The sequence below is a fragment of the Falco rusticolus genome, chromosome Z (genome assembly GCF_015220075.1).
Source record: "Falco rusticolus isolate bFalRus1 chromosome Z, bFalRus1.pri, whole genome shotgun sequence".
Lineage (NCBI taxonomy): Eukaryota > Metazoa > Chordata > Aves > Falconiformes > Falconidae > Falco > Falco rusticolus.
Window position 1 is genome coordinate 68,609,411 of NC_051210.1, and position 288,358 is coordinate 68,897,768.

General features: G+C 40.8%; 4 protein-coding genes across 20 annotated transcripts; 1 reads left to right on the forward strand and 3 right to left on the reverse strand.

Annotated features, from left to right (window-relative positions):
- Positions 1-24,983: 24,983 nt before the first annotated feature.
- ZNF131 (zinc finger protein 131) lies at positions 24,984-44,835 on the reverse strand. 4 transcript variants are annotated; one of them, XM_037373723.1, is made up of 8 exons: positions 44,703-44,835; positions 41,728-41,866; positions 39,022-39,123; positions 38,052-38,196; positions 34,242-34,605; positions 33,917-34,139; positions 29,673-29,803; positions 24,984-27,160 (listed from the first exon to the last, which is right to left on the reverse strand). In XM_037373723.1, exons 2-8 carry the CDS (start codon positions 41,849-41,851, stop codon positions 26,507-26,509), a joined length of 1,743 nt encoding a protein of 580 aa, XP_037229620.1. In that variant the 5' UTR covers positions 41,852-41,866; positions 44,703-44,835; the 3' UTR covers positions 24,984-26,506. The 4 variants fall into 4 exon arrangements, with proteins under 4 accessions (XP_037229620.1, XP_037229619.1, XP_037229618.1 ...); XM_037373722.1 differs by adding an exon at positions 42,115-42,277 and having other exon boundaries at positions 33,917-34,605; XM_037373721.1 differs by having other exon boundaries at positions 33,917-34,605.
- Positions 44,836-57,298: 12,463 nt separating this feature from the next.
- On the forward strand, positions 57,299-65,575 carry LOC119141147 (selenoprotein P). 2 transcript variants are annotated; one of them, XM_037373035.1, is made up of 6 exons: positions 57,451-57,531; positions 58,022-58,100; positions 58,953-59,156; positions 60,944-61,156; positions 62,849-62,966; positions 63,831-65,575. In XM_037373035.1, exons 3-6 carry the CDS (start codon positions 58,966-58,968, stop codon positions 64,449-64,451), a joined length of 1,143 nt encoding a protein of 380 aa, XP_037228932.1. In that variant the 5' UTR covers positions 57,451-57,531; positions 58,022-58,100; positions 58,953-58,965; the 3' UTR covers positions 64,452-65,575. The 2 variants fall into 2 exon arrangements, with proteins under 2 accessions (XP_037228931.1, XP_037228932.1); XM_037373034.1 differs by lacking the exon at positions 58,022-58,100 and having other exon boundaries at positions 57,299-57,531.
- CCDC152 (coiled-coil domain containing 152) lies at positions 64,923-83,602 on the reverse strand. The gene is made up of 9 exons (XM_037373036.1): positions 83,518-83,602; positions 80,647-80,763; positions 79,706-79,811; positions 70,818-70,886; positions 69,722-69,786; positions 68,120-68,222; positions 67,284-67,411; positions 66,298-66,384; positions 64,923-65,786 (listed from the first exon to the last, which is right to left on the reverse strand). Exons 2-9 carry the CDS (start codon positions 80,731-80,733, stop codon positions 65,664-65,666), a joined length of 768 nt encoding a protein of 255 aa, XP_037228933.1. The 5' UTR covers positions 80,734-80,763; positions 83,518-83,602; the 3' UTR covers positions 64,923-65,663.
- Positions 83,603-96,777: 13,175 nt separating this feature from the next.
- GHR (growth hormone receptor) lies at positions 96,778-222,249 on the reverse strand. Of its 13 annotated transcripts, none has more exons than XM_037374260.1 (12): positions 222,129-222,249; positions 180,844-180,927; positions 169,353-169,537; positions 168,152-168,231; positions 117,097-117,202; positions 113,351-113,480; positions 110,790-110,950; positions 109,681-109,859; positions 104,790-104,961; positions 102,606-102,696; positions 99,840-99,909; positions 96,778-99,581 (listed from the first exon to the last, which is right to left on the reverse strand). In XM_037374260.1, the coding sequence occupies exons 3-12, from the start codon at positions 169,381-169,383 to the stop codon at positions 98,619-98,621; spliced, it is 1,983 nt and encodes a 660-aa protein (XP_037230157.1). In that variant the 5' UTR covers positions 169,384-169,537; positions 180,844-180,927; positions 222,129-222,249; the 3' UTR covers positions 96,778-98,618. The 13 variants fall into 13 exon arrangements, with proteins under 13 accessions (XP_037230157.1, XP_037230156.1, XP_037230160.1 ...); XM_037374259.1 differs by lacking the exon at positions 222,129-222,249 and adding an exon at positions 205,047-205,229; XM_037374263.1 differs by lacking the exon at positions 222,129-222,249 and adding an exon at positions 205,128-205,224.
- Positions 222,250-288,358: the final 66,109 nt, after the last annotated feature.

Sequence of the window (288,358 nt, forward strand, 5' to 3'; positions counted from 1 at the left end):
TCCCTGTCACTTCCCTGAGCCAGGGATGCTCCCTACCGTGCATACTGCAGACTTACAGCTGACACAGTTTATAAGTGGAATGGAAGGAGAATGTACTTGTTCCAGGATGCCTTTGAACTCTTAGTTACTCTTTTTGGTTTACTCTCGTTTGAAGAAAAACACAGTTTTCATGGTTGACAGAAGTATAAAACAATATTAAATATTCATACATTATTCTGTGGCTTTAAATAGAGTCAAACTCCTGACAAATACTGTATGTGTGCAACAACTGTTGGCCAAATCCTGGGGAGGGTGGCAACTGAACAAAGTCTTCATTATTCTGCCATCAAACCAGCCTCACTTAGCACCAAATATTCCCTCTAACTTTTCCATTTGATACCAGGGAAGAAACATCTATGTGGAAGGATACCCCCTCCCCAAACAAACCAAAACCTCACCTAAATCCAAACCTTACATTCTCTATTTGTTCTCCTCCATTTGGAGAAAGGACGATTTCTTGTAGGATTGTCTAAATTCTGGCCCATAGTTGTTTTCTGTTTTAACCAGTCTCACGTCAGAATTTTAAGGGTGTTTTAGGCAACAAAAAGCTTGTTATATGAAAATTAACTGTATTTCACAGTTTTAATGGAGGCCAGCATGCTGGCAGAGCAGGGCTTTTGGAAGCCACTTGTCTGCTGTACAGCACCACAGTGGTTCAGGTATTAAAGAGGCTGAGTTCTGTTCCCATTCTGCTGTTTGGTCTTCAGGAAAACTACAGAGCTCAGGTTGTCCCTATGAAAAATCTGGAAAACTCCATAAGCAATGTCAGATGTTACAGTTACAAACAGTTACAAACTGTTACTTAATTATCTTTGGATGGGCAGAGACATCCTCATCACCTTACTAAAGAAGAGGTGTAGCTTATGGCTATAGCCTGACACTCCAGAGTGCCAGGTATGGACAATTCTGCTCTTTGCAGAAGCAGAAACAGAAACACAAAACTGCTACTAATGGTGGGGGGGAAAAGCCCCCAACAAACATGCCAGGATGCTCTGGATAGCTGTTTTACAAATGCCAGCCTATTCATCATTAGAAGTCACCCAGCTAAAGACCATCTTCTTCAAAAATCATCAGAGCCTTTGCAGTTAACTGGCTGTACAGAAAGGGCTGACTGTGTAAGAAGGATTTCCTTCAAACAGACCTATACAAGCCCCTCCTGAATACATTTGGCAAAGGCAGAGAAGGCAGCTAGCCCAGTCTATGTGAACATTTAGTATCACAGAGACAAACACACCACATGGGAATGCCAGGACCTTGTGGGGACAGAGGTGTCAAGAGAAAGGCAAAACTGCATTAAGACATCAGCACATGGTTCTTCCAGAATTTGTCCCTGCCAAATTTCTCCTGGGGCTCAACATGCTCTTTTTTAGGGCACAGCCTACCACTAATCTCCCTTTCAGGCTTCCCACTAATCGTCAACCCTGCAATCTCCTGGCACTTGGCTAACTGGCTAGGTTTCCCCTGTCTTTTAAGACGAGCTATTTCAGTAATCTTGGTGTTAGCAGAATGTATACCATCTATTTATGGACTGCATTCCTTCCTGTAATCTAAACCAGTACAATCCACCCTGATATCACACAAAAGGGCACCGACTGCAAAGGAAAATAATTCTAAGACAGACAGGAGAAACAAGGAAATCAGAAGTCATCCAAATACAATGATTATATTTTTTTCTCCAGTCTGGCTGGCTGGTGACCTGAAAAACTTTAGGAGAATTTATCTGACCAAATTATTACTTTAAAAAAAGAAAAAAGCAAAAGAAAAAAACACTTAAACAAGCAACATAAGACAGAGTGAATAGATGTATCAGTCCTTAAGACCTCTGCCAGCCCTGCTCGTGTTTAACCTTGGTTTTCAAATATTTCCAGGTACTGACATTCTGGTCCTATTCTACAAAGTGCTAAATACCCTCAGGCTTCAGATGCAGGCTCAGCTTAAACCCTGGATCCTAGCTCTAAGGAAATTTAGAATGAAAGGAAAAAGGATCAAACCAAAAGAAGAGATCACTGGATATACAGACTTTGATTCCTAAAATCCCATCTTGGCAGGTATGTAAAAGTGACCTGGTTTTAAGAAGCTTTGAATGGAGCACATGGAAACATAAAAACAGCAAGACCAGGGCTCCCTCCAAGCACTGCGCTTTGCAATTTGGTCTTTTTTATTAAGCCTGTCTATCGGAGAGGCAAAATAACATTCAGCTTTGTGTGCTTAAACTTCTGCAGTTCCTTTTCCAGTGAAAATTAAGGAAGTCACACTGGATGGTCTCCTACTACTCAAATCCTGAGTAACTGGGGGGTTTATGAGGATGCCATTGGGTATTGCAACACATTCACTAGAGTTCCCTTTTCAGCCCCTCTGCTGTCTAGCCCAAGGATTTTGGAGTTATTTCCCTAGGGTAGGGAATTAGCTTGATTTGTTTGACTCCCCTTGAAGAACAGCTTGTCTCCTGATTAGTATATTATACACACCACGAGCCAACTGTGGAACTGAACAGAATTTGAAGCAGCAGGGATTTTTTTTAAGTCGTTCATAAGAAAAACATTGACTTTTTTTTAACCATAGCTTTGAAAGTTCGGTTATTGCAAGGAAATAACAACAACATAGCATATTCCTATGTTTAGAAGACTGATCTTTTATAAAAGATGAGAGCCCAGCAAAACTCATGGTGATGAGTCCACAAGACCTTTACCACAGACTGAATATGACACAAAAGATCTACTGTGCAGACACACACCCTGTTCATCAACACAGGGAAATTAATAGCTCCACTTCTGTACTTCTACTCAAGTAATACTGATTCAGTGCACAGCTGTGGTGGCCAAAGGAAAGCGATGTTTGTTCAAGGTTTGCCCTGACCACATTTTTTGGATTTGAGTAAGAAGCACTCTCAGTGTTATTTCTGTGAATGCCAGAAAATGGAGTGACTATAAAATACGCACCCCTGAGCTTTTGTATTGGTTGTTAGAAAAAAAAAGATTCCAAACACACAATATAGCACAGTTACAGGCTGAACGCAGACCTGTATGTTCCCAGCTCAGGTAGGAGAAAATATGAACAGTGGCTGTGGAGAGTTCCAGAAACAAGTTGCTCTCTCTGCCCAGGCCCGCATGCCACCCATTTCAGTACATCCCAGAATTACTACTGTTAGTTAGCATAGCATTCAGTTTGCCAATTATTGTTTGATGAAAACCAGATGTGATCAACATAATTCTTGACCTTATAAATATCCTTGCTAAGACACATTGTTTTTCCACACATGGAATATTAACATACGCAGCAATCCTGGCCAAGGCAATATAAAAAAACACTGAACACACTTTTATAGCCATGCAAGTACAACCAGTGTTGTGCCAGATGGAAATAACTGTTGTTTAGGACAATGAAATGGGAGATAGGCCATGTACAACAGACTATGCATAAGCTCTATTTGCATTTTCAGTTAAATGAAAGCCTATCTGTTAAACACAAGATGATACACCACAAAACTGTAAGAAAATGACTGTAACAGGTGCTATAGTGAGTTAAGCACTCACTCCTTTTATCACCTCATTTATCACATTGTACATGGTGACAAGGCACAATGGTACCAACATGTAAGTGACTACATATGGGCCACACTGTAATAGCAGATCTTCCGAGGGTCTGACACAGCACTTGGAGGGCATGTCACCTTCACCTCTTCCACAAACCTCCCAGTGCTGCCACACAACAATGTGCAGGCACTGGGATAATCCAGTCACTTCTGGCAAGCTGTGTCAGCACACTAACTAGAGTCAAGTCAAAGCACTCTGCTGTCCTCTGTGCACATCTTAGACCACAGATGCAAGACTACCTTCAAGATGACAAAGTGAAAGAGAAGGCTAACAAAAAAGAATATGAAAGATCATGTACTCTCTCACTGCTTTCCTGCTTTCTATTCTTTCCTGCTGCCCATTGCTTGGTGAAACAGAACACGAACACCTTCAATGGCTTCCATGCAAAACCTCACTGATCACCACAGAACCAAGAGGGGAAGCAGGAGGAGGTAAAAAATGGTTGTATTGTACTGACTACTTCGCAACAAAAGGCCTATTCTACATGCTGATGCCAACCCAAGAAAATAAGAAATCCTGATGTAAAAAGGGAAAAAAAAGCCAACCAAAAATCTCCACCATGGAACACACTAGCTCTAGCCCACAACTTATAACACAATTGTAACTAAGAGGAGATGACAGTGAATGTTGTAACCTAAATTCAGAAATTTAATAAGCCTGAGCCCTGCATACTGAGGCAGAATACAGGTGGATGCTTGATCAAGTGTCCTCCCCCAACCTCACCAGGCAGTCTGAAATCCTCATCTTTTGGGTTGATCCCCCACTCATTCTGGGACAGACTCCTAAAGACAAACACAGATGTTTCCTTGATGGAACCTGAGCTCTGACTAGCCAGCTCCCACAGCTGCTGACTAGAGACAGGCAGAAGCACGGAGAGCACCACTCCACACAGGTCACCATGGTGGAAGATTATATATCCAAGCAAGCTCCCATGTTCATTTAGCCCAGCTTCCGTCTCACCAGGAGCAGAGAGAAGAAATAGAGGGGTTTTCCTAGGTGTACCCTAATCAGTGACCCACACCTAAAAGCTCTCACCATGATCTCTAATAGGCATCACTGGCTGTGTCCAGGGAGTGCTACAACCTGGCCCACAGAAAATCACCTAACAGGTGGACCATCAGGCTCAGCCAGCATAAGCACAGCAGCAGCTCAGAGAAGTCCTGTTGGGCTACTGACAGGCAGTCCATGCGGTACTGGTGTTGGGGCACAGCACAGACTCACCTTTCCACCTCCCCAAGTGTTACCTGCTGACAGGCTGGAATAAGCTCTTGGACAAGAGCATCAAGGAAGACAGGCTGCACAGACCTGTCAGTGTTGAGATGTAACCCCCAGTCCCAGCTGAGCTGATGCCAAGTTGGGTACTGCCCAGCTGGTGTAGTCTAACATCAAATCCACAGTCTGCAGATGCATGGGGTATATTGAAAAAAAAATAAATGCACAACAATCAAGGTAACAGTAACTACACTAAGCTAATACATTAGACCTGTGAAGTAGAAACTAAAATATGGGGGGGGGGGGGGCGGGGAACCTTTTCATCCTTTTGCAGATCTGCATGATAAAAACAGCTAGAAAGAGAATTAATTAGTCTTTGAATTACACAGAAACTTACATTAAAAGCAAAGACAAAAGAAGAATTTATTAGCAGAACTCATTGATTTTCCAGGTCTTTGAAATACATGGGAGGGATTAATTTGAAGTCTGACTGTATTTTGAAATAAAATTCACCCTCTCAAAATTTTAACCTGGCCAATCTCTTTTATTTCCTTAATGAGGTGTAATAAATATTGGTCAATTTGCCACAGAATTGTTCTTCCAAGGTAAAACTAGCTTCCATTAAACATGTACTCTGAGGCAACAGAGATGCAACAAAGTCTTTATTAGCCTTTTAAATAACAGGACAAAATTTATATCTAATTCAATTACTTCACTAAAAAATGAATTTGATTCATAGGCTTTCAGCAAAAATAAAATAAATTCTCTGGAAAAATCAAGCTATAGTACAAGAATTAAGATGTAGGCAGTACTTTGAGTCCCACTGAAATCACTGAGGAAATCAGTCTTTACTTATTTCAAGAAAGTGACTGTATATTTAGAAATCACCCTGCTGTTATTTGCAGGAAAGAGAAACCTAACGTGTTTCCATACAAGTGAAAAAGGAAAAAGAAAATGTTCTGGTTTATAACGTCTATCACAGTTTTCTTTCACTCTTCCCCACTTATTAGATGGGCTGTAGCAAATAGAAATAACTCTGGTTACCTTTTACAAGGTAATCAAATTTAGTTGCATCAATATTATATGCACTCCTCAAAAGTACTATGTAGTAAAAGCTTAACTATTCATAAGGCAAATTTTAAATGGAACTGGGCAGAAGATAAGCAGTTGCTATTATTTTCCAGGGAGGTATTTGGAAAGATACAAATCCTGCATTGCACTTTGAAATGTACTTTATACTGCCTGGCATTTCCAGTTTTTCAGAGTAATGTCTGAGACACTTGAGATTTATCCTGAATCAACATTAATAAAACACTGCATTACAGTAATTGTATTACTAAGCCTGACTAAAAGAAGGTGTAGATGTAGACATACAATACCCACATAAAAGTGGTAGGAGCCACAGAGAAACAGAGCAACACCATAAAGACTGTCTGCTTGGTTTTACAAATGCTGAAAAAAATACCTTGAAAGTGTCGTTGCAACAGTCCTTGCCAATTTTAAATGGCTCAAAGTGACTGCAGTACTGAGAACTTTTAGAACATTTAAAGAAAAAAAAAAACCCAACTAGAAAGCAAGACACATATTTGTGCTTTTTATCTAATTGACAATTAGACTGGAAATCTCTAGAACCTATCAGAAAATAACACTGAAATGGGAACCAGTCCCAGCCACATTTCTGCAGCAATATATGAGCATGCCACCTTCTCAGACCAGTGTGGTCCTCTCACCATGATGACCACTCACTCCTCACACCAGCTCCTGCCTCTGAAACTGTATTTGGACACCATGTACTGACAAACCTCTGCACCACGTCTGCCATCCTTAAGCCCTCCCCAACCTTTGCAGGCACAGAGCCATGCAGGAGAATATGCAGAAGCTCACCAGAATCACTGAAGCGTCAACTAACCTCTGGAAACTGCTTAATGCACAGTAAGTCTTCAAGACTCGGCAAGAAGCTTAGCAGGAAGTGGTCTGATCTTATTTGGCATCCTGCAGGCTATAAGTTACTAATCACAGAATCACCAAATGGCCAGCACTGGAAGGGACCTTGGGAGATCATCTAGTCCAAGCCCCTGCTAAAGCAGGTTCATCTACAGCACACTGCACAGGATCGCATCCAGGCGGGTTTTGAGTATCTCCAGAGATAGAGACTCCACAGCCTCTCTGGGCAGCCTGTTCCAGTGCTCTGCCACCCCCAAAGTAAAATTCCTCCTCAGATTCAGGTGGAACTTCCTGGGTTGCAGTTTGTGCCCATTGCCCCTTGTCCTGTCACTGGGCTCTACTGAAAGGGGCCTGGCCCCATTCTCCTGACGCTCGCCCTTAAGATACCTGTATGCATTGATCAGATCCCATCTCATTCCTTCTGCAGGCTAAACAGGCCCAGCTCTCCCAGCCTTTCCTCAGAAGGGACATGCTTCTGTCCCCTCATCATCTTCACAGCCCTTTGCTGGACCCTCTCCAGTAGTTCCCTGCCTCTCTTGAACTGGGGAGCCCAGAACTGGACACAGCACTCCAAATCAGCCTCATCAGGGCTGAGTAGAGGGGAGGCTTACCTTGCCTGACCTGCTGACCATGTTCCTCCTAATGCCCCCCAGGATCCCACTGGCTCCCTTGGCCACCAGGGCACACTGCTGGCTCATGGGCAACTTGCTGCCCACCAGCAGTCCCAGGTCCTTCCCCGCAGAGCTGCCTTCCAGCAGGTCAGCCCCAGCCTGTGCTGGTGTGTGGGGTTGTTCCTCACCAGGGGCAGGACCTCACACCTGCCTTTACTGAACTCCATCAGGTTCCTCTCTGCCCAACTCTCCAGCCTGTCCAGGTCTCACTGAATGGCAGCGCAGCCTTTGCCGCTGATCACGATCCTCCGAGCTCTGCCATTCAGCCAGTTCTCAGTCCCCATCACCATCCACTCATCCAACCCACACTGCCTGAGCTTACCTATGAGGATGTTGTGGGAGACAGTGTCAAAAGCCTTGCTGAGGTCAAGGTAGACAACATCCACTGCTCTCCCCTTGTCTACCCAGCTGGTCATTCCATCACAGAAGGCTGTCAGGTTGGTCAGGCATGGCTTCCCCTTGGTGAATCCATATTGACTACTCCTGGTAACCTTTTTGCTCCACATACTTAGAGATGACCTCCAGGATGAGTTGTTTCATCACCTTTCCAGGGATGGAGGTAAGTCTGACTGCCTTGTTTCCTGGCTCCTACTTGTTGCCCTTTTTGAAGACTGGAGTGACATTGGCTTTCCTCCAGTCCTCAGGCATCTCTCCTGTTCTCCATGACCTTTCAAAGATGATGAAGAGTGGCTTGGCAATAACACCTGCCAGCTCCCTCAGCACTCAGGGGTGCATCCCAATGGGGCCCATGGATTTGTGTGTGTCAGGTTTGTTTAAGTGATCCCTAACCTGATCCTCCTTGACCAGGGGAAAGTCTTCCTTTCTCCAGACCTCCTCTCTTGCCTCCAGGGTCTGGGAATTGTGAGTGCTGGCCTTGGCAGTAAAGACTGAAGCAAAGAAGGCATTCTGTAACTCCACCAGGGCATCCACCTCATTCAGCAGCAGCCACACATTTTCCTTAGTCATCTTCTTACTGAGGTACTTGAAGAAGCGCTTTCTATTGTCCTTGACATCCCTTGCCAGGTTTAATTCCAACCAGACGTTAGCCTTCCTCATTGCCTCCCTGCATGCTCTGACAGTGTTCCTATATTCCTCCCAAATGGCCTGTCCCTTTTTCCACATTCTGTAAAATTCCTTCTTCTGTTTGAGTTTAGGTACAAGCTCCTTGCTTATCCATGCAGGCCCTCTGCCCCCTTTGCTTGTGTACCTCTGCATATCAAAGAAATGCTGCCCATTAGAGACCCCCTCCCTTTCACTGGAGTGAGAATAGAAGTGAAATTAGGACTGGTATTTTTAAAAATAGGATCTAGAAAAACAATATAATGGCAGAAAGCAACATTCAAGACCGCCTACTGCAAATTGAACTGTTCTCTCATCTTCAGCTGCTCTGGTGCATATTAATGATCCTAAGCGAGGGATACTAACCCAAACAAGGTGAAGCACAACTCTAGTTTTACTCTTCTTTCACAACTTTGGCTTCAGTATTGCAGCTAAATGCTTTGACATTCATCTCACTAAAATAAACCTTTTTTTTCTCTTCAGCTTGTCTGGGTTTGGAGCCCTGAAAAGTTCGTAATATTGTCTCTCAAACCAAATATCCAATACAGTAGTGTGTGTTGAAGAGCCTGTAACCCAACACATTTAGGCAAGTGGCTTGTCCTGTTGCAAGGATCAGTAAAGGAGCCAGGGTTTGAGGGCAGGCACAGAACAATACTCCTCTGGCTGAGAAAGTGCAGAAGAGGAACACCTCAGAGGTTCAATCAATACCCAGCTTGTTTATGATCCACTGAAAGCCAGGGTGATGCTAAAAAGTTGCCACATCCCAAATGCCTAAAAACATCCTTGTTTTCACACTTGAACAGCAAAAGTTTTCCTGACCTGAATAAATGTTAATGCTAGTAAATCTGGCTAGCATATAATTTCACTAATCTTATTGAGATTCATTGAGTATGTGTCCTGGACCATGTACAATTAGTACTATTATTTTTGTCAAACTGAAGACTTACATAAACTGCACTCCATTAGAAAGAATAACGCAAATCTGAGTATCCAGCAGCATTAGGAAACCAGTCACTGTTCTTTCCATTTAATTTTTCTAATTAAATCCACTGGAAAAGGAACTGTTGTTCCAAAGATTTTTGGAACTGCTAAATACGTATTATGTGGCATTTGAGCCTCTGTACAAAAGTTTGTAAAATTTACCACACAGAAGACTGCAAAACATGTCAAAAGCTAAGACAGATGATACTCATTAACATTTTAACGAAGTAACACATTCAGTGCTCAAGACTGGGGACTAGATTTTGACAAACCTGCAAAAATGGAAATTAAGAATAAACCAACTCTACAGTATTACACAGATACAAATTCCCTTCTGTGATTTCAGGAAGTGTAGGTTCACTAATAGAGCAAAAAGCCAAGATATGCAAAAGTAGAGCATTAAGTTATTTTAGGACATCTTTAAACCATAATATTCCCAGCAAACATTTGCTCCCCCTGGTGCAGACAGTTATGTGGCATCTCTCAGAACCACCATTCACATCCCATGATCCAAAATCCCATGTTTATGCTAAACTCTGTAAGATACTCCAGTTTCTCACCTTCCCTCAATTTCCTCCTTGATGAAATCTGCAAGAGAATTTCAGATTAGAATCCAGAAATGTATCTGAGAATACAGACACCCAGAAGTCTATAAGCCATTCCTATTAGACTAAAGTTCTGAAATAGCAATCTATTTTTAAATAATGACAATATAATGCTTCTAGCATTTCATTCACTGACTAATCTATCCTGGATTTCCTTAATGCTCAACCCCTTTCTAACAGCCTTCTATCAACAGAAGAAAAGACAGCTGCCGGAGTGCAGCAGAACTCAGTGATGGGGAAAAAAGCTCTCAAGTTTCATTTTACTGTGTGAAGTGGAAGAGAAACAACAGGAAATCAATCAGTGGAACTAGGTCAAAATTAGTGTTTTAAGAAAAAGAATGAAAAAAGAAATAAAATTTAGAGAGTAAGAATATTATAATAGTTTGCACTACTTTAATGGTGATAATTGCTTGAGAAAGATTTTTTCCCACTTATCGTTATAATTAAATTAGAGAATCTATTGGGAGGGGGTTTTGTCAAGATACTTAAGAATGAAACTGCTGTTTAAGTGGTATGCACATGAAATTATATGCCAGCAGGAAAACATTCTGACAAAAAAGAGCTGATTTTGTAACCATACTAATACTTTTGTATAATAATAAAGGCAACACACAGAGTGTGCTGTTCAAATGGCTGCACATTTAAAAATATAAAGTTATAAGACCTGCTAAGGTTTCTAGAATAGCTTTTGCAAATAGAGGAAAATAGGAACAAGAGATACAGAACCACCCATACAGATTTTCCAAATTCAGCAAACGAACACCACAAGGTCAGCAAGATGAAATGAGACAAGAAATGCTTAACATTGCCCATAAATCTGAATGAAGTGCAGCTGACAATCCAGAAGGTCACATTTTCTCAGGACAAACTCTGGCTTGGCCAGGTGCTGGACAGGATGGCAGCCTGGGCATGGCCAGAGCCTCTGGCAGTAAAAGGCCAAGTTTCCACATGATGGATGCATCACCCCTGAGCTCAGAGACATGATGGCAACTCTTTTCTTGAAAAGGGCATCCTTCCACCATCCTGATTATTGTAATAATGCATGGTGAAGAACTGTAAACTCAAGACCAAAACCTTTTATGCTTCACAGCAGTTTACAAATTACATTATGTCATTTTAGCACCACAGAGTGATAGCAGAGAGCAGGTCTGGAAACGAAGACATACAAAGAGTTGCAGTATGTGCAGTAACAGATAGCTATATTTACAGCCAAGCAGGGACTTTGACTTGTTTGATCCCTTATACCTTCAGTCTAGAAACCATGTTCCACTAAGAGTCCAAAACCTCTCAGGAAGCAGACTCACGATCAGCTCCTAAAGAGACGTATTGGAAGCAATTCTCCAGCAAGCAGCTCAGAGTAGACAGGACACCGTCTTTAATTTTGACTGAGGATGTACCACATGTGAACAGAGTCAACACTGCCTTGAGCTAGAACTGCCTGCTTTACTGGCACTAAGCTTTTCAGCCTCTAATGTAAAGATTCTTCCAGCTCCTCCAAAGCTTGGTCTCCGACTGAACCTCCATCAACAATATTTACTCCCCTGTCTCTCTATGGCAGCAGCATTTCTCAGTGCCACAGCAGTAGGTGAGAGAGAAAAAGAAAGAAAATGCGTCTCTTGCATCCTCTTCATAAATCTAGCACTTAAACCCAGATAATCACACCACTTAATCTGGTGACAACATGCAGAGCTCAACAGGAATGGAAAGAGTTTATTCTCATAACCTCTAAATCATACGGCTGGCATGAATGAACAGTTTCTCGTCACTGTTTACTAGAAGAAAGAACTTCATCCATTTTTGTTTCTCATTTGTAAACCTGGGGGTAGCACAAACCACTTAAAAGGCAAAGATATAGTCATTTACCACAGTGATCATGGTAGTACTGAACATAAAAAACAGAGAACCATTATTCTGAAAGCCTGCTCACACCACAAAGCCAGCATCAAACCTGTATCTTGCACTCGCTACACTCTCCATATAGAACTCCAGAATTTTTCACAGACATGATACAGAATTGAACATATACACCAGTTGTGCAGATTGTTAAATCAAAAGCAAAGCAAAAAGACAACCTCTCCTTCCATGCTGTGCTTTCTTCTTGTTTGTGACTTACTGCTCACTCTAGGCAACGTCACAGTTCCTGTTTACTACCCTGATGACGATAATCCTGACACTCCTTTAAGTTGTCTTCCTTATTTTCTCATTCTAATAAAAAAAATGCACAAAATTACTGTTTGTATGTATAGGTTACTTTGGAGAAGCAAACAGGTTAAGCCAAACAGCTTTAGTGAGTTGTTAGTGTATGCTTAAGACACACACACACAGATGACCACAAAGTTTCATAAACTGTGGGAAATGAACTTGGAAGATTGCTGGAGGAACCAGACTACTAGCCTGACGGCTGAGATGCAAACAATGGAGTCTCATTTCTGATGAAGACTGAATCTGTTCAACTTCTCTATTTTTTTACCAACATGGAGTTTCTCACCATGTAAAGGAGTCTTAGCAATACATTTGCTAATTATGAACTCATTGTATCACAACACTAAATTTAAGATAGAATTTTGCACTTTGAAAAGTTCTGTAACATTACTGAAGCAGATTAAAAACATTTATACTGGGACTTTTAATACGGCCCGATGAAGCTGAGTTCTCTTCCTGCAGCCCACATGAGAATTCCAGTTCTAGAAAAGTTTTCTTTCAATTATTATCTTAGAGTAACTTAGATTTTTAAAGTCTAATTTCTTACATACTAATTCAAGGAAGAGAAAAAAAATAATGTGAATAGAGGCATTTTTTCATCCTTCCTTAAATGGTTTCACCAGATGACCTACTGTTTGCGGTCCAAAATTCAGATAAAACACAGACATCTTTTGAGTGTCTCCTTATTCCTCCTCTACTGAAACACATCTGTCAATCTCTCTATTAGCAGAATGTCTTAGACATATGAAAATTATGGTAGTAGATGTAAAACTTGCCTACAAATACAAACAGAATCAGAGTCCGAATCAGCTTTAAAATTCAGAAGGCCTTGGCAGACAGTACCTTTTCACAGCATTGAAATCCTTTACATACACCATGTTGTATTTACTGTTAGGAGAACTAGTGGAGACTAAAACCAAAAGTGAACTCTCACTGTTAAAGCTGCCAAATTTATGGAGTCTTCACAAAGCACTTCTGAAAGATAAAATTTCTGTGGAGGTGTATTGCAACTAATTGTCATCTCAGACTCTTCTTCGGCACCATTTTGTGTAGACTACCCACCAGCCACAACCTCAAGGTCATTGTTGAACCTGCAAGACTTCAAAGCCCAGACACATTTACTGAATGCATTCTCCAAAACTAGCTCTGACTTTAAACTTTTCTATGCATTCCTCCTCACATTTGCAGATAATTACACTCGTCTCTAAGGTGACCTGAACTGTGACATCAAATCAGAAGAAAGCCTTTCTCATTGTGTGGACACACATGTCAGAGAAACATCTACTCCTTCAACAGAAGCAGTGAAATAAAAGTGGTGTCAGATGCAAGTGTGTAACCTCAAATGTTCAACTTTTTTCCCCTCTACTAGAGCCCTGAATTCAACATTTCCATTTCACATCCTGATTCCAAATTCAACTAAATCTTACAATACACCTATCACACAGACACATAATTAGGCGGGTAGCCACCACAGACTCACATGTGCAATATCCAAGGAAAACCACTAATTGCTAGAGAACCGGGGGTTGCTGGAATCCCTTTTCCCTTGTCAGCTCTGACCACTATTGAAGCACCCACCGCTGCTATCACTGGCTTTTCACTCCTGACAAACTGTCAGTGCTTGTTCCTCACTTGCCTGAAGAGAGCAAAGCATGGAGTGGAGGTCAAATGGAAACAGCTTCTCCCATTCACTCCCAGGTGTTGTAGAGCCAAACAGCTGCAGCACTTTCCAACTAAATATTGCTGTCACTGTGGGCAGCACATACAAAATCATTTAATGTACTCATCCAGCCATACCAATGCTTTAATTAATAAGAAGTTCTCAGGTCAGACTGAACAGAGGAAAAATAACGAAGAAGAAAATCAGGAAACTGCCAAGACAGGCTTTTCTCTGAAGGAAAAATATTCTGCCACATCACATATGTTAAGGAAGCTACATTGTCAGCTAGTGATGCACTGGCTATACTTTTAAGTGCCATTGATACCAATATCTTTTCCCTATGAATAGCATAAGAGTCAACATTCCAAGTGTGGTGGATTGACCTTGGCTGGATGCCAGGTGCCCACCAAGCTGTTCTATTGCTCCCCTCTTCAGCAGAGCAGGGCAGGGAGAAAGTATGATGGAAAAAACACTTGTGCATCAAGATAAAAGCAGTTCAACGAAGCAACAGCAGAATATGTCATTTTCTACTTCCCATCAAGCAGGCAACGTTTGTCCACTTCATGAGAAGCAGGGCTTCGGTACATGTAGCAGTTTGCTTTGGAAAACAAATGTTGTAAATAACAAATACACCCACCTCCTCCTTCTTTCTCTTGGCTTTTATATCTGAGCAGATGCCATATGGGACGGAATATCCCTTTGGTCACTTTGGGGCAGCTGTCCTGGCTGTGTCCCCTCCCAAGACCTTGCCCACCCCCAGCCTACTGGTGAGAGGGGCAGGGGGAGGTCGGGCAGGCAGCTGGGTGCTGTGCCAGCGCTGCTCAGCAGCAGCCAAAACAGCGGTGTGTTATCACCGCCTTTCTGGCTACCAGTGCAAGCACGGCACTGGGGGGTCTGCTGTGGGGCTCAGCCAGACCCAATACACCAAGGCAGTTTCTTTTTTTGTAAATGCCTCTGATGTCGGTTATGTAGAGCAGGCAAAGACAATTCAGTTTCTTTAAAGAACCTGAAATTATTCTACATCTGGACTAAACCAACTTTCATATGTTTTCAAACAGAACAAACAAAACCAACAGAACTTAGGTCAGAAGGGCTACCACAAAATAGCCTCATGACTGGAGCACCTACTCAGACTTGGTGGTGTATCTGACTCCCGGTCCTAAACCATGAAGGTTTTCAGATGCAGCCTTTCACCACACAGAATGCTGTCACTGCTCAACTATTGTACAGGCATGCCTTGAAAACCATAAGCAGCATTAAAGCAAGTTTCCAAAGGGACAGAGAGGGAGAACAATTCATTGACTGTGATGCAAAGCTGTACAGTAATTTATATATGAAATTTATACACCAGACTTATCACCCCTTCATGTGAAGAAAAGTAAAAAAAATAGTTTCTCAGCATCAGGCTTGTGGGAATAGCTCTATGCAAGATACCCAAATGAAGTAATGTGATGTTTAGCAAGAATTACGCTTCAGTTAAAATGCATTTGTTCTGAGTATTGAGTACAGAAGTTTTGGGAACTCCAGTCTATATTCCCATATATATTCAGTGTATTTTGCTTGATGACTACACTTTCCTGTGAAAGGTAAAGCTAGTTTCTAAGTGTGTCTTTAACTTCAAACTTTCATTTTTCTGGCAAACACCTCCTCAGGAGGTTGTCAAATCCTGGGTCACCAGAGACAAAGAGCAGCAAAGAGGATGACATAATCCACATCTGGGAAAAAGGCCAAACCCAGCTCTTACTGATACTCCAGCACTTTTGATTCTGAAAGGAAACCTGTATCTTTTTTTCTGCTTAGCAAGATACCAGCTGTTTCAAGTGGGATCAAGCAGTTAAAAGGGGTCTAGAACACAAGAAACCACAAGGAATTAAAAAAAAAAAACCTCAAACACAAAAAAACCCCAAGGAAGAATAAGCAAAAAGGCTTTGAAATAAAATAATTTTTAAAATCTTCATTACTGATGCAAGACGCTGTCAATGTTAATTACAAGAGAACTGCTGTCAAAAGAAATCTCCACCAAATGGAGCTGATTACACTTCAAATTAAGATAAAAATCTGTCTTTGATATGCTGCAGAAGAGCTGACACTTTGCGTTAGCGCTACTTTTGAAATGCTCTCCTTTGATGTTTTTTAAAATTCGGGTCCTGCTAGAATCTGAAAGTTTTTCAAGATGTCATGAATGTCCTAAGCCTTAGGGGAGCCCTCCATGTGTACCCCCAGCCTCTAGACGACACCTGTAGAAATGCGGTTCTGTGAAATATGAGTCCTTAAAGAGGAAAGTGCAGCTGCCCTCTCCTGTTGCTGCATCAGCACAAATAAAGGAAGCCTACACTGAATTTAGTTCCTTCCAAGCAGAAAGATGCAATACATACCCACAAAGATCTGCAATGCTTGTTTTCAGTGCAGTGGTGTAGCAGTGCAACGTACCCATACGTATAACAAGCTATGGACCATGAGACAAGGGGTAAGTTGTTGGTAAATGCCTTACAGCCTTTCCAGGCAGCTCTTCACAAGAGTAGAAAGCACGACACTAAGGAGTGAGTGATGACTCCTGGAAAACGCAAATCCCTGTGCCCTTGTGGCATGCACTTTGGTAGCTCAAACAGCCTCGTGCAACTGCTGAGAGTAAGTACTAACGCTCAAGGGATTTACTGCCTGGCTTATCCTAATGCTGTGCTTTTCAGGAGGGGATAGAGTTGTACAGTAGAGGCCTAAACAAGAAGCAAGCACAGCATATACCATTTGCTCTGAAGTTTTAGCTCTTTACCCAGACAACCTGCACACATTATCAGCAGCTACAATCTTGCGCTTCATGCTCTTCATAACGATGGTCTTATGAAGGTAACACCAATGAGAACCTACTGAAATGGAAAATATGAAAGAGCAGCTGACATTGTGTGCACAAATTAATATTTACACCTTCCAGGCCATTAGAACCTTTTAAACACTATTTTCTCTTTCACTCCCAAAACTACTCTCCAGCAAGACACGTTAGAAATTCACATCAGAGCTACAGAGAATTAAAACAATTGTCCGAGAACTGTTTTCTCCTTCCACCCCATTCTTAGAAAGAAAACCCTAATTGTAAATGTAGAAACCAGAATTTAAGAAAAAAGATTACAAAATTTCATTGCTTCCCACCCTCTACTTCCCTCTGCAATTTAAGGTAGGATAGGAGCAATCACTTACAGTAGCACACATCTCAGGGTATTTCCAAATGTCAAATGTAAACTATATAGGAGAAAAACATATATGCAAACACAAGTATGTAAAGAATACCAACACCTTAAAAATATAATAAAGAAATAAATCATTGATACATACTGTGCTCCAAGAGAAGAACTAATTTAACAGGGTGATAAATAGTTGTCTGAAGGATAGATATGTCCAAATATGTTACAATGAAGCAAACCAGTAATTACAAAATCAGGCCTTTGGGCTGTGGCATCTTAGTGCCTACCAGCACCCAAAAGGAAACAACACTGACACAGAGAAAATAACCTTACAGTTTTTTATTTACAAAATAGAAACTATAGAGCTAAATCATACCCTAGACTTGAATACTGGTGCTGCGAGAGCAAACACAGGCCTGGCTGCTGCACGTGGTGACCCATGGCCTCATGGAGCCGTGCAGCTACTGAGGTGATGGGTCTACAGGGGCATCCAGAGACTGACCCTCATTCCAGGCACAACCCCCAGCTCAGGAGTGAGGCTGTAAAACTGTGAGACTGTTCCACCATATGGTGTAGGAGAGTTGGGAGCAAAATGATAGGCAACCTCTCTTTTTTTTGAAAAAAAATTTGTACATTTTTTGAATAATAAATGTATAATCTATAAGGACAAAAAATCAGCAGCAAGATCAAGTTACAGATGAAAACGTGATATTAATGGCTGACAGTTGAAAGTTTTTTGCATTCTACAGATCTAAATCAAGTACTTCATCAAGAATGTTTTCTTATGCTTAAGGTCAAGAAAATAAAAATATTAAAATAATTTACACTTAATAAAAATGAATTGTTAATGAATTAATAAAATTAACATGGGTATGAGATCAGTGATGTCTGTATGCTTTGTGGCTGAAGCAAACATTGTGTGGGCAAACACAGTGGAAAAAGCCGCCTAGAGGCATCCTCGGGAGCCTCAGGGAGAGCAGCCCAAGGCCACCATTACACAGTGTGGCATGACACCCCAGGGAAGTTGGTGGAGCGGGGAAAGAGAGAGGACTTGCAAGCTTTATCACCAGGCTGGGGCAGCAAGCATATAAACTGTTTCATAATGTTCATTCCTGCTCCATTTGTTTCACTGTATTTATAAAACCAAGACTTATTAAATGCTAATGAAAACGACCCACCTGGATTTATACACTGACTACTCATTTTAGGTGTTTCATTTATTGATGCTGGTAAGGAATTAGTTCTCCTCTGATGCAATTATGCCATGCTTGGCCAGAGAAGTGGAACTTTATTTATGAGCAGAGCCCCAGGCTCAATTCTACAGTGTAGGTTTTGTACTTTCTGAATATCGGACAAGACATGAGTGGACAGAGACTCCAACTTGACCTCTGAAAAACCAAGTTTCTAAATAAGGATTCTCTAGAACCTGCAACCAGTAAGAAAAAACAACTTACATAACTCTGTTGTGTATAAAAATGGAACCAAAAATGAGAAGTGCTGGTGGACTCTCCCTCTGTAACTATTAGAGCAGTTTCATGCTCTCCCTCTCAGCCCAGAATTAACTCAATTCACAGTGGCCTAGCAGGACAGAGAAGACAATCGCCAGTATGGTCACTTCCTCCAGGACTCAGAAAAGTTCGTTCTTTCAGCTGTGCTGTACAGAAAACAGCATTATATATGAGCCTATTGTGGAGGAGAGGCCTGTCATTTTACACAAATGCAGCATCACAAAGAGGCCGCCTTGCACACGTGAACTGGACCTGGCTACCTTGACTTCATGAAAGCTTTCACAAACACTGAAGTTCATAAGTACAACTCAGCAAACTATAGGAAGTACCATGGAAATAATAACATAGTAATTGCAAAATAATAAAAGAGGGATCAATTATTGATCCTCCACTGAGGATCAATTCAAACAAGGAGTAGTTCTCCTGAACTGTTTAGTGCCAGATGAATTTTCAAGCAAGCTCCAATTGCCTTGCAGGGAATACTGATGTTTTTCGCATTTTGGAAAGTCCTTTGAGATTAATGATTTTCTCATTTTGCAACAAAAGTTTTAAAAGTCATGACAGTATCAGCACTCATTGTTGTACAGTGCAATAACCAGATTATCTTAATGAGGACCTGAAGAGTCCTTAAACTTGTGATACAATCTCTAAAACAGAAATGACATAATAATTTAGGCTGAGAACAATGACTTACTACAAACACCTGAAAAATGCAGGGCTTGGGACAATAAGCCAAGTCATGCACTGCTATTACAGCAACAAATTGCTCCATTGCTTAACACAGTGTCTTTCCTAGAGGATTGGAAATGCATCAGTTGGACTCTGGGCACTATTTTAAAAGAAGGAAATGGAGAGCATTTAAACCAGCTGTTATATAGCAGCTCAATATTGATGATCTAATTTGCAAACTGGATTAAGCTGCCAGCTGCATGGATTTATGGTTGTCATGACAACCAGCAGAAAATGTATCCCACTAATCCTCTCAGCAGATCTGTCTCTATGCAGCATTAACAAGACTTATCACTAGCACAGACATACATACAGTGGTTTCACTGCAGGTATCTAGATTGGTATAATTTCTTGACTTCCTCTGCATCTTAAAGTATCAATTCAGAACCAGGAGGAAAGAAAGGCTCAGCTTGTAAATGAATGCTGGAAGGAATGGAATATCCTTGGATGTTGTCTGAAATGCATAATTTCTTAGAAAATATTAGTGTTTTCCAATTATTTTTCCAGGGTACTGAGTGGGCAAATATGTATTTATTTTCTAAACATAATAAAGTGACTATTACCCCATGCTTTCCACATTAGGCAGAGCCCTCTCAAGCAAGAGACATGCTGTTGTCTATTCTGCTGTTACCTTTCTCAATAACTTGTTTTCCTTGCAATAACGAGAACAGTCTTTGGTTTTATGCTTCAAGAAAGAAAGTCAGGAGGCTGGACAGTGTTTTCAGTTCCACTACTGGCTGCTTGCAGACTTATTTACTCTGTGTAATCATAATAACATATAGAAAATGAAAAAGAAAAAAAAGGAAGAAGAAAAAAGCCATTCACTTACTTCATAGGAACAGCCAGAGGCTGAGCTAATCAGTATTTGTCAAGTGTCCTAAAAGAGAGCTGTCTACGCATGAAGGACTGCTTTTATCCAAACACACAGAACAGTCGAACAGTCATGCTGGAGATTTTCTCAGTGTTAGCTGAGAGTTTCAAAGGTTGAACTTTATTCTCTGCCTCATAGTAAAAATCAGGAAGAGAAGCAAACACTCCCAAATTCTAAGGCTTCAGAATAACACCAGAGGCCAAGACTGACCATGCAAAAGTTGGGTTAGTTCCACCTGTAAGGGGCTAATCCTATCACTTGTCAGTATGGTTCAAATTCATGTGCTTTCATTTTTTATGTTCCCCACTCCAGTGTAACTTTACTTCCAAAAATAAAAGAGCAAAACCCCCAAATCCCCCCCCCCCAAAGAGCACCTTTTGAACATTTATCTTATAACCTATCTATGTCACTCGTGCTTCCCCCAGGTGAAGTGTTACAGCTGCCATGTTGCTGTATCTGCTTGGGTCAGCACTCCGTATCTTATGGAGCAGGAACTTGCAACAGCTCTGCTCCAAAAAGCATCTCATTTCCGCAGTGGTGAAGTCCAGAAAATCCTCCCATGACGTACAAGGACCCAAAGAAAAATCCTTTTTAGCAAAGGGTTAATTGATCAGTTTATTGTAACAGGGCTATAATATGAGCAACCAATTCTCTTCCAGTGCACCTTAATTGCCTTGAAAACATAATCACCAGATTAGAATGTATGATAATGAGTTATTTGTATTTGCAATAGTGCAGTCCCTGTGTTAGTTTACAAAATATTTTTGAGTATTTTCATACAACAAAGCTAAGGACCCCACAGCTGGACAACATTTTTTTAAATACCCCAGAAGCTGCAATATTTGAAACACTCTCAAAAGAACCCAAACAAGTAACTGTAAGAATAATAAACCGGGCATATTAAGGCATCTTTAGTTCCTAATTCCCAAAGAGACCAACTGCCTAGGACTACTAAAATCCTGAGGTCCTTGCATCTATTTGTGGGGTAAGCTACTATTTAGGAAAGAAGCACCAGTTGAATTAAAGGCACTAGAAGATGGATGACAATATTTAAGTGGATAGGAAAAGTAAATTCAACCAATGCGCTCATTTACAGACATGGGATCACTCAGGCCCTAGAACTGGTTTAGATCTGAGAAAATATTTAAAAAGAAACTACCCAGTGCAAGAAAAAATACTATATATGTATAAAAGGATACTTTTTAAATTCATGTTTTTAGACACACATGCACAAACATCCTTCTCTTCCTGAAAATGAGTGCCTGTTTTCAGTTTTCCTCCTGAACTCTGGTGGAGGACAATCTAAACTCACTATAACACACGTGCGCCCATGAGGTCAACAGATCCATTTGGTGTGAGTCAGTCAAAATGTCAGTCGACACCCTTAAAGGAGAGTCCTGAAACCACAAATTTCTTGTGACACCCACTGTTACACGTGACAGTAACTGTGCCAGCCACTCTAAAGCCATATGAACAGATTACACTATCTAAAGAATAATACCCCAACCCAGAAAGCACCAAAGCACGTCCTGACTCCTTCCATGGAATTAGCCATATATTTTGTATGTTCAGCATTTCCGTTGGACTGGGGTATTTTGTGGCTTCAGAATGTGTTTTGGCTTTAGGCTCCCATGAAGTCCTAGCATAAGGAGAGGGGGTTGCACGTGCCTCTCAAACAACCTGCACTTAATAACAATTAAAACCCACCGCGTGGGCACCCAGGGCCGCCTCTGCATGCGCCCAGTTCCCGCCGCCAGCGCCCTGCTTGAGTTAGGTGTTTCGAAGAAAGGTCAGAAATCTGAAAAATGTGGGATGTTACACCAGTAGCGTTATCGAGAAAGATAATTCCCTTTAGCCGGTATTCTTCCTCTAGGCAAATCAACATACAAACAGCAGCGGCAAGCTGTTACTGAAAGGATTAAGCCTCCTCCAGCAGCAAAACCAGAGGCTCGAGGGGAGGCTGGTTCACCCGGGGGGTGCCCCCGCCGAGCCCCGTTAGGCGCAGGGAGGCCCAGGAACGAAAGCTGGGCGAGCTCCCCGGCACAGGCTGCCGCACCCGGCCGCGCTGGAAGAGCCCGTACCTGAAAGCCGGCTCCCTCCCGCCGCGTCCGGCCCCAGCTCCGCAGGCCCTCGCCGCCCCTTCCCGCCGCCCAGCGGACCAGCCCCGGCTCGCGGGCCTCAGCTCCGCCGCGGCCCCCACCCGCCGCCCGCCATTTGCTCCTGCCAGGCGGCCCGCCATTTGCCCGCCTCCCCCCCTCCCGCGGCAGAGACGGGCTCCCGGCCGCACCGCGCCCCTCGCCCGTGCTGGGGAGAGGCGCGGGGCCTTGCGCGGCTGCCGGCCGCCCGGCTGAGGGGGACGGCAGCCGCACTGAGGGTGAGGGCGGCCCGTGGTGAGGGAGGGCAGCCCCGCGGAGGGAGAGGGCAGCCCCGCTGACGGGGATGGCAGCCCGGCAGAGGGTGAGGGCAGCCCGTGTTGAGGGATGGCAGCCCCGCTAAGGGGGAGGGCAGCCCGTGCTTGGGGATGGCAGCCCCGTGAAGGGAGCGGGCAGCCCGTGCTGAGGGAGGGCAGCCCCGCGGAGGGAGAGGGCAGCCCCGCGGAGGGAGCGGTCAGCCCGTGTTGAGTGAGGGCAGCCCCGCGGAGGGAGCGGGCAGCCCCGCGGAGGGAGAGGGCAGCCCGTGCTGAGGCACCACCGCCCCCTTTCCCGCCAAACCTTGGACAGCTCCGGCGGCGGCGCGGCAGCCGGCCCGGCCGGCAGGCACAGCACCCCGCACCCCACTGACACCCTTCGGGTCCTCCTGTCCCCCACGCTTGAAACCTGCACCCCAGGAGCTACAGGCTGCACCTCCCTCCTGGCTGAATTCAGGGCTTTTAGCGGTACCAGTTATTCCCCCAAAAGGCCGCCAGCCCTCACGTAAAGGAACGGGAAAGACAAGCCCCAGCAGAGGCAGCTGCAGATGTCAAGGCTCCAGGTAGCAGAAAAACCCGGCAGGCAGCAGGTACCAGGGGGCTGTGGGAGCATCTCTCACACCTGCACAACACCACGACGAGGACACGAATCTTAGGCACACTCAAAGTTGAGTCCCGCCACGGCTGAAGCTGCACTAGGTCTGAACTGGTTAATCAGGAAAGGGCTCCAGCTTCTGCTGTACCTGCCTGAGCTGGCAGTTGTTTGACAAGCTACAGATTATTTGTATTTTTGTTATAAATGGGTTGCTTTCATTTTAAAATTACTTGCTAGCAGAAAACACTACAGCTGAACAACAACAACAACAAAATCTAACAACACATAACATTTTCATGATAATCCCTGTAGAAAAGATACTTCAACCTTTAACAATAAGCAACCAAGTTAAACATCTATTAAAAATGTTTTCTCACAGGAAATAATAGTTACAGAATTTGTGTAAAAGAGTACCATATGCTACACTGTTAGCTAATTAAAAGTTGCACTACAGTCAGGTGAAGCAAAGCAGAAGTACACAATACTCCTTCAGTGACCATTTCACACAGAAAAAACATCCAATTTCATTCATCCTTGTAAGCCTGCAGATGAAACATGCCTTGGCTCGGGAAGACTGCCTTTCAAAAAAAAGCAGCTAGTCCTTTCTTACACTGCCTCAATGACATGGCATCTCTCAAACTATTGAGCAGCTCCTTTTCCCCTCTCTGCTTTTTCTTCAGAAACAGCTTGTGGCCTCTCAGGAATATCACATATAAATCTACAAGTCTGCCTCTAACCTCAGTCTCAATATTTGATGCCCAATTTTATTTTGTATCCGAACACATCTTACGGGTTTTTGTTCATTCCAGCTTTTCCACTTCCTACTGCCTAGACAACTTGCATGCTGCCCCATTGCAAGCTACAGGCCAGTACACGTATAATACAGGGCTCTGGGACCAACAGTATGTATGTATTTAGAGGCAAGATCTCCTCCAATGGTGCGTAGGTAATACAGAGAGGTCTGTGTGTCTATACAGACGTTTGGGGCAGAAAGAGGATGACAATGTGGCTGTTCCAGAGAGCAGCCCCCAGTCAACCTTCCCTCCTCCAGTATCAGCTGTGCAGTAATGAGGCATAAGGGACTCCACTGGTGGGAGCAACTTGGGCTTCAGACATTTGGGAAGGAAACTGTAAGGACAGGGCTGCAAAGGGAAAGGGTCTCCACTGGAGGCATTACTTGATGACAGCCTTCCACCCTGTCCTTCAGGGTAAGGAGGGGATTGCTCATGGTCCCTGCATACTCCCACCCAGGCTGTGGCTGGGGCAGCACTGGGTCTAACAGCAGAGCATTGTTACTCTCCTACCAAATTAATGAATTGTTATTGAAAAGGGGAGAAAGAAATAGCCCAACTGTGCTTCCCAAACCACAGCCCTGCTACCGATTACCACATGAAATGCTCAATTTGCATTGGATTTAAATTACCTAAAAGTTAGTTTCATTGGTTAGACACACAGCCAGACTGTTCCTTTAATTCCACAGATATAGACCTTGTGCCTATACACTCAAAAACATAAAAAAAATGAGTTATACAGCTAAGTAAGCAGGCTTGTCCCCTCCATGTTATCAAAAGATTGGCTTGTTATCAGAAGCTAGGCATAAATACAATAACCAACTTTCACTTTCATGCTTAACACTGGGCCATGTTCTTCCACCCGCATAGAATCTCATCACATATTACTTGCACCTCAGAAAACACAAAACATAATAAAAAAGAATGTAAGTTACACTAATCAAATTGTTTGAAATTTTAATTGAGCTCCATGTTTGTTTTGCAACATTTTCTGAAAGGCTACGACGAAACGCAAGATTCATTTTGAATGAGACTAAATTAAAGCACAAATCCCAGGAAACAACCCTGCATTTGGTGAAGATTGAAGAGAAAAGCCTGATTTTAACCAATATCTACATGACTAACAGCCGTATTAGGGAACGTCCTTGCAAAATTTCCTCCCTTCAATTAAGGCTTTGAAAAGAAAATTTTTCAGAAATATGGAGCACCTCTAATCTCAGGACAATAACTAAGAATTAGAAGTTCTTAGCATCCTTGAACATAGAGCTAGACAATTATTTCCTAAATCAATCTAACTTTACAGTAAAGAGTAATCTTATTAAAAATGAGATTGATTCTTACCACTGGGAGCTGGCACTGTAACTGCCAGTCACTCAGCTGCTCCTAATTTATTGGATGAAACAAATAATGCAACTTTTCATGGTTGGTATTGTTTTATTGTCCAATATTGATTAAATTATTTACATTCCTACTTTTCAATCCACAGTTTAGCACTCATACCTATGGCTTTTACTTTTATGTTTAGCATATCTTTGTGTCAAGTGTCAGAATTCCATTTCAAAAAACCAGGAACCTGATACCATATAGACAAGTCTCCTATATATTTATGTTTAAACATATTCATTTTTAAAAAGGATGATTTATAAAATAAAGACTTTTCTGGTAGCTTTCTTTCAGCTCATGTTTACCATAGATTCTACTGAGCTTTTCCTATTTCAATATGTCCCTTTTAGAGTGTCAAGCTGACTCAATGTGGAATTGGTTTCTTCCCTCAGCTCCCTGCCACTAAATTTAACGCAAAAAAAAAAAAAATCAGCAGCTGACAATATTAAGCAAAAATATAAAGCGCTATAACATAACCTACATTGCCTTTTACTCAGCTAGGTTGTTGGATAGTCTAGGAACTTTGTGGAAATTTGACCAGTCTGTGTTGAACAGGCACAGAATTTTTGTGCTCAGAGACCTCCAGCAACAATGTTTTTTTCCCCAGCCTCAAAGTTAGGGACCACTGTCAGGAACCAGCAGTCAGTCTGATCCAAAAATTCACAGGTATCCAATTGCCAATTAAAACAGAACCCACCAGATTTTACTGATTCTTCTGCCACAGACACCCTGCAAATCTATAACAAGACTTTGCTTCAATGGCAAGAGGAAAAGTTACTCTTTTTCTTTTCTTACGCAAGGATGCTGTAACAATGACACAAGCTATTCATTATTAAAATCCTCACAAAGCTGTCCATGTCTGTGGCAGTTTCTGTTTCATGGTATTACATGAATGGAAAAGTTATTTTCCACATGAGAAAAGTTTAGTAGTACATGAAGAAAGCTAATTTTGGTCCACTTGTCCAGCTTCCTAAGGACAGCATATTGGAAAGGTGACCACCAACAGTTCAAAAAACAATGTAAAAGTTAACAAAAATAATTTGGTATTTCATTCCTAAACCCACAGTGTGGTTATCTGTCCTAGTCATGCACCTTGTAATTCTGTGTGTCCACTAACTGTTGAGTTTTTAAGTCTTCAGCTTGTTCGTGATCTTCCTTATCTGCATCCTCTACTTGATTATGTTCCTTTTCTTCTGCTTCTCTCTGATCAACACTTTCATATTCCACTTGTTCAAGATCTGTTCCATCTATAAGTTCTGCCTGTACTTCTTCCATCTGTATTTGATTTACATGCTCAACTTGTAACTGCTCCACATGAACTTCAGCACCTTGTTCAGTTTCAATGTGTTCAACTTCCAAGTAACTAATTTGCACTTGTTCTTGCAGTTCATCCATCTGTGTGCCTTTCACTTGATTGTCCTGTATGAGATCCTGGTGCATCTGTTCCACAGTGACCTGTGCAGGATCCACTTGTACCTGAATTACTGGTAGGACATGGACTTGTTCCACTTGTTCTATTATAGTCATTGACGTTACTGGTTCAGCTTCCACTGGCAGAACCTCTTCTGTCACTATTCGTTCTGCAATATTGTGCATTTCTTTGAGATGCCTTCTCAGCTCACTGCCTTGCATAAACCACAAATCACATAAGGTACAGTGGTTGGGTTTGTCACCAGTGTGTATTACCAAGTGATCTTTGAATTGATCCCAGCTGTTAAACACGCTGTTACAAACCTGAAACAAAAGACAGAGTGTGTTGAACAGTGCCAAGAGAAATATGACAAAGTATAGTGCCTATTTCAGATCATGGCTTCACATAGTGTAGCTTCTTGCTACTTGCATTAAAAAAAAACATATACGTTAGAGGTAAAAGCTTAAAAAGCTGAGAAGTCAGCTTCAGATCACCAGAAAACCTGGTATTTAGAAACAGCGTGCTACTTTGAATTGTGCATACACAGGATACCTACAAAATTTGTCAGTGAAGCATTTGAAAGCTTTCTTATTTTAACCTTATGTGAAATTCACATACAGCATCATGCCACAGTAATTGTCTGGTGCTAGTTTTGAGTGGAAAGCTATTTATGTAATAATACTGTAAAATGAAAGTGCAACACAAACTGTCCTTTTACTGAAGTTCTACTAGCTAACTCTTCCTTATCAGCTTTCATTTGCTCATGGCATCATGAGGTTTAACTGGCTAGACTGAACTACCCTATTTTGCCACTTCAAAAAAACACTTGAGTGATTTCAGCAGATAAAATTCTCTTAAAACTCCATCCCTTTTATTGCCTTCCAGCTAAAAGTACTGCCTCAACTGCAGACACATTGTTTTCACAAAGTACATGAGCACACTTCCTTCCCTTCAGCTGGTGCTAAGTTAAGTAGCCTGAAAACAACACAGAGGCTGCAGAAATGAATGAGGTGCCAGGGTAGCAGAAAGAGAACAGGGTAGATAGAGTCAGACTTAGAGCAGAGAAAGAGGCTCAGGACTCTTTGCCCATGCAAGTGTTCTTGGCTGCTGGCAAACAGTTTTGAAACTGAATTCTCCATCTTGTCCATCAGCCACAGCACAGAAGGATGATGAAATATCTGACAGGGATTAACTCAAGAACAGGTCTGTGTAGTGGAGCTAAATACTGCAGTTTTTCTGTTGAAGTCTGTTAAAACAGGTTTGTGATGCTAGTGCCATGCCTTTTTTTCTTTCCCAGGCTCACTTCAGAAAAGTTGCACATACACTTTTATAAATATTAACCTTACAGATAAGCACTCAAAATTACTTAGTCGCACATAAAGATAATGACTATCAGTCATACCCAAGCACGTTAAGTACTGTTCTTGCACATGGAGCTTAATTCAGTACTCAAGCATACACTGAAGATCACCAAAAGTGCTCATAAAAGAAGCACAATTTTGTCTTCTCTTCTTTGTCCAGTGAGACAAGATTTATTTACTGAACACTACTCAAATTTAGTTCTAAAGAGAGAAAAATTCAAGAAAACTTTATCCAAGAATTGCTGTAGTTTTTGCAGGTTGAAGAAACACTAATCCACATTCACAAGTTCTGTGAGAGGATGTGGTATCAATTTAGCAAAAGAAAGCAATGACACAAAGTGATTAGACCAAAGGGTCACAAAGACAAAGCAGTATGTTCAAATGAAGCTGTTAAGTACAACTTTGTATTATACGGTAATTCTCACATTCAGAACAAACTTATCTTTAAGATGAAGGTACACTCCCGAGAATTAACTTCAGAATAGTGTAACAACTAAATAGTGCAACGCCTCAGTGAAACTTCTGATTAAATGATTTGATTAGCAACATAAAATTAACTCATCTACTGCAGTATTCAACACATTCTGCGAATAAGATTACTCTCCTTTGGAACAAATAAAGCCAATATCCAGCCATTCTCTTCACTGCACAGTCCGATTTAACCTCAAGCCACAGCCATTCTGTGAACTGAATAATGTGAGATCCTTAAGGGAGAACATGTGAGAGAGCATGTGAGAAACTGAGAGAGTGTGCACAAGAGAACATAAGACCACACACAATATAGAGCATGAGAGCAGCGTGTTTTATTCAAGACCATCACAGCAGTGGGGCAGCAAAAGAGCAAAAAAAAAATTGCTACAGCCAGCCTCACCTCTTGTATTTTCTAGCTTTTCAGAATCAGCTTTTAAAAGCTAAGTAACATATCTGAACAGCTTTTCAAATGTCAGTCACATATAGTGACCAAGTACCCTAGGTATCCATCTACAGCATTTATATTTGATTAAAAGATGTTACAGATTGTCATTGTAAGTTGGAATGACTTTCCAGACAAACTCAATTATGTTTGGTATCAAACAGAATAATAACAACAATAAGGGGAATATTTTCTATTTTGGACTCTTAAGTGAAGCATGCTTACAAGTAGGAAAGGCCTAGGTCAGTGCATCAAGAACCTTGAACATGAAGTAGAAAGATCAGTAAAATGCAGATGAACACTTACCTACCCATAAGAATCCCTCTGAGTATAAGTATTATGAGGCTTCATATCAGTAATTCCTTATTTAAAATAGAACTACTTAGATATAAGAACTTGTCTGCATGTTGCGGTTGAATGTGATCCTTGTATTTATTTCACTAGAAATAGCTCTTGGAGACATAAGCCCACTCTCGTTGCCTTTCCTGCTCAGTACTCCCACACTCCCTCGGCAGAGGAAGGAGGTATCCCGCCTCAGACTCTGCTACTTCCATTACCCACCTGGCATTCATACAGCTTCTTTCTTCCCTTTTTAGCTCCAGCTCCAGACTGACAAGCCGTCAGGTGACATTTAAGCGTGCTATTCCTGGCAAAACGTTCATGGCAGTTTGGACATTCAAATGGTTTTTCACCTGTTAAGACAGACACAGGGATTTGTAAGTGTATAAAACCAGCCAGTTTTCTGTCAGCTCTTTTTCCCCTCTCACCCTTTTGCGCAGGCTGATAAATATGCTGTAAAGGATGTGGCCACCTGGATTGTTCTACAGAAGAAAAGGAAGACATTCTGTGCAGATCTAATAAAAGGGCAAAAACTTAATGTGGACTCATAACTGTCATTTAGAAAAAAACCCATTACTACTGCTATTTATAGTACATTTAGGATTTTATGGAAATTTGATTACTATGCTGACAAAAGATCTTGAAGAAATAGCAGCTATTTCTCTCTTTTTATCTGATAATATTTACAATGAAAGAATCAACATTAGTAAATACCCAAAGTGACACATTAAAGAAGGAACTATTTAAATAATACAAAGGTTTACTTTCAAGAACAGTAACAGCTTATGCTTCACCGCTGAAAACTGAGCTCCAAAAAAAGAAGCTGGCATGGAATGAACACAAAATAACAATGCACCAGTATTAAAACAAACACACACCACCACCACCCCTCCCCACTCCAAAATACAGTGATGAGAAAGTACTGAGGGACATAAATGCGCACAAGTAAGATAAAAAATGCCTTCAGTTTGGCCACTTTATTTCAAACCTGGTACTAAATACAGAAGCCAGCTAAGGACAACAGCAGGGGAGGCTGAAAACAGGTGGTTTTCTCTTTTTCATTCAAAGTAGTATATTGTTATTACTGTCTTTAAGTAGTAACAAAGAACAACTGATGTCTCTGTTTACTACTTTCATCATGCATAAACACAATGAAATTCAAGGAAATTAAGTACAAAAAATTAGGAACAGTGTGTTTCTTCTGAAAATCTGGTAATTAATCTATGGAGGTACTGACACCAATATCACTACTGAAATAAATGGCTTAATGAACTCCAAAAAAGGCTGAGACATTTCAGTGAATAGCATAGGAATCCACCCTAGCTAGTTTAAAAGCCTGCATGTTCAGAAATGCAGTAGTTACTGACTATTGAGATGGAAAGCCAATAAATCTGTATTTTCAGAAATACAAAATTCTAGAAGTTCCTAATCAGCTTTTCAAAAGAAATCTACAAGTAGCCTATAATTCTCACTTACACACCTAAAGGCTACAGAAAAATGTTAAATGGTAGGCATATTCCCCCTCAGTGGTTACAAAATACTTTTTGAGACTGTTGTGCAGGTAATGCAGAGGATGCTGAACTGTCATCAGTCTTGCAGGTCAATGGTCACAGACTTGGCCCAAGCAACCGATGGATACTACAGAGCAAAACTCACACCACTTACCATCACTTATCCTGTGATCTGGTCCCATCTAAATAATTACTTAAAGGCACCAGTCAAGGATGGATTTATTCTATTCTTACTCAAATTCTTCACTAATCTTCAACATATTCTGCCAGAAATGTCCAGAAGTGACAATACAAAGATAATGGTGGCAATATCCAAAGGCCAAAAGACATTGTATGACTTTTTGCACAGTGCAAATCAATGCCATGACCTGGGCTGCACCAGTCAGTGTTACATATCTGCTATTAGTTAGAATTAATTAACCACATTTGATTAGGAACATAGAGTTTTAAGAAATATTTTAGTGGAATTTGTGTTTGCATAGCAACCAACAGCTACTATGAAATCCTCTGTACAGCCCCGTACCAAGGGTCAGAATCACCTAGTAGGAACGTTTAGAACTTAGGGAACAGTTTCATGATTGAATGCAGGATTGGATACAGTGATAACGTGTAGCCTAGGAGAATGTATTGAGATGTCAAAATGTAGAATTAATGGGAACTGGGGAGAGTCGAATGAAGCAACTTGTAGTTACCTGCCAAGAAACAGTGAATGTAGGTAAAAGGTAATTCTGGCAGGGGGTATTGCGACCACCGACTCATGTACCACCCACCTGAATAATACCCCAGACCCATTTCTAGACCTTTCTAACCTTTACTGCGCAGAATCAGATATGGGAGGGGAGTATATTAATGATTTTTGGGAAATACTATGTTTATGCATGAATCAGACAAAACCCCCTCCCTCCTTCTAGGTTCTGGAGATGATTTTCTTAATAGTTTTGAGAGTTACATGACATGCAAGACATTTTTGAGGTATTTCTTCAGACACTCAGAAGCTGCTTAAGGCACTGTATGCGTAAGTAAGAGAGAAACTCTGTGGATCTCCTTCCATTCTTTTATTGAGACGAAGATAATAATCATTAGTAACATCAAATTACTACATCGAAAAGAATTACCAACACTGATCAGGGCTCTACTTCTGCCCCACTTGCTATTTTCATGTATTTGCTAGTGTGATTAAGCAGCAACAGGATCAAATACTTTGTAGGACATTTTCTCCCAGGCCTTTTAATTTCATTTTAGCATTCAATCAATGCTACACAGAATTCAGAACTTAGAAAGACTTTGACTGAATGGGAATTTTTCCACTGACCTTAGGAGACCACAGTTAAATGTAGTATCTGTTTTGATTTTAAGCTTAAAGCTTTTCAAAATGGTAAACCAGAATTAGGTGCCATGCATTATACTTCTTGTAACAATATATATTTAGAAAGTACTCTGTACCTCCTCTGTGATGTCCCAAGTTCATTTGTGCCCAAAATCCTTCATTGCAACTGCAATCAACATATTGTGGTATTGGGGTTACTCTGTTAACCTGCCACAAAATTGTCTCTGAAAAGACTTTCGTAAAGTAGCTTGTATTTAGACTGCTCATCATGCAGAAACATTCCCTGCTTCGTGGGGGACAAGGATTTGCCAGAGTGTTTCTAAACGGAAGTTTTACGGGGCTCTTTGGAAGAGACTGGACACAGTGTCATATATCAATACTCTGTGAAGTCCCATACCCATATGTGGATAACTGGCTAGCTGAAAAGGGTCACATAGACATAGTCCAGCTGGCTGGACAAAAATGCACATCGCTCTCAGCTTTTCTGAAGTAAAGCAAAAATACACTATCCTTGGCTGTTCTTGTTACACAGTAACAGGAAGATCGCGGTGGGAAAAGAATGTTACAGGTGGGAACAGATAACTACAGAAGAGAAACTAGGGGCGGGCTTGGTATTTAGGCAACTAACCAATAATGAGCTTAACTTTTGTAATACGTATGAGCTAATTATAACAAGGCATAAAAGGTGACTGTAAGGCACAATAAAGGAAGTCTGCTGATCACTCATATTGAGTGACTGTGTCTTCCCTCCGTCGCGACACCCATATGCAAAGAAATTCTAATTAAAAGGCTTTAACAACAATAAAAAGCTGCAGAAGAAACAGGGATGCTACCTTTCATTAAATTCTTACTGATAAGTCATGACTGATGTATTAAACAAAAACATCTAGAAGATCAGGACTGCATACATTTCGCATTCAGTTATCTGTATAATGCTCAGTATCTGTTCAGACAGTAGGCTTTTCAGTGAGGTGAAGCAGTAGCATCTTAACCTTCCATATTATAAAGAAGGAGCACAAGTAATTTTGTACTCAAAAGATGCCATACCAGATTTCAGAGGCAGATTTCACAGTAAAAAAAAAGTACATACTACAGTGACTAGAAATGTTTTGCTGTGTTAATTAACAAAGAAAAATCAAATCATAAAGCAAGAGTGAAACTTTCCAAACAAGATGGATCCATAGGCATTTGCTCAGAAGTTCTGTTAGATACAGAAACCCTCTAAACTGAGAAGCTCCCAGTTTAGACTGTATTTCAACAGAAACACTTACTAGTAAAATTATAACAATAGAAGTAGCTCCTCAGCTTGGTACTTTTGAAGAAGGAAACATGCTTTAATAAAGATTTTGAAAAAATCTTTAAGATTTAATAGACTTGAGAGAGAAGCCTCATCAGTGCTTCCTGGGTTTAGGCACCTATTTTTAAGGCCCTCAATCCCTCAAAAGTTTACATCAATGGGAAACAGAACAAAACAAACAAAAAGGCAAACCATCATTTTAGTTGTAACTAGAAGCCAAGTGCTCAGGACTCGTGTTCTCTTCAGCACATTCCCTATTTCCCCAAAGCATGCAAAAACCTAAAATGCTAGAGCTAAGGTCATAACGACAGGACTATAGCAGTACTTTTACCTGTGTGCTTCCGGAGGTGCTCTTTAAAATGTCCAAAGTGGTCGAATTGCTTATTACAGTACTGGCATGTATGTATTTTCTTCCCAGGTCTTTGCTTCTTGCCGGCACCACCTTCATCAAGGTGGTAACAGGTGAGGTGCTGTTTCAAAGCACTCTCTCGTAGGTACCTTTTATTGCATATGTCACACTTGTAACTCTCAGTAGAGTGTGTTTTCATGTGTTCCTTAAAATGGTAAAACAATTTAAACGAACGGTTACATTTCTCACAGTGGAAGAAATTGTTCACGTGTGACAGCTGAAGTTCCACAATTTCAATACCTTCTACCTGTTTGCACGAGGGATCAGTTGCACTATCACCTTCTTCTTGGATCTGGCATTTTCTCTCTCCCTGACGATACTTGCTGGTGATATCTGCCAAAAGAGCCAAAGCAGATTCATCTGATGTATCTGTTGTCTGTATGTACTTTATGGATTGCTCTGCAGAAGCTACTTCTTCAAGTGTTTCAATGCTGTCATCTTCTACTTCAATTGTTCCTTCAGCAATCTCAACCTCAATTTCAACAGGCTCTGATTCTGCAGATGGCAGTGTTTCTGTGATAACATTAGAGGTTTCAGCTATTTTCCTCTTTTTGGGTTTATTTTTACCTTCTTCTTGATTTGATTCCAAGGGTGATGAATTTTCTTTGTTCCTGTAAAACATTCACATAAAAATGGTTAAGATCCATAAGCACTGACATAACAGATCCTGCCTAATACTGGCTTCTGAATCAACACTTTCTAGCTGTTTCTCAAAGACACTGAATGATTAATGACCACATAATCTGTGTGAATGTCAGAAGCTAATTTGCCCTTAACCTACACTCCTTAGAGCTGTAAAACATCATGGTTAAAGCTGCAGAGCCTTTGATATAAGGCTACAAAAGTGTTTTAAATAGCTTTGTTTGAATGACACAAAGCACCTATCAAGAAGAAAGGCCAGTTAGCTTAATAACATAAGTTTAGCTAAGAAACTCATGAAATTCTGTACTTTGAAAGAAAACTTCCCTGAATGAAGGAGTTCTCTGGCCTGCCTACTCAGAAATAATATTTAAGTCCTTCCTAAGGTATTCACCTCTGTGGTGAAAATTTACTAAATTGATGACTGCTTATGAAAAGTATTTGTCTTTAATTAGATATCGCTTAACTTGGACAGGGAGCTCAGGCAGCTCAAGGACAACTTTAATGAGTGGGTGGTGTTTGTCTTGAGCCCCCTGAACCAGCAAGATATGAGCAGGACCATCCAGACAACAAATATTGTGTGCAGCTGTGTCACGGTGGTAACTTCACCATGCTTGTGTGTCTGGCCAACGTTCCTGGTGTGCGTGAACCTTACGAATCATGAAATAGTGCACGCCTGCACTTAGCCTAAAAGTTTACACACACTGGGTGCGTAAACTATTTTGGTTTTTCACTGAGTATAAAGGCAGGCAAGCTCCAGGACTAGGCCAGAAGGTAATAAAATAAACTGCATTTATTCTTACATTTCATTTGGAATTCATTTTTGCTTGGTATCCAGTCAATCAGCAAAACAACCTCTTAAGCTCTGGAGCGTGTGCAATTGCCTGCAGCACTTACAGCTTGTTAGAAAACACTGCAGCTGTGACTTCACACGATAATTATTATAATATCTTGTACTTCAGGAAAGCACACAGCTAACAGCTGAGGTAAAAATAAAAGCCATTGGGATGTGCAAAGTGTTCTAGTTTAATGTTCTGGGCTTAAACACAACCCCCAGCTCTGTTCCTGTTCTCCCTGCACCATACACCCACAACCCCCTTCCTCTAAGATGTCAGGGATGATATGACATCTCAAACATAGAGCTCAGTGGGCCAATGCTTTCAAGTCACATCCTCAAGATTATCCACAGCACTTATGTGCTGGGGGTTTTATTACTGTTTATCAGTGTTGAAAATGAGTGGTTGTCTTCCCCTCAAATCAGACTGGCAGGAGTAAGCTGTGCTTTCACCTGCCTTTGCAGTCTGATGAACCCTTTTATATAATCTACTCCCCATCACTTTCACATTTTCTAGTAATAGCAGAGAGAAGGTTTTGCCCAGTATCTATATGTGGCTAATGATCTAATGCAGCACATAGCTCATTAAATTGCATCTTACTCTATTCAAACAGAGACAGACAGCAGAGGTAAACTTCCAGTTTCATCTAGCCTGGATCTCTGATGTCTAGAAGATGACAGTTACTTTGGACATTACTGCAAGGAGCTCCAGGATTGCGTACCAGAAGAATGATCTGCTCAGCAAAGAGAAGATCATCATGCCTGACCACGCTGCATGAAACTTTGATTGGGGAAACACACGTACACCACAACTGCACTTGAAGGAATAACAGCTAGTTGTTTTCTTTCTAGTCTACATTATGCAATGTGCAACTCTTTGTTGCACTATACAAATAGTTCTATAATTATCTCTACCTCTGCTGAATTTTCTGAAGCCTTCCCCTTTCAAAGCTCTAACTGAGGCACTGTATTGCAGCTCTCCCCATCTTATTGTGGGGAACACAGACAGCAACAGTGGTACTCAAGTTTGTCTTTCTAACGAAAAAAACCCTGAAACAAACCAACCCAACCCCCACAAAAAACTTTTCAAAATCTACAAACAATGGAAATAACTCTAAGAATAGACTGGCTTGCATGTGCATTCATTAGGCAAAACAGTTTTGTCCTTGTAACACAAGAATTACAGCATTCACTAGTGACGCGTAACCAACAGACTGAGTAACATTATTCAACAGTGGAAAACAACTGCAGGCTGGACATTTCAGCTTGATGGATGGATCTGAATCCTGTTCACCGGCTCTGTCAGTGCACACTGACTCAAAGCGATACTGTTTAGAACACACTTCTTCATTTTCAAGTGTTATTTTTAAACTCCTCAAGCAGACAGCTAAGGTCTGCTTTTTCTCCTGAATAAAAAAACCATAAAGAATGTTTATTTCAGCGGTACCATACTAAAAAAAAAAAAAAAAAAAAAAAAGAGAGGTGTTTGTGGGTAGGGTAGGACTACAAATGCGCAATTCCTTATCTTTCCTATTAAAAAAAATTACTACTTATTCAGTTCTCCTGCAAATCCACAGAATAAGCACAGAATAAGTTAATTTAGAAATAAATACTGATGTCAAAAAACCAGTTTCTAGTGCATCATGCCGTAGAGGGTTTTTCTAAAAAATAAAAATAAAATTTAGCTGGCTACTAGAGGAATCTGGGGCCAATGCCACTCTCCTTGGCTAATGTGTCTATGGGGAGACAATAAGGAAGCAACAGTCTTTCATCAGCTTGAATGCAAAGACCTTTCAGCAGGTCTAGAAGAGAAAGCAAAGATAACTGTAATGCTGGGAGCACTTATGGCCCCTCCTTCTGCTTCATGCCAGCAGAACAGTGTAGCATGCAGAAAGAATGAGAACATGACAGCACTTTGTGAAAGTGAGAGGGAAGGAAGGGGAAAAAAACCAGCATGATGGGACTGGCACCTGCTTTTCTCAGGTTGGACTTCGGTGATGGAGTACAGTTCCTGGCAGCGGCTAAAACGTGCCACAGCAACATCTGATTAAATACTGATCCTGTATAAAACTGATCATAACAGTTACATTCATTCAAAAGTTGAGACGTTAATTTTACAGCAAGAAGCTCTAAGATCACTGATTATTCTCCCAGAAATAGAAGAAAGATGCATGAAACCAAAACACTAGCATAAGCTTGTTTATGTGGTCTAGTGACACCTGAGGTACATCATCATCTAGTTACCTGAGGCACGTCACACCCAGCTGTCAATCAGGTGTGGGCCGTCAGATAGTACAGAGACCTGATATTAGTAATCACAAAGTCACAGCCCTACAATACCTGCAACACTGACCAGCCATGTCACTTTTCATTGAGTTCCAGCCCAAAGAATGTGACATTCATTTTTCAGCCTGTATAATTCTGACCCATATCTTATAATAGGAGAGTATATAGTCCCACACAAGTTTAGCAGATTCCAGGATAAGGAACAGCACTGCAAAATACAGGCAGCCAGCTCTCATAAAAGGATTCTTGTGACTCTACATTTCAGTGGTGGGAAGAAAAAGAGGTTTATATGCTTACCTGGTTTCAAGTGCTTTGATCGCTTCTAACATTTGTAGATACTCAGCTGCTTTCCAAACATCATTTGCTTCTTCCTCACCTTGGACCATTAGTTTTGCTGTATAGGTGAACTCAATTAGGTGACGAAATGCCATGTTACTTACACCTGTATAGAGGCAAGAAAAACAACAGTTTCTTTTCAAAATTCCTCAGTCTCATCTATCTGATGAATCTTGCACGCTCGCCTGCTCACCATTTGGCTCACAGTATTGTACCTGCCAGTTTCATGAAGATAACACCCTTAAAAGGCTCATGCTGGAAAATAAAGTCTACTATAGAAACATGTGAATCTGGAGCAACTACAGAGTTATGCCACGACAAAGATAAAAGGAAGGATAAAAAGGGACAAAATGTTGTTTGAATAATAAAATGTACAGATTTAAACACAAAAATATAATATCTCTCTCAAGAGACCTCTGAGCAGCAAGTTACTGGAGGCTGCTCCAGGAATTTGCTGCCTGCCTATCAGGCAAGTATTGCTCCATGTCTATCCTGCTCTTGCATCCCAAACAAGGAATCTGCCATTGGCCATCACAGGTAGCCTTTTCCATCTGACTGGAACGGCTGTTTCAAGGGAAAAGATTGTATGTCATACTGCTAGTCCTAAAAACATACAAGGTCCGCCTACCTCTGTTAGTCATGTATTGGGGGGAAGGCAAAAAAAAAACCCCAACCCCAAAAAACACAACCCACCCACAGAACCTCAAACTTTCCCTTCCAAAAGATTTAATTCAGGACTGTTCTTCTTAATTTTTCTTCAGGGGATGCTTTTTTCCACTGGTGGTAGCCGCCTTAGAACAACACAAGAGCTAAGATCTGGAAAGCTAATTGATACGACCAAGCATATAAGTAAGCCCATACAAAGGATACTACATTCATTTCTAGCTTGGGCACACAACTCTGAAGGTTTTTATTTGCACAAATCAATTACCTTCGATCTCCACCAAGGGCTCCTGTGTGAAATCTTGGAAGAATTTGTAGAAGAATTGGCTACAGGCAGCAAGAACAGCCTTATGAGCTTTGAAATGGTGACCTACAAGGAGAGACAAAAGTTTTGATTTAGGATAATACCTTCTTCACTCACAGCGCAGAATAAGTGCAGATGCAGAAAAGAGACCACTTAGTCTACAAATTTATTCCAGCAGCACCTAGTCCCTTAGTATGTCTCCTTGTAACATGGGATACTACTGCAGCTAGCCTGTCCCATCTCATGCAGACCCTTGCTGGCATCACTGACCTTGCTGAAACTCTGCAACTCAACCAGCTGGAGGACCCACTCACTCTAGCATTTCTCTTCTCACATATTTAAGTTATGCGAGTCCTACACAAACTTTGTTGCTGTATTCCTTTTTCTTGGACTCTGGTCTCAGGTTTTACCCAAGTCTTCCTTGTTTTTTGTCACTTTTACAGACTGTAGGAGACCAATGGGAAAAACAGTCAACTTGACACCATGGAAAGCTCAGAAAGGTGCAAACACCAGCAGGAGATGAAATTCCTTAAGGGAACAGGGGGTGGAGATCCCCTTAGCCTGTCCCAGGAAGGTCTCAAAAACTCGAGTAACATCTCCAACACTTTCAAGATCAAGCAAAAGGTTACTTTGTATGAACTAAAGACTGTTAAGAGGGAACAGCCTGCCGACGGGTAAATAATGGCCCAAGAAGCAGCGAACAGAGTCAGCAGATTTCTGCAGTAGCTGGAGGAAAGGTAATATGGCTCAATTCAAGACCAAAAAGACTTGCCGAACCACACCCATAAGGAGCATGCATGCTATGTTACATGGCAAGTGAGGCTGATTCTCATAAGAGATGGTCCAAAGAGGAAGGCAAGTGCCAAATAAAAGAAGGGACTTCAGGATGAGTGCTCCTACACAAAACATCCCCCATCGGCAGCCCCAGTGCTGGATCCAGGACTGGTGATCTCTCTCTCTCCCCGCCCCCATCCCTGTCTATGGAATAAAAGTCTGTTTGCCTATGGACCTCTGCTACTGTGTATACCCTACTCCAACCAAAAGAATCAGTGAATCAGAGTCACTCCTCCCTCCTTCTTGGTGAGATGTGACACAGACTGATGTATTTTATCACTATTTCTGCCAGCATAAACACCACTGCAGAACAGAAGCGGTTCTGCTCTGTTCTTTGTGTTTTCCAGACTACATATCCCCCAACAAGGCAACAGCGTTCTCCCAGGCACAGGCATGGACAGTCATAAGGCCCCATGGGACTAAGGTAAGAGAATTGACATAGATTAGATCTACACAACAGCTTTGAGCTCAACACATGGATCTGGCAATGCCAGAGCAGGAACAAACATGCAGGATAAGTTTTGTGCAAGCGCTGTCAGTGAAACTATGGCAGCTTCTGAAGAGTAATTTTTCTCTTTATTGACTTACTTTTTTCCAATTTGTGTTCTGTAGAATCCTTTTCCTTCAAGCAAGTCTTTACTACCCTTTTAAAGATCTGGTGGTACTCCTTTAGCTAAGCCTGTCCTAGTGGACACGGCCTGTTGTACTTGAACTCATCTGTTCTAAGACATGTTTGGGATAAGAAGCAATCTAGGTAATCCATCAGACACCATCTTTTCTAAGGAGATAATAAGCCCTTGTATCTCTGTCATCCTTTTAAACTAATACTTTTGTCCTTAGAACACATAAGAGAAGTGAGTGCTTCTACCCTATTTTAACTATATCACAGAAGGCTGGCATTGGAAGGGACCTTGGGAGATCATCTAGTCCAAGCCCCTGCTAAAGCAGGTTCATCTACAGCACACTGCACAGGATCGCATCCAGGCGGGTTTTGAGTATCTCCAGAGATAGAGACTCCACAGCCTCTCTGGGCAGCCTGTTCCAGTGCTCTGCCACCCCCAAAGTAAAATTCCTCCTCAGATTCAGGTGGAACTTCCTGGGTTGCAGTTTGTGCCCATTGCCCCTTGTCCTGTCACTGGGCTCTACTGAAAGGGGCCTGGCCCCATTCTCCTGACACTCGCCCTTAAGATACCTGTATGCATTGATCAGATCCCATCTCATTCCTTCTGCAGGCTAAACAGGCCCAGCTCTCCCAGCCTTTCCTCGTCACAGAGATGCTCCAGTCCTCTCATCATCTTCATATTAAAATAGTAGGCAGATACCAGAGAAGCGTAGGCAGATACCAGAGAAGCAAGAAGTAAATCTTATTTCAAGGTGTGTGTGGGGTTGTGGTGGTGGGCGTTTTTTTGTTTTGTTTTTGTTGTTGTTGTTTTTGTTAAACACAAGTTTGTACAAGTTCTCTGCATGCAAAAACATTCAGCTCAAGTTAGGGAAAAATATGTTAACAATGTTTTGGAAATCCTTAACATGTTAAATGCCACACAGAAGTTTCAAAGTGGGCTTCTGTCTGAAAATATTTAGCCCCTCATTTGGAAAAGCAGAAGCAAAATTATTAATCACTGGATTAATTTATTAATAAAATTATTAATCACTTCTGGAGACTCTCTTCGTCCCCAAGATTTAAAATGAAACTCTGCAAGAAACCCCCACACTGGGACAGAACCAAGTACTTATTAGCAGCCCTGTTTGACAGCTGACCTGTGACAAACCAAACAGCTTCCCAGCCCAGCCTTCACAATTCTCTGTATACCAACTGGTTCTCAGGTGTGTACGTACCATCGACAATCAGAGTGATATCTGTAAACTGGTCCTGCTCACGTTGCTCATTTAGTCTATCCAGAATAACTTTATAGTGTTCAGGGAATTCCTGGATACATTCCATCGTTTCTTCAGCTTCCATGGCAAAAGGCCTCGTCTGCAAAAGATGTGGTATGACAGTAAGAATACCGCACCGCTCAGTAAATAGTATGCATAGTCAGGCTGTATACAAACATGAAGTAACTGGCACTTTTCAGGGACTACGAAACCAATAGAAACACTAAACTGTCTTGGTAACAGGTTTACCTGATTTTAGCTGACAGGTAGGAAATGGTAGGGTTAATGAAAATACAGTCAATGTGGGTAAGTGTATTGCTTTATTCTACAGATTCAGCAGGGACCCACCTTCCTTAGAGAAAATATAGCAGGGATGTAACCTCTCCACAGCAATTCAACACCACAGCAGCATAATATCAGAGTATTTGTAGTTACTTCTTGGAATTCCACCAATCCACTTGGTGGGAGAACAGTTCTTAAAAATGGTCATATTCCAAATCAGATTTTGTGCCTAGTGAACACAAGATGTTTACTTCTTTACAAGATTTTTACTTACAAGATGTAAGGATGTAACAAAGCAGCCCTTTTCAGTCTCTGAGTACATAGGAGTTGCCAGCGGTTTAATGTGCTATCACATCCAAAACTAAAGAGCATCTTATTCACCCAGCCTACTTCTCCCCTGCCAGGTGAAAGATTCTTTGTGAACCTTTTGAAAGAGGCACATACGCTTGTGATCTGATGGCCCTTCCCCCCTTACTTATACAATAAACATAGCTGGGGGTGGGTGTTGCAAAGGGTCTCAGACCTGAAGAGGTTTAGCAGAATTCTGTCTGTGGAGGAAACGCAGATGTTAAGTCTGCTGTTTATGCAAAAGAACCTCAGGAGAGAGCCCCAGTGCCTCAATGAAAGCATTTCACAAATGAAGTCCAGGCAAAATGGCTTTAGATCTGTGCAGTAGCACTCATCTTCAACTCCCATGGCTCAGACCGAGAACGGCGCAGAAAAAGCAAAGATAGGTCAAAGTCACATTAGCACAGAAACATTGCTTGCTTACACAGCCTAATCCACTTTGAAGAACATGGGGTTTCTGACAGGCTTGCATGAATCTTAAAGGAATTTGAGACATACCCTTCGCTATACTGTTATACCTAGTACGGAGAAAAGGAAGGAAGTTAGGGGAGCAGGTAGTATCAAACCAAACATTGACTATAAAGACAGGAATTTCTGGTGTGACAAAAAAGCTTAGTTGCCGGCTGGGATTAAAACATGACACTGCTGTTACAGCTTTGCCAAGATGCTGAAATACCTATCAGGGTCTTAAAAGGAACAGAGAAGATCAGCCTGTGAGGGCAAGAGGGAAGGTGAGGTAGAAGGCAGCAGATGCCTTCAACAACAAAATTTTGACTTGTAACTCTCAGGATTTCCACTTACCCAAATGCAATTTACTTCCAAATGTTTGTAGGGGTATCTTACCAAAACCCTCATCACAATAATAGAGTAACCTGCCCCCGAAGAAATCCAAGAAATTTTAAAAAGCCTTTCTCAGAACACTCTAAAAACATGAATGACAAAACATAGAGCTTATGATGACTACTTTGTCATGAATTAACACAACTAAAGTGTGAACTTAGTGTGTATGTAAAAGCAGTTGCAGCATTGAGTATTCTCATTTTAAAAACTCACATTGCAGAAAAAAGCCCAATAGAACCATACGTATTCAGTAAGAGCAGGACTACTTTGGAGGAAGAACTGAGAGGTACAGTCGAGAAAACCAAGAAGCCGTGCAAGACAGAAGCGAGATCCAAGTTGCCACTTACGAGTAGGCACATGGCCATGTGATGGGAACTGCACTACTTCAGCTGTTTAGACAACTGATGGGAACTGGACTCCTTCAAGGTGTTTACCTTGATTTTCTTGGAAGACCCAGTCAACTACTGACTTAACCTTACCAGCTTGTAATGGGATGCATCTCATGTGATGCACTGCGATCTGTACATCTGTTTTTATCAGTCTACCTCAATGAAGCCCTATTATCGTTATCCTCCTGGACTGCCACAGGGACTCCCTGCATTTGAGGCACTAGACACGTGCTTTCTTTGCCTACGTGGCCGATACAGGAACGCAAGCAGTCAGAGCAGTGTCACGGCAATTCGGATGACCCAGAGAGGCAGAATAAGCGCTGGCCAAACGGCCGCCATCTCGCTGCAGCCGTACAGGGGCAGGGGGATCCGAGGGCTGCCTGGCGGGGCACCGCAGCGGTCGCCTCCAGGGCCTCCTCGTGCGCTTCGCCGCGCGCTTTTCCCCAAGCGGGAACAACCGCAGGGCAAGGACGCCCAGCCAGCCCCGGGTCCCCGGCGTCGCTGGGGGGGGCGGCCCCGCCACAGGCCGGGCAGGAGGGGTGAGGGTCCCGGTGCCCTGGGCGGCCGCCCCGCCCGCCCCGCGGCTCTGGCGCGCTCCCGCAGGCCCCGCCCCCGCCCAGCCCCGGCTATCGCGCCCCGCGGCGAGCCACGGGCCCCCCGCACCCCCGTCGCGGCCCCATTAGCGGGCGCTGATGGCAGTCAGCAGAGCCCCCACCAATCGTAACGCGGTGGCAGAGCCCGCCCCAGGCCGAGGAGCCAATGAGCGGCCGCCGAGTCCCAGGAGCGGGAGAAGGCGGAAGGCCTAGCCAGCGCCGAGTGCCCGCCGGGCATGGGCGCTCCGAGAGCGCTGCGAGCGGCCGCCGGCGGGCGAGAACGTCCCATCGGGGCGCCCCCCCCCGAGGAGCGGGACCGGCCGGTGCCGGCCCGAGCCGCCCGCTCGGCAGCACCGCCGCCTCGTTGGTCCTTATTACGTCATCAAAGCGCGCATTAAATCGATCCTTTTCAATTCCCGGCCGGGTCGCGGCCCGGCGGCGCGGCGCCCCGCGGGGTGGGTAGGTGGTTCCGCTAAGTACTCACCGCGAGGAGCCGCTCGCCCCGCCGCGCCCGCTCCGCCGTTACCGCTTCCTGCTCGCTAGCACGGTGGAAAGCAGGGTGAGCGCCGGCCAATCGCGACTCGCATTCCCGTCCTGCCCCGCGCGAGGGAAGTGACGTCAGGGTCACCTTTCACACGGCGGGGCGGGGCGGGGCGGCGCCGTGCGTTCTGGGAGCTGTGGTCGCTGCGCCAGCGCCCGCGCCCGCGGGGCGGTGCTGCCGCTACGAGCCGCGGCTGCGGCGGGGGCTGCCCCGCTCCCCGCCCAGGGCCTGCACCGTCCCGGCGCCGCTGGGCAGCCGGTAGTGCCCGCGCCGGGTGGGGGCGCCGCGGGAGGCGGCGGCTCCGGTGGCCTCCCCGGGCCGGAGCAGTGCCGCGATCCCCGGCGGCGGCGGCGGGAGGCGCCGTGGCGGCCGGCAGGCGCCCGCCTGGGGGCGGTGTAGCGATGGGGAGGCGGCCGGGGCAGTTCCGCCGCGGCGGGGGCGCGTGGCGGTGGAAGGAGCGCGCGGCTGGAGCCGTGGTGAGGCCCGGCGCTGTGCGGGGCGAGGCGGGTCGGTGCAGGCGCCCCGCAGCAGGGGGCTGGCGGCCGGCGCGGCCTTTGCTGCCACGGGGGCCGGGAACGCGGGGCGCGGCCTGGCCCTGATGGCGAACGCGCGTTTCCTCTGCCGGGCGCGCTCGGTCCGTGCGTGGCGGCGTTTGGTGCGAGTGACCGCGCTCGGCGTGCGGCCCGCCGGGAAGTTATCGAGCGAGCCCTGCGGTGGCGGCCCACAGGAGCACGGGCACCCCACCTGCCGGGCTGTGTCACCACGGCACTCGGCACCCCTGGGATTCTGAGACCCTCGTGGAGCCAGCCCCCTCCGTTACACAGCCTCTCTGTCAACGCAGGGCACGCACACCGCGTTGTTCGCCTTTTCCAGTTTAAACAGAGTAGTACTCAAAATAATCATCATGAAGTGGCGTCAAAAGCTGCACTGAAATACCGCTTAGCAAGGCTACTGTTCCTTTCTGTGGTGCCCAGCTCCCCCCCTCTAACTTCAAATCCCAACAGATGAAGAAGAAAACGGCCAAGCAGTGCCTAAAAGCTAGAGCACAGCTGCTGAGTGACTTGGCTGAGGCACCTGAAGAAAAGGTAACAAGTGAGTGGCCCCTCTGCTACCCTGTCTGGGTGCTGGCAACGTGAAACTTGGGTTCCTCTTCTAGGCCAGAGTATTCAGGGGCACCCCTAGTCAGTCAGCCTTCGTGTGTTGTCACCAGATGAAAACATACTCATCCAAATAAACCAGTGTAATAATTTAACTTGTCAAAACAGACAATGATTGTCCCTTTGATGGCCTTAATGTCAATCATGATGACGGAAGAGTTGCCGCATGCGATGGCTATTTGCCCATGTAATTCATGTGAATTAACTTTATGAACTCCACTGCTTTTCCCTGGTGCCACATCTACATGACTGGGTTTGCTGTGTTCATCCTCCACTAAGAAGGGTAAATGCCCATGAAGTTAAGGCAGCCATTCAGCATAGAAATCCTGCAACATAAAAAACCCTCATAAATAATAGACATTCAGTCAAGTTAAAATTAATTGTTACCTAGTCTTTAATACATAAATCCCTAAGAGACTGTGCAGTGTTTTATAATACAGTAATAAAAAAAGTTTTTATCAGTATGGATGTTTTCTCATGTAATATAAAAAAGTTTGAAGTCAAGTTTATGTCCTTTTGATTTCTTCATGTTACTGCTTGATAGCCTTGCTAATGTAACAATGCTATTGTTCTTGTTAGTAGTTCTCAGACAATTGTTTTCAATCTAGGAGTTGTCTGCCACACACGTTCTTGTTTTCTGGTATAGGGCAGTACATGAAGAATGATGATGCATGTTGCATTTAAAAAGTACAAAGGTTCACTTTAAACTGTTACAGGTCTAATTTTTAGTTGAAGAACTGTATCTCCAGTAGCCTGTAATTCAAATTGAAATATTGCTAAAGTTACCACTGCAGGACCAAAATACAATGCAAGAATTAAAAATGTCCATTCCAGCACCTTCTATCTAGACAATGTTGGTGGCTTGCTTATTTTTCATTAATTTATGGGTTTTACTGACCATTTGCTTCCCCCCCCCCCCCCCCCCCGGCATTTTTCATAGTGGTTTTTTCTCTACTTTTTTCCTATTGCTTCACCCATCTCATTGTACTGTCAGGTTAGATGGGAGCTTTTAAATGAATGGTTCCTGATTTGTCCTAACAGCTTTCAAATACAAAATCAGACTGACTGAGCTGTAACTTTTGAGGTTCTCCTTTTCCTCTCTTAGCAATGGGTGTGATGTTTCCCAGCGCTACCTCTACAATTTCTGAGAGTTATGTTACAAAACAAAGTGGATTAATTCTAAGTCTCAAAATAACCTGTTTTATAGTGCATTTTATTTACATGAAGAAAGTAATGTTATGCAAACATCCAAACGATCTGTACCCATATCTCTAGTTCAACCTGTACTAGCCATTTGTATCACTAAAATTTCCCAATGTTTTTTTTTTTGCTTGTAAAGAATCATCTCAGTGACCCTCTATTCATTAAGATAACCTGATAAGCCTTCTTGACACAACATTCAGCTGAGTTTGGGAGTAATACCAAAGTGTAGATGTTCTCTTTCGGCTCTGGGTTTCTCATGGCAGTCTTGAAGAAGGCAGAGAATATCCAACCAGAGTGAGTGTTGGTAGCCTCTCCCAGGGAGAGCTGTGAAGTAGCAAACAGACAAAAATGAATACTGAACTAATCATAGAAAAGCGTGAATTGTACATTTCCCTTCCTTAATAAAGAAAACTCCTCTTGTGTGAAGAAATGAAGGAATTAATAAAGTGCAGATGTGAAACCAAGGATTAGAAGGGATGCTTATGTGCAGCATTGAGTAGATAACTATTTTCCAGAAACAGTTGATTCAGATTATAAATGAAGGTCAAAAAGGACCACTAGATGATCTAGTGCAAGACTATCCATTTGGCAGACTGTGACCTACACCCAGCTTGCTGGAGAGTTCTGACTTGCTCCCCAAAGAGTTTTGAAAGCTGCTTAGTGAACTTGTTACACACCCAGATCTTCTACCACATTGTCCCACATCAGGACCAAATGATTGACCCAAGGAGGTGCAGAATTCAGATAGCTACAATGTGGCCTTTTCTGGTCTCTTCTATTAAAACAAGTCTTACGAAACCAACTGCTTATTCCTGTAGTGATATCAATCATTTGAAGAAATCTTCTCTGTATCAGACGACTCAGCATGCCTCCATTGCACAATGACTTGTTCTGTGCATGAAAGGGCTTTACTGTCATGCCTAGGGCAAACCAGATGTGTGCTGTTATGCAAGAGAAAAACATTTCTGCAGAGCCCTTTTGATAGGTATGCTAATGAAACAATATCAGTGACTGACTGTAAAGTTTTAAAGGAAAATAAATATGGGCTGTGCCTCTGACAGAGAACTGCCCTGTTAATCCTCCTCATCTCTTGACTGTTTCAAGAGGGAAAGGGACAATACAAGGAGTTAAAGAAAGTCAGAACAATAGTGGTAACTGTAAAGTGCAATGTTTGAAAACTGTAATGTGCTGAATTGTGAACTGATACTAACAACCTTTAAACCTTACATCTGTCACATAAAGATGTCAGCTTCTTCCTTTGTTATCTTTATATTTTCAGAGGAAATAGCTAGAACAGGATGTATGTCTGTATCTACTTGGTATTATCTGCTGCCCTACAAGCTCCACACAAGTCTTGTCTACTGTGTACAAGTTTCATATTTTTATGACCCCACAAAGATCAGCTGATTGGCGAAATCAGGGAGATCAGTGTCTGGTGAACACTGCAAGAGGGGGTGGTTGAATTCTAGCATTCTTATCCAAATATTTTCTTTTTTATTATTTTGAATATCTGGAAGAAGAGGCAAGTCTAAGAACTTGGTATCTATCAGTTACATAAACCATAGTGACTGGCATTCTACAGAATTCTGAGATGTGTGCCTAGAAGATTTGTATAGTGGCCATTCTATGATTCTATGATACTTTGCTATTTTTTCCTTTTATCCCAGAATGTAGAATCACAGAATTACAGAACCGTAAAATGGGTTGGATTGGAAGGATCTGCCTAGTCCACCTAAGGACCCACCTAAAGGCCACCTAGTCCAGCTCCCAGTATAAATTCAACGGCCTTGGCTAGATCAGTACTTGTCTGGGAAACCTCTTCAGGAAAACCTCTGTTAAAAAAGTTACCTGTATTAGCTGTTTAAATACATATATTATATATACCATGCCATTGTGTGGGTATGCATTGTGCGTCATGAATAAAAATAACATACATACATACTGTTTATAAAGACTTCATATGTGCAGATATTGCCTCTTTAGAGGTAACCCAGATTTTCACAAGGAAATCTGTAACCTGATTTGCAAAAAAATATTTTTGTGTGTGTGTTTTTTTTGATAAGCAGCAGTGCACATAGCATGTCAGGGCATGAAACACCACAATTTTTCTAGCTTTCTTTAATAATCCACAGAAATCCACAAAGTCTGGAACGGATTAGTGCTAAACTGAAAGAAAAGATTTTGACTTATTCCACTATTGGTGATATAGTTCCATGTATTACACATGCACAATCATTAACAGATAATTTTAGATTACTCCTTCTTTCAGGCCATGTAATCTCCCTAGAAAACCATAGACCAATGGGACATACTGTTGCTGGGAGAAATAACATCTGACCAACAGGTGCATAAAATGTTCACTATAGAAGAAAGTTTACTTCAGAACCTGCAGACAATCAGGTAAACGTTCTGCATGCAGCTAAAGTTATACTAAAAGCAATAAAAAGTTGGAAAGTTGGGCAACCTAGATATAATTCTTCCCAGTACCTATGGGAAAATTACCTTCCTCCAAGAACTTTTTTCTTCCTGGCACAGCCTTCTGTCCATCCATCAAGTGCATCTCCTATTCATGCAAGACCGTATGTGCGATCTGGCGCATTGACTGTAACTGTGCTGATTACAACAGCAACTTGAGTGCTCCCTTTGCAGATACACAGGTGGAGCAGCTACCAGAGCACATGTCCTACTGAAAGAGCACCTGGCCTCTCTCTGTTCTGTCTTTCAAGGTCTTAAGACCAGCCTTTTGCATGATCCACACTCTAAGGCTCGAGCACTGCCTGAGCCGCTGACTGCACCATGATTTGCCTGAGCAATGGGTAAGTCCTGCATTTGGCTTCAGGACAACTAGATGTCTGAAATCCTGCGTAGTCCTTTAATTATATATTTACTAAACTACCTTGGGCACAGGTCTGTGTTAAAGAACCAACAAAAATTTATCATTAACTTAAAACATTTACAAGCAAGACATCATGAAGTCTTTGCAAAAAGGGAAATATAATTAAAAGCATTTATTGTTAATTATTACTGTTATTGCAGTCATGGGATTACTTATGCATTTAGTTTTATGGTCTGTCTCTCCTGAATGCCTGCTAACTTTGTTGGAGAGAATGTTCTGCAGCTTTATTGCCATGATTTTTAAAGTGCTACAAGTTTTTTTCACTTCACATTCGTATTTTGTTTCCTCTTCTTGAGCTCTTACAGGAAATCTGGCAATGATCATGATGCAGGATCAGCATAAATTCTTTATTTTTCCTTTTTCTTTTTCTTTGTTTTTGTTTTTTGTTTTTCCTGACAAGAAAGAAGTTCAGAGAAACTCAGCTTGCAGTTTAAAGGGTTGGATAGAACACGGGTGGTCAAAGGCAGGTGTGGGAGCTGCTCAGCTGTTCCACCATGAGACACTGACTCTGGGCTGTACTGCACATACTACCACCTCCTTAAATTCAGTTCTTAAGACTGTTGTATGACTGATATGTAAATAATAACTAGTAAATAAAACAAGGCATACACATGAGTATTATTTTGAACATGCCTTCCTGCCAAGAGGTAGCCTTTAAAAAATGAAAATAGAGGTCAGAAGCTACAGATGAGGACTTACCAAAGTAAAATGCCAACCTGGGACTCATGTCTCCTGTTGTTCTACAGAAGTCCTTACAAATAAGCAGCCATGTAAACCTTTATTGACTGGAGAGATGTTGAGGCACAGTGTAATGACTATTTCTTGTCAGGACCAGGACTCACTTTTCAAGCTCCACAAGTTGAGCCAGTGCTTTTGGATTGGGATGAGGAGACTCAGAGTGGGTATTGTTGTTATTGCCTGTAATTAGAGAACATGATATGAAGCCTGCTCAGTGTGAATTCTCAGACAAGCCAAGAGGTCCATTCAAACACGTGTGAACATATGAAATAATGGCAATTTCGCAGAAGCAAGCAATAGCAGCTGCTTGAATTTTGCTAGGCAGAATGTTTCCTGTCTTTGCTATTCGCAGTGATGTGGAGTAGCGTGTTGTTCAAGTGACTTCCAAAGGTGTCCTCAGACAAAATGTTGTTGTACCTTCTCTACTCTCACTTCTCTTTCTTTCAAACACTGAGTTATTTCCTCTGGGTTGCATACTGCACCGCTTATTCTGGAATGCTATTGCAGTTCTAACTACTTTGATTTTGACTTGTTCCTCAACCAGGCAAAACCTAGGAGACCAAAACTGTAGGAAAAATAGGAAGATTGCCAGTGTCAAGGTAGGGCTGACATGTTTGTCAGATGTAATGGTTTCCAATCTTTGCTGGCCTGTTGTCAATGTAATACAGAAATAATCTGTATGAAAAAGTTTACTTTGCCTTCATGGTTATCTTAACAGCCGCATCTGTGGAAAATAAAATATAGGACTGTAATATCAGAAGATTGGGGACTTCTGTTATACATATTTCATCTGAAACACACAGGAAGAAATATATATTAGTTAATAATCATAATTTTCGGCAAAAATATGAACCCTTCAGAACAGTAAATACTTGGAAATCTGAAGCTAGTAATGGTCTCTGTTTCCCCCCACCTACACACACCAGTTAATAAAAATTTATGACGGCTACATTGTATACTCTAGTATTAAAGTTATTCCAGCCCATTCAATCAATAAGCACTCAGCACTTCCACAAGGTGTACTGTTACCCAGATGACTATAGGCATACTCATTACATCTGGAGTGTTGGTTGCAGATACCAAGTAGCTGTATGTCAATAACTGGTACTGTAGCTGTTGAACATTTGACAAAGTACTATCTGCCAAAGGCACAACTTGTAAGCCAGTATAGCTTTGTTAGCAGAAGTCAAATATGGCAGGGGCTGAATGCTGGTCACTGTTGCTGACTCTTTAAATAACGACACTGGCAACAACAGGACAGGTGTTACTGTAAGATAGCTGCTATAAGCCCTCCTCACATATCAAATGGTGTTTCTTGATACAAATCAGAAAAAGATCTGACTTTTCCAGGTTTCCATCAACATTCAAAATACAGAAGGAGGCAGTCAGTCTGTTCAGGATTTGATTGTTGTGGCCGTATGTATCAGCACAGCCCTCCCCCTGCTTTTATATAGGACACATTTAATAGAGTTCACTTCTTCCAGCAGTCCTCAGAAGGTCAGTACTGCTTCACAGTATTTATCTACAGAGACCACTTGAGGTACTTAACGTTTGGAGTTCATTATAGTCCGAGGAGGCCCCTTTTTTTGTGAAAATAGTTTTTATTTATGGTGGTAGTAGATGGCTATCAATCTCAGTTTCCTGTGTGCTGCAGCAGCAAAGTATGTTTTGTTAAGTGAAAACCGTCACTTAGACCTGCAAATTGTTTCAGCGGTTCACAAACAATTTGCTACTTCAGAGTGCTTGATGCTGAAACAGCAGCTGCTTTTGAATTTCCAGGATGGACAGAACAGTAAAAAGTGGTTGATTATCCAGTTATACCTTCATTACTGGTGCTGGTGGCACATTCACATACTCTTAGCCTAAGAATGGCATGCACGATTTTTTTTCACAGTTCAGCATTCCAGGACTATGCTATCTGAAAAGAAGTATCATCAACAATCAATCTTCAATGCCATGTATTTGAAGACATAAGTATTTTAGTTTGTAAGACTCCATTCCATGCAGAACAATCTCCATCTTATGCTCAGATATCCAAATTTGTCCCTAAGCTCTCTTAACATCTCTTGCAAGACCATGATGTTTGCAGCCACTGCTGTACTCTTAGGAAACTAAAGCAACATAGGGCCACAACAAGAAATTTAGCAAAAAAATATGCCATCCATTTTTTAATCACAATTCAACAGTTCTTGAAAGAGAACTTTTTCATACAAATCCCTCTTATTCATTAACTGGACCCTATTTTCACTTCAGTTTTCATGTAGTTTACAACAGATAAATAAAGAACAGACTTGAACTTCCTGTAGGGTTCACTGTATATTGTCACAGAATCCCATGTCCTGTGCTGTCATAAATTCCATTCCATGGCTAGGGTTCAGTGCAGTGAACTATGCTTGGATGACCTGTTATAAAACATTAACAAGGTCTTGCTTGTACAGATATTTCTGGTGAGGAGCCTTTAATGTTACCAGGAATGAACTGCTGTGGATTTAGCTGATTAATCATTTTCTTCCATATCTCCTAAGGAGAGTTATTGGGTATAAAGACTCTAATTGGAATTGCAGGTATTGCTGATGATAACTTCTGAAGTTATGATTGCAGTTACACTCTCCTGAAGGCCTGATCTGTTATCATAAACAAAACTGTCTGAATATAGAAAAATCAATGGGTTTGTTTAATTTTCTTTGTATTCATTGGCCTAGATCCCTAATTGCTTTTGTTATGCATTGACTCAGTGCACTGTATTGGAAAACCTAAAGCTGCCTGCCGAATTCCTGGCGCAACAGCATCACTCCTGTAGAAAAAGGATCACTGATCATTGTGTAGGATATGAGATCCTACTTTGGATACTCTGCTTTGGGCATTGCATGATTACATTTGCTTCTTCATGATTTTCTATCCCAAACACCAGGACCCTAAGCAGAGTCAACACCAAACTGAAGGAATTTTCAGTTACTTCTGCAGTGGACTGCCAGGTATTACTAAATATGCTGAAAAATACAGAAGTACAGAAGATGTTGTACTATGATCTTCTTAACAGCCTCTTGGGTATCCTGAGGTAATCTGTCCGTTCTTCAAGTGATAAGGGAACCATTGGGTTTAGGCCCACTGAGGTGATGTGGAAAGCTTGCAGGCTGATAGAATTATTGCAGGATATTGCAGCCAATAAGGAACTCAGAATACATGTAGGCATTCAGCAACTATGGTCAGTTTGCATTTGTAATCTGTGCAATGATTATAATTTAGGTCATGTCTGATAAAGATTTTTCTTGCTAATTACAGTCTGCTACAGATAGGTTCAAGTAGAGAAAGATACTTTATTATTATAATAGAAATTCCAAAAAGAAGACCACAACATTTATCTACTGGATCAGAGCTCTTTTAAGTCTAATTTTGTTTTTAAGTAGACAATTGCATGTATCAGTTATTCCTTCATTCACTGAAACAAGCTCCACGCCTGTATCAGAGGATGTCAGGTTTTGTTGCTTCCTTTGAATCCTGATGAGTATGCATTTAGTTATCTTATGCTGCTCAGGATGTCACATGAGAGGAGCATGAGACCAGTATTGCACCATCCTTCTTTCTGGAGTTACTTTAATGAACTTGTGGTTCTAATTATTTTGCTAAATTTACTGTAATGTATCTTCTTAGCCTTCACTTAAATTACCATTTATTTTCAGGATTTAATCAAGAGTTTAAGGCCTCATGAACAAATGCAAATCTGTTTATGTAAGCCTTAAGTAAACCTCAACAGCCAGTTTTTGTTGCAATTTATTTCATTATAAAGTATGAGTAACTCCACTGAGTTGACACAGTTACACTGCTATAAAATGAGAAGACATAGGAAGAATCAATTGAGACTTACATTCTCCAATGGACTTTGAATTCCCTGTTTGTAACATCTAGCCACAAGAGCAAAAAAGACACTGAAGTCCTAAGGTCTCATGATAGAATTTATGCTGGATCCATGCTCTGCCTCTGTCCTCTCATTATTTGCATGTTGCAAATCACTACAGCAGACTTTACCAGAATATAATTACTGACAGCCTCATAATTTCATGTCCATTTGAGATTTTTTTAAAAGAAATGTTTACATTACCAATCTAGATAACAGAAATAACAAACAACAGTTAATTTCCAAAGACACTGGTATTTTTGTGCTGTGATTCTTTGAAAAGTTTGAAACATGTCAAAATAGGGGATAGTTTATGTTCAGTAAGAAGGGAAGGAGGCCGGTATTTCCACCAGGACCATTATTCCCTCCAAGTATGAAAGAAAATTAGTGGAAACAGGATGATAATTATAAAAATTACTGTTTGAAACTGAAGGCTTGTCCAAACTAGAGTTCATAACCACCTCCTGCAGTGAGATTGGAACATACTCAACAACTAAGCAAATACTTTCAGTGGAAAGCAAAATTAAGTTTTAAGACAATTATTTCTTTAAAAGCTATGGACAAAGGGCTACAGGGGCCTATGAATTCAAGGGGGATTAATATAATAAATGGAATGGTGAGATTTTAGTCTGTAAATTTAACAATTATTAACATCTTTATGCTACCATTTGTAAAAAAAATGGAAATGCTTTTTTACCAGTCAGAAAGGGTAATGGTTCAGACTGAAGGTTAAACATGTTTAAGATTTATACCTTTCTGAAACAACTGAATTAGATCTATCTAAACCCACAGCCAACACTGTAATATTCCCTACTACTTGCTTTAAGGCAAAGGAGTATCTTTCCTCAATAAACCTTGAGGCAGAACAATGATCTCCGGTAAGGTGAGTGTTATGAAAAAAGATGCTTGTGGCTTATCCCTATGAGGGTAGTTAAGCTTGCCTTAATATTATAAAGGTTATAATATATATTTATAATAATATTATAATATCTGTATATATGTAATATAATAAAAAATAATACAATAAATACTATTTATTTGGCACAGTGATAATTGCTAACTGTTGCTTCTCATTTCTCTGTGAGGGAACTGAGGGTCTACAGGTGTTTCTGCATACTATATGGGAGGAAATGCTAACTTCTCAGCAGTGGCCACGGTACATTTCCACCCTCAATGTGCTTTCCATAGTAAGGTAGCTGTTTTATAAGTTAGCTGCTTCAGCTCCATTTACTTTCTCTGGACACTTTATTCTTCAGCACGTGTGAGCTGCTAGTCTCAGCAGCACTCGGTGCCATTACACATAGCTTACAGGCTCAGCACTGTAATCAAGCCCTGTGCACATCCCTCTCCACAAAGCTGGAAAAAAAAGGGAATGCAATATTGCTCTTTATTTGGTAGTATCTCCACCTGTGTTGCAATAACTGGCAAGAGACCAACTGTCAATCACTACTGAGCTGCATTTTATTTCTCTCCCTTTTAACAGATCTGTACCCTTTCCATTTCATTTTGGCTGCTTCAGTGCTCACTTAGGAATTGACACATGATGCATACCAAATAGTTAACTTCCAGCCAACCTTGCAGGGCTTTATTACCCCTGAAAATCAACACCCTATACTGAAGCAGGAGGCCCAGCAAATAATCTATCATTTGGAAGAGTAAAGGACATCATCACAATTATGGGGCCTTGGTCCCAACCCAGCACAGAACACAAGGATGTATTTCCCTAACAATATAAGGAATGCAAGCACATTCCACTTTTTTTTAAAAAAAAAAAATTAGTCCCAGTCTGACGTCTGTCTGTTTTCTGCATTGTGTCCTCCAAGACTATTTAATAAAGCTTCTTTCCGTTGCCTTGAGCACAGAACTTCCACAGGATAAATCCCAAGGTCAGCAGTTCCATTTCTCACACCAGAAGCACAAGGCTCATCAGTGCAGGAGACAGTCTCAGGCCATAGAACTAAGCAATATAAATCACACCACCTTAAACTCTGAGTGCACACCCAAGCTTTTAAACATTTATTTCTCAATAAACACACATGCCACGTACATTGAAGGAAACCAACCTCAAGCAAACTGCTGTCAAAATGAAACACACTGTGCTTAAACCGTTCTCTCACTGAGGAAAGAGAGTGAGGAAACAGTTTAACCTGGATGTCCGCAGCTACATCAGTGATGATAGCGTTAAGAAAACAACAGAGTAATAGAGTTAAGTGGCTATTGCCAGTTGGTAGAGCTTCATGGCTTTCATGTAGCTACCTCAGTCTAAATGGCTGAAGATCTGGGCTCTAACCTCCAGCAGAAATTGATAAACTGACAGGTTCTACAGAAACCAGTTTTAAAGCTGAGTGACATAATCGAGAGCAGCTGGGCAAAAGGAGCTTTGTACTGCACATGCCCTCAGACAGGGTACACCATTCTCTAAGGCAGAGCTCAGATAAAGCATAAGACAGAGAAACCTGCTTGCTCAGCATTTCTGTAAATAGAGAAGGACCTTCCCCCTCTCCCTGTGGTTACTGCTGTGTTCAGAAAATAATGACTCTTTGGCCCACCCCTGTTCCTCTGACTGTACCACTACCTCCGGCTGACTGGGGTGACTGAGAAACTTTGTAACCTGATATTCAAAGTCATTGTATTACAAATACCTTCTATTTTGCATGATAAATGGTTTCCCCTCCGTATTAGTTAATGGAGAAATATTTTGGCTACTTTTGCCGAAGGGGTTTGCTTTGCTTGCAAGGTCATTCAGAATGGGCTCCCTGAACTTTGAACTGTATCTGCAAAGTGAGATAAACAAGAGCCGTATAAATACCACAGCCCTTTTCCCCACAGTGTTTTCTTCTGCAGCAGTTAGGCAGAGCTTCCAAGGAGAGAGAGGAAGAAAGGGTAAGTGTGCTTGTTTTGCTATGTGAGAGCTTCATGACTTAAAACTTGGCAGAGTGTGTGCTTGTTTCTTTGCCTGAAAAGGCTGACTGCAGAATCTTCTGCTGGAAACCAACTAGAAAGTCGAAATGCAGAGTGGCATGCAAAACATAGCTGTCACCTAGGTCAGAGGGCAGGACCGTTGCTGCTGGTGCTGTACGCCAGTGCTGCAGAAGGCTATAAAGGCACAAAAGGATCTCAAGATGTCATAGGACTTTCGTGGGCTTGTAATGGATATAAAGGCACACAGCTTTCCAGATGTGTGGGAAGAGTAAAAAAAGCATGTCCCTGTTGCTATCTGTTGGTCCACAGTTTAATCTTCAATGTACTATAGCTAAAATGCTTTCGGTAGAACTGCAGGAAAGAAACGTTAAGGACAGACGGATTTCACAAGTGATGTTGGCTTTGCAGCAGCTGGCTCTTGTTTTACAGTAAAATGTTCTCATTTTTTTAGAATATCACAAGATTGATGAAACACATGTTATCAGAACTTAAGTGTTCCCAGAACTTGATGTTCACTGTCAGACTCTGATGTGAGTGGTAAAATTACACAATTCCACAGCCTAGGACATGTTGGGGAGCATTTTATAATTCTATGTATTTCTCAATAATGGGTGTTTTCTGAAAATACTATGTCAAAATTATTATGTTAATAGAATAAAAGGAAAGGATAATTAGATAATTTCTTCTATGTATTTTCATGAACATTAAATAGACTAAGTGTGGGAAGGAGATTTTGTAAGATCTGAGGAATCCTGAATCTCAGTTTTCATTCTAGTGCCTGTGTTCTTAAGAGATTTTTCTCAATGAGTTCCAAATACTACAGACTGACTTGTGAAAATGCTTAAGTCTTCTCTGATTCCTGCCAGGTTCTTTTAATACTTGCTCTGTACTAATACACTATTGGTGCAAGTACTTTTTAAGTCAGTGGAGTTACTTGGGAATCTGGAGTGAACTTGTCTGGTGTAAACAGAACGTTACTGGTGTAAACTGGTCCAGCACAACTGATTTCAAAACAGAAGAAACAAGGCCGCCTATAAAATCACCAAAGTGTTAAGAACATTCAAGAAGAAGTTACAAAGAGGAAGGAAAAACATAGATTAGTAGCATTAAAAGAAAATCCAGTTATTCTGAACACTTCATCTGTTTACATACCACAACAAAATACTGCCTGTTTAATATAGGGGAACTTAGATGCGAAATGAAAGAAATATAATCAAGCAGTAAAGAAAGTAGCTCAAATATATTCTTACAGTTGTGTGTTTGGTTGTTTTTTTCTTTTAACTGAATGGAGCCAATAGCCTGCTGTGTTTTATTATGCGAATTTCAGAGTCTGAACTTTGTGTAGGCACTGATTTAATTTTGTTTATTTTCTCTCTTTTCAGTTAAAACCCAGCCATGTGGGCCGGGCTGGGACTAGTTCTGGCTCTCTGTCTCCTCCCAGGAGGAGAGACAGAGAGCCAGAACTGCAAGGAGGCCCCAGAATGGTATATTGGGGAGGAGAACCCAATGCTGAACTCTAGGGGCTCAGTGACAGTGGTGGCTCTCCTCCAGGCTAGCTGATACTTGTGCCTGCTGCAGGCTTCCAGGTAAGCGTAAATCTCTTTCCCATTTTCTGTTAAAACATTGCTGGTCAGTTTTTTAATTGGGGGATAACACATGTGCCCAACTACAGATGCAGTCGTTGAACTATAGCTTCTTCAAATGCTGCCATCCCCGCTGGCATGTGTGACCCAGAGACCAAGGCTAACTCTCAGCAGGAGCTTTCTGTGCCAGTGGCTCAGATTCTTTCTTTCAACTTGGCCCTGATTGGCAGATCATCTTCTCCAGATTGTATTTGCATCATAAAAGTATGATCAAGTTGACATTGATAAAACCCAAAACACATGAAAACCCAACAGAAACGGTTCCTCAAGACTGTGCTTCAGTTAGCAACAGATGATTGATGTAGCAAAGATGCTGAAGCCAAGAAACATCATAATTCTTTGACATGGCGAGAACACCTGAAACGGAGAGATCTGTGATCACTCATTTCTTATGTAAGATCTGTAGCGGAAAAGGAAGATCAAAACATGTACTTTTAATGTGTTTTCCCAGCCCCCATTCAGAGTTCCTAGCTGGAAAAAAAAAAAAAAAGGGAAAAAAAAAATCCAGAAGAAAAGGTAAAGACTGCCCTTTCAAAAAAAAAAAAAAGATGAAGCATTCAAAGGGCTCATCAGTGTTGTATTTTCATACAAGACCTGGGGCATTGGTGCTCTGGTTTCTAGAACCTACCTCTGTGCAAATAATTAGGTATTATGACAGTAACAGCAGCAAGAATATAATTTTCAGCTGACCCAAACAGGAACTGCATACAGCCCTTACCTTGGATTAATTTAGTGATTGTGAAATCGTTTTGGTTTAAAAATTTGTAGTACTGGCTTCAGAGCTTGATTTTAGTGACTTTAATAGTAGTTTTCCCCTCTAGGCTGTGTAACTTCACATCATATAGTCTTTGGAAGTTTTTTAAGAACTAGATTTGAAGAAGTGTTAGTAAATGTCTGGCTCTATCAAAGTTGAAAGTGTGCTTTGTGGTTGGATTTTGAGGTAGTTGGGTTTGATTCTGTACATTTTAGAAAGGTTTTAAGGAATCTTTCAAGCTCCAGACTATTTCCTGAAACTGGAAAAATAAAAAGTTTTCTGGGGCAATTCAATGAGAAGGATACAAATGAAAGGGAAAAAAACCCAACCACATTGTACATCAAGAAAGCAACTTGATGTACTGTAGGACAAAGAAAGACTTTTGTGGTGGGATACAGAAGGGAAAGACTAGTAACTGCTGGATGGGTCATGCACACATTTTATAGCCATCCTTTTTGACCCAGTTGGTATAATATCCTTTTTCTGGCTGTTAAAGAGATGAGCAGGAGAGCTATCTGCCTTTTACTTTAGGTTTGCTTTCTTGATTATTCATCTTCCTACTGTATTTACAGTATGCATTCTTTAACCAACTATGTGACCAAAACCTCCGCATTTAAATAGAGACATCAGATAACTAACTGTGTTAGACCATGAAGAGTGTAAAAGAACTGAAATAAAAATAGCACCAAATTCAGTCTAAAAACAGATGTCTGCTTTATTTGGTACTGCATTGTACTTACAAGGACAGGACCCATGGCATATTAGCTATTAGAGTCTGGTTTGGTGACAGTATAGTTGATAGTCATGGCAAATGGCAAGAATGTTTCAATGGTGTTAGACTGATACCATTAAAACTGGGAGACAATAACATGCACTGAAATAAAAGCAAGATGGAGCATATTAACTTTTGTTGAACATGGCAAATCTTACCATTCTCTAACGATTTATGGTCTTACTCCTTTACATTCTCCGCTAGGCTGGAGGACCTGCGAGTCAAGTTAGAGAATGAAGGACTCGTTAATATCTCGTATGTTGTTGTCAACCATCAGGGAGCTCATTCCCAGAAGAAAGTCCACCTACTAAGAGAAAGTGTTTCAGAGCATATCACTGTCTACCAGCAAGATGAGGGGCAAGCTGATGTTTGGACTAACTTAAATGGAAGCAAAGATGACTTTCTCATCTATGACAGGTCTGTACTTAAAGAGGAACACAAGAAAATATTTGCATTTATTTAGAGTAATGCTTTGTAAAATCTATATATCTTTTCATTGAGTTGCAGATAAGCTGATTACTTCCTAACAAAGACTTCAAAATAAATTTCTGATTTGCACTAAGTAGAGCACCTGCATTTACTGGAAAAAGGAATCTACTACAAAGGAGAAGTCTGCTTTTGCTTAAGTTAAAGTTTGGGATAAATAAATTTTTCTTTATATTTATTGTAGATTTCGATTAACATAATTGAGTGTAGAATTTAACGGCATGATTCTGGTCTTACACTGTTTTTAGTTTCAGACAACTTTGTTACATCCATGCATATGAAAGTAGAATCAAATGAGAAAAGCTGAGTTCTCATGAAAACATTTTGGCTGGAGTTGTTGAAAATGTCATGTAGCCTTTTGGAAAAAAATTAAGTCTTCAGGTGAAACTTTAAACTTTCGAAGAAAACAGCTTTCTAATCATAAGATTCTGGGACATGTATCTTGTGGCAGAACCAGTAATAACTCTTTAATTGAAATCCTGATTTTTCAGTTTTGATGTGATGGAAATTATTTGACAAGTCCTGCACCTCTAACATGACTGTCCTAATTACTATTCTGTTATGAACAGTCTCAGTTCATACTGAAGCATAATTAAGTTTATTAAAGAACTGGAAAGTTAGTAAACTTTTCTGGTAATACGATGAAATTTAATGAATTAGCTAAATTAATCTTGTGGGATGAAACTTGCACTGGAATGTTCTTTAGAAAGCGATCGCCCGTTACAGCAGCAAATACACCTAAGTGTGGGAGGTTGCTGTCATGTGACAGACGGAAGGCAGCTGTATGTAGTCCTTGGAGGGGCCCCAAAGCTGTTGTCTGGCCCACAGCATTTGGAAGGTTGAATGTGCTGTCGGCACAGGGGGTACACCTGCGCTATGGATTGGTTTAGCACTAGTTTGGCCATGATCTGTTACAGTTCTAGGAATGTATGTCCTTATTGTGCCTCTGTTGGCAATTAGTCTTTGCCTGTTGCCGGTCCTAGATGTGCACTGCAGATGTGTAAGAAGCTCAGGCTGGAGGACCGTGTGTTGACATCACAGGTGGGGCACTTAACAAGGTGCCCTTGTGTGCAAGTTTTGCATTTACTACAGCTCCCTTTGAATGTACCAGTTGTGTAGCCAAGTGCATACCGTAACACTCAAGCACAGATGTGGGACAAACAGGCACCATAAAAAACCCCTCAGGCACACTACATCAGTAATGCAGGTGCACTGCAATGCACATCCCAATCAAAATATTACATTGCATAAAAACATTCTTTATACGGATGCAATAACCATGTGGTGATCTGTATCACTCTGCTAACAGCACTCCTCATTAGCCAGGTAGGTCTGTAATGAGTGTACCTTTGCTAGTCTGCATGCCACTAAACTAGAGGCCTCCACTAGCAGAGTGAGGTCAGCCGGGAATCATGCTTCACACTACTGACTGATGCAGCTGAGTGGGAAACATCTGTAAGGCAGATACTGGTTTTGCCTGTAAACTCCTTGGACAGAAACAAGTCTCTGTGGGACTTGACGTGTGTGGACTGACGTGAATAAAATAAGGTATGATATGAAGAGATACTTAATTTTAGATGTATGTTTATGTATATGTAACCATAGAGTTTTTTCTCTCCTTAGATGTGGCCGTCTAGTGTATCATCTGGGTCTGCCCTATTCCTTCCTGTCTTTCCAATATGTAGAAGAATCTATTAAGATCGCATACTGTGAAAACAAGTGTGGAAACTGCTCTTACATGGTATTTTCTTGTTTCATTCTATATATACCAGGAAAGGAAACTGGGTTTGACTCATACTTAAAAAAAAATATTTCAGTGTGATTAATCCAAAAATACATGATTTAGAATTTACACATTTCATGTGTCTTGACAGAGAACTCTTAAACATTTTTCAAAGTGAATTAGATCTAATTTACAATAAACTGATTATATGAATTCCTACCCTTGATAGAAAGGCAAAGCATTTTCAGAAATCTAAATGCAATCTTGGATGCAATTTCTGGAATTACAGCTAGTGAGCAATTAGCTACTCTATTTTTGGGAAGGGTAGGTACTTAAACAAATAGCTGTTTTTTATTTAAACCTGAGAATCAAGTCCAAGCTGGTTTGAGTTACTGTTCCTTTTAGTTTACATTGAAACACAATATACAACAGTTACTTTGAAAAAGTAGTAATACAAGGTGACAGATTATTATTACCATTATAAAAGAAGGGTAGCTTTGTTTTACATATAAATAAACAGCAAAACTACTTTAAGAATTATCAAGAAATGTATGTACATAGACATGAAAGTTCAATGAGAATAATAACTTTTGATCCCATCATACAATTTTTCATGTCAATGTAGGCCTCAGGCAGGTCAGATGTGGCATCCTAGAAAAAGAACACATTTTATCGGCAATTACTTGAATTATAAGTTTACATTAAGAATATTAACTGCCTTGTTACCAGTGGTGTAAAACAAGGTTCTTTTAGACACATTCATATCTTTCTTCGGCAAAGTAACTTAAAATCGGGTTTCTGGTTCTGCAAAAATGTTAGGATATTATTTTGGAACGAGTTTAAATAAATGTCTTGTATTTAATACTACCTTCTGTTTTGCAGGAAGCTGATATTGATGGTATATGTGAAAACATCACTAAAAAAGCCGATGAAAAGCTAGCAGAGATAGAACCCAAACCAACTAGTCAACGTTCACAACACCACAGCCTGCATAGACACAGACACCACCACCACCACCACCATCATTCCAAAAATGCAAACCATCAGGCTCCTCCTGAAACTCAAAGACATCATCCTCACAGTGGTCGGCGTCATAGAGTTTTTGGCCATAACAGACATGATCAGACAGGTAGTCATGAACAGGTAGAAAGTGTGGAAACTACACCAGATAAAAAGCTATGAAAAAAAGGGAAAACCAGCTGTAAAAACTCATTAACTTGAAACTGGCAGACAGCATCAGACTCAACTTCTAGTAGCTGATGCTGTCATTGTCGACACCTTTTGTTTGAAGAGCTAGGAAATTCTGTCACTTGACAGTGTCGTGGAGCACTTCCAAATTCTTGCAGATGACATGGCCAGCTGTCAGCAGAGGACATCACTGAATCTTGACAGTGACGTCTGCTCACTGCTGCCTGACAGTCACCAGCAGCAGAAGCAAGTGAAACTAGTGACACCTGACAATGACAAGAAAAGGCAAGAAACTGAGCCTGAAAAACAAACTAAGCACCTTAAAAATGGAAGGGGGTCCTGCTGCCTAAATTCACGTAGCTGCAAGAGTGGAAAAATTAACAGACCAAATGTTTTTATTGCCCCCAATTAAAAATTACAGTGACAGGCGTGTAGAGTTAAAATATTGCGAAGAAGTAGACTTTCAGAGCAGTGCTCTTAGATTTACACAATACCTGTCAAATTCCATCACTGAAAAGCTTCATAACTTAAAGGAATTTAATTGACCCATAGTTTGTTTTTCAGTTGCACTGGGAAGGTGTCTGCATTCTTGATTAATTTGTCTTTCTTGTTTCTCTTCTAACATTCTGCTTGCATTTGTGAGGACAGGAGCATAAACTATGACCTAGGGGCTCCTGTCTGATGTGTTGCAATCAAGAATAGAAGATAAACAAAACAGATATTTTAATCATTTTTTAATTAAGATGATGGGATATATTCAAAAGTTGATTTGGTTGGTTTTTTATTTTCCTGACCTGGGGATACAAATCATGTACAAAAAAGCTTATTCCTAAGCAACGTGCCAAAATAACTTTCTATCTTAAATGTTAGATACAAGCAGTAATTGCATTATTTTTAAACAAGCTTGTAAGTTTAACTTTGTGGCTTAGATACAGCATCAGTGTCCATTAACACACACTACTACAGCTTGTAAAATCCCACCAAATCAGTAAGATCATGCCTAAAGTGAGAAGCAGTGTTAACAACCCTTCATGCAGAATCAGTATCAAAAAAGAGGGAGGGGTAGAACAAGTTTAATGTTTATCTTTGTTAATAACAGTGCTGAATTTGATAAATCTATAGTGATTAGTAAGGTAATATACCACTTGTATAACTTCTCTGTCTGTAGCTTAGCTTTCCTAACCTTTGATTAACTGAGTTGAAATAAAAATATAGTTGTTAGAAGGATTCCTGGATGAAGAGAGCATTCAAGAAAGGAAAACTGCTTTGAAAGCGTACACCATAATTAATGATGGTTTAATAGGGAAATTATTATTCCTACCAAACCTGAATCTTTTTATTGTGAATGCTGATTAGCAAGAAAGTAGTCTTGAACATACAAAGAATGCATGTCTTTGGAATATTTGAGAAGAGTGTTTTCAATAAAAAAAACACCTGTATTTCTTCCTATCTTGGCTTTACTTTCAGGTGCACAGTTTGAAATATACTATTTCTCATTGTATGTACTACTGAAACTATGTCATTTACTCAATACTGCCTCTGTTTGAAAGGCAAGTCTTGGCTTTTGTTGAGACGTTGTTCTAAGTCTCTTATGGTGTTTCGAAGAATTTCAATTTCCTTGTTTTTCTCCTCCTGGAGATGCTGCAGCTTCTGTAAAAATGAAAGGACAGGCTTCAGTGTTAAACATCACATAGCATTATGTAACAATACAATATGCTGTGACTAATGAGAAATGTTCTAATAAGAATGCTTTTCTAAGTATGTTGTATCACAAAATTACAAAGATTACTTCCCCAGAACCCTATTTTTGTGACATCCCAAAGTCCCATGCCTACAAAAACAATAATGCACACACATAATTGATATCACAGGCATTTATGTCAGTTCTATCTTAAGTTCCCAGGTTAACAAATCTATTCTAAAACCACTTAACACGTGGGCTTTTGTTGTTGAACCCCAGCTGTATCAATATCAGTGCAAAGATGTGGAATTACTTGCCTAGAGGTGGGAAGGATGTGTTGGGAGAGTGAGTTAAGATGGACCCCTAAGGCATGAAACTCCACACACACGGAGTTTTGTTGCAGTTACACACAGTAAAACCCCATGGAACAGCCTGTAACAGTATTTAGTATCTGCAGGCTACAGGCTATTTAGCACATACCCTTCGATAGATACTCTGTGGCAAGACAGAAGCCTCTGAAAATGATTTTGTTGTTTTATTCTGAACTCTTGCTAATTTAGCATTGAACTGCAAGAATCAGGACAAGAGGAAACATTAAGAACCAAAAAGGAAAAAAGGGATGTTAAATAATACAATTATAATTTCCACTTTTTTAAAATTAGATTTTGTACCTGGAAGTAGTAATAGCAAGCTTATCTACTATTTAAAACTAGGACAATGAAGCTACTTTATTTAAGAAAGAATGCAATTACAAGTTATGTTTCTTAAAAAAACGCCTGAAAATATCACAAACAGTAAATAGTACAAATATGGTGAACCAAATACATGTAGATGAACAAGATGATTACCAAAAAGAATCTAAGGCTCCACAGCCACATGTCTGCAGGGGAATATGCAGAGGGTACTAAAAACCTCTGAAACCATCAGCCTTCCCTCATGTTCCAAGGATAATTCAGCCCAAACACTTTCACTTAGTATGTGAAAGGTCTGAAGTATTTCCTTAATTGTTTCTATAATCAGAGCAGCTTAAAACCTGAGCCATGAAATACATGTTGAATTCCGTGACTGAAACCTCCACAGATTCGTAAGTCTTCAAGCTCTTGGAAGTTTATTAAAAAAAAATAAATATCTTCCCACCATTCAGAAATCAAGAATGAAAATAAGCAGAGAACCTTGTTTGGTTTTTTTTTTATAGCTTAACAACTAGCAACATTTTCAAAATACTTTTAACTTCAAACAAGAACACAGCAAACTTCAGTCTCCCTATACAGTAGGTAGAACTCAATTCCTGAGCAGAAGCAACTCAGTTACCATTATGGAAGGGAGAACATGCCACTGATCTTTGTAAAGACAATAGATTCCATAATATTACTTTGTTAAGAACTGATTAACATTTTTCACTACACAGTCTCTTCTAAGTTTACCCAATGCCCAATTGATCTTTAGCTCAGCTTTGTAATGCATACCTCTATCTGCAGTTTAATTATTTCATTCTGCTTCTCTTCATTCTGAATTTTCAGCTGTCTAGTCAGCTCTAGTATTTCCAGTTCTTTTTTCTCTCTCTGTTCTCTATACTCCATTTCCTTTACTTCAACTGGTAACAGAGCAACACCAAATACAATGACTATAGAAGATACTTAGATGGAAAAATAGCATGATTTCCCAAATATTAAAACCTTCTTGAACAGCAGGTCATCATTTCATGGGAAAAAGAATTTCATTCAAGCAAAAAAATACACTTTAAATCTATGTGAAAACCACCCTGTTGCATATGAGTAAGATGGAGTGTCTTTAAAGAAGCACCCCATTTTATACAGTTGTCTGGCTTTTTTCAGCTTTATGGATGACAAAAAAAACCTCTTCAAGGCTATTCCAGTACTGGAAAAAATTAATATTGAAATAGTTTTTTCTTGTTGCAGTATTATTTATTTGTGAAAATAATGTCCTACTCTCCTGAGCATAGCTGGAACACTCTGAACAGCAGTCTAGCTTATAGTTCAAAGCAATTTTCCAAATTGTGTGACCCAAAATTTCATTCCTTCAGATTTTTAGGTTCAAGTTCCCAGTATCTGTTCTGCCTGCTTAGGAATTCCTGCTCATTCTGCGTTGCTGTACTATTGCCTCATTGCCACTGTCTACTCTCTTGAGCCAAGACAAAACGCAGTTAAATACTGCCCACTTCTAGCTTTCATATGTTTCCACTAAGAAGTGGAACTTGTATTTTTCCTAGTTGAAGTACAGCTGCTACAGATTACAAGATATTTTAGCCAATGCTATAGCATTCAGTCTTCAGACAACTTACATTTTTTTCTTATATTGCAATTCAACTGTGTTATTTCCAATTTGTGGTCTTCCTCTTTGTTTTTAATTTCTATCGTAAGTTTCTCGATCTGATCTTTATATTCCTGCAAATGTAAAAAGGCTTCATAAAAATCTTGAGGTTTCTGTGCTTTTAGCCTTCTGCAAAGCACAACATCCATGTAAAAATGTACAGTACTCTGTAATTCAGTACTTGCTTTAGCCTCAATCTAGTAAATTCAGAATGCCCATTTACATTTTATACAATCTAGCTGAAGTCCACAGATGAAAAATGCAGCAGATTTCATTGTATTACAGCTATCAGTTAATGTAAAATTAGAAATTGTACTTATTAGGAGAACAGGCAAATAGAGAGATAATATTCCTTCCCCTAACCCAGGATCTGATTCAGTGCTGCAATTTGTTAAGTGACTACAGTTTTACTTTTGTGGATTTTCAGCTGTAAGATTGTATAACAGAAATCATACTTAAAGTATGAGTTTTGTTAGTATTGCTTATACCAAGGGCTCCGCAACTTCATACTGGCAGCAGCAGAAGCATTGGTGATACAAGAAGTTGTGATGCTGGTGGCAGTGATACTCAAGTGAAGAGTCTGAGCATGCCTATTTAAGTTTGCTCCAATAACTGATCCAGAATTATCAAGGAATTGGCTGTAGCTGCCACTGTAGAGGTGCTTACTCCAAGGCTGTTGTCAGAGCTTTCTAACAAAGAGGTAGCCACTCACCAGAGCAATGCTCAGAGGCACTCTCAAAGGCAGTTACTGATCAGTGGTAATAGCATATATGGACATAGTCAAGTAAGTGCCTTCAGAACCACACTAGGAAGTTCCACCATGCCCATACAAGTATATAAGGTATAGAATCATAGCTTTCTCACGTCTTTCAGAAGCCATTACTTACTTTATTCTCAAAGATAACAGCTCTATTGGTATAAAAATTCAATTTTAACTCATTAGTTAATACAAACGCAGGCAAAGAAAATCAGCAGTGAGATTCCTAATCCTATACAGGTAACAGATCTGCAATCTTAGCACAGAGAACTAACAAAACTTGTGACCAGCTCTGCTGGTGTTACCTCCTTTCCAAAAATGAGTGGCATAGATAAGAAGTAGAGAGATGGTAAATGGAACTTATTGTGAGACACAGATAAAAAGTAGAGACCTATTATCTTTCTAGCACATAGCAAAGAAAACTATAGACAAAATTCAGACAGCTCTTGATTCTCTGGCACTACAGTAGGCATTGTTAATATCAAAACCTTATTTCCACAGAAAAATGTACATTAATGCAAGGGATTAGATTCTAGATTGTAAAGCTGAATGTGAAGATAAATACAGCTAAAAATAAAAAGTTTATCTTACACTGAGCCAGAGTTCTCAGCACTTAGTAGTTTTGACCTCTTAGTCCCTCTAACACATTCTGATATTGATATTGTCATGAGAACAACTCTTCCTACACATGATAGACATTAGAAGGGCAACAATAGTGGTATCAGTAGCAAACCCAAGAATATAAAGATGTATGAAGTGCTACAATAGAGATAAAATATTATTTCTCTACCTAAAAAATGATCATTCGTGACATACCTGTTCACAAGCCTTTAATTTCTCTTCCAAGATATGAATGGTACCCTTCAGTCTTTCATTTTCATCTATGTAAATAAAAAACTATATGAAATACTAAAAAGTACATTTTGACAGTATTATTATCAGGAAAGCAGAGTAAGGAAATTACATTTTTTTACTTGTCTGAAATTTAAGACTGTGGACATGATAATCATCATTTAAAGAACTACACAATCTCAGTCTCCATTTTTTAACAAGAAAATTAATAGTTAATCATAATATTTGCCTAGTACTACTACTCTGAATTGTCTTTAGCCTTCTGATTACTGGAGCATTTAAGAAAATCTAGATGCAAAGTTCTTTGGCTCAGAAAATAGAAGATTGTCATCATGCCTACAACATTTTCAAACTGGAAGATGCAACTTTTTAGGTACTTGTTTCCCCAAAACTAGAAAGTAGTATCTCAAAAACAGAATTTAGAAAAAAACAATAATGCTTTTTTTGATTATTAAAAGTCACTTTGGGTATTAAAAGCCACCGTATACTTCAAATTTTTAGGAGCTTATTAATATTTATGCTAATATGCCTTGAACACACAATGAGTATAAAATTAACTACATACTGTACAGCTAAACTGTGTTATAGAGATATAGAGTCATAAATTTTATTTTAAAATAGTCATAAGTAATTGTCTAGTATTTATGGATAACAGCTAAATTTTAGTTACACCGAGAATTAAGACTCTTTGGTTAACCAGAGTGATAAAACTATGCATAAACGCTGCAGTCCAACAGCTGAATGATACCTTCTCACTTTTTGTAAAATTGCCTGTGCTATGCTGAAATACATTTAAAGCCCAACTACTGATTTAAGAAAACTTCACTGAGGGCAAAACTTCTTTTACATGTGGATTCCAAGTAGGATATCAACAGACATTCATTAAACATATAGACCAACAAAATCTGCATGATTGATTTTAGATATTTTTTTTCCTTTCTGTTTGGCTGCCAGTGAGTTTCTCTCTCTGAAAAACCCAGTAAATATAAACAAAAAAATTAAATGTCTGCTCATTCAAAATTAGAGTACAGTATATATATGTGAATATTTTTGCTTTTACCTTTCACATTACACTGGTTTTCAATGGTTTGTGTTAGACCCTTTATCACATTCTGTAGAGTAGTATATTCTAAAAGAAATGAAAAATCCAGTATTTTTGAATAATTTCTTCAGAACTTTAATTTTACATTTTATCATTTTTTTCTGAAATGTTTTATAATAATCTTGATTAAATATTAGTCCTAATCTTCTTACTGACTATAGAAATAATTCATTATTATCTCACAGTTACTGCTTTATTTAAGCTTTTAGTTTTGACAACAGATTAAAACCAATTTTATCAAGCAATATGAACAACTTCATTACAACCATCACATTTCTGCTTCTAGCCAGAAAATAAGGATGTTATTGGTTTTGCGCAATTACAGAAGCTTTTCACAACAGCATTCCAGCAATTTGATGCAACTGAATGCAAATTAAATTGAGGTTTACTCTCCTGACAGCATTGTTGCCAAGATTCTTTTTAACAAGACCAACACTATCCACTCATTGCAATTTCTCACCTTCTTTTTAGTGCATATGAACATTCATCTTATGGCTCAACATAAACTTGCAGAGATTCAGAATACGCTACTATAACACCATTATCTCATTTTAAGCAAAATAATTATGTGTGTGTGTGTATGTTTATACATGCAACTTATTATCAGTTTACATATTTGTATTTCATAATTTCAAATTTTTAATTTGTATTCGAAATATTTGAACACCATATGGACTGCCTGTAATATATAACATTTGGTATTCATTAAATACAATTTTTATCCCTTATGTTCCTTGTAACCTTCTCAGTAAAGTTACAAAAACATTCAAAGACTGGTAAGGCTGGGGGCACTAAAACTGAGGTTCCTTACTCATAAATTCTTTCTATTTCCAGAGTACCACTGCATTTCTTAAGTGGCTTTTAATTTCCGCAACAGATAAAGTACACTTAATAAAAGTTACTCATCTCATAAGAGCAAAGCTCTGTCGAAAACTGTAGATCATCTAATTAAAGCCTACATTACAAATAATGGAGTCGGGAAGATGAATTGAGAATCCAGCTCAGAGATTCAGTTTTCCACTCAATCTTTTTTAACTTTGTTCTTCCATCAAGTCTGCTTTTCATGCAGCCAAGTACGCTAGCCAGCTGTGTTCTCCCGTTCCATGCTTCCAAAAAAACGGTAGAGGGAGCACGAACCGCACAGAAACGATGCCTGCCCTCAGTTCCTGTACTGGATCAAAAGCATTTGTGGAAAAATCCTATTCAAAGTCGGAAGCCCCAGGTTAGCCTGGCCATTTGTACCAATTATTTCTACCAGAAACTTTCTCCTATTTGAAAATGTATGGAAATAAATCCAAATGTTTGCAATTCATGCACAAATTGGAAAGGCATCTATGCATCTGAGTAAACAAGAGGACAACAGCTAGTCTTACAATGAACCACAGCTATTTTAAGTGCAAGCCACTCTTTTGTCCAGTCCCAAGAATATCTGCTTATCTTTCTTATCTTTAAACTATGAATCTTAGCAAATCTCTTATGTAATTACAGTTGTGACTGCAAAAATCTATTGGGAACCCACAAGTTTTGCTTGCTTACATTAAGGAAGAAAAAGCAAAATTTTGTTAAATGGTTGCAGCTTTGTAGATCACTTCCATAGCATCTTTTATGGATTCTGTGTCATTCCTTCACTGTAAAGAACACTACTTATATGCAGAAAGACTGAACAGCCTAAGTGCTCTTTTTCTCTGTTTAATATCTGTAATTTATCGCAGTTTCTTCCACATGCATTTATAATTGAAACTATTAGCTTTTTAAATAGGGCAATTACATCAACCACTTTTTCCTTTAACACCTTTGAAACACTAAATCAACAAATATGCGGTCCTGAAGATGCTAAATAGATGCTTAAGTGTTCCATAGACAATAATGTGATTGCTTTCTTTTTAAAAACAACACTAGATTTTCATTCAGAATTGTAGCCTGCACCATAAAAGTCCATTTAGTCACCATAGAAAAGATCTAGGAGCAGGAAAAAGAATGCCAGACTTGCATCTGACTTAAAGCGGATCTCCAACGATACATACTAAACACAAACTGTGGTCCTGAATTTCACCTTTGTTTAACAAAGAACAAATCAAGACAAAACAAAGCTCATTTATGACCTTTCAGAACATGTATACACTTGCCCAGTTGCTCATCTTTTCCCACCTTACCTTTGGTTCAAGTATTTCACTCTCCCCCTTCCCTTGAGTTTTACAAGTTTTCTTTCTTCTTTTGTGTTTCCTTCAGAATTCCTAGTCTTCTTTTACCTTGAACAGTTCTAAAGAGAGACTTCTGGCATCAAGAGTATCAAGGAACCCTTGGGTTCTCACACTTGTTGGCGGTTTCTTGGGGTGTCAAATGTTATTCCTATGTCTGTTTCTTATATTAACAAGGAGCTCTTCAGCCAGCATAAAACTCCACTTCCTCCACCCCACCACTAGTAGCCACAAACCATCAGGGCAGAGGGAACAACAGCCTTTCCTTCCATAGTGCTCTTTCTGCTCCTTTGCTGTAAGCAGCATGTTGGAATCATATGCAAACCATTCACTAGCATGTATTCTCTCATGTATTTTCCTTAGCTGTTCCACAAACTGCTTTGTGGTCCACTGGTAAGCCTTACATTCTAAGGCTGAGTTGTCTACCTATCCTGTAAATCCATTTGCTTTTGTTTTACATTGGTAATAGGATGAACTTGAGAATACTTCTCAACTTGAGAATGTACGTACATTAAGATTGTATTGACATTTTAAGATTGTATTGACATTTTTCATCAAGCTATTGATGCAGCCACTCAAACCCAGCAATCACACTTGTCTTTGGACCAACTCTTCAAATAATACTTTCAGGAAATGTAGCTGACCTGGGTTCTGGGAAACAGCTTGGGACACAAGGCTAAGAGAAATCTTTTTTTCCCAGCCACAGCTGGCAATATGACTGTATAAAAGCCACTCTCACAACTACAGTCTGTTAGGATAACCTGCCAGAGTAAGAATGGAAGTATCAGTGCTACATTTCATCTCTGGCATCTTCTCCAGTTCTGCACAGCATTCCTTTATAACTCCATCAATAACAAAACAGTGTTTTTCTTAATCCCACAGTGCTTTGAATTTCAAACTCATTTTACAAGGAATTGAATTGTTAGAAGCAACACTGATTCTGAATACACAGTATGCTGTTACTCCTTCTGAAGGGTCAATGTTGCAGGTAAATTTGCTGAAGTTGCAAAGACAATTTCTACTAAAAAAAGAAAAAGCAGAATGCTTTAGAATAATTATATACTTACTATAATTTATAATCACTACACTAACCATATTATAGAATCATAGAATGGTTTGGGTTGGAAGGGACCTCAAAGATCACCTAGTTCCAACCCCCCTGCCATGGGCAAGGGACACCTTCCACCAGCCCAGGTTGCTCAAAGCCCCATCCAGCCTGGCCTTGGACACTGCCAGGGATGGGGCATCCACAGCTGCTCTGGGCAGCCTGTGCCAGTGCCTCACCACCCTCACAATAAAGAATTTCCTCCTAATATCTAATGTAAATCTACCCTCTTTTAGTTTAAATCCACTCCCCATTGTCCTGCCATTACAGGCGCTACCAAAAAATCTGTCCTCATCTTTCTTTTAAGCCCCTTCTAGGTACCAGAAGGCTGCAATACGGTCTCCCCGAAGCCTTCTCTTCTCCAGGCTGAACAACTCCAGCTCTCTCAGCCTGCCTTCATAGCAGAGGTGCTCCAGCCAGACTCTGATTATCTTCGCGGCCCTCCTCTAGTGTTGAGGGCTCCACAGCTGGATGCAGTGTAACATGTTAACCTAATAGAACAGTCATGATAACTGTCTTAATTTCTAAACACATTCTATCACTTTAGCATCTCTCATTTGCCTTTTGCTTCCTTATTAAGTAGCTTTCAGGACCACCTCTTGGATGTCCCATGATGTTCCAAGTTTCTGCTTTTCACTTTTTTTTGTTACTGCTACTAACAGCTCTGCAATCTCTCTTATTCACTGACCAGAATCTTTATCTTCCAACAGTTCTGCCTCCTATCTATACCCATACTAATTTGTTCAACTACGACTTCAATATTATTTAGATTTGGGTTTTTTTCCTGACTATCCCTGCAGCTAAAACTTTGGTTTATATTCCATGCTGATTGCTCTGATGTTTTTACTTGGACTTCTGCTGTCCACATTTTTTTTTTGCATTATATGTTTCAAAACAACTCCAGAGGTTATTATCTTCAGTTATATCAGCATAAGTATCTCCTCAAATCATCTCAGTCTTGCCTCATCAAAGCGAGGCACTACTATTCACAAAGCTCAATTCTTTCTTCTGACTTCCATCTGTTTTCAGTCCATTCTACTTCCACAGTCGTTGCAGTCACCCCACTGCTCTGATTTCCTGAGTTGTCTCTTTCACTTTTTCTTCTATCTTTCATCCCGCAGGTTTTATGGTAAGAACAATTTCTTCTTTTTGTCCACATCTTCCTTCCCCTTTTTAAAATCTATTGTGTATAAACTCTGTCTTCTCTGTTTCTGTCAATAATGAAGCCTCTTGATCTGTTTCTGAATTACTGTCCTGCATTGTCTTTTGTACTTAACAGAGAAACAAATGGCTCAAAATGAGTCAACCCAAAAGTTCCATGCAGTACACTATCCCACTTCACAATACCCCATAGAAGATACTTCAAGAAAAACAAAAAGCTGGATAAACACTACCATCAATACATCCTCTCAGCTCCCAAAACACAAAAATTAGGGAGACCTGAGTGAGAGGTACTGTCTTCGTGTTTAATAAATGTGTTAAGTTTTGTTACATGAATTTTTCTGATTTTCTTGCACTAATCTATACTTCTGTATCCACAAGCTTCTGTGGAACTGATTTAACAATGTTATTTGGTAATGTATAGAAAAGTTCCTCCTTTTGTTTGCTAAATCAATCAACAAATTTGATTTCAATCTAGTTACATTGTCTTATCATATTGAACAGTGAATATTCATTCCCTAGCCACTTTCTCTATGCCATTTGTAATTTTAGAGCTACGAGTCACATCAGCTCTACTCTTTCTCTTTAGGCTGAAAAGTATCCAGTCAACTTAAGTCTTTCTTTAGATGTTCCAAAATTGTGACCAAACCCGTGAGGGCCCCAAGTGCATTTTCACCTACCCATCTCCTGGGTGTTTGGCTGGGCTCAAGGCCAACTTAGAAAGAGTACAGCTGGTGACCTTGAAAAAAATTGTTTGAAGAAAGCTGGAAGAAACTCAGAAATGCCTGCCACTTCTTCCCTTGAGAGCTGCTTTTAAGCTGAGGCTTTTGCCCTTAGCCTACCTTCTTGCAGCCACATACCATGTAGATCTAGACTCTGATCATGACCTAGGGAGTGACCTCCTGGCTTGATTTCAGACCTGCCTCATCACTAGGGTCCTGCTAGTGATTATTAGACCACGTCTGGCTCTTGTTACCATATATGAAACTGATACTGACTCAACCTCCTGTCTTGATCTTGGACCTGTTCCATCACTACATACTTGTTTGGTAATGTGGACTTTTGGCTGATGCTGGAAGCCCTCACTGGGCCAGCTCTGCATGGGTAGAGTGTGAGTGAGTCCTAGCTGGTGAAGCCTCTACCTGTGTGGGCCTTGTTATGTGACTGGTTCCCATTTCCCTGTCCTTTGTTCCTCCCTACTATACCAAACCTTTCCACCTTCTCTGTTATCTTTTCTAGTTCTGGTATGTCCATTTTGAAACATGGTGACCTGTCAAGTAATGAAGCTGGGTTAATTAGCATTGATAATGTACAACTGTGGGCTGGCTTCAGGGGTGTTGGGCTGGTTGATGTAGATAAGGTGCAGCTGTGGCTGGTTCTGTTAAGTGGTTGAGAGCCAATGAAGAGAGAGCAGCCGGGGAAGAAGCAAGAGGAAAGAGAGTGGGCCCTGGATGAAGTGAGGAGAAGGCAGCAGAGGGACTGGTATGAAGACTATGCTGGTATGAGATGGTAAAAGACCTTGCTGCAGCTTGATAGTTTGGAGAGTGCTGTGACAGTAACCAGAACATTACATGGATATGAGATGTTTGTTTCTCTGTTTCTTCCATAATCATGCATATCACTGTGTTTGCTTCTTTGACCACTGATATTTTCAGAGAACTGTCCAGAAGGCCACCAAGATCTCTTTGCTGAGAAGCAGCCTATTAGGGCCAACCACTGTTTATATAATATGCCTCCTATATGCACTGCTACCAGTTTTCATCTCCCCTGTTTATCGCCTGTCATTCAGTATCATGAGATTCTTAGTATAACTGAACAGATTATCATCATCAGCCAACTTCTCTCACTTACTCAAGAGCTCTTCCAATTAATTTCTGATTATGCTAAATTATTTAAGTCCCAGCAAATAACTAAGTGAACACAACTGGCAATCTCACTGCAGCATGAAACTAAGTTTACTCCTACCATATTTCCTAACTTTTAGCAAGCTGACTTGTCAAGAGACCAAAGTTCTATGAAAAGATTCACCTTTCAGCAGCTCTACAAATTCAGAAGAATAAGCAACCACAAATCTATGCTAAGTACTAGGTATTATTTCTCTTTTCAAATACTCATCTGAAAAAGATACACTTCTAAAATAAAACAAATAAATCTTAATTTAATAGTTGCCTCTTTAATTTCTCCTTTATTTGGCAACTTTTTTATTATGATGTAAGGGCTTATAATTTTGACCTGTAAAACAGGAAATGCCATTTCATTATTTAGCTTCCACTGGAGAGTTTGAATCCTCTTAACATTGATATAAATTATTATTGCCATTCATAACTACTTAGCACCATCATGACAACATACAGAAGTGGTAAGAGCTTAATTGAACTCAATCTTGAAGGATTATATGCTATTCCTAATACTTTATAAGCAAGTTGGAAATGTCACTGAGATAAAATCTTGATGACACTACAAACACAAAATGGGCTGTCCCATTGTTTAATCTGAACTCTTCAAAGATTAAATCTCACACAGATAAAAAGTATAAGAACTTTGGACAGTTTTTCAGACCTCACTGAACAAATGCCTAGGCAGAACTAGACACCGAGATACCACCAATATTCAAGATCCTTACAGAATTAATTTAAGTGAGAGGGCTGAGCAATAGGCCCTGAGCCAAAGTTGACCTCTAGATGAATGCACCAACCGAACATTATATATATATCTATATTTAGTATCCAATTGTTAGCAAAATATGCATGATCATTCATGAAAGATGTAGCTTAGATAGAATTTAATCATTAGCAAACATATAGTGCCTCCTTCCTTGCTTAGAGGCAGGTAGTCAAGGGTGTGAAACCAGATACGTGGCCTAGTTATCAAAATGGTGGTTAAAATCAAGTAGATAAGGAAGACTGCTTTAGCCTCTCCCTGAGTCCTGGCCAGGCTTTGGTGGGATCTAAGAGCAGAGTGAAACCAGATGTTTCTGCGTTTGAAATTAGGTGAGCTTATTTATTCAACAATATAAAAGCTGGACCCTCTTACAGTGACTTTGGAGACCTTGCCTATGAGTGGATGCACTGTGTAGGACCTCCCAGTTACTAGGAAAGGCTCTCCAAATCCTCACTGTAACTGGGGCTCCCCAGTGACTGCAGATCTGGATGATGATAAAGTATTAAGGTAACTGGCGATGTATCTTTCTTAACCACTATAGTCTGTCATATGTAGTAGTGATTAGGTGCATTACCTTGCCTTGTTTTATTCTTGCTGTATCATTTCTCTTACTATTCTGTTGCGTCAAATGTAAGTAAAGATAAACACACTTCTTTAACTAGATGTCTGTTTCCTTTGTGCTGACCCTGTCTATTGGCAAAACAGTGAGCAAGATCTGAAGAGGAATATCAAAACTTCAATATAACAGTCAGCATAGTACAGTGAAAATATATTCCTAACTGCAAACTGGGCTGTAAGATTCTCCCCAAACAAACCAAATCACACAAGCAACTGAGAAATATAATTCTTTGTTATTTTGGAGCACCAGCCCCACCAGTCTGACGCTATCTCCAATTACAGGCAAGCTTTGACATTTCAGAAGGCAGCAAACTATGCATTCAGGAATGCATCTGGCTCATTTCTCATTGGGCAAAACATTACTGGTGACCAGGTGAAACAGAACATTTGTCATATTGATACCAAAGGAACAGCTCAGCTGGGGGCATGATAGTCTCAGTGCTGACCTTACTTTTCTCAAATGTTGACCCTACTGCTCTACACAGACATCTGAGCTGCTTATGGACTAATGTAAGTCACAGGCTAGCACTTCAAGTAAAACTACTGATGTTGGTTTGCTTAAAAATGCTGACTTCGTGAACTGTTCACTTTGTAAAATTTGTAAACAGTTCACTAGAAACTATAGGCCTGTATGTATGGGAAAGGTAGACATCTGGGCACAACAACGTTATCAGGTGTACCAAGCTCATCTGATCCTCTCCTCCTTTTCCTGCCAATGCATTGTTTCCTTGGAAAAGGTGATAACATAATCAAATGAAAAAAGTCAAGGAAATAATGAAAGAAAATACAAAATGAAAGTTCTTCTTTCATGGGTACTGCATGCACTCAAAATCTCTTAAAGTGCATGGATACTAACAACAACTGGAAAATAGTTACTTTAACACAGTTCCCAAGATATGTTTGTGGATTAAAGTTATCTGGCTTATGCAGATGAGATGGATTCCATTACACGACCCAAGATTAAGCATTACTGTTTTTCAAACAGTATCTTAGATTCTTGCCATTTTATTTTTGTATTTTACATGACTGAAAATAATGGATATAGTTCTCAGAACTTCCTGAACACAAGCAAAAACCATACAGTTTTTTAAATCACAACTTACCTTCTTTTACTGATTCCTCCATTGATTGGCTTAATGTTAACAACCTGTTACATTTTTCCAGCTGAAGGACCAGTAGGTTATTTGCTTCAGTAATTTCTGATATTTTCTAGAAAATTGGGAAAAGACTAAAATTAATATATTTCAAGTTTTAAATCTTGGGTTTAAGATTAATATAACATTTAATGATTTCACAACACTGCAGTCACAAACCTGTATTATTTGCAGTTCTGGAAATTCTGTTACAGAGATGATGCTAGACTTGAGAGCCTGTGCTACTGTGAGTTTACCCTGACGAACTAAGAATGCCAACTTACATCACTAGTTATAAACGGGTTTCTTCTTAATTATGTAGTTTGCAGTCTGGACCAATCCTCAGCAAAATTCTTTCTATTGCTTTGCACATGAGGCTGTTAGTGCCCTTGTTGAGCACCAATGTGGTGTGAATAGGATTTGGTATGTTTTTTGCATAAGAAATGCTATACTTATTTCAGGTGCCCCTTTTATATTGTGTCTAGTATGGACTTACTGATTAGGAATTCAACAGAGAGCTGGCCAATGTGAGTCTAACAGGAAACAGAGTACTGATTTTCCTCAGTGGACTGATCTTTTAAGAACTGACACACACATAAAATAAGAGTCCAGTGCATGTGGAATATAAGAACAGATGCTCCTGCTATGGCAATGACATTTTTCTGGAACAAGGAACAATTTCTGTAATAGTGCAACAAAGCTGTGTAATAGCTTCAATAGCGGCTACTGATACACAGGGACACTTCCATGCCTTTCCTGAGAAGCCAAAATTGGCTTCTGCACCATTACAAGGCATATTAATAAGGATAAGCTGATACCACTTAGAAGAAATTCTAACTTGAAAAGGTTATTAAAATCTCACAAAATATTTCTAGGTAGCAGTTTCAACATTTTTTACCTTCTTCACTTACCTTTTCTATCTCTGAGAAGTTATCTAAAAGTTTATCAAGGTTCACCACACTGATTTTCTTCATAGTTTCTTCATGGCTGTGATTCATTTATTTCTGGACCATACAATCCAGTGATCACTGTATATATAGAAAATAGCATTTCTCATTCATACTATGTCAAAAGATTTAATACGCACAAAGGTAACGCAGAACAAATACTTTTTTACAAAAATTAAAACTATTCTTACACGTAAAGCTAAACTTAAACCAGCCTAAGATCTTTCATTCCTAAGAAACCCAACGAATTTCAGAAAGCCCAGGCAAAATCTATCAAACCAATAGATTATATAGATGAATTTGTTATTTTTTACTGCAATCAAAAAAAAACCCCAGACTTGAATCCACTTTCACAAACACAATGATTCAATTTTACCTAAATATGTTAGTGGTCTGCACATAGGATGCTTTTAAAGCACATGACAATTTCTCGTTAGATATGCTGTTAAAAAAAGACTGGTCTTCCTGTCCTCAATTTAAAGACTAGGAAATTTAATCAATTGAAACAATTACTCTCTACTATGCATATTTTAGAGGCAACAGATGATATTTTGTTAAGTCTGGTTAACCTGAACATGTTACTTAAGTAAATGAGAGTTTAGCAGGCACACATTAATGCAGGGTGTAGACCTTTTACCTATGTAGATGCTCTAATACTTCACTACTCAGGCTTCAAGTTACTTACTCATTTTCTTATAAACAATTTGCATTAATATCAGTGATGACAAACAGCAGCACATAAACCCTACCATATGAGTAAAAAGACAGTATTTTGAAAAGCACCCATATAATTCCAAATTAACACAATTCCTATTTTTTTTTAGAAATTCTACTTAAAGAATCAACATACATTTGCAAGATGGGTATGAAAGACACAATATGAATTGTATTGAAACTAAATAAATTGAAAAATATTGAAACTACCTCTGAACATCAGGCTCCATGAAACAAAAATTCCAATACAAGATAAACCATGCATTCCAAACAAAATCATCACTTCTGTGTGGTAATGTATGAACTGCTTTTTTACAAATAACAAAAAAAAACGAGAGACATGAACCAGAAGTTAAGAGTGTGTGCACTGCCCAGAAACTGAATGGATTTCCAGACAGAAATACTGACAGAGAAGTCAGGGAGAAATAGAGAAAGAAATGAACAACTACTAAGCAGGAACCAAAATAAAATAACTATTTTCTCAGTCATTCATTATTTACAAGTTTTACATGCATGTAACTTCTTGACAAAGCAATAAGAGGAAGATGCTGGTTCTGTGTGTTGAATACTCATTTTTCTCTTGTACCCACTGTTTCCTCAGAGGGACTAAAACTAATACCATTAGCTAAAGCTAATTAACTTTTTTTTTAATCAACAATTTCTAAGACTATATGTAACATTAAAGAACTAATGCTTCTAAGTTAAATCAGTGATTTTTTACTGACTGAGCAATCTGAATTACTTTTAGCTATCATAATGCAATGATTTGTTAAAAATGGAATTTAAAGTATTTATTCAGGACATTCAATTCTGTAAAACAATTACATGTCTTAATATTCTATTGGTTGATAATGTAAACGTATTCTATGAATGCCAGGCCCTGATCTTTCCAGTCCTTATTGTGGACAGTGTCTTATCGGTTTGTCAATCACCATTTCTTTTCATCATGCCTTTAAAACTGTGTTTCACTTTCTAAATCTTAACTGAGGATGGGAGTTTGGGGAGCTACCATGTTGTGTGGTGTTTGGTTTGTGCATTTTCTTATTCCATGCCATCATTTATTTTCTCAGAAGACAGGATGTGCTCAGCACTTGGCAGGATTAGGCAAGTGCCACTGGGAATAAAACTGCTGCTGAACTGAAAGCGGTAAATTAAAAATAATATGTTGTATTATTGTTTTTCCAGTAGGAAAACTCATCGCTTTCATTTTTGTGTGTATCATTATTATATATGTTATGTCTTCCAAAGCCATTTCTGTTAAGCCTCCCACCCGTTTTGAACTATGATATTTCTTTGACTAGGGGCGAAATTAAAGATTTAAAATGTATTTTTGACTGTCATAAAACTGACACCTTTATTTAATTTCTCTTTAACCCCTGATGTCCATGCTCTTGCAGTATCTTTTTTTAAGTATTGCCGCTGATGATCTGATTTTGGAATTTAAGGTTTCATTTTTGCTTCAGATAGCAGTGCAACCTGTATTTCCACCCAAAATAAAATAAGTTTATATTAGCTTGCAACTGCGTATCTCAATTGAATATAGTAATTATTCAGTAATAGGCACTTCAAATAGACTCATTTTGCTGAACGCCATCCTTAAGATGGGCACCTGACATTTGCATCGACTACAACCTTGCTTTAATTACTCGGGTGGTGGTGAGGTGTATTTTATTCTTTTTTAATTACTCACCCTGAGCACACATAGAACATGGCTTGAAGATGAAAATTATCATTGGCTAAGTGGCACCCGCAAGTGGGGTGAATCCCATCCCCTCACCCGATTTCACTGATAACCGCAAGAGGCCCGAGCCACCAGCTGCCCCACTGCAAACCCCACCGACGCTGCCCACCGAGTCCTAGCGACCCTCTCGCCCTCACCCACCCCTGCAGCTTGTCTACACAAACTGCCTTGGGTAGAACTAAGGCCCTCCCACGGTCTCGGGTAGACAGGACACTCAAAGCACTGCCTTTCACTCCGCAGTGCGCAGGCACAACCAGCAGACGGAGCAGGGTAACAGCGTTCCCCGCACCGGCGCCCACCCCGCTCCCCACGGCCCGCGGAGGAGGACCGGCGCGCGCGCACCCGAAGGCGGGAACCCCAGCTCCGCCGGCGGAGCGTACCACTACCGATCCTGCGGGGGTCACTTTAGCTCCCCTTCCCGCCCGCCCGCGGGTGGGCTCGCCCGCATGCCCGCGCTTGGACCGCGCTGTGTGAGGCGCTGCAGGGCGGCGCCTCGCCCGGCGGGGGCGGGCGGGGGAGGGGGCGCGCTGCGGGCGAGGCGGGGGCGGTCTGTTGGCACCCCTCGCCAAGTCTCCCCGGGGTGGCCGGGGGTGGCGCCTGCCTGGGGGCAGGGTGGTAGAGGAATGCGGGGCAGCGAACCCCGATGCTGTCTTGATAAAACCCCAAGGACAGCGCCGCAGCTTACTGCTCCATCAAATGAACACCTCAGCAGGGCACGTGTTGAGGCCCTGATCTCACTCCTCCGTGCAGTACGTGAATTATTTTATCAAATGGTTCCTTACATGGATCTTAACACCAGCTGAGGGGGCACTTCATGTGCGGATGAATGTTCCTTCGAGTGGCATCAAATAGATGGATGGGAGCACTTCTGTGAGTGAGAGATTCAGCCATTCACTTTTGATGCCAAAACGCCACAGAGTAACTGCTCAGAAACAAATTTTGTCTTTAAGCTGCAAAGGTATTTATTTTATGCAACGTTGGGGAGCTAGCCGATTCGCACCAGACAAACTAGCTCCAAAGTTTTCAGTGAAAAGTTAGGTTTTTTTAAAAGCTTTTTTTTTTTTTTTTTTAAATACAGCTTTCATGAGAGGTTACACAATGTCTTTACATACATACTCATTTGATTTTGACACCTAATAGTTCCATTCACAGTAGGTGGGATCTAGGTGGAGTAGACCTTTCAATTTTCTTTGTTCAGTGATTTCCTGACTTGATAGTCTCCTTATCTCCTTCAGGTGCCCAACTTATCTTTTCTATTTATTCAGAGTACATTCAGTGGAACCTTTTCGAATTATTCAGAGTACATTCCTTTCTCAACACAAACAGAGCATCACCCAGAGCGTTGTACCAAACTCATCTTGACTCATCTTTTTTTTTAAGACCTTGTTCTGTTTCAGTTTATCACTGGTTTCTCAGTATTCATGCTTCACATCACATGGCTACTGACCAGTGATGCTCCCCAGCCTACCATTCATTTTTCTGAGGGAAATTACCATGAAGGGCTTCTTAGGAAAGCTTCCAAGACACCCACCTCAGGGGGCACACCCCCAGGCTGGAGGCTGTGTAGCCAGGTGGAGGCCAGGACCTGGGGCTTCCTGGAGGCCACAGGGGTGCTGGGGTGCTGGAGGTGACGGAGGGTTGTGCTGCTGCTTTGGGTAGGCTGGGAAATCAATGTTTTGCTTAAATCGTAAAAGGAGCCAGTTACGTCATTGTTTTTCTTTTCTGTTACGGAAATTTGGTAGCCAGGCCCATTAAAATTAACTTGTCCTAAGGTTTTGTGGGTTTGTTTTTTTTTTTTTTTTTGAAAGAGACATGTAGGACTCGTAGGGACCCATTGCATTGCTGAGTAACATCCATGTGAAATGAGAGGTGACCAAGCCCATGGTCCCACAGGGAAATGAAACAACTCCCCCTCCTACAGCTTCTTCCCACCTTACTAGGTATGAATTGCTTCTTTTCTAGGCTAAAGTTGGGTTGATGATCCAGACATACCAACCTCTCTTTTAATCGTGCCAGGAGTGTCTAATGTGAGGTTTAATATCCTTCCTTACCATGGAAATAAACTGTGCTGAGACAGTGGGGATTCTTCAGTAGTTGGGTTCGTATCAGTGAATGTTGTAACTGTAGAATAGGCTTCTTAGCTAGGTACCCTAGCTGAAAACTTCACAGAAAAACATCAGCCATTTTTTCATTTCAGTGATAATAACTAGGTTTCAGGGTTAGTAGTGCTGAGTGAGTGAGAGTGACTATTTGTCATAGTTAAGAGAATGACTGAATACTTTAGTTTGGAAGAGGCTTCTGGAGTTCTGGGTTCAAACAGCTTCTGCAGACAGGGCCGGCTTCAAAGCTAGAATGGGTTTCTCATGGTCTTGTCAAGTTGGGTTTGGAATATCTTCAAGGAGAAGATTTTTATGGCATAATCTGAAGACACATTGTTTTACAGGCTTGGACTCAGACACAACTGTTAATTTACTTTACAGACAGATTTTTTCAGACACAGGCTGTAAAATTACATTCCCAGAGCTACACCTGCATGCTAGAATAAATGGACTTCTTACAAATGCTAAGTATGCCGTAGCGTTCTCAGATGGTCTTGGTTTTGTTTGTAACAGAGAGGGGAGCTGTTACACCTTGAATGCTTGTTGATGCTGTCCTCAGAGCAGAACTGCCTATCGTGCAGATCAGAAACTGCGCGAGCATGCAGGACTCTTCATACCTCAGAACATCCAGAGAAATATCAACCTACCAGTCATGGTCACGAATGCTGTTTGCAACCAACTGCTTTATCAGAATGCTTGAGAGTTGCTGTCCACCAGGACAGTGGTGATAAAAATAAGCTTTGTGGGTAGAAGATCCACAGCTGAGATACAAGCAGGGAAAGGACACACTGCGAAGCATGTCATAATGACAGATAGTAAATAGGGGAAGGGGTATTCTGGTGGCCATGTCCCAGGGAACTCGGTACATGCTGCTCATGTTGTCTAGCTCACTTTCCTCACTTCACTGACCAATTTTCACAAAATCTGTTACACACTTTCAACTGGCCTTATGATGCCAGAAGTTTAATGTATAACCTTAGTATAATTATTAGATTGTAATTGAGAAGTCCTTGTATTAGTATAATTATTAAGATTATGATCAAGAAGGCCTGGTATTGTATGGACGAGATTTATAATCCAACTTGAAAGGAGCATCTGAGATGAGAAAGAACAACTAATTAAATATTGAAGGAACATCTAGGATGAAAGAAAAGAACTAATGGAATCTTATGGAAACCTAGAAGGTTTTGCCAAGAAAACATTGTAAAAGAGGACCAAGATGACCAGGTCATGAAGTATCTAGAAACGGATTTAGGTTGGTGGTCACAAAAGCAGCCCTTTGACTCAATTCAGAAGAAAACTACACATGTGCAAAAGAAGGAGGGACTAATATAAATGAATTCTGGGAAACAATAAAATATGGATGGATTTTGGGGAAACAATGCATATGTATGATTATACAGAATCTAAGGGACATGTATTTGAGGACAAGGTTAGCATGTTAGGATGAGATATCCCCCATGCTCCCGGCACTGTAATAAAGAATGCCTGCTTTCTAAACTTCAAAACAACTCATAGAAAGTTTCTTCAACCAATCTTTTGGTAACACTTGTAAACTGCAGCACTGCCAAAAACCTGTTCAAAAGGTTATTTACTTCAAGAAAAAAGTTCCAAGTTTAATTTGTTAGAGATTTTTAAAATTTATTTTATTTAATTCCAAGTTATTTGTTAGAAAAGACTAGATCAGCATTTTAGTCAAAGTGAAATGTCCCAGCAATATGTTCTTGTCTTAGATCCAGAAAAACATGCACAATCACATGCACAATTGATTGCTATAAAAAACCCCAACAAACTGAGTGGTGAAGATTTTAATGCACAGTAAACCACAGTGTATTGCACACATTGTTTTTTCTGTTGATTATCTAGCGGAGGCTTTATTTTATAGATTACATTCACAAGAAGACAGGGAATGAAGACTGAAATCCAGTTCTCATGATTAGGCAAAATTGTTACCCTGTGGCCATATGCTATATTTGTAATTATGCTATGGTAAATGACTCGTATGTAAATACGTCATTTAACCTCTGGGAAGGTGATAAGTATGAGCAGACTGGGAAAAAATACAGAAAAAAAACCGAGGGAAAAATGGGTGAGGTATTTTGACACAGAAATACATAGAACAAAAACCTGTAAGACAGGGGTAAAACATTTAACATGGCAGGTTTAGCTGTCAGCAAATATTCTTTTGTTTTAGGTTTTGAAAATACGGCTGCTAAAGTAGTAAGCAGTTTAGTACTGCAAACTTCTAAAACTATGAGAGTTTTTCTATAGTTCATTTGGAGTTCGTTCTATTTTTTTTTGCCTTTTTATATGACAGTAACTTGTCTGGCAAGATAGTTCAGGTCTGGTGGTCACTGAAAAAATGTCTGATATCCACTGTGTGTTAGGCAAAGGAGATCTTTTCTGGCAGAAACTGGCAGGTAGCCGGTTGATGCTGTATTAATGCAGTACAACCTACAGAGGGTTTCTAACACAAATAGAAAACAATGGCCTTTTATTGCCATTGTGAGCAACCCTGTAAGAGAAACTTGTGTGCCAAAGACCTATAACATGGCAGTCCCACACATGTTTCCTATTCTGCTTCTCACAAACAACATCAACTGTGTATGTTGAAAATCTCATGGTTAGGCATAGGCTTGGGTGGTTTCTTAACGACCTTCATGCTATTACTACATTTTGGTGGTCTTTAGTACTCTTCCTTACAAACTCAGCCATACCAGAGGAAGGTGTCAGTTGCATTTACACAGTTAAGATTTGCAAGGTTCAACTCAGTTTACAAAATTACTGTTTTCCTCTTCTCTGAAGAGCACATGGAAGGAAGAGCACAGGTTTTAACCTGCTCTAGACTGCTGGAGCACTCATCACAGTGCTTAACATGCTATAGTGTTAGGCTGCAGGCTAGCTTAGTAAGATGGAGGATAGATTTTACTATCATGCATCTTGGGCATCAGCATACTGTTTGCTATGTTGTATTCCTCTTGCTAGAATTTATTTTTCTGGTTTAGGAGATGAAAGATGTCTGTGAGGAGGGATTTTTGATATAGAAGCACCCATTTCTGTTTCATTCCTCAGAATGTTCTTTATTTGTCCAAAGGATGAAAACATACAAATACATACAAATACATGTTTATTAAGCAGGGTAATATACTAGAACATATATATGTGTATACAGGAAAATATATCCATTAAAACAATATCTGTAGCTATTAAAATGACCTCAGTAAAAATCGTTGATTGCATGTTACCATCCCTCATGCATGTTGGCTATGAAAAAAAGCCAAGAAGAAAAAAACACTGAATATGTGACCTTATTCTCCTAACTGGAGCCACCAAACAACATAAAAAGCTGCTTAGTTTCAGCATATTCACAAGCTGTTATTTTGTTCAGCAACAGAACAGAAATATTCTTCCACAAAGTTTTTTCTTTGTCCTTGTGTCCTTTTGCTTGGCAAAGAATGACCTAATCTTTGCTTTAGAGGTTCAGTAATTGAAAAAATAATGGCTTAGCATTAGTGCTTATGGTGTATCAAAATACAAGTTTAAATATTTGTAACAGGACCTTGGTGGGAAGTAAATTTCTGATGTCGCTTATATAAATTCCTTATGCTTGTAATCTTAAGGAGCGTTCTGTGACGCAGGATGAAGTAAAATGAAAAGGAAGGTAAACACTAGGTAAATTGGAAATGAAATCTCCTAAAATGTGTATCATTCTGTGACTCTGTAAAAACCTGGATTTTGTTGTCTCCAGGAGTCATTGGGGTCAGATCTAAAAATCACACAAACTTCTGCATTAGCTGTACCACATGTTCAACTTAAAATGGCTTTGGTTTGCCTTCTGAAGTAACTTTCTAAAGTACTACACATGGAAAATCAGCTCACTGTATCATGCTGTCTACGGGTCTTTTTTTGGAATAGCCTGTGTTTGCAGCATAACATTTAGTAAAATATTTAGCTGTACAGTATTGAAGGTACCACAGCATGTTCTAGCACTTTATTGTATAGACAGGCTGGTACGTGCTGTTCCCAAGAAGAAAAAAGCCGCTTATATGACATTAGAGCCTAAGAGGCCTTTGCAGTCATTTAGCTTGTTAGAACAATAATTTTGTTTTAAAAGTCTCAACCATCACCCAAGGAGTGAAAACGTTAATTTGTAGCACAGCACATTTGCTCTTTGTCTGACACACATGCTCACTTATGTTGGGCTTTTTTAAATTTGCTCAATCATACACATACATATGCATGCCTAAACAGAAATCACATACTTAGGCTAAATAATGTAACTACATTATTATAAAAGTTTAGTCTGTAGTACAGGGAAGAAAGTGTCTATCGGTACACAAGCAGATGCAGATGTTCTTCAACATGAGTTCTTCAGTAGTCAAGTATTCTTCATTAGAGTGTACCAGTATCATCCACTTGGATTCAGTTTCAGAGAGAACATACTTACGCAAAAATATATTGTTGATTTTTATTATTTGCTTCTGTAAAACTTCAAGTCACTAGAATAATTTTCTTCTCAAAAGGTTTTCACTTTACAAATTACTATTTACTATTTATACTGCAGCCATGTCAGCCTTCCAGCCATGCCAAAGCTCTGTCCTGCAACCCGTGGTGCAAGCCTACAAAAACCAGGCTTTGCATGGAAGCATTTAACAAATAGGTATTATGTCCAGTTTAAATAGCATATGACAAGGATGACTGCTGAACCTCAGGGATGAAGAGTAATAGAGAAGGAAGGACAAAGTCAAGAGAAGTAATTGTATTGCTTCCAATGGCTTCATAGGTAACCTAGCCTGCATTTCTTTGCTTTCTCTCTTACATCAGATTTATCTTTCTGTTGATGTACTGATGGGTCAAACTATTAGAATTTCAATTTTAAGCACAATTCTAACGATTGTATTCTTATAATTTATTTGTAATTCTGGATGTCCTGTACGTTTAAAGTAATGCTGAACTTCTGATGTAGTTTTCTTGTACTCCTAAAAAAACCCATCAGGGTGGTAGTGAGTGCCTGAACCACACAAATGTGTACGTATGTGTCAGATTGGCAAGGAGCATAGTTTCTTAAATATACCTACTAGACTGTAAGAACATATTGCTTTGAAAGGGACTACATTTTCCAGAGATTATCAAATCTTGTCTGATTGATCCTATGCAAAGGAGTCTATTTAGACAATGTTTTGTTTGTTTTATTTTGTTTCTTAATTTTCCTTCCATTAACTATTAGCCCTTCTCCTATGGAAGTTAAGCAGTTGGGGGTAGTCTTGTGAGAAACGAATGCTTGTGCCTAAAGCCTCATTTACTACACCATGGAAACAGGAAGACAACTTGTCAAGACATAGGCTTCTGTTTTCTTGTACTTCCGTTTGTGACAGTGCTCAACTATCAGTGCCAGGCTAAAAACATGCATTTGTCTTCTAAATAGTCATTTAATACATTCCTCAAGTAAGTTCAGAAGGTCGTTACAATTGATTGATTAGCAGAAATCAGCTAATTAATACTAATCACATTCTGAAGAAAGTGACACATTTGCCATTATTTACACTATCAAAGCAAGAGACTTTGTGTCCCTAGAGCTTTTTATAAAATAGGTAATTCTTTGCCTAGTCTTTTCTTATAGTCTGAATACTGCTACAAACTGTATCAACTACACTTGAGTGAAATTTTGCACTTTTGAATACTGTACGCTTACAAACCTAATTGAAGTTAACACAGGTCCTTGCCCAGAGTTGCACATTCTTCCATCAGTAATTTGGCTCAGGAAATTTCACTTAAAAGTCTTCATGGCATTTAAAGGAACTAGCAAATATTTCTGATGCCATCAAAACAATATGCCATGACAGAGAAAGAATTCTAATGCATAGGGAAGAAGGTAGTTTAAGGAACCCCACTAGCCAGGCCACAGCTTGAGGACAGGGTGCTCATGGTGATCATAGTATCTCTGGATAACAAGCCTACAGAGATCAGACAGCTGTTGAAGAAGGGTTGGACCCACTCATTTGGTAGCACAGTTTTGCTAGGAATCACGTTGTCTTTGGTAGCTTTCTGAACTTGTGCCTTACTCTTCCAAGGAAAGTACATTTAGTTGGCTCGCAGAATTAGCTCCTGAAGAAGTTTTCCATCCAGAAGGGCAAAACTGGTATTTCTTTTGTTTGTAACCTGAGGCTGTAGCACTGTACGTGCTACACAGATAGCTGCTGTGAAATAGATCAGAAAATACTCATATACTGTTCTATACTTTATGGTTTTCTGGTATAATATCATAAGGTTTCATATGCAAGTGAAAAAATATGTAAAATACATGTCCTTTTAATTTTATTACTGGAGAAAAAAGTGTAAGGATTGTTTCCTGGCATGCCTAGGCCTCAGGTGTCTCTTATGGAACAGATTGTATTTCCTTCACCATGAGCTCAAAAGCAGACCAAGGGCAGTGGTGGAAGCATCATTTATAGCATCTGTGACAGGAAGCTACAGAATGTTGTCAGCTCTTCAGCTACGCTTTTGCTTCCACTAAGCCTTCCACTTTGGAGGAGGGGAGATCAGCTATGTCCTCTCACAATTTGCAACATGATGTGGAAGGTTCCCCTGCTTTGTCAGACTAATTTCAGGAAGCTAATATATGATTACTCAGCTAAATTTCATATATTAGGATAAATAAGTTTGTATTATGCAAAGGAGATATCAAAACCTGTAGCAGAAAAAAAAACCCTGTCAAACATTTGTGTCAGTTTACTAAGTGCATCAATTTTAACAGCTGTATCTGCTTTTCATTACAACTACTGACTACAGTTGTCATCCACACCACTCCTACAGATCCTCCTACACAGCTGATTACCCTGCAGGTTGCTGAATCCTGGCAGCTGGTCCACTGCACCTGTTCTCTTCCATCTGTTTCTGAATGTTGCCTGCTCTCTCTAATAATCCTGATTAGAGAAGGTGAGGAAATGCTTGCTCAATACAGTTATGACAGAGTGTTTAAGTAATATTCAAATCACAGAAATGGATTTGAGCTACATTTTGCTTCTCTGTGGCCTCAGGGCATGGTTTCTATGGTGGTTAAAGCAGTGACTGTGTGTGCAGTTAATAATGATTAGTCAGAAAAAAGAATTTGTACTGTAAAATTACACTTAAACCAGCAGAAGTTCCAAGAGAGAAATACAGCCACTGGTATCTCCTCAAAGTCAACTGGCTATAGAAGCTGGTTAAAATCTCACCAATTCCACTGTCTTGGTGAACTAGGATTTTCTGAATTTGAGCTGAAAAATAGGTAATGAAAAAGTAATATCCTGTAGTGTTTACATCTCTGCCTGCCCCCCAGGTTTGCATTGGGTAATGGCTTTAAACTGAAAGAGGGTAGATTTAGGTATTGAGAAGAAATGCTTTACTGTGAGGGTGGTGAGGCACTGGCACAGTGTGCCTGGAGAGGCTGTGGGTGCCCCATCCCTGGCAGTGTCCAAGGCCAGGCTGGATGGGGTTTGAGCAACCTGGGCTGGTGGAAGGTGTCCCTTGCCCGTGGCAGGGGGTTGGAACTAAATGATCTTTAAGGTCCCCTCCAATCCAAATCATGCTATGAGTCTACAATTGCTCCTTTAATAAAGAATAACAACATGCTTTAAACTTTTTCTCCATTTTCCTCTCCAATTAGGTAATCTGAGTCAAGCACTCGTTTTTATAGAATGTGTGGTAGTAAGTCCCTGAGACAGCACATCTCACTGCAGGAAAAAAGGTTGACTCTGGCTACATGTTGTATAGTTTTAAGTTTCTCTTTGAACCAGAGCATTGTTTCCCATTCTTATAACTGCTGGTCCATACACAGTTATGTATACTAAGCTGTGAATGAGTAGAGTGTTCCCAACATAGACTGCTGTCATGAACTTGAAACATTTCTAAAAACATGGCAAGTCTACATTACGCTCATCTCTTTAATAATCCTATTTTGAAATACAAAACATACCTTTGATAATGCTAATTTTTATTCAGAAAGAATGAACAGCTGTCACATCTGCTTATCTCACCTCCTGTATCATAAGTCAGGGAAAATATTTCAACTCAGGTAGTAAAGAATAGAAGTGTAAGTCATTATATTTGACAAAATTATTTATTATCTTAGTGGAAAAGGGTATAGATGATGCTTTTTCAGTCTCTTTTAACAGCAACTTGAAGCCTTGGAAGTGCACATTGTCTTTGAAGGATAAAAGGGGCTCAAAATTAACTCTTCCAAACTGAGGTGTGCTTCTTAACACTAAGAGGCAGCTAGCACAGCAACTTGAGTCCTCCTTGCTTTTGAGAACCAACATGGTTTCCCATTACAGATATTCATATAGACTAGCCCCTGATAGGAAATATAAGTGTAAAATGTCATTCCAAGGATGGGAACATAGGACCAGTTTATATGCCAAATCTTTAATGCAGTCAAAGTTACTGGATTTACCACCAAAATATTCCTTGCTTACAGCGTTCCATCTGTGATGTCTGTTTCTCTTCACCTTGTACATTTTAGTCATGAATTAAAACTTGGAAATTGCAATTTAATAGGCATTTCTAAAAGAATGAATTCTGTCATTTTTACATTGACTCATGTCTGGCATTGGGACAATATGTAGCATTATTTCTCAATATGAATAAGAGAGAAGATAAAAAATTGCTGATCCAGAGGCTTTTTCTGTAGACCACAGATATATTTCCCCCCACTTCAAAGAAAAGGTGAAAGTAAATAATTTGCTTTACAACCATGTAATATAAGCTTTACTGTGTTTGGCAAGTGCATCATATCAAAACAATAGGTTGCTGTGTTTTGTAGGAAAACAGTGGATTGCCAGTATAAAACATAAAGTCCAGAGACAACTGCCAAGTCCAACATGGATTTATCTTCTAAGTACCCACATGTGAACTATGTGAACTGTACAGACTGCAGCCATTAGGCATGTGATTACTTGAGCTGCGCTGCTGCTGGAGGTGGGAAGGAGCTCAAGCTGGTATTTCACAGTCCCTTTAAGCTGACCACCAGAAGAGGTGATTACATTGTGTCTTTGCAAACACACACCTACCTTGAGCTGTGTATTTCTCCTGTTTCTTGCCTGCATGAGCGAGCTGCATAAGGGAGCTGTTTTCGCCAAGGAGATACTCCTGGGAAGATCACTTCTAGCTCCTGCCTCCTTTGCTCTTGGCCATATGATCCTTTCTTCCTTGGTGCTCATCAAGGACGTTGCTCAATCAGTTTAACTCATTAATCAACAGAATGTAACTTGTGATACTTTGCTTTCGTGATTTTCTCAGGTTGTAGAAGGTTGGATCAGCTCATGGAAGGGCACTGGCAGAGAGCACTGGAACTGGCACAGGGGAGAGCAGTGGGAGCTGGAGTTCACCATACAGCAGTGGTGATCCACTGTCTTCATTAAGTCGCAGATGGAGTGATGCACCTTACTCGTAAGAGAGAAGTAGCAGTACATTTTTTGGTATAGAACAGATTTAACAAAGTTTGATAGTAAATGCAGCAGTGGTTTGAGAAGATTCGATGGCAAGGTACATGTTTACTGCACAGAGGACAGGGTCAGACAAAACCGTCAGGGAGACCCTCCTGTTGAGTCATGACGTTCAGAAAGGACCCCTTTGCATCCTGAACTCCTCCTCAGAGGGGAGTCTAGGTGGGGCTAGATCCAGACATAGTCTTAGACTTGGTCACCAATTTATATCTAAAGGATTATCTATGCACAATCAATCCTTTATATTGCTTAGCTAAGATTTCAGAGTTTAGTCTATTATCCACTTATCAGAGTGAAAAGTCAGAGGTATATTCAGTATTTTTAAGCTTAAGCACCCATTAGAAATTAATCTGACCAGTTTCTCCATAACACTTTTGACGTCATACACTGACCTTTTGGGGTCTCCATTAAGAGTAGCTGTTGTGGTTTTCTAACAGTGGCTACCGTATTATTATAATAATTTAAATTATAAAAATCTATTGTGACAAGGAATCTCTCAGCCTCGAGTAACCTTGAGAGGCTCCCTACTCAAGGGGAGATCCCAGTGTGCAGCCTGCTGCCATGCAGGAGAGCTCAACGGGTCCACGGAGTAAGATAATCAACTCACAGTCATGTTTGCATACTGACAATTTCTTTTGCACTTGGCTTGAGTCAGACCTTGACCAGCACTGGTAAGTGGGCACATGGTTCACAATAGCCCTTGGCTCTTGTGTTCTTACCTGTCTTTGGGACACAGCCCTCATGACCCAGATCCATCCATCACTACCACCACAGGTTATCTCTTCAGCATTGTCATGGAAACAAGGGTCAGGACTGGGGGGGGAGGGCAGGGGAAGGACCACACTGACATTGCTTAAATGTCCAGCTGTGAATCCAACTTTCACTGGGGCTCAGGTAATTTTAGAGCCTTATAAAAGGCAGAAGCCTTCTGGAACTTAGTTCTTCAAGCAGGAGGTATAAGCAAGCATATTTATTCCCCATGATAGTTCATTTGCATTTTCTACAGATTAAATTGTTTCTATAGACAGCATAAACTGTAAGAGAACCAATGCCCCTCTCTGGATTACCTTGTCCAATGGTTCAGCTAAGGTGAAATTCACATCAAGATACCTTAATTTAACAAATATATTTGGTGTCTGAATGTGAGCAAGATGCCCACGCTCCCACTCCAGTCTGAAGACTGCAGAGACCTCATCAGCTCACCTAAAGTAGACACCTTTATCCGGTCAGCTAAGTAGCTCTTTAGACTATTAACTAGAACGATAACTTAGACTTACCTGACACAAAGATGTTTACATTCCTGGAGCTGTTTTCTTCTACTGGGGATCATTTCAACTGCCAAAACATGGGCATTCTACACTCAGGCTTTTAGTTAAGACAATCTACACAAGACCTGTGCTGTTCTGGACCAGCACCTGGAAGCCCAGTTACGTACCTTAAATGGCATTGGACATCTGTGTAAAGGAACTGAATCATACACTGATTGCCTTGGGAGGAAAGGGTTTGCTCTTGTCTATCTAGCTGGATTCCTCCAACAGCTCCCTCCCTATGTCTAGAGAAAAGAGAGTAGTACATTACTAAGTTAAACACTGGGAGCCATTCAAGAGACAGCATTTTCCATAGAGACAGACTATCTGACATTTCTGACATCTCAGAATTCATACACTGCTAGATTTTAACTATCACTACAAGTCACTATCGAGGTTTGTCAGAATATCTGGTTTGTGGATTCAGCTGTAGGTACAGATCTTGAACCACTGCAGCTTGTTTATTTGCAACCACAGGCTATTCCAGCCAAAGGTAAACTGGTCTGCTAAGCTAGTAACACATGAACAGACATTTCTGGGTACAGCATGTCCTATTTCCATCTATAAATTTAGGTCCATGCTTCTACTTTTAACTACAGACATATCAATCAGTGAAAACACTGATCCTATTAGGCATTGCTTGTATTCTAAGAAAAGCTGCATTCAGCTTTATTAAATGAGAAATACTTGATTTCTCCTCATAAACCCTCTATTTTCCATTGAAATAATTATCTGCAATAAAACACGCTGTGTCAGGACAAATCGAAGACAATACATTTATTAAACTTTGAGAAAAACAAACAAAACACTGACATAAGTAAAGTTAAATAGAAACCGAAAGATACATCTTCTGACCAGCGTATAATGGCTTGTGTGACCAGTAAAGTACCAAAATGACATTCTGAGTTTGACTGAGGTATTTTAACTATTTTTGGCAATAGAAACAGAGTAGGAAACTTGTTCCAAACACACATAGGCATTACTTGTATTAGTGTCTACCATCTATGGAATTTTATATGAAACTAAATAATGTAGCTGTTAGAAAAATATAGCAGCAAATGAGCAGAATATCTAATGCACATTTACCATAAAGTACGTGCTAAACTCAAAAATCCCACCCAATAGCTGGGCCCAGTCCTGTAGCCCTTGGTCACAAAGACAGCATTGGTGAGTTCAGTGGGAGACATCATGAGCAAGACCAGCATTCGCTGCACTTCATACACTCCTGTTCAGGTCAGAAAAAAGAAATCAACATCCCTGCCTGCTTTGTAAGAAGAACCCTGCTATGATGAAACCATGGCCTAGGAAGGTAACTTCCGAAGCAGCAATAGTTCATTGCAAAGCTCTGTCAAGTTCTTAATAAATGTAAGAAAAAAGATGGCTTTCCCACCAAGTTTCAGGTTTCTCTCCTCTCCTTCTGAAAGTCTGCCTAACACAGTTGTAGAAGATGCTGTTAGGCTGCAAAAAATAAAAAACACTTTTGAACAATACTGTATCCAATTCTCTAGTTCTACTGAAGTCTTCTAATCCTGTTATATCTTTAAAAATGAACTGCTGGCTAACTCCTGAAGTCCTTATTTTGTTGTTTTAATCAAGACTTTATGTGACACAAACTAATAAATGTAGTGACACTTTTGGTTGTAGGAGGGCTTCAGAAGTTGGTCAAATGTGAAGAGATCATGCTGCTAAGTCACCAGAGGTTATTCCTGTGTTCTCAAAAATTTTCAGTGAAAGTATAGTGGTCAACAACATTTTACTTGTAAAAAAGTATATTAGTAGCATTAACCAGAATCTGATAAAAACCAGAATAATTTGCCCAAATATTTTGTCTATTTTAAAGTTTTCTACAAAACTTTAAATCGAATGTATATTTCTATATTAGTTACCATAAGAAAGTAATAGAATCTGTTACTTTAAGTTTCTACAATATTTCAAAATTTCTCTACAGGTTTCTTTGGAGGTACAAAATGGTTCTGTAAAAATCTATTTTTTCTTTTTGCTGTGAACAAAACTTTTATAAAACAGAAAACTCCTTTTTAACATTGCAGCAATTACTTTCCTTACATGGGTCTTCATAACTGTACTACAGTGTGTAGTTAATAGAAAACATTATACTTTATGACTAAAATATTAAAATAGATTTTATTAATTTATATAAGTCAAAATAGATGTGTTATTTATTCAATCTACTTGTTTTTTCACCTATATGTTCAGTTCCTAATTATTGATATAAAGATCTCTGCCAACAGCACAGTTTTTACTAAGTTTTTAGACTTTAAACCACCTGATTTTTAGCTTTATCAAAATGCATGATTTACTGTACATTAAACATAGTAATTTCAATGTTTACTATCACAAAAATCAACACCCACAAGAACAAGACAGTCACTGCTAGTAAAACACTCTCAAGACAAATTCATAGATAATATTTACAGAACACAATAGGAATATTTTGATGAATATTTTATGTTTCAACATTGCAGACAGAATTATAAGAACCACGAAAAACTTGTAGACTTCATTTTGGTTTCAGCATACAAGCCCGAGTTGACTCTCTGCTGTGAAATACTGCACACATCTAGTCAAAGAAGAGCTACGGCATGATTTTGTTCAGCTGGTCTGTGCTCACATAGCCACAAGACACGTTGAATTCCTTGTCTGGCACAGGCACTGCAGTTGCATTCAGCACAAGGCCTTGTGGAGAATGAACGATATGAATAGACGTATAGTCTGGGACAGGCATCTCTGAGTTTGGGGTTTCTGCTGTTGAAGTTCCAAGATTGACACCGGTAGTGGTAAGGCTCTCTGCGGTGAAGTAAGCATCCTCGTTACAGCTTTGCTCCTGAACATGCGGCTCATACTCTTCATGGGAAGTTACAGCAATACATTTTTTCACATCTGCCTCACAGAAGTAGGCACTGTCCATGGTGAAGTTTTGTCTTGTGCAGCCTTCACATTTTGCTCTCCCCACCTTGGATTTCTGCCCTGGTGAAAGTACAACACTGCCTGCTGGAGTAATATCACTCACTTGCGCATAGAAGTCAGTATTTGTCAATGAATTCTGGTTACTTAGCTGGGTATGGACTGATGGACTAGCTAGGTCAATGCTGCCTGCAAAAGGTGGCCATGGCTGGCTATTTTGGGACTGAGTACTCATATGTGGCCGTTGGGTGTCTGTATTGGCAAGGGTTGGAAGTGACTCATCATTATCTCTTCTATCAAGGCACAAGAGATCCTCTTCTTTTTCAGTTCCCTTTTTGAACTGATCAATATCAGAGATGGCATCACATGTGTCACTTGCACTGAAGTCTGTCTCTGGAATATCTGGTTCACAACAACTGGCCCGTCCAGAATCGTCATCTTTCGCTCCCAAGCAACTGTGTGATTTCAGATGACCTTCACTCAGGAGCCTGTCAGTATCTGAGACTCTGTTCTTTTCATCAGGGTCTTCTATGTCCAACTCAATAAACTCAACCCACAAGTCATCATTGTATAGCTGTGACTTGTAGCTGTCGTGGCTGGCTAAGATGGAGTTCACTTCATCTAGCTTTCCTTTCTATAAAGCAACAGAAAATGAATGTCATAAAGGAAATAATGAAAATGTTTGTGCTTTTTATGATGTTAACTTAAGCAAAGCTGATGTCATAATTGCAAGGGTTTTTTTATTATTTTATGAAAATAATTCTGTGGCAACTCTCCCCGTGTCATAATTTTTCTACAAAATTTTTCTGCCTGGGACAACAATTGTCACCTGCTACTACTACAGTGATTCCCACTGTAGAGTTTAGAGCACCTTTAGAGTTTAGAGTATTACCTTCAAGAGATCTGGGTCGATCCCTTTAATCTTTGGAACAGGCACAGGAGGAAATATGAGCATTTTTATTCTGGAAAAAAAAAAGATGGCTTTTAATTGACAGTAGTCCTTTTTGAGGAAGTCAGAAATAAGAGAGCCTTACATTGCACTTATACTTAATTACTTCAAAACTGAAACATCTGAAGATTCAATTTCAAATAGTCCTAAGGAAAAGAATGATTCTTTTCTGTCATTGCAAATTAAAACCGAAGTTTTCTGCCACCTTCCTTGTTGAAATCATATACATTTATGTGGGAATCCATTTTGGAATCTGGTCTTTGATAATTTAATGCTCTATAGAAACAGAATAAATTCCTAGAGGTCTGTCAATAGTTTCCCTTTTTAAGTAATTTTCAAAGGAATCTGACAGGAGCCTCAGGGTGCAGAGTGACTTTCCCAAATCCTTCTTTCCAGGGGCAGAGTAGTTTTGCATAAGCCAAATAAATTTAAATAGGGGAACAGGAAAAGGGAGTTGGTGAAAAGAGTGAATGACTTTAGAACTAATAAATAAAACAGAAACACAACTGCAAAAATTTAGGCTAGTGTTTTGCCATCTCTATGACACTTCTGTTTTCTGAATTACTAACGTAACAATATGTAATAATGACAGTAATACCTAGTAATAACTCTTGCAGAGGAAGGACTAGTAACTGGCTTATGCATGTACATACTGTGGAAATATGTATTACTCTGATCCTTCATAAAGTGGATTTCTGATTTTTGAGGGGACAAAAAAAGCCCAAACCCAACAAGAAAACCCAATCAGAAGGATGATTTTCCATTAGTAATAATCCAACAATAGCAGGCCATGTCTATCTCCTCTACTTTACCTCCCTGCTTCTTTTGCAAACGGATAAACCGTAGTTCTCAAAAGGAAAATTCAACATTCTCTTTATATGGGGCTATTTGCCCGTTTTAGAAAGTAAGCTGTGGGGATGGTAAATCCAAATCCAAACATTAGTTTTGCTGCATTGTTAGTGACCTTAGTGAGGTCCAGAGAGGATCAGAGGAGACTTAAGAGTGCCAGAGAGAAATTTAGGCACCTTCTGCCAAACTATGGAAGGCCCAAATTCCCCAGCTGCTTTTCTTTTTGGTAGACCCTCAAAGTTCTGCCCAGCAAGCCTCAATGAGAGCTAGAAATCCGGTGATTTTATACTGGGTGGGCTGTCAGGGTACCAGTTTCAGATTTGTACTTACACTTGAATCCACAAATACGCTGTTCTGACAGGATTGGGGACTCTTCTAATGACACAAAGGATTTTATCACTCACTGCCTGGAGAAATCATTCAGGAGAACTACGCTCTGCTCTCTTCTCAGCCTTCCATAATTCAAGCCTGCATCTCTCAAATCTAAGAGTATGGCCTAACCGTACGGCACCTGTCCTAGGAAGCCTGGTTCAGATCTGATGAGATCAAAACTGAGGATGAATTGGTATCTTTTCAGATACAGGGGGAAGCCGAGCCTGGATATTTTGCATTATGGGAAGCCCACGCAGCCTGCTCCTCTGCAGAATACACTGCCACTCCTACCACCGCATGCACCAGTTTGAAGGAAACGGTGCAGGCCCATAGGTCCAGAAAAAACTTTCCAAATGAAGGGTCTTCAGTGGAGAAAAGCCTCCTCCAGCAGCCATGATTAGCATGGGGAATAAGCTCTGATCAGAGACATGCATCAGCCCTACAGGATCTTTTGTGACTGTGCCACTCCTTGCTCAGTGTGCTGACCTTGGTGAGCTCCTGGTCCCACATGAGAGTTGTTCTCGCCCCATTCTGACACATGAAGCTTTTGTCATGCATTGTTATCAGCAGCCTTGCTCTTAACCCTGGGATCGGGATACTATTGCAGGGAGTAGCTTCCTGACATTAAGCTCTGCCAAAGCATAGTGCCACTTGCCTACATTGTTTTTTTAGAGCTGCTCCACCTGCACTATATTGTTTTCATTTCAATGGCTTGTTTTTATGCTGAGGTGTGCAATACGCCTCAGTGTTCATTTTCAAAGTATATATACAAGACCACCGACAACATGCATGGATTTGCACCAACAACATCATGGGATTTGACCATGCTGTTACTTCACAGTCTAGGACAGTATTGGTATGACACCCCAGCTAAATTATTTTGTCAAAACCTATCCCTGAACATCCATATTAGGGGATGAATTCATTTTGAGACCATTTTGTCATTTTTATGTATGTTTCATTTTTATATGTGACACAATTTTATAATTTTTATAAAAGATACAATCCTGTGCTTTGTTTTATTCTATTAATGTTCTTTATAGAAGCTGCACCCTATCCACAGAGACCAAGTATCTACCTATGACTCAAGCTCTTTCCCTTGGCTCTATGAAGAAATAGAGTAATGAAACAGTCTAAGAACAACAACAAATACAGATGTTTGTGTGAAACTTTTGACCAGTATGTGGGTAAAAAGAGTATTTACAAAATTTGAACAGACTAAAAAAACAATCCCCTTCAAAGCCTAAGTAAATTAACTATGTAAATACTACAGAATAAAATTTTCTGCAATTCAAAAGGAAGGAGCTGTCAACATAATCAGATTCCTACCACTGAAGGCCCAGTATGTACATATGCCAGAGTCCTTACAGCTTATGAGAACGGATAACAATTTTCAAAATAATTTCTAGCCCCCCAGATTTGAAACAATTGAAGCACCCTATTTTCTAAGCTACAAGTACATAAAATCTGACAAATAAAACTCTCTACCTTGGTTGTTTAGACAGCAGGATGAAGATCACTGTTACGGCCAGCCCACATGCTCCGAAGATAACAACTAAGAACCATGGAAACTCAATTTCTGAAGCATTAGAACAAAAAGATATTAGCAGGAATCTGCATCTCTGTTGCATTAATTTCATCTTTCTCTTTCACTACCTGAGGATTCCAAAGCGGTAAATACGGACAGTAGAATTTTTAGTTACTTAAATGTGAAAGTTCTCTGTTAAGCAGAAATAAAAATACCCTTTTGGTTTTCATACTGCATTTGTGAGTCCACTGAGACTCCTTGTGAAAACAGATTGAGTTTTTAAATACAAACAAGATCTTAGTATAGATAATATATGTAGCAAAACCAGCCATGAGGAACATACTGCCTATTTGGAACATGCTACCAATAGTCTTGATGGTATATAATGCTGCAGATCATGTTACTGCTTGTTTGCCCAAGCTGAAAGATTATTAATAGCATAGTAAATCATAGATGAACTATTCTTCTCTCACAGAAACTAAAATATGATGGTGTCAAAAAGCATACTACTCTTCTTTCTGAAGGCCAAACTTTAACTACATTGTGAACTATCAACTGAAAAAAAAATACCTCCCTTTTATTTACCTTGCAGGTAGCTACAAAGAATTTAGGTTATTGAGAAATAGCATTTAGTAGGAATGAAGAACAATGCTGCTAAACGAAATGGTTTATCTTTTAAATGCTGGGAATTCCATTATACTTAAGCTGCCACTGTAGTATACAAAGTATAAAGAAATTTATTCTTGTCTTAGGTTCTCCTCATTTGTTCCCAATTTTAAGTTTTCCATGCAAACTTCACTCATTTTTTGGGCCAAGGAATAGTGACAGAAAGCTTTAGAATTCTATACATGAATATAAATATAACACCCTTTCAGGGAAAAGAAAGCAATATAAAATTCAGGTATGAGCTTTAGCCCTGTGTTCACAGCTTAGATTTTGACTGGACAAGTTTTCAAGCATGAGTATACAGTTCTATCTGGATAAGTCTGTGTTAACAGGTCCCTGTTTTAATGGAGAACCAGTAACTCCTTGTCATGTCAGTAAGATCTGTGAATTTCCAGCTGCTTCAAAAAGTTAGAATATTGCATTTGATTTTAACTACTTTAAATGTTTAATACACAGAAAATATAAATTGTAATTCTGTGTTGATATACAAAACAAGAAAGAATAAATTCTCAATCAAATCAGATCACTGCTGCTGTGTGAGATGTATGGACATTGATCAACTTGCAGAATCTGTGCTGTAGTGACTGAAGAAAACTGTGCTTGTAGGGAGATCTTAGATTTTCATGGTATTTTAATTTTGTTCATGTGAAAACCTGGACAACTTAATGCAGCTGGAGTTAATAAAATAAAGCCACGTGTCCAGAACATTAGCTGTTCATGTAAGTTAAGAATGAAAACTTGTAATACAAAGAGTTAAAAAGGGCACTAGCAAGATTTTGAAAGATGAAAGAGTTACGGGGTGGTTTTATTTAAACCTTCACTAATACCCTGGAAAATTAAGTGAAGCAGCTTCATTTTTGCTTTCACAATAATGTGAAGAGCTCGTATTTTGAAGAATTAATTTAGTCAGTAGCTCAGAGCTGAGAATGCTTTAGGAAAAGGCACTGTCTCATTCTTTCCACAGAAAGAAATGTGGTGATCAATGGCTGTTTCCTCTTCTGTCTTTATAGCACTTTACGAACAAGTACAAGCCAGAAGCAAGAATCAGAACACTCACTGTCCATGATAGTATTGGGCAGACCAGAAGAGCATTTTGTTATCATTCTGATAACAGCCAGCAATACAACACTTCAATAAAAATGACAATTCTTTGCTACCAGAGTGCCCATTTTAGACAATGAAGTATGAGATTTAACTGTATTTCAGGCTCTATAAGATGTGCAGGCAGTTACTGTTTTCTTATTCTTAAAGCTATCTGTATTTTTGCTCTCTGATGAGATGTGAAACAGTCTTGCTGAGTTGACTACTGAACTTGTATTTAGAACTTGTACTTTCTCAATCTCACCAAATGATTTTCATGCAGTAGGCTGAATTATCAATCTAGCCACGCATACAATGTCAATGGAAAGGAGAAAATGAACCCCCAACACCACTGAAAAGACAAAAAGCATGGTTATAAAAACACTTCGCTTATTTACCTTCAGCACAATGAACAAATTCAATGCCTGTTTGAGAAAAAGATACATAAAGGACTTCACTGAACTCCCCAAATTTTTCGGAGGTACGTTGTCTTGATCGGACTCGTATCTCATAATCTCTTCCCATCTTCAGAGAGTACAGTGGAACCATTGTCGAGAGCCTGGGTTCTAACTGTAAAGACAGAAGGACTGTGATTTACTTGTTTGAGCTGTACTGGCAGTTTTACACTGCTTCTTGATTTCAGAATTAAACACCTGAAGTAATGTAAATCCTTTGTACTGTTATAACACCACATTACTGACTTCACAATGCCAAAAAGCTTGTTAAAATAACACAGGAGTGTTAAAACTTGTGCAATCAATCTCCCCTACTGAATTAATTTTAAGAAGAAAAAAGATTTAAAGGCCTTCTAACCAGATGCATTGCATCTTACAAATGCACTTATTTGGGGAACACTGCATAGCTCCCAAAATCCTTACCTATATATAAAATGTGATAATGGAGACTCTGTGAGAGCTGGCATCAGATTGCTGGTCTTGAGACTTCTATATTAACTACAACACACTTAGATACTGCCGCACATCAAACAATGTAGGAAGTCACATTGGAGGTCTTAATATGTGAAATCTTTCTCTTCTTCTATTACTCCTCTAGAGTATGTATTTTAGCTCTAACCGCCCGACACAAGTGTAAAAAAAGTAAGGAAAATGAGCACAAAATAGAAATCCATGTGGCAGATATAATTCTACTTCTGTTTCAGAATCAAGGATGACACTGGCAGAACTCATCAAGGGCTAAGAATTAAAACACCTGGAAAACAGCAGCCATTGGGGATTTGAAGGAAGCTTCAACAATACAATCCTATAATCACTGTAGCTGCATAATCTAAACTTGAGACACATTCTGTTAGTAGCTACAATCTGTGGAGTTCTCTGATCCCTGGTGGCTCCAGACTCAAGTGTTCTGAGAACCAACCAGCTGGATTTTGGAGGAGGCACTGATCCCACACAGGCTGCTCTTGTCTGCTAGTGGCTGAGCACAAGATCATGGAGATCAACTGGTCTATACTACAAAGGTTTTTAACATCTCAAGACTATCCAGTTGGAAAGTGTTGGGAAGGGAATAAAATCACACTTATTTCATGCTGTGAAGCCACAAATAGTACACTGAAGATTTACAGGCAGTTGTGTTTCGGTTTGTTGTTGTTGTGGGGCTTTTTTGTTGGGTTTTTTCCCCCTTCTCCTTCTAAGACAATTAGTGGAGATTCTTAGGGATGCTGGACCACACAAAATTTTATGTACTCCAAATAATGGCGGCACTTGGAAAAAGCAGTATGCAGGCTAAATTACAGCCCTGAAAAATACGAGGTAAAATTACTGTAGTTGTGTACCTGAAATTGCAAGAGTTGCTAAAGAACAGATAATGCATTAATGGGCAGGATGTCTCTAGTCCACCAATGAACTAACAAGACACCTGGATGGAGCAAGATTTATAGACTGGGGAAGGTTCAGCATGAACTGAACATATGAATAGCATTTGCCATATGGTTAAATAAGCTAAAAGCCATATGAGAGAGACATGATAAAAGGTAAATAATAATGCATGGCAGCACATAGCAAATTCATTTAAAGTATGGAAAGGGGAGCTTGGAACCAGGCAGCTGCATTGCTGGACTTGAGTCAGTGTACACAGAGTGATGCTTGTGATTGCCATGCTAAAGGAAAGTGTAATAAACTTGCTGTTACACTGAGATGTGTCACTGCGCTGCATGCATGAGCCTGCCCTGTAAGAGGGCTTTAACACAAGACTGTGGAGCAGCTGTTTGTCATGGATCAGCTGGAGCCCCTGGGACACTGAGAGTACCCAGTGGGATGGGGCAACAGAGGCAGAGGCTGGCCCAGGCATGACAGCAACCAAGGCAATGGTTTTCACCAACTTTAACAGAAAAACACTGAAAACTGGGAGATGGGCAGTACCAGGGAAAGGTTCAGATGTACCCTGGGTAGGAGTAGCACAAGGCTGGGCACCCATACAACACACGGAGATACTAGGCTGTATATCCAATGCAGTGCAGAGAGATGAGTTTTGCCCCCTCAAACCAGTACGCCCTGTATCTCAGCCACAGTGCCGTATGAACACAGTGATGGTGTTCAGCTCTGGAGCCCATATTCCATGCTTCCCTGCCCTTCACTGCAGTGTGAAACAGACCTTTTCCAGCAAAATCTCAACAAGATAAAGACAGCCAGCAGAGTCCTCCCTGGTCCAGCCCTTTTCACTGAAGACTGATCTGTGATTGCCAGTTTCATCCCTTATTACATGGATCTGGGCTTGCGTTTTGTTTTTTTGGGTTTTTTTTTTTTTTTTGTTTGTTTGTTTTTTTTTTTTAATAAGTCAAAAGTTCTAAATCTAAAATATGCTAAATAACTAAAGGAAAATTAGACTTCTAAGATTCCCTATCACACCTACATTTTTAGGCACTTCATAGACAGACACTTCACCATGAAGTCATTCTTCACTATTGCTCAGATGATGTGTGTTTCCACACCTTGTTCAGAAAACACAGCAGACTCACAGGGTCTATATAGCTATTGCTAGTTATGACTAGTAAACTAGTCTATGAATAGACATAAGAGGGGACAGAATGTAATGTGCAACACTTCAAGATAAAAGGGTAGAATTTTAGAAAGATACCCAGCAAGCAGCTAATAAATATGACAATATTTTTTCAAACTGTGATAGAGATTACATTTGGCTCTGTCTCGTGAACACCTGCTATATGAAGATGGGGATTTTCTTGTTTTTAGGAAGTTTCTCAGAAAATAAATTTGATCCTCTTATCACTGTAACTTACTGTTATAATAATTTATTAATTAATGTTTTAGTTCTCTTTCAATTCATAATTTATCTATACCCAAGTAGTAAACGGACTGAAAAAAATGAACGCTATACTTGAAAAATCAAACAGGTTCATCCCAAAACGTCTACAAAAATTACAAGTAAGTCTCAGTAAACGGGAGACTTAGTAGAACTGAAGTACTACAAATTAATCCTTTCTATCCGTTTTGTATCAGTTATATGTAAAAGCATATGGCAACGCAGTCAAAAATTATCCATTTTCTAAAAAACTAGTAATAACAATATAACTAGGCATTTATCTCTGTACTGCTTCAACACTCATTACGGAAGATATTTGTAGCAAAGAATGCAAAGAGTTAAATTGTTTCTCCAATGCTGTTATTCAGAGTTCGGTGATTGTCTTAGGCCAGAACAAGTTTTTGTTCAGAAATCTCTTTTTTTGTGCTCTGGTAAGTGACTCAGTGAATTATGTCACGGTTGTGCTCTTAAGCTGAAAGGCACAACAACTTACAATATATACGGCTGCAGTACAACATAATGCAAAGTACTACTTTTCTTGAGGCAATGACAGTATTCAGCCATTCCTTATCTGTTTTCTGAAAGAAGAAACACTGATCTTCTAGCCTTTGCTCTCCTGAGAAGAAATAGTCTCAAGGCATGCTGGAATTACTGATGGTACTGGAGCAAAACCAAAGCTTTATTAGGGTATTTATATGATTGATACCTAAAGGCTTATAAAAAAACATGTGCATTTTCAAAGAGGTTTCCGTATTGCCACCTGCTTTTGTAAATCCCATAAATACCCTGCAGATTTTCAAGTTCTTAAGGGGTATTGATTTACTACCTAAAGTTAACTCATTTCATAGGCTTTAATACAGGCTATACAGTAAGTATAGCGTAAACCAGTATGGAGAGAAATTTAGACAAGCATTAGGAAAAGTTATAGACATTATAGGCCTGTGTGGCTTAGTAGACTTAATAGTAAGGTGTAAGATAAACAGAAAATGCTAACATTGAGAAAGATAAAAGGTGAGAAGGTGTCCAAGGTCTTTCACAGATGAAGGCAGGCAAACCAGTCTGACTATGTTTCAATTGGTAAATTTGCTTTTTGCAAATTTGCCTTTTGTATATTAAAACAAACCAGTAACGTTAATAGTTGCTTTCCTTCTGTCAGTTAACTCAGTTAATAAGAAAGCAAATGAAGGGTTCTGCTTTGAAATGATGTTCCTAATGCACTGAAATGGTGTTCAGGAAATGTTCTCCATATGCAAGTACGTCACAACACACTGGCACTTAGCCTGTCCATTCAGGTAAGTTGGGTACAGCTTCTTGACCATAATAGGAAAACTAACTGCTCAAGAACTTAATTGATTTTCAAAAAGAAAACTTAAAAAGATTTGGGGTATATGTATTTTATGTTTCCAAGGACTATCCATATAGTCACAAATTTACCATTGCTGTCTGGTATGAAATCTGTATGCCTTATCTATGTTGCATTATTTTTACTTCCTTATTGTATTTTAAGTTATAACTCAAAGCTGCTTTTTTTTTTTGTTTGTTTGTTTTGGTTTTGTTTGTTTGGTTTTTTTCAATCTACTGAAATGATAATTATAAATATAGGAACTACAGGTACCCTGAAGAATCTTGGACTGACATGGTGACATTTTCCAAGCAAAATATTCCTGTTCCAACTACTAAAAATACCATGCACTGTTTCAAATAGCTGTGGTTTAGGAGAACAACAGAGAAATATTTTATCCTGGAAAACACTTCTATGGATGTTTGTATACTTTCTGGTCTAACACAAGGATTTCAGGGTTTGTAATTATCATCCTGCATGCCAACTATCTTGACACATTGTTACAATGCTTGCTAGAAAACTTCAGAAGAATATAGGTATGTTGTTGAAGACTTCAGGTATCATCTAATTAGCAATTACAAGCCTGTTGCTTTTCATAGTAGTACAGAAGTGTTAGGGACAGAACAAGCCTGCACTGTACTATGACTATTGTATAATAAATATTTGCTTCATACCTCCTTCCATTTTGTCTCATTAACTTCTTTGTACTGCAATTCATACTCCAGAGTAATCCATCCCTTCTGAACATCTGCTGTTGGTGGTGGATCCCATCTTACCTGGATATCCCCATGGATCCCAGTCTGACTAGTATTTAGCAGAGTCCAGTTAAGGTGGACAGGGGGATCAGGTAGTACTGTTTAAACAGAGTATTTGGAATAAAACAGCCAGTTTTCAATGTGAAATGATCATTCTTACTACACACTGTTAAATGATTTCAAGACTAAAAAAGCACATTAACTACATATTTGCTGATTAAAATCTAAAATGACAAAAGTCACTACGTTTGGTACCAAGAAGGCAGCCTGCCATTCGCAGTAGACATGCTCTGCATGAATCTCACCCAAGTGACTAATAAAGAATATGAAGAATGTATTAACTATTACACTACATTTCCCAATAGCAGTTTTTAAAACACTGAGACACAATTCTCCACCAACATTTAAATATAGAGTTCTTACTAGAAATAAGAACAGTAACTGGAGTAACACAAAAAGGGAAATTAAATATTTAGTAAGTAATATAGAAGTACATTGAAAAACTATGGTATCCGAAAAATTTGTCTAATTTTGCTCAGTTGAAGAAAAGACAGCAGTGGGTATTGTAGTCACTTGCAGGAATAAATTAATTGCATAGATATACACCACTGCTCTTAACAACTGGCAACATCTGCAATGTCCCGGACAGTCATAATTCATACTGTAATAAATACAAATTCTAGTTTAGGAATGCTAAACATCTTGATTCTGTAGATAAGTGTTGATTCAGGTGGTTCCAGAACTTTGCAGAATCAAGATTTTAATGCCATCCTGGGTCACACTGAACAAGTATTTGTAGCATCCATTAGAAAGGTCTCAGAGTGACAGCAAAGGCAAGCTCATCTGCACACTTTTGGGAGACCACTGGTATTCAGAAAGAGAAACCATGTATTTACTTTTGTTTGTATTTCTTAGAAACTAACTTTTCGGAGAGTGAAAATTTAAATACAGTGTTAATATGAAAGCTTATAGCATCACACCTATTGTGACAGAAAAACACAGAGATAAAATGCGTAATGGAAGCATACCTATTTCATCAACGCTGAAACATTTTTCATCAAATACTTCATCTTTATTGGCAAGCTTAACACAATATGGTATCCAAATAGAGGTGTAGGATGTGTTGAAGTAACAGCTATTTTCTCCTGCAGTGATATAATCAGGGCATTCTTTCCAGTCCTCATCATTCCTAGAATGACAACAAAAATGTAATATACGTGAGAGAGGAACTTACAGATCTTACAAAGTACAAATTACAGATGTTACAAGACGCATTATTGATAAGTCATAACTTACATGGAAGTGAGAAAAACATGTCAGTATTGACTGTAATTTACAATGAAACCAAACCACTATGCAAGCAACCTGCATAAATGAATTTAGGTTCTCATGTAGTGTCAGCGGCATTTCTATGCTTTGGATGGTGCTTCAAAAGAACAGTCAGAGAGCACATCTTGCTACGCTGGTAGGTGCTAATGACTGAGGTAAATTTGATATACATTTAAGCAACTGCTATTCAGGCAAATGCAGGAAGATAGCCATCTACATAACGAGGTCTGAAACAGTGAAAGCCAGTCCTTATGGCAGATCAGTCCTGCACCAACTGCACAGTCAAAGACAGGGGAGTGAGTTGCTCTGGGGCACTAATTGGGATGTAAGCACTGGAGCATTTATTGCTCACCCAGGGAAGTGCCCAAGGGTGGATGCTGCAAGAGACTCGGCACAAACCAACCCAGGACTGCAGGATGTGACAAAGCGAACAGAAATACAGTGCTCTAAGTAAGGAAGGTCTACATTCCTTGGGAAACAGAACTTCTAAAACACAGGCTTGGAACTACTGGCGAGAACCCTTTTTGTTCAAAAATTCATAATGTTCTCTGTACATAAAAGAACGGCAGCAGGAAACACCACATTCATTTAATCTCTTACAAAAAGACAAACCAGCGGAGTTATAAAAAGTGCCATGAACCCTCAGACTGAGAAACACTGCTACTTGTCATTTCAATGTGTCCAAGCTGAAACTACTCACCAGGTTCAAAACTAAACAAGTCTTCAATTAAAGTAAAGTGGCAATGACCAAATTGTCAGAAACAGTCTACAGGAAAAGTGACAGACATTTATTCAGTATTTCTGAAGTCACTTTAGAAAAAAAATGATCTCATAGTGAACATGTCTGCTGTTGCTGTTCTTTGATACTATCTCTCAGCCCAAACAGGGATCTTTTAAAAAATTACTGTTGTGGTCTGTTAAAAATATATCATAAGTGCCTTTTCTTACCAAGAGCCAATGAAGCTGTACAGAAGGAGGATTAAGCTAAATCAATTATGCCAAGTGCAGCCTTCAATACTGGAGTGGGTGCTTAAGAAGTAAAAAGGCAGATGCTACATAAATTAAGAAGTATTTCTTCCAATAAGCACTGGTTTTGTGCTTAGCTGGTGAGACCAGACACTTTTTCTAAAGGAAGTGCTGTAGCTCTGCCAGAGTTAGGACTAGATACTGACAGTTAAGACACTATGGCTTGTGTTAAGTAGGAGACTGGGTTAAATGATAAATAAGAGTTCAGTTCTGAGCCTTAAATATGCTTGCATATTGAAATGAAACAGAAATATTTTTAATGTGGATGTTGAACTCACATCTTTTACTGAGGTATTCTAATTTCCAGGACAAAGACTTAATATGTGGTTGGCTCAACCTGCGTGGTACTGCTTTATCATAGTTTAATTAATTTCTAAAGTTTGTACCCCACGGTACATGCCACTGACAACTGTTACCTAAATATTTAAACTTAAACAGTGGTTTTAACTTGGATCCCTGTATTTCTGAGAGGTCTCAGAAGAGTAAGCAAGCCAGCCTTGCCACTAGGCTTAAGTTTTCTAAGCAACTGTACCATCACAAGTAGAAAGTGTCTGTAGATTCCAAAAAGGTTGAAAACCAATATATTAAAGTGCATAGGAACTCACACCCTCTTATTCCTGTGAACAAAAGGCCTATTTTCCTTGATAGCCTGGTAATCTCTATGACCTCTTTCAGGCTAATCATTGTAACAAACTGAAAATTACAAAAGCTTAAGTGGAATGTGAATCAGGATTTATCAAGGCTCAATGAAATGAAATCCCCAGTCTCAGAGTCGCCTTTTCACCTGGATGTGCACATTCAATCTAGCAACTGATCAATGGGAGCTTTATAAAATTTTAATACAAATTTGAAATGGGCTTGTATCCAAACTCCACATATGAGCATAGGTATAAGGAATCTCACAGTTGCAAGTTAGGTTGGTAAGGGATAAACTTAAGTTCCCTGTTAAAAACTCATTTTCCAAGCCATACAGTTTTCAGTTTTGGAATCTGCAACCTGGACCTATATTTATTAAGAAGGTGTTCTTAAATATCTGCCAAGTAATGCTTGTTGCTGCAGATTGCCTAATAATGAACAAGAAATTTTGACACTGAAAAATATGCACTTAAACCACAGTTTTATGCCCTTAAAACCAGTGTGGCTCATACCATAACAAAAAAATTAACAGCAATGAGCTAACAGGCACAGCATTCTCTGTCTTTTCCTCTTTCTTTTGTTCTTTCTGTATTATTACCTTTTCATGTACAATAGCTGTATTGTTCCTGGAGCAGTGAGGTTATAAAAATTTCCATCAGTCCAATAACATGAAAATGTCTCCAGTTCAGGTGATCTGCACGTGCTGATTTGTGGCCACCGCAAAAGGTCTGTCAGGAAAAATGGCAGGGGACAGAGTGGGACGCATTAAACAAATCCATAAACCAGATTAACATGCTGTTAAAATGAAATCCAGCATTTTCTAATTCCTTATGTACAATGAGGCAACATTTAAATTCTTTTTATGTGCATATATGCAGATGACTATATCTGTAGGAAGCCAAATTTGAAAAATGGGTCAAGCTGTCTTTTGTGCAGTGTAGAAGTGTTAGTATCACAGCCTGACACACAGCGTGGGCATCTGCCAACCCTGCAGCCTGTAGCTGAATAGAACAGAATAGACTATTTCAGTTGGAACTGACCTACAATGAGCATCTAGTCCAACTACCTGACCACATCAGGACTGACCAAAGGTTAAAGCATGCTGCTAAGGGCATTGTCCAAATGTCCCTTTAAAGACTGACAGGCTTGGGGCGTCCATCAACCACCTCTAGGAAGCCTGTTCCACCCTCTCGGTGAAGAAGTGCTTCCTGACGTGCAGTCTGAGCCTCCCCTGGCGCAGCTTTGAACCCTTCCCGCGTGTCCGTCAGCGGATCCCAGGCAGAAGGGATCAGCACCTCCCTCCCCACGCCCCCTCCCCAGGAAGCTGCAGAGAGCAGCGAGGTCGCCCCTCAGCCCCCTTTGCTCCAAACCAGACGAGCCCAGAGCCTCAGCCGCCCCGCGCAGGCCATGCCTTCCCGCCCTCCCACCAGCGCTGTTGCCCTCCTCTGGGCGCCTTCGAGGACCTTCACACCCTTCTGAAATGGCGGGGCCCAGCACCGCGCACAGCACGCGGGGTGAGGCCGCACCGGCGCTGGATGCGGTGGGATAATCACCTCTTTTGACCATCTGGTTATTCTTTATTTGATTAGTTCAGCACATATATACCCAAATTAGCCCAGCACTTGCCAAGTGTGGTGCTGCAGAACTTGGTACGATGCTAACCACAGCTTAGTATTCATCCAGCTGCAATGCGTGTACTCATCAGAGCAGCTATCTTGAAGTGAGTTCAGGTTTGTGTGTATGACTTCATGTAGATACAACATTACTCTGAGAAAGAGAAGGACCATTCAAAGCATGTGCCTGTTGCCACATACCACTTCTATATTCATAATTTCTGTTCTTTGACAAAACCAAAACAATGTAGGGCCATGAAATGACTGCTACAATTGGTCATCCTCATCAACCCTTATGAGAAAAATAAAAAACAAAAGTTGCAGGCATGACTCCTTGATTTCAAAGTACGTACTTAACTTTTTCCTAATTTTTAAGGGTCTAATGCCAATACTTCCTATTTGGCCTGGAAAGCTTTCTATGGGAGACCACAAGCACATGGAAGTGTCTATCTCTCTTCACTGACTACCTGGGAAATGTGATCATTTATTTAAGAAAATGTCTCCATAATGCAATTAAAATGCAGGTATTAGTCCAGTGTTTATGACTGGCGAATTGATCCCTGGCCAGAGAATGACACGATGCTACCAGACTCTGCATGAGAACTTCTTTGCAAATATTTCTGCACTATCACAACTGTGAATATGCAAATTTCAGAGTAGACATAAGGAAGAGATTTTTTACAATGAGGGTGGTGAAACACTAGAACAGATTGCCCAGAGAGGTGATAGGTGCTCCATCCCTGGAAACCTTGAAGGTCAGGCTGGATGGGGCTCTGAGCAACCTGATCTAGTGTAAGATGTCCCTGCTCTTTGCAGGGGGTTTAGACTACATGACTTTGAAAAGTCCCATCCAACCCAAACCATTCCACGGTTCTATGGTAATATTTGGTACAAAACATTTACACTTAAAGTCAGAAAGAGTATTAAGGTACAGACATACAAACACACACACCAGGTGCTTCCTCCTGCACATGAGGATTTTGCAGCTTTCCTGCATGTTGATTCCTTTATTTATAGCTCAGGCACAGCCACTCCATGCCACAGCAATTTGTATTTCTTGGGCTTAATGGTTCAAATTGTGTGCTTTGTATTACACGCTGCCACGCATCCACATCAGGCAGTAACTAATATGTGAGTATTACGCATTTCTGTTTTGCTCATCCCGTATCACTGCCTCATTTCACACTTGGACATTGAGCAAGACCTGAATACATGTATGTAAATAAGAGATTTTGTAATTTGGGTGGCTTACCCCCCGGCCCAATTTAGAATTTTTCTGGCCAACCTAAAATAACTGATGTTTGATGGGAAAGAGTTAAACAGGAAGGTTTCTTTCTTAGCCAGCATGTTTCATTTCACTGAACTTTAAATGTGTTTATTTTTTAAATTGGAACAAATTTTGAAATTAAGTGTTGCAGCAAAAAGGAAAAAAAAATCACACTGTTCTTTTTCAGAAAATTTTGAAACAAACCATTTTGACTATTGTGCCTGATTTTTTTTGGTATGATACACAGTATTTGACAGCTTTGGCTTAAACCCCAAAATGCTTTTGATTGATTTGAGCTTTTACATGTTTTCACAGCATACTTCGAAAAATTTTCACATCATAGAAATCTTCATTAAAACCAGCAGATGGTTGTGAAATTGCAAACTGTCGTAACACAGATCCAAAATAAAACAGAAGATTCAAGAACAGTATAATTTGTTAGATGTATGAATGTTCCAGATCTAAAACTTGAACTTTCTTTCCTATTTAATTGAAAAATCAAATAATTGTTTAAAAGCAAAACAAAAATAAATGAAATTTTGTGCCTTGACTTCAAAGACATAAGTAAAATTGCCTTGATTGCATAATACCTATAATCAACAAGATGTAAGTCTCTCTCTTCTTCTATAAACAGATGGTGTGCAAGGAAGTACATGTTACGGCGTTTCCTGTTTCTACCCTCAGATACATGCATCAAGACAAATATAGCTATTTTTACTGAAACAGGTTAAAAATTTGAGAAAATGATATACTGGAAAACCGTCCTAAATTAGAGTATTTCTGTTGATGCCTGTGCCATGTTTTTTTATAGCTAGAACATACAATATTTAAAGCCCATGCAAACCATGTCCTCATATACAGAGGTAAATAAAGTCACACTGTCACTTCTTAACATGATGAAATGAACTGAATGGAATCAAACTTCACTTGCATTTTGAGAGGTCCAGCAGGATCTTAGATATAGGCTCTACGATGTCTTAATAATGAATTCTGTTAATTTCACCAGCTTTATATACAAGTTAAATTAAAGACTGTAAGACATACAAACTTTTCAGGGAAAATGGATCATAACAAAAGCCAGAAGTGGTATCAGGTACAATGGAGAGGATTACTGATACACACAGAATACAGCTTAAGACTTGGCCCCTTACACCGTCACTTCAGAGGAATGTATCCCTAAGGTCCCACTTACTTTTCCACTTCTGATGACAGGACTCTTTGTCTCACAGGTGCTCCTTCAACAGCCACAAGAATTTTTGAGCAGGGAACAGTTTTGTTTGAGACTCTTATACTGTTGGTTTATGAGTTTATACATATATATATATATATATATTTATATATAGTGACCAGTTCAATTTGTAAGAAAAATTATCTTCTGATTGATTGTTTCCAGTTTCTATGTCAATTTCCAGCCTTCAAAACTGCAGGCTTTTGTGACTGACTGGAGGAAACTGTCATACTGACCTGTACAACCCTTGGCACTCTTGGGGTAGACCTGAATTCCTTGTTTCCCACACAAGTCAATTATCAATGTTGTACAGCCTGTGTGAGCTCCATCTCCTGAACAAACCTTAACAGAATGTGATAAATGAACACAATAGCTCAGCTGAATGCATTTAGGCATAAAGGCAGCAGGGTACTGAAAGAAAGGCTGTCAAACTGAGATTTTAAATAGACTAGAAAAGCAAAACAAAACATGGATACACACTTGCTCTTTCCCTACCCAATCCAGCAAGTTCTAGACGAACTGTCATGAATAAACCCACTTGCTTCATTCAAGATAATGCCTTGGCTGAATATGCAGATTCAGCAGTAGAAAACATGGAAAAACCTGCTAAATCTGTGGCTTCCACTGTGAATACTAGGAAAGTTTAGTAGAAAAGTTCCTAATCTTGCCCCTGGATTTAGCTAAACGTAAATGTTCAGCTGCCAAAACTGTGCTGCAAAAGAGTAAAATCTTCTTGCATTCTGCTCACATTATGCTATAACCACAGATTAGCCATGGTCCAAACTTTGGCTCAGCCAGAAGAAACTGTGCCAAAACAGTAGCTAAAACAATTCTGCAGTTTACAGAAAGAATCATGAATGCAGATGTGCCATCTCTTCTGCTTATATTTGTTTGTGGGTCACTAGCCTACAGTTTTCCATTTAGCATAGTTTCAATATTATATATTCTTTAATTTTTTTAAAAGAGAACACAGTATTGTAACTGCAGTTTACTGGAAGTTATATAGAGATGGACTTCAAAGCAAAAAAATACTAAAATCTAGAGGTAGCAGAAAACCAATTCCTTCAGAGATTAGGTCCTCTCATGTTTTTGTTGTTTGTTTTTTTTTTCTTAAAAGTCCCTCTAATAAAATTTAATTTTAAAGCGAGCTAGCCTTAGAGTGTGGAAGAGCAAGGAGCTGAAGTTTATAACTGAGGTGTAACAAAATAGGTTATCACTGTCTTGGGGAAAGTCCTGCTGCCACCAGAGCTCTAGTACTTCTGTGGGAACAATGGTGGAGCAGTACACAAGTTGTACAGAAATGTCTCTTACTGGTATGGGACTTAGGTAGGTGAAATAATAATGAGGATATGAATGATCAAAAAATCCCAAGCTAACTAAACAGAAAATGAAAAAGAGGGTATATTTTTGCTGAACAAAAGGAATTATTTCTGATTCTGGTAATTTTAGAAGGTTTATGTAGAATTATCAGTTATCAGAACTTACGATACCTACCAAACCTAGAGCAAACAAAGTTACAGAAGAGTAACATGTCCCCCTATGCAAATCAATGATAGAAGAAACCTTACGCAACAGTATATCTTAATATAATCCATTCTCAAAGCATACACAATGCGTCATTGCTAGAACTTCATAGAAAAAGATGGAAACGTAAACAGGGGCATTAACTACATTTAAAATTAGAAACAGTTACGAAGATCTGCTGTGTTATTTAGTGTAGCTCAGATTTGTGCACTGAAAGTGAATGCTCTGTCAATTAGGATCTGCTCCCAGATCCACCAACCTCAAAAACTATCGGGCAATTTATTTTAATAAGGGCAGGTTGATTCCGCTGGTACCAGGAAATTCTCATTTGTCCAAATTGCACAGCAAATGAACAATATTTGCTGCCAATGGATGACATTTTAAACAGGTACAGCCTAGTACTAATAAATTGTCAGACATCACATATATGGAGAGTGGGATGCAGCAAGCCGAGACAACAGCCAGGTCACTTCCTCATCAGTCTGCTTGTTAGTCTGACTGAGCTTTTGCTCTAGGTACAACCTGTCCATGAAGGGCCAAGAGTAAAGCTCTGGAACAACTTTTTTGGGAAAAGAAGATAATTTCATATCAGTAATAAATGAAAATGCTTCTACATGAAGTACTCAACAGAACGAAAGCAAAGTTTAAAAACTCTAAGATGCTATATTGCAGGGAAAACTGATGGGAAATGCTTCAGTATATATATTCAGTATATATATTCAGTAAATATATATATTTTCAGTATAAGAATATTTTGGGGCAAGTCTATATATTGTAATAGTTCTTGATAAATAACAATGTTTTGCTGAGGAGTATGAAAGAAGAATTTATGTTCACCTCTGCATTGAAAAATATTTTGGTGATGCTACTTCAAGCAATAATATGTAGGCATCACTGCATAACAGATGTGAGGTGTGCACAAGGGTTTTGGGGAATGCCAGAAGGATTTTTTAGCAAGTTTGCAATGCAATCAATGAACAAACCCCCAAAAACAACAGCAAAAATACCCTGGAGCTTGGTAACCGAATGAAGAGGCAACGGATCTTCTCTTTCAGGTTGTTCTCTTTCAGAAAAAACTTCTCCCTTTTTCTGTCAAGCGAGATTAGTGTAATTAAAAGCCTTGCAGAAGCAGAGCTTTTCCACAGCATCAAAGTCCAGTGACTGTGCTGGTTTCCCACACTGTCCGCACTACTGAGCACCCACAGAACAGAAACTGATGTGGCTCTACTGACGTGACATCCATAAGGGTACACACAAAAAGTAAGCAAAAAAAGCTCTGGACTGGGGGAAAAACGATCACGCAGTATTACTCAGTACTACTGCCCAGCAGACAGTACATGGATGAGCAAGAATGTGGACATGTGCCATGCTCCATGGCCTTTGGCATGGGCTTTCCAAATCATGCCCTCCCACCCGCAGTGGTGGAATCACACGGTTCCTGCTACAGGCAAGCCTCATCAGCTGGCCTGCCTACATAAATAATGCATACAGGGAAGCAGAGCCAGAGGTGACAGTATTTGTAAATGAAAGGCAGCTGATGTAACAAACTCATTTCCAATTGTCTCTTAACTACTTATATAGTTGTAATTCGATCGAAATTACATTTTCAAGAAAGTATGTATAAAAATAGTAACGAATGATGTTTGTAACTGTGATGGTCATTGCTGTAGCTGTTCAGTATTGACCAATGTTATGTGCTAGGGCATATGAGGAAATATGGAAGCACAAACGAGGTCCAACTGGGCAAACAGTTATGTGCAATACGCAAACATCACAAAAGGTCTTCCATGCCCTTCTCAGAGCAAACAAATTCTACAGCACCGACAAAAATCTCCAACACCCTTCTTTCTCCTCCACACGTACTAGCAATTTCCAGTCTGAAGCCCAGTTCAAAGTTAACAGCTGTCTAAAAGCAAACCCATTGCTCACCATCACGTGACATAATAAAGTCATCACACAGAGGTGAGAGGATGTCCTAGCTGAGACACAGCTGCTCTGAAGCCACCTGACATGGGTACTCAGAACCAGGACCAACATTTTCCAGAAAGACAAGCTGAAGTATAATCCAGCATCACCTAAACAGCTCCAAGCTGACACCTCCCCAGATTCCAAGAGGAAAATACTCAGAGGATCTGGGGAGTAAGACTGTTCAGTGTGAACCCAGGTCAAGAACTGAAAATTTATAATTGCCTTCATAGAAAAGTCACGCTAGGGCACATCTTGATGCTCCTGACTAAACCTGACAACTCACCTCCCTCATTTCAACATCAGCTCATTTCCTATAAACAAGGAGCTGTGCAGAGGGGGCACTTCGACAGCACAGGAGGGAGCACTCACGCAGGATAACCATGTTTTGATCTGACCAGGGGACAGAGGGGGCCCAAGCCCTGCGGTGGCCGGGGCAAGCAGAGCCCTGCTGGGCCAGGTGCTGCAGCGAGCGCATCGTGCGTCAGGCGGCAGCAAACGGCTGCGCAGCGGCGCCAGGAAGGCGAACAGACGTGGCCACGCCAGAACAACGTGAGTGTTTTTACAAAGGAAAAGTTACCAGCACAGTTAGCATCGGCAGTGACAGTGGACAAAGGGAGCAAAAGCAGGGAGCAAAAGGTAAAGAAGGAGAAAGACACAGGAGGAAAAAAGGATGAGACAAGAAGACAACATGTTTGAAAGAAAAGCACGAGAGGACATGTACGACAGGAAGACAGAAAAGGGTAGCAAAAGATGAGGTAAAGGCAGAAGAAACATACTGACGAACTGTAAATGAAATGTGGGAGCTGATGCAAACCTGCAATTGCTCCGTCACTCAGTTTAAATAGTGAGGATGACAATTTCTTGGCCAGGCACATACATATCATGATAGTGTAGAGAAAAAATTGCATGTCTGGTATCACCCAAAAGAGATACTGAGGTAAGAGGCTGGAGGGGAAAGCAGGTAGCTGTAACGACAGTCTGAAAAGAAACAAGCAAGCAATGACGCAGTGCACCCATGTTTAAGGACACCTGCAGAATAATGACAGTGCAACAGAAAGACTGAGATCTTCCTCACAAATCTAAGGTTTCAGTCATGAGGTCCACTATAATCTGTGCTCCATAAAAGCAGAGCCGTGAATTTGCCAGGTTTTGTTAGACAGCCACAGCTGTGTATTGTCAATTACCAATGACACCATGTCCCAAACAGTATGTCATCACTGAAACAGTGCTGGTTATGTACAGATGCATCCTGATGTTTCTTACTTATTCCCCCTCCACACCCTCATTACATTTGAATGAAGTAACTCCTGAGGACCTCAATCTGGCCTTGTTCTTAACATTTGGTCCTTTTAATTCACGCTGCTTTTGGGAGACCAGAGTCAAGTTGTAATTTCTTGCACTTCCCATTGTTGAACTTTAAATCTACTTCTGGCTTCTGCAGACTTTAACTATTCCTCAAAATAAGGACGGCCTGATTTATGTGCAATAACACTTGCACACATAACAGAAAAATCCTACTTTGTACTCTACAGAGATTTTAATGGAGTACAAGTCATCAGTCTCCATTTGAAATTTGAAGTAGAATTTGGTGTGTTTTTTAGTCAAGTGAAATGAGTAAAGGAAAAATGCCAGTTCTATCCACAGAACTGATTGTCTTTGAAGGAAACTCCCAAAAGTCAGCACCGATCTTGTTCTTCAGTCCAGGGGGAAGTTCCCAGTTACAGTCACCATATACCAATATAATGACTAAGGAGACAAAAAAAACATCCAGAGGCTGTTACTAGCAGGATCATTTGTTACCTTCCACACCTGGAGTGAAATCCCAAGGGACATTACTGACCTGTGATTTAGAGACAGAATAAGAGTACAGGCACTGAACAAAAGTTGAGCCCTCAAAGCAGTTTGGGGAGTTACTTTCCATACTCGGTGACAGTGATGACTGAAAATTCTGTGTAGCTTTGAGTACCTCAAGACTGAAAGTCATGCTGATTCTTCACAATTCTTCACGATGAGAACCACCCAATTATGTCTTTACAGAGACTGTGAAGTATACAGGGGCTTATACTGTATTTTCACTCTTTTTGCACATCTGGACCATATCTTTTCTTGGATGCCAAAGAGAATTGAATTGATTTCAGTATTTTAGAACATTCTGGCATGTAGTATTTCTCCTGTGCTTTTCAGAACGTCTGTTTTATTACTGTAGCCAGGATGTTTACTTGTTCAGTAACTCAGAGCTTTATTATTGCAATGAATCATGAACTATAAGTTACTGGTTTCAAAGAAGATGCAGTGAAATTTTAAAAACAAGCCAGAGAAGAATAAAATTACTGTCTTCTGCTCTATTAGTCCTCAAACTTAGCAAGAACCTGAGTCTTTGCAGTTTTGCAGTGTTTGTGTTAAGAGCATCCTTTCTGGTGGATTTCAAAAGGAAAACTGCTGTGACAACAGTTCTGTCCCCTGCTTAAGTAGAGCTCTTGTAGACCTACCAAGATTGTCCTTTTTATAGTATTTATAAAGTAACAATCTCCACTCTTCATTGTCAGAAATGAAGCCAATATTGTGATACATCATGTAAAAATCCTGTTAATTTACAAACCAGTTTTCTTTGAAAAAAACAACGACCCATCCACAGTACCAAGCTGTTCTCAAGGACATGACTAGACATACATGCTTTGGATCCCAGCTGGACTCTTGCACATGGAAGGGAACGTATGTGACACATTTCAAGTTACAAACAGGGAGTATCTGATTGTTCTTCCCAAAATGGGAAGGTTGCTGAGCTGGATATATTTTAACTCACTCTGAAATTTAGGATGATGTAAATACCAAATGAGAGAGAAATCATGCCAATATTAGACTGATGGAATTAAGTTAGCAGTGGAAAACAGTGGAAAAAGTCCCCCCAGAAGTACTGGCGATTCAGCACTAGCATGAACAAAGCACTAGAAAACAGGCAAATGGGGAGCACTCGTGACTCAGAAGGGAGTTGAGCTTAACAGAATAATACATATTTTCCTTCAGCTTTTATTTCTGTGATCTGGCTATGAGCCTAAAAGAATCTTCTGATCATCTGTATGGCACTGACGGGCCTGAAAGTAAGCCTCTAGACTCATCCTCATTTTACTACTGCAGAGGAGATTTGGACAAAACAACCATATTCAAAAGCACAGTAGACAGATTTATAAAGGAAATATCTCTTTTTTTCTTTCTTTCTTTTTTTTTTGGGTTTGTTTTTTTTTTTTTTTTCTGACAGACTGCCAAAAGTGATTTAAGTTTTATGTATCCTCTGCTGGACTTGACTTTCTCCAACACCCCTTCCCTCTTTGTGAGAACCGAGTGCTGTCAGTCCTGGGCTTCTTAGTCAGGGAAGAGTCACAGGCAGAGGTGGTGGTGGTGCTTTTCTTCTCAGTACTTAAGATACAGGCTCCAGAGATGCATTTGAAGTTTGATCACTATTGAAAAATGGGCCTTTCTCACTTGACTTGTTTCCCATCTTCCTGCAATGTCTTTTCATAAACTAGGTTTTTCAAGTAGCTACAAGAGGTGTTTAGAGCAAAGCCACGACTTTTTTCACTTGAAAACACAGCCATTTCCTGACTGGACAAAACAAAGAGCAAATATTCAAGATAAATAAATATTCAACTAAAGACTAACTTAGGTCTCCAGAATTAGTGTTACATTAGTCTTTAGCGAGCCTAAGAAGACTCTGCTTCTGACAAAAGCATGGACTTTAAGGATGCTATGACATGGAGGGGCTCATTCCCCTGAGCTACATTCATGCTGAAACAATACAGTTTTCACGGTTTATTGAGATTAACGAAAGATTAATAGGCACTGTCAATAAGGGTACATCTAATGATTCTTTAAAACAATCAAGGAAACATAGGTCAGTCAAAAAATGCTCTTACATAGCATCTGTACTAGTATTTCCTTCTCCTGTAGAAGTTTTCCAATATGCATTTAAAGTCAGCAGGTTCTGGACATCCAGCTCACAATACATTAAGAGCTTTGCACATGCCCTCATTCAAACTATCGTTCAAATAGTCAAAATATCTCCCTAAATAATACAAAAAATCTCCCTAAAACTACTGTGACATATGCATTTCTCTGCTTTTTGCAATGGGAAAACTGGGGAAGAGTAGAGGTTTGTTATGCGGACCCCAACTGAGCTTAGAAAGTGGAAAGGAAGAACAGTTGCCAAAGCCAAAACGATTACTCAGAAAATCCTGGCACCCACAGCTTGCTTTACTGTGTCAGACACTGCATTGCCAGGCAGTTAGGAAACTCCATTTACATTCAGGTTGCTATCTATCTATCTATCAGATATTAATCACGGATATATGTGTTACAGATTGACACTAGGTATTACTACAAGATACACCTTTCCTGCTCTGGAGACCCTGTAGGTCTGGAAAGCCTGAAGGCAGGTACTGCTGAATTCAACTCCCGCACTGATCGTGCATCACCTCACTTCTGGCTTACCTTTCCTTGTTCTCTTCATTTTTCTCTCAGTATCCTTCTGCTACTCTGTAAGTGTCAACAAATGCACCATTTAAGCTGGCAGTCATTCTGTTGATTTTCCTCCAATGCCTTTAGTAAGAGAAAATTGAGCTTACAACAACCCACAGATCACTTGTGTGCATTTAGCCAGATTTTTGTATCTTGACTACAGTCTTGGCAACTGTTATTCCACCTACACCCCTGCACAGTAAGTGAAAGAGTTTGCTACTCAGCGTTCAAGAATAAAGTTATAATCACACTATTTCCTCAGCAATAACTGCACGCTGTAATTATACAAATGACCAGAACTACATTTTTGGCACTCTTTTACTTCGATCTGATTCTTGATTATACACTAAATCGTATTGTCTCAGTTTATTTAGGCTAACACTGAATCTTGATGACCCTGCAGGGCCTGTGCAAGTTTGGAAAGGTGAGCTGAATTTTACATTATGATCTGTGTTTCAACAGAATTTGCCAGAGATGGCTGCAGATTCTTTACCTTGAGATTTATAGTGCTGAACTCCACATCTAACCTTTAAATATTCCTGTATTTTCAGTCACTTTAGATGCTAGGTTGAGCTACAAGCAGCCCAGAATAAGCAGGCAGAAAAAGGCAGAGGAAAAAAAAAAGCACACAGAAAGAAGACAAAACCCCAAATCTGTGAACTTTAAATCTGAACGACACCTATACTTGGAAGCTGCTTCATTTTAAATGCATGTTATAGAAAGCAACTGCTAAACTGATTCTAAAAATGAACCTGAATTTTGTGACTCTTTGTATCCTGGAAAGCTGTATTTGCAACAAGAGGTTTGCTTTTGCCTGACTGTGTGTCAGAGTTGCCCATCCCCATGTAGGAAGGGTGTTGGATACCCCATGCAGGCAAGTAGTTGCCCTGGCCCCCCACTTTGGACAGCCGCCACCTGTCCCTGGACACCCCGCCACAGCTCTGCACTGCAGCTACTGCCTCACACCACACAGAGTGGCGGACTGGGGTGAGGGAACACTTCCAAGCCAGTAAGGAACGGTTGCTCAGTGCCAAGCTGATGTCAAAGGTAAGAGATTCGAAGCCACCTACAAGTCTGGAGAGTGAGAGACAGCCTCACACAAACTTGTGGCACAAGGAAGGCCAGTGCTCCCTGCAGCCTTACTTGGTGAAACAAACACTTGGCTGAGCGCTTAGTGATTGTCAGAGAGGTCAGAAGCCATAGCAGGAGACTGGCTGGATAATTCTACATAAGAAGATAAGAACTTAAGATTTCAGTGACATCTATCTACCCATGAACAGAAAGCACATCTGCAAATATACATGTGTGGTGAAGTAAGTGACACCAGCTCTTCTGTATTACAGCACAGGTAATACTTATTGTGGTTTTCCAGTCAGAAAATAAATCCTGAACAAACTGGTGTTTGCCTTAAGAATCAGCCCAGGCTCACTCACAAGCTGTCAGCAACCGTCAAAAGACCCCCATCTGAATCAAATGCTGATTCTTTCAGAAGATTCAATCTATGTTATTCCACATAACTACAAATTGTTTTTTAATGAAAACAGACAAAAAGAAAAAGTAAAATCTTTCCGTGGAAGGTTGACGTTCAAGAAGCACATCAGAAAGGCAGAAGCTACAGCAAAATATTTGATCTCAAAAAGCTCTCAACAGATGAAAAAAGACAAGGTAAAAGCAGTCTAGAATGTATGCAACATTTCAGACCTACTTGCACTAGCTGGCATGCCCAAGAAGTGAACTCATCAATAAAAGCCCATAATGTTTGCTCTTAATCATTGATTTTGAGGCCAGAATGACCCTGAATAGTCAGACAGGTTTACATCAACAGTTAATGTTCAACCCTGCAGACTGTGAAAAACACAGCTTTGTCTCCTAAAACACCGAAGTACAGACTCTACCAAAAGAACAACACTATTTCCACTGAAAAGCTTTTCCTCAGCAGATGTTCACTAGCACTGAATGCTGGCCACAATGCTGGACTAACCTCAGGAAGGCTGAGCTCAGCACTTCAACCTTGCTTGGATGCTTATTTGCATCTCTAGAGACAAATTCTTCAGCTTGCAATCCTGCTGGTTTTAGTGAGGCAAGTGTTATAGGGGTTGTCCCACGGCCTGCACAGCAGAATTGGAAGTCTCTGAGCAAGGACCCGTTTGTGATTTCCAGCAGCCTCCTTTTATAGCTGGGCTAAAAGTAACACTAGATCAGGGAATGCAGTTATGCTTTGGAAAATACACCTAGAGAGGTTATCTTGATTGCTTCTGCCTACTCTGAAACACTCAGCACTCTGCTGCATATAAAGATCAGTCTCCATAAGGAATATGCATCCAGAAGGAATATGCAAACTACTCAGGGGGTGTTTAAAGCTCAAGTCAGCATCAAAACCTGCAAAGTTTTGAATATATGGTGAACTTCAGTGTTTCTGTCACCTTGTTTATGTCAGTGACCAAGACAACACTATACTGAACGACGTGAGCCACTGTACTCTGACAGTTACTCCAGAAATAAAATGCAAACATCTTCTGCTATGTCTGGACAGGATATGGTATTAGGATGTATGATTAGCTACTGCATGTGGACCTAGCACATCACAGTCAGGTCCAAGATAATAAAAATACAAACAATACTAGCTATTTTACTTTAAAAATAGGAAGAAACTGTTGGTAACTTAAGAAACATGAAAAGCTCTCTCTCTCCAGCTGCTCTTAGAGCTGTTTCTTTTGAAAAGGTAAGCAAAAATATGGATCACATCTGACTAACAAATTAATCCTTACTGAAACAACAGAGAGTTGAAATACCTATCTGCTTAGTTTACTCTTCCCACCCCCGCCCACCCCCACCCCCCAACCTCCAAGCAGACATCTCCAGTAATGGTCCTTTAACTTGTAATATTTAAGCTCACCCTTCTCCCCTGAGGCAGAAGACTAATATAACAAGCAAGAGGGACTGACACAGGGAGAGAGGCCCCAGCGGTAACACAGAAAATTCCCCGGTTATTTTACTTCTCTCTTCCCTCCCCTTCTCAGCAGCCAGCCAACAGATGCTATGGCTTCAGGACTTGGAGAAAAGATATGTACAGACATGCTCTTCATATGCTTTGTCCTGGTGAAAGCCTTCCGATGTTACAGCAGAAGAGAAACGGCAACAGCTGTGAGAAGAGTGGACAGCTGAGCTGTGAAGGGTTGCGATCCTGACAGTGCTCAGGAGCCACATTCCCCACGCAGCAGCATGTGGCCAGGATCAGCTCTGCAATGGATTTCTGAGTACACACTGCTGCTTTTGGGCAATGCAAACATAAAATTAACAGTGCAATTACAATCCACAAATCAGGAGCCCTTCTTCACACCTACAGGACCAGCAAAGAGTTTTGATATAACTGTCTTATGCTGTTCTATCATTATGTCAGGCTCCCAAGAACCTCATTTACACTGACCATGCTCAGTTTGGTCCCCTGGTTGCCCATGACGGATCCAAGGGGATTTCCTTAAATATATCAAGATACAGCTAAGAAACCTAAGCAGTAAATAAAATCACATCCTAAAATAATGTATTTGCATTAAACAGGAGGAATAGTATATACAATAGCTACAGGCTGGATAATCTCTTTGTGGGTTTTCTGCTAGTATCAAAGCAAGGGAGCACAGGAGTCTTTCCGGGCTGCAATCTGTTCTGTCTGATCTCTACAAACAAGCCTGGCATCTCTTCTTTAACAATCCCAGCACAGTGCTGTCAAAACTCTCCCCCGCCCCCTGCCCCCCTATGCTCCCCAGGGTGTTATAGACACGTGTCACTGGTGTTGCCTGAAAGCCTTCCTTGTTCTGGGTGGGCTTTAGCACTTCTTTTCTCCCTGGGCTCGTTGGGATGCTTTCTGGTTGCAAAGACATGGATTCTTGCCTTCTAACTTCAAAGGGCTTAACTGATGCCCCTAAGGAATGAGGTAATGAGGGCAGGTGCTCTGATCTGCCATCTGGAGATACCGATCTCTCCTCCTTGACTGCAGTTCGGTCAGATCCTGCAGCAAAAAACAGCTGGCCCTGCCACAGGAAGGAGGTGGCTCCCTCTTTTTCCAAGACTTTCTCTCTCCTCCTCCAAGAGCCTGTGTGACCAGGTGGTATGCTGGACCAGGGAAGGGAGACAGGCAACAGTTAACACTTTGGGGAAGAAAAGGAGTATTTTCCAGCCAAATTGGTTCCTCAAACCAGCTTCCCATGTCACTGCAAAAAAGCTTGTGCCAGCACGTGTGAGGCAGCAGTGAAGGTTTAGGAACAAGCAGCCAGGCACAGACAAGCCCAATTCTTGCACCGGCAATGAAGCTCTTATTGGTGGGAAAACCAAACCAAAACATCACCTTTGCTCCTTATGAGGTGCCTAAACCTGAGTGTCAGTGATTCTGCACATGAGAAAAATGATGTGAGGGCACATGGCGTGGACTAAAAAGCTGAAGCAGAAATCCATTTGGTCCCTTGTCTTGACTTGTGGTGTGACTCCAGCACCATGAATGAGCACAAGACGGGAGAAGTCAGCTTGCATGGTCTGTACTTGCCACACATGGACTTATGGAGAGTAATTTATATTGGTTAGATTAACGTGAAATTCTGGATAACACCTCTGTATTGATAATATAAACAGGTCCAGCAATTCTGGCTCTGACAAATCTGAGACAGGTGCATATTAAAGAAGAATAAGCAAGCCAGTTCAGGGAATACTAATAGCTGGAAGTTTTATACCAACTTACTACCCAGCTTTGCTTTGCTTGAAATTTGAAAACCAGAATGTATTTTTTTTTACTTTTTCAGTTTTTCTTGTTCTTTAACTATGCTTTTTAGTTCTACCAGAAAGAATAAATGCAAATGTCAAATTATCATTAGAAAGATTAATTTCGAAGTATAAGTTGTTCCAACAGAACCAGGAACCAAGAACATGGGAAATATTGATGTACACCTTATAAAATGTCCAGGCTCATTTCTAGATGATTAAGCTTGAAGTAAGCATCCAAATCAAATCACAACATATCAAAGAAGAAAAAAGGGGAAAATATGGTAGTCAAGAGACTGCAGTTATAACTATAAAGGAAAACTGAAAAACTTTAGTAGTTTTTGGAACCTTACCTTAGCATGAGAGAGAAGATTTATCAGAAGATGGGAAGAGTGGTGAGAGTAGAGTGGGTAGACAGTGTCCACATGACAGAACAGAGATATATGCCAGAAACATGTTAAAATGTTTAGCTAAGAATGCCATCTGCTAAGTCTTCCCTTACATACCCTACAAAATCTGGTATTCAATCACTTGATGCTTTGTTATAATTTATTCATTTGAGGTGACAATCTTGGTATCGGGCACCTGTCTTTTATGGAAATCTCCATCTGAACAGTTCAGCTGTGTAGAAACTCAGGTTAGAGAAAGTGGTTTCCTCATGCTGAGTATTGTGGTGTTTTTAATTTTGTAAAAAGCTTTTCAAATAGGAACACAACATCACCTTGTGGAAATCTGTCCCAACGCCACCATGCATCATTGTGGCAGTGTGCTGCCCACCTTACCTTCCCCCACGCCCCACTCCAAGCCTAAGCCACAACCATCTGTGGATGGAACGGTGACTCAAGACATCTTGCTGGTATGCAAACATGACTATAAGTTGATTATCTTACTCCATAAATAGTGGACAGCCCAGGGCCTGTTGAGCTCTCCTGCATGGCACCAGGCTGCAGGCTGGGATCTCCCCTCGAGCAGGGACACCTCTCAAGGTACTTCTCAAGGTTGAGAGATTCCTTATCACAACAGATTCCCAGTCGGTGATTAATAGCATGCTAAACTGAAAGCTAAGTGACAAAAGGATTGACTGTGCACATACAACCCTTTAGACATAAACTGTTACCTGAGTCTGGGACCAGGATCAGATCCAGCCCCACCTAGACTCCCCTCTGAGGAGGAGTTCAGGATGCAAAGGGGTCCTTTCTGAACGTCATGACTCAACAGGAGGGTCTCCCTGACAGTTTTGTCTGACCCTGTCCTCTGTGCAGTAAACATGTACCTTGCCATTGAATCTTCTCAAACCACTGCTGCATCTACCATTGAACTTTGTGAACTCACTGTTTTATATCAATAAAGTACATGATTGCTCCTCTCTTATAAATGAAGTGCATGACTCCATCTGCAACGAACATAATGAAAGGCTTCACATCGTGCCTAAATTTGCACTGGCCCCCTGCATGGGGTATAACTGAACAACATGAGGTGCAGATATACCTAGTACTTTTATTAAAGTGACTGCTTATATAATGCTATTGTAGGTCAGCATAGGTCTCAGTCTGTTGGCTAAATGTGCTGTTACCTGAGCTGGGAAACCAAACCCAGGAGTGATCCCTTTTGAGTCCTGAGGGCACAGAACATGGTGACACATGTTGGAAATTCCTATGACAGTGTCAAAATGCTGACAGATTAATCTACACTTGGCCCCTGAACATCCTTAGTATGTCTCACCAATCTATAAATCAAATGTTCTTACAAGTCTTCTTCTTTTAGAAATCACTCAGCAAATATTTTGAGCTCAAATCAGGATCCTTTTTCTCATAAAAGTGCCAAGCCCTTTCGAAACCATGTGAACTGAGGAGCATATTAAAGTATCAATTGCTTAAGCATCTAGAAAAGCAGCACTACAAAAAAGAAGTCTTTTCTCTCTAATGCTGCCTAGCAGAAGGTAAGTCAAAGAGCCATTATCCATTACCACTGCAGAAAGCCTGTAAACTTCTTCCATATAGCTGCTGTCACATTTGGAAGAGGTGGATTTGCATGATGTGGCTCTCTGCTCAGGTCTGCCTCACCCAGCTGCACTGTGTGACTTCAACAACAGAGTTAACTTCTGAGGATAAAACCACAATGGTACAGAGGCCAGGAGAGTACATATGCATACATGGACACACATACACGTCTCTCTTCCACCCGCTTCAGCAGAGGTGGAAAGAAAAGCAATTTCCTATCCTAAATGGTTTTCAGCTACCTAGGACTTCCCATCCTGGAAAAGGCAGTTTAGTAGGGAGATCCACAAAAGTAGAACAGATGACCTGGGATTGATTATTCACTGTGTCAATAAATGAATAAATAAATAAGTAAATAAATGGGAGAGCTAAAGCAACTAGTGAGTAGCAGGTTCAAAGGAAATAAAGGACAAGCTTCCTCACTCGAGTTCAGAAAGTCCCTATTACATGGCATTTAGGATCCTAACATTTTTTACATCTGTATGCTCAAGAGGAGATTTGTCAACTTTACAGGAAAAAATATTCAAAGGTTTTAAATATCAAGGCATCACCTCTGGCTCCATTCCCTCCCCCACCCCCCCATCCCCCACCGCCAGAGACACATCACTGGAGGAATGCTGAATCTCCAGGGCTTGCTCCATCCTTCTGCTCTTCAGTGTGCGTTTGGTAAGCAACCACTGAAGATACAGGAGATAAGATACAAGGGTAAAGGGATTTTAAGTCTTCCTTGGCTTACTGTTTTAAAATCCTTTTGAAAAGTGAAGCCTGCAAGGAAGACAGACATCAGTATCCATCAGTGGTGGATATTTAAATATTTAAAATATTTTTTCTACTACAGAAACTGATTAAACTTTATTTCACCTGTCAGCCTAGGCTTGTCATCCATGATACAAACTTTCTCTTCTACTTCTAGTCAAGAAATCCTGGGCAAGCTCATGTCAGTTCATAGCTCTGTGATAAAACTGCTATTCCATTTTACTGCCCCAAGGAAATCTGAGCTCTGTATAATGTATATACGGAGAGCTCAGAAAGAGGAGTACGGCAAGGGCGGTAGCATGAATCTGACTGTTTCAAAAGGTGTGAAGTCCTGTCCTCTTCTCTTGAACTCTGTCCTGTCTCCTGTCTATAAACAACACTCTCAGGCTCCCTTACAAGTTACTATATAACCACCAGTCTGGGAGTGTAGCCAAGCATGGGGAGGTCTGTGCTACATCCCCTGTTTAGTCCATGGGCAAAGGTGATTTCTTCAGTCTTTTTATGAAACAAGGCAGAATGCTGTAAGGGAGGACATACCAAACTGTAAGGAAAGGCAGCTGAATAAAGCCCTTCAACACGTAGTCATTTAGCACCCATAGACGGATACTCCTGACACTGTGAAAAAAACTCCTATTAATTTCTCGGTTACCAGAATGCATACAGCATTCATGGTGGTTTTTAGCTTGCTCCCCAGGCAGAGCTGTGAAAAGCAACAGTGACTTGAAGAACTGAAAGAACAGAGTATTTCCTGACCTTCTGCCATGTGCTTATTCTGCTGCTGCTGAATAATGGGCCATATATGATTTATTTAAAGAACGGTGTGCTCATGTTTATCTGAGGAGACCCTTATTGCTGGCTTGAGGATGCACTAAATCCTTGAATGGGTGACATAGGGAGTGTGCTAATTGTCCAGGCACAAGACATGTTAATGTTAACTCGAAGATATTCTAGGTCCTTGAATGGGAGTGTGCTAGTTGTCCAGATGTGAGATATGTTAATGAGTTCCCAGAAAGTTAATGAATAGACATGAGCGACTTTGTATAAAGAGGGGGCTGAAAGGTTCCCTTGGTGTGCATGGCTTTCGTGGAGCGATCCCCCATGTGCCCAGTGCTGCCAAATAAAGATCACCTCTGCTTGCTCGTATATTGGTGACTGATTCTTTAAATCACTTTTTGGATTTAAAAATTGAGATTGTACCAGAGGCAGTTAGAAAAAGATCTTTGCGGGTTATGGCCTTTGGCTCCCACCTCCCTTGTAAATCTTGTGGAGCAGTTCATGCAGCATTAATTCTCTGTGACTTCTACACTACACATGAAGATAAGGCAGAAGATGCACAGCTTTTGGGATTCAGTCACTGATGATGTACCACAATCCAATTCATAGATTAATAGGAAGGCTCAACAAACTGAACGGGCCATCATGTTTTTTAGGTATGTAAACTGTGAGAAGAGCCAAAAATACCTCTCATTCTAAAGCTCTGAAGAGCCAAATGTGAGGTACTGTTTGTGAGCCCTGTGTGGTAGTGTGGCAGGTCCGAGGACACACTAGTAAGAAAATGTGATTAGTGGAATAATCTAACCCAAGTCCACAATTAACTTTCACACATTTCAGTGGGAACTGAACACACCTGGTGCTAGGCTCCTAGGAAGGCACGACTCAAAGGAAAGGCAACATTAGCGTTTTTTTAAGTCCGGTTTGCAAAAAGAGAATAACTAACAATCACGTGATGGGAAAATCAGACAACAAATTCCCTTTTATGGTATTTTGGAGCACCGGGGATCTCAGATTTTATCACTTAACCTAGTGACAGAAATCCTTTTGCATTTGCCATTTTCTCATTTGTCTTCTTGTCCCCCCTTTTCCTCCCTGAACTCTTTGCTTCCCCTGATGAACTCTCTGCCCCTTTCCTCAAGGTGCTTTCCTTCTACCCTTATTTTCTTTCCTTTACTTTTTGAAACATTGGCCCTGATGTGTGAATGTGGGAAGCCCGTGAAGCACTGTTGCTGAGTGCCCAGAAGAGCAGCCTGCTGCCAAGGGACAGACCGCGGTGCAGTCCCAGGGCACAGCTCCGTTTTCTCCTCAGGGCCAAAAGTTCCCAGCAAACCTTCTGAAGTGGGAAGGTGGAAACTGGCTAATCCAGCTCAATCAGGGTGGTGGTGGTGTGGGGTATTATGAAGGGATCCACCCTGGCATCTTGGAAGTAGTACAGCTAGGGTGCATCTGACAACTGTGCTGCCTCCTCCACAGGGAACACCGAGCTTTTGCTATCAAGACAACACCTAAACAGAAAATACATTTTGGTGAACATCTGTGTGAATTCAGTTTTGCAATTTAACATTTTTGCAATCTGAAGTCCAGAAGGGCCCGTGAGAACTACAGCTCTGCTATGTGACTGTGAGGACTTACTGAGTTATGTTTAAAGATTGCAACAATAAACACATCAAATGAACTTCACAAGTATTACAAATGAAAAGGTATCAATTTCCTAAAATACTGCAAAGCTGTCTCTGAACTGCTGCCACAGAATCTTTGCCATCTCTTCTAAAAGCTGTGTATAACTGTATATGTGCAACTGTTGCAGCATTTAGCTATTTGTTACAGAATATATAAATCAGGGGTCCTCAAACATTTTAACCAGGGGGCCGGCGTGCGGATGCAGTGGCAGGCAGCCATCTGCGGCTGCTTGGTTCCCCCCCAACCCCCGGCGGGGGGTGGGGTGGGCAGGGGGGTCTGTAAATATCGGGGGCAGACTGAGGACCCTGGGGGGACATATCCAGCCCACGGGCCGTAGTTTGAGGACCCCTGATATAAATCAATTTAATTTTCGTCACAGGCATCCTGGTGAGAAACTGCTTGTCCACACAATGTCAATTTCTTGTATGAAAACCATCTTTTAAGTTCATATCAAAGATACACTGAATTACATACATGATACATTAACATTTAAACAGCTGTTTAGAAAGCTGGCTTATAAATTAAAAATGTCAGGATCAAAGTGACTCCTGAGCAACTTAAATCCTATCACTTGCACAAAAAAGACACAAATTCATTAAGAAATGAACAGAGGGTGGGACTGGCTCTACCATGCTTACTCATGCTGAACTGGGTGTACCTAAACAATTCCCCCATGGGACCCTTCTACAAAATGCAGTACAGGCCTGTTCAGATTAAACTGAGAAAAGAAATGTAATAAAACATTCCCTTTTTACCGCCTTGAAATACTAACCTATTGCTCCTAATGAGAACAAACTGGTGCACTTCTGACACAGTGACTACATGAATCTCAGTCACCAGCAGATTTATGTTTTCTTTTTGCAGCTCTAGCGCACAGTGGAAAAAAAGACATATGTACACAGGAAGAAAATATGTAATGAACATGAGCCAACCTTCCTGAATGCCAGCTGCAACAACGCTGCCTGGATGGGAAAGGCCTAATTGCTGGCGCCCCATAGCTGGCTCAGACATGCTCTTTGCCGATGAGATTTGCATCTCTTCGGTATGAAGCAGCAGGCTGATGAGATGAAGAACTCCAGTTCTAACTTAGACTCTGGAAGAAAGTAGGCTGTAGGGTTTAGGTAGAGCTTTTCTGTGTATTTCTTTGCTGGTTAATTCCTTGCGTCTCAGTATCACAAACCTGTCATTTGCTTCCAACCTCCTGTCCTTATCACAGGATCCAGTCTTCAAGATCTTGTGCTCAGTCCCACTTTTGCTGTTCAGAAAACCCTGATCTCCGCTTGCCATAGTGGTCCTCTAATGCACAGAAAGCTGCTGTCCAGGTGCCTTCTCTTCTAAACTGGCCCAGCCTAGCTCCTTGGCTGTATATCCATCACTCCTGCTATCCTGCACTGCAGAACACCCCTGGATGCAGGACTGATGTCTCTGTTGTCAGCCAAACATGGACCCTGGATGCTTCTTAGCTCATCTGCCTGGAAGTTAGCCAATGCCAGATCACCTTCAGGGAATATCAGCTTGACGTTAACAACCGAGTGGCAGACAACACAAGTAGAGGCTGTATAGAGAGCTGAATCCAACTGCACTGCAGGTAAGCTTATTCTAAAGGACTATCCAAACAAAATTTCAATACTTTCAGGAAGCTTCTGGAACATGGAGAGGGTCACAATCAGGAAGGAGCCCCAAAGGCATGCAAGCAGATAAATAATGCAGACAGGCATCTACAGGGCCATTGAGACTCCTTCAGCTCACATCTACACAGCTGCACAAATAAAACCCTTGCCCATATCCCTTTACCCCAGTTTAGTTCTTGTCCCCACTAAATTTGAACCTCTTCCCTCCTCCACACTGCCTTGGCACCAGCAAGGGGCTAAATGAACGCACACAAGAGACAGGCTTCCTGCTCTCATTTCCAGCACTTGGCCATGTCCCAGCCCACAGCAGCTGGCTGTGGCCGCTGAGAGAAACTGCTTCATCTCTGCAGCCCTGGGACAGAGCGTGCTCAGACAGCCTCTGTCGGCAGCACACACAGGCTTGTCAGTGCTATTTGCTAGGAGAGCCTAAGCAAACTGTGATGTCAGGGTCTTTGGAGATTTTAGTTACTAAAAGTGCAAGCCAGTTTCTACTGAGCACACACATGCACACAGAGCACTGGGAATTCTTGTGGGAGTACCAAAATCTGAGCACATTTTCACAAACACAGCAAAAGACAATTCCCCAGCGAGCTACAGGCAATTGGGAACACTTCAGTAGGAAGACTTTGGCAATCATAATCACATGAAGGTGCGACCAACGCTGCCTACAGTCATCCTATCAGTAAGCTTGGAAGCGCAGAGGAGCACACGAAGTTGCACTTCTTTATGCTGCATTTATTTACGAGAAAGACGGAATAGTTTAAGCTAGGATGGACCTCTGGGGTCATCTAGCCCAGCCTTATAGCCAAAGCAAGGCCACCTTCAAACTTAGATTAGGCTGCTAAGGGCCTTGCCCCGCCCTGCTCTGAGCATCACGAATGACAGAGATCCTGTGGCCTCTCCAGAAAAACTTGCTCCACTCGCAGGGGAAGAATTTTTTCCTCATGCTCAAACCGTTCACCTTCTGTTGCAGTTTGTGACCCCTTGCTATTTTTTGTGCGTAGCTCTCAGAAGAAACTGGCTTGTCCATAAAAGCTCGTGTAGGTAATGGAAAACAAACCCAGTTTCTTCAGCTTCCCCTTGTATATCATGTGCTCCTCCTGCCCTCTAACCATCCTAGTAACTCCCTGCTGGACTGCCTCCAGCTTGTCAGCAATATTTGTAAGTATTTATACAGCTCCACAGATTGCACAATCCTGCCAAGAACACACTGACTTAACAACAGCAAAATAAATACTATGGAACACATTTTACAGATCCTTCACGATTCATTAAAGAAAATGATTGCTAGTGTTGTAGATCTGGGCACTAATTACAGCAGAGTACAGGGCAATTTCCATAGGCACATTCTACAGTAAGGTTAAAAATTAAAGCTTGTGTAAGAATATAAATATTAGGTACAAAATGTCCTGGGGAGTTTGGTAACTCTAAAAAGAACTAACTGAAACCATACTTGGTGTAAGTAGAGGTTACAAATTTTCAGCTGCAACTTTTTTCTGTTAGAATATTCCACTTCTAGCAAGGCTACACATTTCTGTGACGTGAGATTATTTTGGTGTGCTTCTGAACAATATTTCAGAAAAGAAAACCTCATTAATCACCTTCTACACTTAGGAACTGGAAGCGCTCCTTGTGAATGAACGCCAGTCAGTTTGTCTGAACTTGTGTCTACAGAGAAGCTCTTCAAATCATCCAGCCCCTGCCTGGGAAGCAGCAACGGACAAGAACTTACCCACATAGCAAAGGTGGTTATCTTATCCTACGGCATGACTTCGTAGCCCTCACACAGGATTTTGTGGATTTGTGAGGCCACAGTTGAGCTCTCCTTGCCCTCATGAAGACTGTCTCCTCTCTTTTCATTATCCAGACAAACAATGGGGAAAGTGGCGACCATGTGGCAGCAGTTATGATATTCCCAAAGGAGGATAAAAATTATGTATTTCTGACAATGGTTTCCATTGTGAGTAGGAGGGCTGCCAACTCATTCACATATTCCTAACACCAAAAACTGTTAGTGGCTTTGGGGAAATGCAAGGCCAGGTTTCCTGGAAGCACCCTTCCTCCACAGAGCACTGCAGAAGGGGGAAGCAGGCAGAAAACCTGCATCAACACCACTTGATGCTACTTATCCATATGACACCAGAGGTGCCACTCTACCCCCTTGGTCACGCTGTCACGGGTCAAGTACCCATACAAGGCTCTGCACTCTGATGTTCACTCACGACTCAAAAGATTGATCCTACTTCAAGTATATTTAAAAATACACTTTCAATCTAGTTTTTAGATAATAAAATTGAACCATTTTGGATTAGGCTGCAAAGGCAGGTAAAAAAAATGCACTGAAAACATCAGTGTTTATAAATCACAGTCTATCCAGTATGTAAAGGACTGCAGTCATGGAGTTGAGCAAGAATGACAGAAACCTTGCAATGTAACTCCAAATATTTATCGGTGGCACTACTTTAAAATAAAAATAAAGAACACCAAAACAAACAAAAAAACACCTTTAGGAATCATCAGTATGATGCATTTGAAATTGAAGGGCTATGTAAATAAGATTGGTGCAAGTATATTTAAGGGCCAAATAACAATTTCAATTAAACATATACTGTCTATTAATATATTTTTATCATAATTTGAAGTAATAAAAATAGTAACAGTATAGTAGCAGCATTGTTAAACAAGGTGATAGAAAAATATTTTTTCTTTAATTCTGTCTCTATGTTCTTAGTAGCAGGAAGTTTTTCTGTCTGTCTTGGCACCATCATTAATATCTTTGTGGTTGGTCTGCCTCTTTTACACAACAATGTGATAGCAAGAGGAAAAAAATGAAAATGCAAATGTGGACATTATGCTGCTAAAAAGCTTCTGGACTTGGGAACAGGAGGAAAATCTGTAAATGTTGTAAACATATTTTTGAAGATCAGTTATGGAGGTGTGTCTTCTAACTCTTATGCATTTCTGATATACTTAAATAACAGATGAAGCCTGCTGCTGAAGACAAGTGGAAGTCATGTGCTTGACTTGCAGCATTACCTAAAAACCCGTAACAGCTTGTCCCCTTTCCCTCCCTATCTTTACAAAACAACTGCTGAACTCTCCTAACAACTCCCCGCTTCAGCCTCACATATGCCTTTCCTATCTGGCACGGTACCTTCTGCTACGATTTCCAAATGTCCTCTTGACACATGCTTGTGCACGTACTGCTGCATCTGCTACTAATTAGGGAGGGATATTTAGCCTGGTTTGAGAATGAGGCTCTTCAACAGGGAAAGCAAGCCTGAAAGTTAGAAACCTTTTCATTGCATTTCTATTAATTTTTACAGACACTGAAATAAAAGAACCTATGAACCTTCTCCAGAAGGCCAGCATATCTGTGCAAACAGATTCAGGTTTCTTCCCAAGATGCCAGAAATTGATTTCTTTTGCTTCCCTTTGAACTACCAGTAAGACTGGCATTTTTCCACATACCTGTCCATGACAGACCTTTCTATCTACAGTTGTTAAAACTCTGTCTAGGCTTGCACAGACTGAACAAAAAATTCATACTGCCTAATCCAGTCAAAAACTATAGTATGTCCCTGCAGAACAGAAACAGTAGACAAAGTAATCAACACATCAGCAAATGTACACAACAGACAACGAAGTACTTATAAACCACATTAGTTTAGAAGGCTTTACAAACATTTTGAATCAAAGGAACAGAACATTTAGTGCCAATAAAAATGTGCTAAATTGAAGTACATTCTTGTGAATGTTAAATCAGTAAATATGGTGCTGTTAATGCCACAACATTTCCCTAAAGGACAGGTACTTCAAAATACAGCATCTATCATATTCAGTAAGTTTGTACCCTGACTTGCAGAGTAAATTTCCATACCCACAAACAACAGAAGGATGTGGTCATCTATCTAACAGTCTGCAACGGTGAGAGTAATTTAATTCAATGTTAGATCTCCGTGATGCACATAGTGCAGTCAGCAGCCTTTACAATCAGTGGAGAGAAATAGGTACAATCCACATAACATTTTATGGACATCTACTTGAAAATGAAATGAATCATAGTTGAAGCATGCCTGTTATTCTTGTGTTATGGTCAATCTATCTCCTATAGCATCTCTAGCCACAAATGTCTACCATTTCCCCAGAAATGTTAAGTAAGGAACCCTGACTTTCAAAATCCAAGTGGCTTGAGTCCCACAGTGACCATTTTTTACTGCAGACACTGGATAGGCCAACTGAAGGAAATGCTTTGCCGGACCTGCAGTTATGGAAGAGCTGGTAGGGAATGTGAAGATCGACAGCAGCTTCAGCTGTGCAGACCATGACAGTTTCAGAACTGGTGGAGGCAACAGAAGTTGCTGTAAAGGCAACTCTGGTCAGACATATACAGTTTTTTTCCCCACAGTGAGGGTAGTCAAGGATAGCAGCAGGTTTGCCAGAAAGTCTGTGGAGTCTCAATTGTTGGGAACATTTAAACCTTGACAAAGCTCTGAACAACCTGATCTAATATCAAAATTAGCCCCGCTTTCAGCGGGCAGTTGGACTACAGACCTGAAGAGTTTTCTTCTGATTTAAATTATTCTGTGACCAAATGGTTCCATGACTCAATGGGAACCATGTGGACCAGCTACTTAACTGTTAGCTAAGCAGGCTGTAGCTCTTCAGTTTAATAACATGGGGTTCAGAGGTTCAATTTTGGATGAAAACAGTAGTATTTGGAGATGTGGTGAGAACTTCTAGGGCTTTTCAGAAGCGGGGCTTTCTCACATTCAAAGACCCAAGGTGATTCCTTCCCTGCTGCTGCAAAGGAACACAAAATTGGTAAATTCTAAAGAAAGAAAAAGAGACTCTGCCCCTCTTGATGAGCCAGCATTATGCAGCTTTCACTGTACAAAGCATTTTTTAGAGCTTCCCTGAGTTTGATTTCCCTCATATTGGTATCCTTACCCTTCCCTTTCTTACTTCAGCTCTCTTTTATGCATTTTTAGTCTACTCCATCCATACTCTGCTGTCCAGTTCATTCTTGACGTGAATGGCAATACTAAAAATTACTTTGTTTACTCTCTTTATATTCATGTGAAGACAAGACATGAAAATATTCAGATGAATATGCAAAACCATATAGTTAACATACACATATACACACTTGCTGCTTCTGTTTCCATCTAGTGGCCAAACGATGTTTAACTTTTCCCAATCTTCCATAACCGGCTCTTCTTTTTGTCTTATTCCAAAGAGTTATACCTAGCTCACAAAAGAGCTAGGAAACCGGTATCTGTAGAACAAGGTATGAAATTCTGCTGATTCACTGCAGGTTTTTCACCTTAATAACATTTAGAAACAGGCTTCTTACACATCTGGCAGCAAGAGTAGGAAAATGATAGTTGCACATCTCTAAACCCACCAAGAGTGTTTCCAACAATAAATCTTACTGTCTCCCTGGAACTTCTTACTATTCCTCATAAAAGAAAACTAATCTGGAAAACACTATTTTAAGTACTTGTGCCTCTGTCAGTAGAAAATGGTGCCACTCACTAAGAAGGAAAGGCCATAACTATGAGAACTCCAGCTCCTGTTGACAAATGGAACAACTTACCATGTCCAGGACAAACATTATAAATTAACAATTAGTTAGACAGGCAGGGAGTTAGGTCTCACTGTTCTGACAAACATCTCCAATTTCCATGACAATACTGCATGTAGATTCCAGTTGAGTCTGCTCATAAAATCATGTCAAGGCATCATGAGCCTGACGGGTTTAAACCATGATTTGCTTTCAAAGTGGAATATGTCTACTTTTTAGAGAACCACCCTAATAAAGATCCTTCATCATTCTCCAAGGTGTAAACAAGACTGTCCAGTTTGTGACTGTGGATAGAAAGGTAAAATTACACACCAGCATGGTGAGAAACAATTTGCTAAATCTGAACAGTTTGTCTGCTTGTTTCTGCTGGCAATGTAACTCAACCTAACTCAAAATGTAAAAGCATACATTTTATGTTGTGTAACCCAAATCTCAAAAGCGTAGGAATGGGTTCCTGCGCTGACTGTGGTATGTATGGAGCTTATATAGAGAGGTTTGGATGTTCATTAACTAAAAATATTGCCTGCCTTGTTGTCATGTTGTTTTATGTTAAAAATATGTTTCTGCAGATTCCCTTTTTCCACTAGAAAAGAAAAAGCCTAAAATACTTTCTGCACGAACCCATTTTGTATTCATAGGCAGGGAAAAGCAGTATGAACCTTCTTCTTTTATCCCTCCTTTTTCCAGAGAAGTTTCATACTCAGTTCACCCTTTCTAATTGCTCTGGTCTCTCAGTATTTTCTTTGTTTGCATTTCCATGTTTTGCCCAGTGAGCACTCAGAACCATCGATCTGGTAGAATTGCTGCCCTTCAGCACAGTTTTACCATTTTCTAGCACTGGTTTCCCTGAACCACTCAATAATTCTGGCAATATTCCCTCATGCAGTACAATAAATCCAGGGAACACCTTTAATTTTGAGCGTTATTGGGTGCAAAGGGTTCTTAGCTGCTTACAGGATGAAATTAGGGCCTAACAGCCATACTTATTGCTTTGAAATGTAAATGTTCTGCCAGGGATTAATGAATTACCTTTATAGGACTGTAAACTGCCATACAGAGCACTTGTGAAAATTTGTTCCTACAGGTATTTAAATACTAATGCAACTGAAAATCAGTAAACTCTGAATGTTACTCACTCAGAACACAGATACCCTGTTCCTGACTTTCAACTTAATACGTATCGGATCATGTAATTGTTATAACTGTTACAAAATGTTGCTACAATTAGTAAGAGTATTGCAACCTGTAGGGACATATTCCCCTACAGCTCCACTTTATGGAATTGCCCTCTATATGTTAAATGGTTTGGTATCAGTTCCTCAATAGAGGTCACCTCTAACCACCCACCATCTCAGCCCATCTGGGATCATACAAGCACAGAATAATTTAAATGGGAAGTCTCTTTGGTGGCTATCTAGCTCACTTTCGAAGAATGGCCAACTTCAAAGCCAGATCAGGCTGCTGAGACACTTAGACAAGCCCATGCTGAATATCTCCGAAGATGGGGTTCCTGCAGCCTCTCAAGTGTGCTCCAGTGCTCAGTCACTTGCTGAGGAGAATTTTCTCCTTATGTCCAAGCAGATGTTTGCTGTTGCAGCTCGTGACCACTGCCCCTTGTTCTGTGTGTACTTCTGAGAGCAAACTGGCTCCACCTTGCACCTAACTGCCCTTGCTGTACTGAGGATTGCAGAAAACAGAAACCCGATGCCCCTTCTTCAGGTTAAAAAAGCCCCGTTTCGTTAGCCTCCTCTACACCAAGTGCTCCATCCTTCCATCTGCGTAGTGGCCATCTACTGGACCCTGGTTTGTTGTTATGTCTTCTGCTGGGATGTCCCACACCATAAGAAAACCAGACACAGCACACCAGAGTGTAACAGAGCGGAATGATCTCCTCATTTGACCTTCTTGCAATGCTCTCGACAGTGCAGTCGGCTGTGTGGCTAGCCTTTAATCTCACCCATCATTACCCACCTCTTCTTTTCTGTCTTTTCTGTTTTCTCCTCTCTCATGTGGCACTGAAAAATCTTTCAAGAAGCACCCTGGTGCGAGGATCTGTACAGAGCACACCTTCATGGATTCACCATTGTTATACAGCATGACCCATCATACAGTAACACTTTTTTCTTTGCTTATTTTTTTCAGGTTTCAATAGCCTTCACATAATTTCATAAACACATCTCTACATCTCTCTGGTTCAAAAAAGTCGAAGTATATTCATAATAAGTACGTGAAACTGTCAAGATGTTACTTGCCAGAAATGTTTGATCTCAGCAGAATGAAAAGGCAGGAAGGAAGATCCTGGGGACTACAGGCCTGCCAGACTGACCTTGGTGCTGGGGAAGGTTATGGAGCAGATCATCCTGGGTGCCATCACGCAGCACGTGCAGGACAGCCAGGGGATCAGGCCCAGAGCACGGGTTTGTGAAAGGCAGGTCCTGCTTGACCAACTGGATCTCCTATGACAAGATGATGCCTGCCTAGTGGATGAGGGAAAGGCTGTGGATGTTGCCTACCTGGACCTTATTAAAGCCTTTGACACCATCTCCCACAGCATTCTCCTGGAGACACTGGCTGCTCGTGGCTTGGGTGGGTGTGCTCTGTGCTGGGTAAAAGGCTGCTTAGATGGCCAAGCCTAAATGATTGTGGTGAATGGAGTTAGATCTGGCTAGTGACTGGTCACCAGTGGTGTTCCCCAGGGCTCAGTACTGGGGCTGGCTCTCTTTAATCTCTTTATCAATGATATAGATGGGGGGATTGAGTGCAGTAAGTCTGCAGGTGACCCCCAGCTGGGGGGAGCGTTGATCTGCGGGAGGGCAGGAGGCTCTGCAGGGGGGTCTGGGCAGGCTGGAGCGATGGGCCCAGGCCAGTTGTGTGAGGTTCAACCAGGCTGAGTGCCGGGTCCTGCCCGTGGGTCACACCAGCCCCCGCAGCGCTGCGGGCTGGGGGCAGGGGGCTGGGAACTGCCTGGGGGGAAAGGGCCTGGGGGGGCTGGTCGGCAGCCGGCTGGGCATGAGCGCCCCGTGTGCCCAGGTGGCCAAGGAGGCCAGCAGCACCCTGGCTGGTGCCGGGAACAGCGTGGCCAGCAGGGCCAGGGCAGTGCTGTCCCCCTGCGCTGGGCACTGGCGAGGCCGCCCCTCGACTCCTGTGTTCAGGTTGGGCCCCTCACTGCCAGGGGGACGCAGAGGGGCTGCAGCGTGTCCAGAGACGGGCAGGGGGCTGGTGCCGGGGCTGGGGCACAAGGCTGGTGGGGAGCGGCTGGGGGAACTGGGGGGGGTCAGCCTGGAGAGGAGGCGGCTCAGGGATGACAGTATCGCTCTCTGCAACTACCTGACAGGGGCTGTAGCAAGGTGAGTGTCTGTCTCTTCTCCCAAGTAATAAGCGGCAGGACAAAAGGAAACGTCCTCAAGTTGTGCCACAGGAGGTTTAGACTGAATATTAGGAAATTTCTTCTCTGAAAGGGTTGTCAAGCAGTGGTGGAACAGGTTGTGTAGGGCGGTAGCTGAGTCACCGTCCCTTGGGGCATTAAAAAGATGTGTAGATGTGGCTCTTAGGGACATGGTTTAGTGGTAGACTTGGCAGTCTTAGGTTAATGGTTGAACTCAATGCTCTTAAAGGCCTTTTCCAACCTAAATGATTCTATGATTCTAAAGGCTAATAAAATTTGAAGAGTGACGCTAGCATTACAAGAAATATCTCTCTACTTAATGCTCTCAGCGAGGGAAATAGTGTCTGAAGTTAAGTAAAACATAAAATAAAACAAACACAACAGAAATTTTCTTCCACCTCTTCCTGGAACAGCAGATTTGACTTGTGTACAGAAGGGTCTATTGATCTTCCCTTCCAGTAACTGAAAAGTCAAAAAAGTTTGTTGACAGTATTACTGGATCATAATCTATCTGTATAGTGCACACTTTAAAAACATCACCTTTATTACTAATACAATGGAAAAATGCAAAACCCAGTAAAATCAGAAGGCTGCTTCTCTATTAGGATTTAGTTGTTTTGTCTTCCAAGTCACCATATACTCAACCATCACATTCCCCTTAAGATTTCTGGAAAATTCTTCTCTGTATCTCTGTTTATAAACAAAAATAATAGTTGCGAAACTTGTTGTTGTGATTCTGTATTAAATCTCTATTAAGTATCTTGATATTCTCAAATGGAAGGTCTCCATAAGAAACTTACACTGTGGTCATTTTTTTCTATTATATATGGTTCTCATAGTCTGCAATGTATACGAAGACATCAAGAGCTTTCTGAAGATCATTTATCATAGCACACTATACTACTACTACTATTTCATTTACTTTAAATCAAACTGGAACACTAGTATAGGCAAGGGATTTTATGTTTTCAAATTACATTGCATTTTGCCTTGGATGGGTGAGCAGGCCACAAACCTCCCACAGCTGCAGATGGTGAAATACTCCTTTAACATAAATGGGCAAATTGGAAAATAAGCCAACTGCACTTACGAAAAAGAGTATAAAACTAAGACTGAACATTGATTTCAATGAGTGAATCTTTCCCACATAATTCAAAAAGGCAGAGAGAATTTAGATTTCTCAACTGACAGCAGGTTTGATACGATTCACTATGTCCTGTATTATCTTTGTGGGTAAACTGTTAAGCTGCTTATTGAGAAGAAAGGGAAAAAAAATACAAAACCACACCCTTAGCCCTCAATTCTCTTATCACACAAAATACACTAAAAAGTAAACCCATTAGGTAGTCATGCCTTAAGTCTTTTATGTCTGAAGGTTTTCCCTTAGAAGAGTTATTTCCAGTTCTCCAGCTACACGACATGGCACCAGCTTACTGCCAAAAGCTTGTGTTCTTGGACGTGGCTGCAGTTCCCAAGGAGGGATAAAGCCTCCTCAGCTGGAAAAACCTGGTTGCAGAAGGAACTACCAGAAGAGATGCTGAGTGCTGCCCATTCTTGTGCTGCATTGTTTTTCTTCTGGTGTTTCTCCCCCTGCCTCGCCCCTGCTTTTTTTTTTTTTTTTTTAACTAACTGCAATGGTACTTATTTCATACCAAAAGCAGAAGAGGAGCCAAGGACTCCCTCAAGCTGTCTAGAGACTTTACTATTTCCAGTATTTTCTGTGGAAATAGCATAAATACCAGAATCAGGAGGACATACCAACACAGGAGCTGCTCTAATTCTGCATGATGTTTCTATTTACTCCTGCTCAAAACCTGAACTTTCATTTGCGCATAATGTCTTTAAACTCTATCACAAGGTTGGCAGACAGTCAAACTTCCATGGCACAGTAAGACTTTTGAGATCCTTACTCTTTTATCGCTTTCTTTTAAAAACTGGCTGTGTGGTATTTGTGTCAACACTATTTTTGACCACGTTATTCCGGAAAGCTCATGTCAGATGCAATATCTAGTATGAAAATGCACTAGTCCCAACCAGAATTACTTTCACTATTCTGCACACACTGGGAAACAGTGTAAAATCAGCTATGCCCAGCTGGCTTCTTCCCTCCAGGGTACAGCTGGATGCAACCTGTGTGCTGCCATCAGGTAGCCTCTGCACCCGGCAGCCCAGCCTCAGCCTGCAAGACTGCATGTGAGACACACCTTTGCTGTTGAGGCTGTTGGCTCTTCATCTTAGGACACCAATTTTAGGGCATCTGACGAGTAACAGCCTGGAGAAAGCCACACTGAGGAAGACCTCCACAGACCTGTTCTGATTTTGCTCACCTGTTTTGGGCCTTCTCTGCATTTTCCCAGCTCTGCTGCACGTTTTCTGGGCAGGGATGAGCAGAGCTATGGTGAACAGGGAGCTGACCTTCTCAGGAGACTGCCTGCCACAGTGGCAGAATCCCAGCTCTGAGTCATAACATTCGGAGCCCATGAACTGACGTGCCACATTAGGGTTGTACTTTCCTTACAACTACCATTCTGCATTTGTCTACGCTGAGTATTGTTTGCCGATTTATCACCCAGGCACTTGCCTTGTAAGGACTTTCTGCAGCTCTCCAGCAGGCCCTTCGCACTTCAGCGGAGCACTGGCAAACTTCTTGTTTTGCAAACCTCAGCATTTGCCTCCTTTGCAGAGCCGTTTACGGATATGTAGAAGAGAACAGATCCTGGCACAGATGCCACCTCCCCTCACTGACTCCTGCTCTCTGTTTCGTATCCTGCTTGTCCATGCAAGTACTGTCTCCCTTATATCTCTAAGGGACTAATTTTTCCTTACACAGATCTGGAAGGATTCCCTCTTACTGTGTTTGCTTCTTAAGCGTCTACTGTCTTATGCCTGCACACTTACGATAATTCAAGATTAAAAAAAAAAAATAATCCACTCAATCACAATCAATCAACTGGATTTCATATACTTTCCTGAACTGTTGTAACCTCTGACATGGCTTTGTTGGTTTGGCACACTGTGCCTGCTGTTTTTGAGAAAGAGCTGTCAGTCTCTGTCCAGAGATGAGGCTCTGTATCTGGCCCAATAAATGTAATTTTTGGGGCTTTATAAGTTTTCTAAACATTTTTACTCACTGATTCTACATGCAATACGTGATCAAGCTGGAGGTCTTAGGAAATAACAGAAAAAGATGAGAAACTAATTCAGCAGGAAGACTGAATCCTGTTTCATGAGATGGTTGTGATCTAACCCTGTCCTGGAAGCATGTATTTTAAAATTCCCATACTATTTCATTTCTGAGGACAAAAGAAGGATTTTAGTTTCCAGAGCTTAAAACACACACCATTTCAAGTACACCAAAAATAATTTCAAATAAAAATGAAAACACAGAAATGGAAAAAAATCCTAGCCCCTTCCAGTAAGAAACCTCCCACAACATTAAACTGAAATGCCCAATATATATTTCTGTCTCCTCTAGAGAGATTTCATTTTCTGTATCTTGCTGTGTTTTATGAATAACAAACTATTTTAAGCATCTAAATTGCCACATGATTCAGTGATGATAAAAGCCAGCAGAACACATTTGAACTCTGCACACATCCATCTCCTCTTGTTTTTAATGGTTTAGAACTGCTCTAATGTATTTACACAGGTAGGTAGCTTAAAAATCTGGAACACAGGAAACCTTTGGGCTAAGCTCAACATGATTGAAGTTCACAGTAATGGATGAAAAAAAATTACAACAAGCTAAAACAAAACATTTCAAAACAACTGTTCTGCAAACATTTTACAGAATTTACAACTAAATGCAATTTTCTCAGTTATGAAAAAAGACTGTTTTAATGCCAATATTTCTTTATGTTTTAAAAAATACATTTGGCAAAAGGATCGAATATGACATCTAGAATATGTTCTTATGTATTACATCTCATCCTTTAAAGTAAACCATGCTTCTAAGATTCCATCTTCTTCAGTAAGGTATTTTACAAAGTGAAAGAAAAATCCAGTCAATTAGAAACTCCCATTGTGGCTACGGTTCTATCACAATTACAATATGACAGGTACCTGTAATTGAGATTTATCTACTTAGAGATCTGTCAAAAGAAAAACATTTTAAGTTGCCTATGTAGCACATACAAAATATTAATGGAACTCATCAAAAATACAGATAATGGTTAGATAAGCTACCTTGAGGGTGGAAAAGTGATAAAAATTCTTCTTTTAGATTCTTCTTTTAAATCTGCAATATTGATATTTCACTGAGAAAGGTACTTTCTAGGGTCATTAAAATCTTTTATAGCTTGAACCATCTTCTGCCTGCATTCAAGCAATTCAGTTTAACTAATTCTTGAAATTCTTTAAGACTATACAAAAAGATGAAAACTTTTACAAAATATGTTTTATATTCACATGCTTTTAATAATGTCTTGTCTTCATTAGCAAATTACTCAGACTAGGAAAGCGAGGTAATGCACAACAGGCAGCTACATAAGGAGATGACTGATTTGCTGCTTTCACTTTCAATATTAGTTGTTACTTTCACAATAATAGGTAAAGGATTTTAGTTGGATGTGAGCTCCTAGTTTAAATTAAAATTCTAATATAAGGAAATACAACCATACAAACAGTATCACAATTAGATGTTTTATCACTTCTGAAAATCCCACTATCTAGTCATCTGTACTCATCTTCTCATCCTTGAAAATCCAAGTCTACATTAGTACATCCATCATAATTGATTTAGACTAATGGTATGCAGAGTTTCCATCTTTTCAGACTAACCCCCCTACCCCATCCCAACCCCCCCCAAACAAAAAAGGGAGGAGAGCAGGGGAACAACCTAACAAAAGACACAAACGCATGCAGTGAAGGGATCACTAAGCCCCATGCTTGTGTGACACCTGTGGCTGGTCCTTTATTTAGGAAAGGACTGCTGGTGCTAGTGGTGCTCACACACACCACAGAAGTGCTGGACAGGAACAGGTGTTTACTTGCTGTCCTAAATAATGTTATAAATGACACTTATATCAATCCAGTCAGTATTTGGGTACGCAAAGGAACTGGCAAGCTAGACTGTTTTGAAGGCAGGGAGGAAGCCAAGCATTGTACTCTAGGGCTGGTGCTTCTTTCGTCTCACTAAATGGTGCCAAATTCACAGTCCAAAGCAAATATGCAGCTCAGCCAGTGACAATGCAGCCTTTTCCACAACATTTCATCAATATGTTTTTAACGTGTTTCACACAGATCATCTCTGAAAGGACAGTGGTGCAGCTACACTTAAGAGAAATCCCTGCTCTGCTGATGCACTAGTAGCAAAGCAATTACGTATCTTGACCTTAGTGATTTTCTAACGGAGCTTACTAGCAAGCAGCTTGGCTTCTATAGTGCATCTAAAAGCTTTCAGAAACTAAGCAGCTTAAAAATAAGTCAAATGTAACCTGTCAAAGAGTGTATCTAGAATTGATACAAGCATGCGCCTGCTTGTAAAAGTACCTTCTGCAAGCACTTGCTGGTTAGCAGGAGCCATGGACCAGGAACACCTCTTCTCTTGTCCCAGCACAGATGCCTTGGTCACTACCTGCCACTGTGGGCGTCTGGGTCACTTACAGGTTCTCCAAACTTGAGTCATCTGAGCTGAGATTTTCTTAATCAGGTGTATGTCTCATGACAGCAGCATTTTAGAAAACTTCACAGGACAAAACCAGGACAACCAGCCTTTTCAGAGTACAAGAAGAGGGGAAAATAGGTTCACAGTTCAAAACAAAATACTTCTTTGAAAAGTTCTGGCATTTCCATTTTTATGTTTGGATCATATTATTCTGTGGGGAGATGGGTTGCAGGGTCACATGGACAACAACAACTAAAGGAAAGTGAAAATTTCTTAGAACTGGCTGTGCCCTTCTATATGCTCAGAGCGCATCAATGAATGGAAGCAACACCAAGGGGTGCTCTGGGCATCTCAGCTACTTGAGGAGCCCTGCAGACAAAGTGTTTCGGGTGCTGCTGACACTACCAAAATCTTTAACATTTAAAGCAACCTTTTGTAACTCAACTTCACCAGGCGTCACTAGGAAAGAAGCATATATACACACACTATGTGCATATGCTGATACACAGATCGAAGAGTATGAACACAAGCTCCATTCATACATCTAAAAGTGTGGGTGGCCATTTCAGAGTCTCCCATGGCAAAAATTAGTTATGGGCCCACATTAGCACAAGCCCTTGCCTGTTGAAAGAAAAACACAGTTTTTGCAAGTATGGATACTTATGCAGAAAACAAATATGCAATGGAGGAAACTTCAGTGTTTTCTCTGCTTGCTGGTGGTGTCCCCTACCTCCTGACAAGCACACAGCCACATTCCCCTGCCTTGGCAGAGAAGCCAGCCCACCAGCTTCGTGAGCTCTGGAAGAAGAGATAAATTTTTCTACCATTTTGCTCTGCACAATAAATGCTATGTGGTTGACAGAGGATATTGCACAATCTCAGCAATTTCATCACCATAATATCTGATTGACTCAAACTGATTAAGGAGTTTGTCCTTAGAGACCCTTCTCACTTCATAGTTGGGGAGCTGGGACACAGCTAATAATCAGTTTTCCAAGGACACAGAGGAATTTCTGTAGCACAGCTAGAAACTTGTTTCAGACCACTGTAGTTATTACAGAACTATTACTCTCCCTGGAGTCATGGGGATTTTGCCTACTTTAGAACAAGTAAGTGGCTTTGGAAGCTCACCTGTTCCTGCCAACATGTCTCAGCCTCATCTGAAGGGCTCAGGCTATTGCCACTCCTTTTTTTCTGCTGAGACCCATGACAACCCGGCTAACTGGGGCATGCTTCCTCCAGAAAACAATAAAAAAACGAAAATCGTAACTTCACATAAATCATGTGAGAACGACCTACTAATAGAAAAACCCACAAAGCAGGCTTAATCAGTAAAACAAATCTCACTTACATCTTAGCGCTGAAATAAACACTAGGGAACTCAGGATAGCCCAAGTGCTCTGCACAGCAGCTCTCCTGACATGTCCCATACATTGGGCTGCGAGGATTTCAGTATGCCAGCACTGTGCCTCCTAGGGACACATCCATCCTGTAGCCATCCCAAATATGGAACAATTTTTATTCCTTACCTGTGACCTAAGCCTTGGCCTGATTTAAAGGAAGAAGGATTTCTTCTTATGCATTTTTTAAAAATAATGTGTCTTTCTAACATATGTATTTAATAGCTCCACTGTGTTATGCTAACAACGAGGAAATGCTGCAGGACTTTCCCATCTGCATAAGAAGTCAGAGCAGCTTACCTCTAGTAGACATATCAGGGATTTTCAGGGATTTTCTAAAATTAGTTTTAGAAGAAAACTATAGCAGCTTTTCATAAACTGACATTGAATGCATAATGGGATTCCCACAGCCAAGCAGAACAACAAACAGAGACCAATTCTCTTTAAATCCTGGAGTCCTATCAGTGTAAGCCATACATTACTTGTATTGGTCCCCACTTGTACCCTTGAAGTGTGTTAAGAGCCACATACCAAGTCTAATATTCTATTTCCTTTAGGGATAGCTATGACTTAGGGAAAAATAATGTTGTTTCTAGAAAGCCAGTATGCATACACAGGTATCTGGGGATTACTGGCGATCTTAATTGTATTTCACACATCTTTGCAAGCTGCTGAGATGTAAAACCCAAGAACTGCAAAGCACTGACATAGTCATAACTCATGTTTCTTAAGGGATTTCAAGGGGATATAATGAAATCAAATAGCAAGACTTTAACTGCTGACACTTCTCTGAACAAGAAGAAAACAGAGCCTCATTCTCTTAAGAAAAAATTCACATTTGGCTTAACAAATTAGAAGAAAAAACATGTTGAATTCCCATGGTAGCAAGATCTCAGAAACTGAAAAACAGCATTTAACAATAACTTACAATCAAGTCTTCTGTTATAAAGTTGGACAACACAGACCAAACACTAACTCCGTTAGATATAATCTTTGCAGTCTTTCCTGTAACTAGAACTGCTACTTAAGTCTATTAGCTAGATAAACTGGTGTATTAGAATATCAAGTCTGCTATACCCAGGGGATAAGATAAAATGTCAAACTGGGAGTTCTGCAAAGATAATACAGTTATTTTGAGATGGTCAGCACGTCTGGAAAGAAGCCCTCACCTCCTGCAGAACACCAACTGGAAGCTATCACTCACTTATCTGAACAAAACATTCACAAGGCTGCACCACATGCAAACGTGACACATTCTGTAACGCATGTTCCTCCCAGTAAAAAACAAATGATTCTTTACTTGGGGAGGAAAGACAGGACAACCCAGAGAAAAACGTACTTCAAACAATGAGCAGTGTTTATGGCTTTGGAAAAGTAGATAATAGCAGCCGGATATTTTGGGGAAGTACGTTCAATTCTGCTCCCTTTGTCTTTGCTACCTCTCTTAACATGTCTCAGTCAGGAGGGTTCTGCAACATTCTTGCAATGATTTTTATAGACAAGGATGCAAGTCAACCAGCTTGGCCAAGAATGGGAGGTTAAACAGTCTCAGCTATAACAGCTGGATATGCTGAAGAGCTCCCAGTGCATCTTTTCAACAGCAAAGTCTTGCCTTCTATACTTCTATACTCTGTAAAGTATGGGATGGGACTGATGGGACGGATGCCATGCAGAGGGACCTTGACAGGCTTGAGAACTGGGCCTGTGTGAATTTCATAAAGTTCAACAAGGCCAAGTGCAAGGTCCTGCACATGGGTCAGGGCAATCCCAAGCATCTGGGCAGAGAATGGATTGAGAGCAGCCCTGAGAAAAGAGGACTTGGGGGTGCTGGTATACAAAAAGCTCAAGATGACCCAACAATGTGGGGTTGCAGCCCAGAAAGCCCTGGGCTATCCTGGGCTGCATCAAAAGAAGCGTGGCCAGCAGGATGAGGCAGGTTACTCTCCCCATCTACTCAGCTCTTAGGAGACCCCCCTGGAGCACTGCATCCAGCTCTGGAGCTCCCAACATAAGAAGGACATGGACTTGCTGGAGCGAGTCCAGAGAAGGGCCATGAAGATTATCAGAGGGCTGGAGCACCTGTCCTATGCAGACGGGCTGAGACAGTTGGGGTTGTTCAGCCTGGAGAGGTGAAGGCTCTGGGGAGACCCTGTAGTGGTCTTCCAGTACTTAAAGGGGGCCTACAGGAAAGATGGGGAAGGATTCTTTGCCAGGAAGTGTAAGTGTATAAGACAAGGAGTAATGGTTTTAAACTGAAAGAGGGAAGATTTAGGTTAGATGTTAGGAAGAAATTCTTTACTGTGGGGGTGGTGAGGCACTGGAACAGGCTGCCCAGAGAAGCTGTGGATGCCCCATCCCTGGCAGTGTCCAATGCCGGGCTGGATGGGGCTTTGAGCAACCTGGGCTGGTGGAAGGTGCCGCTGGCCCTGGCAGGGGGGCTGGAACTAGATGATCTTTAAGGTCGCTTCCAACCCAAACCATTCAAAGATTCTTTGACTCTATTGCATAATCCAGCCAGGACTTTAATTTAGTTCTGAAGGGTGCTAGGTGTATCAAAAGGCATGTGTCAAGAGTAAGGGGAGATACCTTGGGTTTTTCTGATTAACTTCTACAGCTTCCTATTGTGAAAATGCTATGGAGTCAGAAAGGAAAGATAATAAATTATTGATCTCACATTTGCTCATTATTTGTGGAGCTGCCCTAGATACAAGTGTTTTTCCTGTGTAATGGTTTGATCTTCACAGCATGAAGATCTGAGCTCTGGAGCCAAGTGCAGGCATCTTTGGATAACAGGGCAATTTCTGACTAAAACAGATGAGGCAATTACAAAGATAACTAAACCAGTTAGCAAGACCAAACAACCCCTACAAATCCACTGAAGAATATATAGGAGAATGAAACAGTTCACTAGAATATAAATTATGTTGTTTATGTACACACATCAGCATTTTTCCACGTTGTTTACCAGTGTTTTATACCTCCTTTTTAAGAAATCGCTCTCATTTCCTTTTCCCTATGAAATAAATGGACTTAATTAAGCAGTGGACAACAATCAGACTGGTGACTTATACTTCCAAACACCTCACTGGGATGAACCTCAAACATAAACACATAGTGTATGACAGAAAACACTTCTGTGTTATACTCTACCCTCAACTGTTTCTGGTGTTGAAGCCCTCTAAAACAGATACTAAGAACTCAAAAAGGCATTTCTTTTCCTTGCCAAAATATGAACCACTAATAATTTCCATTCCTTTAATAATTACTTTTAACTTCCAGAAGAACACTTCACTGCAAGCAAAGATTAACCTGGGATATATACGAGTGGATTAAAACAAATGGTTTGAAATAAATCCTATACAACAGTAACTATAGTTGACTTCAGCATTTTCACTGAAGTAATTATATTCAGTACTAACTATATAAATAATAAACAGACCATGTTAACATTCATAGTTATTACCTACATTCGCTTCCCTAACAACTGCAATTTCCTGTTCAAAGTCAAACGATCACATTATCTGCTTTGTGCTTTAGTGATGAAGAGACAGAAAACAAAAGGTATAATAACATTATTTTACTTTGTACATGTTCTCATTTAAGATTTAATATTTATTAAATGTTAACAGTTTTTCCTGTTTTAGAGTAGGCATGGGTGGCAAACACCAAGTGCCTTTTAGAAGAAACATGAAGCACATGGTGTTTGACAGTCAGGCATGTAATTGTTCCAGTTATTTTGTCTCTACAAAGTATAAACAAAGGGGTTCTAGCGGAGAGAGATTCAAGGGTTAACTCTTGATCCAAGTGAGTTTTCAAATTTGCTTCTAAGGTCTCTGTGTCAGCCCTAAAGCAAAGACTACATATCGCTAGAGGAATAATAAACAAACAAAATCCCAGACCAAATACAGAATAATCATATTTCATTTCAGCAGGTTTCGTTCTGGGTGACAGTCAGGACGGCCTACAAAAGAGACACTTCTCGGTCTGGGTGGAAGTTTTGCATTTCCCTAGCCAGACAGCACTCCGTCACTCCAGCAATGTAATGCCGAGTGTTTGCACACATGGACACAGGGCAACTGCAGCCCCTGGAGGGCTCCTGCCCACACACATCCTTCTCTTTCACTCCCTTGGCACCATGCAGGACTGAACTGATTTCTCTTCCATCCTACCAAAGAGCTTTCCAAGCAGAAGAGGTCTTGCTGATTTAATTTCTCCTTGTGCAGTCTGCAGAAGGGAAATACCCGTGGATGTTTTGGCTGTGAGAGCTGATAATTTGTTCCTTTGTTTCCCTTCTTGATTAATTTTTAATCCATGGAAATGCCTCCATTTTATCCCCTGGCATTTTTTTAAGGAACCTTTGTTACGAAGTTCTATCTAAGGGTCTCCGACAATCCACATTGTACAGACTGAACAAGCATTTTGCATGTGCGTGCTGAAACCTTTGAGTCAGCAGTTATGGGTGACAGATACCAAGTGTCTTTTGAAAGAAACATGACTTACACAGACTCGCAAATATATCATGGGCCCATGTGAACCTCATGAAGTTCAACAAGGCCAAGTACAAGGTCCTGCACACAGAACAGGGCAATCCCAGGCACAGATACAGGTTGGGCAGAGAATGGATTGATAGCAGCCCTGAGGAGAAGGACTTGGGGGTGCTGGTGGACAAGCTCAACATGGCCCAACAACGTGGGCTTACAGCCCAGAAAGCCAACAGTATCCTGGGCTGCATCAAAAGAAGCGTGGCCAGCAGGATGAGGGAGGTTACTCTCCCCCTCTACTCAGCTCTTAGGAGACCCCCCTGGAGCACTGCATCCAGCTCTGGAGCTCCCAACGTAAGAAGGACATGGACTTGTTGGAGTGAGTCCAGAGAAGGGCCATGAAGATGATCAGAGTCTGGCTGGAGCACCTGTCCTACCCAGACGGGCTGAGACGGTTGGAATCATTCAGCCCGGAGAAGAGAAGGCTCTGGGGAGACCTCATTGCAGCCTTCCAGTACCTAAAGGGGGCCCTACAGGAAAGCTGGGGACAGACTTTTTAGCAGGGCCTGCAGCGACAGGACAAGAGTGTATGTGTGTGGATTTAAACTGAAAGAGGGTAGATTTAGATTAGATATGGAGAAGAAATTCTTTACTGTGAGGGTGGAGAGACACCGGAACAGACTGCCCAGAGAAGCTGTGGATGCCCCATCCCTGGCAGTGTTCAAGGCCAGGCTGGATGGGACTTTGAGCAACCTGGGCTGGTGGAAGGTGTTACTGACCTTGGCAGGGGGGCTGGAACTAAGTGATCTTTAAGGTCCCTTCCAACCCAAACCACTCCAAGATTCTATGATTGTATTTATCAATGAATTAACAATATATGCTTTTTTCAAGTTTAAATTGTCTACAGGACAAACTTTCTGATGTGCAATTTCCTTGAGCTCTTTTTTAAAATTGGTGTCAGGTTTGCTACATCCCACATTGTTGGTGCTAAGGCTGCTACAAGTGATAAATTCCTAACTTAACAATATTTAACAGTTTCCTGTTACATTCTTCAAAACTCCCAGGAAAATCTTGACCAAATTAACAAGAATGAAACACAGGACTGAACTGACATTATAATGGATCTTTAGGTAATATACCAACTCTATCTGCCTGCTTTATGGTTATTCTACACCCCTCACCATGGAATTACCTACTTTGTGAAAGAGTTTTATTTATCCATAAAAAAAATAATGCTGTCCTTCAGGAAGAAGAGTCTTCACTGCATTATGCAAGAAGAATTCAAAATCCCTAGCAGGACGACAGTTTTCCAGAAGTTCTGTAGAAAACTAATGGTTGCTGTTACTGCTTAATTTTACAGCATGCTTCTACAATGGGTGGGAAGAGAAAGCAAAGCAGAGAAACCTTTGTCTTGTTAAGTACCAGGACTTCTTCCAGATTTAGAAGCTAGAGAATCCTTACTGGTGGTCTGTAGGTCTGCCTCTCATCTACACCATCATTCCTAGGCTACTCTTCTTCCATAGCTCTTTCTGAGCACCCCTCCAGTAGCAGAGAAGGACAAACCACCTAGGACAAGTATTTTTTTTTCCTGTGGGAAATCTTGCCAGAGCCCTTTTGTGGAGGGTCATGCAATGGCCAAGCTGCCCAGCACCACCTCATTCCCGTTCCCCTTTCCATCATCCTCAGAAGTAGATAAAAACCTGCTGGAGCTTAACAGGAAAGACTGTGGAAACAGCCAAAGTTGGAAACAAGCAACTGGGGGACTTTCTGGAGCCCGACTGACCAAGAATTCTGCAAGGCTGGACCCAGCCATCCTCCAAATAGGCTCCAGTTACCAAAGTACCCAACTGTGCCGGAATTACTGCTGCAACCCTGAGAATCATCTGATTCTGCTGAGGGTGGTGACCAGCACAAAGCTTTCAAGAGTTGCTCTGTGCCACTCAAGAATGACATCTTGGTAACTCTGACTCTAAAACGATTCTCTTTCATTCTGATCCCTTGGAACAGATAAAAGGAACACTCAGGCTTGTAATCAAGGCTAACGTGCACATAACATTCCCTCATTTACAGTGGTAGGAGCCGGGTCTGTTCAGTGATGGCTCTCCAGTTCCCAGTCACATTTTCATTCTGTTTCCAGTCTCATCCTGACTTTTGAAGAGCATGGCATGGAAAGAAAAGATGCAATGTTGCAGAAAGTTTATTAGTCTAAAAACATCCTGTATTTCAACCCAGGCAGCACAAGCAGTGACTGGAGTTACATCCAGCTGGTGGCTAGTCACAAGTGGCGTTCCCCAGGGCTCAGTACTGGGGCTGGTTCTGTTTCATATCTTTATCAATGACATAGATAGGGGGACCGAGCACACCCTCAGTGAGTTTGGGGATGACCCCCAGCTGGGGGGGGAGCGTTGATCTGCGGGAGGGCAGGAGGCTCTGCAGGGGGGTCTGGGCAGGCTGGAGCGATGGGCCCAGGCCAGTTGTGTGAGGGTCAACCAGGCTCAGTGCCGGGCCCTGCCCGTGGGTCACACCAGCCCCCGCAGCGCTGCGGGCTGGGGGCAGGGGGCTGGGAACTGCCTGGGGGGAAAGGGCCTGGGGGGGCTGGTCGGCAGCCGGCTGGGCATGAGCCCCCCGTGTGCCCAGGTGGCCAAGGAGGCCAGCAGCAGCCTGGCTGGTGCCGGGAACAGCGTGGCCAGCAGGGCCAGGGCAGTGCTGTCCCCCTGCACTGGGCACTGGCGAGGCCGCCCCTCGACTCCTGTGTTCAGGTTGGGCCCCTCACTGCCAGGGGGACGCAGAGGGGCTGCAGCGTGTCCAGAGACGGGCAGGGGGCTGGTGCCGGGGCTGGGGCACAAGGCTGGTGGGGAGCGGCTGGGGGAACTGGGGGGGGGTCAGCCTGGAGAGGAGGAGGCTCGGGGGTGACAGTATTGCTCTCTGCAACTACCAGGAAGGAGGCTGTAGTGAGGAGGGGACAGGTCTCTTCCCAATTAACAAGCACTAAGACAAGAGGAAATGGTCTCAAGTTGCATTAGGGGAGAGAAAAATGCCTTCACTGAAAGGGTTGTCAAGCATTGGAACCAGCTGCCCAGGGAGGTGGTGGAATCACCACCCCAGGAAGTGTTTAAAAGACATGTAGATGTGGGGACATGATTTTGTGGTGGACTTGGCAGTGTTAACAGCTGGACTCAATGCTCATAAAGATCTTTTCCAACATAAAAGACTCTATGATTTTATGATTCTAAGTTACTGCACAATAACTGCATCATTGTTTAATGTAATGAAAAAATGTGACCCCTTCCCATGGTAATTTCATTGTATACTATGAACATCCAGTAACAAGCGTTTCTTTTTCTTTCCTGTTTACAAATGGGTGGTACTGAAAGCAAGTTGCTCTGTATGTGCTCCACTGCAAGGACTGATTCATTACAAGTCATGAAATACGCTTTGACAATACAGATTAGTGTTTATTTGCTTGAGCTACTTTTCCTTCCCCTGATGCACAGTCTACTGAGCTAATTTGGCTAGTGCAGTGCAAACTGTTTAAATAATTCACATGGAATATACATGTAAAATATCAAAACAGGAGTTAAAGTAAAAACCGTAACTAGGATTTTCCTCACATTAGCTTTTTAGATAGCAGTAACAAAGTGCTGTGCACATTTTTGCATCCTCTCCGTCATCTGATCTTCCTCTTTAAACACACAGACTTAACTGCAAGTGTAGGCAAAAGTTTGTGTTTCAAACTGGCGTCACTGCTTCTCCTCCAAAAGCAAGCAGCCCTTGTTAGCCAGCAGTGCTGGGTGCAGCTCAGACCTGGTAAAGGAGGAACAATCCTGGTTCACAGGAGGAGCAGTGAGCAGTGTGTGTGCTGGTGGCTTGGCTGCAGCCTACAGGTCTGCTTGGGACAGCAGAGACGTACACTGGGATTACAAGCTTTGCAGCTGAGAGACAGAAAGACTGATCTCCTTCTGACTACACCTGGCACTAACTACAGAGATGTGGCTAGTTCTTGCAAATTATATCAAAACCCAGCCATCAGAGGACAGCAAACTGGTGAGTTTGTGTTCAAAAGAGAAGAAAATATGATGGCAACTAAAGCGCAATGAAGGAAATACATACAATAGCAGGAATGTTAAAGATAACAGATAACTGAATGGGATAACTATGGCACATACGTTATTTTGCAGGGTGTCTGACTGAAGCTGATTGTTTATTAAGTGTTTTTGGCACGCTTCTGTGAAGATATTAAAAGTCTTGAAAGTTTTCAGTAAATGCTGGAGTCAATAGATGTGGTTTGGAGGAAAGGACAAAGGGTGACAAGTTTCTGGCAACCCAGGTTAGCATTTGAACCATTGGATCTACTCAGTTACAAGCCTACACATGGATTTTTAGGGGCATAACTTAAGGCTACTACATCAGAAAAAATCAGCACTGTGTTTTTATTTTCTGTTTTCTTACAAAACATAGGCCTGTTTACAATTAATTTCCAACATGTCTTCCACTCTTAGAAATCCCAACCCCCTTCCTGTAAAAGTACCATGTATGCTCCCAACACAGAAGACAAGATGAAATCTTTCCTTTCCATATGAAAGGATGGATACTGTAACACTCGCCCAAACAGCTTCTCTGAAATATGTAGTACCTGCTAGGAAGCAAGAGCAGTAAAAGTAACTTAGAAGCACACAGACTGAAGGCCTTCCCTCAGATTTTTCTGCTAGCCATCAAAGCCATGCCTAATCGCAATGGAAAGTGATGATGGAAATACTACTTGCTCTCTGCCAAAATGAATCTTCCCTCCAGCTGAAATGGCTTAGCCAGATCAGAGTGGTATAACTTACACTCCCCTGTGCCAAGCTTTCTGATCCTGGCTCCTGGAACAGCTCCATAGCAATTTCTTCTACATAACGACACATACTTCTTTCTCAGAAACACTTAAACTTCTGGAAATAAAGCAACTATTCTAAAGGCTTTGTCTGCAGGTAAAAGTTTTAAATCTGTATTCCTGACAGTTCTGCTCTTGTCCACGTAAACCAGGATGCACTGAGCTGATCACAGCTTTGAGATTTTCAGGTTTTACTGCCAGTTTTGCTTTGGTTTGTTCTGTGTTTAGATAGCTGCATATAATTGAGAATGTAGGCAACAGAGAGAAAGGTCATAGCAAAGACACAGCAATTAGAAGAATTAAGAGGAGAAAATGACCACAATGAACCAATGACTACGAACTATATTATGGCACTACTGTTTTCCAAGAGGAGGCAAGGGGAGTTTGCAGTTCAAGCTAAGGAAGATTCTGCCTTTTCCTCCTAACAAGATTAGGATTGTTTTATATGCCAGTATGTCTAGATCAGCAAAAAAGTTGTTAAAAATAAAAAAATATCCTTCATGTGTGAGAAATGGCTTATCAGTACAGTGATCGCAATCTATAAAATTTGCATTTGCCTAAATCACAAAACATGTTTTCAGCCAAGACCCCACACAGCTACTGATCTTTTTAATGAATATTTCAAGTCAAGCAACAAAGTCCCTGGTACCTCCTGACTCCATGAACAGATGGACAAATTTCCTCAGCAAACAATATGCTGCAATTCAAAGGCACCTTCCTGCTTTGGTTAAGAATTCCTCTGTGTTTCACAGAGTCAAATCCATGCCTTTTGACAACATCCATCTGATCTGCTACTTAGCTTCATGGTGACAGCAAGAACCCAACTGCTATCCTGTCAATCCAATGAGAAGACCCCTCACTTCAGCAGTAGCAGAAGACCTACAGCATGGAGCTGAGAAATTATGACACTACCCAGAAGCAAGCATGCAGAAGCATGCATATCCAAACAAGGCAGCTATAAGGGTGAGGCTCAGTTCAAAATTAAGATACCTATACTTAGCTCTCTTTATGCAAGGTAGGGCAAAATCCAGCTGCCTGAACATCTGTAGCTATCTCAGACTGCCTAGGATATTTTGCTTACCTTCCATCCTCTGCTTCAAAAGGCACAGATGTGCTATCTACAAAGTCTCATGAAGATTTTTTGGGTGCCTACATGGATGAATCTCATCCTTAGGTGTTCAAGCTCCCAAATGTCAATGGAGAGCTAGTTAATACAGTCCCTGGAAAAAAGAACAGCTGATGGAGTTGATTTAATTGCCTGAAAACAGATATTCAGGTACATATGAGATGCCTGACCTTAAGCTTTTTACAGAGCTCTTTTAAGCTTCTGGCCACTCCAGAATGATGCAGATGTCCTGGAGGTCCTGTGTCATTGCCGAGTCCCACACAGATGTCTTGGGTGCCCAGCGGTGTCTTTAAAGACAGTAAAGCCCTACATATTGGTTAAGGATTCAGTCTCCAGCTCTGTAATTGGGGGCTTTGATATTCAGTGCACACCTATACCTAAAATGGTTTAACCTGGATATGTAATGCACACAAAGCAAGTACAGTAAGCGAGCAAAAACCAGCATAACAAAAAGACATTTTGATGAAAGTAAAAATTAGATCTGATATGTACCAGAAGGGAAAATAACTATTTCTTACATAAAAGTGAGGAAAATGAGAGTATTTGAGCATAACACCTTCATACAGTACTTAAAAACAGTTATGACTGGAAAACATAAATACATTTCTAAAATCAGATTAGAAAAAGTGAACAATGGATTCAGGCTTGTAGCTCTTAAAATTGTAATTGCACAAAACCAGTTAAAAATATTGTAATTGTGCTACCATTAAACATGAATGTCTCTCTAAACATGCTTCAGAGGATGAACTAGCGTAGCTGTAATAGTCTGGAATGAACTATGATCTAGTATAAAAAATGATAAAAGACATTTTCCACTTATTTTCACTGGGAAGAAATTAGTTTTCAAACTGCTTAAGTTTATGTATTGTCTTATTAACTGGGACTAATTTCCAGTTTATAACTCTATGTCCTTACGTGACTTATATCATGAGCTGTAGAGAAGGAGCAAGCAGGCACAATTTAGTTTGCTTCCTAAATATTTTTATATCTATGTCTGGAGCAATTCCCCTCAATCAAATCTGCTGTCAGCAAGTATAATAAACCAAAATACCTGAGTGTATGCTGGATATGTATTTGAAACATTGCAGTTACATTAATGTAAATATCTCAAACACAAACTTTGTTACGTGTACATGAATACAAGCTTTTATTTTTCCCTTGAACAACTAATATTGCACAGACACAGCTGATCAACTCATGAAGCAGTACTCTTTCTTGTTCATGTACCTAATTAAGTGAATTAAACTAAAATTTCAAAATCACACAATTCCCCATCTTCAAAGAAACCTAAACTCTAAACTAGAAGCGTAATTTCTGTTGACTTAACAAAAACCATCTTCATTAGCTGTGAAAATGGGCCTTACATTCTTGGATCCCTAGGCCACAAAATCCATTTACCTATGGTATTTACACACGTATTAGAAATTACCTTCCTGTTGTAAGTGGCCTTCACACTGTCTTTCTACCACTGCCTCTGTTCCGCCCTTACCTTCGTATGGCAGGCACAGCATGTGGGTCAGTGTCCCCTGGTGGGAGGCTGCAGGTCCCAGACCTGCTCAGCTCTGAATTACACTCGAAGACCTGGTGCAGCAGATGTTTAGCATTACTGACTCAGACATGGTGGGCACCCCTGTCACCTCACGCTAGCCACAGCCTCAGTTTAAGGAGCCGGCAAGCCAAGGTCTTTGCAGAAGGAGAGCACAAAAACAAGCTAAATCAATGGAAAGCCTCCAGCAGAACTTGGCACCAGCCTGGAGACAGCAAATAGGTGACTAAATGCCCAATATCTGGTGTTGAATGCTGTGCAGTTGCCTGGCCAACTGCTGGCCTCACACCCTCTACTCCTGCCAGGAGGAAACACGTATGGGATTTCACCCTGTGCCAAGGGTGGATCGGCCCCAGGGCATGGAGCCAGCTCGAAGCACAGGCTCTTGTAAGGCTGAACATAAGCTTTACTTACTTTCAAGACATAAAATCCTTCCATGTACAAGTCACTATTACCCTGTCCCAGTAACGTGTTTTGGTGCAAGATTAGCAAGTACGTGTTATTTTTTAATGTGCTGCCAGAAGAAATAAAATTACTGAAGTGTATTGTTTAGGGAACTGTGACACTGCAGATCCAATCCTTTGAGCAACCTATTGACATGGCACAGGTATGGAGCACATCTAATTAAGCTTATAGGAAGGCCTCAGCAAGACTGTGGTGGGCAGAGCTCTGTGATTGTCAGGATTCATCACCTGAGTGGGGCTGGATGCTTACGAGAACTTTGGCAGGTACAAGCACATTCACATGGGGGAAAAAAACCCAACAGCTAATAAACAGATCTGATCGAATACTCTGTCCTAAATCATTCAAGAATGGCAAACGGATGTTCTCTCATGCTATTATCCCAAATATTCCTGTTTAACTTATACTTTGTCTTTCTTTCTCAACTGAGCATTTCCCCTACTCAGAAAAAATGTGTTACAGCATTGGAAGCAGTTCAGTGGTTAGAAATTTATTCTTGGGACAACAAAGCTTTGTTCCCTTCACACACAGAGTTCATAAATAATGCAGGAGATCAGGACACACATTTAGAATCGTGTCTTGGATTTAAGCACAGGAACACAATTAGCTCTTCATTTTTTGATTCTGGAGGTAAGCTCATGGAAGTTACTATTGCATCAGTATAGACAAAGTCACACAAAGGTGATGTTGTGGTTAAGTTTTATTTAGAACACAGATTTTTACTGAACTTAGGACACCTGAACCACACCTCATTTACCCAGGATCAAAAAATCCTTATGTGCTCTTAAACCTCATGAGATAAATCAATTCGTCTAGTAGAGTGCATCTGGGCCGAGATTATTTTTGTCTATTGAGTGAATGTACTGTAAAATGCAGACACTGCAGCAGGGGGGAAGGATCAAGTCAGGATAGATTAATTTTTGTTCTACTGACCATTCTGTACAAGGCAACAAATAGAAGCTGGTATATGTATCATGTTTCACTGTGAAATACTGACTTTCCACATTTCAGCAGAAGCAAGGAGGAATTTGCACATTTTATTTCCATTCGTGGGTCTAACTAAAGAGGTTGGTACACAAAGGGGGAAAAATTTAGCTTTATTCTGCAAATTCCTATCAGAAAACTACTCTTCTTTTAACCAAATCAGAAGGCAGAGAAGGATTCAAAACACATTAAATAAAGGTCTCACATTGTTTCAGCCCAACTTTATTACGAAAATATACACTTCACTGCCCCATACTTCCTCACACACTTCTTAAACAGGCACACTCACTTCCCATGGGACGTGCAGGTTAGCAGAATGAAAGCATTGCTGCAGTAGGAAATGAAAGTTGGGGACAGAAGTGAAAACTTGATTCATCCATTGCCTTCAATGGTCAGATACACCAGGAACTCAACCAAATTTGGTAAATGTTAAAGAAAAAGCCTTAATTGGCAAGAGATAAGAGAATCTTACACTCTTCCTGATAACACAAAGGATGAGTATCTGAGGCACACTCGTAGAAGTAACCAAACAGAAACTTGTGTTTTCCCTATCCAAATCCCTTTTTCAATAATAATAAATAAAGAACTTTATGGACGAATTCTCTGAAAAGCGATCATCTGAGTTCTAATCATATCTTCTTTCAGCTTAATATCTCCATTACCAACCAAGTAATACCTCTTATACCTCTCCAATGCTTCCGCAAATATGGATATATTGAAATTTTAAGTATGCAACTCCAAGAAAATACAGAACTGTATCAGAGTGAAGGAGGATGATTATACCTTTAAACTGCAGGACAGTTATAAGTACAGGCAACTACACCATAGCCCTTAGGTTTAATACCATATTCTAAGACTAACACTAGAAAGGTTAATGAAACATGGCTTGCAACTCTATAGGTATTTGCATTCAGTAACACCTAAGTTTGGAGCTAAATTAAAAATGTAAGGAATTGAGAGATGTCAGAAATTTTAATTGAGGATTTTATCAGTTTGTTTACAGTTTGTTGTAGAAGCTGCTTCCACCCCACTTTTTAAAAAATTACTAATCAAAATGCCCCTTTCACTTTCTCTGCTACCACTGATTTTGGCTAGGAGGTCATGAGGGGCACCTGCTTAAGGAGCCACACCTTTCTGCAGCAGCTCTGTAGCTCTGGGAGAAGCAGCAACATGTTTGCATAAAATTAGTAATTACGGAAAACTGTTACTGCTTTCTCCAAAGACCAGAACAAGACAAACCAGACCAGGTTAAGTTGCATTTGTTTACAGGAGCTGATCATAACCAGCATAAGCTGAACAGTCTGACACAATGTAAAACTCCCACTGGAGTTAATGGGATTATTTTGTTAAATGAGTAAAAGACCTGTCCCAGAGGACCCACCAGATTCAGGACAGACCTCTGGGTGATACAGAAATGGTTCCGAATCATTGCATGCTGCAACAAGAGAAAGCATCAGATAAAGTTCAGCTGGACCAAGTACTTTCCAGCCTGGCATTTAATTCAGAAGATGGAAGAGTTGAGCTGAATAGGGACAGAAAGGAGAAAAACTGTGGAAAACCAGAGGTACATTCGGTGGATGGGAACCCTGGGCAGATCTGTTGCATCATGAACACCACAGGATGTGCATTCAGAGTTTCTCCTCCCTGAAAAGGCTTCTGCTGATTACCCACAGCCATCTGGCTGGTTGAGGGTACATGTTCTTTTCAAATCCCTCCTGTAACTTCTGCTCAAGTATTTCTAAGTGTATTCTTATGAAACTTGTTCATATTGGCCTCGTACCCAAAGTGTAGTCTTAAAATGCTTCCTCTGTACTTCCAAATAGTTCTATGTTTAATATATGATTATACTAAAAAGACTTGCTAAGGAAAAAACCCCATCTGTTTTCATTATAAAAAACCCCAAAACCAATGACAAAAAAACACCCCAAACCACCCATACAATACTTTCATAACTTCAGTACCTGAGAAAAGAAGATCCAGACACCTAATGCCAACACTGGCCTACCCTGCTCACACATCACACATCTAATGCTGTCCATGAAATTTACCATTATTCTGCAACACATCTCAGTCTCACCCTTTATCTTTACAATAAGATAAAATGATGTATTTTCAACATTTCACATGATGTACCCAGGTTACTCCAACCAAGAAACTTTCATAGTCCTGACACATATAAAAATACTCTTAATATAAAACTATATATATAATTTGCACACACAAAGGCACAGAAAGGTATCATAAAACTTACCATCACTTGTAGAAAGGGAGTCATTTGCACAGACCAGTGCCAAAATAAAGAGCAGATGCCGAAGATCCATACCTCTAATTCTGTAATAACAGAAGACAGTAAGAGAGTTTCTTTATAAAAAAAATATCACTAACTAACATGACATGACATTTAAACTATTATCTAGTTTTATGGAACTTTTGATAGGATTAAAACCAGAAGTGTATTTAGTTTATAGTTTATTGTCTCATAAAGTCATACATCATCTTGCAGTCTAGGACAGAGAGTAAATATTAATTTTACAAAAGAACTAGCTTATAGGTTTCTAGTTCATTTAATACAGAGGAGGAAAATGTCAAGTACTGTCAATCTCTAGACTGCTTCCAGGGAGTAGCCACACTTCCCCCACAGCAGCCTTTGGTGGATGGATCCCAAGCAGAAAAAGAACAGTATTTCTTTCAGGGAACAAAAATATGGTGATCCCCTTTACAGCTCATGCTGCTCTGAAGCTGTATTCACCTTTGCATGCCATGTATAACCATTTGTGGGTTGAGGACTACATGCAGCAAAGCTGAGAGGAGCGATGCAGTTTAATAAGCCAGCTCCCACACCAGAAAGCCAAGTGGTTGTTAGCAAACAAACACCAGCTTAGTATGTACGGCTGCTGCCTGTGGCAGGCAGCTTGCCAGGAGCAGAAAGGGTGGCTGTGGGGCTGCAAGAATGGAGTAACCTGGAATAATTCTCTGCCCTGTTCCCCACTGAAACCCTACAAAATCCTGAGCACCTGCCTTGGTTCCCTGACTGCTGTGCTGCTCTTCAGGGGCTGCCACAGAGGCTGTCTCATGCTGGAAACTTCCACCTGTGCCATTTCTGAGAAGGCTCCTTCTGATGGACCTGATCACATCCACACAAGCCTTTACAACCTCCAAGCATCCAAACCTTTATAACCCAAGCACAACCCAACAAGCCTTCACAACCTCCCCCAAAAGCACACTCAATTCACCCATGCCACACACACAGAGCCTACAACCCCATCATATGATCCTGTATGAAGGACACTGCTTTCTTTGCTCCTGCCATTACCATCAGCATCTGGTAACAGTTAAGGGCAGAAGCTGGGATACGCTGGAGTTTCAGGCAGCGCAGCGTTCTGCACAAAATTACACCATGCCTCCAAAAGCTCATGGGGTCTCCATATGTAGTAGGGGGAAAACATACATACCATGGATGGCTACCTGACCATTTACAAGCATGCCAGTGGAGCACAGAGATGACTGGAGACCTTCAAGGCCAAAGCTACAGCACCAGAGTGCACACAAAATGCTGAAACAATACTCAGGCAGCAGCTTCTTGGTCTGTGGCAAAAAAACTGCCGGGATACACTGACACTCCAGCTCAACGAGGTAGCTGAGAGAGAGAGATGACAGAAATAGCTCCACTTCCACATTTAACCATAAACTGGTATGACAAACCTTGATTCTATACCCGACTGTTTTCAAGTATTTTCTTTCTTCATCTAAGAGTAGATTAAATCACAAGTGTCCAAACAACCAAGCCCACTAACAAAGAACAATCTCTAAGTGGATGTTACTGATTAACAGCTGATGCTGTCAAATCTGGATATCGAAAAGTAGTCAGTTTCCTAGTAGTGTTAGCAAAGTTTGAATTTAGTCAGAAACTAAAACACAAGCACACAGAGTATGTAAAACTATGGTAATACTGAACTTAGAAGATAATTCCCTCTTTATTTTTTTTTTTACCCTAAGAGAACAGATTGAATCACACTACAGAAAACCCCACAAACTACTACCAACTTCACTTTTCTCATTCATGCTGTTTAGTACAAAACTTGAAAATCAGAAGGTATTTCCCACATCCTTATTAGCACAACTGCTCAATAATTCTTGAGTTTCAGGCTGAGTAGGCATGCACTCAACCTGCTCTAGGCCAGCAGAGTCTAACCCAGAGCTGCAAAGGCAAGCCAGGAGATGCTCCCCACCACCCCCACACCACTGCAGGGATGCTCAGCTAAACAGGAGAGATAAGCTCTGGGGACCTGCCAGGTGGTGGGCAGGGCTTTCCTCTGGCCAAGCAGACATGGGTCTCTCAAAGGTGATTCCCCTGTTCTCAAGTGGGCAGGGAGGAAGGAAGGGGTACGGTGAGGCTGGAGGCACATTAGTGAGGATTTGGGGTGGTATGAGAGTGAGGTGGCCTGGGGAGCAGGACCAGGAGCAGTGACGGCTGCAGCTGCTGGAGTGCACAGGGCTGGGAAAAAGCCTCATAAAGCAAATCACAGGCCAGCAATCCTCCTACTCTCGGAGTGGAGCTACACTGGCACAGTACAAGGTTCATCTGAGATCAGCTACGTTTTCAGCTAGCTCAGTTGTTCCCCTGCTCCATCTGTACTCTTGTTTAAAGTATTCTTATTGTCTCTTATTAATAAATCTTCTACACAAATACTCCTCTATATTAGCCAGCTCCTCTCCTCTTACACAATTTCCACTCTGTCAAACAGCCCCGCTTCCCTTCAGCCCTTCCACTTTTCCTTGAAGTTTTGTTTTCTTTCACACACCTGAGCACGTCATTTTATTTACAACCCTCCTGTGTTCTCCCTATTGCAATACCCAGGCATTCTGTGCTGCTTCCATATTCACACTTCCGTGTTCTCCCACATCCACTATCCTCTGCTGATCTTCCTACCACTCTTCTCCAAGCTCTCCTACTTCCTCCTGCCAAACAACAGCCACAAAAAAAAAAAAAAAAAAGCCCAAACCCTCACAGGAGTTCTCCTGTGAGAATGAATGTCATCAATAGAGTCCAGCCTTCAGAGCACATCTATGCACACTGTTTCCTTTTTTATAACTGCACCAAACAATTTTCTCTGTGGTGAGAACTAGGACAGGTCCCCATGTGCAGCTGTCACAGCACAGCTATCCCCTCCATCCCTGTGCTGTGACTGGCAATCATCTCAGCCTTCTCCCAGGAGGGGTGGTTTGACAGAGGGAGCACCAACACAGGACCCTGGAAATACGTCCCAGAGGTCAACAATCACATTGAACTACAATCAGGTCTTGCTGCTGCGGACAAAACCAATTCCATTCCAGTACTGCTCTTCCTCTTATGCTGGTGGACTTTACATACCTGCATGCAATGAACTCTGTCAGGAAATTATTCCAGTTAGAATTAATCCATAAACATTTATTGTAACAAATCTGCTTGCTGTCTGGGTTTATCAGGACTGCATAAAGATGCACCCAAGAAGCAGAGCCAGGGCAGCACAAGTATGAGAAAGAGCAGCCAGGGTGGAGGGGAGGACAGCCACTACTTCAGCAGCAGCCACTACTTGTTTAAGAACAATTCTGTAATTATTGGGAAAGTCCCTGCTGAGCCACAGACCGACTAAAACATCTAGCATGCTGAAACAGGACACAAGATTAATTTGCATTCCTAAACCTCAAAGGTGATCAAAATCACGGCTTAATCTCTTGCATTTTTGCTAGCAAAATGCAGTACAGAAACAAATGATGCTTCTGTGGATTTTCACAAATGCCTTTATCTTAGCAAGGTAAAGCAACAGTATCTCTGCTCTGCCTAAATCCACACGTGATCCTCCACCGAGTTATCCATCCAGATTGCATGTAGGAGAAAAATTCAGCTGGTGTACTCTGAACATGTCCAGTACACAGAGAGGACTGAGCTCAAAAATGGCAACTGCTCTCATTTGGAAATATGGATGGGCCATGCCTCACCTTTTGTACAACAGCCTCTGGAAAGGGCAGGTTGTGCTAGCCTCCTTGGAGTGCAAACCCAGAGCCCTTGGGACAGGGCTCATGCTCAAGGTCTCTCCCAGGCAAAAGGAGCTCTGCAAGGTGTGGGAAGCACCAGGGACTACATGATCTTTTTGCGTCCAGCACAAATACCAAGAGCTTTGCTGGACTACAGGTATGGCCACCACTTCTAGAGGTACTGGAAGACAAGGGAGAGCTACACTGCCATGGTTCTGGTCTCATGGGGGAAAATCTGGTGCAACGTAGGAGCTGCCCCAACATGATAGCACTTTTGACGGTAAAGAATAACATTTCTGAGAGAAGACTCCTCTGAAGTGTCATCTGCCCCATCATCAGACAACTACTGCATTGCAGAAAATTCTCACAAACCTGTCTTGTAACCACCCGCTGCTCTTTCTCTCGGAGACTCTTGTAAAAAGTCACTGCCAACAGGAACAGCATTGTTCAGAGGCTGCAGTGTTAATCTAGCAGGAGGCAGCTTCAGGACAAAACAGATTTTTCACAATCTGGTAGTATCTACCTCCCAACACCTGTACCTGTAGCATATGAAAGACAAATGCCACGAATAAAGTCCTTGTTACTGAACAGAAAAAAATTTCAGTGTTTGTAATATACACTAGACTAAGGAATAACAGTCTATATCTTAACCAACTCAGCAGTTTGTAAGAATGAGGAGAGCTAAAACCAGAAAAAAAAAAAATTACAGCAGCTGACTGTCCTCAAGCCAGCTGAAACTCGACCACAGGAACATTTGGCTAGAGGTCAGCTCAGGCTAATTACTTCAGTACAGACAGGGAGCCAGGAGTTATAAAAAGGATAAAAAAATTTCTTGGCCCTTTTCTATAGCAATGTTGGAGTAAGGTCAATCACAAGTGAATTTAAACACGACATCTCTCCAGTGGGATATGAACATAGTCAGCATAAGCAGGCAAAACTGGGCTAAGAAAATCCCTGAGAAAAGAAAAGAGTTTAGTCACAGAATACAGAGTGGTTTGCATCCACTCTGGTCAGGTAACAATGTTAACACTCAGAGTAAACCATAGGGAGTTTTGCTTATAAACAAAACTGGTTTTTGACATGAGCTCTTGACGTTTAGATAGCTCCTGGATCTGAAAAGACCTGAAGGAAGGTGAAGGACATTACACTTCATTAAACTGCACCTCTGAAGTGACTTCTGCTTTTGCCATCTCCATTAACTCATTGTACCCCAAAGATGAGAAAGTTTTTTTCCCCTGTAATTTCTTCCAGTTTGGCACTGCTTGCCAAAGCAGCACATATGCAGCTAGTCCTGAACCAAAGGTAGCCTCTCTGCTGCAAACCAAACCACAAAATTATTGAGCAAAGGATTAATCTGAGGACTTTTTCTGTACATTGCTGTTTCATCATTCCATCAGATCACAGACAGACAGGGAGACAAGAGTGTGCTATGCAGCTGAATATGCAGCAATACTTCCACCACCAAGTAAGAACAAGTGCTGAGAAGGGACTGTTAACTCCAGGCTCTCCAGATCTGTCTTGAACCTTGTTTCTGCAACAATCAAATCCATCCATACATATCCACACAGAATTTTTATGGGTAAAGGCCTTTATTTTTCACAGTGTGGATATTCCTTACAAGCTATCTCATAGAAAAATTGGTGAAACCAAGAGGAAATCATCTTTCTGTGCTTGTGTAAAAACATTCACAATGGTTTGGCTGACCATGCACAGCTGAAATCACTTTGCCTGCTTATCCTCATTCCTCTGAATGCCAAAAGGACAGAGTCATTCTGCACATGAAATGAGTTACAGCTCTTCCAATGAACACAATCTAAAACTGCCACGGACCTAAAGACTTCTTTCCTTGCTTGCTGATATTACAGCTTGATTGAGTCATCAGCAGCACTTGGATGAAAGCCTGTTTTTATAGAACACTTGTCAGGGCTATACGCTCAGCTGTGTCAAGAAACAGAAATAATAAATTGTCTCAGATGATAACACACCATTCACCTAGTGTGCGCAGCTACACAGGATATGAAAAGAACAATGAATAATACTGTAAAAGCAGAAATTATATACTGCAAATTAAAAAAGAGACAAAAAATCTCATAAAGGGCACATTTCAGAAAAAAAAAAAACCAAAACCTGACAACAAAATACAGAACTAGAAAAGAATGAAGGACTCTGGCATAAAGCTACCTTTATTATGCATGGTTTGACGCACATTTGATTATTAAAAGGTACACCATGATGAGAAACTAAAACTATGGAACAGAGGCAATTTTATATTATTAATTAGAGCTCTATGTAAGCTAAGTAACTTATAATAGTTTCAAGTGTTAAAATTAAAAAGGGAATCACAGAATGGTTTGGGTTGGAAGGGACCTTAAAGATCACCTAGTTCCAACCCCCCTGCCATGGACAGGGACACCTTACACCAGCCCAGGTTGCTCAAAGCCCCATCCAGCCTGGCCTTGGACACTGGGATGGGGCATCCACAGCTTCTCTGGGCAACCTGTGCCGGTGTCTCTCCACCCTCACAGTAAAGAATTTCTTCTCAATATCTAATCTAAATCTACCCTCTTTCAGTCTAAATCCAGCCCCCTCCCACCCCCCCTTGTCCTGTCACTACAGGCCCTACTAAACAAATCTGTCCTCATCTTTCTTTTAAGCCCCTTCTAGGTACCAGAAGGCTGCAATACGGTCTCCCCGAAGCCTTTTCTCCAGGCTGAACAACTCCAGCTCTCTCAGCCTGCCTTCATAGCAGAGGTGCTCCAGCCAGACTCTGATTATCTTTGTGGCCCTTCTCTGGATGTGCTCCAGCGAGTCCATGTCCTTCTTATGTTGGGAGCTCCAGAGCTGGATGCAGTGCTCCAGGTGGGGTCTCCTAAGAGCTGAGTAGAGGGGGAGAATCACCTCCCTCATCCTGCTGGCCACGCTTCTTTTGATGCAGCCCAGGATAGCCCAGGGCTTTCTGGGCTGCAACCCCACATTGTTGGGCCATGTTGAGCTTTTTGTCCACCAGTACACCCCCAAGTCCTTCTCCTCAGGGCTCCTCTCAATCTGTTTTGTGCCCAGGCTGTACTGGCAGTTGCCCCGATTCATGTGCAGGACCTTGCACTTGGCCTTGCATGAGGTTCGCACGGGCCTAGTTCTCAAGCCCATCAAGGTCCCTCTGGTTGGCATCCCTTCCCTCCAGCATGTAAACCGCACGACTCAGCTCCATGTCATTGGCAAACTTGCTGAGGGTGCACTTGATCTCATTGTCCATGTTGCCAACAACGTGTTGAACAGCACCAGTTCCAATACCAACCCCTGAAGAATGCCACTCATCACTGGTCTCTACTTGGACATTGAGCCATTGACTGCAACACTTTTGAGTGCGACCATCCAGCCAATTCCTTATCCACCGAGTGTTTTACCTGTCAAATCCATGTCTCTCCAGTTTAGACACAAGGATGCCTTGTGGGATAGTGCCAAAACCTTTGCACAAGTCTGGGTAGATGATGTCATTCCCCTCCCCTCATCTGTCAAGTGCTGTAACCCCATCACAGAAGGCCACCAAATTTGTCAGGCATGACTTGCCCTTAGTAAAGCCATGTTGGCTGTCACCAGTTACCTCCTTATTTTCCATGTACCTTAACATAGTTTCCAGTAGGATCTGCTCCATGAACTTGCCAGGCAAAGAGATTAGACTGTCTGGTCTGTACTTACCTGGGTCTTATTTATTTCCCTTCTTAAATATGGGAGTTATGTTTCCCCTCTTCCAGTCAGTGGGAACTTCACTGGACCGCTACACTTCTCAAATATGATGGATATTGGCTTAGCCACTTCATCTGCCCATTCGCTCAGGATCCACAGATGCATCCCATTATCTCTACTTAGATAACTGCTTACTATGGATTTAGAAAAAATGATTGTTTTTTTCCTAAACAAACTTCTAATTTTGTAACAGACACGGTATGAAAGCTTCATTCTAACACCAAATTTATTTCTATAGGATAAAACCAGTAATAGACAACTTCAGTACTTCTACCAGAGCTGGTTTGTTTTTCCCACAGATAGGGATAGATGTGTCAGCTAATTACTGTGATTTAAACTGCATTTAAACTGGTAACAGGCCAAATAGTTATCAGTTCCTGGATGTGGTTAAGGAGCCCTTCAATGACAGCAGAGTTATTGTTCTGGGTTTGTACTGAAAGCTGTTCTAGGTTAATCCAGCTCTAAGTTCATACTCCAAGAACTGGGCTATGAAGTCCAAGGATGGCTGTGGCATATGGTGTATCAATTTTTTATCTACAATAAAACCTGTTATGCTTTGACAGAAGTAACCTAATGGTCTAAAAGAGAACTGAAGTTAAAGCATCTGTCTACTGCAGAAAATTTTAGATTTGGAAAAGACTTAATTGCCTTTTTTGCCTTTCAGCTCCCAAAACACATCAGAGCAGGAAATTAGACACATCTCAGCTGAAAGAAATAGCAACACATAGCTGCTATCATGCATATGTGAATTGCTGAGCTGATACTCAGCTTTACACACACCTGTATCATTAAGAAAGAGGGTCCAGTCCTGTTTATGAGAGTAATAATTTTTTCAGGCTGTAAACACTTTTCTCAACTGCAGCTGTAATTTTTCCTAGGCTTTTTTTTTTAAGTTATTATTAAAACTTAGATAAGTATCATTCAAAAGACAAAATTTAGCTCTTTGTTTTGTTACTTGTACAATCAATTGCAAAGTGAGAAAATTTCTCTATATAAGAAAAAAGTATATTACAGTTTGTTTGAAGGAGTATAATGCATCAATTTAATCTCAAATACCATGACAAGAAAGGAAAAAGAAATGTTTGAGTTTATGTCTAGAACCAATCTCTACTAAAAAAATGCCGGTTTATGCACAGGAAAAAATTCCACTGAGATGATAATTCACACTTTACATAAAGAGATTAAATGATATTTCCAGTGCTGTAATACACTTCTGTGCCAATGTAAAAAATCCCCAAGTCCTCATTGCTAGCATTAAAGTTAAATCTCATCCTGACTCAGCAGCGTGGTCCCAATCTAGCAAAGCAGTTAGAGGCATCTAATTTTAACCAGGCAAGGTTAAATATTTAACAGGAGAACATAGCTAATTCCCCTAGCACAGCCAGAGTGCTTAGCACGTGGCAGAAATTATAAATAAATGATGAAGCACAGTAATCGCGGTGGAAAGCAACCTGTGTGACATTACTGGTAGTTTAGGCTGGAACATGAGGGAAAAACAGAATTATTCACATGCTTAATATCAAGTAACCCTCTTGGTTCTGGATCACCTGCTGGATCACCACTACACAGTACGCCAGTTCCACTGTTCCAGTTAGCATTTTCTTTGCAAGTGTTTTCATGTGTGCTAGTATCTGCATATCACTTGAATTAAAAGCATACCACCTAGCACTCGAGCAAATACAGTCAGTTAGGTTTCAGCACATATTATAAATCTGCATCTGATATCACGGAGCTTTTCTGTAACATGAAAACACTGCTCCCTCTGATGTCCTGAAGTTGCTCTTTGAGGTCTGAAAGGCAGGTTTGGATTCAAGGTGATCAGAAGAAACTGAGGATGCTCCGTTCAAAAATGCTTGGTTATAACCAAATTGTTCCAAAATGATACCTATGGAACTGTTACTAGTTTAGTGAAGATGAAAATTGCCCAGATAATCCTCCAAGTGGGTACTCGCAGCTAGCATAGCACTACAAGGAAGGCTATCTTCTGGTATAAGCAAGGTAAAGGGAGATACTAGGTTGTAACTAGAAATTCACACTGGAAACAGAAAGAGCTTAGTCCAAATGCCCAACATTTCCTCTTAAGAAAACTCTACCAAAGAAGAAATTAAGGAGTGTCTACAAAATGAGCAATACAGCCAGCCATATCAATTTTAAAGGTAATTTGCCAAATCTGTTTCTAAAGAGGTCTTTTAATGTTGTCAGACAATGCTTTCCATCAGCAAATCCTGAGGCAGTCTGCAGTGGAGGTCAGTGGCATCATCCGTTTTACAGAACGGCTTGCCTGGATTTACACCACCGTCAGGCATGGCCTGCAACCCTCCCCAACATCTTACCTACCACAGAACATTACAGAGTCTTACAGATTTACTGCCAGACATTTTAGCATCACAAAATAAAGCTGTAACGGATTAAAAAAAAAAACCAAGACAACAAACTAATAGTTTGCATTAAGAAAGAACTGCCATTACGGGAAATACCAGCTCATCTGAAACACTCAAGCAACTAGCAAAACCTTCTTAATAAGTGTATAGCTCTATTTTATAAACAATAGGAATGAACCACGCTCTTCAGCTGTTGTAACCCCAGTGCAGTGGATGTAAACCTCTCCTTTCACATTTACCACTCCTAAACTGTTAGAGACTAAACCAACCACAGTTCTGCATTGCAGCCTTTGCTTTTAGACATCACAGATAAAATACATGAACCCTGAACTGATCAGCTTAAAATGGGAAACTCTGCAATGGGTGCAAACAACAAGAGAGCTGCTCAGTGCAAGGCTGGCTGGCTGGCCAATGGAAAGGATGTCCGCCTCCACTGATGCTAGGACTCCCTCCTCTGCAGGAACTCCATCATGTTACCAACTATCTGATCAAGGAAGTTAAATTTTGGAGTAGATTGAACTGTTTTTTATTAAAACAGACTGCTGCATTCACATTTATCCATTGCTGTTACTGCTATTTCACACGGGACCATGAGAAAATAGGTGTTTAGAGACAAAATTTACCAGGTTATCTGCCCTGAGGAGCAGCTGAGAGCCTGAGTGTTCACTGACCACTATGACAACTATTGCTCAGACTCAAATCCATTTTGTGAGGTCGATTCACAAAAATAAACCCCATACCAAGTTAGATCTCAGGACTTGCGTAAGACATACAGTACAATAAAAAAAAAAAAAAAAAAAAAAAAGAAAAAAAGCAGCAGATTAAAGGGGAGGACACTTCACTTTAGTCAGTTTTGTAAAACCCTGATGGGGGTTCTCCTGGTCTAGCAAGATATCCAGCTCCTCTGAAGCCTGACCAGCGGTCTTGCCCTAGTACCTGTTTTTTGTACTGAAGGCTGCCTGCACAGGAGTCTGTCAGCAACAGTCTTAGCACCTGGCCGTCTCCATTTCATCACCGCATCAGTGGCCACCCCACCTAATACTGGGCTACTAAACTGCAGTCTTTTTAGTCTCACCCTCACCTCCATGTGTGGAAACTGTCAGCCTAGAAAGGAAAGAGTATGACTGTTCCTTTTTGTCGTCCTTACACTGAATAATATCACAGCAAACTATAGTTTTGGAGAGATAAAAGGCTTCCATTTTTAGCAAAACTTTACCATATAAAAAAAAGCGTATTTTTTAAAGAAGTCATTAATGATGATATCATCTGCTCCTAAAATATGTATGACACTTAACAATCACACTTGAATACTGTGCATATTCACAATAAGCATGGTGAGACTGACTGCTCTTATGTTCTACTACAAAGTGTATGGCAGTACTGGGTAAATCACTTCTGGATTGATTATAATCTTCCCACTGTTACTGGAACTGTGGAATATCTGATGGAGCTTGGAGTTTTGAAGTGCCCTGATGCATAAATTATTCTTGATTTTTAGTTCACGTATCCCATATAAGTTTCTCCTTCAGCAATCAGACCTGATAACAAGTGACTGGACTCATACACTAAAAAGAATAACGACTCAGTATAATTCATTCAAGGAAGATCTTTTTCTACTGCTGCTTTCAGCTATTTTAAAAGCAACAGTCTGCAAAGATTTCTGACAGCTAACCAACCAGCTACCTCTGAATATAAATTGATAACAGGGTGCTTTAATCACATACAAAAAAAAGAAAACAACAGGCCCCTCAAAGCCTGTAGTCCTTTCATAGCTTAGAAAGTGAATCCAGATGTCAGTTCTATGGGCTGCAGAGAACAATTAATTGCAGGATTACTCAGTTTTCTATAAATTAGTGTCTTGGCTAAGAAGGGTCTGGTTTTGGCTGGCCTGGAATTGAGTTTTTACCTCCCTAAGAGAGCAGGTTTTCTTCCAGTCTCAGACAGACATGCTCTATAGTAGACATATAAAATTCACAGGAAAAGCACATATTGTGGGTCAGCGAGGTTTCTCCTGAATAGCTCAGCTGGTAGGGAAGCACCCAACAGTTGTACCCCTACAGAGTAGGGAAGTCCTTAAAATGTACAGCTTGCAGTTGTGTTTCAATTTCCCTATGGCTTTTTGCTCCGTATTAGATGAAAGGAAATGAAAAGAAATCTTTTTTAAAGATTTTAAGTCTTAATTAAAATATGTGCATTCCTTTGAAAGAGATACTTGTTCTCGATCTTGCTATAGATACTGCTAGGTATGTTACATACATGTTCCATAAAGCATCTAGAGAACAGTTTTGAGTCTGAAAAGTTGAAGTATCATACTACAGAAACGGCAAGAAATTTGTATCATGCGATGTTTGGGCTTTTAAGTAACTATCTTATCTGAAACAACCCAAAAGCTATTTATTTAAATCAGAATTTGTCCTGGGAAATGGCTCATTGAAATACAGTATAATAATTCTCTGAGAAGGAAAAATAGCTTTTAAGCACTTCCACCAGTTACCTAGCCCTCCGCCTGAAATGCTGGCTACTAGAATTAGTGGAGATAGGCTTGACGCCACCAATTTACAATGATGATTGAATCTGAAAGCCTTAATTCAAATATCTCTATTGTTTGGTGTAATAAAATATGATGATTGGATCCCAATTAGAATTCTGTATACTGCACATTATCTTCATCACCTTCTATAAGACTGGATGATATGATCTGTAAGGATTATCTGTAGAGCGCTACAGGATACTATTGATCACTCTGCTTAAGCCATCAATCATAATAAAGTCATTTGCAGCAAGATAAAAGTTATCACACTACCTCAAACGTCAGCAGGGGACAGATGATGCTTCACGCCTCCTCAGCTCAACTGCAAATCGTGACCTTCTCCAGCCATCCCAGCACCTACACAACACCAGGAGAAACAGAGACAAGAGATGAGGTCTGGAACAGCAAAGGTCACTGGCAGAAGGAGGCGACATAGCAAAGTCCAAACAGGCATCCTGGCAAGGCTGTCCCTCGGGAAAGGCCACCAGCTAGGCAGTCTGCACCACGGCCCTGAGCAGAGCACCTGGGCTTCTCACTCAAACAGCGGCAGCTGCCTGACCCCCACGCCCGGGCTGCCAGGGCCTTGCCAAGCCACAGTGCTAAACTTGACATTAAAATGCATGAACACAGATTTAAATGGCAAAGAGAAGTCAGGGTGACTGATCAAGACTCATTTTCAATGCACATCCATGGTGGAAATCAGCTGGGCTGGAAGCAAACTCTGAACTGCCAAGAAGAGGGTGTGGATGAGTCGTATCTCAGTACTACTACTTTAGACGATAAATTACAGCGTATTAACTTATAAGCTGGTAATTTTAAAGAAGTAGTATTTCCTTTTTCTCTAAAATGACAGTGTGGAACTCTCAGGAAGATGGCATGCTATTAAAAAAAAAGAAGTACATCATTTGTTATGTTCAGAATTCCTAAGCACATTATCACTCCCATGATATCTGGCACAGCAGCAACATCTAAACCAGTTCTGAATTGGTAGTACTTCTAGCTTTAAATAAATATAACATTAACTCAATGTAGCAGGTTACTTCTTTCCAAAGATGCAAATCAGCTTTTTAAAACATTTTAAGAAGTCAGTCATGTTTCCCACATTAATTGAATAATTCATCATAATTTGGTTTCTTGTGGGTGGGACCATAAAAAGAAGCCCAGATTTCACTGTATTTGGCTCTTTAAATAACCAGAAAAAGAAAGCAGTCTGCAAAACCCCACAAATAACATCTAAAGAAATGCTGTATACATTCAAACTGAATGCCTAGGGCCATACTGCCCTATCTTAACAAGAGTTAAATTTTTGAAAGAGTTTTCCTTGATCAAGTACTAGCACTGGCTTAAGAGCAGCAAGAACCTTCATTTGTACCCATGGAATTTTTTTCTTACATATGTACTGTTTAAATGTATGGGTAGATTCCTAAACAACAAATAATTGAAAGCAAAACGTCATTGTGATTGAAAAATTTCATCATATTACTCAGGAATCCTTCTTCAGTGCATTGCATAAAAGGCTAAGTGTCACCTCTGTTTCTATGTTAAAAAAAAAAAAAACAAACAAACCCAACACACTTCCAACGAAGAAAATCCTTGAACTGAATAGACAGAATTAAACAGACATTTGAAAATACTAAAAGGCATTTTTCATGCAAAAGCAAGAGTAATACAAAATATTATGATAAAATAAACCATCCTGTGTGTGGTTACCTCAAGTGAAACCTGTCAGCAGGGTTCTCTCCTGGTCCACATCATGAAACAAGAGGACTAGACAGGTCCATATATGGTAAATCTTCACCTAATCTACCCCATAATATGCACAGCCAAGTTCCAATATCCCACTTTTCAGAAAAAGCCTGCTCACATTTAATCAGACTGAGGATCTAACTGATGGTGTGTGTCCCATTTACACATAATTCTGTAAGGAGTCTCAGGTTGATTTAATTGATGATTTTCAAAAGAATCCTTAATTTCAGAGAGAATAACTGATCAGTGAGCCACAACTCTCTTGTCCAAAAAAAAAAAAAAAAAAAAAAAAGGGGGGGGGGGGGGGTGGGACGGGACACACAACACATTAGACTGAAACAAAGCATTAGACTGAAACAAAGTTGTGAAGTTTAAGGCAGCTGTTGACTGAAGTGAGCTACCATGGACTACTGACAAGTTCCTGTTTCAAAACACTCAGTAGCATTGTAGCAAGTGGAAACGATCTCCATGTGACAAAGTCAGAATCCTACTATAATAGGACAGGGAAAATTATTCCAGTAGTCTTTCCAAACTATTTTGAAATCCTGCTTAAACAGCAGAAAAGATCTCTTAGCTACTTTACAGATGACAAAAGAGAAATGTCCTAACTTCTGATTACCTGACTGTACTGAGAACACTTTGTTTCGCTCTTGGTAGCAAGTGGTAATAGCTCAAGGACTACATGCAGTGACATTTGACGACACTGCAGTTTAGAACAAGACACACAAGCATGAACACAGTTGTATTTGCACTTAGCACTGACACTTCATTACATGTGAAAAAGAGGCAGTACTGCACATAATGTAGTGAGCTAGATGTTTAAATGGCAAGCAGCCACCTTTTAAATGATTCTTGCAAAAACTACAACTTCAGCAAAAGAAGGACATAGATTTGTGTGAATAAACTAAACAGGTGAGGCTTTTCCCGAGACTTATATTTTCTCAAAACCATACTTGATTATTCTAACCCGTGGCAAACAAAAGGATTGCAGCACTATGTTAAGATAAGGCCTATCCAGAACTAGTTTGCTTCACAGAGAAACAAGACTCAAGTTCCTAGCCATGTGAGGACTGGTGCCCGTTATGTCTTCTCAGCATATCCCATGCTAACCTACCAAAAAATAACAAACTGGAGACGATAAGATGGACCCAAATGTGCCAAAAGACTTGGTCTTCAGAAGAGCACCTAAGCAAAGGGCCCAGTGCCAAAAAAAGTTAGAAAGGCTTTTGACACCATCCCATGTAAAATCTGCATTGAAAAACTGATGAAGTATACAAACTAGGCAAGCAGACAGTCAAGTGGACTGAAAACTGGCTGAAACGGTGGGTCAAAGGGTTTCAATCAATGACACAAAGTCCAGCTGAGGGCTAGTCATCAGGGAAGCAGCCCAAAGGTAAATACTGCTTAATATCTTCATTAACAACCTTTTTCACTGAAGAGGTGATCAAACAGTGGAACAGGTTGCTTGGAGAAGTTGTGGGGTCTGGAGATCCTCAAAACCCAGTTGGACATGGCCCAGGGCAACTGCATTAACTAAATCCCACTCTAAGCAAGAGAGCTAGATTAGATATCTCCAGGGATCCCTTCCAACCTCTATGATCCTGTGATTCCAAGAGTCTGTATGCTTAGATATGGAAATGAAAAATTGCTGGCAGCTGACAGAGAAGAGGACATAAATTACATGCTTTCGAAGAAAGATGGTAAACTATGGACACCCTATGATCACATGGGCCATTGAGGAAGGATGGATTATTTCCAAGCAGACACATAACCTCAGTACACAAGTACTATCAGATTACTAATCATTATGCTGGGCTACCAAGAGATGCCTAAGAGGATCTCTGGCATCTGTGATAAGCTATTTCCAGAGTGTTGGTGCTCGTAAGATTTGGCCTAAAGAATCCTAATTTTCTCCTGTATTTCACTTCTTTCCATTTCCAGCTAAACTCCTCTACCGCTAAGCTCAAAGGAAGAAAAAACAGTATGCCTGAGTTTTATTCTGATTGTATCTGATATGCATTTTAGTTGTCTCTCCAGTTTGCATTACTTGTGATACATGGCACCTGCTAAAAATTCCAAACCACTATTCTCCTTTCAAATATTTGAAAATATTTGTTTCAAAAAGAAAGAAAAATGGGCTCTTCATACGTGTTTTTATGATTCCTCCAATCAAGTCATTCCATGCATTTGATGGCAAGTTGAACACACGTCAACAGTGTGCCCTGGCAGCCAGAAGGGCCAACCATGTCCTGGGGTACGCTGAGCACAGCATGGCTAGACGGTTGAGGGAGCTGATTGTCCCACTCTACACTGCACTACTGGGGCTCCACCTGGAGTATGGTGTGCAGTTTTGGGCACCTCAGTGTAAGAAGGACATCAAACTACTAGAGTGTCCAGAGGAAGGTGACCAAGGTGGTGAAAGCCCTTGAGGGCAGGACTTCAGAGGAGCAGCTGAGGCCACTTGGCTCATTCAGATTGAAGAAAAGAAGGCTGAGGAGGGCCCTCAAGGCAATCTACACCTTCCTCATGCAGGCAGCGGAGGGGGAGGTGCTGATCTCCCCTCTCTGTTGACCAGCGACACGACATGAGGGAATGGAATGAAGCTGCATCAGGGGAAGTTCAGGTTGGACATTAGGAAAAGGTTCTTCACTCAGAGGGCGGTCAGTCACTGAAATAGGCTCCCCAGGGAACCCGTCATGGAACCAAGGCCATCAAGAGTTCAAGGAGCATCTGGACAAGGCTTTTAGTCACATGGTTTAGTTTAAAGAGGAGCAGGGAGTTAAGACTCGAATGATCATTATAGGTCCCTTCCAAACTAAGATAATTCTATGATTCTGTGATGCTTCTTAGGTTCACACTTCTTACCTTCAAACTCTACTTCTCTAATATAATGAGCTTTCACATCCTCAGCTGAAATACTGTTTAGCAGCTGTGAGTTCACAGCTTAATTTCTGTCATCAACTTTTTCCCTCTGCACAGGAATTCCCTAAATTCTTTCAAGGGAACAATAACAAAACCCACCAGAACTTTCCCTCGTCTCTCCCTTTTTTCCTCTACCCAGATAGCTAAGGCTTTTCACCTGCTCTCCTCCTTTAGCCCTTCCACCTGCCTCACAAGCACACCCTGGACAAGGAGTCAATTCTAGTTCCAAATCAGAGCCTTCTCCACCCCCCCCCCCCCCTCAATCTCTTCATATTCTTAGGAATCTAACAATAATCTTGCCCTTCATGTTTTAAATACTTCAATGAACCACATTTCTGTTCTTACAGATTTGATAGTCTTTGCCTCTTCGATAGAACAAGAACCAGAACATTTTCTTAGCAGCACTAACCTGATTAACAACTGATACTTGTTTTGGCACTTGTCATAGGGATGAAAGGTGAATTTATGTTTTCCACTGCATTATGCTTACAAGTCTACCTGTGAAGAGGATAGCTCAGCAGGCCAGCACTTTAGCCTAAGGCCAAATAAAGGAATTAATACACCGCTTTGGGTTATAAAACAAACCATCAGCATTGCAAAGGATGCAAACAGACAAGAACTAAAGACTTTCTAAGTAGGTAGCATTTTCACTTGACAAATAAGACAGCTCTTGTGGTATCCAGAAATTTAGGCTGTCTTCTGTGAGTGAAACATGTCACATTCCCAGCTACAGTTAATCATCTACTTGAGCTGGAGGAATGTTATGAAAAGTAGTTTAGTCAATATTTATGTGAAGTATTTTGAGATCTGGGCAGCTGGAAATCCAGAACTCTACTAGCTGAAACTGCTGCTGACATATCAGTAACTTAAAAGGGAAATTTACTTGACAAATGAACAGGGAAATACCAAGTATAAGCTGAGAAGAAAGATGTATAATTGGGTTATTGCAGACAGTTCTCATGTCCACACTTGAAAGACTAACAAACTTCAAAAGAGAAAGGACATACAAATGTTATTCAAAGTCTGGGGCATCTTTTTATAATCAAGATAATAGCCCCAGTTTATTTAAGAAAAAATACATAACTCACTACTCAGTTGTACCTGATAATAATCTGCATGTGGAAGAAGCTATAAACACTAGATTGCTCTTTAATGAGGTCAAAGAGATACTGAGGAATCAAGAATAGAAGTAAGAAAAAAAAAAAAAGTCTTTTACAAGGCTGAAATAAAGTCAAACCTGGAGTTTTACTAGAGGCTGAATAAAAAAAAAAAATCTCCATCACTTCAACTTGCTTTTTAAGCAAAACAAATAACTGGGTACAAGCAACTGGTGACCTGTGTAACAGAACTACAGAAAATATGGCTGGGTAGGACTGCCAAATGTCATCTGGTCCACTCCCACTCTTCACAGTCAGATCAATTAATTCTTGCTTGACTCTAGTCTCTGCCTACTGGATTTTCTAAAGACCAGCAAAGACCTGCAAAAAATTTGCAACCTCCTCAGGCAATCTATCCCAACGCATGGCTACCCTTGCCACTAGGAAGGTTAGTCTACTATGTACCTCAGCTCTCTCTTGATGTAATTCAATTCCTTTACTTTTTTTTTCTCCCATGAGAATGAAGAATAGGTTATTCCCTACCCTTTTTTCAGTCTTTTACCCACATGAAGACAGTTCTACTTCCCTTTCTCCCTAGATGAAACAAACCCAATTTTTCAGCTAAGTCTTCCGGATCGCTGATCATTCTCACAGCTTTCTTCTGTATTCTAACCAGTTAGCCCAAGTCTGAAACAGCTGCTTACCTGAGGCTCGCTCTATCAAAACTAAGCTGAAGGATTACCTCAGGTACTTCTCTTTCAGCTTTTTACATCCTATCATATGTGTCTTTTTGTGAGAGGATGGCATTGCTGACTCATGATCAGCTAGCTCCAGATGATTTTCTACAAAAGTGGAAATTCGGGCTTTTAAATAATATGATTCCCTTTCATCTACCACTCCATTTTGATTAAACATTTATAAATGTGCAAATCAAATATAAAAGCATATGGGAAAACAAAGCTGTTAATTTTAACTAAAAAACTACTGTAAGGATAAAAACTGTGGTTCAAGGAACTATGACTATAAGAAGGCAGAAGAAAAAAATTTTCAGAAAGGAAATACAGACTTACGAAAATCACTTATTAAATGCATGTTGCCAAATTCATGACTGCTCTAAGAAAAAACAGTGTATGGGATGAATTGGAAAACTGTTAATAGAAAACCACACAAACAGAATTTACTAACCAGCATAGTAGTGGGTGAACAGTTCAACACTTTAAATTAGAGGGCTTAAAATTCAGAAACATAAATTTTATTTTACGCTTACTGGTGCTTTAGTATGTAACTTGGGCAAAGTTAAAATCTCTATGGCTCCCACTTTCTCCCCACTTTTGGTGTAACCTTAGAACAGCGTTCTTGAGGACAAAGGAGGGAGATTCAGGGGATAGAAGCAAATTTACCTGACCTCCATCACTGTTACATTTGAATTTAATTTGGCTGTTGTTGCAACTGTTATCCAAAGCATTATTAAAGATATTAATTTTTGAATGACTGGCTTTACCAGTTCCACAAATGGCTCACATTCAAATGAAGCATTACCTGTGAACTAAGATGGTGGCCACTTTCTTCAAACTTCTCTTCACTCCACAGCAAATCCAAAAACCTCAGTTTCTTTTCACATTCCAAAACAGCTACTCCATTTCTTACCTCACTGACTGCTCACTGAATGTTCTGTCACCTTGTTTCCCCCAAAAGCTAACATTTACCATTCTGCAGGTCTGCCTTTGGTTTAGTGGGGCTCAGATTTCCCCATCACAAGAAGAAAATCAACCCCTTCACCAGCACCCAAAATTATGCAGCAAAACAGGCCGATCTTCTCCTCCTGTACTTTTGAAGTTAGATGGTTCTAAGCTTTGCAGTCCTGAACTACACTTCCTCAGCCCTTTCCTAGAGTAAGGGAATGTGGACATCACTTGGCTATGCAGAGCGATGCCTAAAACCTACACCTCTGAGCATACAGCTCCAAAGTCCGCAAGGCTGGTGCTGTCAATGAAGGGTGCATGTGAACAGATCAAGCATTAAGCAAAGGTATTTACATAAGCTTGCAAAGAAGGAAGATGCTGAAGTCATCCAGGAGTGAAAAGCGCAGCTGTGAGGTATGTACGCATGTAGGGCTGAAGGGCTAAACCGCTGCCCATCCACCCACTCCAGATCCCCAGCCAGGGCTGTTCCTTGAGTTAGGCATCCTAGCTCAATAGCTGTTCCTGCAATATGCCGATACACCTCTGGCTTCAAATACTAACTGGAATATGAAGGAATGTAATGATCATGTTAAAAATAAATATTTTATTGGCATCCAATATTGACCTTATTTTTGTTCACCAACAATCACTAATGCAGTCTCATGTAAGAGGCAAAAAGAGTCACTAAGATTTACATTTTAGTTGTGGCTTTTCTATTGCCTTCTGTCAGTTTTCTGGGATGAATTACTGGCAAGCTACATGTATACTTAGTGTATTTTCATATTCCAAATGTATTTCTCTTCTGGCTCTCCTCCAGAATTTTGAATAATAAAGAGCCTTAACGTCAAAGTGCTCTCTGTTTAACAAAGCTGTGGGAGCCATATACACTATGACTTTTCATAATGGTTTTCCAAACTATAAGTTGCTTAAGAAGAAAAAATCCTTGTTGATTTCATTCTTCCTTTTCTTCACACTTTCAAACACTTCTAGTTTCTAAAATCTGAATTTGAAGAATGACCCTACAGGGAAAAAACTACTAGAACACGAAAAGAAAGAAGAAAAATGTTCTTTTGAAGTTCTCAGCTGAAGGCGCTCAGCATTTTATTTCAGAGTCAAATATTTTATCTGGGGATATCTCAAATCCAGCTCCTTATCTCAATGAAGATTATACATTGCATTACTGGCCTATAACATCTATGGAAATACAGTTCCATAAGAGATTTACCAAACCACAAATTTTGCCCCCTATATGGCAATGACGCTATATAGAATCGAAGAAAAATACAAAAGCGACTACCTTAAAAGTAATCCCCATTTGCTTTTGGCCAATACTCAGATCAATAAAAAAAAAAAAAAAGAACACAGCTCCTGGAACATGACTGCAGTGAAGCACCTGGGGAATGTGAGCATTTAATCCACACCCCTCCAATCCACCTTCCATAAGACTGCATGGGCTTGCATATATGTATAAACTTGAACTACGGGATTTGTGCACATGATACGTGTTTGTATCACACATCTGTTCCATGTTGTGAGTTCTTGTCAAGGATATAATTTATTTTCTCTAAAGTCCTGCTTCTGATTTTCACGTGTATTTTGTGTCCACATGGCTTCTTTAGCTTGAAGTCTTTTTGATACATCTGAGGAAAGGTGCAAGACAATGTGTTGCCCATCTGATGCAAAACAGAGTTCAAGTATCAAAAATTAAGGTTTCTTTACATGTGGCTAACTAGGGAACAGAAAGTGTCTGTGGCAGGAATTTTTTTTTGGGGGGGGGGCGAGGTGGTCAAAATTAATGCGGGAGTGGGGTGGAGAATTCCTCCACAGTGCATTTTGCTTGAGGTACCAAGTGAGAACTTGTATCTTGTGCAACTCACATTTTCAGACAATTATTTCTCTGCTGATTTAGGCTTGCTTTCTAAAAATATTAAATCAACAATCTTAAATCAGACTCAGGAATTCAAAGAGGCCTATTTTCAGGGGTTGGCAGGAGCCCCACTGATGGCATGATTCAGACAGCTTCCAGCCTGTAGCCAATAACAGACTATATTAGGAATATAAATGTATTTATGTATTTACAGATATACACTTATCTAATATAATATATATTTCCTAGCAATTCTCTCATGTTCATTTAAATGTATATAACAGAAATGCCAAGTAATTGCAAAAGCGAATGAGAGAAACTCACTTCACACTTTAAATGAAAAGAAATTGAGAGTGCTTCCTCTTCACATTTCAGTATGCAGAAATCACAAGGGATCCCTGAAGACACCACCACGGGCCAAATCAGATACCCTCTAATAAGTTCCTTATGAAACACTTATAACTTGATGGTAAATTACATCATTGAAAAATTAAGGGATTTTCCATTTTCTTGCGTTTCTAATGAATGTTTATAGATGTATTTTAAATTTAGTTGCCTCTGAATAAAAAAGCTGCAAGCTATCAATGCCTTCCAACTATTTACAATAGGAAAAGAACCTAAAGCAAGGAGATTTGGGTTTTTTGTTTCTCTTTAACCTCAGATCATTTCAGAAATATTCAGCATAATGGACTAATTGATGCTGACAGTAACCGAGTGGGAGACGATACAAAGAATGCTCCTGGGCATAATAATTACTGTCTTCCCACAGAAAGCATGCACATTTATACATATGCAATTTATGATTCATTGTTCTTATGATTAATGGTAAGTTTAATGTAGAGTTCATTTATACTTCTTCCATTCTTCTGAGCCTTTCCTCTGATTCCTCCTTTTCGTTTATTGACTCATTAATATAATGAAGCTCTAATTTATCTTATCAGTGTTCAAGAATCTAGACTAAGGGATCAAGGCTTTAATCTTGTTGCCCTGTGAGTCTTTGAAAGGATTATTGACAAGAAGTTACTTCTGTAAGCGGTTCTGTACTGGGCATAAAGAAAAATTAGTTCAGTTTTCTAGAAGTAAAACCTGAACATGATTTTTAAAAAGAAAATACTGAACTCAGAATGAAAACAAGTGATCTATAAGAAAAACAGAACATAAGTTACATTGAAAAGAAATGTGTTTGTTTTTTTTTTTTAAAAAAAAGCTTTATTTCAAACAAATTTCAATTCAACTTGTTCTCCTTAACTCTGGTGCATGCTGCCTTGCCTTGCCAAAAATAATGAATCAGAACAGTGGACAGCAGTTAAGACTGCCAGGGCAGCATGAGTTATACAATAGACCACTGCAAGACTGAAAACGCCCAGTGATGGTTATAAGGATAAAAGTATCATTTCAGCATTTGGCCACAGATCTGAAAAAAATGCATAGACAAACTAAGATTTGTGCAGTCTGCAAAGTCTTTGTTTCCTTCTAAAGCACCACTAATCCTCAGATCACATGTTGGTATCAGAACCTTTCGATAATTTTACGACCTGTAACTTTTGAGTGATCAACGACTCGAACCTTTTACAAAATGTATCTTACTTTGGTAGCTGATTACACAGAGATCTAAAAAAAGAAACTGTCTCCAGCGCCTCGGGTTGCAGTAGTGGTGTGAGAAACTGAGAGTGCTTCTCACTGCAGTGAGTGCTTTTCTCCCAAAAAGAATGGGTAAGCACCAAGTAGAGTCAGTGAAGTGTGGTAGGCAGAAACAAGGCAGTAGGAACCCAGGAACACTTCACCTATTTGCGACAGCCATAGGCACTGGCATCTCAGAAATCCCAACTCTCATACATATACATCATGGCCATATGATATGCTCAAGTAGTATAAATGCCACAGGAAGGATCAGGGCAGAGTTCAGGATTAGGATATAGTCTTATAACTAACTATAGGATATTTTATAATTGGCGAGAGACACTAACCCAAATATGATGTGCTTCGGCCACAGGAATAGTGACTTTGACATTACTCGCATAAGCCTCCCTCATTTTTAGATAGGCAAAACAATGTAGTACAGCTGTATGTTGAGCCAGCAATTCAGTCACCAACTAAATTCTTCCCTTTTCTTAAGCTCAAAACTCATTAATAAAGAACCAATTATCTTCTGGTGCAACTTTGTTAAGCATCCCAGGAAGAGATGAGCCCCAAGAAACAGTGTGAACACCTCAGGACACTGTACAGCAAGTGCAGAGTATCTACAACAGGAACAGCACATCCAGGGAGGAGCCTGCACCTTCATCCTATGGGCAACAGCATGAGTAATGTCTGAAGATGTAAAATGAAAAGTCTAAAAATGGAAGGTATTAAGACTTAATTTTTAAATTAACACTTATTTCCCTCTACACACTGCTTGAAGTCTTTAGAGCGTGACATTTTCCCCTCCTGATTGTGCCAAGTGCTTACACAAGGGCAAAGAACACATTAGTTAAGGTATGCTGGAGTTGGATTCCGTTTTTTAAAGTTAAGAAGTAGAAATGTCTCTCATACAGCAGAGCACATATAAAATGCTCTTCTCACTTCAAGTGCTGATTACCTAATTATGTGTGTGTGTAACACACACACAGTTCCTAACATGGGAAACCACCAAGTGCCCCCTTACGCAGCAGTTACACGGAGAGGATGACTCAGTTTTCAGCTACAAACCTGTGTAGTAAGAAGTACTACAATCCCAAAGATACTGCAATATTCAGGCATGTTCCTCCTTCCCACTCATTCCCCTGGAGTGCTGAGAGTAATGGTCTATAAACCATCACCGCAGTCTACCATCCAGACGGCTGTGTGTTGTTTTCCCTTAGATCACTAATAGAAAATGGGGGATTTGTAATAAAAAGCTGAAAGCTGTACTTCCCACAATCCCCTCACATGATTTACAATAATCATGATAATTTAAAGCTGGCAACTGCAGAACAGAGTGCTTGACTGCTGTTGTTTTAGTAGCGCAAATTACCCATTTTGGGCTTCTACAATTAACTTGTTACATGTATATATTATCACTTCCTAAGCAGTAATATTACCAGATGAAGAAATTCAGCAGGGAATAGCGACAGGAACAATATTGTGAATCTAATTCTGAATCTGAGTCCCAGTGAGTTCTTTATTATAATATGTATTCAATGCAGAAATACGATTTTAGAAACTTTTATGGCAATTTGTTCTTTCCCATTCCAGTCCTAGAAGGGAAATGAAGGAAGGAAGTCTGTAAAAATAAACATATAAAATTCGTGAGCATTAAGATAATTGCAAGGAAGTTTAAGTAATCTCTCAGGCCCTTAAAACTTCAACTAATACTCTCAGCTTCAAAACACTCTCACCTACTGTCAAGGCTAACACCAGCCAAATACCTGCTTCTTTCCCAAGTTAAGACTGTGAATTACAGCAAGATCCCTTTGTAAGCATGTGTGATGAATCAGCCTGAACTGTGAAAGGTCATTCTTTTCTTACACACTTATGTTCACTTTCATGGCGAGATCTGTGACCAACATTAGTAAGTCAGTTCCCCATGACTGACATGCAGCTGTGAAGCACACATAACATCGCAATAAACATCACTCCTGTGCACTGTGGTTATTACACATAGCAAGAGGGATACAGAAGAAAGCTTTCTTTATGCATCACCTTCAGGAAAAAAAAGACTAATCACACCAAGCGGGCAGCCTAGCAGTATTCACTCTGTAAAATAACGAAAAAAGCAGGGCCACCTGGCACTTTTCCTAAGGAATTTGGATGTTTAATGAACCACAGATTTAAGAATTTCAGTGAAGAAAGTAGATGGTTCAGCAAAGTCAGACCCCTTCCTATCTAAGCAGCAGGGAATCCTAAAATGGAATCACAACACCAGTGGACATCAGCTGTGTTTACTAGCCTCCTGCACAGGTGTGGGTGAAAAGTGAGCTGAATGTTGTGATGGGGTCCTCACTCTCTGCTCAAATCCTGCCTCCACAATCACGTTTGTCTTACTGTGGTTCTGACCCTAAAAAGACACCAAATCCTCAGAGTTATATTTGCTACTTGTTTGCTCTGGGCTTGAGATTTCACCCAGCCACCCTCGTGGTTTGCTCTTGTTAATCCCAAATTACAGCTGCCTAAAGCATTATAGGTCACAACCCAGTCCACCAATCCTTACACAGCTGCAGTTGCAGAAATGTGTCTTCTAGTAAAATGTAGATTTTGCAAACAGTATCACTACTAGCCGCGACTTAAATGCAGCAGCAACCGTATTTCTTGAAAATCTGCCCCCCTCATTAAAAAAATTATGAGCACTGGAGCAGTTCTCACTACCATGAGAAGATACCAGCTCCCAGGTGACCAGTACCAGCCTCTTCAACCACCTGCCCAGTGCCAATAGCTGTGTGAGCATGAGGGTCTGCTTTCCCATGAAAATAAAATTGGTACTTGAAACCACTGTGGCAAACACAGTGCTCTGTCAAGGAATACTGCTAACTTTCAAAGCATCAACAGATACTGAATTTGGCTTTAACTGTAAAAGGAACCTGAAATGGTCGGGTTTATGCTAGAGGGCAAATGTCTTATAACCAGATACTTACTCAGCTGACATTATAATGGTTGTATGTCTCCATTACACATGGCTAATTGGATAAAAATATTGTCTGTATGTGTATATATATATGATGTCGTTGCTGACTTTGCTACAACAGTCTTCAAGCGAAGAATGAAGAATTCATGTGAATTTCCCTTATTTTCTCTGAAGTTTAAATACATAAATACTTAAGTTGGTTTATTTAAACTTGACATTTCACGTAAACAAGTCAGTATGGGAAAAGCTGAACAATGCTTCCACCACTCTGAAAAAGATCTAATGAAGATAAGCTTTGCCTTTTCTTAACAGAAGATTAACATACCTCTTGTCCTTCTGTTTCAGGGAAGCAGCATAAAAATGGGCACTTGGGATGGGTGCACAGGTGAAAATGACTTTTCTTTCTCTTACTGTAAATGAGTTTAACTGCTTTTAAAACCTACTATAACCACAGAAGTACAAGTTCTAACTTAGAAGCTATCACAATTGACATGTAGCAAAATATATTTAAAAGTCTGGTAAGTTACAGAATAAAATGGTGCTGCATCAGTAAAACCACAATACAGACTAACAGTTTAGCATGGTTATTGACAACATTTATCTGAGTATCAGGAGCAGTGAGCATCTTATCAGAAACACATTTCAAATCCACAATGTTCCATTGCTTGCAGCAGTGTAGCATACTGGCTGTTTACCCAACTGGACACTGGCTCATCTACGGACTCGATCTGCCATGGCATCTTGTGCCACGCTGGTCCCCTCACCTGCACCTTGCTCTTCTCCTGTGTCTAGTCTCTCCTGCCTGCCCTAAGCATGCTGAGGCTTGCCATCCCTGATGCTGAACATGTGGTACTTAACACTGCAGCCATAAAAAGCACACATCAAAAGTATAGCACAAAGACCCCTGGGCTATGTTTCTCTAGCCCTAGCTTTGAAGGGGGTCAGACTGTATTGCTGTAATTCCATACTCAAAAAGCCCCCCTGCCAAAAAACCAAAACCATAAGCCAACAATCTGCACAGCCATGAAAAACATCCCTAGTTACGTAGCCCTATTAATCCAAACTCTTCTGCACAGGTGTAACATCTTCTAGGACCTGTCAGCAAAGGCACAGACAGAAAATAATGCACTGGAAGCAAATTAGATAACATGAATGAATGCAAATACTACATTCTGTTTCTGCATTAACAGATGTTCCGGTTATGTTGAAATAATCTATTATCCCACTGTTGAAAGAATTAACCACTGTTCCCTTATGAAGAAAGCAGCATTTGGTTTTCCAGTTATCAAAAAACTGAAAGGCTGAAGCAACCAGCCACAGTGCCTTAAAGCAGAGATCTGAATTTCCATTAGTTTAAAATGAACAGGGTCAGGCCATAAAGTGCGTGAACTGAGTTGGTCTTATCTTCTTCTATATCTGTCATATACTTACTTTACTCTTACTGAGAATATTAGGGATCCACAATCTCCCTAGTGTTCAGCTAAAAATAAGAGTATATAACATTAAAGAGGAGAATGTCTCACAATTGTATGTATGCATTGTGCAACTTAAGCGTAGCTTAAGAGCCCAACAAATAATAAACGAACACTTTTAGGCTTCTGGAGACAAAGTTTCATGCCCACAGAACTACCAGTGGTTTTCTAGAGCAAGACTTGCAATTCTTGGAATTTTTACGGCTACCTCAAATCTTGAAGAACCTCCTGGTGTTTATTCTTTGCTGAGGTCATGTATTTCAGGTATTTCTAAAGCATATGAAAAACATTCCACAGAAATGCAAATCGCTATCCTTTGGTTTCATATCAGCCACAATTATTCTCAGAGATATTCTCTTCCCTTAAAAAATCCTGGTATCTCAATGGTATATTAATACATATCAGGTTTTTTTATTTAGATAGTACTTTCCATTTAGACCGTCCTGCTTTGGAAGTGAATTACTTGCTAGTTGCCAGCTTTAGAAATGGAAAAACTCCTTACAGAAAACTGCAAATTATTTTGCAATTCAACAAAGCTAAACAAAGACAAAAAAATTCCTTTCTATTTAAACAGAGAGTTGTTCTTTAAGTGTGGGTCTTCAGTATGAATACACTAAAAGCTTTCTTATATTTACCTTCTCTGCAACTTGAACTTGCTCACTGAAAGGCAGAGATCTATCACCATCTGAAGAGACTGGGCTTGTGGTAACCAACAAATACCTTCAACAAGAACTGCATGTTCAACACTCAAGAACATGATGCCTTCATCATTGCTCCAGCCTCCAAATTGCTTAGGAGGAAAATTCAGTAGCTGCCCCACCTGCACCAGGGCACAGTGATCTCTCCTCTCTCTGTACTCTACTGGGGGACAGGTACTGGCAGCCCTGGACAGTATGTGGAGATAGCACTTGCATCAGGTGCCAGAGGAGGCATCAAGAGTGCATCAGTTTGCACAGAAGTGGCCTACACACAGCGTATAAGGATATAAGTCCCAGTAAAGTTTCTGAACAGTTTTGCAAGGAGTTTCGATAGGTCTGCTCCAAAAACTTCATTGATTTCAGATACTTTCCCACTGCAGACTCATGCTGCTAAACACAGCTCTCACAATGCAGCCATGACATTATAAGAAGCATCCCATTAGGTTCAACCTATGACAATTTTTATTTTTCATATGCATACTATAGTAGTACTAGTAACTGATACATATGCATAGGAGACCCAAAAGCTCACGTTGAAATCCTGGACCATTAAAGGCAAGTATGAGGATTTTTAGTTTGGATGTATTTTATTTTGAATACAAGTTGGACCGCCATGAATCTTCTGAAGATGTTGCTATGTATTTATAAGCTAATGAATCCAATTATGATCTATAACTCTAGACGTAAGTACTACTCAGTGACGCAGTGCTGGTAATCAAAAGCTGAAGTGATGCAAGCACTAGGTGTTCTGATTTGAACATGTTACTGCACTGAATGCCAAAACTATAGCACACCACCAAAGTACACACAAGATTCAGCATCTCATTGTTAAGTATGAGGTTCTGGGAATGCAAACCTTGCTAAGATGAATTGTAAAATTTAGACGTTAATTATGTTACAGAGAGAGATTTCCTAGCGTTTTGATACTACCAGAAACCAATGATACAAGATAATAAGCACAAGAAAATACAAACCTTGGGTGATGTCTCTATTGGGAAACCATTAAAAACAGCAGTTTTGTGTGATTATGAAACTGTTGCATAACATCTTACAAGACTGCAGGTAAGTTTTCAGGTTACTACACAAAGGGAACTTCTTGGATCATAACCGCATTCTTTACGAGTCCAACATAAATGGAATTAATTTGTAAAAGCACACTGAGCTATGCCTCAGAATTACAGAAAAATATTTTTCAGGTTTTAAGGCCAGGCTGGATGGAGTTTTGAGCAACCTGGTCTAGCGGAAGGTGTCCCTGCCTATGGCAGGGGGGTTGGAACTAGATGATCTTTAAGGTCCCTTCCAACCCAAACCATTCTACGAGTGCAAGAAAATGGAAACTGCTGTAAAAGGAATCTAAGCAGGATTTTATAAACTTGGAATTTTTAACTTGATCAAGAGAACAAGTGTAGGAATTGCAAAGGAATTGCAAAACAGGGTGAAAACTAGGTGAAATTTAGTATTTGGTGAAAATGCCTAGACAATCACAACATGCTATAACAGAAGCTAACTCCTTCTATAACAGCTCCCTCATTAGTCTAATCCTAAGTACATGAGCAAGACACATCAAGCAGCCACCTAGATGCTTCTGCAGTATACCTTACCTATACACTGTGTAGCTGTAGCTCACCTCCAGTTTTAAGCAAGAGTAAAAAAATTTAGAAGCCAAATTACAGATCAATGTATGGAAAAAAAATATTTCTTGCAGATGATCAGCAGATTCACTGAATACAGAGTTAAATAAATTCAACAGACATCTGCAGTATACACAAAATGATAATTTCCTTTTGATGCCTTCTTACAGACCTTGGGAAATCAGGAAGTCTCAGGTTCAGCTACTCACTGTCAAGAAGTCAATGGAAATCTGTAGATTTTCCTATTTAATCTGCTTAACTTCAAAATTTGTAAAATGGTTATGGCAGATCAATCTGATTTTTTAAATTTAGCAAAGAAAAATTTAGCAGGGACAACTGGATCCAGGTTTCATGTGGAGAATGTTCTTACAGCAAACCTTTGAAATACAATAAAAGAAATTTAAGTAAAAGGAAGGGCCACACACAGAATTACTAAGAATTAGGAAAGTGTACCCCCATTACCTAGTTTCTAAATATAAACCCCAATTTCTTCAGTGTACTTTGTGACAGTGTTGATCAGGCACTATCAGCAGTACAAACTGCCACCCCCACGTATCTCCACTCCAGGTCTCTGGTCCATAGATTAAACCACAGCTGATGATTCAGAAAAGACTTAGAGGAAAAGTGATCCCCAGTAGTCTGTACAGAAATTCACATCACAGCTGCTGCAAGAAAGACCCCATCACACAGCATGTCAGTGGCAGTGAGTTATCCCCATCTCCACGCTTTCGACTGAGCCAGGAACCCTTCAAATTCAAAAATGTAGCAGAACATTTGCTTTGTAAAAGAAACTGAAATTAAAATGCCATTCTCTGCTATTCAAACTATATCTCTACTGAGACATGACTTTCCTCCTGTTCAAGATCCTTGGCCAATTTGACCTTAACATCCACCCAGACATTCCTTCCTCTATCATTGGGACTCAAAATGATTGCTGCTTTTCACTCAAAATGTCATAGGCCTGTCCGTGTCTTGACCATCAGCTTGCTGTAGCCATGCTCACTTCCCTGTGGAAAGGCAGAGGAGCAAAACTACTATCACCACATGTTCCTGTCGAGGCTGGGTCTACACTAAACAGTGCACAGGAACACTCCCAGGCACATTATCCCTGGAACTGCATTTATTCAGTTCCCATGAAGTTTGGTTATCTCTAAAGATAAACTGTTACCATGATCCCTGGTGGACCCTCAGCTTGGGTCAAGTACCACAGTTAAAAACAGTTCTTAAGCACGACTTAAAGAGTAACGCTTGTTGACAGTAAAGAGGCAGGCCATTCTCCATGAGCTGGTCCCAGCACTGGGAACAGTCCCAGGCATGCTTAAAGCATCAATAGTTAGCTCTATTAACAAGCAGCCACTTCCAACCCGCTGGAGACACCAATTTCAGAGGGATGCTACAATGCCGTTTTTAAGGGGTTGTGGTATGACAGCAGCAATGCTGCAGCCATGCCTTCCCTCTCCCAGCCCTTGCTCCCAAAAACCTTGCAGCTCCCCACAACACATCATCCAAGGAGGCTGCCACGCAGAAGGACAAAAGAATGAAACCCAACAGTTCGTGTTCCACAGAAGCACTTGTTGAAAATGTTCCTGGCATGGCCAGATGCATGACTGTATAGTACCGCCTGGCCCTGCCTAAAAGCAGCACAATCCCAATGTGCCGCCAAGAGGGGATCCTGGCGAAGTGACGGGGAACTGCACTATGGAAGAGGCAAAAGTAATTTTTAACATTTTGAGAAACATGCAGATTTCTCTACCAGTTTTGAATACTGTCAATCACACTAGCTGTCAAGCCATCCTCAGCAGAGGTGCAGTCTCATTAATAAACAGTAACTATTAACATTAAGACCTCTGTGTTTGTTTTATTTACAAAAACAAACTGCGGAGGTCCGTAAGAAGGCATGGTGGGAACAACAGACAACAGAATATGCACAACACAAAATTTTGAGAATGAAAACAGTTACAGTCCTTCTAATGGTCTATAAAATCTCTAAGTTCAAAACTCTGTTTACCATACTGTTGAATGTTCAAAAGAGCTACAACGTGTTTATAATTTTCTGTTATATTTGAACTACTTTTCTGCAAAGGAGATTTTTTTATTAATTCCATTTCTCACTAATATATTAGTCTGTAACAACAGCTGGGAAAGAAATACTTAATAATGGTTATTATTTGTACAGAGCAATGGTAAAATAAAAGTGGGTTGTGTAATTTCCTACGCTGGTTTTATGACTATGTATGCCAGGACAAGACTTCTATACTACACTGATGTTTAATTTTTAATGGACTGGCTGCAGGCTTGATTATTTTATTGCACTCCTTGTCCCTTAGATCATTTCCAACTGCAGCATCTCTCCACTGCTTGGGTTAGTCACTTGTAAAGCACAAGCTGAGCTATAAATTTTGAACCACTCTAACCCCATGTCCATTTCAAATCCAGGACTGACAGATTATTCCAACTAGCTGATAAACTTGTAACAAAAGATTCAGAGTACAACTGTCCTGCCAAAATAGCTGGGATGCACAGAGTAAGTAAGAGCACAAACCAGCCTCCAAGGCAGCACGAACAACCCTTTCTTAAGGGGACATGTTAAAATCAGAATCTAGTTCACTACAATAAAGTTAAGTTACCCCAACTAAAACATCCTGCCACACTACATAGCTATTTTCCCTTATTTTTTCCATATTTGTCTCCCTTTCTGGTGTAGTGCTAGACATATGTGCCATACATATTAAAAATGAGACTGAAATGCAATCAGAAGCACAAAGCAAACAACACCCAGCAATACAGAGTAATTATTTATTAATTAAATCTTTACTAAGGATCAACAATAAATTCATTTTCATGCATTCTTCTGGGGACTACCATGTTTCAGGTCACTTGTAAACAAATCTCCCCTTCCACTGAGCATTCATACACTGCCTAGCGCAAGTCATATAAAATAGTAACAACATCACTTTTGAAGTAACAACACAAAGGGAAAACAAAAAGAGGTATCCCTTCAAATGTTGATTACTTTCCAACTGTTAAGTAATTTAGTGCTAAGGATCCAACTACTGAAATGTACGCAAAGGGAGACAGAGAACAGAAAAATATGAGGTAAATGTCACCAATGGGTGATTTATGTCTCTGATAATCCACTCTCCGATAATGGCAGTCAAATCAAACCTCTGACTTCTAAGAGAATATTGAAGATAAGAAGGATCAAAGCACAACTCCCATCCCTTTTGCAGACAGCAGCAGATCTGGCTAGAGGTCTGTACCACGGGACAAGGGTTCAATACTTCATGTCTGTACAGCACCATGCAAATAGGAAAGTACTAATGACTCTGAACACAACAGAGGGGAAAGCCATCTCAGCCTTGCAACTAAACCCCATTTCTGCACAAGTTCATAAACAAGAATTAGTTTATATAGAATTTAGGATACAAAGAGTTAGGCAAATTCTGTGTCTCTATTTCTGGACAGAAAATTACATTTATTTAATATCCATATAACTAACACCTGGGGCCATAATTACATGTAAAAATAAAAATCGAAATGTTTTACAAACAAAAAAAGCAGATGAGGGTTTTGACTTTAACCTCACTCACTCCATCAAATAAAAATAATTATCAGAAAATGGAGGCCAAATTAATGTGTGGGTTTTTGTTTTTTGGTTGTTTTTTTTTTTGTTTTTTTTTTTTTTTAAACTGAATTGATTGCAGCAATCAATAAACAAGTTTCAAAGAACTCTTTTAGTAAAGGCCAAGCCTAGCCAGCAGGTATTGCATTAACCGTCTTTATCAATTAGGACTCACCGGGAACAGACCTTATTTACAAAGCAAGAATTCTGGGAATCCACTTGTGTTAGAAGAACCTCACATATTGCTGCAGAGAGATGTTAGCTTTGCTAAGTGCTGCTTCATTAAGTAAAGTGCACACATTTCTTAATGGAGAGCAACTTCAATAGTCCCAGGAAGTTCATCATCTAGTGTGGGATATACACATCCATGTTAGCAATTTCAGAAACGAACGATAACACTGTTTGTTCATTTTTCTTTTTTTTTTCTTTTTAAAAGGCAGAATATCATAAATAAAGAATTTGTGTAAACTAGAAAAATATCCCTCACTGTTACTAAACTTCGTCAACATTTAGCAAGTTTAAATGTAGCGAAGGAAGTAGGTTAAATATTGCAAAATATTTCACCTTCTTAAGAGCGCTCTCACATCCTCAATCCTATTCAGGCAGGCATCGATCACTGCACAGTTTATGATGGAAATGTAACACAGGAAAGAGAAGAGGACAAATATTTCTGATGAGTCATTTTTCTCTTTCTCAATAACTCCTTCCCCTCCCTTCTCCAAATGCCTCTTCCAGTAGATACAAACATCAGAAACACATTTATTAAGTCAGCTGTACTTTCCAAAAGGTTGTCTTGTGATATTTTGATGATTACAAAGCATGCAAGTTACACAAACACAGAAATACCACTGCATCACTGTAGCTGCATTCAACTCAAACCCACAAAGGAAGCCTATTAGCTACTGATGCTGATGGCCTTCACGGTTGATGCTGATGGCCTTCACGGTAGAAAACCAAACCTCTATTTTGGGTAATCAGGACATGAAGGATTTGGTTTTGGGTGCAATAATATAAGACACAGGTGACAAGGACATGAATGGCACCATTCTCTCTGAGAGGAGAAGGCTCTGGAATGCTGTCAGCATTTGCACTAAGACATGGAAAAAATATGCAAATGAATTTATTAGTCTCTTTAAAGAGAAAGACACCTTAGGTAATACAACTAAAAAGGCAAAACCCCCTCTGCTGCAATCAAACAAACATAACTGTCTCCCTTTTTAACAGAGGCTATTTATCACCAGCCTGAAGATGCCTATAAATTGCAAAGGGCAAAACTGTTTTCCGGCTAGTGTTCCCATCTCTTCCAATGATAACTGGCATTGTGAGCTGAATGGTTTAACTGTTGCTTAAAGAAACAGTAGAAAGAACAGAGGGCAAGATTATTTCTTCACTTTTAAAAGCAGCTGAACTCTGAAATGCTCTGAAATATCTGTACTTTCGTAAGGTTTGGGTAATGTCCTATTAATCAGGAGCATACGCTTTCTCCTGAAATAACAATTTAATTGAGAGAATTCCAGCAAGCAAACCCAACTGCTGCTTATTTTAACATGCAAGCTCATTTTTTTTATACATAAACAAGCATGACTCAGTCCTACACAGTAGTTTTACTAAGAACTTCCTGTCCCTTCCCTGCTCTTGAAACAGTTGGCTGTCCAACATTTCCATGCTAAAACATGCCCTGTTGCTTCTCCCTCAGCACGGCCCCGGCATGAAATAAGCCCTTTCAGAGAGATGCATGCCTTCCCATCTTTCACCAGTGATTTTAACAGTGCCTTATGCTTAGAAATGTCACTGCAGGATTGGGACTTAAGTAGTGTCTATGTAGAGAGAGCAACTGATACTCAATGTAGATATCTGGAAATCAGTTTACTCACAGGTTGAGAAAGAAGATGTAGAAAAAGATGCTGTTTCTACTCTCTTTAAGTAACCGAGTCATTCATACAACAAAGATAGTGAATGGGACCGTATTAAGAAGTTACTTGACTTGCCAAGCTTACTACAGGCATTCAACGTTCACAAGGCTGGCTTGAAACTGCACTTAACAATTAGCTTCCTTATTTCTTCTGGGCCTTTCTTATTTCTTCAGCCTTTAGGATTCACATTTGCAAAATTCTGTAGGCAACAAGAAAGCCTATAAACTTTCATTAAAAGCAAGAGAAAGGCATACTGTGCCTCTAAAAATAAACGGTTTCAGGCATCTTATAGCACCACATGTAAGATCAAATCTCTAGCAAGGTGCTAAACAGACGTGGAGGTACACAGGGAGTAAAACAGACCGAACGAAACTTGCCATGTTCATTCACCCCAACCCCCTGAAGATGGTAGTGTCAAGAAATAAGCAGGACCACCCTGAAAAGGAAGGCCATACCCCAAAGCAGGCATTTTTTTTTTAGCATTACTGAACTTCACGATATTCAAGTGGCCACTCCTTTCTAAGAATCAACCCCTTTAATTACAGTCAACCGGCTGTAGCAGAAGTCCATACTCATCATCTCTCAAAGAGACACCTTGATTAGCTTGAACATAAAGCGCAACATTGCTTTTGTGTACGCCCCTCCCTCCTGCCTGGTTTGCAAATTTTTGATTGACTATAAATAGCATTTGTGATTCTTCTAGCAGGTTAAGAAGTTCACTTGAATATACAGTACTCATCTAAGTAGCTCATGGTGCAGAGTAATTACACCTGAGCTGTTACGGTGAAAATGGAATACAAATTGATTAATACTGTACAAAGAAAAAAAATTATTCCTCAATACTGAACAGCCCCACCTTCAAAGTCTCTGTAAACCAGTCCTTATAATCTGGCACTGCTTTCTGTCCTTCCCATGCCCCCAAAACCAAGAAAATAACAATTAAAAGATAAGATAACCCAGCACCTGGATTGCAAGCCCTGCCAAAACAGAGGCAGGCCGTTCAGTGGGAGCTCACCTGTCGGCACGCGCACAGCCAAGGTCAACTTTAAAGGAATGAAGCAGCTGTGATATCCAAGAGAAAGAGACAGGCTGGAGGACAGGAGGGCAAGCGGAGCCAAGGAGAGTGGGTGAAGGTTAGGAGATCCCTACTGGCAAGTTATCGCCTGCCACAGCCCTCCCAGCTACCACCCCTTCCCACTTGCCCCACAGGCAGAAACTCCGAGCTGAACCCCACACCCATGTCCTACCTGCCAATCTCCCTCTCTAGGTATGCACCCCATCCATCCATCATCTCTGGTAATTCAAATACTCCCATCCACGGTGCTTACAAATCAGTAATGTGCAAAATGTCCTCCACCAAGTGCTCTCACAGCAAAAGAGAATGATCACCCTCAGCACAATTGGGAAACTGCTCACGTTTGATTTTCCAGGAACGAAACCTCAGACAGAAAAGGGAATAAACAAGAAAATGTGTACAGGGATCATCCAGAAGTTTAAGGGCAAAACTGTGCTGAGTGAGAGCAACGGCCCTGTGTACCAAAGTCAACAACCAGATTCCAAGTATTCTGGAATATGAACTCAGTACTTCTTTGGTTAAAAGTTTACAAACCTGAGCTGATGCCAGAGACAAAGGGAACATTCTCATTTTGCAATAAACCTCAGGGAGAGCAAAAGCTTTTAGAAAGGCTCACACTCCAGCTGAAGAAAACCAGCCTGCCAGCTTAGAAGCAGTATTCCCAACGTTTTGTAAGTAGCGGTTAGGGCCAAAGGGGAAACTGTACTGTCAGAAGCTTAGTTTGGTCACCACAGTTATAACCATAATCCAAGAAAAAAAAAAAAAAAAAAAATCAGTGCCAGGACCTTTACTGACCAAAAACCAAACAGGACTTTGAGCGTTTGCTCCAACAAAGGACAGTGCCAGCAGCAGGGCACCGATGTCACATGAATGCAGATGTAGGACCTGTCCAGATCCACAGCAAAACCTGTTATGCCCACCCCTGACCTGGAAAGAAAAGATGGATTTTGTTTTTGTTAAATAGAAGATGTATTTCGCTAAAGCATTTTTCAGTCAGAAGCTTCTTCTAAGACACATTTATTTCAGGCAGTGTTTAAACAAAAAAAAACAAACCAAAAAAAACCAAAGCAAAAGAGCGATTACATCTAAGGATTTCCCATGATTCAAGGCAGTTTTCTCCTTGGTTCATCACAAGATTAAATGTCTGAGTGTCCGACATTCTACCACTGACCAATGTACGTAAAGAGTAAGAGGCCTGGATTGCAATTTTGGAAAAAAAAAAACCAAAACGAACAAAAAGACAAACAAACAAAAAACTCAAACCAAACTGAATGTGAGTCAATGACAACATACCGTTGGCTTGGAGGTGCCAGGAATTTTGCAGTGCACCAACAGGAGCAGCACTGGTGACGGGTGATTTGCTGCCCCGCTCCTGGGTGCTGTGAAGCACCACTTTCCCTTTGGGCTGCTTCCCCCTTCTGATGTTGTTGCCAAACAAACAGTGTGCAGAACAGGGTCACAAAGATACAAGTTCAGAAAACCTGACCAGTGGAGAAAAGTTTAGCAAGTGGCATTTAGCTTACAGAAAAGACACAAGACATTTTGGGGAGCAGAGGAAGGGAGGCAAGCACAAAGCCTTGCAGCCTGGGGAGGCTGCTGCAGAGGAAGCAGTGGTCGGTGGCTGGGAGCACTGACTGCTATGAAAAAGATTTTCTTAATAACTTCCAGTCAGAAAAATTAAAAAAGCAAAACAACCCTGCAGTGCTGCAGAACCTCTGCAGACCCCATGGAATTCATTCAGCGGTGCTCAGGGGCTCCACTGTCCCATCCACGTGAGGTGTGACAGCTTTCCTAGCCACGCTGCAAATTCTTCAAAGACAAGGAGCAGTGTCCACTCAGTGCCTACCCAGGTACCAGCAGCAGCAGCGCTATGTCCACCATAATCCTTACCCAAGAATATTATCTCACACAGTCAATACCTGGTATCAGTAAATAATAATTTAGTAAAACTCTACCTGTTTCAAGGCACGTTAATATCTTCACGAACATCATAAAAACACTGGCTTTGCTGTAAAAGAAAACTGACATCAGTTAAACTAACAGCAAAAAACACTTCAGTAACAGATCCTTTTGGTGTGATGAAAAAGATTTACTTGGCTCCATTCATACTGATACATAATTCTGCAAGGGGACTGAAATTTTTATTTCTAGTCAATTTGTATCATTTTCTGCAATAAAACAAAAAATAAGAAATAAATATGCAGTATCATTTTTATGCAATAAGAAGTATTTTCATTTATTTGAAATCACTTGGAAATAATAGAATTTGTTTGAAATTACTTTTGCTTAACCATTTTCAACTCATTGAAGTCACGCTTCAGACTGAAAAATTGATCTTTATTTAAAATATGTTTAACTAGTCCAGCATTTATAAGCTACATAGTCCCAGCTACTCCTAAGAGATGAAACTACTAGTCTAATTCAACCCAAAATTATTAACTGGCTTTGTCTCTTGAAGACTGTTTTTCTAGAAAAATTAGTACTTTTATTTCATCCAGTCAAGAGGCAAGCTTATAACGAAAAGCTTATATACTTCATTGTACAGAACAGACTAATTATCTTCGCTTTAAATTAAATATTCAAGAATACCTTCACTGTCATACCTCATCAGGCTATATTCAGAATTCCCTTAAATGCCAGATTTCAGAAAAATATTTTCCTACAGCTATTTTATCAAGGCACAGAGAGGCAACTAATATTGGGGACTGTCGGATTTCATCACGCATACGGCCAACAAAAAAACGTACTAAAGGCACAAGTAATCAACATGCAGCACAACCACGCCGTAAATTACCCTGCCATTTCTAAATGCCACCTGCTAGTTCTCCTGGGCAGGTATCTTCTTATTTGTTTAGCATAGTTTATAGTATTGCAAACTATGACACTGTATTAGTAATAAATTACTGTCACCCAAGGCAGGGGTCTTTGCTCCTGTTTATCACAGCAGAGAGCACATACCAAAGAAATTCTGCACATACCACTGAAGAGCAGGCATTATACTGAGGTGACTGAATTAAGGTCTTAGGCTTATCGTACACAGTCAGCAGAGTCGTTACAGAAGGTAATTCAGGTATCTAGTGCAGATATTTAATATCACACCATGTGAACACTCTTCAGCAATTTTAGCAAAATCAGGAGATACCACCCAGGCAGTCCAGCCACTATTAGGTCACATTTCCCATCTGTGGCTACAGCTAACTCCTGCCCACCACTGCCTGCCTCAGGCTGTCTTTGATTGCCATGCCCTGGCTGTAGTGCTTTCTGATCCCTTGACCCCTGCGTACACAAGCCTTTGGGTCACACAATGAGCATGGGTCACCCTGCAGGTGACTGGGAGCAGATCCCAACGTCCGCCCTCGCCCAGGGCTCCAGCTGCCCAAAGGCTGCCTCACTAGCCCCTGCCCTGGAACAAGGCTGGCAGCACCTGGCAAGTGGGGCTGGCCAAAATCAACCTGGCTGCGGACTGCTGCCAAAAGGGGCTGACTAGCCCTTCCCCATGACAAGGCAGCCCTCTGCCACAGGCTCCCAAACCCTCCTGCTGCCAGGCGGCAGCAGGGCAAGTTGCATCAGCCCAGTGATAAACCATGCTCCCAGTCAGGGATGTGGCTCAGGCACCTTACGCCACAGCGTACGCTGCAGCCCCCACGGCAGAGAAATGAGAGCCTCCCCAGTTAATCATTTTTACATAGAATATATTTGCCTTTAATTTCCAGCCACAGCCTTCAAATGTATTTCACATCTGAATCTATCCTAAGCAGCCTGCATATGGACAAGCGCTCCATAAAGCTGCATCACTCTTAACTGCGGTGACTGAGTATTTACCTTCAGATTTGGGAACCACAGCTATTTTGGGAGATAACGGGCTTCTGGCACTCCATCGCACTGCAGGGTAGTCAAGTTGTCAACTGACAGTCAAGGAAGAATACAATGCCAAGAAGCCAAGGGAATGCCAGCTGCGAAACTCATTTTTTTACTGATGCAGTTTCTATTTACCACCAGCCTCAGGAGAGTTACTGTAGCTTGCTGGTAGCTTATCTCAAGCATCAGAACTGCAAATCTGCTTCTGCGTACATGTGTATTTACAAATTTGCGCATATAAAATCCGGTATGCAAACAGCACGTTTTCCTTTGGTAAAACACACTGCAGTATATTGAATACCTGCAGGGAAAAAACCCTCACACTTACATCCTCTGAAAATAACCAAATATGCCTGATGACTAATTTCCAGTTATGAAATGTTAACAGTCTCATTCCTTCATGACAAAATTCTTACTGATAATAACAGACAGCAAGTTACTCTTTTGGAAAGGAACAAGTTAATATATTCACACATTTATTTCTCCCAATAAGTTTCCACCGCACAGAATATTATTATTTTTTGCTAGTTATGGAAGCATTTCAGCTGTGTGTTTAAAAAAAAAATAATCAAATACATTCTCCTGTCTACAAAACACCCAGGAACATGCCAGAACATAATTAGGAATGACAAGCACATAATGACATGTAAGCTGCAAGCATCCAGTTTTCAGTCTGGAAAATGAAACACCTTACAATGGATATGGAATGCTTTTGCTCCAGCTCTTTTATGCATAGCTGGCACGACTAATTTGAAAAATAAAGGAACATGTGCCAGCCTACATTTCAGGCAGAGTTCAGACAACAGAGAAATTCAAACAGAGGAAAGAAGATCAGAGTAACCACACCAAATGCCTACATGAACTTTGCAGAGCAAGAACCAGCATTATTAGAGGGCCTGGAGGTAAGTCTCCACAAAGAAACTGGTTTGTACTTGGGGTCTGCCAGATTCCAATTTTTGTTAAGGAGTGAGCTTTTAGCCATTCTGAGATTGGTGAAGAAATGCTTGTTTCCTGCAGATAGGAGACCTGAGTTAGAAATAAAGGTTATCTAAGACCATACCTACTGGTGGTGTTTGGTTAAGTTTTTCTGGATTTATGAAAATAAATTCTAAGTCAATTTGACACCACAATCTGAATTTTCTGAAAGTATGTTGAATTTTGAGCAAATGCCTACATTTCTAGTACAGTATGGAAAACTTCAGAATAAGCAAGATTTCCTAGTGAGCAAAAGGATGTGCCTATTGACAACCCTTACATCTTAGCAGAAGCAGAGCTCCTCAGGCTCAGCTTGCTGATGAACAACACAGGGAAATTTTATGATGGAAAAAAAACCTGTTCTTTGAATCACACAACTTGGCAGCAATAGGTTATCAAATACATATCTGTCCCAAATAATGCTGGCACTGTAATTCAGTTACTTAGCAAAGTAGCTGTGCAGGGTATTACTGTCCTGTGCCTCACAAGTCAGGTTTGCTGCCAACTGGGTCATAAAATAATCAACAAACAACACTCCAGAAAGGATGCTAGATTCCTTCCAGCAGCATCTACCATTAAAGCAATTACATATATTTAGTCAGTAGAAGGCTGAATTTTCACTTCTTTATTAACAAACTGCTCAAGGGGGTCTGATCAGCAAGTAACATTCATGGCTGAGTATAAAGTCAGGCCATTAATTTTTAATTCATGTAAACCTTTCAGCTCATGATACTGCCAGAAAGGACAGCTTGAAAAATAAGGAATAGTCTGTTTGTAGGTTCCCTGGACTTGGATTGGATACATCATCTGTGAAATACAAGCAGCACCTGGCTTACTACTAATTTCATGGCTGCATAAAAACTAAGAGCACAATACATTCAAAACAACACCCAAACACTCAACCTTAAGTATTCCCCTGTTCTACCAGGAAAAAAAACCCACACAAACACAACACAAAAACCAAAGCCCCAAACAGAACAGCTGTAATGGTTCTGCTATGGTTTGGAAACCAGTGCCATGAGCGCAGCCCCTCAAGGCTCATGCTGGCTGAGGTCTGCCTGAGCTCACAGCAGAGCCTCCCGTGCAGTCACGGCCAGGGACATGGCCCTGTTCCTAGCCACAAGCTGCATACGGCTTCCAGGAGCTACTGCTTGTGAAACGCAGACCAGATCTTTCACTCCAATCCTACAACCTATGTTACAATCCCTTTTTCACAGCTATGTTAAATTCCTAAATAAGAGGGGCGGTATGCATTTCCAGAGCTAAGAGGACAGGTAGAGAAACACTTTCCTCAATGTCATTTCTACCTGCTTGCTTGTCATTCGGACTGTAGGGCAGTCCACAGAGTATTAAGAAACGCCTGCAACAACTGGACTGACTTTGAATAATTTCAGAAAACAAATCCCCCCAGTGGTGGCTGCAGTTCTCTCTCATTCACCATCAGCATATGGCAACAAGTGATTCCATCAAGTAATCTTGGCAAAACTTGGAGAGATTGTTTTGAATTTCCTTCATAACTTCTCAATGCCCAACTGTATTAATAGCTGAAGATGAAACACCACTGTTGTGGGTCTTCTTGATTCCATGACAATTAATTCTAATGGTTCATGTGGCACTTCACTATTTCAACATTTGCTTAGATTCATTATGACCAAATGACTGTTCTACACAGCGACTTGCTGGCAATAAGGGAAGAAGAGCAGCCAGCATTTTAAGTCCATGGATAGATACATTCTTGAGCCAAACAATAACCAGAAATACTAACACTACATAAAGTACATCCAAAGTTAGTAACACTATCTGCAGAAAGTTCCCTACCTATAGCCCAGTTAGGCGCCATGTCACTCCTCAGAAAGGAGTTACCTGGATGGTTTTGAAAGCATCATCCCTCACCCACCAGACACACTCAGGTCTGGGAAGAAAGTCTGGGAATATGAATGGCTCTGTTTGTTTGAATGACAAAACAACATCATAAATGGCATTAGTCCTTTTCTGTACTGACTGAAGTGGCTCTGCTAAGACAGAGACAAAGGAATGAACGGTAAAAGCAGCAGGGGGTCGAAAGTCAAGGCCCAAAGCCAAAGCTGCCAATAATCAACTATTTATAATGTAGAACACGCAAAAAGGCCCATGCTGTTCCCTTAGAATTACATACCCTCCATCCTTGATCTACAGTGTTAGAATTAGTCTAGTCTTCATGTCTCACGCCCTTAATGCATCCCCCCCAAAGCTTATGTGACATGAAGAATCAATGCTAGCCTGGTCAATGGGCTTCTGGTGCTTTTATGTTGTTGCTTTTCAAATGTCTGAAGTCCTCTGGTATCCTTTGTGTGATTACAGCACCTACAGAAGATTGCCAGTCACCTGCACTACGAGCTGCACCAACAGAACAAAACGTAGATTAACATTAATCTTCTCCCAGAAGATGCCCTATTTCTGTCCAGTAATTGCCATAATGAATACATGATTGCTTGTTCAGGCTTCCTGCTATTCTCTACTAGCGACTTTCCACCTCCACCAGCTTCTGCAGCTCTGCTGTCTTAGGGATACTTAACACATGGGCTTTATCATCAGCTGCTTCTCCTGTACTGGTGTCAGAGGAAACCAATTGCTCAGTCCACATACATTAGCACAAACTCAGAGACACTTCAATTTCTGCTCAGCAGCCCAGAGAGAGGGGCTGGGGAGGGACAGGGGACAGCACACAGGCAGCTGTGCTCACAGGCTGCTGGACGGGCGATTGAAGCACTGGCCGCTGTCTCCTCTGGCCCGAGCACAGCTCAGCACTTTCCTCAAGCTGGCTGCAGTCTGCATTGTCTGGAAGTGCTCCACAAGCCACAGCTTTTGAACAACAGTGCTGCTTCTGACGGGGAATTTTAATAACATTTTTTAAGAGCACCTATCTGCATTGTTAAAGCAGGGAGTAATTATTAGAACATCTGGAAAACACCAACCTACGGATATGAAGCAACACCACAAACACAGGCTTTTGCCACTGCCCACCACTGCCACCCTGCTAAAGCACAGTGATGTGACAAGAGATAAGGATTGCTCATTCATCCTGTACAAGAAGCCTCTGTCAGTCCCTCCATGCTTTCCCTAAGCCACACGACTCAAAATCCTACCAAAACCTGAAAACTAACTTTCAGTCAGAAGAGCTGGAATAAAGCAAAGGAAGTAACTTTGCTAGGACTATTAAATATAGTGATAACATGAGGCTCAACATGTTCTGTATACAAAAAGGAAGCATGCAGTTCAATAATCCGCATGCATTTTTCTTACTCATGGATTGTTCTCTCAAAGATGTGCTGAAATTTGACTAGATGCCCAGTAAGCTAAGGATCACGGTTGTGATATTTGGCTTTGTCAATTGTTTAATATGACTGCTTAAAACCAGAAGAAAATAAGAAAGCCTTCTACAGAAGCCTCTGCAAGTAACCTGCTGCCTTCTCCCTCAAGGCCAGTACTGACACTGACACAGCAGAGATGCAGAGCATTCCTCCCTCCCCTCGCCGTCCGTCAGTTTGCACCTTCTCTGGCAGGCCAGGTCATGGTAACTATTCGACAGAGTAAGAGCCAGTATGTCTAATGGATGTCACCCTAGTAGGTTACAGAAATTTTCAACCTACAGAGCCTACAAAAACCGACAACGTAAAGGATGTTAACATACACCGTAATATAAACCTAATACATTTCTAAAATGGTTTGTACCCCAATAGAAGGTGTTTAAGGGTTCAAAGTTACATAAAAAAAATAAATTACTTTAATAACCCCTGTTTGACTCCTGCTCTCAGCTGAGCAAAAGTTTTGGTGTGTGGCTGTAGGGGCAGAGGAGCCTGGCCACCCCAAATGGAGCAAACAAACAGCCCCAAGACCAGACAGCTGTGTGATCGGCAGAGCCAGAAGCCACAGCTGAGGCCACTGCTTTGAAGCACTGCTCAGCCTGAACAGCAGCTAATGTACTTTTTATGCTAATTTTCAAGATATCTGGTCAGTGCCAGTGTCTGAAATGTAAAGGGTGGGAGGGATGGTTCTTTTGCCCATAAGAGCACACTTCTGCTTCGTACAGATAGGATTACCAACTCACAGGCTCTTGTCAGATCAGGTTCCTTGTCAGGAACCGTTCAAAATCACTTAAAAATAATCCAGACAAATAAATAACTAGTGAGACACACACCTCTTGTTTCAACCCTAACAACAAATGGTGCCAGTCATTTTTATTGACATCTTTTTTTTTTCCACACTTCAGCATCAGTAAATAAAACAAAAAGCACAATACACACAAACAGCATGTATACTACATATAAAGTGAGTTGGTGAAAGACATCAGTTGTTCTGATGCAAAAATACCATCTTTCTGTTCCCTGTGTTTTTTACAAGCTGTTGCAATGACAGGCTCCTACAAAACACTGCAACCACTATGCTATTTGGAAAGCATAGCAATGCAAGCCTCTGGCAAAATGAGACCTAACTATTTCTTTCCAATAAAACCATCTCTACTCGTACCACAGCTCTAGCCATCAGGTGGCATAATTTTTACCATAATAAAAATTAATTATTTTTTTTAAAAAATCAATATGAAAATATACTTCTGGGTGCAATTCAAGTTACATTTGAGTTTTCAAATCATCTTGAGGGGTTTGGGTTTTTTTACAATATTTTAGTCCAGCCACCTCAAACATCCTTAAACAAATCACTACACTTAAGTCTTAAACATGTACTTTTGATTACTGGTCATACAATGTTCAGTTTTCTCATTAAAACAGTGGAACCAAACAGTTCAGAGTCTATAACTTTAGTCTTTCCAATATCATCCAACAGTTCCCCAGGCTTTCATGTCCTGATCTTTCTAATTACACATATTCCATTTTGTTTCAGAAATTATTCACAATCTTTATGTAGTCCCTTGTTCTTGATTCCTCCCACCTAAAACTTCCTTTCCTCTTCTGCATGACTTACCAAACTGAAACACCTGTAGAACATGTTCACCTACTGTGGAAAATTTCTTCCCTCTTCTACTCTTGATATCTCCTGAGGTTAATCAGGCTCTTGGGTTCGTTAGGCTTGAAATGACATTCAAATAATAAGCCAAATAAAAAATGAATTTTATCTGAAATTCATACCTCAGCATACAGAACAGGCATACGACTACAGAAGCTTCTGTATTAAGATATCCACTGTATTGTTCCACGTTAATGTGAACAGTTAGTCAGGAGGAGTGTCTCTTCCTAAATCCTATGTCCTTCCTTTTTGACAGATGGGGTCTTTTTATTCCCACTGGATCCATAAAACTCCCTTGGGCTCTTACAGAGAGAGCCTTCCACCTGCAGTAATGCAACAGAAGAGGAAAATGGACCTGCAAATGATTTTTCACAATACTTTTGGTTACTTTAATAATACATTAACTCTTATAATTGGAAAAAAGCAATAGAACAGGCTGCATAAATGCATGGGCACAACAGTAAACAGCATTACTTTTTCCACCATGGCATTAAGTGCATTCATCTGTGCCATAAGCTGGATTCACAATACAAGGGCACTATGTGTTGCTTATTTCCCTTGTACATGAGATACAGGTTTTACAGTTATACACCATAAGCCTGAAAAATCAATGATGTAAAAAGCACCTTCCTACAAGTATTTTTACTCTCCTCCTTGCTCTGATGCAAGTTAGGCATGCCCCTCACCACACTTAAATGGGTGAATGCCATCCTTTCTTACCACCACCTCCAGCATCCCTGCGCTCAGCCAAAGCAGTATCCACTGTAGTTAGCACACTCATGTATGCCTTGTGGTAGATAAATTACACACCACCAAGGAAAGGTGTATGGACCCAGTACAATCAAAGAAATTAATTCTCTCAAAGCTACCTATTATTTCAAGGAAATTAGCTATACAAGCAAAATACTTAGCTAAGAACCAGCAGTAAAACAAAGCACAGGCTGTTTTACAACAGTGACTGCTTTTTCTGAAATAGTTTCTGAAATATGGCCACCCTTATTAAATACACCTTAGTTCTGGAAGATACCAGAGCTCACCACACAGTTCCACAAAAATAGCCTTCCTCACAGGGAGGTGAAGGGGCCATTTCTCCCCATCCTGGGCTGCAATCCCTCCGTGCCGTACACACTGTCCTGCACTGGCAGAATTGGCCGACGTACAGGAGGCCAGCAGTGACCGTATCACATAACAAGCATCTCTCCTGTGCAGTGTTTGTTAGCACCCCCCAGCACAAGCAGACCCGGAGGCTCAGTGCTGCTCTCCAAAGGTCAGAAATCACACCTAAAAAACCTAAAATGACCGTCTCAACACTCCCTCTGATCTCACATTGCAGTAACGTTGTGGCCACAAGTACAGTCCATTCACATGTACTGGACCAACACGCTGGCACTGTCTGGAACAAGCACAAGTCAAGTCTGAAAAGTTTCAGCTGCATGTGCTTTGGTTATGTGTGTGGATAAGCCCCAAACTGCAAACAATTCAGGGAAAAAAAGAACAGGATTTCCCACTGCAGGCTGCATATCATCCCTTCTGGTGGCTCAACTCACTGCAGCAAGCACGGTCCCTAGCTTATACCCTACAAAAGCCAGGACTCGAACTGGAAGACCAAAGAAAGACCCAGTGTAAGCACAGATCCCTGGGTTTGATCTGCACATGCTGTTTACACGCTGTACAGATGGGCTTGTGGAGTCCTGACTGCATCATATTCTGTTTAACATCTCACTTTGTCCTTAGAGCTGCTCTGTGCCCCAATTCAAACTGTCACAGTCATTACAACAGCGATAGTTTTCCTTGGGGGTTTCTTGTAAGTAAAAGTTCCATAGTGTTCCCTGGACATACTTTACTAGGCTCAGCCATAAAAAGTAATTAAAACCAAAGACAGAGCAACTCATTGCTTCCAATTGCTTTTCTTCTCCTGATCCTCATCCCAGACCTTCTTACTCCAGGCAGAACAGATAAAGCTTGATCCCAAATGTAATCACAGTCAGTCTCTCTTCAACTCATGAGAAGCAAGGGACAAGAATCACCATCTAGATGAAATCCTGCTTTCTTTTCACTCACTTTTTACAGCATCACATAGAGCTACTAGCAATCTCAGGAACAGTCTAAGCTTTTTTGGATGAAACCAGTACACAAGGCATTGCTCAAAATAATTACAAAGTACATCCATAACATGGTTCTTGAGCAAACACAAGTTAGTAAGCATTCGGTACCAAATGCAAACAGTATTTGCAGTCACGTGATAAGGAAGAGCCCACTGCACCAATTCATTCTCAAGGTAACACGGTCAGAAATTCCTGTGTGTGTGAAAACGGCAGGCAAAAAAAGAGAAACTGTGAAACACAGCAGAAACCAGGCTGCTAGCTGAACATTGGAGAGCAACTGGGAATAAGGCATGCAGTTCATGAAGTGAAGCAAAAACTGCCAAGCACGCTCATTTAACCGAGACAGCTGAAATAAAATTTCTTGGTTCTTTCAGGCTGTTTCTCCTGGCCTACAGACTCTCAAAAGAGAGTCAGACTTACCACTACCCAATCCCCAGACTCCAACAGGCAAAGGAGGAGCTGTTTGGCTATACCAGTAAAGTTGTAGAAATGAACGATGTACAGATTAAAACCCAAAACTGCTGCATACTGATCAGGTACACAGATATCTGTTCACAGAACTAACACAGGTACAGTTTCTACCTACAGGGTACCGTCAACACAACCTAGACATCCGCTGGAATATGGAGCCAGACCAGGAGGATTTGAATGAGCATTTTATAGATGTAGCAGATTTTTCATGGCTACAAACAGCCACTGCCTTTACCTGGAGAGGAACAGGCTAAAAAATACCTCTCCCCAAATTCCCGGCTGCCCAGACCTTAACAAAAGTCACTGCAAAAGCTGGTGTACTGAGCCCAGTACAGCAATACCACAACAGCCTGGAGGAACAAGCCAACAGCCAGTGAGCACAGCACTGGAACAGCTCCTGATGATACGTCAGGGTTTGATTTCTCTCCCACCAAAAGTCCAGGTTTTACCAATCTCACTCTCTCCTGAGGCAGTCAAACTCCAAACTCAATTTAAGCACTTGAATGATGCAACACAACAGTTGTTATTAATAACGTAACTCTTTCCAACTGCCCCTCAGAATTGTGTATTAGGTGCTGATAAACCTGTATTGCACAAAATGACCCTGTAGCGCATCTGAAATACTACTTCATGTTTGGACTGACTACTTATAAACTGAATTTGAAGGCTGTAATGGATTTATGACAGTATTTAAGGAGCTTTTAAAGTTTTAAGTGTTAATTGTCTCCACCCCTGCTATTGTCCAGTGTTTAAATGGTACCCAAATGCAACTGATAATTCATATTTATGTCTTCACATATCATCTTTGTTCTAGGATTACAAGCAGTAAGCTTATTAAGTGATCAGAGACAGAAATCTTTCGCCTTAATGAGTGCAAAGCTGGTGAAGCATCCTCTCTGCCCATTCTCAGTTCAGTTTCCCATGCACCCGCCCTAGGTAGTCACCTGTAGGCTTAGCCAGTCTAGCACTGTGATACCCTGCTGTGATTCTCATTTCTCCTTCTTGGTAACCATTTAGAGAGACCAGGTAAAGCCTCACCCCTTCCACACCAGAAGAACAGGTGCTGTGCTTACTCTTTTAATGCTTAAAATTTTCTGCTAAATTTACCAGAGCTCCATATCCTGCCATCAGCATTCCCCACGCAGACTTCATTGTTCCCACCATATCTCCAGCATCCTCGATGCAGCCCTGTATGACCTTCCCCCTTATGACCACAATCCCACACAGTGACTCCCTTCCACGAAACACAGCTGCTAGTCTGGATGCATAGCAGAATGAAAGACTATGTTGCAGACTGTATCACTACAAATTGGAGTATCTTAAAAACTCAATGTTATAAAACTGAGCATGATTTAGAAGATACCGATATCAACATTGCAGTCAGTGGGTTTTTTTGAAACAAATGTGCTTAGCATGATAAATATGAATAGCATGACAAATGGAGTTTTAAGCTCCTGCATACTCGACTACTGCTATAATCCTTCAGCTACTAACTACATGGGTAACAAATGATGTGGGACCTTACACCCGAAAAGTTGCTCTGAACCAAGTGCCTGTGCACATGCACATTTAATACAAGTAGTTCATGCATCAGTGACCATTACTGCCTGAAGCCGAAGACTAGACAATGGTGTTTTCCAGCAGTTATTCCTTCAGTAAAAATAATTTTAATTGTCTTTTACATCCTCACATTACTTCCAAAGTGCTCAGCAAACGGCAAGGAACATTGCCTTGTTTAGGCAAGACATTATGTCTCAGTCTACCATAAAACACCCTGCTACTGTAAAGTGTTTCCAAAGTTTATATTAACTTATTAATAAAACCACAAAGTTTCTGGTGATAACTTTCTTTACAACAGAATACCTGCTTTCAAAAGGCCAACAAAGTATCATGCTTAAACATATTTTCATTTAATTACCTGCAGTAAATGTGATATGGACAACATTAACCTGTCAGGAAACAGCCTTTATGATTTACTGTGAAAAATTGTTTCTCAATACATTGAGAACCCGATCTTTGGTAAGAGGATGCTTGTTAATCTCTCATGAATCAAAATGATGTAAACACTCACCCCATACAAAGAACTTAAATTGGGATTCATATGCAAGAAAGAAAGATTTCCCTTGTGATAAACAATTCGAGTACAAAGTGTTCCTTCAAGTCCTGACATAAATTGCTCCTGCCAAGCTAGTATCTCATTGCATCAGCCTTTTGCCTTTGCCACGACTGTAGTGGCAGCCCTGCTGCCTCTCCGCCCGCTTTCCAGAATTACCATCCCAGCTCTGATGGGCCAAAGACTTGTCTTTCCATCAGATAAATACTTGGTGAAAAAACAAGGAAGATTTAGTTAAAAGGAACCCCATCCTCTAGCTAATCAACCATTTAGCGACTTCCAGGTGGACTGAGTAGATTGCACTAGTAGTATCCTTGCCCTTCCTTTCCCCACAAACTTTATCCCCTCTTCTTGTTACTCCTATCATTTTTATTTACTTGCAGTGCTTTGAAAATATTTGACACCCACCTTAAGATTACAAGAGCTTCAACTGGACTGAAAACAAGTGTTGGTTGTGTATGATAAAACTTTTTTTTTAAATCAGACAAAAAGAAAAAAATCAAAGCATCTCTGCCTACATTGCTTTCTCAATGACAAATATTCACAGCTTCTATTTTGTCCACAGAAATCTGGTATTTCAAATAAGATACACAATGTTATATTTATTCAGCTCAATGCTCCCATTAGTAGCACAAGATAAACACTGGCTTTGATAGAAAACAATTTCTACAGCAAAAGGAAGCTTCACTTGACCGAAACAAGGCCTTATCTCTAGTTCATAACACATTAACAGAAATGTATATACAGTTAAGGGAAAGCAATCCTGTGACTGAAAGTTATACCATAAAACAACCAATATATATTATACTTTCTCAGCCTCCAGATCACAGAAAAAAGATATCAACCCAGAAACAGGGGAATTGCCGTCAAGGATTTATTTGAGCTTTCCCTACTGGAAACGGGCACAAGAGGTCACACACAGTAGCACATGCTACTTCAGTTAGTAAAAACATGCAGAATCAGCTCCATACAACTCTGGATCACACCCAGCGTGGCACAGACACCTATGCTTCACTGTGCTACAGAAAATAACACTTCCATAGAGCCCCTGGTTTTATACATTTGCGTGCTGCTGCACTGCTGCTGTGCAAAAGCATCTACACCAGGCGACTATGAGACAGCCTGTGGCGATGAAAACATACCTGGAGAATTTCACTCCAAAATATTTGGGGGATATGTATGACTCCTCTATAAATTACAGCAATTATTTTCACATATTTAACAGAAGTACCACTACCATTTACTGGCAGTTTTAGAAATGACTCCTGAGAAGCACTGCCTGCTGTCTTGCTTGTCAGTTCTCCACAGAACATGCTAATGTCCTGAATTAACACAGCAAGTAGCAACTCTAGTAAAGCGAGACAGAGATGTTGTGGAGATGAAAGACACCAAATTCCCATTTAAAAATTGCAAGCTGTCTGAGCAACTTTCAGTAATATTTACATTTTCTCACTCAGAACCACAAAACATCTCAGTTGCAATCTACTCTAATCTCAGTATTTAAACAGGCATCTTTTAAAATAAACACCAGTATTTAAATCAATCTTCCCAAATCTCCTTGTATTGATTCTATTCCCAGCTTACATTTTCATCACTGATTCGAACAACCAAGTCTAAGCTATAGCTAAGAGTCTTTCAGACTTAAGCACCACTTCACCAGGTAAATACCATTTTTCCTATCGGTAAACACTTACTTAAAGCATTTATAAAATGGAATCCAACTCAGGCAGTGGACTACAGTTTTTTTAATTACTTCATTCTTACTTCTGATTTAACCACGAACAGAAAGATGACCAGATGTGGGTCTTTTGTAATTGCTACACGAGGAGGAAAATGAAGCTGTGACTGAACAGAGTAAGTTAATAATACATTAGAGTCTGAACGAGATAGATGCTACTTAAAAGATGAGTAACTAATGCACATCCACACACATGATCGCTAGAAGTAGCCCCACGAGAGTTTACAACAAGTATCACTGAAGACGCTGCTGTGAGAAAACACTGCTCCTCTGCAGTGACACCGTCTGTGTTACACACCACCGCTCCGAGCATTTGCACGATTTGTTTTTTAAAATACTGCCTGTGCTCAGGTTTTTTCCCCGTGCAATACTTGGAGTAGACCACACACCCCAAGAAAGGCAATCAGTTACAGATGGCATGAAAAGTTGTTTTTTAAAAAAAGAAAAAGAAAAAAAAAGAGGGGAGGGGGGGAGTTGTATAAACTGGAATAAACCACACCGAAGAGAAACTCCGACCAGGTCCGTCAGGGCCGGGAAGACCGAGACCCCGGCAGCTCCCCCACCGCCCCGCTCTGCTTTTAAGCCAGAGCCCCTGCGGAGAAGGTTTCTCTGAAGAACGGTTTCTCCAGCGCGCCAAGGCGGGCTCCCCTTCCCCGCCACCCCCCCGCACCCGGGGCCGCTGCACACTTCGCGCCCCGGCCGCCCCGCCGCCGCCGCGGCCGGAGCTGCCGCCCACTGCCACGGCCCGGTCCGGCGCCGCGCTGCCCGCGCCAGCGGGACACGCCGGGCGCCAGCCGCCCTCGGGGGCGCTCCGACACCGACCGGGGCCGCGGGCACCCGTCACAAGCCCCCCGCCACCGCCGGGCGAGAGCCGGGCGCCGGGGGAGGAGAACCCGGCAGGAGCCGGACCCGGCCCGAGGAAGCGGCCCCGCGCCCGCTGCACGCGGGACGCGGCGGGCGGGGGGAGGCGCGCAGCCGCCGCCCGGTACTCACCGACTCGCTCAGAAACTTCCCCCCGAGTTACGGTGGCGCGGCGGGCGGCGGCGGCGGGCGCGGCCCCCCCGGCGGGCGCCGGCACCATGGGAGCGCCTCAGCGAGCGGCCGCCGCGGCGGCGGCACCGCCGGGCATCGCGCTCCCTCCGCCCGGGGCCAGCCCCAACTTCTGAGCAGGCAGCGACTACAGGCGCGGGCGGGCGGCGGGCTCAGCCCGCACCCCTCCCGCGGGGCGGGGCGGGGCGGAGGTCAGGCCGGGGCCGGCGGGGAGCGCACCGCCCCTCGGCGCACCGCCGCCCGCCGCCGCAGCGCGCACGCCTCGCTGCCCGCCGCCCTCTGCGCGCCCACCCTGCCCCGCCGTGTCCCGCCGCTCAGCGGCCGCCGCCGCCTCCTCACCCCATGGCCGCCGCGCCCGCTGGGCCCTCCGCCCGCCGCGGGGAGGGGGCAGGGAGCGGGCTCTGCGTCGCGCCGGGGAACATGTCTGGCGGGGCGGGGGCGGCGCGGCCCCGGCAGCGCGGCTGGCTGCCCGGCCGCCCGGGAGCCCCAGCCGGCGCCTGTCACTGTCACTGCGCCGCGGGGCTCCGTCTAGGGGAAGGTGGCGGCTACTGCAGCGCTTCTCGCTGCCGGGGGGGCGGGAGCTGCTCCCCCGGGACGCCGGCTCCGCGCTGTGGGCGCCGGGGGCTGCGCGGAGGCGTTACCGCTCCGGCACCGCCTCGGCCGCGGCTGGTGCGGGGCGAGAGCGGGGGCTCCGGTAAGGTGCCGGCAGGGGCGGGGTGGGTCTGGGGGGGCGGTGAGGGCGATGTTGGGGACGAGGGGTGTCGGCGTGGGGCACGCGCGGCTGCCGGGGAAAATGGAGCGGCTTTGGAGCCCGAGAGTGCGATGACGGGCACCTTCCTCACGCAGGGCCGGGTAAGGGGAGTGTAGGCGTGAGCTACAGCAACCTGGGGACCGACAGCTTGGGCTTTAATTATTGTAAAATAATTAAAAATTCTCTTTTGAGAAACAGCTTAGGAAAGTGAGCAGTCAGAACGACCATAGTGCCATCAGTTTATTTTATTCGAGTACCATTTACATTCACAAAGTTCCAGAGACGGACCCAGCAGAAAGGTGACTTCAGCAGTGGCAGTACTGATCTTTAAGGCCCTTGCAGCACCTACATGCACACACACCCACACACCCCCCCGCCCCCCTGCCCCATGCTGGCTCAGCATCTGTCTTCCCTGTACAATGGAGGTGGGACAAGAGCAACACAAGCCTGTGTTGCAAGAGTTTGACAATCATTTGGTAAACCATGATGGAAATCCTCCCCAGAAATCAGCCTGGAGTAGAACACCGCGGCTCACCCGCGTTCCCTGCTGTGGTTCGATGGACACGCTTGCTGATGCCACCACATGGAAGTTGCTGGGTTACAGTGGCTGGGGAAGGTGCTGCTCCTGGCACCTTTCCCTGCTCAGGCTGGTGCTGCCCTTACCTTGCTCTTGCACCAGGAGCTCTGCAACAGGGTGCTGCTTAGCTTCAGGGAGCCAGTGTGCCTCCAAGACTTGACCCGCAAATAGCAAGTTGTCCATCTGTAGCCAGGCTGTCACTCCAGGCTGGCTCTCTGCCAGCTCCTGTGGGTGCCAAACCAAACTGGGGAGGGGACAGGGGGTGGGTGGGAGGTAAAAACGTAGCAGGGGCAAGATGGACCATGAGATGTGATCCCACCAATTTTCGACTGGCTTAATAGAATGGAAATTTCGCATGTTGATAACTATCTGCCAGAAGTGTCACTGAGGTTTTAAACCGGGGGCACACAGACACATCTTTCTCATTGCTACACCAGAACTATCTTTTGCCTTTTCCCCATTTAAAAATCATGGAAACAGAACTCGACATTCTTTCAACAGTGCCAAGCAATACTACAGCCTTTCCATTAACATACCTGCAAAGAACATTAAGTTTCAATTCTTAGCAATGGTTAGGGGATTCATATCCACATCTCCCGGGAGGTGCCTGTGCTGCCAAACTAGCTGCTGCTCCTCAGGCCTTTCATTCTTACCTTGGCAGAGCAGGATTAGTTACTTGTTGAGTTCGAAATTGCAACCACAGACCTGATCCTGACTCTGTAGTTTTGTGGTTGGAGCACTGTGTTAGGAGAGGAGAACTTGTGTTCCAGCTCCAGAGATGTTTACGGTGTGTGTTTCATATAACATTCCTGTAACATAGTAAGATCTGAGATTATTACAAACTTTTTTGTGTTGACCAAGTAGCAGTGAAAGTCGAACAGCTAAAATACCACACAGATAAACCAGGGAAGGTACTACTGCTCCCTCATTATATGTTTGAATAAACATAGATAGTAGTAAATTAGTAGATTTATTATATATTCTGGATTTATACTTCCCTGGATTTTCTCTATACTAGATAATATTTTTTACTTCACATGGCAGGTGGTTTAGTTTCATGGGAATTAATGTCAAACACAGTTCACTGCCAACAAGACCAAGTTTAGGCAACATCAGCCAAAGACGTTTTGTCGGAAAGCTTGTGGGGATGTGGCTGGGACTGGGAGGATGAGAGACAGGTGAGAGAGTGTAGGTAGGTGCTGATTTGACTTGGGACAGCAGGGTGGCTTTGAAGAGGTGAAGGTCATCAGTACCTGGGTAGGAGGGGGTTGAAAGTTAGTGAAATAAGTTCTCTGAAGTTGAAAAGCAAGATAATTTTATTTTACATTTTTTTCATTAATTAGGACCTCACCCCTAAATTACATTTTGGGTTTCCACACTGTCTACAGCTAGTCCTGGAGCAGCAAAAGCAGAAGGGTGTGTGTTACATGTCTGTAGGATAAATATTTTGAATTTTCTTCATTGCTCCAATGGGTGTAAATAGCATAATAAATGGTCAGTGATCTCTTCACTTCTCCCTTATTTAAAAAAAAAATAATCTGTCTTTCTTTTAATAACCAGTATACTAAGTTTCATTGGAATATTTGTGGGGATATTATCATACACTTATTCTGTGCTGCTAGTTTGTGTTAGTATTTTAATCATCGACAGAAATTAGCTTTGGAATGTTTGAGCTTGGTTTCTTATGAAGCATGAATCTTAAATTTAGCTCAGCAACAATAAATAGGAATTGGTTAGTTCTTTACATGTCTGTTAGAAAATGCCTATCAAACTATATTTAATTGTATGTATGCCTTTATACTTCCCTTTTTCATTTTCATTTATGCTGTATTATCACTCTTCCAGACTCCCTCCAATCCCTTTAAAAAGCCTGGAAAAGCAAGTCTGGCTTGCATACACTCAGTAAAGATACCTGATTTCTGACCACTTGTTCTGACATAATATGCAATAATACCAACACCAGCTAACGTAAGCACTCTTTTCTCTGCATGCACAGTTGCCACTTCAGTCCATTCCTAGCAGTGTACTGAAAGTCCTCCCCTTTCAGAGCATGATGATCTGGAACCAGAAGCAGAAGTTGAAATGGTGGCTGAATGTGTTTTTGCTGTTTACATTAGTCTATAATGCAGTGTTTATCAACGGTATGTCAAATAGGATTTCAACAGCTCAGTGCGTACGTAATAGTTCTTGATTTGGGAAAGGTTCCTTCACTTAGAGCAGCTACAGCTAGTGCACATTGTATTATGATTGGCAGTAGTTTCTGCAAGACTAGCTGTGGATGCCTAGTTTAAGCACTGGCTTAAGTCTGTGTTTGTACAGCACAAAGTCAGCTAATCGGGTAAAATCTGCCATAGGTGGAGTTACACCAGTCAAACTGGGGTTGCTTGGTTTAGCAGGCAATAGTTCGCTATAGTCAGCAAAAGCTGTGTTACTATATGCATTTCTAGATTAATATAATGGGGTCCACATGCGCAGTTGGTGCTGGAAAAAAGAGTTTCTTTGGCTAGTAGAGTTTATACTGGAAGGAAATGAAGTGACTTTTCGGTTGCTGGGCATTTTGCCAATACAGTATTGCAAAATGCACTCTTAATTGAGTGTTTGATTAACAATACAATGAATCTTAAGTTCTAAATTTCACATCTTTCCCAGTTTAAGTGAGTATGAATGTGTTTCTCTTGGGTGAGGAACTACTTATATTAAATTAAGAAAATGGGTTTTATTTTTCAAAACTGCATGAAAAACTGCAGGAGACTGAGATTAAATCGAGGCATTGTTCATATTCCACATTCTTACCTGCAGCTTAAATCTATGCTTTTCATTTAACACAATCATAGAGTCGTGGGAAAATTCAGCTTGTGAGGGACCTCAGGAACTCCCTAGTTGATGGGCTTCTGCTCAGTGCAGGGTCAGCGAAGTAGTTAAATGTTGTTGTTCAGGGCTTTACTCAGCTGGGTTTCAAAAACTTCCAAGGAAGGAGACTGCACATCCTGGGGCAACCTGCTCCACTGCTGCACTGTCCTCATGGGGAAAAAGGTTTCCTTTCTTCTGCAGTCTGAACTTCTTACTTCGACTTACACTCATTGCCTCTCTTCCTGCCACCATGCACTTCTGTGGAGAGCATGGCTTTGTCTTCTCAGTGACTTCCTTGCAGCAAGAGAAAAGGTGCTCTGAGGTGCCCCCAAAGCCTTCCCTTCTCCATACTGGAGCAGCCCTGTCCCTCAGCCTCCCCTTGCAGTGCTGACGCTCCAGCTCCTGAGCATCCTGGTGGCCTGCCACTGGGCTTGCTCCAGTTTGACAATGTCTCTATTGCAGGGAGGGGGGAAGATGATGCAGTACACAAGATGTCATCTCATCACTGCCAAGTGAAGGGGGATAATCACTTCTCTTCATCTCCTGGTTGTGCACCTGTTCACACAACCGATGATGCTGTTGGCCTTTGCTGCTGGGGCACATAGCAGCTTGCTGTCTGCCAAATCCACAAGGTTCTTTTCGGCAGAACTTCTTCACACACAGTCAGTCCTCAGCTTGTATCACTACATGGGCTTCTTCCCCGGGCAGGATTTTGCATTTGTCCTGGCAGAATTTTACAGCCCATTCCTCCAGCCTGTCTAGGTCCTGCTGGAAGACAGCCCTGCCCTTGAGCATATTGACTGGTCCCTCTGGTTTGGTGTTATCTGCAAACATGATGAGAGTTCATGTTACCTCCTCCAGGTCATCGACACCGATGTGTATGTAAACAGGACGGGTACGCCACTTGTTGCTGGCCTTCAGGCACAAGGACTATGAATCCATATTTTTTTAGTTATAAAACATCTTTTTCCAATTAACCTCCACTGATCTTTTTAGATGGTAATGCAAAAATGTGGGATGTAAAAGGAACATGTTGGTCTTTTAGAAATAATTTAGAAATAGAAAGAATGATTCAGATGAATGTGCATTTCTCCATTTATGTCATGACTTTAGAAAACTGAAGGAAAAAAAGTCCACTAGTGCCATGAGAAACTTTTGATAAACTTTATGGGGAGTACATCAATCTTTTAAGCACATAATGTGTTTTCCATCAAATTCTTTTTTTCATAGGATAGGAGGAAGTCAAAATTATGTGGGGTGGGTAGGTTAATGGCTCCTCTTTCCTCACTTCACCTTCTTAATGCTCTCTACTCATCTAAGAAATAAGAATAGCTGAAAGAAGAGAAGCACTCTTTTAATCTAAATTTCCATCATAAATTGAATTGCAGAAAAAAGTACCATTTAGGTTACTTTCTTACGGCACACGACTGCTTGCCACGAAAATAAACTGTACTAATAAAATGCATATTCCAACCATGACCAGACTTGTACCAAGAGCTGGGAATGCACAGTGCTTGCTGTAATGCAAAAATAAAAGCAATATTTAATAGCAGCTCTGCTCTCGTCCTCTGAATATGTGGAAAATTTTAGGTTGTGGGTTGTCTGGGTTACTTCCTTTAAAGCTACAGAGCAAAGCTCCCCTGACTACTTTACATGAAAGCAGAGTAATTACCTCACAAACAATTACCTAGAAACAGAGAATTTTCTTTAAGGAACTAATGTCCAAGGAATCAATGTGAACATGCATGCAGGATAAGGAGGTGCAGGCAAAGTGAGAGAGGAAAATGAAGGAACACCCTGCCACAGCCTGCAGTCTTTATCTCCCTGTTGTTTCTAAGGCATCCATCATGTCATTATCTGCAGTAAAGACCCATCAGACGGTAATGAATACATTGACTCTGGTTCTCTGGGAAAAGGAAGGTGAAAATGGAGATATTTTGCTTGCTTTGTCTCTGAAGAAGGGAGGTGGAGGAGAGTAGAAGTGAAGGTTTTGCTTCAGCCAGTATATTCAATGTTTTTCTTTTTTTAAGGTAAGGAATTTCAGAGTTGGTGTCCTGGCCTGCTTCCAGCGCTACACAAGCTGTCCTTCATCCTAGATGTTATATTAGCCAGAAGAACTACTGCAAATGAACACTGAGAAACATTAATTAATTTTAAGATAAATAATGTGCAAGTAGCGCCCTGTGGATCTTAACTGAATCCCATCCTTAGTCTTTTCGGTACTTTTTGAAGATTGTGACCCCGCACATACTGCAAAATGTATCCAGAGCCTAACACCACTTGCTGCACCTGTATGTCCACATTGTCCTCCGTTTCCTTCTGGCCACAGAACAAGCTTCAGTGGCCAGTGAATCTTCTGTCTAAAATGCTAGTCTCTCAAGCGTCTCAGAGGTTTAAGCACATTAAACAAGGCTTTATTGGTTTGCTTTCCTGCACTTAGATCCCTAAAGTCCAACATGTTAGAGACCTAACTGATTTGCTTTTTAAAGTGTTTTACGTTTTATTACTTAGAGCATGCACTCATTGTCTACCCACATTTTATGAGCATTTTTCTGCAACTTTTGCTACTTTCCCCTCTCCAGCCCAAGTTAATCTGTCAGATTTAGGTGGAAGGGAGATCACAGAAGCTAGAACAGAGACTATGATTATTTGGGTACTCAAATTCACTTTAAGCTAAAATGGTGGTGTTACCATGCAAAAGACAACAGACAAGAATTTGACCCAAGTCACAGTGTATAAAGCGTAAATTTTTAATTTCTTGGGCTAGTTGAAGAATGCAAACAAAACCACAGAGTAACTTTATTTGTTGTTTTCATAAGCCTGCTAGTTCAAGGAACAGCTGTATCCTTTAATTTACAATTCAGTTTAAAGTCTATAATTGACAGGTCTTAAGCATATGTGACAGCAAGGGATTTGAGACAGACAGCCTAACAAAATGAATGTTTTTGCTTTCTGTACGTGACTGATGTGCTTTCTGTTGAGGATGATGTTAACCTTCTGAAGAGCTCGTTTTTTTACATCAACTGACCATTTTGAGGAAAACATAACATCAGTAGAGGAAAATCATTTTGTTAGAGTATCCTTCAAATACTCACAGAGAAGTGTCTTTCAAAGTAGAATATTGTTATGTACCTGGGTCATAAGTTCATAAGATGTGAGATAGCACTTCGACTCTTCAAAAAGACCATGTTCATTTAAATGCCTCCCAATCCTATTCTGTGTCATCTGTCTGATCAGGTATAAAAATTATACCCACTGATTCCCTGGTTTCCCTATTATAGGGCTCTTTTTGCAGATGTGATTACACTGACAGTTCTTCCTTCAGAAATCTTAGTGCAGGTCTCTGGACCCTTTTGTTCTTGCATGACAAGTCCTTCTCTCCTCCATGGAGTTCTCCCATGGTCTTTCCACTCCATTTATAGAAAATGGTTTGGCTGTCCATCTACACGATCGAATGTCCTTTGGCCCTCTATCACTGTCTGGGTGAAATTGCTGCACATGATTATTTCAAACCTCTTTCATGCTTGTACTTTGGTGATTCTTAGCACTCATAACAGTACTGAAAAGCAGTGAGGGCAAAAGCCAGCTGATAGAGAAATGAACTCAAGAGCCATCCAGATGAGGGAGTGTCCAGCCTTTCTGATTAATGGGGCTTCATAACAACATTTTACCTTGGACGGAAGCCATGCAATGCATACCATATGCCTTGGAGAAGCCAAAGAACAGGAGTCCTATGAATAATAATGTTCTTACAGGACTTCAGAGTTCCATTATGGGATGGGGGCCAAGTGGAATATAAAGCTGGGTTCCAGGAAAATAGGTGACTTCACACTGAACAGGACATGGTGACTACTTCTTTATACAGGTGGAGACTCAGATTGAGCAGTAGCTCCTAACGAGAACAGACCACTTGCTCATCTTGTGCTTCACCTGTTATCATTTTTGTGGCACACAATTTTGACATGGTAGCCACATTTAAATTACTGATGAGCCAAATGCAGGTGAAACAAATCCTGACTCAGGATGTAGTTCATTCATGTGTCCCAGAGCAGGACTGACTGTCCTTACCTAATTCTTGCTATTTTCTTGACTAGTTTTTTAAACAAGTTTCAGTGGTAAAGACCCTTCTACCTCCCAAAGCCACCAGTATCAGAAATTCACAAATTTATTATTATAATGTTTGCTGTAATGCCTAACCCTTATTCTCCTTGCTGCAATTTAAATTCCTGAACTCTTCTGCCCATGATGAAAATGGTGGTCAGATTACTCTCTCCTGGTTTTGAAAATTGCTATGTATCCTTCAGTTTTTTCTCTGTCTTAGGCCAAAATTTTTTTTTAAAATCTTTCATCTTAGATCCCATTCTCTTTGCCTCTAATCACTTGCACTGTTTCTGGCTTTCTCCAGTTGGCCCATGTCTTTTCTGAAGTATAGTGCCCAAGTGTAAGACAAATCCTCTAGCTGATATTCAGTAGTGCTTGAGAAAAGGAAGGCTCGAGGGCTGCACTGCTAGTTATAGATCAAAGCATTTTCCTTATGTGTTGCACTTGCAATAGATTGTTATTTGTGATACATCGTCAATTGATGACCTACTTGTCTGGAAAATAAATTCTTAAGAAGTCATTCCCTGGCCTGTGTGTTTTTTAAAATTTGATTATGGCCACCTAAATGCAGTATATCATCCAATATACTTAATGTTTGCACTTCTTTCCAATTCTGTCTCATCTGCAAGTTTAATAAAATTGCTATCCAGATTGTTAATAAAAAGTTAAATAAAGTTACAACTGTAAACCCCCAATTTTGTGATATGACAGTATCAAAGTAAAGGGGTTTAAAAAGACATGCATTACCAAATTAGTTTTAATGCTATTACTTTTCCTGATATCTGTCAAGTGTTTGCATTGATTCTAGATTATTTTGTTTTTCCTGGGAGTTGAAGTTAATTTGGTTTGTTTATTATTTCCAGGCTCTTCTTCCTCTGGTCTCTTGCCTCTTTTTCTAAAAAGCAGCTATTACTTCTGTCCTTCCCAGTAGTCCATGTCTTAGCCATCTTTCATGAATTCTCAAGTAATAGCTAATCTGACTAATTCACTTCATTCTTAAAATATCCCAGACCTTAGACTATTTGGTCTGGCTGACTTGAGAAAATTTCATAACGCTCTCCTGTCCTATTCCTTCCCTGTTTCAGACTGAATTCTTAACACTTTGTCATGCATGTTAATTATGCCAGTCATGTGCCTGCAGCTGACATGCAAAAAAGGTTTTAAATACTCTAACCTTCTTCAGATCATCAGTTATGTCATTGCCTTCCCTCTGCTCCCCCAAACAGACAAGAAAATCAACATTTTCCTTGCTCTTCCTTATTATTAATGCACATTACCTTTTGAAGTGTTTTCTAGCTGTGTATCGGGTTTGTGGCTTAGTTTTCTGATTGGGCTTTATATACATGTGCTGTTATTTTATACATTTTAGAATTTGATTGAATTTCTATTTTGCAGGTGGACCTTTGTGAGTTTGAGGTCAATTAAAAGCTTCTAGCTTACCTAAACTCATCTCTCAGTACTTTTCACTTCTAATAGGAATAGCTTATATTTTCTGCCACAACAGCTTAATTATATTTTCCTTTGACTTTGTTGTTGACTTGAGTTGGTGGAAGTTTGCTGCTTCAAGTCCATGATTTTCTCCTTTTGCCTTATTTTCTTTCTTAGGATTGTGAACTCTGTAATTTCATAGTCACTGTCTCCAAGTTCCCTTTAATCATCCTATTCTCAAACAACTGCACTTTGCTAGTTACAACCACAACCAGAAGAGCCTCTCCTCTGTTTTTTCTGCTGCACCAGAAATGGTGCAGACCAATGCTTTTCAGTTTAGAGATGCTAACTGATCTCTAAAGGAAAACTGATATTTTCCTTTCCTACCTGTTCTTTGGATAAACTCTCTCATGATTCCGTAGTCCTTTGTGTTGAATGATTTGTCACATTATTCATAAAAAAAGCTTCCACAGCAGATATTCTCTCTTTGGGTGGTTTGGTCTAACAACAGTAACAGCTGTGTCCTCTTCTTTCACTGTCACGCAGAGACTTTTAACAAGTCCAGCTTCCTTCATTCTCTGGAATTCAGGACCAGCACAGAGATACAACCTTTACTATTAAACAGTCCTGTTATGTGAGTTGTCTTACTCATAAGTCTATGAGTAAGTTGAATTTATGAGTGAGTTGTCTTACTCACAAGTCTATGTTTTGCCAACAAGGTCATTTTTGTGGTCATTTTTTAGGTGTCCTTACTCCTCTTGTTGATTTCCTGCATTTCCTTGTGCTTTTAACTTGGCTTCTCACAAGCCTCCCCACCCCACACATTTTTTAAAAACTAAATTTGTTCAGATTTGCTTTATGCACTTGAAATGATTATATATAATGAGAGTGATACAGAGGGAACACATACAGAGTGACACATTGTATATAAAATGTCACTTTTTCCCTTTTTATTTTCTTTTAAATTTTTTTTGAGGATTTTTGTAGTACTGACCAAGTGAGCAGAAAGAACAGGAAGAAAAACAAGAAAAAGAGGTATTTTATGAAAACTCTAAGGTGAATTGTGGTTTTATTTGTCCTTGTTAACTTGAGCCCAGTGCAGTTTAGGTATCAGCCCTGAAGTCATTTGCAAATGCAATGTTTAAATGGCTTGACACAATGGCAGTGGCATTTACTTAGTGTGGTTTTTTTACTTTTATTTTTCATCACAACAGTTGTAGCCCCGACGTGCAGCACCAGCAGATGTATCCTTTCCAGTTCCCTTTGAGTGTCCTTGATAACATTCCATCCATCCCGACACTTGTAAACAGATGCTTAAATATCCAGCCAGCTGAAACCTCTGACATAGGCCACATCTAGAAATAGCTTGTACAGAAATAATCCTGTAAAATATTTGACACAGCCAAGAGGAGGGCCCTGTAATGTTGAGACTTGTGCTACTTGCACACATGCTGTTTAGCAAGGACACCGCTAACTTTCACTCCAGCGACTGTGCTCATGACTGCATGTGTGATATATTGTACACTCGCTACACCACAGGTTCACGTGCACTTCTTCTAGTAAGAAACTGTCACGAAACCACTGTTTCCCATTTTCAGAAATTCAGCCATCTATAACTTTGAAGTGGTAGTTTTCAGCTGTTACCCCTGGGGCAGACACAGCGGTGACATGACGAGGAGGCCAGCAGCCAGGGCCGTGTCCCCACCACAGGCAAGGGGCACAGGGTTGAAGGTCTGTTTGCCTCTGCCCTTGCTCCCAGATCAATCGGTGCCTGGCTGGAGCCTCCGCACAGGAGAGCCACTGGAGTGTTGCTGTTGGGTTCTTGAAGTTTAATCTAAAATATGAAACAAGCCCTTAACTTCCCCGAGGGCAGGGAAATGTAAGGTAAGTTTGTAATTCTGGAAACACATCACTTTTTGTTAATAAAATTATACAGAATAAATGTCACATTTATTAATATATTATAGGTATTTTAATAGCTATTTTCATTATATAGGTATTTTAATTAATATATTTTAGGTATATTAACAGGTATTTATAAATTTTCTAAGTTGAATTGTGCTTTTATTATTAACAATTGTCCTCCACAAGTAACAGCAGATGTACTTTTTGCTTGCTTTGTTTTGATTTGGACAAAAACTCGAACATTTTGAAATTTCCAGTAAGCTGCATTTCTGAGAATATAATTCAAAAGCTACCCACATTTAAATCAGTTTTCACCTTAGCTTTCCTACCCAAGGTTCCAAGCCTGTATCTTCGAATGAAGTGGGGAAGCACAGGTGCTTGGCTTCCATATTTTGGATCTGGCTGCCCTGGAGTCACGAAATCTGAAATCCCAGTTGCAAAGCATTAGCCCTGGTGTGGTCCATCTGCTGAATCTAGAGTGAGAAAAATGTCTGGTTTCTGGGAGGGTCCCAGCAATTCAACCCTGCCTTAGGTTCTGCTGAGGCTCCTCAGGAGCCTACACAGTCCAGATCACATATTTCAGTGTGTGAAACACCCTTTTCAGTGAAGTGTCATTTCTGTCTTATTAATACTGTCTATCTCTGTACAAAGTCTCTTGCCTGATATATATTTCTGCTGTAGTCCCTCCTTTAGAGCAAGACACAGTCACTGCAGTGCTGGGTGGAACTGGTGGCTGCTGGGGGCAGAGAGGCTACAGCTACTAGAAAGAAGAGAAGCCATGCCACATGAGGAGCAGGGCAGGCAGTGCATTTGGAGATCCTAACAGGAGTGGGAACTCTTATCTACCCTGATTCCCTAACTATGACCAGCAAAGTTTCATCCAGTCACCAGGTCTGTGCTCTTTTTTTTTATTTTGTACTAAATCCCATCTTCTCCATTTTAATGAAAATGTTTTCACTAGTGCTAAACAAAGCAGGACCAGTCAATGAGCTTGTTCACTGGGCCCTAAATCACCCCCTTCACTTGACACGCTCTTTGGCATAGTTTTGGCCTGAGTCAACAAGTCTTAAGTAATGCCAGGGGATAACACTGGTTGGGGACTGCTTCCAGGAGACAGTATGGAGATGCCTAAACCACCAGAGCAGGCTCCTTGCTCTTCCACAGTCCTCCAGCGCTGTCCCAGCAGCATCTGAATCCCCAGGTACACAGCACGGTACAAGTCAGGGTTATGCAATGCATGCCCTCAGTTTCACACTATGAAAACACTGGTCTGGCAGGCTGAAACCTGAACCTTCACGCAATTTTAGCTACTGCACAGAAATAATCATTATGCTGTACAAGTGCTGGATGGGGGCCCAGAGGAAACCCATGGCCCAAAGCTATGTAGTATGGACACTGCCCATCTGTGACTTGTTCTGTTTCATTTAGTAGTACACATGTAGCCATGGCTATCTGCCTCCTTGGGCAGGGTCTAATTAATTTCCACAATTTACAACTCTGTAGGGTGAAAACAAAGGGTTTTTTATTATACTCTGTACAAATACCTGCCATGTAACCCAACCGAAAGCTTGCTTTGAGCCAACACACTCAGTTTTTAAATGGTGCTTTGTGTAAACTTCTGAAACCTTTCCTCCCAGCCAGTAATGTCCAACCACAACCCCCCAGCCTCTACCCAGACAGAGCTTTTGGAGACCACAGTTCAGAAATATACAGTTGGAATTAAAAGTACCAGAGCAGCTGTCTGCATTGTCTCAATTGCCCCTTTCAGCTGTTGCATATTATACCAAGCCTTCCTTTTTGGAGTCTGTTCCATGTAAAAGGAAAACACTAACATTTTTATATAGTAATATTCTTTCCAAACCTTTGCCAGCCTTCTCAGACCCAACCTCTCTCCTTCCTCTCTTTCAGCTGCTCAGCTCTGCTTCAGCTCAGCTTAATATTTTCAGAGATGCTGAGGCTCTTTATGATCATTCCCAGCCCACTCTTGTATCTGAACTATACATTTCAAAGATCTGCTGGAGAAAGAGTCTCTTACCTGCTCACTGATCTGATCATTTGCCTGTGCACCCATGACTGCGGTACCTTGGACTCATAGGCTTTTCTGTTACCAGAAATCAGTTAGCTCTTCCTTATTGCATGGTGGGGGGAACTATCTTCCTTTCCCCACTCTCAGGATTTATTTATCTTCTTGCATTTTTTTAATAGATATATGATTGAATGTTAGAGGAAAGGAGAAAGTGAATGTATTTGTCAGAAACAATGCTTTAATGCTATTTCAAATTGACTTGTTCATTTATATAATTCAAATAAAATACATGAATCCTTAATGCTAGGAGATGGATACTGCTCTGAACTCCACTGTTTAAAATATTTGTTGCTTTTTATCTGCCATTCTGAAATAAGGGCCACACCAAAGGCCCTGACTATTCACATACTCAAGAGAGCTTTGCTGTCCACAGCAGCTGCAGCAAGAAATGCAGCACCTGAATTCAAGCAGAAAGGCCACTATGTGAAGGTATTACACCAAGCACTGAGACATTCACTTAGTAACTAATACAGAGATCCTTGCTTGCCAATGTTTGAGCTCCCTTTCTGCAGCCTACTCGGTCTGATCTGAGAGCACCAACTCCAAGAATGGACTTGGTGAGCTCTGAAATCACAAGGCAATGGGACTAGAGGGAAAAGAAATAAAAAATTTTGTGCCAGTCTCATTTGCATAATATCTATCAAGACTCCAAGTGAGTTTAGTCATGAATTATTCAAACAGAAGAGCTAAGTTCACAAGTACACACAATATTGTATGAAGTAGAGTCTAATCCCCATCTGTCCCCATCGCGTAGTAATCATCACACTCCCTTTCCCAGCAAAATTAAAACCAAGATTATCATTACAAAAGTGAGACTTGAGTCTAATGGGAACATTTGTCATTAAACTAAACAAAAAGCAAATATTGATGTTAAACTGTGCTTTCATTAATAGCAGAATGAGCTAATGAATGCTATTAGTTACGGTTTCGCTCCTTGTTTTCTATTCCTGTTTTATTCACAGACCTTGTTTTTTTGCTAAAATAGGAATGATAAACAGCTGCAGACCACCCTGGGTCACAAACTGAGATAGCCTCTTTCAAAGCATGTGAAGCTGATAAAACTGCAGAACCAAGTCTAAATCAAAATCCAATGCTGGCAGGCTAAGCCTGAAGTATAGTCACTTGCTTGGTTTTTACCTAATTACATTTGATTACAACAGATGAGAAAGACTGGATTCTTACCGACAGCAGTGGAATAGATAAACTGAATCACTTAGCCCTTTCTCCTGCTGTAATATCTTGGATCACCTTCACATTGCTCAAAAAAAGGAGGGTCAATCTGCCTTTCAATAAGGATGATCGCTTTTCCTCTGTATTTCCTAGTGTCTTTGCAGCACCCAGACATGCACCGCTTTTCCTTTATCCTGTAAGTGTTGTATCACTACCCGCCAAAGTACAAATTTAGTATGATCATTCTCTTTCTTCCCATTTTTGATATTAAGGTCTTATTTATCTTCTCTATAGCAGAATTGTTCCTTCTGCCTCTGAATGCTGCCAGCTCAGGTCATGGTTACTACCTTTTCTCCTGCTCCCCAAATACTTGGGTATCTGCAGATGTAATGGAAGTCCCTCTGGACATTAGGCTTGGAAGTTTCCTTTGCTATGCTGGTGTGTCTTGTACTGCTTTTCAATGCACTTTTAAAGTATTCAGCTATTTTTCCCCTCATCCCTAAATTGTGTCTTATATTTCCTTATAATAATAAAATAATCCCCCAAATTCCTGTAATCTAGCCTAACAACATATTTTTAATGCCTTGAGCTACTAACATAAATGTTTCCCCTATTTCTGCATGCTACCTATTTATTTATCAATGTCCTGGCCATTTATAGGCAGCTGAGACTGCAGAACAGCTGACTTCCATCTATTAATATAGTTTTTGTTACTTTTGTTTAAACCAAACCTTCATTCTTGGGAAGGCTGAGGCTCTCCTCTACTGACTGTTTCCAAGGCAGAACCCAAGACACTTGTATTGAATGTGAAATGCAGCTTGGAAGAACAGAAATGAAATGGTGCTGTAAGCATCATGGTACTCATCCTTTCCTTAGTCTATTTCATAAACCTCAAAAATTGGCCCTGCAACTAGCAAATCATGGGTTCAAACCTGGTTAAACAAGGCTTTTAGCACAGTTATATACCTGTAAGTGTTGGGAGCAGCAAGACCTGCTGAAGTTATGCTGTGACCTGATAATCCTGCCTGCAGTGACAAAGGGGGTATTGGTCCAGTGTATCCTTTTCTGATAATCTATGCTATTGCATAACATTCTGTATGTTTCACAATAAGCTAATGAGCCTCATGTGCTGCAACTTAGACATTCTTCAGTCTATGGGGCCAGATGGGATCCACCTGAGGGTACTGAGGGAGCTGATGGAGGAGCTCATCAAGCCACTCTCCATCATTTCTCAGCAGTCCTGGCAAACTGGAGATGCCCCAGAAGACTGGAGGTCAGCCAGTGTGGCGCACATCTACAAGAAGGGCAGGAAGGAGACTGCAGGGAGCTACAGGCCTGCCAGCCTGACCTCAGTGCTGGGGAAGGTTATGGAGCAGATCATCCTCAGTGCCATCACACAGCACATGCAGGACAGCCAGGGGATCAGGCCCAGCCAGCATGGGGTTGTGAAAGGCAGGATCTGCTTGACAAACCTCATGAGGGAAAGGCTGTGGATGTTGCCTACCTGGGCCTTAGCAGAGCCTCTGACGCCATCTCCCACAGCATTCTCCTGGAGACACTGGCTGCTCGTGGCCTGGACAGGTGCACTCTGCGCCGGGTATAAAGCTGGCTGGCTGGCCGAGCCCCGAGCGTGGTGGGGGATGGAGTTACATCCAGCTGGCGAGGGGTCACCAGTGGTGTTCCGCAGGGCTCCGTGCTGGGGCCGGGTCTGTTTAATAGCTTTATCGACAGCCTGTACGAGGGGATGGAGTGTCCCCTCAGTGAGTTCACAGGTGACCCCCAGCTGGGGGGAGCGTTGATCTGCGGGAGGGCAGGAGGCTCTGCAGGGGGGTCTGGGCAGGCTGGAGCGATGGGCCCAGGCCAGTTGTGTGAGGTTCAACCAGGCTGAGTGCCGGGTCCTGCCCGTGGGTCACACCAGCCCCCGCAGCGCTGCGGGCTGGGGGCAGGGGGCTGGGAACTGCCTGGGGGGAAAGGGCCTGGGGGGGCTGGTCGGCAGCCGGCTGGGCATGAGCCCCCCGTGTGCCCAGGTGGCCAAGGAGGCCAACAGCATCCTGGCTTGTATTAGCAATAATGTGGCCAGCAGGACCAAGGCAATGATTGTCCTCTTGCGCTGGGCACTGGTGAGGCTACACCTCAAATACTGTGTTCAGTCTTGAACCCTCACTACAAGAGGGACATTGAGGTGCAGGATTGTGTCCAGGGAAGAGCTACAGAGCTAGTGAATGGTCTAGAGAAGAAGTCTTCTGAGGGGTGGCTGAGGGAACTGGGGTATTTTAGCCTGGATAAAAGGACACTGAGGGGAAACCTTATTGCTCTCTACAACTACCAGAAAGGAGGTTGTAGTGAGGTGGCAGTAGGTCTCATCTCCCTAGTAAAAAGTGATAGGACAAGAGGAGATGTCCTCAAGTTGTGTCAGGGGAGGTACAGATTGGACAGTAGGAAAATTTTCTTCATGGAAAGGGTGGTTGATCATTGGAACAGGCTTCCCAGGAAGGCAGTGGAATCATCATCCCTGGAAGTGTTCAAAAAACACATAGATATGGTGCTTAGGGACATGGTTTAGTGATAGACTTGGAAGTCCTGGGTTAATGGTTGGACTTGATGATCTTGAAGGTCTTTTCCAACCTGAATAATTCTATAATTCTATGAATTTCAACCCAGAGCTACTTATTTCATCGGACTAGCAAGTGTACTGTTCACTGGTGTGATAAATACCAGCAGAGCTTCCAGGTCAGCAGGATTTGTGGCATGACCTGCAATTATGGCCTGAGCACAGATTGTGAGTAGCATGAGGGCATCTCTGCCATACTTTGCCATGTGACCGAGGCACCTCAAGGTCATTTAAATGAGGGCCTTGTCCTCCACCTAACCACTTGTTGATTATCTCCCTGTTTTTCCCCACCAAAAGCTATTCTGCATGCTGTTCCTACAGCATCTCTGACGGTCACTGTGAGGGAATGGTGATTACAGTGATTTCCCCTGGCAAATGAGAAGGCCTCAACAGGTGGAAGGTATTTAAACCTTAACAAACATCTTTGGATTTGGCTCTACCCTCCTGGGTGATTCAGTTTGCCCTTTCTCCTTTAGGAAACACAGGAGGAGTGTCCTGTCACAGTCATGCCCCACATCACCACTAACAGCATTTTGTTCTGGCCAGTTATATTTTGTCAGCATCTGAGCTCTGGAAGTATGGGGTTTCACTGTAGGATGCTTCTATTTGGAGTCCCATTGCTCCACCAGCACAGAAGAGGTTTCCATCCTCCGTGACCAGCCAGGTCTTTGAATCCCTCCACGGTGAGGATAAGTCCCAGATCAAGATTCAGGAAGTGAAGCAGAATGGGTAATGGAAATAAACACAAGGGTCCGTAACACAGGTCCTATCCTCAGCTTGAAGAAAACCAAATAAACACCACAAACTCCACAACTCACTGAAAAAAACCTACATTAGCATAAAAGTGAGGCACAAATGGCTTTCTGATGGTCATTTTGGTATAAGATCACTCATCACGAAATTACAGAGAAAAGCCTTCTTTTCTGTGTCCAGAGGGGACAGACTCCAGACGCCATGATGTACAAAAGCACTGGGGAGGTAGAGGAGGCGTTAATGTGTAACTTGCTTTGATTAAGACAGCCTGTGAACTTTGAGCACTTATTTTTTAGGCAACCTTCAAAGTCTACATTCCCTCCAGATTCCTCAGTCAGGCCATTACACAGGAACATGCTTGTCTTTGCAGTGAAGAGTTGTTATTTGCTCTACAGTAACGCTTGCTTTCTACTCAGCTTACTTACTGCTGTAAACCCTCATTAGTGCCTATGATCAGCTGGCACCACCATTCATTTTCCCTTTTAGTGTTCTGCTTGACTTCATCTCCCTTTCAGAGGTCTGCTCATCTCTGGGCACAAATATGCTCTCAGTTCTCTATCTGAAGGAAGCAATTACTGTCCTCACTGCCTCGCTATCTTCTTCAGTCATCACAAATGCCTAATGAAATTTCGGAAGCACAGGCCAAGCCAAACTCCATTTCTTACCACACAGTTACCCTGACACAGTACGTTTTCTGACCATTTTTTTGCAAAGCCTCCATAAAGTGATCTGTCTCCAGCACTGACACAGCTGTGGTGTCAGAGTGCAAATGCCTTACATTCTTCAGTGCATTTATCCTCAGAATACATTTCTGATGCAGCAAAGTGCTTTAGCCCTGCTGGAGGATGGGGTTTGAGGCCTCCAGAGGTTGGGTCTTAAAAAGGTTCACCTTCTGGAAACATTTGTATATCCCCACTGCCTGTGGAGAGACTCTTGATAACTGTGGAAACTAGAATATCTAAACATGAGTTAGATCCTGTCCTGAATTTCTCACAGAAAACTACAGAGGAAGTAGTTAGTGATTCAGAAAATTGGGCATGAGTATTTTGGAACTCAAAATATTACTGAAGGTGCTGGGTAATTCTTCCTGTTAGCATTTCCACCTTCTCTACCAGAGGAAGAAGAAAAAAAGTACTTGGTTTCAAGAGGCAGCTAACATGTTTTGTACTCTGAAGAAAGATTTATTTTCCCTTGTGTGATTTGGTAAAAGGCCAAGAAGGTGCAGCTCATTCCAAAAGAAGTTAGAGTGATAATCAGTGCATCATTTGACAAAGGACAAAAAGGAAGGATTGTGATTTTTCTGGGTTGTTTTCTTTTACAATTGGTTGGACTCCAAGCAAACAAGAAGCACTTGGCCATGAGGGACATTACTCCCACTGCACTGTTATTATAAATCAATGACTAACTGGAAATAGACAAATAAATATACAGGCAAAATTTGTGAAGACAAGCTGCCCCTAAAACAGCTGTTGAGGACTATAGGTTAAAGCCACAGGCAACCTCTAGCACATCTTGTGAATGGATCACTTAACATTTATCACAACAAGACACAGTATTCACCATTCAAATTGTATTGAATTTGCCATTCGCAGTGTAAACTGAAACTAGGCCATAAACTGGTTTGGGGTATAGCAGTAATTTTCAAGATTTAAGCATGTTTTCCCCTTCTAAGGTGGATTTTGAGAGAATAGAGGCAAGGCAGATGTTCCTGGGCCCCAGGCTGAGGACCCACACACAGACACCAGCCTCACGGTGCCACATCACTGTTGAAAACTGTCACTGTAGTAATTTCCAAGGTAGCGATAGCATCAGTCTCATGACTAGTTCATAGTAATCTTTCCTGACTAAAAAGAGATTGCAAAACTCATTTATTTCTGATTATGAGATCAAGATGTGGCAAATGTTTATTTGGGCAGTTGCCAGAGATTCCAGGCATTTCCTGTTGCAAATATCATCAATCAAAAATACAGCATTACAATAACACTTCTCCTTTACAGGTGCTCATGTTGAATACTGTTGCTCAGATGAACAGTAAAGTTCAGAGCACAAAATACAACTACTGTTAATTCAATAAAATCAGTAACTAAACCTGTACGTTCTCAGCTAGAAGAGACAGTTGTATGCAAGAGAGAACACTTGACTGGCTGTTGCAATGTTTGGCATTTGGGATTTTATTGGATGGCATATACATGAAAGGTCTTTATAATTGGTTAAAAATACTACAGAGGTAGTTCACTTAATTTAAGACTTCAATCCCAAGGGCCTTTGACAGGAAAAAAACCCCAAAACCAACAACCCCAAACAATCAAAAAAATCCAACCCCCAAATCAAACCACACTTTGGAGAAGTTAGGAGTTCATTCCAAGTCAGACTCAGATGTCAAGTATATTGACACCTCACGGGAAAAAGACTGATCTGTGAACTGAAGCTTCTATAGTTTTGAATGCCTAGTCTTGCAAGTCAGTGAAATTCATTTTCAGAAATCAACTACTAGATTATTATAGCAATAATATCATAACTTTCTGATAAATTATGTTCAAATGCTGGGGGGAAAAAATCTGTTGAGCAGTTTCTTGCAACCAGAGAGATTCTATCTGAAGGTGATCCTTAATACAAATTTCAAGGAGTACAGTTGTTTTGCAGAGGCAGGGCAGTGAGCACATCAACCTTGCTATCTTGCTAGTAAGATGAAAATAATATTTTTTTTCTCCTGTTAGTACTCCTTGAAAGTAAAAGGCCTGGTAAGAGAAAACCCTTATTCCTGTGACATTCTTTCATAATTTCATCCTAGCCTCAGTCTGTCTGTGTATCCTTTCACTTTATCTTGTTCAAAATACATATACTTCAGCTACCCTACAACTTATATTACCAGTTATCACTGTTCACTCCTTCTCTTTGTTCTCCCCTCCCCTCCTCTGCTCTCTGTCTTCTCCATCCACATGTCTTCCCCTTTGAACACCATAACTTCTAGATTTCCCATCTTCCTTCAGTCTGCTTCCTACTGACTCCAACTCCCTGCCACATTCATGAAGCCTCATAATTCCCTGAAATCCCTACTTCTACAGCTCCAACCATCTTCTCAGAGTTCCCAGTACTCCTAAGTTCAATTTTAGAATATGCCTTCTGCCCCACAAGAAAAACAGCACTGCCAGAACAGAAAATTCTCTTGCCTTAGGGGCAACATACAGTGAGCCTTTTTTCTTAGTCTCACATACAAATCTAGATCTATCTGCTTCTGAATCTAATAAAGCAATGCAAAAAAGTGCAATAGAAAAGCATATGCATGAGATTTGAAATGTGCTTACAGATGCCCATATTCAGTGACATCTCTCCTTATACCGATGCTTCTGAGGATACTTGAGTGTAAGTCAGATGCTACATGAGCATCTACAGACAAATATATTCATTATGACCAGATTAGTATGCTCTAAAGGAAAGAACTCCCTTCCATGATCTTGAGCTAAAGCAGTTCTTATCCTGTGGAATTTCCATAGCCTCTGTCAACACTGTTGGGTGGAGAGGGATAAGCTATACCTTCCAGCAAGGATTAATCACAAATGGAGATGAACCATTGTTCCTGATGTTGCCTTTTGTTATCTTTGGTACTGCTGCTCTTCAGCTCTACCACCACTCTTGCTGCCTTACTACCCATATCTGTCATTGCCACAGCACTTCCCCAGTTGCCGTGGATCTTCAACATGTGAGCTCTTCTAGGCTTTCCAGGGGACTACTTCAGAGCTTCACTTTTAGAGAAAATACAAATTTACTCTTTACTTCAAAAATGGACAGAACTGACGGTGATTTTTTCTTGTCTCAAGCTGTTTCACCCTACCATTGCTGGCTGTGGCTGCAGCTACAGTTAGGGTAATTTGCCTGTGGCAATATATGTCAAAGATTTAGTTTCTGTAGGTTTCCAGACATGAGTTGCAGTCCTACAATCACTTCAGCTTCATAAGAAGCCTCACCTATGGGTAGACGCACCACATATGAATTTTCCCAGTTACCGAGAGACCCCTGGCGCCAGCTGCAATGGGGCTTCCCAGCCAAAGTGTGGGCCTGGATGATCTTAAGGTGGTAACTGGTGATGCATCCTTCTCTTAGTCTCTGTAACACTTTACAGTAATGATGTGATGATTTGCTCCTATCACTCTTTTATCATATTGTGCATGATAACCAGTACTGTTTCCTTTTATCATATTGCATGTTATTTTCCTTTATTATACTGTAATATAATAAGCTGCATTATTCCTATATTTGATTTGGAATTCATTTTTGCTTGGTATCCAGTCACTCAGCAACCTACAAGCCCAGCCAGGTCCAGGTGTTCACATGGGTTGCACTGAACTTAACAAGTTTCTGGGACTCAGAGAGGCATGAGGTGGTGTGTATCTCTGCACTATGCTCAATAGCAGTCCTGGTCTTCAAAATGAGATGGGGAGGCACCTGACCTGAAGAGGCTTTCAGGAAACCAGACCGCATCTCCTGGGTTTTTTTCATTCTTGTTCTTTGCCCCATGACAGTGATGACACTGGTTCTGGAGGTGAACTGCTCTGAGAGACAGTGGAACTGTGCTCATGCCATACCTGAATAGTCTTTCCATATGTCACATAAATAATCTGCAGTCCAGATAACTGATAGCTGACTGTTGTCATAAACATAGATTCTAGAAGTTTTCATGGTAACAGAAAAAAATCTCCCATGACAGTAGACGTTATTAATAAAAAAAATAGTACTCGGGTAAAAACAAAACCCGGTGAAAACCCTGAGATACTACCATTATCAGAGGGGAAAAAATAAAGGATCATTTAATGCATCTTCAAAGGGCAAAGGATATGAAAAAAACATCTTACCTGTCATATCTGTCCCATGAGAAGAGTTTAATTTATAATAAAGCATTTATAATCTTTTATAATCTGGCATATTTTCTACTGAAGTAATATGTACCACAGCCTAGATGTAATCTAATGATTCCTCTAATAGAAAATGCTAATGTTCTGACTCTTCACACTGTTTTAGTGCAGAAAAAAATCTTTATTAAAATACAGATTTTGACTTCTGTTCACTTAGTAAACAGAAGTTAATCACAGCAGTTCTCTGGAGTTTTATGGAGGCTTCTTGGTATTGCATATGAGAAGACTGACATACTGACATTTACTGGGGCGCACAGGTAAAGAATTCAACTTGACTGGCACACCCTGTCCTTTGGAAGGGATTGCACTATTATTCTCATGGTAGAGCTCATGTATATATAAAAGAAAGAACCACGTGCATGATTCCAAAGGATTAGGTTAACAATAAGAATTTAAACAGATAGCTATTAACTTAGGAAAATGAGGATTAGTGCAGACTGTGGTGCAAGTTAATTCCAGACTGCAGCTTTGTGGATTTTAATTTTATACTAAGGAAACACCACCCTGGACTGTTAATGATATGTTCCCTGTTTTCTGGGTGCCCAGCCCAAGACAGCCAGAGTCTGATTTCAGGGATGCTGAAAAGTCGGTATAGCTGAAGCCAGCAGATGCCGGGAATGACTGATAGCTATAGGACAGGTTTTGAGCATCTCTGGTGAAGTGCACAATTGAAGCACACAGTTTAGACAGTGCTTCTGAAAAAAATGGGATGAATATTTATGAAGTTTACAAAATGCCATGTCAGGGAGCTGAGACAGCCAGCTTCTCTGTGTCTGTTGGCTACTCTGATCCTATGGTAACAAATATCAGAAAGAAACCTAAGATAAAAGAACTGCTTTCATTGTGGATAAAAGGTTCAGATTGCATGCAATAAGAAGAAGTCACATGATGAATGAGGGGAATGAAAACAAATGCTCTACTATTATCTCATCTACTCTGCTTTTTCCATTCACAACATGAAATACCTTTTCTGGAGGACTAAGGAGAAGGTTCAAGTGGCTTCCTCTGAGTCTCTGAATGATTTTTCAGCTGAATAACGATGCTTGTGCTTTGCCAAATCCCACTGTATCACTATACTACAAACACTGGACAACATAAAGGTTAAACAGACAGACTTAATCTTGGCATTTTTGCTGTTTCTTAACTTTTACAACTTAGAGTAATAAATTCCAAGAAAATAATCACATTTTATAAAGAAATAAGAGCTGGACTCTTACATACAATCTCTTATGCAAAAATGCTGCACAGATAAGACTAACTGGCTAATTTATGTATTGTGTTAACTAATGTAGACATCCCAATTAATTGTTAATTATATTGCTGTGTAATTCATGTACATCCTGTATTTACAATATGCACTATTCATGTATTGAACATTTAATGTTATTTTCTTTTTTATAGAAATGCTTTGATATTATTTATTGTTATAATTGAGTATAAAATACTAATTAGTATGTTTTTATTTCATTACTAATGCTTTTCTCCTGGAATACACACTTTACAGCACTGGAGACATATATATTTGATTTACATTACTGTTCTGCTTACATCAATGACTACTTGAGGACCTTCATTTAAAGACAGAAAAAATATCCATACAGTTACTAGTAATGAAAAAGTAATTGTGACAAAAACAGAAGCTTGCCCTGGGAGATCTGAAAGATGCACAGAACTGGATGCAATAAAAGTACTAGTGTTACAGAGACAGAAGAATACATAGACCAAATCTATCAGACTATTTCTAGGCCATTCAGATATAAAGGTGATATAATAAAATCAGTTCACCTTGTCTACACCACTGTACTGCTTGAGTGAGAGTACAGTTTAATGGGATGGAGGACAAAAAAATTTTATTCTACATATAAGTAGGTGAAAATGCTAAAAAGGAAGGGGATTTACCACTGAAGGTTCTTTGGAAGACATTGCCCATACAGATATGAACAGTATGGGCATGCATATTTACAGATATTTGATCTTGAACCATCTTAGCCTTGTCAGGGCTCAGAGGCTGCCCACCTAGGCCCTCTCTTGCTCCCTAACCTCCTCTATGAACTTAATCTGCATAATTCTCCATTACAACTCATACAGGATTCAGCTGACAATGCTTTAAGACAAAAGTCTATTCAAATCAATAGTTCTTATCATACGTACCTGCTGAACAGCTCCATGTCCTTCTTATGTTGAGGTTTCCAGAGCTGGATGCAGTGCTCCAGGGGGGTCTCCTAAGAGCTGAGTAGAGGGGGAGAATCACCTCCCTCATCCTGCTGGCCACGCTTCTTTTGATGCAGCCCAGGATACTGTTGGCTTTCTGGGCTGTAAGCCCACATTGTTGGGCCATGTTGAGCTTTTTGTCCACCAGTACACCCCCAAGTCCTTCTCCTCAGGGCTGCTCCCAATCCATTCTGTACCTGGCCTGTATTTGTGCTTGGGGTTACCCTGACCCACGTGCAGGACCTTGTTGAACTTCATGAAATTCACACAGACCCAGTTCTCAAGCCCAGCAAGGTCCTTCTGCATGGCCTCCCTTCCCTCCAGTGTGCCAACAACATCACTCAGCTTGGTGTCGTTGGCAAACTTGCTGAGGGTGTCCTTGTGGTGACAAAGATGTTCAACAGTGCCAGACCTAACACCAACCCCTGGGGAATACCACTTGTCACTGGTCGCTACTTGGACATCGAGCCGTTGACTGCAACTCTTTAGGTATGACCATCCAGCCAATTCCTTGTCCATGGAGTGTTCCACCCAGCAAATCCATGTGTTTCCAGTTTAGAGACAAGGATGCCTTGCAGCACAGTGTCAAAACCTTTGCACAAGTCCAGGTAGATGACATCAGTTGCTCTTTATGATCAGGCTGAAGTCTGGCCTCTTAATGTCCAAATGAGTTCATATCGGAATATACAGTAACTATATACTTTCAAGCATGCAAAATATTAGGCCCTGGTAAAACCAGAAAAGGGAATTTCAGATTAAACCTAAATAAAAAATAGAGAAAAGGTACTTCAGCTTTGAAGACTAAATTTAAACCTTTTTTCCAATTATCCAAGGTTTAGAAGAAAAGTCAGCTTATGTATGTCAATTATACTACTAACTTAATTACCAAAGTAACATTACTGATGTGCAATAAAAATTTTTCATTGATGATTTTTTTTCCCTTAGCATGAGTAACAGCAAGGACTTATATTTTTTTCTAAAAAACATTTTGAGACAACTTCAGAGATGACATGCTAGTGTACCAGTGGCACCAAACTGCACCTTCCATATGACTGGGATTTTTAACATACGAGCACATTTTCCTCCTGAGAGTTTGCAGATGTTTGAGTGGTATTTATATGCATGTAATAAAAGTAGTGCAAAATCAACCATGTCATGTGTGTATTTCTCCACTACAAATGCTTTCTATTCAATTGCAGCCATAAGTATTGCCATAACAATTCTCAGAGCAGCAGAACCAATGCAGTGCTAATTAAAGAGGGATCCTGAAGGGTTCTTGTGATCAATAGAAATTATTGCCACAGCCTGTTATTTAAACTCATACTTGTCAATACTTTGACTTTACTCTTCCTACGTGACAAAATATTTGAATTCTGAAAAATTAGTATTTTTACATGTTATTGGAAGAAGGAAATTTTCAAGCTGACAGCAAGGCAAAAGATTTAGCATACTGCTAAGCAACGGCATCACTAGGTTTTTATGAATATACTACAATGCACAGCTTGGCATCTCTCCTTTCTATCATCTTGATGACAACAATATTGCAGAAGAGTCTTCTTGTCTGTCTAGCAGCTTAAATGGCCACAAACAATAAAACAAGCCCTCGAGAAAAGGATGATAGCCGCTATCACTATCTTCTTTGCATAACTTACACTGTGCATGGCATAGCTTTGTGCAGTAAACAGTTGATGTGTTTCAGACAGAAGAAATACTCCAGAGATCAACAAAGTAGGTTTTTGCACATAGAAGTACTTATAAGCACAGGCTAATTGTATATATATATTGGAAGACAGAATTTTTTGTAATGGGTGTTGTGGTGACTTAGTGATTCTTTTGGAGACACGTATGCTTCATTAACTGTCATGTGTAATATGGCCACTGCTGTGAAACTCATACAGGGGTCTGATTCATTGCAGGATCAACAGGAGAGCTGCCTGTTGGACAATTACTACTGCGAGTGAAATTAAGCACCAGATTTTGTTTTCCTCTGCACTGGAATTTTTATATCCTCTAAAATCTCCGTAGAGAAAATTTAAAAGACAAGCAATGGTTAGTCCTGTAATAGTGCTCAGTAGAAACAGATACAAGAAATAGGGTGGAATAAAACCTAGGGCTTAATGCTGCATATTGATTCATGCCTGTGAACTCCCCCATCTTACAAGCAGCCTTTTGGCTATTAGCAAAGAAATAAAGATGCCAGCTTCAGGTGAAAAAGATCAACCCCCTAGGGGGGAAGAGGCTTCATAAAGAGTTTATCAGAACAGTCCATCACTGCTGTGACACTCTAACATAGGTAACGGACTGATGGAACACGTTTGTGCTATTTTGATAGCTGCCCTTCGCTACGGTATATAGACCTCTCTCTTGTAGGCAGAGAGTAGCTGTGCTTGTGGCTGTGTGCATGGGTAAGGGCTGATTTAATTTCTTAGCTATGGGGATCATAAATCCTTTCGTAGGCTTTCAAAGAAGTGCCTTATCAATCATGTAGTTAGCCCTATCACAAGAGCACCAACATATTTTCTTAACTTTTAGGACCAACTAATGGTGGTGAAACTGGAAAATGAAATACAGTTCTCTATTATTGTGCTGTTTTCAAATTCATCTCAAGGTCCTTCACAGATGCTAAAAATCCACACTGCATGTCAGAAAAAGATGTTTTTTTAAAAGTACTTAATATATTGTCTGCACATGTTTTGAAGTTGTCTTGAACTCTCCCAGAACACAGAGTTTCAGATTGCATAATATAGCTTTCCAAAAGTCTGAAACTCTAATGTTTGTTTGTATTTCTATAATATTTATGGTCATGTCTGTATATGTTAGGAATAAAGCTCAAAGACATTTTCAAAGTTTTTTCAAGGGGCATAGTTTTCTTTCAGTATGGATACTGCTGGAATGATTTGTGTTATATTGTGCTATGGCTTATATAAAGAGAAGAGGCACAATGGATACTCTTATTGTTTTTTTCTTGTATATCCCTTCTCAGCTACACAGCTACTCTGGAGCCAATTATTCCGATTATTATTATCTGAGAAAACAAGATTAAGTTTTGCATATTCATAGTCTTGGGAAGAAGAGGAGGTCAGGAGGATGACAAATGTTGCTTGTTGTGAGAACAGGTAACATTTAAACTGATGACAACATTGTGCATAAATGCAAATGAACTAAACCACTGTTCTGAGTGAAAGCTTCAATTGCAGCTGGAGAGACTTCTGCATTAGGAAAAATAAGCAAGAAAGTATAATTCATGTTGCTGACCTACATCTGTCATGTTTAAAATTGTAGAAAGTATGTAAATATGAGATAGACTCTGCTCTTTGTTTTTTTTTTTTTAAATTTACATTTACAGAACTACCATAGAAAAAAAATCACATTTTATGTATAAAATCCAATATTTTCACCTCAGAACGCAACATAATCCAGCAATGTGACCACTGGAGCAAACCACCAAGTCCCCTTATAGTGTTAGTCAATATGTTCCTTCTCTGAACTCTAGAGACTCTGAACTCTGTAATTCTAAACCTTTCTCAGCATTACTTCACATTACTGCTTCATCTCATTCTGACTGTGTGCTCAAGGAAATACCTAAACAAGTTGAAAACCCCAAATATTAAATACTCTAACCCATTGGGGACTGGGGAATGATTTTCAAACGTAGCAAAATTACCTAACAAGGTGGACTGGAACCTCTGCAAGTCCTACAGCTGATCCTGCATGGTTGTGTAAGCTTAGGAAAGCATCATGGGGAAACCTTAAGCATCTTACTGTGTTTCCCCATGGGATCAGAGGAAAGCTGGAGCAAGCCCTAAGGATGCTTGAGAGGAGGAACCATGACCAAACAGTACCCTAATTTCTTTAGTCATACAGAATGCTTCTGGCTATCCTTGAATAGGAATAAGAAAGGAGCCAGGGGAGGGAGGCATAACTGAAGAAAATGCCTCCAGGTATGTTTTATAGATATTTGTCTCCATGCAACAGAAAAGGCCATATAAACTGTAATAGATTTATTACTGTAAAAGCGCAAAAGCAGAAAGTGCCTGGCTGGAGAACCAACGGAAGAGCAGAAAAATACCTTAAGACAGTAAAAAATGCTAGGCTAGCATTTAAATTAATCAACAAAGCTTGAGACTCCTACAGGTCAGAGTAAAATGGAAATGGGATTGCTCCTTGTTGAGGCACACAGAGGGGTATCAGAGAATCACTTATTTCAGTTTTTTTTTGTTCAGGAGGGGTCTATGACACTCAAATGAGAGGTGTTTTGGTGGCAGTAATGCAGTGATTTTTAAGTGTACTTGTAGCCTATCAACTAAATTCACATGTAATAAGGGACGTTATATAGAAAATCAGAAGCAAAGGACAGCTAGTCAAAAAAAAAAAACCGAGACTGCAAGGTTCAAGTCATGTGCAAGTCACCTCTAGTGAGCATTTGACCTCTAAAAGTGTAGCTCACATTGTGGTTTTGTAAATAACAATAGCAAAGTCCTCAGCTGTTGGTTGCCATGTCCAGGCAGGAGTACGAGTAGGAGACATTATGCACATAAGACTCCTGATCTGGGTTAGGTAGGCAGGCCCTCATTTTGTTCTAACATGACTGTTCTGCTGTTTTTCCTGAAAGATGTAGGAAGGCTTCCACAAAGAAACTCCCTGAAGCTCATAAGCTCAAGCTCTCCAAAAACTTAGAGAAAATCGTTTTAACATGATCTGATTGGCGGGTAAAATGCTAAATTTATTCCCAATCACACCATATATTTAACCACTGTTGGCTCTGTGTAAAGTGGAATGCAATTGTGAGGTAACTAAGAGTTGCTTGTGCTGTTCACCTACCAGGCTAATGCTATTTTAAATGGTATACATTTCATGTAGTTTTCTTTTCAAGTAATACCACGCATACCACATCACATTTATATTTGCATTTTTTGTTGCTGATCCTAGGGTAAACTGCTATGCACAAACATAAATCTAAAATTGTTTTCTCAAAGGAAACTTTCAGTAAAGAAAGGAGAAAAAGAGATTTTAAAAATTACATATCTGATTTCTAAGCATGTCACATAATTGTAATGAAAAAAGAATTTAAAGATCTGCTTTTTCAGCTTCCTGTATCGTTTTAAAAACAGAAAGAATATTTTGATCTGTAAGATACTTTGTGTTTTCAAGATTTGTTAGAACTTCCTCCCTCTGACCCCTTTCTCTCCTCTCAACATCTGCAGTGCAGAAGAGAAAGAAAAAAGAGCATGTAGGAACTGTAGATGGGAGAGACAGATACAGGCTGTCCCCACATGTGTGTCAGCCCCAGCCCAAGCAGCAAGTCAGATTGGACGCGGTGGTTTAGTTGACTAAACTGCAAAGAACGCAGTCCCTCCTATCTCCCTGGCCAAGCCCTCAAGATGAGGAAGAAAGTTTTCTGCTGGGTCCATTGCTCTAGAAACACCAGTTTCAGATTTCTCATGCTTTCCTCTGCAGCCTCCAGTGCTGATCACCATTAGGTTCATGTTTTGCAGCCTGAGCCTCTATAGAAATCTCTGTCCCCCCCGCTTAACTGTGCAGCACCGGGTAAGACCAGTGGTGTATCTCCAGCAGCAGCTGTGGAGCTGTGTGTCCATCCTGCGCCTGCTCAGGGCCTGGCAGGTGGCAGCTGGATCACATTCAGGGGCTGTGCAGCAATGCTAGAGTGCTGCTGGACCTGAAACAGAAGTCTTGAAAGGGGTAAAGTGTACCGCCTTGGGCTTGGTGGCATGTTTACTGGACTTCAAGTATTTCTGACCAGAGCCAGTCTGTGTCTGCCTGACTAGAATTGGGGTGGGAGATATAACCTGTCTGTATCCACATATGTCAACATGGATCCTGCATGCCCTTGAAGAGGGGGTTGGTTACATGGTGTGACACAAGGCAACTATTTCATCTAAGGGGGGGCCTTTCTTTGGTTGCTTCTATTTTGTTTTGAGGAGTTAGAAAAACAAGTCTTTTTTCTCCCAGAATTTATGAATCCTATCAGCTTTGCAATCAGTATTTGAATACTCTCTGAATGACATCAGGATTTTATCTTTTGCAAGTGGAGGTGTTATCAATGCAAAGAGACTGCCTGAGAGAGCTGGTCCAAAAATGTGTTATTTGGGAAGGGCTCTCAGTGGAGAGAGACTGTTTGTTTTGGTTAGTTTTCCACTCCAGATAAAGCCTTCAGTGGTCTGTTGACACAGAAATGCTGCCCTGCCAAGTTTAACATTTCCACACCCTTGAGAAATCTGAGATGCTGAGAGTCGGGTCGTGAAATAAAAGGCTTGTTTGAACCAACATGGACACAGATCTCCAGTTCCAGGGACACCTACTGGCTTTGTGGCTAATGCATGTCTGTTGCCCACTACACTATCTTCAAGTATCATCTGCTTTGTCACTTTAACACAAAATGTGTGTTTTTGAGAAGCTAGTATCTTCTGTCAGATCTTAAATGCCTACTAGCACATTGGAAAACTCCTTTTGAAGTAAATGTTATACGTGAATATTAAGCATTTGTTCTTACAAATGAACAAATGAACCTTAATTCTTTGAAAAAAGACCAATAATTTTATACTTATGTTCCCCTATTAAAACAAGTTAATATTTTGAAAGCATTAAGGTTGTGTGGGAACCTCTGGCAGCAGGCTGGACAACCTGGTGAGGCAGGCTTTAAACTGCAGTGACTCAGGAGAGGGGTCCAAAGTGTGGCAATGCTCATGCCATCCTATCTACCTGGGGAACAAACCAGGCCAACCAGAGCAATGATATATGTTCCTTGAGTGCTTCCCAAGATGAGTACTAGAAGACCAGCCACCTCAAGGGTGCACGTGGCTGTGGTGGGTCCTCTTGCTGCCTCCCTGGAAAACTGCATGCTCAATTACTTCTCTGAAATGCCTGTACGCCTACGCATGCAGCATGGGGAATAAACAGGAAGACTCAGAGACCTGTGTGCTGTTGCAGGGCCACGATCTCATTGCAGTTACAGAGACACGGTGGGATAGCTCACATGACTGGAATGCTGTTATGGATGGCTCTGTAGTTTTTAGGAAAGACAGGCCAGCAAGGAGAGGTGGTGGAGCAGCTCTTCATGTGAGGGAGCAACTGCAATGTATTGAGCTCTCCTTATGGGTGGATGCAGAATGAGTCGAGAGCAAAAGTGAAGATTAAGGGGAAGGTCAACATGGGTGACGCTGTTGTGGATGTTTACTGCAGCCCACCTCAGGAAGAGGAAGTCTGTAAGGCCTTCGACACTGGGAGGTAGCCTCATGATCACAGGCCCTGGTTCTCACAGAAAACTTCAACTGCCATGATATATGCTAGAAAGACAACAGCTAGGCTCATGCAGTCCAGGAGTTTCCTTCAGAGATTGGTGATAACTTTTTTGACACAGGTGGTGGAGGTGCCAACAAGGCGAGGTGTGCTGCTGCACCTTGTACTCACAAAGACAGAAGGGCTGCTTGGGGATGTGAAGGCTGGGGGCAGCTTGGCCGCAGTGACCATGAGATGGTGGAGTTCAGGATCCTGTGTGGAGGAAGCACGGCAATAAGTAGGATCACAGCCCTGGACTTCAGGAGACCTAAATTTGGCCTCTTCAGAGATGTACTTGGAGGAATCTTGTGGCTCTGATAGGTAGGGGGGGTCAAAGAGAGCTGGCTAATATTCAGACATCACTTCCTCCAAGCTTATGATCAGTACATCCCTGTAAGTAAGAAATCAAGTAAAGGGGGCAGGAGGCCTGCATGGACAAGCAGTAAACTTCTGGCTAGACTCAAACAGAAGAGGGAAGTTTATGTGATGTAGAAAAAGGGACAAGCTACTTGGCAGGAATACAAGAATGTTCTCAGAATGTGCAGGGAGATGACAAGGAAGGCTAAGGTCTGTTTGGAATTCTGGCAAGGGATGTTAAGGACAACAAAAAAGTAATCTTCAAGTACATCAGCAGGAAAAGGATGACTAGAGTGAATGTGTGGCTGCTGCTGAATGAGGTGGATGCCCTGGTGGAGTTACAGAATGCCTTCTTTGCTTCAGTCTTCATGGCCAAGGCCAGCACTCACAATTCCCAGACCCTGGAGGCAAGAGAGGAGGTCTGGAGAAAGGAAGACTTTCCCCTGGTCAAGGAGGATCAGGTTAGGGATCACTTAAACAAACCTGACACACACAAATCCATGGGCCCCATTGGGATGCACCCCTGAGTGCTGAGGGAGCTGGCAGGTGTTATTGCCAAGCCACTCTTCATCATCTTTGAAAGGTCATGGAGAACAGGAGAGATGCCTGAGGACTGGAGGAAAGCCAATGTCACTCCAGTCTTCAAAAAGGGCAACAAGTAGGAGCCAGGAAACTACAAGGCAGTCAGACTTACCTCCATCCCTGGAAAGGTGATGAAACAACTCATCCTGGAGGTCATCTCCAAACATGTGGAGGAAAAAGGAAGGTTACCAGGAGTAGTCAACACGAATTCACCAAGGGGAAACCATGCCTGACCAACCTGACAGCCTTCTGTGATGGAATGACCAGCTGGGTAGATAAAGGGAGAGCGGTGGATGTTGTCTACTTTGACCTCAGCAAGGCTTTTGACACTGTCTCCCACAACATCCTCATAGGTAAGCTCAGGCAGTGTGGGTTGGATGAGTGGACGGTGATGGGGACTGAGAACTGGCTGAATGGCAGAGCTCGGAGGATCGTGATCAGCGGCAAAGGCTGCGCTGCCATTCAGTGAGACCTGGACAGGCTGGAGAGTTGGGCAGAGAGGAACCTGATGGAGTTCAGTAAAGGCAGGTGTGAGGTCCTGCCCCTGGTGAGGAACAACCCCACACACCAGCACAGGCTGGGGCTGACCTGCTGGAAGGCAGCTCTGCGGGGAAGGACCTGGGAGTCCTGGTGGGCAGCAAGTTGCCCATGAGCCAGCAGTGTGCCCTGGTGGCCAAGGGAGCCAGTGGGATCCTGGGGGGCATTAAGAGAGGCATGGCCAGCAGGTTGAGGGGCATTATCCTCCCCTCCTACTCTGCCCTGGTGAGGCTGCACCTGGAGTGCTGTGTCAGAGGATGGCTCCCCAGTTCAAGAGAGACAGGGAACTACTGGAGAGGGTCCACTGGAGGGCTGCAGAGATGATGAGGGGCCTGGAGCATGTCCCTTCTGAGGAAAGGCTGGGAGAGCTGGGCCTGTTTAGCCTGGAGAAGACTGAGAGGGGATCTGATCAATGCATACAAATACTTTAAGGGTGAGTGTCAAGAGGACGGGGCCAGGTTCTTTCCAGTGGTGCCTGTGACAGGGCAAGGAAGAATGGGCACAAACTGCAACACAAGAAATTCCATCTGAATATAAGGAAGACCTTCTTTACTTTGAGGGTGACAGAGCACTGGAACAGGCTGCCCAGAGGGGTTGTGTAGTCTCCTTCTCTGGAGACCTTCAAAACCTGCTTGAACGTGACACCGTGTAACGTGTTTTAGGTGAACCTGCTTTAGCAGGGGCTTGGGTTAGATGATCTCCAGAGGTTCCTTCCAACTCCAACCATTCTGTGATTCTGTGGTTCCATATCTCTCTAAAGCTTGGATCAGAAAGGAAAAAGAAAAGCTAAAGTGATGGCTCTCAAAACCAAAGTACATCAGGTATGAAAGTTTCTGAAAGATTAGTTTTCTCAAGCGTTCTGACCATGCAGGGGTGAGAGATTGGGGCAATGCAAACCTCCATGAAGCTATATCTGTGAGTAGCAAAGGAGAATTTGATCCTCATCCAAGTTGCTGTCAGAATAGCATTAATTCACACACAGTTTTTGTCTTTTTGGTAATGAATAATGAATTGTAAGGTTATAAAAATATTAACATAAAATATCAGGGTATTACTAGTAATCTTTGGTATTCCCTGTTTCTTGGTTTTTTCTATTTTTATTACTTGACTAATTTCATTCCCCTCTGAATGCTGAAATGTTGAAAGTTTACCTGTGTTCAGAAATGGGTGGAACTTTAAGAAAGAAGGGTTGTGAATATATCTTAGATGATATAACTTGAATATGGGGAAAAAACCACCTCATTTTTCTTCCTTCAAGTGGTAGTTTATACACATGCAGGTTTAACACTGTGGGTCCATCACAAGACTGTGACTTGGGAGAGATCTCAGGGGCTGAAAGACAGCCTTCCTGACAGGACCAACAATCTATCTTTACAGCAAAGATAAAAGAAGTATTTTGTTTAATGAACACTGTCACAGCTGAAGTATACGCAGATTGTTAAAAAGAAAACAAAACAATCCAGTGATTCATGTTTTCAGTCTAGAGCAGCACAGTTATTTATTTGCAGTTTTTTCAAAGAGGGAGAAACCTGAAGCCTAACCATTAATTGAAAAGTATTCTCCAGTGATATTTATTACTTCATTTGAGCATGGCCTTGTCTGAACATTACTGGGTTGTTGCTTAGAAACATTGATATATGATACCAAATTATATTACTGACATTGAAGTTTTAGTCCTTATTATGTTATAGCTTGCTTGAAACCAGTTGCAATTACACTATGAATGGAAAGAAAGCTAGCAGCCTTTGTTCAGTACCTTTTATATTTTAGTTACAGACTAAAGTCTATCTTTTTACCACATGTTTGTAAGAGTTCTACAGTATTTAAGTTAAAAAGTATAATGCCAAGATTATTGTTGGTCTGCATTTCCTACACAGACATGTCAACAATAAGCCAAATGTTCTCTTTGATTTTTATGCCAACATATGCCAAATTGTGGGAAGATGAGTCTTAGGGTTTCTCTGTTTTCCATCTTAATGCAGCAAGCAGTCCAGTTTGACTTGCAGTTAATAAAATAAGAAGTACTCCTGGCTAATGTTTTCAAGGCACTTCATATTTCACTTATTTTGATCTATGCAACTGACAAGTTGAAACCTGAAAATAAAAGGACTTTTTTTCAATACGTATTTTTAGGTCTCCTGTTGTTTTGTATGGCATAAGAATGTTTTTCTTCTAAAATAATCACTCATCCTATAGTTGATACATGTCAAATACACACAGCTTCTGCTAGGGAAGTTATATCTTCATTTATGCAAACTTAACTGTAGACTGGGATCTCAATGCAGCCAGGACTCCGGGAACACACAAGTGGATAGAGCAGTCATTCCCTCTAGGGTTTACACTTCAAATAGCCAAAATGGACAAATGGTGAGAAAAGTAATGCCAGATTCATAAAGATTTTGCAAAAGGACTTATGATCTCAAATATCTGCATGTATGACCTTTAAGCAGCCTATCCATCATTTCTGTACCAGACCATTTGCAGAAATGGAAATAAAATTTTGGCATAGAAATTATGGTAAAATATCATATAATTGACAATCAGCATAACTAAAAAAAAAAAAGAAACAACCAAACCTAAACCCTCAGAGAGAGTCTATCAGAATATCAAGATCCAACAGCTACAACGTTTTTAGAATTTGCAAAGCTATGTATTTTATACATTACATACTGAAATACATAGAGGGTGAATAAAGTTATTACATCATTGTCTTGGAAAAAACCCACCCGATTATTTTTCAGGACAGAAAAAAACCCTGAAATATGTATGCATGTAAAGATAAAAGAAGAGATCAATGCAGTAAATGGAACTATATGCTAGGTAGCCAAAAAAAAAAAAAAAAAAAAAAGACCAGAAGGATTGTTGGCATCTGAAGAAAGATGCAAGAAATTCGGAGGACATTGTCAGCACTTCGCAAGGACTACAAAGATCAAGAGAAGGATGCAGCTCCACCCACTCACTGAATCTGTAGGGGGAAAAGAAATCACCTTGCAGTGAAAAACAAATGGATGGCTAGGATGAAAACTACTGGTAAGGTAATACCAAAACCCTATCTTGCTTTAAACAACCTTATGCCTAAGAAAAGGTCAGGGAAATTGGAACAGAAACAAATAAAACTCACTTTACAGTGACAAGCTTAACCTTCCTTATAAGCACAAGTAAACAACAAATAGGAAAAGATAAACAATAAAGGCTGAAAATATACACTTCTTCAGTCTCATGAAGAGGAGTAAAACCAAACAGAAGAGTTCCAGGGTATCTTCTGAGGACTAGGGAAGCACCTAGCAGAGCAGAGAATAAAACTAAAGGAATTTAACTCCTCCACCAAAACTTCTGGGAAATTCCCCAGCATTTGACAACAGGAGCAGGTGAACTCATTGTGTGTGCAAACATAGAGAAAATAAACCAGAATATTTGTTGAAACAGAAAGGTGGACCATTATAATGGTCCAAATCCAGATTATCAGATCACATACCACGCCATGTGGTACAGCCACCCACTTTTTAGGCAGTAACATGTTACTCTACCTCAACTCACAAATCTGCCACAATGTCCCTTATCTCATTCCTCTTGAAACCTTGTTTCCCTTCCTTCTTCTGCTTCCTATTGCAAATTACTGTGCATACCACCATGTTTCCTATCTCCCATTTTTTGGCCTGAGTGCTGAAAGGCAGCACAAACTTTTTAGCAGTTGTCACAGGCTGAAATATACCCTGTATTCCCCTCAGCTGTCTGGTTTCCTAGTGAGAACACACATACCTTCTGGTCTGCAACATCATCAATGAGTCTGTGTGTGTCTTTTGGCAAGGAATTGCTTGTATTGTGATTGGCAGCTAGCCAGCAGGAAGGTAAGAGCCTTCTGAGGTTTATTGTGTTTGTTTTGCCTAAAAGTTACAGAAGAAAGATGTTAATCTGCACTGATATACTCCAAGTTGCTTTTTGCCCTGTTTAATAGTAACAACCCTGACTTGGATTATTGATTCTTAAAATTTTCTTCTAAAGCTTCTATACTTCTAGTATAAAGCCATTCTTCCTTAGACATAAGCACTACATATTACAAACAACCAATAATGCCTTGATTCTTTATGTATTTATTAAGACCTCTTACTACCGGGACTTGAGGTTTCACTTGACATGAAAATAAGTTCTAGTAGTAGGTTGAGTTTGAAATATACATGTTAACATAGAGGTAATAGAGTTACAGAAGGATTTTGACATATTCCAGCTAAGTAAGGTATTTTGTATTGGCTACCATAAAACAGACCTGCAACTGCTCCAGAGCCTGGACAGGAAGAATCTTAATTCATTCACACTTATACTGAGAAGTCCTGAAATGGAGCTATGATCCAATTCAGTTGTTGGGTCTGCATTCCAACAGATTTTATTTTAATATGCGTAAAATAGTACTTCTCATGAAAGTATCTTGTCTTCTAAGAAAATTAGGAGTGGTGGTTTTGGTCAAAAATTCAACCTGCATAAATTTTATTATCAAATACTATTTAATTTCAGTTCCTCTATATGTCTGCCTGTTGATCCTTATATTTTCTGATGAAATAGAAAGAGGATATCTCTATAGATTACCACTGAATAATCTGCCAGAGATACCTTGTAGACTGAAAGACTTGTTATTGCTTATGTGAATGTAATGAAATGCTGTACAACAGCATTTCATTTGGCAAGAATTAGCTCATTAACTGCATTTCTCATAAATAATATTCTTTGGTTTCCTCCTTGCCTGCAAAGAACATTTACTGGTCATTTCTCTCTCAGCAATGGGAATATGACTATTTGTTTTAGTAGTTATTATTATGACAGATCTTAGATGTTCTGAATGTTTTTCTTGATAGTCTACATTGTTTTCTACTTTCCTAATACATTCTTGTTAAAACATGTATATAGATTTAATTGTTAACCTTCCTTGGGCTGAAATCCAGAAACCCTCTAAGTCAATGGCCAAATTGTGATTAACCGAAATAAATTTCAGCCTTGTTCTTCACAGCTATGAAACATGTATATGCAGCTGTTATGGTGCCAGATGATCCTACTTGATTACAAGCAGAGACAGAAAAAAAGCCTCAGAACTGGTCAGATTCTGCTGTGCATTCTGGATTTCTCTTGAAGTATGTGGCGATGCTGAGCATTTTAGAAGCTTGGTTTACCTACAGATAGGCTTCGATATTGTTTGAGGATTCTATGTTTTGAGACTACTGAATGTTTACATATGGAATTGCATTCTTAGTGCTTCCTGAATTTGTAAGAAACAAATAAACAAACATGAAAAAGAAACATAAACACAAATCCCTCACCCAAACCTCAGTATTTGTATTCTACTACTCTCAGATTTCTCAAATCTACACAAATGACTAAGCATCAGAATATAAACATGAAGAAACATCTCAACAGGTTGGAAACTAGGAATTCTTGGCCTTAAACATGAAGTATTTCTCCACCTAACAAAAATAAAATAATTTTAAAAGTCACCTGGAAGTACATTATACAAATCTTGTTTAAGTAAAAACAGAGTGTAGAGAGAAATACCAACAAGGTACTTGGTATTCTCAAAGTTGAACAATGTTATGAGACTAGTGCAGTGATTTCCAGAAGGTTTACATCAACTCAAAAAAAAATGATTTATAAAAAACTTTTTTATTTTGGTTCTCTTGGTCCTGATATTAAACATCTACCATTGACATGAATGAGTATCATCTTCCAGTTTGCAGGAACACTACAGTAATAAATCTAAGGGAAGCAGAAACTATCCAATTTATCTCCTAACATTTAGTTTTTCTGTTTGGAGGTCACTGAAATTGCAATCCTTGCAATCTCTGTACAATATAACTCAGGAGGCAGCACGGTCAGAAGACACTGCTTGTCTTAGCCAATGTCTCAGCTGAACAATAAGCTTCCTGGAGATTTATCCAGAATGTGCCTGGAGGTGCCTCATTTCCCATTCATTGACTTAAAACTTTCCCCAGAATTAATCCTAGCTCTGATTCTTGAGAGAGAGGTTTCTGCACCTTGATTTTCCTAAGGTTCAATAATGTGTGCCTGTCAGACAATGTTCCAGGCGAAAAGGGGATAAAGAAACCCTTGCTTGCTCTTTTCACTTGGCTCAAAGATTGGACCAACATTCAGAAAGCAAGAGATTTCGATTTAGTTCCTTGTCTTCCAGGGTGGATCCAAACACACATGTTCTACCTTCTGAAAGAAAACCCCAGGTTATAGGTGCTGGAATGGAAGTCCATTCTGTCGTCCCAGAGCTATTTCACTTTGTGTGAACATATGAAATATACATTGGAAATAGTAAGGCTTTTGATGATTTCATGAAATAGTGGCTAGAGCACTTTTCTAAAAGAAGGGAGAGCTGGAGTTCTATTCTTGTTCTGATTAATATTTCATTGTCTCTACCAAATGCTATGTGGCATATGGACAGGAAAGGCTATTCTCCAGCTTCAAAAAGAAACCAAAACTCTCTCACTCCTAATTCATTCAACTCCAGTATAGCCCTAAGTCCAGGAGCAGGACTGTCAATGTGGTTTGCTTGCAACCTGGATCAAGCAAGCATCATGATCATCTGTTTCTGGAATAAAGACCTATTTCTTCCTCACTTAGCTAAAGAGTGGACATAGAAACCATGGAGGAGGGCTCAGACCGTGAATTCTTAGTGGACAGATGCTCCTTTATGAATATCAGAGTAAAGTGCTTATGACTCAGAAAGCATAAAAATTAATGAATACTCTTTGTTTTTATGCTTCATTCAGTGACTACCCACCTGGTGTGCTCGTTCTTTTGGATCCCTTTTGTAAGCATCTCAATATTTTTGCATGTTGTTTACAGAGACTAAAAGCAAAACACAGAGATATGGATGCACTGAGACCAGATGCCTGCTGTGCTCCATGCTGTGATGACTAGATCCATTTTAACTATAGACCTTACACAAATCACAGATAATTGAAAAGTTAGCAGTAAGTTAAAAAAAACCTGAACATATTGTCTCAAAAATCTTGTTTTGATCATCAGTAGCAGGTTACTGATGGGAAAGGGAAAAATCATTTTAGGAGAATAAAAAGGTTTTGAAGAGGATATGAAAGCCAGAGATATTGGAGGCAGAGTGAGAAAGGAAGACATCTTTGGGGAAATGCTATTTCTCTAAAATTTGGAGGTAGGAAGGGGGAGTCAAGAAAGGTAAAATCAGATTTTTTTTAATTACTTTTAGTGTTTAGGACCATGTTGAAGTAGCACCCTGGCCTGACAAAATCTCAGGAATCAGCCCTGTAACTTCAATTTTCCCCTTTATTTGATATTTTACCTTCTCTAGGTCATCTTCTACACTAAAAAAGGTAGAAATAAATCATGAAGGAGAATACTTTAGAAAGCATTTTTTTACCTTGAGTTCTGGCCTGCAAAACATCAAAGGTGGTCTGTCACACTATGTGGAAATTTAAATCAGGCCCCAAATATTTACACATAGAAACAAGCAAGCAAACCAGGCTAAATGAAGTATAAAAACCCATGCAATGTTTCTCCTAGAATGCATTTGGTTATAGAAGAAAAGCATGGTAGGAACCCTGCACAAAATGATGTGTGGATGTTCATGCAAAAGAAAAAGATGGAAACACTGCATATGCATATGATTTGCATATGAAAGAAACACTAGACATAGCAGGTGCCAGACCTGCTGAGACAGTACAATACATGCAGAAAGTTACTTAGGGTTGCTAGGATAAGGTGGAACATTTTGTTTATTTTATGGAAGTGTTAACCTCATCACTCATTTCGTGTACACGTTGTTTGAAACAACATGAATTAATCATTCCCAATTAGTACCTTGAGCTCATCCATTTATTTCTATGAATGGTTTCAGTGCCTTATTATTTGTATTTCCTTGTCCTAGTCACCTAATCTAAAGGGGTCTTTTTTCCAGTCTTTCAGCAAAGGTAACAAATTACTATTTCCAAATCAGAAGCTGTTTTGCAAATCTCTAGTAATGATGACCCTGCCTTCACAGGTGTGGTTTAATATAGTTACAGGGTGAATGGAATACCTGAACTTTTTCTTCAGTCTTGGATGACTGAGAACAGATTTTACATCCTTGACCCTCTCTAGATTGTATTACACCATACAGCAGCTCTTTGACCAAATTTCCAGGCTGGCCCTTCCATTTATCAACAACGTAATCCACCAGGCCCCAGAAACTGGTGTAGTTCCAAGCACTTTTCTTCTGGATCTTGTGACAATAGATGGTAAATAAAAGAACAAGGATGCAGATTCTTTTTTTTCTCTCACAGCTATCACAAAAAGGCAGTGACTGGCTGTGGTGCTTCTTAGACGTAAAGGCACTTTTTGCCAAGCCCTCTGGAGCAAGGGCAGGTGGTGAAATTTCCCCATGAACTCCAAGATGTTATGGCTTCTATTCCCTGTACTCAAGCACAAAGCAATATTCTTCAATCTGCCTTCTCTAACATAAGAACACAACTGTTTATTAGAAGCCCTCATAAAACATTGTATTGACAATTTATTTAATATAATCTTTTCCCAGGAAAAGATAAAGAGAACTCGGCGCTGGTGAAAATTATTGTTTATGTGGCTCACAAACCAGTAGAAGACACTTCTGTACAATTTGTGGCCAAAATGGCCTAAGGGCAGCAGACAAAAGAAAAGGTTCTGTTGTTGTTGTGTTGCATAAATTGAACAATTTCTAAAATGTGTCAGAGCAGAGAAGTACAGAAGACCAGTCAAAGGGGCTGATGTGTTCCTAATGGAGCTGGGACTGTCAGATACTTTTGTGTAATAGGTAGATGGAAATGCAGTTGCCCTTGGCTTTGAGGTGGTGAGCATGAAGCTGTGGTTTCTGGAAGCTCTGGCTCCTCAGGAACTGCCAGCTCCCTGACTACCCATAGCAAATTTGACAGACGAGTTTTCCTGGGAACACAGGTTATACTTCAGCAACAGTTGTTAAAAGGGGAACATATCTGTAGAGCATTTAGCTTTTAATGGAATGTTATGCATAAGACACTCAGCTTTCAATAAAAATCCAGTACAACAAAACTGCAAGCAGTTCTAATTAGGGCCTGGGAGAAGAAAAAAAAAGGGGGTGGGGGGGTGGGGAAGAGAAAAAGAGGAAAATAACTCATTCTCACTGAGCTAAGGTTTAAGCTGGTTTAGTCCCAAAGGTACCTGTTGGCATGGAAAATGCCATGTGGGAAAATGAATTCCAGAAAGTCAACTCCAGACAAGCAATATCTTGCTGGGAGATTTGCTGCTTTCCACTCAAGCAGCCTACCATCTTTCTTAGTTGATACCAAATTAGAGAATGGCTCAAAGAACCCGGTAAGTGAGCCAGGCATTACAATACTCTGAAATCCACATTTTCAAGAATTTGTTATTTAAAACCAGGTCTGATTGCTAATGGAGCTCAGTTCCTATTCAGGCAACTCCATAAAGCTGAAGTTGCAAGAGAACTCATCACCATGGATATCACCAGGGAAATAAAATATTCCTGTATTTGTGGGCGTTGAACTCTTGTGCAAAGCTGTGCCATAATGCACAAAGTCAAAATCAGCACTTTTGAAGTCTAAAATGATAGCAACGATGAAGTAGCCTAGTCACAATCTTTTAAAACACCACCGTGCTTTTGGCTGTGCACACTGAAAACACTCATTTTATAGTTAAAAAGACATAGAAGAATGACTTCAGTCTTGTTCTGCTTTTACAGATATGGAGCAGCCAGCAAAATGTACCATGATTAATATGACGCTTCCAACATTTTAAAACACGTTTTAGTGGATTTAAATGTTTTAAAGAACCACATGAAAGCGTAACAGTTCTCAGTGCTGATCTGAGGAAGGTACAGCATCACAGCAGTCATGCAGAAATTGCAAATAATGAAAAATGAAGTAGAAAGATAGTCATTTTGTCTTCCCTTTGTGTTCCCGTCAGGTGGAATAGAGTAATACCCCCACTGCAAAATTAAATTCTACAGTCTGGGAGCCACCACCTCTTTCAGAGGGTGAAAATTTGTCATGAATACTTAGGCAATCTGAACATCTGAGACATAAAATGTCTTCAGACACCCACTCTACTGCTACTGAATCATAAAAATGCCTAAAATCTTTAGCTGCACAGCTCTGACATTCAAAATGTCACATGTCTAAGGTATACTTGCTGGCATCCCCAAATGCTTTCTTAACTGGAGAAGCATGAACAGGTATTAGCTATTGAGTTTTGCTGGAATCCATGGAAAAGTTGGTCCTAGGTCAGCCTCTGTATAGGGACTCAGCCCATCCTTCCTTCAAGCTCCGCTTATGCTTTTTATTCAACCACTCTTCATATAAACTCTGCAAGTTTTCTGTGAGAAATGGAGACCCATCCATGTCCCTTGCCAGCTGAAAACCAGAACATTTTAACAAGTCATGTTATAGCCTATCTAGATTCTATTTTCATCTACTGATTGTTTTAGATATTTTCATGCAAAGAGAAGTAGTTTTAACAGGAAGAATATGCAATCCTCTGCTGTGAAGGGGATAGAGTAATTTCTAGAGCTGTGAGCTTGAGTTTCTTCTTGAAGTGATCTTGAAGAAGAGCAACATTTGACTGTACTCAGTGCATTATGTTTCAGTTTTCCCTGCGGCAAGGAGTTTGTGTGCCATACATCTTGTGATACTTTAAGCTGAACCTTTCAAAACTAAGAAAAAATTAGTTCAGGATCTGAATTATCTCCTTTTGGACTGAGAGTTTTTTCCCATTTTCCGTGGGTGAATTGCCTTTCCGTTTTGATCTTTCTCATTACAAAGTTGGATGATCTCATTATTATATTCTTTAAAAACAGAAATTTACACAGTTATATTCAGGATCTTGCTTAAAGTATTTCACTGAAAGGCTACATTCTTAGTTTGAGAGATTTGTGTGAAATCTAACGTAATGGTTTTGGTGAAGGTCTAAATGCCAAATGTCTGGTTTATGTCTATCAAACTTCAAAATGCATTTCAAAGAAGGAAGGAATTCAAGACTTACATTGTCACTCACATCGCAGGTGTAATACAGAACTGAATGTCCAGTTGTTCTTGTCATAACAGCCTGTTCATATTTTCCTTTTAAAAATTACCCTTCTGTGCCTTACTGAAAAGCAAAATACGTAGTTCTTCAAAAAGCTCACGTACAAAAACTTTAGGTTTTTTTTCTTTTTTTTTTTAAATATGTCAACTACTGACAATTATTAATGATGTTACAAGGCTGAAAACTTCTTATGGTAGAGTCTATACTATAGAAATGATGTGATTTGACAACTAAAGCCTTCTTCTGTAAACAGAGTAAAAAGTGCCAGGTTTTGTTTTCGCTTCAAACACTGTTTTCAACAATTCTTTGATTGTGTTCCTCCTCTATTTTGACTGAAGATTGTGGGAGCAGGAACCCTTTCAATGTATGTTTGAACAGCAGCCATCAAAATGAAGCCCACAGTTCACATAATATGCCTAGATATGTCTGGAAGTAATATGATTAGAAAAGCAGCATTAATTTTCTTATACTGAACCATCTGGTATCCTAATCACTTATTCAGCAAAGTGTTCTGTGGGCCAGAATTTATTATCTGGTCACGTCTTAAAACTGAAATATTTTTTTAGATGAACCATTACTGAGTTTCATGCTCTAAGCTCAGTGTCACCTGGCAGGAGCCAGCAAAACAAGGTAGCTCTAACTTCATGGATGTCGTGCAGAACACAGGCAGCTTAGAATACCTAGTTGTGCAAACTTGAAGGTTAGGGTCATACTGTGCCTGCAAATACACTCAAGTGTTTCCAATAAAATTAATTTTTTACATGGCAGAATATTTAACTAATTCACTGAACTGTTGTTTTCTGGTAGAATCCACTTGCCATTAATTTAGGGTGAGAATTCTATTACCATTTGCCACTCTGTGGTGTTTATGGCCTTACCATAAACATGCATTCCTTTAGAAGCAAAATTCTATACACCTTCAACTACCTAAAAATCTCTTTGAAATGTAGAGAGATGTTTATTTCTATACTTATATCGTTCTTTCAACAATCTCCAGAGAACTGTCAATATTCTTCCATGACAAATATGGTCAGTCAACTAAACAATATGATGTCCATATCATAGATAGAAGAGAGAAACTGGCAGGTGACATACTGAATCTACTCCATTTTATTTTTCCTTTAAAAATAGTGGTATAATTCAGGGCTTTGCCAAGGAAAAAATATTTGGATATGTCTATAGAATCATCACTGGCTCACAGGATAGACATCTTAGCAATCATTAGTCACACTTGGAGGTTAAATAATTTGTTATGTATTTATCTGATGGTGGTGCATTGATCTTGCCTGGATGCCAGGTGCCCACCAAGCTGCTCTATGACTCCCCTCCTCAGCAGAATAGCGTCGAGAGAAAATAAGATGGAAAAAACCACCTTGGGAGTCAAGATAAAAGCAGTTTAATGAAGCACTAGTAAAAGTCACTTGTGTGGAAGTGAAGGAAAACAGAAGATGTTATTTACTTCCCATCATCAGGCAACGCTCGGCCACTTCCTGGGAAGCAGGGCTTCAGTATGCGTAGCGGCTGCTCTGGAAGACAAATGTCTTAAATAATGAGTGCCCCCCTTCCTCCTTTTCTCTCTTGGCTTTTATACCTGAAGCAGATGTATGTATGAAGCATACGGTATGGAATATCCCTTTGGTCACTTTGGGGCAGCTGTCCTGGCTGTGTCCCCTCCCAAGACCTTGCCCACCCCCAGCCTACTGGTGAGAGGGGCAGGGGGAGGTCGGGCAGGCAGCTGGGTGCTGTGCCAGCGCTGCTCAGCAGCAGCCAAAACAGCGGTGTGTTATCACCGCCTTTCTGGCTACCAGTGCAAGCACGGCACTGGGGGGTCTGCTGTGGGGCTCAGCCAGACCCAATACACAGATGCATAACATAAGCACAAGCTGCTGTACTGCCTACTTCCTAATTTAAGAATCACAGGTCAAGTAGAATGTAACAAATAACAAACGTTCGGAAGTGTGAGACATCTGGAAAACATGAGGTTTGGGAATTACATTTCGTATTTTAGTTTGTTTTTCAAATGCAGACTTCCCTGGAGTACATTTTTTTATCTCTCTTTCCATCTGTCTCAAACAAATCAGTAATTCCATTAAAACTTGCAGTGTTATTCTTACATATGACTGATATGAGTATTGGCAAAATTAATACAAGTGATTACAGCCATTTGGAGGATGTTCCCTTTCCTCCTTCAAGCTTTTCGTTTTGAGTCCTGCTTATAATGAATTCTCCCCATGAAGCCCCAGTTCAGCTATATCCTGGGGTCTTCTCACCAGTTCAACTCCTGTACACACTGTCATCTTCTGCACCTGTCCACCCCATGAACACTCCATTGATTTTGCTCCTGGAGTAGGTCTGACCTCCAGTCTCGCCTGGTTCCCCTGCAGTCCCTGGACCCCTGCTCCTTGCTGCACTGTCCCTGGGATTAGCACAGAGCAATGCAGAAGAAGCGTGGAAAGCAGTTTTCTTGGTTGCTAAGCTGCATATGAATATTACCAGCATGTTATGCAGATGTTATCACGAGATCTGTAATATTATATTTCATATGGTAAGAATCTGAGGATTTGCTTTTGTGTTATTAAGTTCTTAATCCTTATGGTAATGCAGGGAAGCTTAATAATTTGACCCACATGCATCAGAAAGAAAATGAAATGAATCCCAGATCTACTAAACTTCTAAAGATGTTCTGAGGTTCAGCAGATGGGTGTAAGTGCTTAGTGTTGGCAGTACTGGACACATCTGGCTGATTTGAAATTATTTCTTTCTGGTGAAACACGTTTTCATTGGAAATGTTTATTCATCTAAATGAAAATATTTTGTGTGAAAAGGTAATTTTCAAAAAGCTTCTTAAACATTTTGTGTTAGTGAAACATTTCATGTTCTGAACTAAAACACTCTGCTAGAAACTAGTATACAGAGTAAGTTGATGCATAGTCACACTGACAAGCGTTCACTTAATACAGGGTAAACATGACTGATTAACTAGAACCAGATTTTCCGATGGTGCTTCATTAGACAAGACAACCTTCCAGGTCTTCCTTATGAAGTACAAATTCACCTGGGGGCAAAAGATAAGAAAAAACCCCCATCAGTTTAATGGCGGTTTTATGATGTGCATACAGTGCTGATGTGTGTGGGAAAATGAAACAAGCAGGTCCCTGAATTCCTAACGCTACAAAGAGAAGAAAAGGATTTTCAGTATTTTTGAATAGCCAAGAGAAGACCTGTGATTGTTCAGCCTGTTCATCGGTGACCCAGATGAGGGGACAGAGCACACCCTCAGCAAGTTTGCTGAACAAGATGATGCAGAACTGGGAGAAGCGACTGACACACCCGAAGGCTGCGCTGCCGTTCAGCGAGACCTGGGCAGGCTGGAGAGTTGGACGGAGAGGAACCTGATGGAGTTCAACAAAGGCAGATGTAAAGGACCTAGGGAGGAACAACCCCACGCACCAGCACAGGCTGGGGCTGACCTGCTGGAAGGCAGCTCTGCAGAGAGGGACCTGGGAGTCCTGGTGGACAGCAAGTTACCCATGAGCCAGCAGTGTGCCCTGGTGGCCAAGAAGGCCAGTGGGATCCTGGGGGGCATTAGGAGGACCCAGCAGATCGAGAGAGGTGATCCTCCCCCTTTGCTCTGCCCTGATGAAGCAGCACTTGGAGTGCTGTGCCTGGCTCTGGGCTCCCAGTTCAAGAGGACAGGGCCAGGCTCTCTTCAGTGGTACCTGTGACAGGACAAGGGGCCATGGGCTCAGACTGCAGCACAAGAAATTCCATCTGAATATGAGGAAGAACTTTACCTCGAGGGTGACAGAGCACTGGAACGGGCTGCCCAGAGAGGCTGCGGGGTCTCCTCTGGAGACCTTCAAAACCTGCCTGGATGTGACACCTATGCAACCTGCTCTCGGTGAAGCTGCTTTAGCAGGGGCTTGGACTAGATGATCTCCAGAGGTTCATTCCAACCCCAACCATTCCGTGATTCTGTGAATGCCACCCTTTACATAAAACATCCTTGAAGAAGTAGAAGGAGCTAAAAGTAAAACATAAACCAGTGCAGGCTGGTGAGGTGGATGAAGAAAGATTCATGCACTGCTGTTACTTAGATTTGGAGCGCATCTTTACAATAATTGAATTTCTTATTCAATCAAATAATTAACAACTTATGCTACTTTTTTTTGGTATAATTCTGGAAACACAGGGACTGGAAATGTCTTATTTTGAGTACAGTAATGAACCTGACCTGCAGCTTGGATTGAAAAAATAAAAATTTTTGAAAACAATCAGAACAGTATAGGTGATTTGCAATTTCTTGTTTAGCAGATAGCTTTCAGCCTGAGAAATACCTGTTTAAAATTCTCCTCATATTCCAAACATACCTTTCCTTGATCTGAACTGAAAAGGGAAAAGTTGGAAATGCTCATATGTAAACTACACGGATATTAAAGTCTTTTTTGTAGGATGGGGGAGATAAGATCAAGGTGATATTGAATGACTGCATTTTTAAATCTCCATAAATAACTTCTTTGAAAGAAGGTATAACTAGTTCTCTGCTGACATTTCTGTTTCTTGCCTCTTGAATGCTGTTTCTTTGACCTTATGAAAACAGCATCATGAAGTCCTGTTGTTATTCTTGTCCAGATGATAAATCTCCAAGTGACCTCAAGCAGAGAAAACTGTATGTTCTGGTAAAATACCAGAACACAGCACATCATTCTTTATAATGCACATGTCTACCTGTTGCAATGTATGGAATAAAAGGGACTTAAATAAAATACATAAATTAGCTGAGATTTATGTTGGCAAATATTGTTTATTTAAACATCTGTGTTTTCCACAGCAGGAATCCCTTAACTCTGCCATTTTTGTGTAGCAATGACTGAGAGGTAAGAATATGTGGAAATGAAGGGCAACCGGCCTTTTCCAAAAGGCTGACCCTTTAATGTTAGGAAGCAGCAGTGGAACCAAATTTCCACTTCTGAACTTTCCTTTTTCTTAGGAAAAGTCATGGAACTGGGAAGCCAGCCAAAAGCAAAAAGAAACCATGAAAGATTCTGGGAAGCAGTACAAATTTAGCTTTTGGGAACTGAGCTACAAGGTTTTCTTTCTACTTGCATACATACACAGCAGCACCTGGATAAAAAAGAAATTCTAGTGAAAGGAAGAAAGATGACATTTGAACTGTGAGCAGCCATGGTGGTTTTTCGCAGGGTACTCTTCAAACCAGCACAGTTTCACCCCCAGGTCCCATTCCTGCAAGCGTTTACACAGAATTATATTGGAATACTGGAAATTACCTGAGATGGATTTCTCTGTGACCCACATTGGGGTGTTACGTAGCTGTTAGAAGTTGCATTTTTTGGAGATGGATTTCCCAGTAGAAGGACAAGTGCATTGGAAGTGGAGCCCCAAAGAACTTTTGGGAAGAAGAAGGGCAATGACAAAGGGCTATCTTAAAGGGATGTACAGCAACAGAATGAGATGTGATGTTCCACTGCAAGCTGATCTCAGCATTCATAAGTTTTATGAAAATATCAAGTATGAGAGTTGGGTAGGAGAAAAAAGGAATAATTTCACAGCTGTGACTGACCATACTCAGGCTGGTTGTGAATGAGGCATCTGCTACTTTAGCAGTGAAGCCATGGTAAGGTGAGCTTTAGCACACTCCAGATCCAACCATTTGCTTGCATTTTTGGCCAAATGTTCGATTACTGCAGCTTTCCAACTGTGCTGCCTCAGCTGCAATGCTGGGCAGTGCCTCAGCTGGGAATTTTAAAGGTAGTTCAAATCTGCTTACACAAAAAATAAACAAATAAAACCAAAATACTAAAAGCTCCTGTCAGAACTGAAGTAAAAATATGGGGATTTACTTGTCTTTGCTATGGCTTCTTCTACAGCTTCATGACCAACTTAAGCCTCTGACTACAGGTAGTCTGTCTGACTTGAAATTTCTTTAAAGCTATGTCTCAAATAGCAACTTAGTATGTGAAGGAGGAGGAAGCACTACACTAGTGTTTTCATAATACGACCTTGCTTTTATGTTCTGGGCTTAACGGCTCACAGGTGATACTAGCTGATCCCCTTCTGCTCCCTCCCATCCAGTCATTACACAGCACAACATTCTCTGTCAAAATTTGTTTGTATTTCTCTGCTGTCTTTAGCCATAATCCTGTGAAGGTAAAGGCAAATAGGACTTTCAGACTTTTTCTTAGACTAGGTGCTTCCCAATTCTACATTTCAGACATGAATATTCTTTTGCAGTAGTGTGTCTATATTTTTTTTCTATTTTTTTCTACATTAATGGTTTTGCTTTGGGGTTGTACACTAAATTTCAAAAGCTGACTTTAATATACTAGAATATCTTGTTAACTTGCATTCCTATCAAAGTCTTTCATCTCAAAAGCAGATTGCTCCATCAAAGCTACTTATCAGTAAAATTCCAAAGATGCTTAAATGAAATCAAGGGTGGCAACTTAGATCTCTGTCATCTCCACAGAAAACATGGTAACTGTGCTCTCCTTTTTAACTTTGTGTTAAAAACTTTATGTGCTACTTATCAGAACAGCTGAAAAGAGGGAATCAGAAAAACCTCTTTCCTATAGCACAGCCAAAAAGCATGTAATAAACTGTTCTGAGTCTGAAAACAGTCGTTACAACCAGAGTGGACTTTCAGCACATGTAAGACAATGCTTTTAGGGAAAGAGGTAGAAACAAATCTGTGCATCTAGATCAACAGGGTATTTTACATGTTAAGCTGGGGCTAATATATGTAGGTAAACACAGGTATCCCAAAGTTATGGTAAAGATCATCTCTTTAAAGGGCCAGAGTTTCTGGAACAAGAAGCTCTTGTCTTTCTAAACAAGAAAAATCAACACATGCTTAACTGATGTATAGTGAGAGCACAGTAAATACAAAACACATCTTCACAGTAGTTGGGGTGGAAGGAGTGATTACCTAGATTTTTTGTGGTGAAGTCTTTCAGCATCTTAAATGTTGCATTTCTATTTGTGTAATACATCTTTTACTCCCTGTGTGTTCTCCTTTATTTTATATATTCTGGTTTCCAATGGCTTTAACTAAAACATTATGAGACACAATAATATGATAGGTTTGGTGTATAGTTTCATGGCTTTGGGGAAGAGCAAATGGAACCGGAAGTTTTGACATCTTGGAGGATGAAAAACTGAATATGACCCAGAAATGTGTGCTTGTAGCCCAGAAATCCTGGGTTGCAGCAATTGAAGTGTGGCCATAAGGTCAAGCGAGGTGATTCTCCCCCTCTACCCCACTCTCATGAGACCCCACCTGGAATACTGTGTCCAGCTTAGGAGTGTTCTGCACAGGAAAGACATGGACCTGTTGAAGTGGGTCCAGAGAAGGGACACAAAGACGCTGAGCACCTCCCCTGTGAGGACAGACTGAGAGTTGAGGTTGTTCAGCCTGGAGAAGACTCCAGGGAGACCTTACAGTGGCCTTCCAGTACCTAAAGGGTGTCTAAAGCAAAGATAGGGAAGGACCCATTCTTAGGGAGAGTAGTGATAGGATGAAGTGTAATGGTTTTAAACTGAAAGAGGGTAGATTTAGATTAGATATGGGGAAAGATTTCTTTACTGTGAGGGTGGTGACACACTGGCACAGGCTGCCCAGAGCAGCTGTGGATGCCCCATCCCTGGCAGTGTCCAAGGCCAGGCTGGATGGGGCTTTGAGCAACCTGGTCTAGTGGAAGGTGTCCCTGCCCATGGCAGGGGGGTTGCATCCAGCTGATCTTTAAGGTCCCTTCCAACCCAAACTATTCCATGATTCTATGATTCTATGATAAAAGGCTTGGAAAAGTGAGATGAAAATTTTGTTTGCCACATTTGCTACATGTGCAAACTGCGTGTGACTCTACACATAGTGATAGAGGACATGGAAAATTCTTAACATGAATTTATTGTGCCAGGAGGCAAAATGGATGTACTAATGTTAAGACCCCAAGTTAGTTTCTTATGGTTTAAAGGGTATTTCTGAAATAACTTTACAATACAATTTTTACCAGCTTCTGTCAGTCTCTTGACTCTAGTTTTAAGGATTTTTTCTGTAATTACTTTCTAATTTAATTTAGAAATAAAATAACAATTGATCTACAAGTTCAACTATAGATTCACAGTTACAGTCCATACCTAAAGGAGATTAAATGTTAACTTTTCAAGACAGTCTTGAGGAGTGCAGTAGTGAACTTCCTCTTATCTAGGAGGAAATAAAATAGAAAATATTTGCTGTGACAAGCCATGCCAAAACCAGAACAGGGATGATGGGGTTTTGTATCTTTTGGACTGTGTCAGAGGAAACAGGGCTGGATGCAATAGCATAACAAAGTGTTCCAACAACTTTCTCCAGCTGTTGTCACACCACTATTCCTTGATCTAAATGCTATTCAAATGAAACAAGGCTCCCTATAAATAATTCACCATAGTTGATACTGTTGCCTCACCTAATTCTGTGAGGCAAAGAAATGTAAAGAAAAAGCACAGAGCAAAACTACCTCAGAGAGCAGAGGTGATTTATGAAGCTGAGGACTGATACCCAGCAGTATAACTTCCCATTGCCACTTGCAACGGTAAAAAATTCTGCAAAAGCTACCTCAGGCATAGAAGTCATTGTTTGGTGCATTATTGAAATAACTTTTATTTGTACTAGGAAGGTCTCTCACGTTTATTTTCCTTTAAAACATCGCTCCTTTCAGTACTACAGAAAAAGCTTGAGCTTTACGCTATTTTCTATAGCCAACAACTTGATATACAGTTATATATGGTGAGTTTTGCAAGTGAAAAAATCTATTACTATCTATTAAATCCTACCTGAAACTACATAGAAGATATTTTCTGTCTGTAGATTTTGTTTTGTCCTCAAACACCACAGCTCTAACTGCAACTCAGACATTGTTATTTATTAGTACGGTATGTTCCTCTGCTTTAGCTGTTGTGGTAGAGGTATATGGCATTGGCTTGGTGCCTTAGCAAACAAAAGAGTAAAAGAATAATCAGATAGTTGATAAAAGGATTGCCAGTTAGAATAGACTCTGACCTTTGTAATTCTTCACAGCCAGTTCATTTAAGGTAACCTTGTTCATGCAAAATGAGAACCTCTTGTGATAAGGCTCCAAATCCAGCCTGTTCATTTACAGGATGGATCTCATTAGCAACTTATCTAATGGAAATTATGAAAGACCTGTAATGTCACAATAGAATGCTATCTAATCTTAAGTTTCTTCAGACTTATTGCTGGTGTTCAAAGTACAAACTGAGAGTAGACTAAAATACTTTTGCAATGGCCACAGTTTCTTTACATAAAAGCTACTGTAGTAGCTTGTCCCCATTAAAATTCATGTGAAAATAAACCCATGGAGATCTGCATCTGCAAAGACATCCTTTTAATAGCAGCTGACCTTCATGAGCTGCAGACATGATCTAAGTTACCCCTAATCAGTGTCAAATCCTGCTCTTAGTACAGAATTACTACTGGTATGAGGTGGCTTCACCCTGAAGCATGATGAGAAGATTTTGGGCCTCCTCCCTCAGGTGACCAATGTCACTTGAGTACAGGCCTGACAAAAGCCATTTCCTTTGTAAAATATTGACTTATCCAAGGCTTGTGTGCTCCAGGTGGAGTCAGTCAAGAAACCTAAACTGAAATATATTTCTGCTGTGAAATGCTGACATAAATACTAATTCATCTGAACATAAGCAAAAAAAAGCAGTGATAAAAGTATCCTTGGGATGGTTCCTTAGTCTCACCAGTGGAGACAGGAAACAGGTATTTCCATCAGGCTAAAGAGAGATCAGAAAAACTGATGAATGCTTTAGACATGCCTAAGCAGATCAAGATCAGGAGGAAGACACGCTGGAAGATCAGGACAGGTATGAGAGCTAGGAGAGTATCCAACAGGATTGTGAAGCAGATAGATTTTAGCAAGCAGGTGACAGGAACAGAGCAAACAACCAAGTACCACAGCAGTGAGGGAACAGGGTCAAACACTAGGAATGAGGGAACCAAGGCAGCTGTGGGGTCAGGACTCAAGTGGGGTTGATCAAAGGAGCAACTGAGACAGAGGAGCAGGAATGAGGCCCTTCAGAACATGAGTCTTGCCTATATCCAAAGACACTGAGCAGGAAACAGCAAGTTGTGCAGTCCCATCATATACCTTGTATTTATAACAAACCATCAATCAGCTTCCAGAGACAACCGGCAGCTGCAGCAGTGTTACACAACTCTCGCAAAAACAGGCTGCAGGCAAGCAGAAGGCTCACGTCCTTGGCAAACCTAGGCAGGGGCTTCAATTAATCAGACAAATGGTTACAAATTACGTGATAGTCTTACACACACACAGATGCTCGGTTTGTTCCTCTCCACTTCCCCAAGACCACTGATGGGGAAGGAGACCCAGGCTCCTATGCATAGCATGTGAAGCATGTGCTGTGAAGAACCTGGGTTTCCAAGGATGGATTTAAGTATAGGGGCCAGAAGGAGGGCTGAACAGTCAGAGCTTCAGGTAAATACTGCTTTCTAATTAAGAAAAATAAATCTGCAAAATAAGTCAAACTGGAAATAAAAATGTTATATATTGTCCCCAGAACTGCACTGGGAATATCCAAATAATTTTATGAAATTCTCCATCACAAGAGACACTTAGTATTGATACATTGGAATAATAGTGATTTTTTCATTAAATACTGCTGTTTGCATAATCCCTTATGGTTCAGAGTTGCAGAAATGTATATGATAGAAAAATAAGGAAAACAGAAAGTGTGAGGTAGAACAGAAAAATTCTAGATTATGTCCCTAGTGTTGTGAGATTCTGATAGAACTAAAGAGAAATATGGGGATGAAATGCTCCATTCCTTGAAGAAATACCTGGGTTTACTAATTTCCAGACACCAACTAAAATCTTGGCTGTGTGCCACTTACACTACCATCTAAAATACAATTTAAAAAGGGATGGCAGAAAGAAACATCAGGGCTTGTTCAGCCTACTGAGAATTGGGCTAAACCTCACATTAAAATACACTGGTCTTTATGGGATTATGTAGATTTCCCAGCACCCAAACTGGTGCTTAATGTTGAACTGCAAGTGGACCGACATATAGCTATACATTTCTTAGATGTAAATTCTGTGCCTCATTAAATTTTGAAAATTAATCTAAAATATTTATATCAACTTTTCTCTTTAGTTGTGGAGGCACTATTTATTAGTGATCAGTATTAATTATTTAATAACTGAGGAGGTTATAATATTTCAGCAAATAACATTAATTAAAATAATTAATACGAATATAATATTTCTCAGCAAATATTTATACATTCTACCTCTTTGTACAACCACCATCTCATCTTCTGAAAGACATGGCCTACACATGCTTATTTCACATCTTCATCAGTTCATCCCAATTTGTGTAGGAGACACCATGCCTACTGATACAAACAGACACAATAACATTTTGGAGTATGATATAGCTGGGATTAAAAAATAAACACACAAAAAAATCAGTTTCTAGACCTTCTGCTTGTATTTCAGGAGCATGATACAGAAATAATAAGCTTGATTAATAAACAGGAATGCATTGTCATTGTAAGCTCCCACATATTTTTTCCTTTTTTTTTCTCTTCTCTATCACATTTCTCTGCCAGCGTTGTTAGTTTTCCAGAAATCTTTCCATTTTGTCTGACAAATGGTGGAGTTTTTACAAACACTTTCTCGATTATTCATAAACTTAATCCATCATCATCAACGATATACACTGTGGGATTGAGTGCACCCTCAACAGATTTGCAGATGACACCAAGCTGAGTGGTGCGGTTGACACGCCTGAGGGAAGGGATGCCATCCAGAGGGACCTGGACAAGCTCGAGAAGTGGGCCCATGTAAGCCTCACGAGGTTTACCAACGCCAAGTGCAAGGTCCTGCACATGGTCACGGCAAACCCCAGTATCAATACAGGCTGGGGGATGAAGGGATTGAGGACAGCCCTGTGAAGAAAGATTTGGGGCTACTGGTGGTGAAAAACTGGACATGAGCCGACAATGTGCACTCACAGCCCAGAAAGCAAACCATATCCTGGGCTGCATCACAAGGAGCGTGGCCACCACGTCAAGGGAGGTGATTGTGCCCCTCTACTCCACTCTGGTGAGACCCCACCTGCAGTACTGCATCCAGCTCTGGAGTCCTCAGCACAGGAAAGACATGGACCTGTTGGAGTGGGTCCAGAGGAGGGCCATAAAGATGATCAGAGCAATGGACCACCTCTCCGACGAAGACAGGCTGAGAGAGTTGAGGTTATTCAGCCTGGAGAAGAGGAGGCTCGGGGAGACCTTATTGCAGCCTTTCAATACTCAGGGGACTTCAGGGGACAGGAGAAAGTCAGGGACATACATTTTAATGGGGCCTGTAATGACAGGACAGGAGATAATGGTTTTAAAGTAAAAGAAGGTAGATTCAGACTAGACATAGGAAGAAATTTTTTATGATGAAGGTACTGAAACAGTGGGACAGGTTGCCCAGAGAGGTGGTTGATGCCCCATCCCTGGAAACCTTCAAGGCCAGGTGTAGGGGGCTTTGAGCAACCTGATCTGGTTGAAGATGTTCCTGCTGATTGACAGGGGGTTGGACTAGCTGGCCTTCATAGGTCCCTTCCAACCCGAACCATTCTATGATTCCATCATTTCATTAACAACAGTTTTTATTAGAAAATAAAGCATAAAACAAAGTTGTTGTGCAACATGGAGATGCTTGAGCTAGCTCTGAATAAGCTGAAAACATCATGAGAACATGAATAGAGCTTCCTGCCTAAACGTATTGCATGCTGTACATAGCACTGCACTCAAATGTACCTGAACATTTGAGTTAGTTTTAGATTCAGGCATTTTATTTAACTGCATGAGGAAATTCTAGTTTTCTCCCAAAGATTTACCCCTGGAGGTATCAAACATTAAAGTAAAAAAAGTTACAGAAAATTTTGTATATCAAGAAGAGGTGCTAGGCAAAAGTAGTTCTTTCCTATGAAAAGTCAGTGAAGCTTTGTTGCAGGATGAATAAAATCAATTCTGACATGCATGCAGTTAGGAGCTGAAGTGACCAAAGTCATTAATCTGATTTGTAGAGCAGCTGACCCCTGACAAGCCCCTGTAGATACTATTTGAACAGCTGACAGAAAGCTAGGAAGGTCTGCAATTTATTAAGAGTTACTGAAAAAAAAATTACTTAATTTTGCATGCAATATATAGCAAGGCAAACGTGGCAGCAGAACAGAATGCAAAATTATGAGGGAAACTAAGGTAACAGCAGGATAACTTTGAAAAGGAGACAACATAAAATGTGAACAACCCCCTTTTAAAGTGGCTTGACAGAGTTTTTCAAATAAAATGTCCTGGGTAGTTAGTATTATTGAAGGATATTATTAAAGCAGGCTATATGTGCAAGTCCATGCATGTTCCAAAACATTGCCAGCACAGAATATAACAGATTTTGTTCTTCCTGTTTGAAAGCATGGCTATCATCAAAGCAGTATTTCAGATGTTTATGAGGCTAAGCCTGAAGCCTTTTCTGTAGGAAATAAACAAACTTGAGAATAAAAACCTTTCACTAGCTTGAAGGCAGCAAAGCTCACAAAGCTCATGCAAAACCAGAAACAATCCTCCCTCTAGGAGTTACATAGGTATAAGCCTGCATTTTAAATCCAATGTACCTCTCAGTTTTGGACTGTTGATCTGGGCACGCCCTGACGATGACCAACCTTTACAGAGCACTAAGGCACACATTTAGAAATGCTCATGAAGGCACAAGCTTGCTATTCAAAGAAGCATGGCCTCAAAAATCAATTCTGTACGTCTTGTTTCATCTACCCTGTGGCATTGAGTTCTGTGCAGCTAAAGTAATAAATGAAATGATACTTCGACAGCAGAGAGCTAAAAAGGTAACCTTGAATGCCTCTGAAAAGTGGGCCCTATGATATCCTGTTGAATTTGCACAGTGAGAGGGATGCTCTGAGTGCTAGGCCTGGAATACACAAAAAACTCCTATTGACATGAAACTGAAAAGAATAATGATCCAAAGTGCAAATCACTGTGCCTATGTTCCTGTGATAAAAGTACATGACAGGACCTTTGTCAATCTCTTGCAAGAACCTCAAATATTATGTTAATATGTATACTCTGTCTCCCTCTTAGAAGTAGGTCTCTCAAAATCTTTCTGGAAAGACAGACTGTAACATGGAGATTCTTCACAAATTTCTCCTGACTGACAATAATCAGTGAAACAGTAATAGTTCATCAGCTTTACATAAAGCAATACCCATCACATTTATTCATTTGATGCACACATGAGTAAATCTATGTACCAAAAAATCTTGATGAAACCAAATAAATTACTAACGGTATGGAAGAGAGTGTGTGTGGAGGCTTTCACAGGACTGCAGAATACCAGCACATATAAAGTTTCACCCTGCAAGATTTGCTAAGATAGCTAATGGTGTCTAGGAATGACTAACCTGACACGGCAGGTTCACTGCTGCTGGAACAAAAATAATTATTTCAGAGAAAAAAAAAAAGATTTTTCTACTTCAGATGTTGGTGGGTTTTGTTTTTTTAAAAATCTCATTAAAACTATGCTGTAAACTCAATGTGTGTGTTGCCACTCCACCTGTTCTGCAAGAGACTACACATAACAGATCTGTTACATGCTGCTGAAACATTTAACCTCCGATTTTATTCCATTTTTTTCAAAACACCTCACTGCTCATACTTTAGCAAAAATAAGGGACTAGATAGAAAGATAATAGGAACACAATATTCAAACAAAAGTGGATACAGCTGTCTGTGTATTTTGTAGTGTTGATGCAGTTGATTTCTAGAACAAATGAAATATTAATCAGAATTACTATAACAAGCTACTTCATCAGCTACTTTGTGGCAATACTCCATCGTGGCAACATGACTGCAAGAAAGAACCAGAATTGTAATCGGGAAAGGTGAAATGACAGCTAGAAAGATGAATTACAGAAGTTCAGCCGTACAGAACTGGCCATTTTCCTTCTTCATCCTGATGTACATCAGGATTGAAAGGACAATATGATAAAGCTACATCAAATTCAGTTTTGTTCTCTGCAGAGTGCTGACTTAAGCTAAGGCCTTGAGTATCTTCACCGAAAGACTTTTGAATGCTTTTTTGATGCAAGTGACAAATTGCACCAATAATTTATTTGCTTTAGGAAATGTAAATACCATTAGCAGAAGCACCTTGGTTTAAGAAACACCTCAGTTTATAAGCTTCAGTTTCTACATCCAATACCCCAGTTATCATGTCATATCTCAACACACAAATTCACAAAGCTTTCATGTGCTGACAAGGTTAAAGTTTTTTGTTCCCATTAACCTGAAGGATATTTTTCTATTCTAGCTTTTTCCTTTCTAGCTAGAAATGTTGTAATTCCAAGCCTACATTTATCCTCTCCCTGCATAGTCTTTTCATATTCACTGCTGTATCCTTCTAATTTAAATTAAGTTTCTTTTTTCTTGTCTTATGAAGGTTTTTGATTTATTCTTATATAGTTTATGCCAATATTTCATTTCATAATTGCTGTTTCTTTTGTTCTCTAATGGATAACCAAATATTTCCAACAGCCTTTAGGGAGCAGACAACCCAAGAAAAGTAGTGGGTTTTTTATAGAAATGCTATGAACTAATCATTACAAAAACCTTCATGTTACTTGACAAACCTCTTATTTGCAAAGGAATGAGAACTATATAGAGCAATCAGGGAACCAACAAGCTCATACTGGCTTGCACAGGGTCAGTTAAACAGGGATTCTATTTTCTCACTGATTCCCCAGCAAAAGCAGCCTGTTTCCTATGTGAACCAAAAGGTTTCCTACCTGCTTTGTGAAGAAATATTCTTACCATCTTCTCATTCCTCCTGATAGTCTGCACAGAATACAGTTAGGTACTCTTAGTAGCTACTTCTTACTCTCCTTCTTTAAACTTGTGCTACTAGTCTACAGCATTTGTATTGAAATACACATGCTCTAAACCTGTTAACCCCTTTATACAATGCACTTCTTTATAAAGGGTCCTGACACTGAAATCTAGGGAACCTGTTGCCGTTTGAGAGCAAATATTTGTCTGAAAATGAGTTCTTTCATGAGAACAAGCATTTTGCCAAGGTTCTTGCAGCACCTATGCTGCTATCCAGCAAATCCATAAATCTTTATTATAAAGTTTAAGATGCCTTAGTTTTTCCATAGAATGACCATGATAAATTGCCCAAAAAAACAGATGAAATCCTGAAAAATCTTATTTTTTCTTGCCACAAAGGAATTTTTCAGTGATATTTCTAATCTCAACTTCCACGTCTTGTTTGACCAGTGATGCCTTTGACTAGGCACCCTGCTAGCACTAAATATAATCCTCCCCGAACTGTTTTTGGCTAAGGTTTGAAATACATTTTAGCTGAGTTGATTTAATGCAAACTCCTTGATCTACTGTTGCACCAGCAGTGTCCTGAATATACACATCTTGATCTTAACACACTGCTACGGCCTTATCAAAGCAAAAGTCAGCTTTCCTTTTTCAGTGTTTGGCACAACAGACAATAATGCAATTATTCTATTCAACTGTTAAGCCTCACTTGTTAGTTCAGACTGTGAAGAGAGTGGGCATCCATCTCTCTGCTCTGGACTGCAAGGGTATGGTATTGCACCAGCCCTGATGGAAAATCACAGAACGCTGAATTTTATCACTTTGCCTTGCCCAACTGCATGGTTGTTTATATGCTTTTCATCTGAAAAATTAATGTTGAAATGCATAACATCATATTTGCCTTACGGAACATAACTCCAGACTTTAAAAAGTGCCCCTTATAACAGTCTGCTGAAAAATTATAGGTGAGGTGAGGGTTGCTAAACTTCATGTTTTTCCAATCATCAGTGTGATTTATCTGTGCTAATGATACCTGTTGGCTAGCTATTTTGTAACAGACAAAAACAACTCTGATTTTTATCTCATCCCTGAACAGCCAAAAGCACATCCTAAATATGTGTCCACTGCAAAGCAGTCGCTGCCAGTTTTTGCAGCTTGACTTTGAAGCAAAACCATAGTTCTCTCAGTGTGCTGCTCTCCATTTGGAAATTTGTTCAGAAGTAGCAGGCTAAGAGAAAAAACAAGAAAAGAAAGAGGATTATTCTATCTTGAAACCTTGATAGTTCAGTAGCTCTGCTTTTAAATCAAAGGAAACTAGTTTACTATTCCTGAGCAGTAAAAGCAAATCTCCGCTTAGTCATAGTTAAAACCATGGTATTAACAATTACATTATTATTTCCCTGACTTTTAAAATCTTATGCAGCAAAGTCCTAGAAATAATAGAAACATATTTCACAGAAATCTCCTGACTAAACTTCTTTGTCCTAGGAAACTAGCTAGACAGATAACAGGATCTTCTTTACAAGTAATGCCAAATTATACAAGCTTGGGAAAAAAAAAGATACTTCAAACCAACTTATAATACAGATCTGCATTAAGCAATCCAGATGGAGACCACAGAAAGAATCAGTAGAGCTATTTAACTGTCTATAAGTAATGAAAGAATTTCTACAACTGAACTAATGAGAAAAGGGTAGAAGAAGGAATAAATTATTTAAATGCCAAGGAACTGAAATCCAGAGTCTGCACAGTGCCATCATGCTGGAGTGTTAGCGATGTGGTATATGCCAGGGAGCTCCTCAAATGCTGGCAAACATATATTGTAATATTAACACACAATCAAGCTAAATTTCTAAATTGTCTGTTGCATTACTAACTAAGTGTATCTGTCATCATAGCTTAAAACTGGAGGATCACACAAACAGCCTTAGAGGCAAATAATGGAATTGACTTGAATTCCCTGAATCTTGCTTGACTAAACAGAATGGCCATTTCTTGCTCAGCAGAGGCTTTTCATATGTAATTCTGGGACAGAAGGAAGTATCTTATTCCAACACAGGAAGGATGATTCATTGACTTCATCATGCTTTGGATCAGGCTAAATAAAAACAATGAATTCGTGAAGGCAAATCTTTCTTATTTTCCTGATCTGGAAAGAGCAGTAGCTGGGAAGCTTAGTATTCTGTATGCATCATGGGACACTATGGAAAGTGCTGGTGATAAGATTCCCATCAGATGTGGGCAAGAGAAAAATAACTTTAAAATTGGCATTCCAAAAATGAAGGAGAAATCTTGTCCCTAGGGAAGTGGGCAGAAATTTTGTCCATGATATTCAAGAAGACAGCAACATTATGTCCTCACCTTATTTTAATTTATTGTCACAAATCTATCATTGTATTTATGGTATGAATGACTTCTGCTGTTGCTTTGTTGATGGCACTGTCAGAAATCTTAATTAGCAGTGCTGTGACTATATAAATTTCATCCATAGTACCACTTGGTCTGTTTTAATGAGCAACAGCAGGAAGGAAAAAGGATTCTTAACAGAGAAAAGTGACCTTACAAAGTACTATATTACTTCCTTTCTGTGTTCTGTTTTCTTTGTTTTGGTACCCACAGAATAAAGCTTAAAAGAAAAACAGGTAGGCAGATCTAACATGCCAATGCCAAGAGGGCCTTCCCCATTTTGGTCTTTTGCGGTGTCTGCTAGGACGTTGCTCCCAGATGGGATGGTTTCAGTGTCTGTGTCTCAGCACACTTTAAAGCATCCCTGTGACTGTTTTCTGTGTGAGCTCTGCCCAGGAACAAACTCTTCATGTTGCTGATCTCTCTGGGTCGAACTTGCAAACGAAATAGGGTTTCATGGTCTTTCAGTTTCTTCCTCATTAAGCCTGAGAATTTGTTTTGTTCCAGATATGTATACCCTATGGCAGAAAACAAAGCAAATAAGATTTCAGCAGGAGAAAGCACACTGCATGACTGTGACAATTCACAGTTGAGTGGGTTAGGATTTGTTGCTAGCGTATGGCTTAATTAAATAGAACCCAATTTTAAAAGGTTACTCTGTGTGCAGCTGTTAATATGTAAGCACTCAGTACTGAACGTAGAGAAAAGCTCCAAGGCAATTTATTCATTTAAACATCAAAACATAAGCGCCAAAAGAGAAAACTGGAATTAATCTTTTGATTTTTTTATTCTAGTTTTATTAGTTGGAGGCAGCTCCTTAGGTAGCTGATTTAAAATCTGTAGGCAGGAAAGTCCACCATGAAGTCTGGAAGCTCTTAGACACATATTCAACAGTAGAGGGAAACAGAATAGGAGAGAAAATATTTCTACACAGCAAGAAAAATCTGAGTCTGCCAAAGATGACCACAGTTGCTGCTATATTACTGCCAGCAGTGCATATGTTCCTTATGGGCAACTGAATGCTTTCCATTCACTGTGTAAGAATCTGTTTTCTTGACCTATATTAACTGGAAGTGCTCTAAAGTTTTCTGAAACAGAGCCATATGGAAAACTCTCACATATAATTATTCCCTGCTCCGTAAAACGTCTGAATATTTTTTACACATGTATATATGGGCTATTGCTCCTAGTTTTCCAAATGAAAAGATAGATACCTTTACTTAAAATTCAGAGGAAACTACCAAAAAAGTAATTCCAAATATGTCTATATTGCATCCTAAGTGGTCTTTTTGGCAAGCCCAGACAATCCAGATGAGGTATACTGTGAGAACACTCTAGGTCCCCCCACTGCTCTGTGTGCCCAGATTTTCTCCTTAGAAACAGAGTGTATGTATGTCTGCGTGTGTGGATGGAAAACTGCACAGACAGATTTTGTCCTACAGGGAGTCAACGTGCTCAGGGCAAGTGTCCAGGTCTGGAAACTGGGAAGGTTTCCCAGATCCCAAAGTACAGACATAGTCACAGAGAGCCAGGGTCTGGCTCCCCAGTTCTCCAGTTTTCATGCTCCAATTGTCCAAAAGGGTCTGAAAACAGGTGTAAAAGGCTTCACCGTCATTTGCTTTTTCATAAAAGCTAGCTTCAAGGAGGAAAGGGGAATTGTGAATACTGTTGTGACAAGCTTCACTATCCCAGCTCTTATATCCTCATGGATCAGTTTGATAAGGACCAAAATAAGGTGCTATATTGAGGCAGAAGAGAAAGTCTCCAACAGTAAAGCACAGCACATGTGAACAGAGGTTTCTGAGGAAATGTTGTAGTACAGCTCTTGAACAACATCCTGTGAACAGAATAAACAACATAATATCCCAGCCACTCCTTCTGCAAGCTTAGGAGAGAGCATTCAAAAATAAAAATACATTGAAGAGAGATAGCTACAGCCAAACAGGCAATCACGACTCGAAAATCTACATTCTTTGCTTGAAACCTACAGCCACTATGTATGGTGTTTCCTCCTGCCCAATGGATTTGTGAACTATGTAGTCTATAGGAAGATTTCTGTTCTTGAAAATCACCATTTCTGAGTTTCATACAATTTCCAAGCACTTTCCACAATCCACAAAGATTAAATTGCACCAAAACTCAAAAGCGGCAACTTTATATCAAATGCCTAACAGAGTATAGAAATAATACATAAAAATAAAACATAAAATAAAAATAATAACATCTTGCTTACACTTTAGAGAGGTTTTTTTCTTAGAGGTTTTTCGCACAAAACACTGACTAAACTTTACTTTGCTTAGTCTTTCTATCAGACAACAAAACGATAAATGAGAAAGATATAGTAGTACAACACCACATTTTCCCATTTTCTTGACAATGTATGATTCAAATGTTTTTAAAAAATTATGTCAGAGTAGCTACATTTGAAGTGATAGCAATCTGGTGCCTCCACTGAGGTTGCACTTTTCTCTCCATACTTCTGACAATCAAAAGATGGCTAATGTGGCTGATAGAAATAGATCTTATGTGTTGATCTCCTTCAGGCTACTAGTAACTTCATCTACTTCAGTGTCAGTTGCCAAGGGAACCAACAAACTGAGTCAGTGATAAACAGGGTAATCGATTTTAGTTATTTCTCTCTGCCTTT

What these genes read in the sequence shown, in the direction of transcription:
- CCDC152 (XM_037373036.1), bottom strand. Translation starts at nt 80,733, where the DNA reads ATGAATCACAGCCATGAAGAAACTATGAAGAAAATCAGTGTGGTGAAC. An exon ending in AATTAAAGGCTTGTGAACAG is followed by an intron (nt 68,223 to 69,721) that starts GTATGTCACGAA and finishes TTACATTTGCAG; the next exon opens with GAATATAAAGATCAGATCGA. An exon ending in TAATTAAACTGCAGATAGAG is followed by an intron (nt 66,385 to 67,283) that starts GTATGCATTACA and finishes TGATTCTTGCAG; the next exon opens with TTCAATGCTAAATTAGCAAG.
- ZNF131 (XM_037373721.1), bottom strand. Translation starts at nt 41,851, where the DNA reads ATGGAAGCTGAAGAAACGATGGAATGTATCCAGGAATTCCCTGAACAC. An exon ending in TATCACTCTGATTGTCGATG is followed by an intron (nt 39,124 to 41,727) that starts GTACGTACACAC and finishes CTCTCCTTGTAG; the next exon opens with GTCACCATTTCAAAGCTCAT. An exon ending in GCCCTTGGTGGAGATCGAAG is followed by an intron (nt 38,197 to 39,021) that starts GTAATTGATTTG and finishes GCCTCTATACAG; the next exon opens with GTGTAAGTAACATGGCATTT.
- GHR (XM_037374260.1), bottom strand. Translation starts at nt 169,383, where the DNA reads ATGCTTGTAAATGGTCAGGTAGCCATCCATG. An exon ending in CTCCCTTTCTACAAGTGATG is followed by an intron (nt 117,203 to 168,151) that starts GTAAGTTTTATG and finishes CATTCTGTTAAG; the next exon opens with GTTTGTTCAGGAGATGGAGC. An exon ending in ATGAGACAAAATGGAAGGAG is followed by an intron (nt 104,962 to 109,680) that starts GTATGAAGCAAA and finishes CTGTCTTTACAG; the next exon opens with TTAGAACCCAGGCTCTCGAC.